This window comes from Taudactylus pleione, unplaced genomic scaffold (assembly GCF_031769625.1).
Source record: "Taudactylus pleione unplaced genomic scaffold, aTauple2 ptg000296l, whole genome shotgun sequence".
Taxonomy (NCBI): Eukaryota; Metazoa; Chordata; class Amphibia; order Anura; family Myobatrachidae; genus Taudactylus; species Taudactylus pleione.
In genome coordinates, this window is record NW_028284698.1 from 13,690,525 (window position 1) to 13,978,882 (window position 288,358).

The 288,358-nt window shown below is 45.4% G+C and overlaps 1 protein-coding gene across 1 annotated transcript; it reads left to right on the top strand.

The window, feature by feature from the left end:
• Nucleotides 1–18,052: 18,052 nt before the first annotated feature.
• GUCY2F (guanylate cyclase 2F, retinal) lies at nt 18,053–167,751 on the top strand. The gene is made up of 18 exons (XM_088482930.1): nt 18,053–18,834; nt 34,735–35,036; nt 36,752–37,106; nt 55,447–55,531; nt 69,547–69,643; nt 78,590–78,733; nt 79,797–79,877; nt 79,968–80,144; nt 102,126–102,282; nt 103,608–103,757; nt 125,882–126,030; nt 129,177–129,340; nt 133,579–133,771; nt 136,899–137,073; nt 155,204–155,302; nt 155,884–155,978; nt 158,528–158,613; nt 166,748–167,751. Exons 1-18 carry the CDS (start codon nt 18,093–18,095, stop codon nt 166,857–166,859), a joined length of 3,363 nt encoding a protein of 1,120 aa, XP_088339056.1. The 5' UTR covers nt 18,053–18,092; the 3' UTR covers nt 166,860–167,751.
• The last annotated feature ends 120,607 nt before the right edge of the window (nt 167,752–288,358 follow it).

Here is a 288,358-nt window from a genome sequence, read left to right on the forward strand (position 1 = left end):
GGAGCTCTAAAGGTGCCCATACATGGTGCGATTTGTATATGAGCCGATCGCGTATACGATTTCCCTTGAACTCTCTCCGGCAGCTGAAGAGAACGATGTGCTCCAAAAGCTGCACGATGTTCACCCAATCTATCGTGCACGATCTAATTATTTGCATATTCATTAGATCGAGTGCGATATGACACAGATGCAAGCTCTGATCTGGGAAATCGCCTCTCTCAGCCAATGAAAGCTCAGTGGCGGGGTTTCCATAGTGAAATCTTGCCACTGAGCTCTCGTTCAGGAAGCACCATCCTTTTAAGACGGTACTAAAGTCTGTGGGTCCGCAAAATCCGTGTTTTTATTTTGCCAAGTCCGGGGATGCCTACTTTGGAATGAAGAGGACCCGAACTTCGCATAGGAGAAGGTGACTATGGAATTTTTTTTTACAGGTACTCTATGGATTTCTACATGGAGAAGAGGACGCAAGGGGCTTCAGGGATACATAGGTAAGTATGTGTACATGTGTGAGTGCATATATGTTTTAATAAACTTTTACTTTGTACGGTGTGTGTGTCCTGTGTTTACTAAAAGCCCAGGGCTGGTTGCTCTTTTTGGGAAAGGGGGGCACGCCATTTTTTTTACACAGGTTTTTTTTTTAACTGCAGCAGCACAGACTGGTCTCTCTGATCCCGTCCGTGCTCTGTGTCAGTGACACAGATGCATGTAGCATGGACCTCCTGGTCCGTGCGTGCATTTGTGTCATTGACAGCAGCACAGCAGCACAGACGGGTCTCATTGGTCCAGTCCGTGCTCTGTGTCAATGACACGATGCACGTAGCATGGATCTCCCGGTCTGTGCGTGCATCTGTTTCATTGACATACACAGCAGCACAGGCAGGTCTCATTGATCCCGTCCGTGCTTCTGTCAATGACACAGATGCATGTAGCAGGGATCTCCCTGGTCCATGCTACATGCATCTCTATCGTGCATGACATCGTTCTGTGGGCTTGATTCAGACCTGCTCGCTAAATGCGTTCGCACGCTAGATGCATATGCAAATTTCGACAAGGCATTAGCACGCCCTATATGTCTTAGTGTGCGATCGCATTGTGTATGCAGACTCCCTCCAGCCTGTCTTAAGACGCCCACTTGCGCACGTCATCTCCAGGTAGTGTATGCAACCATCGGTACATCGAGTACCATCAGAAGCGAATGCTGCGCTTGTGGCTGACCATACCCTACCGCAAGCACTGCGAGTGCTTCAGTGTGAAATACAACCAAGTGACATGTACTATGACGCTGCCTCTTAATTATGCACGCCTCTGAAACGGTGTTAAGACGGTCAGGCACGCCTGCGTTCGCACCACCACTCCCCCATTTCTAGTGGCCAGCCCCTGTCACCACCCACAAATGGCTTCTCCTGTCACTCAGTCTGGGCAGTCTATGCGCAGCGAGCGTATGTTTCCCGATTGCTCGCACTGGTTCGCGCACTGCAATGCATACGCATGCGCAGATTGCAAAAATCGGTTGGCTGCGTGCGAATGCAGCCTAGTGAGCGGGTCTGAACGGGCCCTGTGTGCACAAACACAGAACGATGTGTGTCACATCATGCACGATAGGTTAAAATCTTACTGCAGGTTCAGTTGATCTACAATGTCGATACACGATGCCGGGGACGCGCATCAGTATCGTAATTGTCCAGGAAAACGCCACTTTTTACACGACTGGTCGTTACGATCGATCGAAAACGCCCAAATCGTGTTGAATGTAACTAGCTCAGAAAGTGCCAAGATAGGCATACAAGGGAGATACATGAACTGGACTTCTGAGGTGCCTGAGAATGGTCATCAAAGACCCGAAACGTTGGACTACAGGAAGCCTTCTGTCATTATTGATATGTGTTTTAGTCTGCTCAGTGCCGTCTTGCTGCACCTCATGTTTGTTTCATTGAGTTTCCAGCATGCAATACATGTTAAAAAGAAGTTTAATATGTCCTTCTTAATTTTAAAATAAATAACAATGATTTACAAATAATTTTAAGACGAACTTTGGGTATGAGTTATGTACAGTATGGGTGACATCTTTTTAAGTGATAGAATATACCTCTTCATAAATAACAACAATGATATATGCTCAAGTGCAGGACCATCATAACTAAACAGAAATAATTCAATTTATATTAAATATACAATGCTAAAAGTTTCATTTTGATAACAGTTCGCTCTTGTAAAAAATTATCTCCAAGCAGGTAATGAGTTTATGTTGAGAAATTTTGCATTGCATTTGTATGTCAGGATGATTGAATGTTCTTAAAACAATCAGATTAAACGGACTAAAAGTGCTGTGATCCCTGTGTTGTGTACTTTGCATTGTAAACCCATAATGCTTTAGAGCTTCAGTGACCCAGAGGCCTGAGATTTCATGTTTGTATACTACACAAATTTACATTTTAATGGAATAATTCTGACTTTAATGAATAGAACTCAACTGTAACCCATGGAGTCATTGATGGAGAGTGATAGAAAAAGGAAAGACATGAAACAAGAGCCCACGGGTCTATGAGAATTACAGCAGGCAACAGGCATTGAGGCATAATGGGTAATATTTAATCTGGTTGCAAGTATTAGAAGCGCAGTAATAACAGAGAAAGTTTATAAATTGTATAAAAGTGGAAATGTAAAAACTACTAGTCAGACAATCTTGTTATTGAATCATTCAATAGGGCAAATTTATGCAGTTTTATTACTGGTTGACGCATTGTATTCCTCAGCGCACTCAGGAAATGGGATAATGTTGGTTATTCTTTTCCAAAATTGTACAATGTGCCTGTTAAACAGCATTTCTGCTCTCTAGTGTGGTCTGTTCTATGCACTTAAATGTAACTACATCAAGCAAACATTTTTGATATACAATTTTATGGTATCAAATCTCGGCAGAAATGTTGTAACTATATCATTAGATCATTTTTAAAAACGGACAACTTCGTATATAGCAAATTGATACAATAAGTCCTATAGAGTTACTTTGCATGATTATATGTTTACTTTTAATATTAAAAATAACACAAAATGATATAGTGATAACATTTGCCAGCTCAGTATAAATACATAACAGTAGATGAAGACCGTGAAATAAAATGAGCAGTTTTGGGCGCTGCTATTACAATACTTCGAAAATAGTCTTAAGACAGTGTATCAAACCCACTAAAAAGTCCAAACCAAATATCTATAATAGCAGCGTTGTATAATCGAAGTAAACTCTCTAATAGGGTAAACGGCACAATAATTGAGTGTTCAATTACTTTAATATAATATACGTCAAACAACATATATATATATATATATATATATATATCTTATATTTATAATTTGTTTAGTCCCTTTGTCCGGAATTCTCACTGAATTTGAATATCTCAAAGACTATTTAAGATATTAATGTGGTTTTTTTGCCACGGATTTCAATCAGCAACAAATTACAGAATTTGGAATAAAACTGTATAAAATGTGATAAAAAAAATAAACAAAAACCTTAATAAATGCTTTGGTATAGCTAACCTGAAAATGTCAAGAAAACTACCAGAGTTGGTACAGTGACCCGGGGGAAGCGGGATAGGGATGATTGCAGCTGGTTGCTGTTCTCACGCACTGCTGGTGGTCTGACATGGATCCGGCACCCTAGCCACGTGCTGACACTTTACATTCTGCCCAGTTCGGCTCCTGATTTAGTGCCTGACTGCATGACGTAGCTATTACATAATGAGGGAGGGCGCGCGGGCAACACAACACGTGGGGCACTTTTCGCTCACCTACTTTCTCCAACACGTCGATTCCAGGCTCGCAACTCCCAGCCAATCAGAACCGGGTTTGCGCCTCGAAAGCATCGCCTCTTTCTCTACTTTCCACGAGAGCTACCGGCAGCCGCTGATTGGCAGGAGGCCGGGAGATGGTGAGGCGGAGTAACAGTGCATTATCATTTTCATCATAAAAGGGCATGGCTTAGCTGGTTAAGTTACACACACACATGTTTTATTACCCAATTCCGTCGTATTAACATATGATCTAGCCATTATCCAGCAAAGTATTTTCCGTTCATATGTTCTCGGTTCAAATTGGTGAAATGTTCGCCACAGGCATACTAGTATATATATATATATATATATATATATATATATAGTGCAATAAAATATATTTACCAGTGCACATGGCTGAGCATACCTTAACATCAATATATTTGTTTGTATCAACTGAGAGAAATGTTATAGCACAATTGCTCCTGGAGTCTTCCTTATGTATACTGTATGAATTTAGTGCCTGTTCTGGGCTTGATTCTAAATTGTACACAAATTTGCACAAGTCTAGATGGCTGCTGCCGCGAATGCTAATGCGCATATATACACTGCTTTTTAGCCTTGAATAGCCGCACTGCACATTGTTTTTCCATTAGCAGCTGCAATTGTCATCAGTAGTATCTGCGCTTACACCAGTGGCGTATCTATAATGGGTGCCCTGCACCGCACATCCTGCACCCATATTATTTTAAACTTACCTGTCCGTGGTCCCGCTGTGGGTGGCAGCGCTGCTCAGAACACCGGAAAATGCCCGCCGCGGCCATTTTCCCAGCGTTCTGCGCATGCGCAGTAGACTCCGGGCGCGCTCTAGTGCCCGGAGTCTACTAATGCTCCGGTGGCTGGACAGCCGCGTCAGTCGGCTGCCGGCCACCGGGAAGAGAGGAGGGGGCCAGTGTGCACTCCCCTGCAGGGCCCCCTCCTCTCTTCCCAGTGGCCGGCAGCCGACTGATACCGCTGGCCAGCCACCGGAGCATTAGTAGACTCCGGGCACTAGAGTGCGCCCGGAGTCTACTGCGCATGCGCAGAACGCTGGGTAAATGGCCGTGGCGCCCATTTTCCGGCATTCTGTGCATGCACAATAAACTCTGGGCACTAGAGTGTGCCCGGAGTCTACTTACACCTACCACACATTGGGTGCAAAAGATCTGATGTCCCTTCATCATACGCAAGGCTCAGGATAGCACGGAATTCTGGTTACATGCCCATGACCAACCCTCAGGGCTGGACCAAGCCTAATTTTTTTGGTAAGCAAATGTGGATTTTGGCACCCCTAAGTGGAATAAACAATATTAAACACAAGTTAAAATGTATTAAAAATCACAGCACTGCCACGATTATTAACAGTATTCTCGCTATGTGCTACTGCTAACTCGCAGGGACAGCAGTAGCGATAACTGATGTTCCTGCAAGTTACTTCCCCAGCATATTGGAGGATGTGAAAGACTCAGATTCAGCTTCGGGGGTCGGCTGGAGGCTGCGGGAGAGGGATAGTAAGATCCCTGTCCTTATTTATTTATTTATTATTTATTAACAGTTTCTTATATAGCGCAACAAATTCCGTCGCGCTTTACAATTTGAATTAACATTATACTGGGTTGTAAAAGACATACATACATAAAAGTAACAAAACTGGATCAGAACCTTTTTATACCCCTGCCTATACCTTCTAAATATCCTTCCTATAAACCTCTAAGAATAACACTAATTTGCGTACACAGTCTGACCGCAAATAAAGACAGGAGTGGAATCTGTGGTTCCAATGCACAAGTATTATTCAGGTAAAAGTACAGTCAGTTACACGCAATTGATACATACACAATTTAGGCGTAAAAGGAAATATTACAGATCCAAGTACAGTATACATACGCTGCGCCTCCAGACCCAGAGATAGACCTCAGACTAGAGACCCTCAGTTCATACAACCTTCAGCATGGACTAAAAAACCAGTATACAAGCACACATATTTATCCCCCTCAGACTAATACAGGACAAAGGGAAAGTTACAGTACATTTAACAGGCTGGTTCAAATTGACTCTCCCTGCCTCTAACAGCAGGGGAATCTTTCTAGTAACACCTTCTATACATTCCAACAGTTTAAACATTTTGTTGCTTGTAGGTTTTGCGATCCATAACTTGAGTTTGCATGATGCGATCTCTCCACTGATAATACCGGAATGCTGTAAAAAGCGTATGCATCAGAACAAGATCAAACACAACTTGCTTATCATGTATAATACCTTAGTTATCAAAAACCTTTATTTCTCAGCATTGAAACTAACTTAACCAACTTAGATCATACATTTTGATGCTTATGGAACCTTATGAGTGAATATGAAATGTGTGGGTATTCAGGGTTTGGTATAAAGACATATTTAATGTGTGTATGAAGATGAGTGCATTTGTCTCTAACATTTTAGCATGCTGGGCCAGATAGTTCTACATGTCCTGTCAACAGGCCCTCCCACCTTTCCTGTGTTCAAAGGGAAAAACCTATTTTGTTCTCCTAGACTCTTGTGTGGAATGCAAATGTATTATCACCTCAAGCTGTGAAATTTGGGGCCATCCTGTCTAGGATTCAGACAAATCCAATTGTGTATATCAATGCCTGGATTATATTACAATTGCCACAACTTTACTTTATCTGCATCCAGGGATTCCCAATTTGTATGTAAAACTACCCATTGTCTATTTCTATTTACTTTTACTCAGAAAGCTTGTTTTTCCAGTTGCCCTTGGTAGATTAACATTGCCATCTGTTCTTAGCTCCTGAATTGTAACTTGAAATGACATTGGTCATAAAATGGCGTCTTGCAGATTCTTGTTTCTAAAATGGAGTCTAGCTGCCATTTGCAAGATGGCATCGCGCACGCTTCAATTTTAAACTGATCTTGTCTCAGCTAATAATCCAGTTTTGACAGCCCACCCTTTGATAGCGAACAACATGCTATCACAATCTGCTATTTAAATTTAATTTATGCTACATTTACATATTATTTAGTGTTATTATGGGATGGCACAAGATGGTTCTTAATCCATCAATAATGTGTCTCTGGGTGGGGACATAAAACTACTATTATACGCACACCGCGGATCTTGGAAGATCGTGTGACAGGTGTGGGAATGCACTAGTCTTATAACAGCAGTCTTGAAGGGGAATTTGAGACTTTACATTGTCTGAGGTGTTCTATAGATAACATTTCAATAATATATTCTATGCATGTCTAAATATTATACATTTAAATGATGGTACTTCCTAGCTCAGGGTTGTAATGCAGTTCTGTATCTACCTTGGTATACATATTGTCATTTCTGACCACCATCATAGTTTCATTCTTTCGTTTCACTCTGTTTTTACATTTTCCACACTTCAACACAATAGGAACACACCGGACGCATATGCCAATTACTATGATGACAATCAGTATAAGGATCAAGAATTTGCCTATGCTGGCGATCACTTCCTGGACCCATTCCCCTAGACCTGAGAACCATTTCACTGGGTTCAGCCATGACACCCATCCTTCTATCTTTTCCCCTGCTTCAGCCACTGATGCGTTATGGTTCTTACAAAATTCCCACATTAGCTGCAGAATCTCATCCATCTTCTGGTCTATCACCTCCTTAGGGTCGCTGGTATCATTGGTGACATAAGTGCAACATTTTACTCCAAATTGGGTGGCTAACGTTACGCAATACCCTCCAGTAACAGCAGTTAAATAATTCAACACTAGCCTGTGTTGCACTAGTTCTTTCTTGTACGCCTGCAATTCTCTCCCTGTGTACCTGAATGTGTCATCGTACATCTCGGTGATATTATCTATTAATTTAGCAAGTTCCTGGATATATCTAAAATTTTATGTACCCCTAGCAATCCTGGTGGGATCCAGGGCGACTAAAACTTGGAAGCCAGTTGTCTCACTGATTAACTGAGCGGCTTTATGCATATCACCAGGTATCATATTTCTCTTGCCTCTGTGTTCATATTGTGTGTGAAGATATGGTGACGGTGTGTTTTTATGTATTCCCAACATTTCAACATGTGTGAGGGTCATAACTTCTGGAAGTATTTTTCCCAAATAACATAACAATTACAATACTAAAATTGGTCAGAAACTCCCCTGATTGGCATTGCACTCCTCCTGACTCCACTCCATCAGCTCCGCCATCAGCTCACATCTCCTTTATCGGTCCCCCATCACAGACACTGAGTATCCCCAAACAGATCATCATGACAAAAACTCTGGAAAGAAAAAGAACTAGGATGACCACAGCAGACCACTCCGTTGCTGGAAGCACTGATCTACACATTTCTTTAGCTCAGATATCTCACCATCACCTTTTTAATCCTTCCGGCACAACCTCGCAATCGACAGGTCCACGTTATCGGCCTTGTCTCTGCCTTGTATCTCCACCGGTTGGTTAACCTCCCTATAGTGAGTGGAATGGACACACGTATCTTCCCCGGCCACCCTTTGAGGATGCTGTATCGTCAGATACGGACCTTTCCACCGATCAGTCAAACGACCTGAGCTAAAAAAATTTGGATCATAACAAATTCTTCCAGATTTTGACATCATGACAGTTTGCATTAGAAATGTTAGTTAATAACACTTTCAATTTCGGTTATTCTCATTCATCTTCGTGAGACCCTGCACAGTAACCTCATTATCATATTTTCACATGATGCTGCCTGTTTGAACAGTATCTCAAAGGGGGGCAAATAAAGGAAAAGACAGTCTGGGATAATCTTAGTGTTGTTACCCATCATCTTACACATGTTCTTGGAAACGTCACCTGTAAAATAAGTCCCCCCATCATTTTTTTAAATAATTCTAGGGATATAGTATCTGCATACAGGTTCCTGCACTTAAATCTTGTTATTAATAGCTACTGCTCTAAATAATGCCTGTGCCACTGGGTTGGATAATATTCCGAGTAGTTGACCTTAGCCTGGCATGGCTGCCGTTTATCCTTAGCAACCTTGTGTCCTGTGAGTGGGAGATAAAGCACAACAGTTTAATATCATTTAAACATGACCTAAAATACAACAATAAATCGTCCACATTTTACATTAGAACAGATACATTGGCAGGTTGAAAAGATTGTAAACAGTCATATAAGGCCTGGGAGAAGATACTGGGGTTACCTATGAACCCATGGGAAACTCGTGTTCCTGTGTGGTGTTCTTCACTTTGCAGTACTTACTTATGTGTCCCACTTGGTGACAGTTAAAACATAATTTTGAACGGGGTGGATGAAAAGATTGTTGTGGGATTTGAGCAAGAGGGAAAGGTATGGGTAAGGATAGGGAGGGTAAGGATATTGTGGGGGATATGAGTATGGGACCTGTGGTTGTGTATGATATGTGGGGTAAGCATGTGTTTGCTGTGGTGTGGGATTGGTGAGGACGTGTAATTGTTCAGGTGCAGGTGTGTGTGTGGGTGCAGGTGTGTCGGTTGGCTGTGATGTTATTGTCATTCTTTCCAGAGCTTGGATACTGACAGCCATTAGTTTTTCGCTCTGGGTCTCTCTCTTCTTTGTGAAATTTTTATCATGTTCTATGGCAGACTCTATGAGGTTATCTATTGTGAGTCCCCTCCAGCCAGGTTGTGAGGTCTGAACCCGAATCTTTAAATCGTCTTTCAGACCGTCCATGAGTACCGTGACTATCATTCCCCTGTGGTGAGTGCTATCTTTAATATCTTCTATCCCAGTGTACTGGGTGATAGCCTGCAGAGCCCGGTCGCAATAGTCTTCTGCAGTTTCACTCTCCTTTTGTTTGATTGTGAAGATTTTGTTCCAGTTAACTACTCCTCCAAAATATATACCCAATTGAGTTACAATGCGGGAAATGTTACCTTGGTTTACTTGGTCTGTTAAGGGAATGTCACCATCCAATACACAATCCGTGATAAATTTTGTCACATCGGTATTGCGTGGTAGACAGGCCCTTAACACCACACGCCAATCTTTATTAGTGGGCTCATGAGAACTACCCAAATTTCTCAAAAATCTTTGACATTTGGCTAGTTCCTTTTTGGGATTGGGGAAATCATTTATGATGGAATTTAGTTCTGCTCTTGTCCATGGACAATGCATTACTACTTCCCTCGTGGGCACTACACCGTTTGCATCCGCATTTCCATTCGGAACAGTTATTGTCCGAATGGGATGCAGACCGGCAGCGTTGCTGCCTCTGACCTGGTTACCTGGCTGGGGGTTTAATCTGCTGCTGCTACGTATGGTATTAACAACTTCCTCTATGGGTGCAGAGTGTGTTAACACTTCCCTTGCTGTTACCGATGGAGATGGCGGCACCACCCGTGATTGTGGTGATGCAGCATCTATCATTTGCACAGCATGGGAAATGGCAGACATTACAATAGGCTCATCATCCGCATCATGAACATTTTCTTTATAGTTGCTTAAGAGAGGGTACAAGTTGCTTGTTACATTTTTATGGGGTTTTTTATGGGGGAGGTGAGCGTGAACTGCTGGCAATACTCTCCATGACGCTACCTTGCCGCACATGCGCGCCAATTTGCGGCTCGCACATATTGCAACTCAGCGTCGCGGATGTATTTTCTGGTAATGCGCTCGCAACGCTGGTTTGCGTTGTTGGCACATTTTTAAGCCAAGCATCCCCTTCATGCTGCCATAGTTTTAAACATTCAAAATACTTAATCTTTTTCTCTCGGGATCGCACCATACTGATGTGATCCTGGACATTGTCTAACACATTTTTATCAAAACTACCAATTCTGGGAAACGGTCTAACACACTTCCTCGTCATATTAAACCATAAATCACAATACCTTATTGCATAAGTACCGTACTTAGTATGCATAATACGATGGGCCGATCCGATCGGTGCCTCCATTAGCAGCACATCATTGCCTAACATCTCTACTGTTTGCGTGGCTTCCATTCTGAGACAACTCCTACGCTTTTCAATAAAAATTTAAACTGGTGAAAGACAATCAAGACACTTTCACTTACCTGTGGACGATTTAAGTCGGTGGCGCCCACACACCTGTATAAGATTTAGTAAGGCCACTTCCACACCTAGATAAGATTTGAAACAGGCAACTTCCACACCCGGATAAGTTTTAGTAAGGCAACTTCCAAACCTTTGAGAGTTTATATGTCGGCTACTCTCACGCACCTCTATACAACAAAGACAACATATACACCTGCTACTGTGTATAGAACGGTAAAGCTGCTTACCGAGCGACTAGGCTAACCCTTGCACCTAGCCCTTAAGGATCATACAATACCCTTAACTTTGTTCAACAAGTATTCACTGTTACACACTTTTTCCTGCGCAGAAAAATACACGTTTAACCCAGATATTGGTAATAGAAAAAAATTTAAACCTCAATGGCTTTGTTCAAACACATGGCAGCGGAACCGGAAGTGCATATACGCTATTGTGCGACCATCCGCATACACATTAATGTGACTACCACACAACCGTATAATGACTTTTTAACTGCGTACGCAAAAATGCGTTTTAGCCGCGTACGCAATACTGCGGCACCCCTCTAAACAGAAGGTTCTATCAACAGAGGAAAACAAACTTTTTCCTCTCTTGTCCCTGGATTCTAGTCAGCTTCCTTAATTCACACAAAGACGGATAGCGATCTTTCAGCACAAAGCGGTTGCAGGCAAACCCTGCATGTGGCCACTCCACCCTTTGCTGAAATATCGATGACCGTATGTACCGTGTGAGCAGGTAAGTGACTTCTTTACGAGCCCCCAACTAACGAAACTGGATCAGAACCTTTTTATACCCCTGCCTATACCTTCTAAATATCCTTCCTATAAACCTCTAAGAATAACGCTAATTTGCGTACACAGTCTGACCGCAAATAAAGACAGGAGTGGGATCTGTGGTTCCAACGCACAAGTATTATTCAGGTAAAAGTACAGTCAGTTACACGCAATTGATACATACACAATTTAGGCGTAAAAGGAAATATTACAGACCCAAGTACAGTATACATACGCTGCGCCTCCGGACCCAGAGATAGACCTCAGACTAGAGACCCTCAGTTCATACAACCTTCAGCATGGACTAAAAAACCAGTATACAAGCACACATATTTATCCCCCTCAGACTAATACAGGACAAAGGGAAAGTTTCTTGCTGATATCATTGGTTCCCAGAGGAGAAGCATATGTTACAGTACATTTAACAGGCTGGTTCAAATTGACTCTCCCTGCCTCTAACAGCAGGGGAATCTTTCTAGTAACACCTTCTGTACATTCCAACAGTTTAAACATTTTGTTGCTTGTAGGTTCTGCGATCCATAACTTGAGTTTGCATGATGCGATCTCTCCACTGATAATACCGGAATGCTGTAAAAAGCGTATGCATCAGAACAAGACCAAACACAACTTGCTTATCATGTATAATACCTTAGTTATCAAAAACCTTTATTTCTCAGCGTTGAAACTAACTTAACCAACTTAGATCATACATTTTGATGCTTATGGAACCTTATGAGTGAATATGAAATGTGTGGGTATTCAGGGTTTGGTATAAAGACATATTTAATGTGTGTATGAAGATGAGTGCATTTGTCTCTAACATTTTAGCATGCTGGGCCAGATAGTTCTACATGTCCTGTCAACAGGCCCTCCCACCTTTCCTGTGTTCAAAGGGAAAAACCTATTTTGTTCTCCTAGACTCTTGTGTGGAATGCAAATGTATTATCACCTCAAGCTGTGAAATTTGGGGCCCTCCTGTCTAGGATTCAGACAAATCCAATTGTGTATATCATGCCTGGATTATATTACAATTGCCACAACTTTACTTTATCTGCATCCAGGGATTCCCAATTTGTATGTAAAACTACCCATTGTCTATTTCTATTTACTTTTACTCAGAAAGCTTGTTTTTCCAGTTGCCCTTGGTAGATTAACATTGCCATCTGTTCTTAGCTCCTGAATTGTAACTTGAAATGACGTTGGTCATAAAATGGCGTCTTGCAGATTCTTGTTTCTAAAATGGAGTCTAGCTGCCATTTGCAAGATGGCGTCGCGCACGCTTCAATTTTAAACTGATCTTGTCTCAGCTAATAATCCAGTTTTGACAAAAGACATACATAAGGGTAAGAGGGCCCTGCTCGCAAACTTACAATCTATAGGGAAATAGGTGTTGATACACAAGGATAGGTGCTACATATTGCAAATTGGTCCTGCCCGATTGCAGATGTTCTTGGTGGGCTATATAATCCAATCACACTGGAAAGTTGGCCTAGGGTTAGGAGGATGTTAAAAGATAGATAATTACAGCGCTATGAGAACTGATAATTAACCAGATGAAGTGCAATCAAGGTTAAAATACAATGATTTAATAATAAAAAATAAATAATTAATATATATAAATATTAGAGAATAATGAATGCTACCCCTGCAAATGCGGTATACAAATGGAAAGATTTATAAATATAATCTCTGGAACTCCTTAGGATGACAGTGGTAAGATATTCAGTGTTCCAAATGGGTAAGTCTCTAACCAAACTCACGATAATAGGGATCTGCAGTGAGCTAGAGTGACATCATGCTCTGATGGTGTCCCTTGGAGTGGTGAAACTTGGCCATCCAAATGGTAGTTTAAATGTGATGATATATGTCCATCTGTCTCATGGAGATTGCCCAAACAGGTAAGTATGGTCCATGGAGTCTGTTCCAGGTAGAATATCAGCAGTAGAAACAAAAAAGTCCAGATGTATCCTTTTGGAATGGAGGGGTGCTTAAACACCTGACGCGTTTCGCTGGGTAACCCCCAGCTTTAACAAAGTTGATTTTCTGTTCAGTTAGTGGGGATATTTATACAGAGACAAAATGGCCCCTAATTACCCACACATGTTAATGATTGTACTTCATCATTATAGGCATATTAAAAAACGACAAGTGTCCTGATAACATTAATAAAACCTGCTATTGAGGCAAACCTTCTAGTAAGAAAAATGTGAAATGAAGTAAATAATAAGATTAATTACCTCCGGCTCATCCGTCCGTGTATTACCATGCCGATCACGTGACATCGGCAGGAGATCATGTGATACTGGCAGATCACATGACCTCCTGTTGCCGCGGATACGGATAGCACAGAGAGCCAGAAGTTCCCACGTATTGTGAAACACGGAAGTTTCACAATATGTGGGAACTTCTGGCTCTCTGTGCTCATAGTGAGCCACACAGCAGGACCCCCAATTCATAGTAAGCCACACAGCAAGACTCCCAATTCATAGTAAGCCACAGAGCAGGGCCCCCAATTCATAGTAAGCCACACATCAGGACCCCCAATTCAAAAGTAAGCCACACAGCAGAACCCCCAATTCATAGTAAGCCATAGAGCAGGGCCCCCAATTCATAGTCAGCCACATAATAGGACCCTAAATTCATAGTAAGGAAACTAACATGTCAGCAGATGAGGAGGGTGCTTGGGGGGCAGGGATGATATATCAGCAGAGGGTTTTGGAGGACTGGGAGTTACCATGTAAGCAGATTGGCTTGGGGTTCTGGGGAGACTTGATACTCGTATCAGCAGAGGCAGGATATGGTAAAGGGGAGAATTCGTATCAGTAGAAAAGAGTTGTAGCCTGGGAGAGACCCCATGTCAACAGTGAGGGATGGTCATGTCAGTAGAGTGGGGTAAGGTGAATACATGCCAGTGGTAGAGTGTGGGAGGGTAATACAAGTCAGCAGAGAGTTCTGGAGGACTGGGGATTAGCATGTCAGCAGAGAGGTATGGGGTACTGGGGAGACTTGATATTATTGGAGGGAGGGTATGTACTGGAGAGACCCAGTGTCAGTGATAGTCTGGGGAGGCCCCATGGCAGCTGAGGGTGGTGGGGGGCAGGGGACACATATTAGCAGATGAGGTGGGAGATAAGTTGTAAAAATTGCATATTTACATTCATATGCTGAGCATGCATATTGCTAGATGTGCACAGGTCCGCACCAGTAGCATATGCACACTGTTTGCAGTGCAAATATGTCACACACCCATGTTTTCAACTATTAGCTTTGCTTGCAAAATATGCATTTGCTATTAGAGATCAATAAAACGTCTGTAATAAAGCAGAAACAACTCTGTTTCATTATGTATGCCCGAGTAACGAAGGTAGCAGCACCTTTCAGCTCTAGTGGTGCATTCTGTTTTTCAGCAGACAGTTCCCTGTGATGTATATCGCTGGTGATACTCTGCATTAGCCTTTAATACATAGGAAAGAGACCAATCTCCAGACAATACACACAATTCAACTAAGATAGGGTTTTTCTTTATACAGTATATTGGGTTTTGAAGTTTTAGATATTTTACCATCTCTTGCAAACCAATGTATAACTATCCATAGATAAAAACATAAGAGGTCAAATGTAATAGGGTGAGAGTTTAGAAAATGTGAGAGTTTAGCAGTAAACTCTAACAGTGGTCGAGTTTTGTCTAAAAAATGGGAAAACATGAGCGTTTAAATCGTGAGAGGTTTTTGAGTCTAAAAACATGCGAGTGTGGATGTTCTCGGACTCTATTACATTGGCCAAGTTTAAAAACTGTGAGAGTATACTGCTAAACTCTTATATTTTCTAAACTCTCACCCTATTACATTTGGCCCTGATGCGAGAATGTAAGTACTCCCTTTAAAATGTTTTATCTTTTAACATTTGACCTAATCTAAAAATAATATTACATAAAGAGTTAATTTTCTAATGACGTTATTATTAAACAAAATCAACATAAATACTGTATAATTCACTGGGATGGGAAAGATAAGTACTTCAGTAGTTGGTTGATAGGAAAATCACAGACGACAATCTCTTATTATTATTACTGAGGCTTATTATTACTGAGGCTACTTTCGATGATTTGTTTGTCATTTTCACCTAATTTTGTGCACCTGGGGAATATTTTAATACTGATAAATCTAGGGCTGTTTTTGGAAAAAGCTGTCCAAATTTGTTAAATAGTTGAAATATAGAATTTTTATAATTTTTTTGGAAAAAATTGCATTGAAATAACGATGCAATATCCCTATTCTGAATAGATTAAGGAAATATATAACATTTGATAGTGCTTTGTCTCTAAATCATATTTTCTGAACATGCAGCTAATGATATTTGAAATCTCATTATAGCAACATTATGTATTAGTTACCATATATTTAAACTAGGGATGTGCGCCGGACCATTTTTGCCGGATTTGGATTTGGTTCTAATTCGTCGTCCGGCTTTGGATTTGGATTTGGATTTGCCAAACTGCGGTGACTGGCTTTGGATTTGGATTTGGATTTGGATTTTTTTACAAAAATTGACAAAAAAAGCTAAAATCACATAAATTGGTCTTTTTTTTCTTCCTAGAGTATTATTAACCTCAATAACATTAATTTCCAGTCAATTTAGACCATATCACAGCTTATAATATTGTTTTCAACATTATTGGCCAAAGGTTGCAGTGAGCTGACTGGTTACTAAGCGACAAAGCAGCGGCACAACGACACAGACACCACAGTATAAAGCACATCTATGACACATTGCCACACAGCAGTGGCAGAAATGAAAAGTAGTGCACCCACCCAGTGGGGTACGGCCAGCAGAGTCACAGTACTTGTTTACAAAGTGGGCTACGGCCCTAGGAGTCACAGTGCACAATCTTATTAGCATTACACCGCACATAGGGCCTGATTCACATTACACCATAAAGTAGTGTCTCTTATTTATGTTACGACACACAGTAGTGCCCCTTTTACACAATGCCCACAGTAGTGACCCTTTTACACAATGCCCACAGTAGCGGTGTCCCTTACACAATGTCCCCCAGCAGTGGTGCCCCCTATGCAGTCCCCTTAGTAGTACGGTCCACTATGCAGTGCCCCCAGTTGAATGCTCCCCAGTAGTATGCCCCCCATTAGCAGGCCCCCCCAGTAGTATGTCCCCCATTAGCAGGCCCCCCCAGTAGTATGCCCCCCATTAGCATGCCACCCAGTAGTATGCCCCCCCAGTAGTATGGCTCCCCCAGTAGTAGGCTGCCCCAGTAGCAGGCCCCCCCAGTAGTAGGCTGCTCCAGTAGTAGCCCCCCCTGTAGTATGGGCCCCCCCTGTAGTATGGCCCCCCCTGTAGTAGGCCCCCCCAGTAGTATGGCCCCCCCCAGTAGCAGGCCCCTCAGTAGTATGGCCCCCCCAGTAGCAGACCCCCCCCAGTAGTATAGCCCCCCCCAGTAGCAGGCCCCTCTGTAGTATGGCCCCCCCAGTAGTATAGCCCTGCCCAGTAGCAGACCCCCCCAGTAGTGCAGACCCCCCCAGTAGTATAGCCCCCCCCAGTAGCAGGCCCCTCTGTAGTATGGCCCCCCAATAGTGCAGATCCCCCCCAGTAGTATGGCCCCCCCAGTAGCAGACCCCCCCCCAGTAGTATAGCCCCCCCCAGTAGCAGGCCCCTCTGTAGTATGGCCCCCCCAGTAGTATTGCCTCCCCCAGTAGCAGACCCCCCCCCAGTAGTGCAGACCCCCCCCAGTAGTATAGCCCCCCCAGTAGCAGGCCCCTCTGTAGTATGGCCCCCCCAGTAGTATAGCCCCCCCCCAGTAGCAGACCCCCCCAGTAGTGCAGACCCCCCCCCCAGTAGCGCCCCCGGACCTTTGACAAGTAAAAAAATAAAAAAAATAAAACTTACCTGTATCCCCGCTCCCGCGCCGTCCGCTCTGTCACACGCTGAGGAGGGAGCCGGAAGACGGAGCTCATGTGTGAGCTCCAGCCGGCTCCCTCCGTGCAGCAGCCAATGAGAGTCTGTGTGACTCTCATTGGCTGCTGTAACAAACACACAGCTGCCGCTGGCGGCTGTGTGTCTGTGTCTGTGTAGGGCAGAGCGCTATCACTGCGCTCTGCCCTACACGCGAGGAGACCTGATGTCGGATTCTCTAGTGAGAATCCGACATCAGGCGGCCGCCGTTCGGCCCCGAACGGGGATCCGTGTCAGGCGGTGAACACCCGAACAGGGTTCGGGTGGACTCGGATCCCCAATGTTCGGAGCGGTTCGGATTCCACAGAATCCGAACCGCTCATCTCTAATTTAAACCATTGAATGGTCATGAATGCTTTCGTACATGTAAGTCCAAGAAGATTGCTTTAATTATACTGTACAAATGACATTTGCTATTTTTATTGCAGGCATATACTGGATATGCAGTCATAATTACCTGATGACCTATGTAAAGTGAAGCTGGACCTATCTCTTTATTATCTGTTACGTGTAGGAGTGCAATGCTACAGAAGCCTTGGTCTTCTCACAGCTTTGTATTAAAATGTACCAGTTACCCGAAATGGACTGAAAGCGAAAACCTCACATATTCATCGTTTCCTTCCAGGATTCTCATCTATTGGTCTGTTCTGGTCATTGTCTGCTTCCCACAACTTGTATATGCTCTACCTTACAAAGTAGGTGTTGTTGGACCTTGGACCTGTGACCCATTGTTTGCCAAAGCTCTTCCACATCTTGCTGCCAAATTAGCCATTGAACACATCAACAAAGATGCTACCTTAGACCTAGGACTTTCATTCAACTATGTGATACTTGATGAAGACTGTCAAACTTCAAAGGCTTTTTCAACGTTCTTTTCATACTCTGGGGTTGCATCAGGGTTTATTGGCCCTTCCAATCCAGGGTACTGCGATGCCGCTACCCTTTTAGGAAAGAACTGGAACAAGGCTGTGTTTTCTTGGGCCTGCATCAACTATGAGTTAGACAATGTGAAGAGTTACCCCACCTTTGCCAGAACGCTACCTTCCCCTACCAGGGTTATCTTTAATGTGATGAAGTATTTCCAATGGGCACATGTTGGGGTAATTTCATCTAATGAAGATATTTGGAGGGACACTGGAAGGAAAGTGGCAAATGCCCTCCGAAGCAATGGTTTGCCAGTGGGGATTGTTGTGTCGATGGGAGAGGACAATCAGAGCATTCATCAAGCTCTGGAAAAAGTCCGCAAGGTGGACAACTTGCGCTGTAAGTATGCTATTACAGTGTACTCACTGGTACTATTCATGCTATACAAAGTCCATGCTAATGGTGAGAAATACAGGGCCACCTCCATCACCATCTATATATTACAACGTAAATCAGTAGTACTGAATGAATTTGCCTTTTTGTGCATCACCATCCATCAGTGCCATCATTAGGGGTGTACTGGGATGGTGTGACCAACCAATGGGCACACCAAAGTGACCTGATGCCTGGTGCTGTACTGTGATGTTATTGTGCAGGACCTGGCTCTTGGTCACTGGGAAGGAGCCGGCAGTGTGGGGAGAATCTCTGGGCGCAGGCCAGCATCTCCATGAATGCCCCCAGAGTGATGAAAACAGGGGCCCTATCCGACTAGGCCATGTCCCCATTTCTGGCACTCGCAGGGGTCTTTTTGGTGCACTGTGTGACACTGACCCCAGAGGCATCACTGCATTCATCAATGTGTGAAGACAGGTTTAGCATATCTGCGTGCGGCGGTGAGGAGAGGTGATATGCGCCAGGGAGCGGGGCTGTGCAGTCGGTATATGTATGTATGTATATATATATATATATATATATATATACACAGGCTCGTTGAGAGCTGGCCACACCCTCTTAAAAAAAAGTTACAAAAAAAGTGTCTGCAGCCTCCTTGGTCCCACTGCAGCAGCCCAGCCCATGACAGCGCTGGGCTAGGAAAAGGGGCTGCTGACATGTAAGAGGGAGGGGAGGCAGCAGTGGACCCATGCCCCCTCTGGGTCCCTCCAACAAGCCCGGTTATCTAAATTGAATACCACAGCTATCGGGAGCACGCATTGCCACGTTATTTGAAAAACGGTTGCCATGTCCGCATGATTGTTTTGCAGCCACAATTATGCTGGAAATTGAATGTGCCCCATAGGAGTTTATGTAATAGCATTCGAGTTCTGTGAACTCAGCCGTTAAGATTGTAGCTTTAAAGCACAAATAATTTAAAAGGCAAAACCTGCAATATTACCTGTAATAGCTGTAATAGTGGAAATGGCCACAATTTAAAATTGAATACAATCTGTGTAGGTGCAACAATTTGCTTGAATTAATCAATAAGCAATCCACTTTTATCTGTCTTGCGCAAATTATCCAATCACACAAGTGTATTATTATTATGCTACGGTTTTGTCCAATTTTATTCCTAAATGCAATGTTCGCAAATTACCTGAAGTGACTGTACTGTATTTCACACTTAGCTCCATAAACTGAATATTTTCCATAGATACAATAAAGTAGAAAGATAAACTGGTCTGACTTTGAATTGTTATTTTTTTTTTAGAAACAGAAGGATTGCATTTAAATGCAGTAGTCCGTTCTAGAGAACATTTTAAAAGTGGGAATAGGTTAAGAGGCGGTTCCAAATCGGAAAAATCTTGTCCGTGGTTTAAGGCCATTTTTGCCCAATGAGTGTAGCTAGGACAATGTAGTATTTCTTTTTAAAATAGAGAGCTGGACACCTGTAAGAGCAGGACAAGTAATCCTGTCTCATCTAAGAGCAGTACAAAGTGGCTATTTTTACTAGTGGCTAAACCTTCATTGGCCTAACAGATTGAAATATCCAAACATCTGTGTCAGGAATGCAATTTTGTTCAAAGGAGCATAGTAAAATAAAAAACAAAACAACTAGAGAATAATCAGGAATCCTGATGGTGATGTTCATTCCCATTTTGCATGCAGCACACGTGCATCCTCTGGTCAAAACAACTTGTTTAAATGGAAATAGGACTGTTATCTAAATAAACAGAATAGAACATTGGTGATAACATTATCCAGCGTAAATAAGGATTAATTATTAAAATGTCTCTGCAGAGAAATCCTGTTTGGCATTTGCAGACTAGAGCATAAATACAGTATGTGGGTTATGCAGATGGGGTAATACAAACTCTATGATGACAGTGCGGACATGTACCAAATACAGTATGTATTGTATATGTAATGCTTAGTACTATATATACATCTGACTTCTCAAGGACTGTATAGTGATCAAATACACTACACTCCAAGCGGTATGGTCTATTCATTATGTTAATTAACGGGTCCGAGTGGACCCCGATAAATAACATTGCCAGAGCAATTCATCATTGCTCTGGCGTGGAATTGGCTGATCTCCCCATTTCTAAAGTCTTGTGGAGACCTCTATATGTGTGCGATGTCTAATGTGGGCCAACATGACCCAGAAAAATAGCCATATTGTTTTTTTTAGGTGACTGTGCACTATTGATTGCACTAATGCACCAGTGTAAAACCTTCTGCTCTTGGTCTATGCAATGTGATCTCTGATTTCTAAATATCAAGAATCACATTTAAGATCACTTGGCTAATTCTATCTTTATTGGTATCATGACTTTACTTGTTAAACCTGTTTAACATAGAATGTTGAGTGCACAATATATAAAGTTGAACATATACAGGCACAAATCTCTGGCTATACCCCCCCCCCCCAAGTCCCCTCCATCCCCTCACAGCTCTCACTAGCTGGCTGTTAGCTACAGCCTCACTTCTCCCTCAGCAAGCGCTGTCAGCGCCTGGAGCCTACTCAACACACACTTGCATATCCCTTTCCCATCATGAGAGAGGGATAAAAGAGATGGGGGGGGAGGGATTAAAGGGAGATGGGTGGAGATAAAAGCGAGGGTTGCAGAGATGAAAGAGGGTTGAGGAGGGGGGCAGAGATGAAAGAGAGACAAACAAACCGAGGGTGGTTACAAAGGAGGGATAGAAATGAGAGAGGCACATGGCGGTGCAGAGATGGGAAGGAAGGACAAGACACCTGTCAGAGCTTGTAGCTGGTGACCCCCTCCATAGGGTGACCGTGACCCCCTCCAACACCTCCGTAGACCAACAACAAACTCTGATAGAGACACAGTAGCGGCATAGGGACTGGAACACGTTGCAAGAGGCTGGAGAGATACAGGTTGTGGCATGAGGATGGAGAAACAGGGACTGCATTAGGCTTGAGAGACACATTGGTGGCAGGAAGCTGCAGAGAAACAATGGGAATGACATAGCCTAGGAAAGACACGGGAGGGGGGCTTGAGGCTGTGGAGAAGATGAGGGATGGGGCTGGAGAGACACAGCGGCACTGAAGCTATAGGTGGCCACGCTAGTTAGCGATCCTGTAAATGATGGGTCAAAAGAGTCCTAACATAGACACATGTCGGGAGTAATTTCCTCCTAGGTAATACCGACATACAATGGCTGTTTAATTGTCCGTTTGTTCTCAAGTTTCTAGATAGCCTGGTACATTAGATGTTATGTCCACACATCAGGGGAAGAAGAGAATTATCCAACTCTTTCCTGTTTCTTTTTATTACCCTTAAATTGGCAAGTAATCACAAACTGTTCTTGCTTATTCTGCTGGAAATCATCTGCAAAGAGTCAGCGGGCTGGATGACAGGCAATGATTTTTTTATTACAGGGTGATGATTGCTTGCGTTTAAATGTTTCTACCATAAGTGAACTAGTCATTGTTTATTGTGCATAAAATATTCTCTAAATTTAAACTATAATTATTTAATTACAAATGATTTTACCTTGTTGTATAAAGTCATTTTAATAGTATACATAACATAGGTAAAATAGGTTTTTGAAGTTACTGAACTTAAAATTGACATTACACAATATTCCCACAATCTATGTATACCGTGACTTATGAAGTGCAAGTCTTCTGCTGTGGAGCTTTTCAGTGAGCGTAGATGTTCACTGTGTGTTCTCATGAGTGTTTATGGAACCGTCAGCAGTGCTGTGTACAGGGAGATAAACCCAGAGGTAGCAGTACTGTGTACAGGGAGATAAACCCAGAGGTAGCAGTGCTGTGTACAGGGAGATAAACCCAGAGGTAGCAGTACTGTGCACAGGGAGATAAACCCAGAGGTAGCAGTGCTGTACACAGGGAGATAAACCCAGAGGTAGCAGTACTGTGTACAGGGAGATAAACCCAGAGGTAGCAGTGCTGTGCACAGGGAGATAAACCCAGAGGTAGCAGTGCTGTGCACAGGGAGATAAACCCAAAGGTAGCAGTACTGTGTACAGGGAGATAAACCCAGAGGTAGCAGTACTGTGTACAGGGAGATAAACCCAGAGGTAGCAGTGCTGTGCACAGGGAGATGCACCGGCCACTTTTCGTGTTTTGTGTTTTGGTTTTGGATCTGGATCTTTCTTCGTGTTTTGAATCTGGATTGGTTTTGCCAAAACCACCCTTCGGTGTTTTGGGTTCTGGGTTTTGTGTTTTGGATCTGTATTTTTTTTGAAAAAAGCATAAAAACAGCTAAAATCACAGAATGTGTTGGTTTTTCTGCTCCTATGCTATTATTAGCCTCAAAAACCTTAATTTCCACTCATTTCCAGTCTATTCTGAACACCTCACACCTCACAATAGTGTTTTTATGTCCAAAAGGTTGCACCGAGGTAGCTGGATGACTATGCTAAGCGACACGAGTGGGCGGCACAAACACGTGGCCCATCTAGGAGTGACACTGCAGTGGCAGACAGGATGGCAGTTTGAAAACTAGGCCGCAAACAGTACATAATGCAAAGAAAAAAAAGAGGTGCAAGATGGAATTGTCCTTGGGCCCTCCCAACCACCCTTATGTTGTATAAACAGGACATGCACACTTTAACAAACCAATCATTTCAGCGCCAGGGTCTGCCACACGACTGTGGCTGAAATGATTGGCTCGTTTGGGCCCCCACAAAACAAGCTGGCAATTAATCTGTCCTTGCACAAACTGGCTCTACGGAGGCAAGATGTCGTCCTCATCCTCCTCATTCACCGATTCCTCACCCTCTTCAGTGTTGTGTACATCCTCATCCTCACAGAGTATTAATTCGTCCCCGCTGGAATCCACCCACAGGTACCTCTGTACGTTCTGGTGGCTGGTCTCCCTGGAAGAGTTGTTAATTCATTTTTATGAACATCATCTTCTCCACATTTTGTGGAATCAACCTCCTACGCCTTTCGCTGACAAGGTTCCCGGCTGCACTAAACACTCTTTCGGAGTACACACTGGAGGGGGGGCAACTCAGGTAAAATAGAGCCAGTTTGTACAGGGGCCTCCAAATTGACTCTTTTTCCTGCCAGTACATGTACGGACCGTCTGACATGCCTACTTGGATGCTGTCACTGATGTAATCCTTTAACAGACAGACGCACGCTTGTCGCTGCTGCTTTGAGGATGCAGGTGCGGCTACAGCCCACACAATTCACAAAGACAGAAAAAAAATTTATTTTTTATTTTTTGTGGAGCGCACTTTGAGGGTTACACCACCCTTTAACAGACAGACGCACACTTGTCGCTGCTGCTTTGAGGATGCAGGTGCGGCTACAGCCCACACATTTCACAAAGACAGAAAAAAATAATTTTTTATTTTTTGTGGAGCGCACTTTGGGGGTTACACCACCATTTGACAGACAGACGCACGCTTGTCGCTGCTGCTTTGAGGATGCAGGTGCGGCGACAGCCCACACAATTCACAAACACACATAAAAAAATTTTTTTTTTTATTGTTTGTGGAGCGCACTTTGAGGGTTACACCACCCTTTAACAGACAGACGCACGCTTGTCGCTGCTGCTTTGAGGATGCAGGTGTGGCTACTGCGCATACATTTCACACACAAACACAGAAAAAAATAAGAAGATTATTTTATTTTGGTTGGAGCGCACTTTGAGGGTTACACCACCCTTTAACAGACAGACGCACGCTTGGCGCTCCTGCTTTGAGGATGCAGGTGCGGCTACTGTGCATACATTTCACACACAAACACAGAAAAAAAGATTATTTTATTTTGTTGGAGCGTACTTTGGGGGTAACACCACCCTTTAACAGACAGACGCATGCTTGTCGCTGCTGCTTTGAGTATCATACGCAGTGACAATAGACTTGTCAGAAATTGTTGGCACGTCCTTCAGTCCGGACCAGATGTCCAAACTGGCCTTTCACTTATGACACAGGCGCACGCTTGGCGCTGCTACTGTATTGATGCACGTGCGGCTACATCGCACACAAGTCACAAACACATAAAAAAAATATTTTTAATTTTTTGGAGCACTCTGAGGGTTACACCACCCTTTAACAGACAGAGGCACTCTTGTCGCTGCTGCTTTGAGGATGCAGGTGCGGCTACAGCCCACACAATTCACAAAGACAGAAAAAAAAGGATTTTTTTTATTGTTTGTGGAGCGCACTTTGAGGGTTACACCACCCTTTAACAGACAGACGCACGCTTGTCGCTGCTGCTTTGTGGATGCAGGTGGAATCTAGACGGGATTTGGAACCAGGGACACACTACCTCCATCAATTGTCTAAATCCCACTGCACTAATGGCGGATACCGGATGCACGTCTAACACCAACATAGCAGTCAAGGCCTCAGTTATACGTTTTGCTTTAGGATGACTGCTGTCGTACTTCATCCTCCTCGCTAGGACTGTTGGAGGGTCAATTGTTTAGTAAAAGTAGTGGTGTTCCTACTTCCTCTCTGGGATGATGAACAACTCTCAGCAGCAGCAACAGCACTAGGAGGAAGTGGTTCTTGATCTTTCCCTATTTTATTTTTATCGGAGAAAGTTTGGTCCTCCATTTATATTATATTGATATATACGTGCGACTAAGGCGCACACAAACAGAAAATAATTTTTTATTTTTGTTGGACACTAGTGCACTTTGTGGGTTACACCACCCTTTAAGAAATGAGCCAGCCGGCCCTTTACTTATGGGACACAGGCGCACGCTTGGCGCTGCTCCTTTGTTGATGCACGTGCAGCCACAGTGCACACAATTCACAAACACAGAAAATATTTTTTTATTTTGTTTGGAGTGCCCTTTAGGGGTTACAGCACCCTTTAATGGACAAGCCAGCCAGCCCTTTACTTATGGGACACAGGCGCACGCTTGGCGCTGCTCCTTTGTTGATGCACGTGCAGCCACAGTGCACACAATTCACAAACACAGAAAATATTTTTTTATTTTGTTTGGAGTGCACTTTGGGGGTTACAGCACCCTTTAACGGTCAAGCCAGCCGGCCCTTTACTTATGACACAGGCGCACGCTTGGCACTACTTTGTTGATGCACGTGCTGCTACTGCACATACAATTCACAAACACAAAAAAATATATTTTTTTATTTTTTTAGAGTGCACTTTGGGGGTTACAGCACCCTTTAACAGTCAAGCCAGCCAGCCCTTTACCTATGACACAGGCGCACACTTGGCGCTACTTTGTTGATGCACGTGCGGCTACTGCGCACACAATTCACAAACACAAAAAAATATATATTTTTATTTTGTTTGGAGTGCCCTTTAGGGGTTACAGCACCCTTTAATGGACAAGCCAGCCGGCCCTTTACTTATGGGACACAGGCGCACGCTTGGCGCTGCTCCTTTGTTGATGCACATGCAGCCACAGTGCACACAATTCACAAGCACAGAAAATATTTTTTTATTTTGTTTGGAGTGCACTTTGGGGGTTACAGCACCTTTTAACGGTCAAGCCAGCCGGCCCTTTACTTATGACACAGGCGCACGCTTGGCACTACTTTGTTGATGCACGTGCGGCTACTGCGCACACAATTCACAAACACAGAAAAAATATTTATTTTTTTTGCACTTGGGGGGAGCATCCCTGATGGACAGAGCACCCCCTGGACAACACTACAGCACCCCTTTAGGACTGGGACACTGCACAGGACTTTGGAGTGGACACAGCCCCTATGGACAACTGACTGCACAACACAGTCCAGCCAGCCCCTATGGACTTTGGAGGAGTGGACACAGCCCCTATGGACAACAGCAGCACAGCACAACACAGCCAGCCCCTATGGACTTTGGAGGAGTGGACACAGCCCCTATGGACAACAGCAGCACAGCACAACACAGCCAGCCCCTATGGACTTTGGAGGAGTGGACACAGCCCCTATGGACAACAGCAGCACAGCACAACACAGCCAGCCCCTATGGACTTTGGAGGAGTGGACACAGCCCCTATGGACAACAGCAGCACAGCACAACACAGCCAGCCCCTATGGACTTTGGAGGAGTGGACACAGCTCCTATGGACATCAGCAGCACAGCGCAGCACAGCCAGCCCCTTTGGACTTTGGAGGAGTGGACACAGCCCCTATGGACAACAGCAGCACAGCACAACACAGCCAGCCCCTATGGACTTTGGAGGAGTGGACACAGCTCCTATGGACATCAGCAGCACAGCGCAGCACAGCACAGCACAACACTACACTACACAGCCCAGCCAGCCCTAACTCTCACCCTCCCTCTTCACTGTCCACAGCCGAGTGAGAAAATGGCGCCGACACGGGTACCTTATATAGAATCCAAAACCTGCGAGACCCGGAAGGCGGGATGATGACGTTTTGCCTCGATTTCAGATCCGAGTCAGGCTGGAAAAGTTGAGCCTGACTCGGATCGGCCTCGGATCGGGGGGGCTCGGGGGGGTTCGGATTTCAGAAATCCGAACCCGCTCACCCCTAAGATAAACCCAAAGGTAGCAGTACTGTGCACAGGGAGATAAACCCAGAGGTAGCAGTACTGTGCACAGGGAGATAAACCCAGAGGTAGCAGTACTTGAAATAGTAATCTTTAAATGACAATGCGAATCACAGTTTCAGTATTCATCACACAGGCTTCAAACCCTGGATGGGCATAGGACGACCCTTTTGTCAGGGATCAGTCAGACATTATCTCCAGGATTTTTTGCTGCATTCACCATTTGGCTTACCGTGGGTGACCAGATCCACCCATAAAATACCCTAAAACTGACATTTCTGACATGTGGTGGAACATTCATCACATCCGTAGCAAAATTTAAAGGGGAAGGCCACAGCATATGCGAGCGGCCAAAAAGATGATCGCGATGGTCTTGACCATCGCAACCATCGGACTTGCGACGGAGACCCTGCGGTAGGGTCTCCCTGCCACAAGCCCTGGAGTGATTTTGGCTCTATCAGAACCAAAATCACTCCCACTGACATCACTAGTGATGTCAGTGGGGCCGTCTTCAGACGGTAGGCGTTCCCATGGGAACGCCTCCGTCTGGCAGGCACGCCCCTGGCACGCCCACCAAAGGGGTGTACTGTCAATCAACATCGACAGCACGCCCCCTTTGGTGCGAGACACGGAGCGATGGAAAGCCTGTCGCTCCCCGGTCTCGCGCATGTGCACGACGGAGCTCCCTCCGTCGTACGCATGCGCAGTGGGGAACATCGACCCGCTTGCGAGCGTACTGCCGCTCGCGAGCGGGTCTGAATGACCCCCAATATCTCTTTGGCAAATCTTGTTACTATTGTATAAAATATACCAGTCTTGATAGTTCTCAATCCAAAGAAATAAAAATGTCCAAGTTTAAAATGACTTCCTGAGATAACCTGGTTACTCCAATTCTCCTAGTGGCAGCTCCTCACAATGGCTCTCCTTCTGTGCGCAAAGATTCTCAACACATATATATGTAAAACAAAAGAAGAGATGCCACCATAGCGTAAAACCGCTCACATTTATTAGAATTAATATACAGATAAAAAATGACTGCGTACCATTTATGACCTTTTAAGAAAGGTGCAGTATTCAACATATAGGGGTATTTTGCTCCCCCTATAGAGCAAGACCTTTCCAAGTACAGATAATCGTCAGGCAGCAGTCACCATACAGAAAATCACCACCAACTCGTTTAAATCCTTCAGTCAGGTCTTTGCCAAGGTGTATGTGGTGTATACAGTGATGCCCTGTACTGGCTTTCATTACAGGACCTAAAAGCCCATGGGGGAGATGTTTGAAACCTTTTAAAGATGCCAAATGGAAAAGTTGCCTATAGCAACCAATCAACTTCTAACTATCTTTTATCAAGAGCATTCTATAAAATGATAGCTACAGTATAAGCTGAATTGTTGCTATGGACAGCTTCTTCACCTTTCCTCTTTGGAAAGTTTGAATCATCTTCCCCCTAAATGAGGCTCCATAATGCATCCACCTGTCCCAAGCATGCTCAAAAGATCCAGTGAGAGACTTTAGGAGAGGATTGAACGCCCTCATTGTGTCCTGCCCATAGTCACTGCACCCCTGCAATTGTGGTAGCTACACTACTGTAAGTAAATAAATTGAACTGTTGTATTAAGGAAGCAGGGCCCACAAAATCACGTGTTAACTGAGTAGTGTTATCTGGCCTCCAACCACCAACTTTCTTCTCTCTTATACCTTTCTATGCCAAGTACAGTGGACAGGGCCCTCAAGCAGTGAGGCCCACGGGAGATCTCTCTTGTATTACAGTGGAGTATTTCAATACCATGTTGATTATATTGAGATAATAATAATAATAATAATAATAATAATAATAATAATAATAATAACAGGTTAACGATAAATAAAATTTACATTTTATTTAGGAGACATGATGGTAGAAAATCAATTGGGAGGCTTATTGTTGTATTGTGTTGTATAAGTGCAAACACCAATTCACTTAGCTAATCAGATGATGAGCATTTTGCCTGGAATAGGACATAATACCCCCCAATTTAGCTTGCACATCCAGATGGAAAGATGCAATCAGATATCCTTCAAGATAACAAGATGTGTAGAACCCCCTGTTGAGGGGAAGGAAGCTGGGGTCCCGGGCTGAGGATTGAATTGGAGGCATGGGGCCTGTATATAAGATCTCCTCATCCACGAATACCAGACGTTGGCGAGACCTGACCAAAGGTGCGGAATCTAACCAGCCGGGAGGTGTTCACCAGTGACCCCTCCAAGCGGGATATGGGTATTTATGCTGCACCCAGCTATCAGTTCGCGGTCCTTTGGTCAGGTGTCTGGTACCCACGGGAATAGAGAGATTACTACAGTGGCCCTCAAGAACTTCTTCTGTAAGAAGTATACTGCACCAATGAGTAAATGCAATTTGTACACTGGAGAGGTCTATGACGCACGATTGCGTCGGAAGGTGGCACTTGTAATAATACATAATTGAAGGTGGTTTGACGCACAGTAGCACCAAGGGGTGGAGTTAGTGATGTACTCCGGAGTGGTGTCCTGACGCCCAATTGCGCACCAAGGGCACTAGCTGGTTACGCAGGAAATGCTGTCAATACGCTCTGTTGCACAATGGGACAGGCACTTGCTAAGCACACAGGCGAGATGTTTAGGATGCACTGTTGCACAAGGAGTTGGCAGCTGTTCGGCACACAGGCGAGATATTACAGGACGCACTTTTGCACAAAGAGGTGGCAATTTTTCCGCACACGGGCAAGATGTTACAGGACGCACTTTTGCACAAAGAGGTGGCAATTGTTCCGCACACGGGCGAGAAGTTACAGGACGCACTTTGCACAAAGAGGTGGCAATTGTTCCGCATACGGGCGAGATGTTACAGGACGCACTTGGCAATTGTTCCGCACACGGGCGAGATGTTACAGGACGCACTTTTGCACCGAGAGGTGGCAAATGTTCTGCACACGGGTGAGATGTTACAGGATGCACTTTTGTACAAAGAAGTGGCAGTTGTTCCGCACACAGGCGAGATGTTACAGGACGCACTGTTGCACAAAGAAATGGTGTTGGTCAGCACACAGGCAAGATGTTAGGATGCTCTGTTGCACAAGAGGTGGTACTTGTAGACACAAGAATAACACGAAGAGAGGACCTGGAACAAGGTAGCAGCAGTAAACACTGGATAGTGACAACATTGTACAGACAACTTCCTTCCGTCCGGAGACAGGCTTTATAGCCTAAGGTAGCAGATCATAGGTGGACAGCATCAGCTGACCACTACCATGCTACCATTGGGTAAAGGGTAGTCAGGTGATGTGAACTGTCATGACCGCGTCCATGACGGCGACTGCAGTAACCAAGGCACGGCACACGGATGTCCACATGGCTCTAAGAATAATGCTCAGCGCGTCACCCACCGCTGCACATGGCATCTGACCACCCGAGGGATCAGGAGAAGCCGGCACCGCGGTAATGGCCTATCCTAGGCCGCAACCTGACACAAAAGTGTAATCAGATTTCTTCCTGGAACAATTTGAAAGCAAGTGTTAAAACAATCCTATATTTACCTCTACATTATGGAGGTGATTTGCATATTGCAGGCGCCCCTAATGTTAGGTCCAGAGCCGTAACTAGACTTTTTTGGTGCTCTGTACCAGAGAGAGCATTGGAGCCATTTTGTTTTAGATAAGATATTGCATCTGAAAAAGGGCCATAGCCTCATGGGAAAGGGCCAGGAAAGAGATAGGAAAAGCCAGGAGATGCTGGGGATAAAAGAGGAGGAAGCTACAAGTGAGAATGGTAATAAACAGGAAAATTGACAGGCCCAAACAGCGCCCCCTGCCCTACGGTGCCCTGTGCCATGCCACTGGTCGCACCACCCTAGTTACGGCCCTGGTTAGGTCATGGGTTTACACATGCTTTAACATAGGCCTGTAAATCTACATCAATAACAGTTTTGGTAGAATGCTAGCTTGTTATATCTGTGGCTGCAGTTCCACTTCTGTCAAAGGAAAAAACTTATTAAGGTTCTCAGCCCAATTGTTTCATGTGGCACTGCAAAGTCAGCCAGTATGTCTGTATTCCAAATACCTTTTAAAAAATGAGTTTGTTTAATTTAGCAGTGATGTATACACTCATTAAATCTGCTAAAGAGGACAAGAGGAGCAGTTGCCCATAGTGTCAATCAGCTTCTAGCTATACATCTCCCCCTATTTGTTTCTGTGAGATTTTTTTAACCAGGGGCAGAATGCACCAACTTATATTTTCTGTAACCAGGATGAACTAGCCAGCATTAGGATTTCAGAAAAATAGCAATGGTTCCCTTATTACATAACTAGTTGGAACCTTCAATAAACTATTGGAGCCCAGGCAAAAATTTAAATCATAGAATATATTTATTTCATGTATTTCCTCCAGGGTGCTGCAAGATATGGGGCGTAATGCTTGGCTTCATATTGTGTTTCTGCGGCTTGTGTCAGCTGGGCCAACTGAATAGCATTCATGAGATGGGGCACTGAGGAGCATATGTATTTGGAGGGCATACATGATATCTATGATGGACAGGAAACTGGGGGGTTTATGAGACAAGACATCGTGAAGTATATAATGGAGAGAAGATTTTGGTGGGCATGATAAATATATGGGTCTATATATGGGCCCAAAGTTCTGCACACAACCTATACACTTTTTTTTACAATATCATAAATGCTGGTATTTGTTTTTAGGGCAAATAATTGCAGCTCTAGGTGTATTCTTTTTCACTGTAATATATACGCTAAGCAGCACAATAAAGTATGCCATATGTATCATTACACATTTCTCTTCATTCCACCTCTCCCTCCAAAATGTATTTCCAAAAAACTGTGTGCCTCTGTATCCGAGAAGCTGGAGTGCAATAATATAGACCGAGTGTAGACAAACTTTGTCACCCGAGGATGTTTTGAGTGGCATATGTGGGGTCTCTCACTTTTTTACTATATACACTTGTCTACTCCTTCCCTCCTTCTCCACCTCATGGTGTGCTAGACCCTCTCCAAACTGGAGAACCCAAGCATGGTCTGCATACTCAACCATGCCTAGACCTCTGGTGAGTGAACCTTGCCAGCTAGTCCTGCCCACAGTTGAATAACAGTACAATACTCTGAAGCATATCATCATCTTCTGGCTACAAATTTTCAACCTAACCTGAGCAAACTAGTTTTAAGAAAGGAAGTACAGGGAATCCACTTATATTTTTATTAGCTATATATTACTTTTGTAAATGTTGTAATGGTGGTAGTACTCCTTAAGTTTGGGGAGCTTTTAATGTTGAAGTTCTGGCACTCAAAAAGAAAAACGTTGTTTACGCCTGACCTAAACTAAGGGTTCGATTCAATTAAATGAATGGGGCGATTCAATTAACCTGTCCCTGCACTTATGGTAGCTCTGGACTTGTTGACAAAAATCAGTGATTCAAGGAAAGACCGGGCAGCAAGGGGGGTGAGTTCAACTGCTGATGCCAGTGTCTCTAAGCCATTGCAATGGCAACTCACACCTCTTCACGTGTAATTATACTGAGCACCATTACTGTTATACAAATTACACGCAGTTATATCTATCCTTTAAGTTCCCTGAAGCCAAACTTGCTAAACAAATCAACAAGAGTTCATGCTTACTAGCTTGTTCAAAAACTTGTATTTATTCCATGCTGCTATGGTGCAAATCATACTTGCCAACTTTCTGGCTTTCCAGGAGGGGGCAGCCAGATAGGAGGTTCGGAAGTGGGGTGCAGCCTAGTAGGGAGGTACTTGGGGGTGTGGTGCAGACAGGTAGGAGGCACTGGAGTGTGTGGTGCAAGAAAGCATCATTATGGCTCCATCTCCACTATACATAGATGCAATTCATGCCATTTCAGAGCGAGGGGCAGGACCACAATGACGTAATTCAGTATGAATCATGTCATCAAGCCACTTGAACTGCCCATTTCACTCAGGAAGTGGGTGACTGTGGATAACTGCGTGCAGGATGCATGAGACTTGCCCACTTTTCTGGGAATCTGGTACCGGCACCTGAGATTGAGGAGCCTCTCTACGTTCTAGGAGAGAGGTAAACTATGGTATAAATAGGTCCTGCTTCTTTTGACTTGCTACACCTACTTAAACATGTGCAGAGCTACAAAATACATATGTTTTCCTAGTACAACCTGCTTATTGTGTATTGCAACCTATATACACTCTCTACCTATGTGAAACCTTGGCTTGCACTCTAGAAACAAAGCCACACTCTGGAATATAGTGAAAATGTCAACATTTACAATGTCGACATTCATATTGTGGAAATCACAATGTCAACAGTTATGATGTTGACATTGTTAAAATTTGGACATTAAACATGTCGGCTTGTGCTGAATTTTGACATGTTCACAATGTCGATATGGGAAATGTTGACATGTGATACGTCGTCATTCTGCACGGACCAGCAGCGGAGGGTTAGGGATAGGCTGCGGAAGGGGAATATAAGGTTAAGGCACTGGTGGAGGTTTAAGGTATACCTACGGGAGGGAAGGTTAGGCACTAGGAGGAGGGTTAGTGATACTCCTCAACAGAAGCGCTGCTGGATTCACCAGAAGTTCTCATCAACCGGACCCAAAAACCATCGCTGGAGTTGCCAGACTCGACAACACCAGTTAAGTCACCACTAGACCACCAGGGTATATCATACTCCACCGCCACGCCCCAACATCTATGTTACTTTATGTCCCTATGGGCCACAAACCACATTAAATTATTTTCAGTGAAATACTATTTATCAGCAAGGTGTATTGTGTGCTCTGTCATTACGATAACCAGGAAGAGCACTGGGACTAGAGAAGTGTTGCCAGGAGGTGTGTCTGCACAGTGTACATGTGTATATTACATGTCCGGACATTGTTATCAATATTAAAGTTGCATTAACCACGTCAAAGGAAATTATACCAAGATGCAAACAGAAAAATTTAAATTTTTATTTATTTCAAATTAATACACTCATCTGTTGCCTTCCCATTAAAAGATTAAATGGAGATATGTTTTATTGCTGCTTAGCAACTGCTAATGTCACTGCAATAATGTGAATAGATCGCAGTGCTAACATTACTATTGCATTATCTTAAGTATTAGGAATACAGATGCATTCGCCATTGATCTTCATCATTTTGCACCAAGGGTCGAGCACTCATATTTCATGAACATGCCAAGGCAACCACATGAGCCCCTGTGGGAGATAATGTCAACATTCTGGACATGACTCACCAGAATATCCTGCCAGTGTAGAATATTTATCATATCATGGCAAGTCATGCTGATTGCAGCCTCCATACAGATGAATAAATAGTATTTATGAAACATATATGTGCTATTTATATATTGCAGTGATCATCATGTGCATGCATTCTGTGCTGATCGGTGGCCAACCACAGAGGCAACTTCTGGAGATAGCCCATGACATGCAAATGACAGATGGCACCTATGTGTTTATCCCATATGACACTCTGTACTATAGCTTACCTTATAATAAGACTCCATATGAGATGCTGAGACACAACTCCAAGCTCCGAGCTGCCTATGATGCTGTGCTCACTATCACAGTGGAATCAGAGCACAAAAACTTCTATCAAGTCTTCCAGGAAGCCAAGGACAGCGGAGAGGTTGTCACCAAGGTGAATCCCACAGAGGTACATAGTGCAACATCTCCCAAATACAATAAATGCCAATAGTATATTCATTGTCTCTGTTACATGTGCTTTAAGGACCATGGAAAGCACATTATAAATGTTGGTAAGAAAATGTAAGAAGTATCAATTCTACATTGAAGTTAACAGTACTGTACAGAAACATATTTAATATAGATAGATATATACACCTATGTGATATAACCTTTTAAAAAGAAAAAATATTAAACATTTTAATTTCCCACAAAGCGCAATTCTTATTGACTATCGGGCTGATTCTGAATCGCACACAATACTGGCGCAAATGGTTGATGTTTTTGAATTGCGCATGCCTCTAAATTGCTAATGTGTCATACGTTGTGCATGCACAGAGGCGCAGTAGCGGTTAAGACACACGGTCTGAGAAATGTATTGGTAATGTATTGGATGTGTCTTGGCAGTGACTGGGAGGTGGGTTCTCAGACGCACAGAAATGCTTCTGGGTGTATTATAGGAGTATCTCAGGCGTGAAATAAGGAGTGTCATAGGCGTGTTATGGGAGTGTCGCAGGCGTGTTATGGGAGTTTCGCAGGCTTGTAACAGGAGTGTCATAGGCGTGTTATAGGAGTGTCGCAGGCGTGTTATGGGAGTTTTGCAGGCGTGTACTCTGACTGAGAATGTGCACCTAGCATGGGGCTGACAAAGCTTCTATGGTGCGACCAATGGTTGCGTCCCAGTTCTTGCACACCAGGAGCGGGATGCACTAAACGGAAAATGCGGTAAAACCCCTGTTTACCACATTTTCCGAATGCATCATTGTCCTGGCCGCCGGGCTGCGATGCGGAGGGTAACACCAGCTATTGCTGGCATTACCCTATAGAAGCCTATGGGCTTCTACTGCACCGTGCTGCCTATGAGGGATCCGATCGACACTTCCTGTCAATCACTCTGCCATGGGTGTGCCTAGCCTAGGCAATCGCAGTCCCGATCACAATAGCTAGTTCGAGCACGCGCACTGTGATGCATATGCAAGCGCAGAACACAACAATCAGCAGATTGCGTGCTTATAAACAACGGCGCTCCTTGCTGAATCATGCCCTCAATTACTGAGGCAAATTCCAAACATATGTTATAGCATTAGTCACTGCTGGTAAAAATATACTGTAAACACATTTTCTACGTAAGGTTTTCTTGCACAAAGTGGTAGGGTTCTGTAATCTATCTATATACATTATCATAGTGCTGTGATATTCCACAGAGTTATAATGCACATTACTAAAATATATCCTATGCAAGCTAATTTATTGTACTTGTGTCCTTATGAGAATGATTTATTTGTAAAACTGAAGTATCAGTTGCACACAAACATTTTAATATTTATGTTGCTTTTGGCTTTTATGGACTTTACTGATAAGTCTTGTTTTTTCGTTTTGGAAACTCTGTGGGGTAAATGAATCAAGGAAGTGGACAAATGGAGAAATTTCCCAGAGCAACTAATCAGCTCCTAGCTAGTATTTATCAAGTACATTCTATACAATGATAGGTAGAAGATGTTTCTTTGCTATTGGCAACATCTCCAATTGTCTACTTCTCCGCTCTTTAGAAGGTGTGATACATCTTCCCTTCTCTCCGTTACTAATTTGCATATCTATTTGCGTTGATTTATCTATAGTTATTACAGTTTGCGTAGTAGTACATTGATTGCAGTGACTATTACAGGTTTCTGCTTTGATCTTTAGGTGTCTCCCTTATTTGGAACCATATACAATTCTATCTACTTTACTGCACATGCTATGAACAGCAGCAAGAGTCACCATAGCTGGGTCTCTGGCACCAGCCTAGTCAAGCATTCTAAAAACATGCAATTTTATGGGTTTAACCAGTGGATAAGGACAGACCTGAGCGGGAATGGCTACACTGGCTACGTCATTTTGGACACAGACATAAAGACCTGCGAGCTTTACCAGACATATTTCGTAGATATGGAAACGGATATGGTCAGATACATGGGAAGACCCATTCACTTTCCAAATGGTGTCTCCCCAAAGTCAGACTCTTACTGCTGGTTTGCAAATGGAAAAATCTGCACTGGAGGTGAGTAACCACTATTTCCTCATCATCACTCTAGATGTAGATATTCAAAAGGAAAGTTAAATAATAATGTAGATGCTTCAAAATAAAATGTATGTACATGAGGGATGTCTGATCACCCTGTTGATGAGAAATTAGATATTTAAAATACTGTATGACTACAAAAATGTGAATTTCTCTCTCTTTATCTATCTATCTATCTATCTATCTATCTATCTGTCTGTCTGTCTGTCTGTCTGTCTGTCTGTCTGTCTGTCTATGTATACATACATAGTGGGATGCACCATATGCCATCCTCAGACAGTTGCGTGCAGGAGCAATTAGGGCTATTGTGGAACAATGGCTGCACTCATTATTGTGAAAATCAAGCACTACTCCCTGAAGCTTGGGAAGAAAGATACTGTATGCTACCACATTGTGGTTTTGGGTAGGAGAATTTCTGAGACTGCACTACACTTTCTTTGATAGCTCTAAAGAAAGACCTTTATTCACGATGCCCATTAAGTCATGCCCCTCACTCCTAACCCCCCACACCATTGTGGTCTTGCCCAATATCTCTATTTTTACCATTAATTGCAAGCTTCTTATTCAAACTGAACAAAAACACATTTTAAAAGTATTATTATTATAATTAATAACATTAGTATTGTTATAAAGTATATTGTTCATTGTGTTGTAGTGTTTTATATATCTTAGAGAGTATTGTTAAACATGCCCTTTCAGTTCACTTTTTTTAAGAATGGCAATGATCAAAAATATCCTATAAAAGAAAACCCATGTTTTCAGGTCTATATAACCCCCCAAATTTATACAGGGGTTTGTGTAAGCGCTTTAAGGTCTAATATAATACTATGAATCGTGTATTGATTCTGGTGTCAAGTGTTCTATACATGAAAGTAGGGTTATGTGAAATATTCGGTGTGATGTGTCTAGTTCCTGGTGTAAATCACCTTTTAATTCTGTGGGATGGGTGTTCTCTAAAGGTATTACTCTCAACAATTTATATGAAGAACTGGGTGCAAAAACTGTAGGCTGTATGTTCTTATAATGTCTTATTCAGGGCCGGTGCAAGGTTTCTTGGCACCCTAGGCATTTCTTCAGCCTTACGCCCCCCCCTGCCCTCACCCTTGATAGCTACACAAGCCCTTATACAGTGCCCCCAGTAGTGGTCCCCCCTATGCAGTGCCCCCAGTAGTGGTCTCCCCTATGCAATGCCCCCAGTAGTGGTCCCGCCTATGCAGTGCCCCCAGTAGTGGTCCCCCCATACAGTGCCCCTTATACAGTGCCCCACCTATGCAGTGCCCCTTATATAGTGACCCCAGTAGTAACCCTCCCCATGCAGTGCCCCCAGAAGTGGTCCCCCTGATGCAGTGCTCCCAGTAGTAGTCTCCCCCCCAGCAGTGCCCCAGTTGTAATCCCCCCAGTAGTGCCCCCAGTAGTGATCCCACCAGTGCAGTGCCTACAGTAGCAGTGCCCCTAGTAGTAGCCCCCCCCAGCAGTGCCACCAGCAGTAATCCCCCCTATGTAGTGCCCCCAGTAGTAGTCCTCCCAGCAGTGCCCCTAGTAGCAGTCTGCCCCAGCAGTGCCCCCAGTAGCAGTCCCCCCCAACAGTACCCTTAGTAGTAATCATCCTTTATGCAGTGCCCCCAGCAGTGCTCCTAGTAGTCTTCCCAGCAGGGCTCCTAGTAGTCCCCCAGCAGTGCCCCTAGTAGTACCCCCATCAGTGCCCCTAGTAGTACCCCCATTAGTGCCCCTAGTAGTACCCCCATTAGTACCCACTACCCCTATTAGTACACCCATCAGTGCCCCTAGTACTACCCCCACAGTGCCCCTAGTAGTGCACCCAACAGTGCTCCTAGTAGTACCCCCCATCAGTGCCCCTAGTACCCCAGCAGTAGTCCGTCCTTCCCCCTCCCCCCCGCCAGACATACACACACACAAACACATAAAAAATAAAAAACACTCCACTTACCTTAATCCCCACTCAGGCATGCTCCTCCGTCCGGCGTCCTCCCGGGCGGGCCTGCTCTGCATGATGGGAGAGACGTCATGATGTCTCTCCCATCAGCCACTGCGGGAGCCAGAAGCCCGGCTCCGGCAGTGGGCACAGCAGCCGATGAGAGTCTGTCTGACTCTCATCGGCTGCTAAAACAAACACACAGCTGCCGGCACCGGCGGCTGTGTGTTTGTTCCTAGTAGTGTAGTGCGGACGGCACTTATGTGCCGTCCACACTACCGCCCTGCCGTGGCCGGCGCTCTTATTATTAAGTTTGCCTAGTTGTAGCGCCGGCCCTGGTCTTATTTAGAGTCCCATAACAAGTTATATGTAACAGAGTCACTGTTGGTATAATCCAAATTAAAGTCCTCTCTCCCTTCTCCACTGGTATCTGCATGTCCTTGTTGCCACTCCACCTCAATTTTCACACACATAGAGAAAAAAAAACGAAGCATCAGGTGCTGGTGGGCACTAGTGTGCAGTATAATTGGTAAGCTGTGCAAACTTGCCCGGGTCCTGCCGCTTGCCTGCTGGTCCACCAGACGTCCTTGCCTTGTAAGGTTGCTGTGTGTGGGTGTAAGAGTTATATATAAGGTCCGACTAGACCCTTGCAATGGATATTACAGCGTCACCTGACCTTGAAAAAGTCCCAATACGGGACCAAATGCGTTGGAATACATTTGGACTATCTACGCTCATTGACTTTTAATTTTATCTGTATTATGTTAGTCTGTAATTTTAACACTGTTATGTCCATTTCAGCTATACCTGTACCACAGGAGCCGGAGCTGGCATGTGGACAGGCAATGAATCAGGTTTTTACCCCTAATCTCCATGTTACAGTGTATTTGCAAGGGTCTAGCCGGACCTTATATATCATTAGGCCCCGCCCTCTCCATAATGGCGTGATTAGCAGATGTACGGGGGTGGGGCTAGCCACATTGGCTCCGCCCCATTGTGCTCAAGGAGCAGGCCTATTACTCATCGAGTAGTGCGGGCCGGCAGGCGGTAGGAGCACCCCACCCCCTTTTCACTCCAGGGGGTTGTGCAGGCTATGCAGTGGTGGTAGGAGCAGGCAGAACTGGGTAGGAGCCGTCGCGGGCCCCCTCCCGTTCTACCAGTGTCCGGGTCCAGTCCCGGCAGTCCCCCCCTGATGGCGGCCCTGAGTATGGTGTAGTAGGATGTAGTATGGTATAGTATGGTATAGTAGGATGTAGTATGGTGTAGTAGGGATGTAGTATGGTGTAGGATGTAGTAGGGTGTAGTATGGTATAGTAGGATGTAGCATGGTGTAGTAGGGTGTAGTATGGTGTAGTAGGATGAAGTAGGATATAGTAGGATGTAGTATGGTATAGTAGGATGTAGTATGGTGTAGTAGGGTGTAGTAGGGTGTAGTATAGTATAGTAGGATGTAGTATGGTGTAGTAGGATGTAGTATAGTGTAGTAGGATGTAGCATGGTATAGTAGGATGTAGTATGGTGTAGTAGAGTGGAGTATGGTGTAATATGGTATAGTAGGATGTAGTATGGTGTAGTATGTTGTACAGTGTAGTATGGTGTAGTAGGATGTAGTATGGCATAGTAGAGTGTAATATGGTGTAGTAGGGTGGAGTATGGTGTAGTATGGTATAGTAGGATGTAGTATTGTGTAGTATGGTGTAGTAGGGTGTAGTAGGATGTAGTTTGGTGTAGTACACCTTTAATCAATTCCAAACGTGGTACAGTGCACAAACATTATATAAATTAAAGCTTATCTGATTTTCTCTCAGTAGATCACATCCACCTTTATACTTTTGTCAATGGTTATACCATATGAGTTTCCTGTGAACAAATAAAAGAAAAGTGACAAACACGCCTTACATGGGTAAAATCAAAGGATAAAACAATAACAGCTTACCTGCAAAGTAGCTGTATCCGGAAGCTGGTCTCCATTTCCTATCCGAACCAGAAGTGACTTCGCTGCCAAATTATGTATCCAAGAAAGCCGCTCTGACAACAATGAGATGGGAGGCCTCCCAATGCGTTGTGTCCCTTTGAACTTTGTCACCTTGGCGGCGGCGACGTCACTTCTGGAGTTCAAAGGCTGAGAATGAAGTGAAGATGCACCAGTTATCCATATCAAGAGCTGGCCTTTAAGGTAGAGTAACTAGAAGGTAAACCACATCAAAACACATCTATAGTTTGCCAGAAAACATCAGAGTGACCCAACTAAAATGTTGGAGAGATGAGATAAAAATGTAGCTTTATGGTCCCAAAGCACTAGGGCTTATTTATCATTCAATATTTGCTATATATCACCCAGAAACACCCTTTTTGGGGGGCATCAGCAAATATTAAATGTCACCCAAATGTAACAGGAAGGGACCACAGCAGATGTTGGCAAAAGAGCGATCTCTCCATTTCCCACAGCAGCCACAGGGCCTGATTCAGACCCGCTCGTGAGCACTGAGCGCTCGCAAGCGGGCCGATGTTGGTCCAGTGCGCATGCGCACGACAGAGCCGGCTCCGTCGTGCGTATGCGCGAGACCTGGATAGCTACGGGCAAGCCATCGCTCCGGGTCTCGTACCAAAGGGGGCGTGCTGTCGATGGTGAGTGACAGCACGCCCCCTTTGGTGGGTGTGCTGGGGGCGTGGCTGCCCAGATGGAGGCCTACCGTCTGGGGCCGGCCCCACTGACATCACTTGTGATAGATAGAGCCGAAAGCACTCCAGGGCTTGCGGCAACGAGACCCTACCACAAGGGTCTCGTCGCAAGCCCGATGGTCGGGATGGTCTTGACCATCGCGACCGTCTTCCTGGCCGCTCGCTATAGCTGTGGGTGGTCACCCACAGCTATACGAGCGGCCAGGAGGCCGCTCTAAAAATTAAGAAGGACGGCCCTGATTCAGAGCGAACGCTCTGTCAGAGCGTCCGGCTCTGAATCATTGCCACAGTCTCCATAGGTTTCTATAGGGGGCTGCAAAGCTGTCAGAGTTACCAAGGTCTGGGATGTGAAGCAGCTTGTGACCTGGCAGCTAATGCCGTCTGAAGATGGTATTAGCCATTGTAGCCTATGGGCTACATTCCACAAAATTACCATGACCACAGTTACCTGGCAATGGCGTGGTCAGCAAACTGCACATGCGCAATAGCGCTGTGGAGGCACAAAACATAAGTGAAGTGATTGCTAGTGCGATCACTTCACTTCTAACATATTGCAGGGACGGGCTCCTTTCATAGCCCCTATCCCTACATGTGTGCCTAAAAGATGCACAAGGTGGCACTTCAGCGTCTACTGATGCTGACAGGAGGCGTCTCAGTCCTTGCACACTCAGATGCACAGGTTAACACCAGGGAAGGGCTTTGTGGCGACGGTAAGTAGAGGGGTTAGGGTTAGGCACTAATGTCACACCCAATAGGTGAATGCTAAACAGTTTACCTTGTAGGCCGTATGCCCGTAGAAGGTTCTTTGGATGGATTCGGAGAGGCAAGGAGGCTGGGAATCACACAGAGGTACGGATAAACAGTTTCTTCCCGTAGAGCACGGTTTTATTACTAAACAGACAAAAAGGGGTAAATTTACTTAAGTGAGAGTTTTAGAAGTAGAGATGTCGCCCATAGCAACCAATAAGATTCTAGCTATTATCTTCTAGAAGGTACTACTTAAATGTTAAGTTGCTATGGGCAACACCTCCACTTTTATAAACTCTCACTTTAGTAAATATACCCCTAATTCTCAAAGAGTAGTGAAAAAAAAATCATGTAACAGAGTTCTTCACAGTACATTCACTTGGCAATTTTTCTATTCACAACAAACAGTTGGTCATTAAACAAACATCATCACATTGACGGCAAATATGGTGTGTAAAATACAATTCAAGTAATCTCACAGTTACCATTAATACTGCATAGTTACCATTTCACTATTATTTCAGAATACATAACCATAATTTAACGTTGCAAAACTCTGGTAAACAACCCACAACCCTTGACAAGTGCGCACGAGAATAATGTCAATACTCTAGGCTGATCAGCACGTTGGGGCCCAAAGATAAGTATGAAAGGTAATTATGAATCATCGATGGTCGATGGCCATCCCTAGCTCTGGGACCTAAAGTCCTAAAGTCCCCCTCCTTCCTCCAAGCACACTGCAGTCCTGTGCTATTCATGTGAGAGGCTGTCAGGGAGTCAGGCCCGTCAAGATCCGCACGGGGTCGGTTAAAAAGGGGGCGTGGTCTAATCGCGGGAGGCGTGGCCCCACCACCTTAGGTTAAGAAAAAAGTTTTGCGGCGCTGCGTGCTGGCGAGGGGAGCACAGTGAGCTGCCTCATCCCGGCGCATAACCAGTGGAGGGCACAATCAGCTTGATCGCTCCCGCCACAGGCATAGGAGACTGCAGTGGTTGCTTCTTAGCAGCCACGAGCAGTCTCCCAGTGCAGCCCAGCACACGGCAGCGTGTGCTGGGCAGCTGTGATGTAAGAAGGGGGGAAGGGAGTGGTGCCGGACCCGGGCCCCCACCGGGCCCCTCCAGCAAGCACGGGCCCGGGTAATTTGTACCCGCCTCCCCCCCTCTCGGTGCCCTTGCAGGGAGTTAACTCCTGCTGTGTCTGTAAACCCATGCAATCTTTCAGGGGTGTCACACTAAGGGGAGGGTTTAGAGTTAGGCACTGTGGGGAGAGGGAGGGTTAGGTTTAGACAGCGGGGAGAGTTAGGGTTAGAGACGTGCGCCACACCAATTATTCAGATGTTTTTTTTGGTTCTAATTCGTCGTCCGGTTTTGGTTTTGCCAAAACGCTGCGACTGGTTTTGGTTTCGGATTTTTTCCAAAAGTTTACAAAAAAAAAGCTACAATCACATCATTTGGTTCTTTTTTTGTTCTTAAAGTATTATTAACCTCAATAACATTAATTTCCAGTCATTTCCACTCACAATATTGTTCACCAACATAGGCCAAAGGCTGGCTGGTTAAACAAAGCAACAGAGAAGTGGCATACAGTGTGGGTTGGATACAGTGCGGGTCGGATACAGTGTGGGTCGGATACAGCACAGGTCGGATTCAGTGCGGGTTACAGTGAAGGTCGGATGCAGTGTGGGTTACAGTGCAGATTAAATTCAGTGCGGGTTAGATACAGTGCAGGTTGGATACACCAGTGGTGCACTTATCGTGACAGAGGGTGCCGGATTGTCCTCGGTGCGGGGGTGCTGACGGTTTTCCTCAGTGAGGGGGTACTGGCGGTGTCGGCAGTGCAGTGGTGCCAGCAGTGTTCTCAGTACTGAAGTGCTGGCCGTGTTGGCACTGTGGGGGTCCCGGCAGTGTTCTCAGTGCTGGGGTGCAGACGGTGATGGCAGTGCGGGGGTAGCGGCGGTGTCCTCTGTGCGGGGGTGGTGGCTTTGTTGGCAGTGCAGGAGTGCTGGTAGTGTCCTCAGTGCGGGGTTGCCAGCAGTGTCGGCAGTGCTGGAGTGCCGGCTGTGTCCTCTGTGCAGGTATGCCGGTGGTGTCGGCAGTGAAGGAGTTCCGATAGTGTTCTAAGCACAGGAGTGCCAGCAGTGTGCGCCATGCAGGAATGCCGGCAGTGTTTTCAGTGCAGGAGTGCCGGCAGTGTTGGCAGTGTTAGGATGCTGGCACTGTCGGCACTGCAGGGGTGCTGGCGGTAGAGGCAGTGTGGGCGGCGGTGTCCTCGGTGCGGAGGGGGTCGCCATCTTGCGTCTGTCTGTCCCACTGAAGTCTATGGGGAAGTGCTGATTGGCTGAGAACTATGACAGACAGCTTTCTGGGCCAATCAGCGTTAAGCCCATTGACTTCAATGGGCCTTTTGAAATTGGCGCCTGAGCCAAAACTGCAAGATCTGACAGCGGAATCTCATGGTTTTGACTCGGATAGGGATCCGAGGCAGACAGGAACATCTGAGCTGCAGCTCAGATCGCCTTGGATCCCAGAGGTTCGGAGCGCTACGGATTCCAAGGAATCCGAACCTCTCATCTCTAGTTAGGGGTAGGGTTAGGATACTTACTGACAGGTATCGGTATCCTAACCCTGTCTGGATGCTGGCATCGGGATTCTGACCGCCTGGATCCCGATCGTCTCATCCCATACCCAACCCAGTGCAAGGCAGCCTGCTTCAAGCTGTAATTGTAATTGAGGTTTTTCTTCAATATTTTTGTTTAAACTGTTATTAAAGCATTTGTGACTTGAGTCCTTATATTTTATATCACTCACTGGTGATATCACTGGTTCAATTTCCTGGTTTTGTTCATCTCTAATCACAACATCTGATCTGTACAGCATTTGTAATAAGATAAAACACAGATAATATACTGTAGAACCTATAACTATCCAATTCTTACCACAAGCATGCAATCATTCTAGAATGAGTGACGGAGCAAATCAAAGAGACTATAATTTGAATTGATTTCCCAAGAGGTGGATTGATTGAATATTTATTATTTTACTAAGGAGCTGTAGTGCTTGTAACCTGATAATGTTATAATGTATTGTTCAGCAGTTTAACTGTCAATCATTTACTTTGGTGTTGTAATAGAACTGCACACTTGTCATTTCAGTATGGTATTCTGCTGTGTACAACTTAACAGACCTGTGAAAAATATGCAATCTCCAATATATATAAATGCACATACAGTATAATGCAATTGTTATATGGACAATTGGATGTGCAAGTGCTACCACATATTATTATTATAAAATCGCTCAGTATGTAATATTCTAATCCATGGAATATATGTTGAAGAAATCTTATTAGTCCTTTGTCGAAAAGCAATCATAATTTTTGCTCTTTGCAGGACCACTTAGAAAGATGACCCCTGTTGTATGCAGCCCTAAAATGCCATTAGTGGTCTTAAGGAACATCCACAGTCACTATCCACTTCATGTTTTAATGGTATAAGGCCCCTGAACATGTATTTAGTAACAACCGCTTAAAAAAAACAAAACATCATGTCCCTTTCCCCAAAATCATTAAAGGCTGAGGTTATAGATCTGTTGGAAAGCAGTACCAATTTATTACATCCATTCATTACTGGACATTCCTTTTTGCATGTGGCTCATCTTTGGTGAGTAATAAGGTCTGATCCTATTCCATATTGGGACAGCTCCTATTCTATAAACTTTAAAAGAGCGCTTGAATATGTCAATAAATATGTGTTTTCTACCACGATCAAATTGTTACAGTGAAAATCTATAAATGAAAAAATGCACTAAAATAGATTTCTTCATACACACTTGTTGTTTATAGCCCTTTTGGTGATCAAGTGGTGGTATGGAGTGGAATGTCCGTGGGTGGCCTGGTGAATGCGTGAACATATGCCTCTAAGAAGAAACTGTCCCTGTTCCTACCCTAAAAAATGCCGTCCCTCCGGTGTTTGTTTTCAGAATGGTGCGCGACGTCTTCTCCGTCCCTTGGGCTTAGGCGCTCTGTGCCTCCTTACACGGGGGTCAGTGGTGTCTTGCTCTTAGCGGGGGAGATTTAGTCGGGCAACTTGCAGCTCCATCTCCAACGCGTTTCGTACAGTGTGTACTTTATCAAGGATGACGTCTGTTCCATTAGGCAGGCTTTTTATTCCAAACATCCAATATAAATAGAAGATCATCTAGGTAATGGTGCCAGCATATTATAAATTCTTTGAATGGGTTATTTTTCCAAATTATCTCATTTTCCCATCTTACGACCACCAAATTTGCATAACTTGGTGAGAAGCGAGTCCCATTGCAGTTCCATTGACCTGTATGAAGTAGTCTCCCTACCATTCAAACAATTTATAATATGCTGGCACTGTTACATAGACGATCTTCTGTTTATATGGGATGGACCAGAAGAGCAACTAGACGCATTTATCAAGTACATTATTAACAACAATATGAACTTGGAGTTCACCACCGATATAAGCACGACAATGGTAGTGTACCTGGATTTGGAAATATATATAGAAGACGGAAGAATAAAAACACGCACACACCGAAAGAAGGTAGACTGTAACACAATATTAGCAGCAAACAGTAATCACCACCAAAAATATATCAACAATATTCCTGGAGGACAATATAGAAGATTGAAACGGAATTGTACCGATGCGACAATGTTTAAGAAACAGAGTGAGGAACTAACAAAACAGTTTTTGGAAAAAGGATATAAAGAAAGAGTACTGAGAGAAAATGTACAAAAAATGAAAGAATGGAAAGAGAAGAACTGATTAAAGAAAAAAAGAAAAACGGAACAAAGAACAACTTTGAACTTGCATTCCTTACACAATATAATGGCAATAATAAAGGTATTGAAGAGATGCTGCACAGACATTGGTACCTATTGGAATTGGATTAAGATCTGAAAACTATAATCCCCAAAAAAACAAAGATCATTTATAAAAAAGCAGAGAACCTGAGGCAAAAATTAACATCAAGCTACATCCCTGTGGGGAGAAATATCGATAGATGTCTAGACTGTAAAGAGTGCAAGAATCTAAAGAAAGAAGACCATTCCACCTCGTCTACTACAACATTTACATCAAATGGGAAAGAATTCCGCATTTCTCACCATATCACTTGCAACACTGAAGGTGCTATTTATCTTTTAACATGTCCATGTGGATTAAAATATATAGGTCAAACTAAAAGAAAAAGAAAAACTCGTATTGCTGAGCATATAAATAATATTAAAAAAGGCTTTACCACACATAGCATCTCCCAGCAATTTTTAGAAGTGCATGATAAGAACCCCATTGGATTAAAATTCCCTGGCATTCAAAGAGTTAAAGCAAATTGGAGAGGGGGGAGTATAGTGAAAGAATAAAAAAAAATGACAACAAATGGATTTTTCTGTTAAAAACCCTAAAACCACAAGGTCTTAATATAGATATTGAATTAAATGTATTTTTAGAGTAAAAGTATTTATTTTAGCAATGTCATTTATTTTAGCAAAGTCATTTATCTTTTTACCACTTCATACCTCTTTGTACCACTTTTTATATATTGAAATATATTTTATACATCTGTTTTAATATCACTTAAAAACAACAATTGAAAATTGTTACTTGAAAGGAATTATTTGACACAATGTGTTGTTTTTAACCAATAAAGAGAGTGGCCGCACACCACCGCTGCAATCAGCACTCGACAGGGACTCCAGGGGCCAGAAGCATCCTCTGGTCCGTGAAGTAGCCGAATATAAGATGGCGCCTTGGCACTGCAGACTAGAGATGACTAGTGAGTGAGTTCGCAACACACTGACTCGAATCATTCAGATGAGCGAATGATTCGAGTCACTCATTGTTTGGTGAGTCGAGACACCCACCTCCCCTAGCCTCTCTGTCAGTGGTAGCTAGAGTGAGTGGCAGCTCCGCCCCCTACACTGCTGATCCGACCTGATTATACTTCTCCATTGTGTCAGATCAGCAGTGTAGGGAGCGGAGCTGTCAGTGACTCACTCTGAGTCACGCAGCTACTGCCAGGGCTTGGGGAGTGCACTGACTCAGGAGAGTCAGTGAGAACCCTGAGCTGTAGTGATGGGCTGCGGGGGGGCGGAGCTGTCAGCGACTCACTCTGAGTCGCTGGCTCCCCTGCTGGCTACAGCGCTGGCTGCACTATCTAAAGAGTCGTGTCTCGAGACACTGACTCGAGACACTTCACTGAGTTGAACCATGTGGCTCAACTCAGTGTAGTGATTCGTTCTGCCCATCCCTACTGCAGACAAGCTGGGATCCGGAGCTAACTGTAAATATAACAGGAGCGCACAGCTTCAGGGGGCACCAACTGCTTTCCAAATATCTGGGGAAGTTAAAGCACCCGGGAATGGGTAGGGAATGTCCTCCAAAGGGCCACAGGATACAGTATATAAACAGGATCACTAGGCTGACGAGCTCAAGAGCCTGCATCCTATCCCATGCCTATCCAGGACTCGCTCCCCCCAGGGTTCCAATACTTACAGTAATGATGTGCCAGTTTTCCATGCAGGTGCTTCTCATATATTTAATAAATCATGTCATATATTTAATAAATCAGGTTTGTCTGTGCTTCTTAAAAGACCCCGTACAGTAGAAGAGAGACGTTAGAAATTTAGAAGACTATTCACCATCGGGGGCTCTATGGCCCCCGGTGATGAAGTATACACCTCGCTGCGTGGGATTCTTAACACCGGAGAAATTCATCATTGCTCCAGTTCAGGGACAGCTGCTCTGAAAAGCAGCTGTCCCCGTGATTGGTAACACTGCTACAGGGGTCACGCATGCGCAAAGCTGCCGGGAGTCAGTGAGGAAGCGGTGCAGGGATCCCTCTTCACATCCCCGGGGCTCGGCCAAAACAAAAAGCCATCTGAAGATCAGGTTTGCTGAATATCAGGTGGTCCTATCGGACCGCTGATGATGAATGGCCTGGTAACTTAAATATGCGGGAACTAGCATTTACACGCGGTTAAAGAGCCATTAAAGAAATAATGAATAGGCCCCTTACAGAGAAGCTGATACCATAGAAAAGCATTATCTACTGTACCTGGACACTTCCTGTCCGTGTTACAGGACAGGTCTAGGTCCCTGGTGTTACTTTTGTTGTCACAGCTGCCCCACCCACAATCAGCCCATTATCCACTGCAGGGACATGGGGCTGAGTCATACTTGCCTACTTTTGAAAAGCATTTCAGGGAGATTGTGAAAGCAGCACCTACAGTATGAGCGCGGCGGTAAAGTGGGCGTGTACTGCTACATCTGAGAGGCGTGTCATAGAACTGACTTACATCCAAATATAAATGAGCCCAAAAGCAGTTAGTAAGATCTACGTGTTGATGAAAACACACTGATCCTTTTCAGAAAATGCATGTAGCCATAGGGATCATTGTGCCTTATAACCAATGCAGGGAAATTATACTTATGATCCCATTTGATTGTATATATCTGTTTTTTTTTATATATTACAGCTATATAATGGGGGTAAGGTGCAATCAGGGAGATTGCTCTTCAGGGAGTCAGGGAGATTACTACTATTTCAGGGAGTTTTCCTGACAATCAGGGATAGTTAATTTTGAGAACAAATATCTGCACACAAATGAATAGATTTATAGTTATTGATTAATATATGACCCCGTAGAAATTTTCTTTCTGGCCCAGACATAGTTCATTCTATCTGAGCACAGATGAATGAATCCTTACCCAGTGAAATAAACGGTAGACAGTTTATCTTAACAAATATACAATTGTTTCAATTATAACCAATTGTTACAACTACTGACATACTGTTAAGGGGTATTTATATACCCATCTCCTGATATACTGTTTAAGCGACCCTCTGTATGCAATGAAGGAGCTCCCTAATCCTATACCACAGTGTAATGATGTGCAAAAACTAAGGCAATAAAACTGCTCATTCATTATTTGTGTCACTACACTCCGGATTTGTAAATTTGGAGATTGCATTGTACCAATTATCCATTAAATTGATTTTGGCAACTAATACTGCTTTTATACCTAAATTCCGGGTCTGACCCGGAGGTTGGAACAGCGTTCCAAACCGGATCAGACCCAGAATTTATCCGGCGCCGATCCAGGAGATTCCCGAGTCGGCGCCGTTCACACTGGAGCCGGGTCTGCAGTGACCCGGTTTTTCCGGCGGTGAAGTGGATGGTTGGAGGTGACGTCATCTTCAAGAGCCACTGAAGCCGGCCAATCGGCAGGCATGCGGCACGATCCAGGTCATCATGACCCGGATCGTGCCGTTTACACTGCAGGGTTTCATGGGATATTCCTGTGTAAAACCCTGCAACTTATACCCCTTTTACACCAGAGCAAAAACCTGGGTTTTTGCTGGGTCTACCCGGGACGCAGCTCAGTGTAAAAGGGTCCCTGAAAAATAACCTGGGTCAAGTGACCCTGCAATCCAACCCAGGTAGCTACCAGGGTTGGACCCAGGATGGACCCAGGTAATGGTGCAGTGTAAACGGTGAAACCCGGGTTATCTGACCTGGATCATGCCTAAAATGAGCGGATTGGTGGTTGTGGAGCAGTCACCTCCCACTTTTTATGACCTCACAGGTTTAGCAGGGCAGACCTGAGTTCAGTGTGAACAGGGCTGACCTGGGAGTAACCCAGATCAAAGGTGCAGTGTAAATGAGTCTGACCTGGGTCTGACCAGGGTTGGAACCATGTCCAAAAACCCAGGTCGGACCTGGGTTTTTGGTGGAAAAGAGGTATTACCTGGGTTGGATTGCCGGGTCACTCCACCCGGAAATCCAACCCACTCCCCTTTTACACCTAGGAGCTACCTGGGTTAACCCTGCAATAACCCGGGTTTAAGCTCTGTTGTGAAAGGGTTATAAAGCTGAATACACATAACATTTGGGGGATCACATTGTATTCATCAGTTTTTTTCTACAGCTAAGGCCAATGTAAAACTGAATATCTCAACAGATGTGGTATAACTAAACAGGATGTATGAAAATATAATCAAACAATAGGGGAGAAATAGCCTGATGATAGGTCTTATCTCCATTACATACCATTAATAAAGATTCTCCACGTATATCCACAGCTTGACTCTAGATCAGGTGAGCAGATTGTAATAAGAAGGAAAATTGTATCCAGCAAATAGCTATATATTGATAAACCAACCAATGAATAAGACACAGTAGACAGGCACTTGTTTTATACATTATCTTTATCCTTCGAGCACAATTTATATATATATATATATATCTTTGTTTTTTCTAACCTTAATATTGCACTGTTGACTTTATCCTACCCAGTTGAAATAGGACAACAATTTTACACATATTCAATTAAAAGTGAAGTTTTACTTAATGTGGCTCTTGTGCGCCTAATATATACAACCACTCTCTTTTCTTCTACATTTCAAATCAGGGAGAGTTGGCAAGTATGGGCTGAGCCCACACTAGAACTTCAGAGATATGCAGAAGTACTTTGTATGGATACTATACTTTTGCCTTGTTGCACCATGCAAAATTGTGGTCACAAGAAAAGAAGCCAAATCTAATTGCATGATTATTATTGTAATGAGTTATATAGACCAGTGCTTCTCAACTCTAGTCCTTGGGTCATGTTTTGTGGATTTCTTTAATCATGAGCTAATCTACTTTGCTCGGTCAGAGGTGGATACAAATGGCTTCTCAGCTGCGATCCCGTAGTAATATTTATCACTGCCAGTGGCGTATCTATAATGGGTGCAGTGTGTGTGGGGCACATGGGCCCTCGAGTCCAGGGGAGCCCTGCACCGCACACCCTGCACCCATATTATTTTAAACTTACCTGTCCGTGGTCTTGCAGCAGGTGTCAGCGTTGCTCAGAACTCCATGCCCAGAGGTTCTTAGCAGAACATAGTGCCCAGAGTTTACTGTGCATGCACAGAACGCCAGATAATGGCCGCTGCGGGCGTTATGCATATGCACAGTAGACTCCGGGCACACTCTAGTGCCTGGAGTCTACTAATGCTCCGGTGGCTGGCCAGCCATGTCAGTCAGCTGCCGGCCACCAGGCCAAGAGGAGGTGGCCCTGCACGGGAAGTGCACACGGGCCCCCTCCTCTTTTAAGACATCCCTGATCACTGCATAGTAGTGTGCACCAGACACCCCAGCACGAATGTATTAGGAATACCAACAGTGATAGGATTTATATGTACGACAGGGTCATGGGTGTCTTGAGAATGTACCACCAGTCACAGAATGGTGGCCATTTTGGTCAGAAACAGGCCACTTATGAAAGAGGATGACACAATTTGTGCATAGTAATACCAAGGCTAGTACTCAGTCTGTTACTTGCTGTATAAAACAGCTGTGCATAAAGAAGACAAGTGGAAAGCACATCTCTTTCTGCACAGCTGTTGTATTCAGCTTTTGTGACTGACTGTGTACTAATAATGTTATTCCTGGGTATTTGGTGCCCAGGGCAAGAATAAAAATGCACCCCCCACCAACTGTGTGCGCACGTAGAAGGTGTGCATGCCACAAATGGGCGTGGCCACATACCCCAAGGGGCATGGCCGCTGGAAAATGAGGACATGACAACATGACGCCACCATTTCTCATCACTCTGGGAACATTCCTTTCCATTCCAGGTTGAATCCCAGGTATGACTGTATTTTAGATTATGGAGAATGTGACATAGCTTGATATACTTAGAATTCACAGGCTTTCATTGTAGTAGCAGGTGACTCCATTGGTACTGTGACTAACTGCAGAGCATGAGGTGCTAAGGGCCTGATTCAGAGCCGGACGCTATTTGCGCTCGCTCGTTCAGAAAAAAGGGGTGGCTATTCAAATGAACCGTTCGCTCTTTGCGGTCTGTTCACGCCTCTAGGTCTGAACGAGCGAACAAAACTTGCGGTCGTTTCTTGGAAAACTACGCCCCCTGGCCGCTCGCATCCTACGTCATGTCCGCTATTTATTAGATTAATCGAGTACATCGACCAGCGTATGAACTGCTCGCTATTCTTGTGGTTGGTTTTTCCTACCACAATCATGCGAGCAGTTCTGACTATAAAATAACCCAGTGACGTGGTCAATGACGCTGCTGTATTAATTATGCACACCCATAAAACGCCCGTTTTGACACTTTAAGCACGCCTGCGTTCTGATCTCCACTCCCCGTTTTCAAGCACCTTCCCCTGTTACCACCCACATACGCCTCCTCCTGTCACTCAAAATAGCAGGCATTCACTATTTAGCGAACAAACGATTTTTGGCCGCACTGACTGATTCGCGCATGCGTATTACGATCCGTACGCATGCGCAGTTGTGCAAACATCGCTCGGAACGAACGAGCGGCCGCCTACGAGCGGCTCTGAATCAGGCCCTAAGTTCGAATCCTAGATGTGACTGTATTTTAGTTTAACAAGAATGTGAAGTAGCTTAATATAGTTAAAATTCACAGTCTTCCCTTGTAATAGCAGATGGCTCATTGTTAAGCTGTCTAACTGCAAAGCATGAAGTGACAGGTTCAATCCCCAAATATGACTGTATTTTGAAATGTGAATATGACTGAAGGGGAGGAAATGTGCAGACACAGAGAGTAGATGCCGGGGCTCACAGAGCAGGAAGTTACATTGCTGAGGGACGTTTTTTCTATAATGGCAACCTCAGGATATGCTGCCCTGGCTGCCGAGTACTGGCACGGGTCCTGCCCAACCCCCCCCCACTTATGCCACTATTCCTGATATACTCATGTCAGTGTGTCTTGTGACAAATTGCAGTTGTATAGACCACTTTCCTGAATTGCACTTACATGCGTCCTCCACACTCAGGGCCGGCTCAGGCCACAAACCTTGCACGCGACTGAAAAGGGTGTGTGGCCTAATTACCATAGGTCATGACCCCTAAATTACGCTATTTGGGGGCATGCCCATATGGCACGACTCCCATTTAACGTCAGGCTGGGGACGAGCCCAGCACTACATCAGTAGCTGGGCTGCCCCCAGCTCTCTCCCTGCACTGAATGGATGCCGCGCACATTCTTCTTCTCCGGGGCCAGCAGTTGGGAGATACCCAACCTCCCGACCGCCCGCAGGACACTTTGTCCCTCAGGTGGAATAGCGAAGAAGTGCCCTAAAAAATGGGACTTTCCTGCTGAAATCGGGAAAGGCTGGGAGGCATGTGCCCTCTATGGGGTGGCGGCCCTGCTTGACCACACTGGTCGAACATGCCTCGAGCCTGCCCTGTCCACACTTATGATCCGGTCCCTGATTAAGAAGTTTATTACATGGGAATGTACACTGTATAAAATGGCCTCTATGTTAAACTATTTATATTGGCCAATTTATGTAATTTAAATACAAGGAATAATGGGCCTGATTCAGAGATGTACGCAAGCCCGTTGGTTCGTGTACATCTCCAATGTTTGGATGACTGCGCATGCGCAGCAGGTGTACTGCGCATGTGCAGGTCTCTGACTGCGTGCCCACAGGCTGCGGCGTTTGGGAGGCAGAGCGGGGGCGTTCCCTGGCAGCGTTCCTGGAAACGGGGGCGTGTCGCCCCCATTTTCCAGGAGGGACGAGGCCAGGGTCTGCGTAGGTGCATGCAGACTTCCTGGCCTCGCAAGCTGCCAGGCCTCGGCCAGTGGAATGCGATTGTTTAGATGTTGTCCGATGGTAATCCCAGGCTGCTAGCTCGCACACAGCTCAGGGATCACGCAGATGAAGAAAGGTGGTGTGTGACACCTCCTTCTGCATTTGTATTTTAAATGGACAGAATTGCACAGCCGCTTGTGTGTTGCTGTGCAATTCCGTCCATCTCTGAATCAGACCCAATGTTCACTGCATGATTTCAAAAATGTTCTCTAACACTTTTTAATATACATATTACTGTATTGGAAAGTAATGATAAAATAAAGGCATTTATTCTTAACCTGACTTCTTTTTATCTTACAGGTATTGATCCTGTCTTTGCTCTAATGGTGTTTTTATGCATATTTGTTGCCATCATCTCCATAAATGGACTTGCTTATGTTATAAGGTAATTTATTATACACTTAAGGGTATATTTATTAAAGGTCGATTTTAATTCATTTTGACCGATTTACAATTGTTAAAAATTGGTCAACATCTATATTGTGTTTCTATGGCTAAATCACACATTTACTAATACTTAAAGAAAACAAATAAAAATTGTTAGTAAATGTGTGATTTAGCGCCTGAAACACAACATCGATGTTGATCGATTTTGATCAATTTTAAATTGATCAAAATCTATTAAAATCGACCTTTAGTAAATATACCTCTTAGTATATGATTGGTCTAACTCAGTGATTCCCAACCTCGGTCCTCAAGGCACACTAACAGTCCTGGTGTTAGTGATATCCATGCTTAAGCACAGATGGTTAAATAAAAAAAACTAAGGTACTAATTAAGTCACCTGTACTCAACTATGGCTATCCTTAAAACCTAGACTGTTAGTGTGCCTTGAGGACCGTGGTTGGGAACCCCTGGTCTAACTATATCAGCACATACATGTCTGGATCACAGGCCATTTTCTCCATATGTACGAATCCATGTATTGTTGTTGTGTCTGTAGTACATATCAAATATTACTTAATACAGACTAGAAAGTGGAAACCTAGAAAAAGTTTGTAGTGCCTAAAGTGTGTAGTCTTACCTGTGTAAATCAAAATAATGGAAAGTGCAAGACTGATGTGTTTGTTGTACTTTATTTTAGCAAAAGACACAAAAATTCACATACTGTATATACAAAAAAGATTTTGGGAAACATTAGAATGAAATAGTGGCAAGTAGTGTTTGTTCCAGGTATGTAATGTCGATAGGTTTAGAACAGTGATTCCCAAACTGTGCGCCGTGGCACCCTGGGGCACTTGCAGGGGTGCCTCAGGGTGGTGGTCCAGCACCAAATCAAATTATTTATGGTCAATGTAATGTAAATATGTGGACAAACAGAAGCGCAAACCTGTCCACCACCACATAACTGAGCCTAAGGATGACAGGTAGGAACCTAAGGATAACTTTACTACTTTACTACATTTTTTTCTGAATTTCTTAATAACAAACTTTTGGCTTAGGGGTGCCGTGAAAACAATGCTGATACTCTAGGGCGCCATTATTAAAAAAAGTTTGGGAACCACTGGTTTAGAATGTCATCATGTTGCTATGAGCCGTCATGTCAGCTCATATCTGCTGCAGGTTCCGGCCAGAGCTGAGAGGGTTAACAGGCAAAGACAGCCACAGTGAGGTTATTACCAGACTGATTGCTCCCAGCTGGGAAGCTTCTGTGAACATGCAGCACTCAGCTGCTCATAGCAATAATTAGGGTCGCCATCAGGGGGGTACAGCTGTAACTACTGTACTGGGAGGACCACAGGGTGGCACGCAGCTCTCCAATGATCCAACCTGTGTATGAGTCTTATACACATGTAGATATCTGCCTAAGAAGCAGTTTGCTGTCAGGATCACTGGAGTGCTGCAGGCCCCTTGCGATTACTCTTGTCTGCACTGAGGTTAATGGATCAGGTCAAGTGATTGGGTGCATTGCCTACTCGGTGCTTGGCTGGGTGCTCAGCAGATGTCAGAAGTAGCTGGGTATCAGGAGAAGCATCACGGGCAGTGGCGGGCTGGGCTGGGGGGCAGGGTGCCATGTGCCCCCCGGGCCGCAGCGCCATGCGGGCTGTGGGCAGTCTGTGTCTGTGTGACACAGCTGCACCGGGCGTGTAGCGCTGACCGGACGGAGTTTGGTCAGCGCTACACAGTTACAAACACACAGCCACCGGCTCCGGCAGCTATGTGTTTGTTTTGAGTGGCAGCCAATGAGAGTGTCAGACTCTCACTGACTGCTGCTGCGCCCGCTGCAGGAGCCGCTCCATCTTCCCGCTCCTGCAGTGGGTAATGGGAGAGACGTCATGACGTCATATGATGTCTCTCCCATAATGCAAAGCGTCCCGGCCCAGGAGGACAGACTGAGGAGCGGATGGCGGCGGCGGGAGTGGGGATTCAGGTAAGTGGTTTTTGGAAATATTTATTACATGTGTGTGTACTGTGGGAGGGGGGGGGCACTACTAGGGGCACTACAAGGGGGGGACTACTACTGGGGACACTACAAGGGGGAGAACACTACTGGGGGCACTACAAGGGGGAGAGCACTACTGGGGACACTACAAGGGGGATTACTACTGGGGGCACAACATGGAGGGGCTACTACTGGGGGCATTACAAGGGGGGATTACTACTGTGGGCACAACAAGGGGGGGCTACTACTGGTGGCATTACAAAGGGGGGCTACTACTGGGGGCATTACAAGGGGGGGATTACTACTGGAGGCATTACAAGGGGGGGACTACTACTGCGGGCACTACAAGGGGGAGGACACTACTGGGGGCACTACAAGGGGGGCTGCTACTGGGGGAACTACAAGGGGGGAGACTACTACTGGGGGCACTACAAGGGGGAGAGCACTACTGGAGGCTCTACAAGGGGGATTACTACTGGGGGCACAACAAGGGGGGCTACTACTGGGGGCATTACAAAGGGGGAACTACTACTGGGGGCACTACAAGGGGGGGACTACTACTGGGGGCACTACAAGGGGGGGACTACTACTGGGAGCAGTGCATAGGGGGTACCACTACTGGGGGCACTATATAAGGGGCTTACTACTGGGGGCACAAGGGGCACTGCACAGGGGGGACCACTACTGGGGATACTATATAAGAAGCTTACTACTGGGGGCACAAGGGGCACTGCACAGGGGGGACCACTACTGGGGGCACTGTATAAGAGGCACTGCATAGGAGGATCACTACTGGTGGCCTGTATAAGGGGGTCCTCTCATGGGGCACAGGGGGCACTGCATATGGGCACCACTACAGGGGGCTGCCCCATATCTTTATTTTTACTTCACATTAATTCCATATGGACCTGCCTCCTCCCTGGAACACTTGAGGGGAGGGGCGCCTAAGCATGCATGTGCTCCGGGCACCCTGGCTACACGCTACTCCTCTGCCTGGGCCACCTGTATGCATTTGCCCCCCAGGCTAAAAGTTGCCAGCCAGCCCCTGATCACGGGATTATGTAACCGACAGAGATGGCTTGCTGAACGCTGGGCTTCAAGGACCATGGTGAGTGGAGCAGTTGAATGTAATGTTTAGCTCTAAAGTGAACTGCTCATGTAATGGGACAATAAAAGGGAGTGTGTGCAGTCATGCCATGTACTGATGGCTCCATACACAGTGAGGGAGGTGGGTCTAGTTTGCTCACATGGGATTTGCTCTGACTTCTGTTATAGGGCAGCAGGCCCATTCCTGCCTTGCCGGAGATAGTTTCCTGTGGAAGTCGTGACATCCGATCCCTGTTCCGCTTTCTACTGTTTGTATTCCTGGTTTCTGTCCTGGCTCTGCCTTGCATTACATGTACCTGTTGCAAGTATACCTGGAACATTCATTGTGCTGCAAATTCACTCTGCAAGCCATTGGTTTTGTGTGTTTTGCCATTCCATCCAGCAATATATGTACATTATCTCCTGCCTACCCACTGGAGTAGATTTATTATGGATCCTGCCTCACAAAATCTGGTTTAGGTGTTAGCTAATCATATCCAAGTTTTATCCCTGGTGGTGCAGGATCTGTCTGTGCGTGTTAAAACATAGGAGGATAATTTTAGGTTGGCTCCACCATTCCAGGTGACCTTAACTAAACCAAAGATGCATTTACCTGATCCTTTTTCTGGTGAACGTGAACTTTTCTTGAACTTAAAGAAAGTTGCAAACTATTTTCGCTTCAATCCTCGCTACTTCTGGGTCTGTGACTCAATGAGGAGGAGTGATTATTTCCTTGCTACAAAGAGATCCACAAACCAGGGCATTTGGATAGAGCAGAGGTGTATCTAGGGGTCTGAGCGCCCCTGGCAAAATAAGGGACTAGTGCCCCCCCCCCCCCTCCCATCACAGTTATATTACATTATTGGTACACAACACAACATAATGTATAAAGTGTCATATAGCCAACAAGGAAAAATAATACCTTCACATTGCTATTGAAATTAACACACATTCTAGAGACAGGGTCGAAGAGAGTTTTCTGGTCTGCAGTTGTGTGGGGATACTGGAATTTACATGCAGCCAGCAAAGGCTCCTACCCTCTTGCCTAAGAGGGGGGCTGTCGCTGCTGCTGGTCGGGCTGGGTGGGTCCCAGCGCCTGTGTAATGGATCTGGCAGGCGCTTGGACAAATGCATGCACATGAGTGGCGTTAGCACCGTGCATATGCATAACACCGGCTTCTGGGAACTGCATTCACTGCAGCCCAGAGAAGCTGTGTAGGGCTGCCCGAAAGGCAGAGCAGCGGCTTCCACTGGAAGCCACTCTCTGCTAATTGCAGCCCGAACTAGCAGTCTTGTGCGTGACTGGCAGGTGGCGCTTCCAATGGGAAGCCATCTCCAGCCACAGTGCAGCCAGTGCCGTCACAGACGGCAGCTGGCTCACTGGGGTGGCGGCTGTTACTGAGGGGGGCTGCATCCCCAAGGTAATATCCACACAGCACAGACGCATTGTCAGGACAGTCAGCTCGGAGTCCCAGCAGTTGCGAGCGATCATGCTGCTCAGTGATTTCACATCTCCAATTCTGGGATCAACATAATCACTGGTGATCCCATGTACCCAATCCCCAATAAGTAAATAAGAATTCCATCCCATAAAACCCATAATTAGCATTAATACTGAACAAATTACCCTCCTCCCCACCTTAAATTAATAGACATTGTGAAGATACCACTATTATATTAAATATACCTCATCATTAAATCAATAGTTCTCACCCAGTGTTAAATCATTTACCCCACCACACCAATAAATAGCCCAGCCCCCACCCCCATTAAGTAAATCATTAACCCTCAGCACACTAATAAATCGCCAAGCCCTCCATCCAATTTCATTAAAATACTAACTCACAAAATAATAATAAAATGAATAGCTCAGTCATCTCCCCTATTACATTATATGGGTAACCCCCACTACACTAATAAATTAATTGGCATGCCCTATTACATGAATAGGTCCCCTTTCCCCATCCCCTCCACACTTACCTTCTTTTATCCTGCTCGAGCTTTAAAGTGACATCATGATGCCAGCAGGGGGGCCTGGCTGTTCCTGGCTGCAGCCTCCACAGAGGTCTGGGGGCGGAGCCATCATAGAGAACCGGGGGCGAAGTCTGGCTGTATGTCATGTAAGGGGAGGAGCAGCAGGGTGCCAGCTCGATGACAGACAGCTGAAGATGGCTGCCGACGCTACTGTAATTACACTCCGCGGACGCCGCCACTGGTAAAGATTCAACAGCCGAGAGCAGGGAGCACTTCAAGTACAATCAGAGGTGTATCTACCCCTTGGCTCTGGAAAGCACCGCCGCGGCACCCCCCCCCCCTCGGCTGGCGCCCATGGCAAATGCCATCCTGGCCAAGGGGTAGATATGCCCCTGGGATGGAGTCAGGATCATGTTGCCTTGCAGTCTGTGGATGCTTTCGTTGCTGCTTTGAGTCTGCTGTATGATGATCCAGACAGGGCTGCATTAGCAGAGGCACACCTGTGCAGCCTGACGCAGGATCATAACACTGCAGAGACTTCAGGGTATATTTACTAAAGTGAGAGTTTTTAGAAGTGGAGATGTTGCCCATAGCAACCAATCATATTCTAGCTATTATCTTCTAGAAGGTGTTAGTTAAATGATAAGTAGAATCTGATTGGTTGCTATGGACAACATCATCATTTCTAAACACTCTCACTTTAGTAAATATACCCCTTATTGTGCAGAATTTAGACGCTGGTCCACTGACTGCGGATGGAACGATCTGGCTCTCTGTAGCCAGTTCCGTCTGGGGTTATCTGAACAAATTAAAGACTGTTTGGTGCAATATCCAACTCCTGAGACATTGGACAAGCTTATGCAGCTTTACATTAAAATTGATCGGCGGATCAAGGAACGTAGGATGGGAAAAGAATGGCCTTCGGTTTTTCCCCAGACTGCCTCTCCAGTAACAATGGAGGAAGCAGCAGAGTCTATGCAACTTGGAGTGTTCAGACTTCCAGCAGCAGAAAAACACAGGAGACGGACGTTAGGCCTATGTCTCTATTGTGGCTGCAAGGGACATGACAAAGCTTAAATTAAATGGAGATTTATTTGGGCGTACGTCTAGTCTCTCCTAAAAATTTTGTGTTAGTACCTGATCAGTTATCATTCAAGCAACGTGCAGTGGATATCTCTGCTTTTGTGAATAACGGAGCGGCAGAAAAATTTTCTGGACATTGAGCTTGCGCAGTCTCTACAAATACCAAGTCTGGAATTAACTCCTGCAATTACCATTTGTGGTCTCGATGGTAATCCTCTCCTGAACAGAAAGATCAAGTTTGGCTCTCTGCACACTGAAAACTTGGTATATTGTCCTATGGTTCCTCTCATTTGGGACAATCTTGGGTGAAGGATCCTTCAACCTTGGCTGAAGGATCCAGTCATTAACCGGGTGTCAGGAGAGATCGTCCAGTGGTGATATTTTTGCCCAAAACTGGAGATAAGTTTTCTCCATCCCAGACCAGGCGAAAAAAAAAGCAAAATCCCTATTTTTGGCTAAAAATGTGGGGATTTCTTTCAGAACCCTTTTGACACCCCCCCTAATAATAAATTATACAAAAAAAATTTGTAAGTTGCGCACTTTGGCAATTTTTGGTAAAAAAAACTAAAACATTGAAAATGGTTTTAATGTATTGGGTCTGATTTTTCGCAGGCGGAATGGATTTGTGAAGTATTTTAAACATCGCACGCGGTCACAGCAGGTGTTTTTTTTAACGGTTTTTAAAAATGCGTATTTACGACACAAAAATATACTTGCACCCATTTTAATGTACCCTCAATTTACATGGAACAGTAATTTCCTGGAAAAAAATAGCTTTGTATCATTTTCAACGTTTTTGTTTTTCCCTAAAATTGCGCGGTCGTTTTTCGCCAAAGTGCGCAACTTCCGAAATTTTTGGGGGATAATTTATTATCAGGGGGGGTTCCAAAGGGTTCTGAAAGGAATCCCCACATTTATAGCCAAAAATAGGGATTTTGCATTTTTCGTCGCCTGGTCTGGGATGGAGAAAACTTATCTCCAGTTTTTGGCGAAAATATCGCAGGTTTTTTTTCCGCCGCTAATTGAATACGGCCCTAAGTGTTCTGCCAACTGCCTGTCCTTGCCGGTACGAGTTGCGCAACAAATGTTTAAAGGCCAGCCTCCTCAATACCAAGAATTCCCAGATGTGTTCTCATAAAACAAAGCAGATATTTTTCCTGCTCACACGGATTATGATTGTGCTATTGAATTGATGCCAGGTACTCATCTACCAAAAGGAAGACTGTATGCATTGTCCAATCCAGAGACCAAAGCTATGGATGAGTACATAAAGGAGATTCTGAGCAAGGGGTTCATTAGACCGTCTAAATCCTCAGTAGGTGCAGGTTTTTCTTTGTAGGAAAAAAGGATGGCAGTCTAAGACCCTGCATTGATTTTAGGGGCTTAATCAAGATCACTGTCAAGAACACTTATCCACTCCCTTTGATCTATGTGTTATTCAACCAACTCAGAGAAGCCACCATCTTCTCTAAAATGGATATGTGAGGTGCTTACAATCTCATCCGCATTAAGGAAGGCGATGAGTGGGAAACGGCATTTAGTACTCAATCCGGACATTATGAGTACTTGGTCATAACCTTCTGCGTTTCTAATGCACCTGCAGTTTTTCGGGAATTAATCAATGATTTTTTATGTGAATTTCTGGGAGTATTCCTGGTAGTTTATCTGGATGATATTCTAATTTACTCAGAATTTGGAGCAACATAAGAAGTCATGTCAAGCAAGTCCTGGTGAAACTTCATGAACACCAGCTGTATGCCAAAGTTAAAAAATGCAAATTCGAAGTGAAAGAAGTCACTTTCCTGGATTATGTTATCACCCCAAATGGATTTTCTATGGATCCGAGTAAACTTCAATCCATTATTAACTGGGTAGAGCCCACGAATCTGAAAGCCATTGAAAGCTTTCTAGGCTTTGCGAATTACTATAGGAGGTTTATTCGTTCTTTTTCTGTACTGGCTGCTCCAATCACCGCTTTGATGAAAATGGGAGCTGAGACTGCCAAGTGATCCCCGCAAGCTATACATGCCTTTGAAACCTTAAAACAAGCCTTTGTCTCTGTCCCGGTTCTTCACGATCCAAATTCAGAATTACCTTTTCGTGGTTGAGGTAGATGCCTCAGAAGTCGGTGTAGGAGCCATTCTCTCCCAAAAGGATCCTGTGGATAATAAATTACATCCGTGTGCATTTCTGTCCCGAAAAATCTTCTTCTGCAGAGACAAATTATGATGTAGGCAATCGAGAGCTGTTGGCTGTCAAATGGGCTCTTGATGATTGGAGACATTAGCTAGAGGGGCTAAACATACCATTATGGTCAACACTCACCACAAGAATCTGCTATACATTGAATCAGCTAAGAGATTAAACTCCAGACAGGCACATTGGGCTCTATTGTTTACTCGATTCAATTTTGTCATCATCTGTAGACCTGGGTCTAAAAATGTCAAAGCAGACATCTAGTCACACAGCTTCATTTGTGAACATGAGACATGCTGGCTTGACCTAAGATCTTTCCACTGAACTTCAAGCTATGCAAGCACAAGCTCCAGCAGAAACTCCGGAAGGATGTTTTTATATTCCTGAATGTTTGAGGGGTGTCATTTTGTCAGCATTCCATGCCAATAAGGTGTCCGAACATCCTGGTAATTCAAGGACGTTGGAGTTGTTGTCCCATTCAGTCTGGTGGTCCACCATTACTCATATGTCAAAGAATTTGTTCAAGTGTGTGAAGTTTGCGCCAAGAATAAAAGTCCTTGAATACTTCCTGCTGGACATCTTATGCCTTTGGCTGTTGCCACCAAACCATGGTCGCAAATTTCAATGGATTTTATTTTTGAATTGCCCAGATCCTCTGGTTGTGATACCATTTGGGTGGTGGTGGAACGCTTCAGCAACATAGTTAATTTTGTCCCACTGACAAAGTTTCATTCTGCCAAAGCACTGGCTTCATTGTTTATCAAGCATATAGTTAAGTTGCATTGCTTGCCGATGGACATCATGTCTGACAGGGGTACCCAGTTCATCTCCCAGTTTTGAAAATCGTTTTGTTCAGCACTAGGAATTAGAGTTTGTCATCTGTATACTACCCATAGTCGAAACTGTCAGACAGAACAAGTAAATGTGTCATTATAACAATGTCTGAGATGTTAAATTTCTAAGCTCAAAAATGACTGGGTGGAGCATTTACCGCTGGCAGAGTTTGCTTATAACAATGCATATAATTCATCCTAGAGCAAATTCATTTTCCTCAGTAATGCCTGGTGCAGTATCTTACAATGTAAACGAAAAGTACATTCTGCTCTCAACAAGGCTTCATTCTGCTCAAAAGTCTTTGCAGATAGACTTCACAGGCCATGTACGATTAAAGTGGCCAATAAAGTATGGTTGTCCACCCAGAACATTAAACTTCGACAACCATCACAGAATTTTGGTCCCAGATACATTGGACCATTCCAAATCATCAACCAAGTGAACACAGTGGCTTTCCGTCTCAAACTGCCCAAATCCCATAAGATCTTCAACACCTTCCATTGTTGTCTGCTGAAATCTGTGTTGGTATTCAAGAAATTCAAGTCTGTCCGACCATTTCCAGTATTAATCCAAGGCCATCAAGAGTACATTGTGGAAAATATCCTGAATTTTGTCTGTGGACAAGTTTATTTCTTTGTACACTGGAATGGATATGGACCAGAGGAAATATCATGGGTTCCCAGAAGACATCTGCATGCAGACACTTTAAATGAAGCATTCTTCATGAAGTTGCCAGGTAATTACCAGAGGCTGGTCTCATTTTCTCACACAGGATTGGCTCTGACTTCTGTTATAGGGCAGCCAGCCCATTCCTACCTTGCTAGAGATAGTTTCTTGTGGAAGTCGTGCCATCCGGTCCCTGTTCCTGTATCTGCTGTTTGGAATTCCTGGTTCCTGTCCTGGATTTGCCTTGCATTACTTGTACCTGTTGCAAGTATACTTGGAACATTCATTGTACTGCAAATCCACTCTGCAAGCCATTGGTGTTGTGTACTTTTGCTATTCCATCCTGCAATATACAGTCATGTGCATAAATATTGGGACATTGACAGAATTTTCATAATTTGGCCTCTATTTACCACCACAATGGCTTTGAAATGAAACAAACAAGATGTGCTTTAACTGCAGACTTTCAGATTTAATTTGAGGGTAATTACATCCAAATCAGGTGAACGGTGTAGAAATTACAACGGTTTCTATATGTGGCTCCCACTTTTTAATGGGCCAAAAATAATGGGACAAATGAAACAATCCTAAATCTAATTTTCACTTTTTAATACTTTGTTGCAAATCCTTTGCAGGCAATTACAGCCTGAAGTCTGGAACGCATAGACATCACCAGATGCTGGGTTTCATCCCTGGTGATGCTCTACCAGGCCTCTACTGCAAATGTCTTCAGTTCCTGCTTGTTCTTGGGGCATTTTCCCTTCAGTTTTGTCTTCATCAAGTGAAATGCATGCTCAATCAGATTCAGGTCAGGGGATGGACTTGGCCATTGCATAACATTCCACTTTTTAGCCTTAAAAAACTCATTGGTTGCTTTTGCAGTTTGCTTCGGGTCATTGTCCATCTGCACTGTGAAGCTCCGTCCAATGAGTTCTGAAGCATTTTACTGAATATGAGCATATAATATTGCCCGAAACACTTCAGAATTCATTCTGCTGCTTTTGTCAGCAGTCACATCATCAATAAATACAAGGGAACCAGTTCCATTGGCAACCATACATGCCCACGCTATGACACTACCACCACCATGCTTCACTGATGAGGTGGTATGTTTTGGATCATGAGCAGTTCCTTTCCTTCTCCATACTCTTCTCTTCCCATCACTGTGGTACAAGTTGATCTTTGTCTCATCTGTCTATAGGATGTTGTTCCAGAACTGTAATGGCTTTTTAGATGTTGTTTGGCAAACTCTAATCTGGTCTTCCTGTTTTTGTGGCTCACCAATGGTTTACATCTTGTGGTGATCCCTCTATATTCACTCTTGTGAAGTCTTCTCTTGATTGTTGACTTTGACACATATACACCTACCTCCTGGAGAGTGTTCTTGATTTGGCCAACTGTTGTGAAGGGGTTTTTCTTCACCAGGTGAATAATTCTTCTGTCATCCACCACAGTTGTTTTCCGTGGTCTTCCGGGTCTTTTGGTGTTGCTGAGCTCTCCAGTGCGTTCTTTCTTTTTAAGAATGTTCCAAACAGTTGATTTGGCCACACCTAATGTTTTTGCTATCTCTCTGATGGGTTTGTTTTGATTTTTCAGCCTAATGATGGCTTGCTTCACTGATAGTGACAGATCTTTGGATCTCATATTGAGAGTCAACAGCAATTGATTCCAAATGCAAATGTCACACCTAGAATCAACTCCAGACCTTTTACCTGCTTAATTGATAATGAAATAATGAGGGAATAGGCCACACCTGTCCATGAAATAGCTTTCGAGTTGATAGTCCCATTACTTTTGGCCCCTTAAAAAGTGGGAGGCACATATAGAAATCGTTGTAATTCCTACACTGTTCACCTGATTTGGATGTAATTACCCTCAAATTAAATCTGAAAGTCTGCAGTTAAAGCACATCTTGATTGTTTAATTTCAAAGCCATTGTGGTGGTGAATAGAGGCCAAAATATGAAAATTCTGTCAATGTCCCAATATTTATGCGCCTGACTGTATGTACATATCTCTTTGCCACTATTTTATGTAGTTGTGTTTATATGTAATCGTATTCTGTTATTGTCTGCAGTGCACGCTACTCTGTGGTAATTACCCTGCAAAAGAATTACTTAGTATTGCTGATATTCATGCTGTTATTAGTGTGTGTTCTATCTTGCTTGTGTTCACGGCTGCGGGCTTCTCCATGGTTAATATTACCTTTGTACTACTACTCCAGTTTTACCTTGTGAACTCCCACTGTTTGTATAAGCCCCTATTGACCGAAGGTTAAGACCTGGCGGCATCTTAAGTACCGGCGAGTGCGTCATAATGTATGGGAACAATGGGTGGTTGTTATAGGCAGAAGCCCTCCCTACAGTGACTCTAGGGGACTTATACAAATACAGGTGAGATTAATTACACATGTTTATAATGTCGACATTCAACATGCTAAAACATTGACAAAATGTCAACATGTACAAAATGTTAATATTATATGCAAGTGTACATACAGTGGCATGAAAAAGTTTTTGCCCCTTTCTTGATGCATATTTGTCATACCTAGTTGTTTTAGATTTTCACACAAAATTAAATATAAGACAAAGACAACCTGAGTAAACACAAGATACAGTTTATTAATGATCATTTAATTTTTTGAAGGAAAAAAAAATATCCAACACCATCTGATCCTGTGTGAGATAATAATTGCCCCCTTAGTTACTCATTCAACCAGTGAACCAAATTGAATTGATAATTGGTTTCAATTAGACTAGACACAATCAGGCTTGATCACTGCCATCCCTGTTGAATCTAAACTTCACTAAAACAAAACCTTTCCATCAATGTAAAGATGGCTAAAAGGTCTGACCAAGCAGCACAGTATGCCGCAAAGTTCCAGGAGAGATGAGAAAGTTATTGAAATATATAAATTTGAAAACGTTATAAAGCCATTTCTAAGGCTCTGGGAAGCCACAAAATAACCCAGACAAACATCTAAGGACCTGCAGGCCTCGCTCACCTCAGTTAATGTCAGCATTTATGATTCCACCATAAGAATGAAACTGAGCAAAACTGGTCAGTGAGAGAGATGCAAGGCAAAAACTACCGCTAACTAATAAGAACACAAAGGCTTGTCTCGCATTTGCCCCAAAAAATCACATTGATGACCCCTAATCCTTTCGGGCTAATATTCTTTAGACAGATGAGTTAAAAATGTTAGTTTTTGGAAAACATGAGTCCTGTTATATATCTAACATAAAACTAACACAACATTGCACAATAATTACATCATACCAATAGTCATACATGGTGATGGTAGTATAATGGTGTGGATGACTCAAAACAAACAAAGTCCTGACTTGAATCCTATTAAGATGCTGTGGCGAGACCTTCAAACGTCAGTTCCTGCTGAAAAACTCTCAAATGTGGCTGAATTAAAGCAATTCTGCAAAGAAGAGTGGGCCCAAATTCCTCCACAGTGATGTGAAAGACTGATCTCCAGTTATCAAAAGCATATCATTGCAGTTGTTGCTGCTAAGGATGGCAGAACCAGTTATTAAGTTTAGGGGGGCAATTAATTTTTCACATTTTCTTCCAGATATATTTATGCAAAAGTCTAGAAAAAGGAACATTTTAATTTAAGTAACAAGGGACTGGTGGATTAAAGAATTAACTCTTGCTGTCAATGAAAATAGGAAATTACGTAAATCATTTCTAGGGTTGAATGTATTGATTACTGGAGCAAAGGCAAGAGTGACAGTAAGCAAATGCACTTACATATAAAAGTTTTGAAGTCTGCAATGAAGTGGTAGATGAAAGCACTCTGTACTTTGGGGTTCCCATTTATTTGTTTTGTGTCCCATTCACTGTCCCTCTCCCAGAGTATATTATTTTACTATAAGCCAAAGCTTACATTATGCACAGAGCAATCAGTATATCAGCGGCCACAGATGACCAAATTTCTACCACCTTCACCACTGTCAGAACAGCCCAAACTTATTAAACCACTAAAGATACTTAATATTTATGTGGCCACAATTTTTAGTATATAGAATCATAATTACCATGTACATCATTATCATTCCCCTATGCTGTTTAATGTTTAAATATGTCACCAATTATTTTCATATTAATTTCTTGCTAACAATCCAAGGCATGACGTAACCCGAGCACCTATGTTCTTGTGTTTTACAGACGTCGCATTAATAAAATTAAATTAGTTAGAGGACCTAACAAAATTCTATTGACTCTGGATGATGTTACATTTATTAATCCGCAAATTAGCACCAAGGTAAGGAAAACATGGCCCTTCAGTGACCCGAATTCCACACATTTACGTAAGCTCCCAATATAAAATGCAGTATTCTTATCTATGCTTTGTTATAGACCAGGGCATCTAGTATGTCTATTAAATATGAATGTATACTCAACAATGTAAGGATTTTCAACAGCATGAAAGTCTTGCTAAAGTCCTATGTGAGCTGAGAAAGACAGACTGACAGTAGAAACTTTAATTTTCTTTATATTTTCCCACTTTCCTTTTATTGAATTACATTAATACCTGCTCCTATATGTTATGTGAACATTTACTTGATTATTTCTCTGCTATTCTTTACATGCAACTGAACTCTAGGCTGGAGGTTAATTTACTAACTGTCGGTTTTGTTTCTAACCCTAAACCAATGGTTACCGATGGGCACAACTATCTATCATCCATTGGGTTTCAGTTTCAATGGAAACCCGACGTTGATGTCAGTAATTTTTTGTAGCTCTAAAGTCCACCGATGGCAAACCCACCCAAACAGAAACACTGTACAGATCACTATGATTTGTGCAGGCCTTGTTAGGTGTACAAGCCTAAAAATAGTCAAAATTAAAAAAAAGTGCTCCCCTGCCACCTCCAAATCAACAACCAGCCCCGGACCTTTCAGCCTAGGCTGGTATTGGAAAATGGGGGCAAAAACAGTGCACGGTTCCCCATATTCTCCAATAACTGGCACCAGGTTGAACCAGCCAGGGGGATAATGCCTTAGCAGGGAGACATGCAGCATGGGGTATCCCTGCCATAACATTAACTAGCCCCATAATGGTCAGACCAGGCCTGGAATTCCTTAGAAAATTGGGACACCAAAAATAAAATGGGAGGTCTGGGGCTGGTTATCACTTGTAGCGGGGACCCCACACATTTTAATTTTAAATTGTAGCTTTTTCTAGGCTTTTACACCTACTACCGGGTACACAATGAGCAATGTGTACTAGAGCGATATGTCAGCTCTACGGCCCGACATATCGTACCTCGGATACACATTAGAATGAGGTAATGAATGACGGAATGATTCCTCCATACTTCATTACCTGCAATGAGGCCACATGTGATCTCAGCTGTGACTCCCAGTGCTGACACACTGTCTTTAGTCTCAGTGGCTTCTGTCACCTCACTACTTCAGCGATAATGCTTTGCTCAGTCTCTTGTCTCTCACAGCAGACCCGCGACAGCTCGTCCCACTCTGCCTTCCGCTCCTCGGGATCTCCCAATTTAAACTGCGCATGTGCAACCACAAACACATTGTCCTGTCGTTGACTTATCTCTGTTTTGGCGTGTAAGGGCTCCACCTGGTGGCAGCCTCCTATATTGTAATGTCCATTAGCTCCTATCAGAACCAGGTGGTATCACACTACAAGAAAAGGAGAACTGAGATCAGTCACGTCTCTCCTCACAGAACACAACATATTCTACAAGGGGGGCTTCCAATTTACCTTGTCAGTCGCCATAAACTGGATCAGAACAATACCACGATCACTAGAGGAATCTGATTTCTTCCTCAGTAAACTTTATCTCTTAAGCAAGGCCTCGCAAATCCCTGTCCTCTCTGTCTGAAATACTCTATACTAATCTAATATACTTCTGGAGGAGGACTGGAAGTTACTGAATTTCTTAAATATTATAAAGCAATGTAACTAAGACACCTACTCCATTGCCATTTCTCTCATCAAATAAAATACTTGGGCCCCTATTTAATACAATCTGCATTTCAAATGCAGTTGTAGTGTGATATATCTTCACGTAAATTCGCATTGTGAACTTACTAAATATCACAGGAATGTATCAAAAATCCCTTGCAGGGACAGAGCTTATGATAAAGCTCTGTCCCTGCAAATCCCCTCCACACACTTTTCACTGTATTTTTTGCAAAAAAAACAGTGTGAAGGTGTCCACATATGCAACGCCGGTACAACCAAGCCCCCCTGCCCGCACAATCGCCAACCCATGTGATCCCCTACCCTGTTCTGCTTACACTTACCTTGGTTATTGGTGCTCCGGTGTGGTCTACGGTCAGCTGGTCTCCTGCACTGTGATCCTGGTCGGCTGCTCTGTGCTGCAAAGTGAGATTCAGGCATAGAGCAGCTGACCAGGGTCACAGTGCAGGAGCCGGGAGACCAGCTGACCAGAGCTCCAGAGGACATCGATCTCCGGTTCTTGGATGCAGGTGTTTGTTTTTTAACTATTTTTTTAAAGTGATCAGCTTGTGGTCTATGTAGACCACAAAGCTGATCACAGGGGCTGGCTGCTGGTTCTGGTCTGCCAGTCAGAGCAGAGCAGGAGTTGGGGAACCGATTGCCCTTTAATACATTTATATCATACTAAAATAATTGTTCACATTGTTTTAGTAAAATTAATATTGATAAATAGGACCCAATGTATGTGAGATCTGTGCATCCCATGTTCCCTGCTTTACCTCTCCCCTTATTCTGTACCTCTATTTGTTGTCTGTTTCTGGCTAACATCAAAAAAACTTATGTTTAAAAAGAAAACAACAACAATTACCCATAACATGAAAAACAAATCATACAATCTAGGATCCTTGGGTGAATTTAAATAAAAATTTAGAACTTTCAGGTATCCATTAGCTGTCCCTTTTATGGCTATAAAGGACAAGCACAGTTTAACGTGTATTTTGTTTATTAAGAGCAATTACATGTATAATGTATTTGCCTGTATATTTTCAAAGTTGTTATTAGCTTGTTGTATTCTACCACTATCACCAATTCCTTTTCATTGTATTGTACCAATTCCCCATTCTCGGGCATTCTAGAGTGGCTGACATCATAGTCATGTGCCCAAACGAGCACTTACATGTCAAAGGGAGAGAGGTTTATCCTCAAAGGAGGATCCAGCATCTGTGTATGATCACAAGGACAAATTTGTTTTACAGAGGATAAGGGGACAACCACTGAGAATGTAGGAAAGTAGGTTTCACTATCAGCATAGGAAGGAATTCTTTACTATAAAGATAGTTGAGTTCCTTACTACATAGGTGCCCAAAGTCTGCAAATTACAGTCCAGGTTTTAAGGATATCCATGCTTGAGTCTAGATGGTTAAATCAAATTGACTGAGGTACTAATTAAGTCACCTGTGCTCAAGCATGGCTATTCTTAAAACGTGGACTGTAATGGTGCAGTTTGGGAACCTCTGCCTTATCATATGAGATGGTTAATTTAAAGTCTATAACATTATTTAAAATGGATAAGCTATAATTATTAAAGAAAAGTTTGATGATAATTGATGAATTTTTCTCGCCCTGTAAGGCTAATTTGGCAACTGTTGCAGTGGGGGGTTTTGCTTTGCCTCTCCCTAGATCTATTATTTTCAACCATACTAATTGCTTTATGTAATTGCAGCTGTTACTGTACCACTTTGTGCTTGTGGCTTAATTTATAAAACGTATCTAAATAACACATAGTCCTTACTATAAATCATATTCACAGTGCTTACTGTGTGCAGAGGACAAGCCTCCCCTGAGTATTGTTTCTTATTTATGCCAATATTAGAATATGTCCTAATATGTCTCATAAGAAGCAATATAAAAAATGTGCATAGACTGCAACATCACTACAGAATTTAAAATGCATTTAACAACATGGTTAAGCAAAACATCTCCTTTCTAAATAATACATGTTAATAATATATATATATATATATATATATATATATGTATCTGAATCACCATCTTTACTACATAATACTCAATAAAATCAGCATATTTTGCCAAATGACTTGAAATACAGCTTTAGATTAAATCAGTGTGCATAAAAGGAATATCACAATTATTGATATGGTCAATATGACAGATTATTATTGCTACTTTAAAGTGTTTGTTTTGGACCTAAATTAATCTATTCCTCTTTTAGTATAGATTAATACTGAGGTTCTTCTTTGTTATTATGTGTGTGATTATTTTATTTTACATAATTTAAGTCCACAATAACTGTAAGCACCTCAGCCGCAGTAATAATTATTAGCTGCAGTATTATTGTCATTGATTTTTTAAGGTGCTACAGTGCTCTGGACAGTAGGAAACATGTCATGTTATCATTATTATATTTTTTCTGTAATGCGTTACAAATGTTCCTCAGCACCGTACAAAGGGGAGAACATGGAACACATTTAACAGCATTAAACAATGAACAAACAACAATGAATGATACATAAAAGAAAAACATTTAGGGGTCTATGTACTAAGCAGTGTTAGGAGACAGAGTGAAAAGTGATAAGTCTGTGATAAGGTGGCAGCCAATCAGCTCCCAACTGTCATTTTTCAAACACAGCCTGTGAGATGGCAGTTGGGAGCTGATTGGCTGCCACCTTATCACAGACTTATCACTTTTCACTCTGTCTCTTATCACTACTTAGTACATAGACCCCACACTGATCAATCAACAACATATTGACTGAGTAGAGTAAAAACAGTACATAGAAATGCAGATCCAGCTATTGGCAAGCTAGTGAGTATAAGTGATATCAGCACCGCATGAGCAGGCCAGTGCCCAGGACTCAAGAAATAGGTCTGTGAGACAGGGACATATTGGGTGTTTGTACTAAGCCTTGGAGAGACATAAAGTGGATGGAGATAAAGTACCAACCAATCAGCTCCTTACTGTCACATTACAGGCTGTGTTTGAAAAGTGACAGTTAGGAGCTGATTGGTTGGTACTTTATCTCCATCCACTTTATCTCTCTCCAAGGCTTAGTACAGATATGTCAACCTGCATCTCGTATGGCGCGATCCATGCACACGTTTGCCACGCAAGCGGCAGAGATGCAAGATGACACATCTGTACATACACCTCACAGTATTGTGAAGGAAAAGCAAGAGGAGAGCTTACATCCTAGAGGACAGAAGTGATACTAAGTGGGAGCAGAGATTGTAGCAAAAGCAGAGGAGTTACATAAAACAAGAACGAACAAGGTACTGTAGACAGAATTAATGCAGATGTGAAAACATAGGTTAAGATAGCTCCTGACAGTGAGAGAGCTTATAACCAGTGCTGTAACAGGGTGGCACTGCTCCCTATTCCGGTCACGCTCCCTGAATGGATAAAGTCATGCCTCTGAGGCATTGCCACCAGCGCTGACAAGTACAGCCCTGCCCCGAGCATCCTGAGGATGCTCCAGGCGACCGTACAGACTGCAGGGTTGTTGTCGGGCGGCACTACAGCAGCCATACTGGCAGCAGAGCACCGTTACAGGCACCCTGCTAGCCAGAAGCTGGGGTCGTGGCACAGAAGAGGAATTGTGGAGATTGGAACATCAGTGAAAGTGTACCAATGTGAGTTACATAGGTGGGAGAAGGGTAGGCTCTAGTAAAGAGCTAGGGTCACTTACTAACCCCAAAATGTTAGTACTCACAATGTGCAAGTACATATCCTTGTCCACCTAGCGCATCCCCTTTTTCCAGTCCATGGACCTGCACCTGACAAGTCTCTCATAGTGGAAAGGGTGAAATGACACTTCAAAACCCAACCTACTAACACTGTGATCACTCCTTACATTCATTTAAATGTTTTGGTTTTCTCCTATTGCTTGAATTACCTTTATTAATGGCCTAAATTAATGAAGAGATCAAGGGGATATTGCTACTGTATTTATTCTGTGTTAGTTTTGTATGTTCTATGTTTTTTTTTTTTTTACTACATTGGTGGAATTGCACACAGAAATGCTACTCCCTACAAAATGTGAAAGAAAGATGCAGTTGTGTCCAATTAACTATACGGAACACCCACAAAGCAAGGAACTACACTGCTAATGCATCCTCTATTCCACTTTATCTCATTTCCTTCTCTTCACACAAAACTAATTCATGTTAATTCAAAAGTAATTACAGGGCTGCCATCAGAGATTGTGGGGCCTGGGACTGACAAAATAGGCAGGGTGGGGCAGTTTGTCAGACGTGGCCGTTGCTGGGATAATGTGGGTGGAGCTACAGCAGAGGTGGGGCATCAATTGGTGTGTAAACCAGTTTAAAAAAATTGTCAATGTTTGGGCTGTGGGGGTGGTTGTTAATGTGTCAATCTATAATATAGAGGTGAGGGTGAGAGAGTGGTACAGCTTATTTCCCCTTCATGCTATGAATCTGGAAGTGACGTGTAGTGAGGGCGGCAGTGCAATTCCATGCCCATAAAGTTCACCTAAAGAAGAAACTTGTTCGCTCGCCACACTTTGGGCTCGGTGGCTCGCTACAAGATTATATTCCCCTTCTATGTCCACGTGGATGGCACCTCTCTCCGTGAAGGACATCTAGACACTACTCTGAGAGAGCAGCGCGAGGGTGTAAGGGCAGGGTGAGGGTGTAGGTGTGAGAGCGGGGTGAGGGTGTGAGAGCAGGGTGAGTGTGTAAGAGCGGGGAGAGGATGTGAGAATGGGGAGACGGTGTAGGTGTGAGAGCGGGGTGAAGATGTGAGATCATGGTGAGGGTGTAATGGCTGGGTGAGGGTGTGAGAGAGCGGGGTGAGTGTGTAAGAGCGGGGAGAGGATGTGAGAGTGAGGAGACGGTGTAGGTGTGAGAGCGGGGTGAGGATGTGAGATCATGGTGAGGGTGTAATGGCTGGGTGAGGGTGTGAGAGCGGGGTGAGTGTGTAAGAGCGGGGAGAGGATGTGAGAGTGAGGAGACGGTGTAGGTGTGAGAGCGGGGTGAGGATGTGAGATCATGGTGAGGGTGTAATGGCTGGGTGAGGTTGGAGAGTGGGGTGAGTGTGTAAGAGCGGGGAGAGGATGTGAGAGTGAGGAGACGGTGTAGGTGTGAGAGCGGGGTGAGGATGTGAGATCATAGTGAGGGTGTAATGGCTGGGTGAGGTTGGAGAGTGGGCAGGGTGTGGATATGAGAGTGGGTTGAGGGTGTGAGAGCGGGGTGAGGGCGTGAGAGCGGGGTCAGTGTGTAAGAGTGGGGTGATGGTGTGAAATTGGGAGAGGATAAGGGTGTGAGAGTGATTACTGTAATTGTAGATGCACACAAAATCCACACTCCGCGAGGAACGCACAACTGCTCCCACCTGCTAATGATAACTTTTTCACCACCTGAAGATTCCACCAGCTTGGCCCATAAAAGAATGAGGATCCCCATAAAATTATGCAATTGCACAAATATAGGTACATGATGTCACAAAGGAACTGTGGGGTTCTGGGATTCATGAATTATCCTTAATGTGTCCAGTGTTTGATCTAGCGATTATCTTGGGTGCACGATATCTGTCTGAAAACACAGGATCTTTGCAGATGCAAATGACCATTTAGCCACAACTGGAAACCCAGCTGACATCTGTGCTACTCTGAATAGCCGTTAAGATCTGGAGAGATGTGTATGTCCACCGCAGATGTTAATAACCGCAAAATATACCACATTTTTTCTTAATGGTTAATAAATATATAACAAATGATAGATACAGAGTAACTAAAACATCAATCTTCTGCTTTAATGTATTTTTGTGATACCACTTCATATTGCCTCCTAGCAATAGACAACTTTATGGGGCTGCAGTTTGGCAGACTAACCCAATTTATCTCACAGTGTTCTTAGGGCCTAATTCAGCAAGGATCGCAGATGCGATCGTGGCTGCGATTACGCACACAGTCTCACTGCGATGATACGCTAATCCACTGCGATCACTATGTCGTCACAGCACAGCATATGGACGCCCACCTTATATTACACCATACTTACCGGCATCTGAGATTCCCTTCCCGGGAAAAGGCTGGGGAGGAGAAGCAGGTGGGCGGTGTTGGGGGTGAGGCCGGATGCGTTGCGTCATTAAGCCCTCAAGGGAATTTGTCGTGAACGACGCATATTTAATTAGGGGATGGGGCTAAATGATGCGATTCTTATAGAAACGCATCATAAGAAGAACCCACCACCTATGCACAGACCCACTGATCCCCGGGGATATTCTCCCCATTCTGCACACTACACTAGGAAATGGGCGGAATGCGTAGTCACTGCGATTGCAATACTGATCGCAGTGACCAGCATGTGCACTGCGATGCATACGCATGCACAGACTGCAACAATCACCCGTCTGTGTGCGTAATCGCATCTGCGATCTTTGCTGAATCAAGCCCTTAGCTCTTAATCAGGAACATTCTTTATTAATTCATATTGTTTGATGACCTTAGTTACAGATCTGCTACGGGAGTTCAAGGTTCCCTGTTTGACAGTTCTGAGTCTCTTACTTTTTTATACTTTTTTACATGTCTTAGTTATACCCTCATCTATCTATCTACAGTAGCTATCTATCTATCTATCTAACCAGTGCCGGATTAAGGGGGGTGCGACAGGGGCAGTCGTCCCTGTGTGTGTGTGTCTGGGGGTGGGGATGACTACTCCTAAGGACACTGCTGGGGGGGAACGGACTACTACTAAGTGCACTGCTGGGGGGGGGGACGGACTACTACTAGGGGCACTGCTGGGGGGGGGGAAGACTACTACTAAGGGCACTGCTGGGGGGGGGATCGGACTACTACTAGGGGCACTGCTGGGGGGGGAAAGACTACTACTAGGGGCACTGCTGGGGATACTACTGGGGGCAATGCACACTGCTGGGACCACTACTGGGGGACACAGCATAGAGGGGGATTACTACTAGGGGCACTCCTGGGTGGACTACTGTTAAGGGGGGACTGTTGCTGGGGCACGGCTGGGCTGAGCTCGGCTCTGTGTGGCTTGAAGGGGGCCCCCGCAACTTAGTTGCCCTGGGGCCCCCCCAAGCCTTAATCCGGCCCTGTATCTATCTATCTATCTATCTATCTATCTATCTATCTACTGTATCATGCTTCTTATGTTGTGTTAATGGATTTCCTATTAATTGATAATAAAGATTTACTGTAGGTTACCAGGATTATTATTCTTTTGAGGTTGATAACTTGTCCATGATGACATTAGCCTCATATAACTGGCTCTTTTTCAGAAATCAAGCAGTGCTGGGAGTCGCACCAGTGACAGTGGACAGGGTGTATCAGATGCCCGAAGTATGAAGTCACCAATGAGGTCTGGTTCCATTAAGAGTTTGACCCCAGCTACCTATGAGAATTCCAATGTTGCTGTTTATGAGGTAGGTATAATTTACAAATATAGCTAACTGGACAAAGCACAGGTTATAGTATATTATCCCCCAAATGGATTAATCTCCACTATAATACAAAGTCACTAAGATATGAAGTTAGGCATAACCCTGAGCAATGTACTGGTCCCCGCTGACATTTCTCCTCAAACCATCATCATGCCCAGCAGCTCAAAGTCAGTGGAGACAGCAAGTCTTCCATTATCATGCCAAACATGGCGCATAGAAGCATCTTGCATGATCACCTCCTTGCAACATAATATGAGCTATTTTAGCATTCAAAATAATGTAAAAGCTGATCCTCGCGTCATTGGTTTCTTGATTTCACTACTTGTTATATATAATATATGACACTAACATGCTTTTAGAACAAGGTGATATCACTAAAGTACCTGTTTAATACCATTTGACCAGACTTGTACCTACTTTCTGCAATACTTTCACATCTAGAGGTAAAGAGTGAGAGTTATTAAAAGTGAGTTTTAAAAGTGATGTTGCCCATAGCAACTAATCAGATTCTACTTAACATTTAACTAGCACCTTATAGAAGATAATAGCTAGAATCTCATTGGTTGCTATGGGCAACATCACTTTTAAAACTCACTTCTAAAAACTCTCACTTCAGTAAATTTACCCCATAGTCTCCTTCAGAGCATTCCATAATCCCAGTCCGTATGGCCTCCTATTGTATCAAATTAAATTAATTCAGCTGATTGCTAAATGTATATAATATGTAAATAATATATCATCATTGGCTTGCAGAGTTAGTAGACTGCTGCACCATTTGCACACACTGACCATCTGGTGCAATAAGTGGCCATGGTGTTTGGTAAAGGATACTTACATAAATTATTTTGCAATTAAATAGCTTCACATGTTAATGATGAAAAACCACTGAATATTGCAATTTCCTCCAAATTCAAAATTACTATTGTTTCTTAACACCTAAAAGCATATGTTTATTATTATTATTATTATTATTATTATTATTAATAATAATAATTATATATGCCATGTAGTACTCATGCATATTTATATAACTATTTCTCCCAAGGGTGACTGGGTATGGATGAAGAAGTTCCCTTCTGGTGATTTTGGTGACCTTAAGCCTGGAACAAGTGATGTTTTTGAAATGGTATGATACATCATCATAACAATGGTATATTTTTATACTTTTCATTTTACCATGCCTCACACTTATTTTTCTGACCATTCTTATGGACAGATGAAGGACTTGCGTCATGAAAATGTTAACCCCTTCCAAGGGTTCTTCCATGACTGTGGGGTCTTCGCCATTGTCACAGAGTTTTGTTCCCGAGGGAGCTTGGAGGATCTCCTCCGAAATGATGATGTAAAACTTGACTGGATGTTTAAATCTTCCCTTCTGTTGGATCTCATTAAGGTGAGTAAGCAAGAGGAAGCCATGTACTTGGTCATTTGTGGATTTTCAAAAGGGCGTATTCAATTGTAAGCATGTATGTATGATGTATATTTAAGAAGCCTATACTATATGAGAACTGTGCTGGCTCCCATATATTCTCAATTACAGCCACATCACAATACAACCATACTTTTACATCTGCTCTAGTCTATGACAGCAGACTGTAGGTAGTAGTAATGAAGACAAAAACTTTTTATTGTTTTACGTACTGGGTTACGTGCATGCAACCTTGGCTGTAATCAGCTGTTACGCTAATATAGTCCGTCCCCCTTTCTAGCTGACACTCCTTACAGAGGTGCAGGAAGGGTCGTGTGATGAAAAGTCAGGGCATTACTGCATCATTACTGGCCTCCATCTGCATTTGCACTACACTCTTCCCTTAAAGGTGGCAGGCACAGTGGGAAAACAGAAAGGGGGTTGAGTGGGGTCCGCACTCGACAATCCAGTAAGGTCATATATCGAAATAACATCAGTGTCAATATTCAAAAACCAACATTGGGGTCTTAACTGAAATAAATTATAGTAAGACTAGGTTGGTGGTGCTACCAGACAGATTTGTCGAAATCACAAATAAACAAATATGCGAAGAAGCAAAAAGAACAAAGAAAGTCTTGCTGGTGCACTCTTAGAATGATGGGAATGAAACAAATGAAGAAATGAAAAGAATGAAAAAAATATATATATTGATCACATTAAAACTTAACTTTTATTCGTAAATCTAAAGAGACAACACAGAGAACATATGAAAAGATGCAACTCTGGGTGTCTAAATCTCAAAAAGTGAATGAGTACACATGTAAAAATACCTACAATATTAATAATTCGTACGAGAACATGTCAAAGTATGTATGATATCAGTAATACATATGTAGAAGAGAAGATCTCATGTCAAAATATATATGATATCAATAATTCATATGCAGGAAAGAAGATCTGGGCGAAAGTATAAATACCCAATTCCTAGAATGTAATTGTACTAGGTCTTTGGAGATATGAACCACCTAATTCTAATTGTACCATGTGTGAGCTATATTATCACTCTACCAATGATGAATTAAACACACAAACAAAAAAACACACAGTCGCATCTGGATCTAGGTGTACATGTATACACTCTCACAGATCGTAATGCTTGCAAAAACGAGGTACTGAGAAAGAGTAGTTGAACATATAGCATATAGAGTTTCATTAGGTACATTGTTAATCTATTTGGCAGATTTCATTTTATATTACTTTCATTATATGTACTATATACCCACTAAATATATCCCTGGTTTCCCTGCTATAGTGTTGGTTTTCTTCCTTTCATGCCCTTATCTACATTGTTATGGACAGGAATCCACGCTATATGTATCTCCGGTAAATTGTTCCCTTTGTCTCTGAGAATTTTATTTACTGGTTGGCTGTGGAGCATGTCAATCACCAGTTACAACATGTGCTTTCCCCTTCAATGTTTATATATGGTAATGAGGATAGGAATCCATGAGACACGTCACCCTATTACATTGCTCTCTCTGGCCTTGATGACTCTATCTGCTGATTGGACGCTGACTGTGTCTATCCTAAATGAGAAGCGTGATTGGATGGACTAAGATAGATTAGGGGGGAGGGAGAGGAAGCTTACCTCACGATGAACAGGTGATCAAGCCGTCAGAGGCGAAATGCGTGTCCACCCGACGGGCTCCTTGTGCTTTACAGCTCAGCTGATTTACAGGCAGCTGCATCTCCTACCTACGATATCCGGCGAGCTGCATGTACTCTTAGCCCAGCTGATATACCACCGTCAGCCGCACGATATCCAATACATTATCACACGAGGTATCTCTTCATTCTTTCTCTATCCCTACAGCGCTCTCTCATTCAAGCCGGGCTTACACTCCTCCTCTGCAATGCATGTTTAGTATCAGAGGGGAGACACTGCCAGGAGCGGGGACAGCAGAGGCACTCTTAAACTGTTGTTTCCCTGAGGTTTTTTGTTTACTTCTCTCTCATCCCTTGTTTGAAATTTATTTGACAAGGGACAGCAGAAGAGGTATGACATACTTTTTCCTCAGGCTTTGTCTATAACTATCTATTTTGGACATATACTTACTGAGACATTTAACAAGTCCTCTATGGTATTTTTTCATATGTTACCATTAGGACGTTAATCCTATTAAGTTTGAGGAATTCATTCTTACTCACTGTTTATGGTATATCTGTATTTATTTTCCATGAACGATTTGCAAGCACTTTAATACTCTAATATTTTTCTACAATTTATTTATCATATGTTTTTCATGATTATTGATCACGGGTTATTGATTATCACAAGCACATTGCACTTTATGACTGTGTCTATATAAAGCAATGTTATATGGATAAATCTGTCTATCCCTAACCAGGACACTTGTTACTGAATTCTTCTAATTATTTATTTGTGCAATTTTTGAGTTCACTAATATGTAGATCTGTTGCACTGAGTACGGATCCAGATTTTTATGTCAGGTATTTTATTTAAAAACACATTTTTAGTTGTCTAAATATATATGAATAGTCACATTCTATGTGTTTACGCAATTATTTATTTAATTATGATCACTGTAAGCACTTATACACTTCAATCAGAGATGTACTAATTTATATATGTCTGTGAATTATTCTATTTATGACCTCATATATCTTCATCTTTGTGATATCAATTATTGTGGATTTGCTATATGTTCAACTACTCTTTCTCAGTACCTCGTTTTTGCAAGCATTACGATCTGTGAGAGTGTATATATGTACACCTAGATCCAGATGCGACTGTGTGTTTTTTTGTTTGTGTGTTTAATTCATCATTGGTAGAGTGATAATATAGCTCACACATGGTACAATTAGAATTAGGTGGTTCATATCTCCAAAGACCTAGTACAATTACATTCTAGGAATTGGGTATTTATACTTTCGCCCAGATCTTCTTTCCTGCATATGAATTATTGATATCATATATATTTTGACATGAGATCTTCTCTTCTACATATGTATTACTGATATCATACATACTTTGACATGTTCTCGTACGAATTATTAATATTGTAGGTATTTTTACATGTGTACTCATTCACTTTTTGAGATTTAGACACCCAGAGTTGCATCTTTTCATATGTTCTCTGTGTTGTCTCTTTAGATTTACGAATAAAAGTTAAGTTTTAATGTGATCAATATATATATTTTTTTCATTCTGTTCATTTCTTCATTTGTTTCATTCCCATCATTCTAAGAGTGCACCAGCAAGACTTTCTTTGTTCTTTTTGCTTCTTCGCATAATTGTTTATTTGTGATTTCGACAAATCTGTCTGGTAGCACCACCAACCTAGTCTTACTATAATTTATTTCAGTTAAGACCCCAATGTTGGTTTTTGAATATTGACACTGATGTTATTTCGATATATGACCTTACTGGATTGTCGAGTGCGGACCCCACTCAACCCCCTTTTTCAGAATTCTGTGTAACTGAGTCTTCTCAGATAAGGGGTCTGCACAGGCATAGCAGTATATTCGTGTATATATATATATATGTTGATGCAGATACATATCTGTTTTCAACTTCAACTTCTCTCTTAACTTTTTTTCATTTTTTTCATTATTTTCCCTGCTCTCTATCTATCGGTCATCATTCTGTCTATACCAACCATATTGGCCTCTGAATAGACTTTCAGTTTTTCCTATAATTATCCAAGCCACTTTTTTCAGTTTGATATCTGAAATTTGACTATGACGAGTATTAACCTCAAGACTGAATTGACGAACAGGAGACGTTTAGATAATCTTGATAACATCTTCCCAACTGACCTGGGACATCAATCAACAGATACTAGTTGGGAGTTTGATCTGAATAAACTGAAAAGGACACTCCAGAGACAAATCAGACTAAACTGGAATTTGACGAGCTTAGAAAACTATAATAAACAAAAAATTACCCCTAGGGGTTTAAGACCTAAAGTCTTCCCAACCTTTGATCTCTGCACTGATAATCTAAAAAAGAAGTGGGAAAACAGTCTTCTCAAATGCTCCCAAGAACTGATAGGCATTCTTATCCAACATAATAATCTGGTTCTGGATGAATGCACCAGGAACATTGAACAATTAGGTACCAAACTGGAACAGTGGGAACAAGATTCTAACTTTCAAACAGTTTTTGTTAAGATTAAAAAGGATTTGGAGGTATATGAAAACACCATCATTGAGCGAAAGCGCAACAAATTTTCTAGAGACAAACGAGACTTCGTATCTGGACAGATCTTCCGCTGGAACAAACCGCAGAGAAGAGACAATACTGCAGGAGCAGATGGTACTCCATCTTCTTCTGAGATAGAAGTCTCTGATACAGAAGAATATAGCGGCTCTACCTCCTATCCTAGGAATCTATCATCCCTTAGAGTAGATCAATTATCCCATTTTCCCTCCTCCTCCTCTTATTTTTCTTTTTTAGAAGATACCAGGGGTACACGTGGACGCCCCGCAAGAAACAAACGAGGCGGGGGAGGAAGAAGAAGATGGGAATCTCCATCGCCAAACCGGTATGTGACCAGGAGAAACATCAAGACCTAATAGATTCTTCCTCCACTTTAAAAGTTATCAACTTATCTGAACATACCCTAACACCGGTACACATGGAGGTCCTTAGTAAGGGTCTCTCTTTTTCACCCTGTAAATATTTCGATAGATTCAAGTGGGAGACTAATTTGCGTCTTTTTGGACGCAAATTATTATTATCTAAATTCCACAACTCCAGAATGAGAGAATCGGAGAATGATATTACAGATTCAGATCCCACTTCACTGTCACAATTGGAAGAACAAGCTATTTTAGCTTTGGAAGAACTCGCAGAAGAAACTGAAAGGGGAAATAAACCTCCAAGAACCATATGTAAAAAACGTTCTACTTTTTTCCCATCGGAAAGCATATGCCCAGAAGTTAAAGTCTTTCTTAACATGGTATCTAATGATTTTGACAAACTTCACAAACAACGGAAATGGCTTAAACCAAAGAAAAATCTTAATTTCAATCAAAGACAAGCTATAAAAGAAATTAAGAATTGGGAGGATGTACTAATTAAACCTTCAGATAAAGGAGGAAATATTGTTATCTGGCCACTCAACCTCTATCTTCAAGAAGCCAATAGACAATTAAATGATACATCATGTTATCAAACTACCCTGTTTGATCCTTCGGATAATTTCAAACATCTGTATTCTAGATTGATCAATAGGGCCTTGGATGGAGGTATCATTTCAAAAATAGAATATGACTATTTGGATACACCTCACCCTAGGACTCCAACTTTTTATTTACTACCCAAAGTTCTCAAAGATCTAGTGAACCCACCGGGTAGACCCATAGTCTCTGGGAATGGCGGACTGTTGGAGAAGGCTAGTTGCTTCTTGGACGTACACCTGAGGCAACATGTCTTAAGTCTACCTTCATACGTGAAGGACACAACAGATGTTCTTCGTAAACTACATGATGTATGCCTCGAAGATGGACATCTGCTGGTCAGTTTAGATGTCGAAGCATTATATACTTCCATCATCCACGAGTTAGGGATCCAAGCTGTGAAATACTTCCTTACTATGGAAGGCATTGGACCATTCCAGGAATTTCTTCTAGACCTTCTACATTTCGTATTACATCACAACTACTTCATTTTTAAAAACCACTTCCACATCCAGGAGAGGGGTACTGCAATGGGAGCAGCATGTGCCCCCACGTACGCTAACCTCTTTCTTGGATGGTGGGAGAGAGAAGTAGTCTTCACAGAGGATATGGAGGATCTCACACAACATGTAATCTCGTGGATGAGATATATTGATGACATCCTGCTAATCTGGGATGGAACGCAAGAGCAGCTAAACAACTTTATCACCTCTCTTAATACCAATGTACTCAATTTGAAATTGACCTATGTCAGTAGTATGACCAATGTTTCATTTTTGGACCTTAGGATTTACAGAGGTGAGGACAATTCCATACAGACTGAAATTTTCCTCAAACAGACATCTACCAACAGTCTGTTACACAATTCCAGTTCCCATTTTCCTCGTACTATCCTCAATATCCCCAAAGGTGAATTTCTAAGGATACGCCATAACTGTTCCAATGAAATTACATATCATAATTCATGTCAGGAATTATCATTTAGGCTACGTGAAAGGGGATATAGCAATCGGTCTATTAAGAAAGCTAAACATGAAGTCGATAAAAAATCACGTGAATCCCTTATCTTTCAAGAAAAATCGGAGAAGCCTGATAGAAACACCATCAGATTTATAGGGGATTTTTGCAGCAGTTGGCGAGAGGTAAGGGCCATCTTACAGAAACATTTGCCGATTTTGCTAACTGATGGAGATTTGGCCAACGATTTGGGTAAATCTATCAACATGAGTTGGCGTAGGGCCCCTAACCTTAGGGACTATTTAGTCACAAGTCATTTCAAATCTGTCAAGAACAAACATCCTCATATTATTGGCAGCTATCCATGTGGGAATTGTAAGATATGCCAACACATAGATAATGTCCAGACCATCGTGGATAAATATGGCAATAAAATGGAGGTAAAAGACTTTTTCAATTGTCGCACTGGCAATGTAATTTACAGGATTACATGCACTTGTCCACAATATTACATTGGGATGACGACAAGGATGCTCAAGACCAGAGCCTTGGAACACCTTGGCAATATTCACAATGCGTCCAAAGATCTTTTGAAAATGAAACAGATCACTACAGTGGCCAGACATTTTCTTAAGAGACATGCTGGGAAAACACAGGATTTTAAAATCTGCGGACTTGAAAGGGTCAAATTGGGGATTAGATATCCATAAAACATTGGCTATGAAGGAAAGCGAATGGATCTTCAATTTGGGAACCTTAGAACCTTTTGGACTCAATGAGAACATCAATTACGGTGTGTTTTTGAAAGATTAAATTATAGCTCCTGTATTTACTTATAATCAAATTATTTTTAGTGACTGCAAGTGGGAGCTGCCATTATTATTATTATTATTTTTTATATATTTTTTTTTTCATTTTTATATTTATTTTAATTTTTATTTTCCTTTCATTTTCATTTCTCGATACACACTGTAGTTTATTATCTCTTTACATATGCATATATCATAATTCTTTTAGATTTTGCATCTTATTCCCTTTATTTCAATTCATTTATATTTTTCCAATTCAAGATGATAAACTTTATATATACTTTTATATATTTGTTTATTTTAATTTCGGGTTTTGTTCCTCTTATTATATTTATTTAACATATACTCTCAATATATCTGTCTTATCATATTCAAAATTTATTTCACATAGATTATAGGGTGGGATATTTTTATATTTTTTTACACATCTTCACTTCGTACATTTCATTTGTCATGGTTTAGGGTATTAGTTTATTTACACAGAATTATATACACAAATTCTCTTTACACACATATATGATGTATATATGTTCTTTATGATCCCAGGTAGGTGCCAACATTTCAGTGTTTCACTATGCAGTTTTTTGTTTTGATTTTGCACTAGGTTTAGTGGTATTTTAACGTGCATCTATATTCATTTTATTTTTTTACACTAGTCTCCACATTCACCATTTCATTTCTATTTTTATCAACATTCATATTTAATTTTATTTTTATATTTATTTTTATATTTTATTTTTCACTTTTATGATGATATATTTTTGAGATATGTTATATTATTATATCATCTTATATCTCTTCACATTTATATCTTTATCATGATCTTTTTTTCTCTATATTTATATTTATGATTCCTATATTTCTGTATATTCACATGTATATTGTTATATATAATTATCTATATTCTTATGAATATGCATATAGTTATATATTGTATTATGTGTACTCACAATGATAACAATTACTGTTTTTATATTATTAACTTCTCAGATTATGAGTTTCATTAGGTACATTGTTAATCTATTTGGCAGATTTCATTTTATATTACTTTCATTATATGTACTATATACCCGCTAAATATATCCCTGGTTTCCCTGCTATAGTGTTGGTTTTCTTCCTTTCATGCCCTTATCTACATTGTTATGGACAGGAATCCACGCTATATGTATCTCCGGTAAATTGTTCCCTTTGTCTCTGAGAATTTTATTTACTGGTTGGCTGTGGAGCATGTCAATCACCAGTTACAACATGTGCTTTCCCCTTCAGTGTTTATATATGGTAATGAGGATAGGAATCCATGAGACACGTCACCCTATTACATTGCTCTCTCTGGCCTTGATGACTCTATCTGCTGATTGGACGCTGACTGTGTCTATCCTAAATGAGAAGCGTGATTGGATGGACTAAGATAGATTACAGGGGAGGGAGAGGAAGCTTACCTCACGATGAACAGGTGATCAAGCCGTCAGAGGCGAAACGCGCGTCCACCCGACGGGCTCCTTGTGCTTTACAGCTCAGCTGATTTACAGGCAGCTGCATCTCCTACCTACGATATCCGGCGAGCTGCATGCACTCTTAGCCCAGCTGATATACCACCGTCAGCCGCACGATATCCAATACATTATCACACGAGGTATCTCTTCATTCTTTCTCTATCCCTACAGCGCTCTCTCATTCAAGCCGGGCTTACACTCCTCCTCTGCAATGCATGTTTAGTATCAGAGGGGAGACACTGCCAGGAGTGGGGACAGCAGAGGCGCTCTTAAACTGTTGTTTCCCTGAGGTTTTTTGTTTACTTCTCTCTCATCCCTTGTTTGAAATTTATTTGACAAGGGACAGCAGAAGAGGTATGACATACTTTTTCCTCAGGCTTTGTCTATAACTATCTATTTTGGACATATACTTACTGAGACATTTAACAAGTCCTCTATGGTATTTTTTCATATGTTACCATTAGGACGTTAATCCTATTAAGTTTGAGGAATTCATTCTTACTCACTGTTTATGGTATATCTGTATTTATTTTCCATGAACGATTTGCAAGCACTTTAATACTCTAATATTTTTCTACAATTTATTTATCATATGTTTTTCATGATTATTGATCACAGGTTATTGATTATCACAAGCACATTGCACTTTATGACTGTGTCTATATAAAGCAATGTTATATGGATAAATCTGTCTATCCCTAACCAGGACACTTGTTACTGAATTCTTCTAATTATTTATTTGTGCGATTTTTGAGTTCACTAATATGTAGATCTGTTGCACTGAGTACGGATCCAAATTTTTCTGTCAGGTATTTTATTTAAAAACACATTTTTAGTTGTCTAAATATATATGAATAGTCACATTCTATGTGTTTACGCAATTATTTATTTAATTATGATCACTGTAAGCACTTATACACTTCAATCAGAGATGTACTAATTTATATATGTCTGTGAATTATTCTATTTATGACCTCATATATCTTCATCTTTGTGATATCAATTATTGTGGATTTGCTATATGTTCAACTACTTTTTCTCAGTACCTCGTTTTTGCAAGCATTACGATCTGTGAGAGTGTATACATGTACACCTAGATCCAGATGCGACTGTGTGTTTTTTTGTTTGTGTGTTTAATTCATCATTGGTAGAGTGATAATATAGCTCACACATGGTACAATTAGAATTAGGTGGTTCCTATCTCCAAAGACCTAGTACAATTACATTCTAGGAATTGGGTATTTATACTTTCGCCCAGATCTTCTTTCCTGCATATGAATTATTGATATCATATATATTTTGACATGAGATCTTCTCTTCTACATATGTATTACTGATATCATACATACTTTGACATGTTCTCGTACGAATTATTAATATTGTAGGTATTTTTACATGTGTACTCATTCACTTTTTGAGATTTAGACACCCAGAGTTGCATCTTTTCATATGTTCTCTGTGTTGTCTCTTTAGATTTACGAATAAAAGTTAAGTTTTAATGTGATCAATATATATATTTTTTTCATTCTGTTCATTTCTTCATTTGTTTCATTCCCATCATTCTAAGAGTGCACCAGCAAGACTTTCTTTGTTCTTTTTGCTTCTTCGCATATTTGTTTAACAGTGGGAAAACAGGCTAGGTCATGGGCTGGGTCGCAGGGATGTGACAAAGCCAAGATATACATTTTTTTTTCACCCTACAATGTGTTCTTTTCTTACTTCTAATAATACAGCATATACAGTACATCAATTAACTTATGCTTTTCCATGCAATCACCTGCAAACTTTTTAGAAGACTCAGTAAGTGGGGTTAGAGTGTGGTCACCACATAGGATGCACTCGGTTGGCATCTGGGCAAGGAACAAGCATGACTCTTGATCAAAAGTTTCCCCAAAAGTCTCACTTAGCTATTGCCTTCACTGCCAAATATAAGAGGGTTTGTTATGGGATCTCAACGGTCACAATGTCGACAGTCAGAATATCAACAGCGGCATCCCGATGGTGAAATCCTGACGAATTTTGGTAAGTATTCTTAGCTCAATCCTGACCTTTAGCTTAACTCATCCCTCCTGCAGCCTGACCCTAACTGTCCCCCCGGCAGCCTAACCCTAACCCTACCCCTAGTGCTTGACCCTAAATCTAATACTCACCGTCGGAATCTGTAGAGATTGTGACCATCGGGATGCCACTGTCAGTATTGTGACCATCGCCATTGTGACCGTCGTGATCCTGCCTACATGTCATATAAACCTAGCTTACTTAAACAGTACCTTCAAAAATGTTCTTACATTACTGTTAATGGAGGAAATATTGCTGCAGTCTTCCTTTACATTGCATGTCTTCTTTCTGCACTAGCCTTAAATTTATATTTGGCAACAAAGTGCAAACTCCCTTGCGGGGATCCCTGATGAAAGAAACACTGATGTGTTTGACCTTGAATCTATTCCTGGTAACACATTTTGTAGTTTCATTCTTGAGATTTTGTGACACCTACTACTACATCCCTACTATTGTACCACACCTTTTCTACCACATCCCTTACTTCATCCCTACTACCATATCCTTACTACCACATCCACTACTACCACATCCCTTGCTACCATATCCTTACTACATTCCTACTCCTACATCCCCTACTACCATATTCCTACTATTGTACCACACCTTTTCTACCACATCCCTTACTACATCCCTACTACCATATCCTTACTACCACATCCACTACTACCACATCCCTTGCTACCATATCCTTACTACATTCCTACTACTACATCCCCTACTACCATATTCCTACTATTGTACAACACCTTTTCTACCACATCCCTTACTACATCCCTACTACCATATCCTTACTACCACATTCATACTACCACATCGCTTACTACATCCCTACTACCATATCCTTACTACCACATCCCTACCACCACATCCTTATTACCACATCCCTTGCTACATCCCTACCATATCCTTACTACCACATCCCTACCACCACATCCTTACTACCACATCCCTTACTACATCCCTACTACAACATCCCTTACTACATCCCTACTACCATATCCTTACTACATTCCTACTACTACATCCCCTACTACCATATCCCTTCTATTGTACCACATCTTTTCTACCACATCCCTTACTACATCCATACTACCATATCCTTACTACCACATCCCCTACTACAACATTCTTTACTACATCCCTACTATCATATTCTTACTACATGCCTACTACTACATCCCCTACTACCATATCCCTACTATTGTACCACACCTTTTCTGCCACATCCCTTACTACATCCCTACTATCACATCCCCTACTACCACATCTCTTACTACATCCCTACTACCAAATCCTTACTACATTACTCCTACTACATCCCCTACTACTATACCACACCTTTTCTACCACATCCCTACTACCATATTCTTACTACCACATCCCCTACTACCACAACCCTACTATCACAATCTTTACTACACCCCAACTACCACTGCCCTTACTACATTTCTACTACTGTACAACACCTTTTCTAGCACATCCCTTACTAAATCCCTACTACCATATCCTTACTACCACATCACCTACAACCACATCCCTGCTAACATATCCCTTACTACAGCCCTACTACCATATCCTTACTACATTTCTACTACTACATGTCCTACTACCATATCCCTACTATTGTACCACATCTTTTCTACCACATCCCTTACTACATCCCTACTACTATATCCTTACTATCACATTCATACTACCACATCCCTTACTACATCCCTACTACCACTTCCCTTACTACATCCCCTACTACCATATCTCTACTATTGTGCCACAACTTTTCTACCACATCTCTTACTACATCCCTACTACCATATCCTTACTACCACATCCCTACTATCACATTCCTTACTACATCCTTACTACATTCCTACTACTAAATCTCCTACTACCATATCCCTACTATTGTACCACACCTTTTCTTGAACATCCCTTACTACATCCCTACTACCATAAACTTATTACCATATCCTTACTACCACATCCTTACTGCCACATCCATTACTACATCCCTACTACCATATCTTTACTACATTCCTACTTCTACATCCCCTAATACCATAAGCCTACTATTGTACCACACCTTTTCTACCAAATCCCTACTACCATATTCTTACTACCACATCCCCTACTACCACATCACTTACTACATCCCTACTACCACTTCCCTTACTACATTCCTACTACTACATCCCCTACTACCATATCCCTACTATTGTACCACAACTTTTCTACCGCAGCCCTTACTATATCCCTACTACCATATCCTTACTACCACATCCCTTACTACATCCCTACTGCCATATCCTTACTACCACATCCCCTACTACCACATAACTTACTACATCCCTACTACCACTTCCCTTACTACATTCCTACTACTACATCCCCTACTACCATATCCCTACTATTGAACCACAACTTTTCTACCACATCCCTTACTATATCCCTACTACCATATCCTTACTACCACTTCCCTACTACCACATCCCTTACTACATCCCTACTACCATATCCTTACTGCATTCCTACTACTACCTTCCCTTCTACCATATCCTTACTATTGAACCACACCTTTTCTACCACATTCCTTACTACATCCCTACTACCATATCCTTACTACCACATTCATACTACCACATCCCTACTACCACATCCCTTACTACATCACTATTACCACTTCCCCTACAACATTCCCTACTACCATATCCCTACTATTGTACCACACCTTTTCTACCACATCCCTTACTACATCCCTACTACCATATCCTTACTAACACATCCCTACTATCACATCTCTTACTACATCCCTACAACCAAATCCTTACTACATTACTACTACTACATCCCCTACGACCATATCCTTACTACCAAATCCCCTACTACCACATCCCTACTATCACATCCCTTACTACATCCAGGGCTGACACTAGGCTTTGCTGCACCCAGCGCCGTCCTGTGTTGCTGCCCCTTCCCTCCCTCGCTCCCTCCCCCTGAAATTACAGTATCACGATAGCACCAGGAGGGAGGGTGTTTCTAGCGCCACACCAGATACAATGGCGCTCCGGGCGATGGCCTGGATTGCCCGTGCCTAGAGCTGCTACTGCCTACATCCCTACTACCACATCCTTACTACCACATCCCTTACTACATCCTTACTACCAAATCCTTACTACATTCCTACTACTACATCTCCTACTAACATATCCCTACTATTGTGCCACACCTTTTCTACCACATCTCTTACTACATCCCTACTACCATATCCTTACTACCACATCCCCTACCACATCCCTACTATCACATCCCTTACTACATCCTTACTACATTCCTACTACTAAATCTCCTACTACCATATCCCTACTATTGTACCACACCTTTTCTTCCACATCCCTACTACCATAAACTTACTACCATATCCTTACTACCACATCCCTACTACAACATCCCTTACTACATCCATTACTGCATCCCTACTACCATCTCTTTACTGCATACTTCTACATACCCTAATACCATAACCCTACTATTGAGCCACACCTTCACTACCACATCCCTACTACCATATCCTTACTACCACATCACTTACTACATCCCTACTACCACTTCCCTTACTACATTCCTACTACTACATCCCCTACTACCATATCCCTACTATTGTACCACAACTTTTCTACCACATCCCATACTATATCCCTACTACCATATCCTTACTACCACATCCATACTACCACATCCCTACTACCACATCCCTTACTACATCCTTACTACCAAATCCTTACTACATCCCTACTACCACTTCCCTTACTACATTCCTACTACTACATCCCCTACTAACATATCCCTACTATTGTGCCACACCTTTTCTACCACATCTCTTACTACATCCCTACTACCATATCCTTACTACCACATCCCCTACCACATCCCTACTATCACATCCCTTACTACATCCTTACTACATTCCTACTACTAAGTCTCCTACTACCATATCCCTACTATTGTACCACACCTTTTCTACCACATCTCTTACTACATCCCTACTACCATATCCTTACTATCACATTCATGCTACCACATCCCTTACTACATCCCTACTACCACTTCCCTTACTACATTCCTACTACTATATCCCCTACTACCATATCCCTACTATTGTGCCACACCTTTTCTACCACATCTCTTACTACATCCCTACTACCATATCCTTACTACCACATCCCCTACCACATCCCTACTATCACATCCCTTACTACATCCTTACTACCATATTCTTACTGCATTCCTACTACTACATTTCCTTCTACCATATCCTTACTATTGTACCACACTTTTTCTACCACATTCCTTACTACATCCCTACTACCATATCCTTACTACCACATTCATACTACCACATCCCGACTACCACATCCCTTACTACATCTCTACTACCACTTCTCCTACTACATTCCTTCTACTACATCCCCTACTACCATATCCCTGCTATTGTACCACACATTTTCTACCACACCCCTTACTACATCCCTACTACCATATCCTTACTACCACATCCCTTACTACCACATCCCTACTATCACATCTCTTACTACATCCCTACTACCAAATCCTTACTACATTACTACTACTACATCCCCTACTACCATATCCTTACTACCAAATCCCCTACTACCACATCCCTACTATCACATCCCTTACTACATCCAGGGCCGGCGCTAGGCTTTGCTGCACCCAGCGCTGTCCTGTGTTGCCGCCCCTTCCCTCCCCCTGAAGTTACAGTATCACGATAGCACCGGGAGGGAGGGTGGGCATTTCTAGCGCCCGCCAGATACAATGGCGCTCTGGGCGATGGCCCGACTTGCCCGTGCCTAGAGCCGCTACTGCCTTCATCCCTACTACCACATCCTTACTACCACATCCCTACTACCACAATACTTACTACATCCTTACTACCATATCCTTACTACATTCCTACTACTCCATCCCTACTACCATATTCTCACTACCACATCCATACTACCACATCCCTTACCAACTCTTGTCAGTCAGTATTCTAGCCCTCCCACTCTCCCTACCCTAACCCTCCCTCCCTAGTGCATAAACCTAACCTCCCCCTCCCTGCACCCCAAACCTAACCCTCCCCCTAGTGCCTAACCCCTAACCGGTGGCCAGAATGCTGACAACGGGATTCTGACAAGTGTCAGGATTCCAGCACCAGCATTCTGAGCATCCCCTTACTACCACATCCCTAATACTACAAGCCTTACTACCACACCCCTACTACCACATCTCCTACCATATCCCTACTACCACAATCCTTACTACCACATCCCTACTACCACATCCCTACTACCACATCTCCTACCACATCCCTACTACCACAATCCTTACTACCACATCCCCTAGTACATATATGTCCACTTGCATCTTTGCTACGGCAAATTGCATGGTGTGATGCATGCGCACATTTGCAGCGCAAGCAGTAAGGATGCAAGAGGACACATCTGTACATTCCTACAAACACATCCTTACTACCACACCCAGAAGGGCAGATGGGCCGATGTGGCTGCCGCTGAGCACAGGCTTACCCGGCCGGCACTGCAGTTTTCAGCGTTTACCTTTTCTGCGGCTGCATCAGTGCCCAATGACATCATGATGCGGCCGCGTCATGACGTAATTACACGCCTGTCGGCCATACAACTGGAGGCTCCTGCGCTGCCCGGTGTTAAGTGCGGCAGCATCAAGACGTCATGACGCGGCCATGTTCTATGAGCGGTGGGGGCAGGACTCAGCCATTAGCTCCTGTGAGCTGAATGCAGGGGGAGCTGACTCGTGCTTGACAGGCTGGCCCACTCTGCTGCTCCGACCCCAGCCTGCTCGATTTCGGGACCAGTGTACCCCCCCTTCTCCCGCTGCTGACTCCTGCCCTGGTGCAGAGATCCGACGGACCAAGTCCCTACTACTGCAGGACACACTCTGTCGGGTCCTTCAGCTATTCTGCACTTCTCCTCCAGCATTTTGCCAGGGATTCCAGGCTGACAGGTCTGCAAGCCAATTAGAGCTCGCGGAGCTGTCATCCTGGGAGCCCTGGCAGAGCGCAGGAGGAGAAGTGCAGCGCAGCAGCTGCTTACCTCGGAGTGGCTTGTTGGCCTTCCCCTGGATTTCTAGTTGTAGACTCTGCGCCAAAATGTATCCTCCCCTCACTTTCCCCGGGGCTCACTAGCTCCGCCACTCCCCCCTGTTGCCACCAGGATCGAGACCAGCATCTATCACCCGGCTGCTGCCTCCTGCTCTCCAGTCCCACGGGGGCTCCTGCTGTTTCAGGGCAGAGGAGCAGGGGTCCTGCTATCGATACTACCTGTCTCTTGCATATTTTCTGCTTTCCTGCCTACTACCTACATACCTATCTACCTGCCTCCTCTCTACTTACCTATCTACCACCTGCCTACATACTACCTACCTGCCATGTACTTACCATCTGCCCACCTTCCTACATACCTATCTACCTACTCTCTACTTACCTACCTACCACCTGCCTACATACTACCTACCATCTACTTACCAGCTGCCCACCTTCCTACATACCTATCTACCTACTCTCTACTTACTACCTACCTGCCATCAACTTACCAGCTGCCCACCTTCCTACATACCTATCTACCTACTCTCTACTTACCTACCTACCACTTGCCTACATACTACCTAACTGTTATCTACTTACCAGCTGCCCACCTTCCTACATACCTATCTACCTACTCGCTACCTACCTACATCCTACATACTACCTACCTGCCATCTACTTACCAGCTACCCACTTTCCTACATACCTATCTACCTGCCTCCTCTCTACTTACCTACCACATGCCTACATACTACCTACCTGCTATCTACTTACCAGCTGCCCACCTTCCTACTTACCTATTTGTTACAATTGGTGCTCGGGGGTTACCTGTATCAGGTGATGAACTGGAAACACTGGAGGCCGGCTGGACTGGAGCCATGGGGGACATGAATAGCTCTTTTAATAAAAGAAGTGGGTAGCAGTGAGAACTGCCTTGGGTAATGAGTGACTGGAACTGGAAACTTGAGAGGTTGGAATGAGACCAGAAGGAACTTGGAGGGACCGGCAGGTAGGCAGACTGAGCTGGTCGGGGTACCAGTAGATGAGCTTGCAGACGGATGGTAGCGTGGAAGCTACTTGTTGTGGCTTGGGAAGCCGTGGGTAGACGTGGTAGCGTGGAAGCTACTTGGAGCGGCCTGGGAGCCGTGGGCGAGAGGTGGTAGCGTGGAAGCTACTTGGTGCGGCCTGGGAGCCATGTGGAGAAGCTGGTAGCTGGGTAGCCACTTGGAGAAGCTGGTAGCGTGGAAGCTACTTGGAGCGGCCTGGGAGCCGTAGGTGAGAAGTGGTAGCGTGGAAGCTACTTGGTGCGGCCTGGGAGCTGTGTGGAGAAGCGGGTAGCGTGGATAGTCACTTGGAGAAGCTGGTAGCGTGGAAGCTACTTGGAGCGGCCTGGGAGCCGTAGGCGAGAAGTGGTAGCGTGGAAGCTACTTTGTGCGGCCTGGGAGCCGTGTGGAGAAGCGGGTAGCGTGGATAGTCACTTGGAGCAGCCTGGGAGCCGTAGGCGAGAAGTGGTAGCGTGGAAGCTACTTTGTGCGGCCTGGGAGCCATGTGGAGAAGCGGATAGCGTGGATAGTCACTTTGAGCGGCCTGGGAGCCGTGTGGATAACTGAACGTAGCAGGTTTTACAGATAGCACTGGTCTAGGAACCAGCAGGAGCCTGGGACACACTGGAACTCAGGTACAGCTACAGCACAAGTTGTACACCACGGAACGTAACGAGATGTTCAAGCACTGAGTGCTATTAGAGGAGGATCTATATACCAAGAGTCTGGCAGCGATTGGTGGATGCAGACAGGTGGTCTGGCAGTGGCATTCAGAGTGGAGCAAGACACAGCATGCTAAAGGAGTATTCATCTCAGCAGCTCTGAGAATCAGGACCACACCTGTGATTCCAATTAAGACTAGCAATGCTCACAGACAGAGCAGGGTCCAGGTGATTAATCAGTTTGGCTAGGAGAGCAGTCTGCACACACAGATATCACAGCCAGCATGATTCAACCAGAGCAGATGTCCCAGGAGAATTGCAAACACAGATCCATGGAGCAGCTGACAGAGGTAAGTCTCAAGGCAAAAAGGTGACAACTAGACAGGATCGTGACAGTACCCCCCTCTTATGGGTGGACTCCAGACACCAAAACAAAAAACTTCTAAAAACTTGGCTGAGCCTGTCCGATATCTTCAAGAACTTGAAACTTTGAGAACTCTAGAAGGTGTTTGGAAAACTGTTTCCTGAGGTAATTTGCTCAAAAAAACTTTCCTTGGAGAACAAAATGTCAATCAATTCAAACAAGCCATCCTCATTAATAACCTTGACCCCGAGACTCTTTGCTTTCACTCGCTTGGAGAAACTGTCACGGTAACGGCCCATAATAAGATAATCAATTTTACTGCTTATCTTCTTGGAAACTTTGCCTCCATAACTCTCAATTAACAACTTGGCTTCCTCCTTTTCTATGGACTCCAAATATCCCACGATCACAAAGGTTAATCCCTTCAAGCATCTCTTTGTCCCTAGAGGAATTTGCATAGTGTTAAGAAGAGTAGCAGAAGAATTTTCCTTTTTCAGCAAAGTAGTTTTTACTGGTAATTCTTGGGAGAACGTATGACTAGGAAGAACATGGTCTGATACCAAATGGTTGTCGAGGAAAGGAGTATTGTGTTGTTGGTCTCTAAAAGTTCTTTGCGTCTTCTTCTTCGGACTGATTGATCCTGTACCATATGATTTTGAGAAGGGAGTACAGCGGTGTATGCGAGTTTAATATCTGAAGGTGCTGAAATAACTCTAGAATATTTATCAGAACAGGTATCTGGAGACGGACACATAGGAGCAAATTCTTTAAGCAGAGCTGTACTAAAGGCTATTATGTCTTGTAGAATTGGATCCTTGGAATCAATGAGTGGGTTGGCCCACTCCAAGGCTTTACCTCTAAAGTGCATAAAAAGAAACATGACAATGTTGGTGGGAGTAATACCACAAGCTGGATTGGTTCTCATTAGGGCATCATAATGCTTAAGCAATATGGTGTACTGGGACACATCATCATCGAAGGTCATGGACACTATATCATCCTGATGTACAGCATTCTTTTCAGGAACTGAGAAGGAACCACTTAAAGATTCTTTAACGCAATGATTGGATGATTCAGCCAAAGCTGATTGATGTTCTTTCTTAGACAGGACAGTAGAAACTTCCACCAAGAGTGTGGTACTTGAAATCTGCTCCTGGGGAACGGGACTTGAAACCACCTCCTGGGGTATGAGACTTGGGACCCCCTCCTGGTGTGCGAGACTTGGGACCCCCTCCTGGTGTGCGAGACTTGGGACCCCCTCCTGGGGTGCGAGACTTGAGACCCCCTCCTGGGGCATAATTCTTGTAACCCTCTCCCGGGGTGAGAGACTTAAGGTCCCCTCCTGGAGTACAGAGCTTGACACTCCCTGTTGGAGTATGGGACCCAAAATCCCCTTCTGGGGAAGCTGACTCGAATTTTCCTCTTGGGGTATGGAACATGAACCCCCCTTTTGGGATGCGCGGACAGAGACTTCCTCCTGGGGTGAGTGACTCAAAACCCCTTCTTGGGTTACGAGACTTAAGGACCCTCCTGGGGTTGAGACTCTGGAGACCCCTCCTGGGGTTGCCAACTGGAGTTCCCTACCGGAACAGGTAGAATCCGGGATGGGACCGGAACAGGCAGAATCCGGGACGGGACCGGAACAGGCAGAATCCGGGACGGGACCAGAACAGGCAGAATCTGGGATGGGACCGGAACAGGCAGAATCCGGGACGGGACCGGAACAGGCAGAATCCGGGACGGGACCGGAACAGGCAGAATCCGGGACGGGACTGGAATAGGTAGACCGGAACAGGCACTGAGACGTTGACACCTGGAACCACTGCTGGAATTGCAAAGGGAACAGTCCTTGATAAAGTGGTCAGAAGCTCCACAATAGCGACAGAGATGTAAATCTTTACGCCGCTGGCGTTCAGCCACAGAGAGCTTGGAGCGCGGGTAACTTCGATGTCTCACTTCACTTGGCATGGAAGAATCTTTGGTTCTTAGAGATTCCAAGATAGAGTTTTTAGTTGAGACAGAGGTAGCTCTAAGAAATTCAGGAATGAGCTGAAAGATTTTGCTGAGTAGAGCCTGTAGCTGTTCCAGCAGTTGATGGAAAGTAGTTAGGGGTTCAGGTAAGATTTGGGTATCATCTAGCCGGTTAGTCAGAATTTGCAGAAGTTGTAGTACTTGATGCTGTACCGCCTCCTGTGAATCCAAACGAGTGATTAGGTTACGGAAAGCACTTGATCCAGGATTAGGTGCTTGATCCGCCACCATCGTTAGGCTTTGAACATACTGTCCCTGCTTCACCTGTGGATGGTGGCACACATGCTCTTTTGTCAAAATGTATAGTTACACACTATCTACTACACCTGCTAAACTAGGGCTTGGGAAAATGCCTTCCCCTTTCTTGTGTATGACCTACACCAGTGAAGTGCCAGCTTTACCTATAGATATCTGTCCAATCTGTCTGGTGGGCAAAGATAATCTGGTCCATTTTCCAGCATCTGGGAGCAAATTTCTACTGTTTGCTCCCATACATTCCCAGATTTTCTGTCCCACCACACGAATTGGACAGATATATCTATAGGTGTGTATACAGCAGAACCGACACAATACCAAATGTTTGACTCCCAGCAGGATGTGCTCTATTGTATGTATTTTAATAGATAATGATATGTACTTGTCTGTTGTTCTAATATTAATTATATATGTAAGAGTATAGACAAAGAAGTGGGAGGGGTCAGGAATAGTAAGGGGAGGAGTCTATGCCAGGAGCCAGATGCTGACGCAAGGTGGGCCTGTGTGCTCTTTAAATGCCAGGGCCTATTTTTAGTCCCAGTCCGGCCCTGCCTACTGCCGTGTCACCCAGCACTTCCCTACTGCCTTGTCAACCAGCACTTCCCTACTGCCGTGTCACCTAGCACATCCCTACTGCCGTGTCACCCAGCACTTCCTTACTGCCGTGTCAACCAGCACTTCCTTACTGCCGTGTCAACCAGCACTTCCCTACTGCCGTGTCACCTAGCACATCCCTACTGCCGTGTCACCCAGCACATCCCTACTGCCGTGTCACCCAGCACATCCCTACTAATACATCCCTATTACTAACACCTCTTTTCCAGTATTGCATTTATACTGTTGCATGCTCTATAATTTGCCCTTTCTAGTACAACTACAGGCTACTTAATGCCTACCGGATAGATCTGTGCAGATTTTACACCCCTATGTCTTCTCATATTGCTTCTCAAACATTGGTCCTTGTACAGGGCATGAAATATTTGCACCACCGAAAGTTTGTCCATGGTCGGCTCAAGTCCCGGAACTGTGTGGTAGATGGACGCTTTGTGTTAAAAGTGACCGATTATGGGTACAATGAAGTTTTACAGACTCAAAAGGTTCCACATGAAGACCCTTCTGCACTTGGTAAATGTATCATTATACTTAAAATGACGATATTTGGAAGAAAACTATTAAAATGCAATGTATTAGAAGCATTAGGTTTATGGGCCTGATTCAGATTTGAGAATAGAGAGAGAGATAGCACTTAACTGTTAACCTGGACAAACCATGTTGCAATGCAAGGGGTGTAAATACATCATTTTTTTTTGCATGTAGGGTAAATACTGGCTGCTTTTGCATGTAGCCCACAAATACTGCACAGCTTTATTATTACTCTACAATTTAGATGTCAGTTTGGACACCTCCCTCCCAAATGTAAAATATCACATTTTAAATCTGCCCCACCTGCAGTGCAGCATGGTTTCACAAAGATGATCAGTTGAGAGAGATATCTCTCTCTATTCCCAACTCTGAATCAGGCCCAATGTCCAGTAGTCATTTTTTTTTATTGTGATGAATTCCTTGTCATCCAGGAGGATATGGTGACTCTCAAATGCTTAACATAAATAAGTTTACTATACTGTCAGCAAGATGTCACTGAAAATCATAGTTAGTCTGTGCCAAGTCCTAAGGCCGACAAATACTGCAGCACATAGCGTTTGATGATGCAGCGTATATAGTACAGGTGAACACCCATCCATTTTATTTTATCCATATCCACCATCTAATAATAAGGTTACTTGAAAATAATTGCTATGTACAGTAGTTTACTGACACTTATGGTTGAAATCAACATTCAAACAAATTTATCTGCAGCATTGAGGGGTAACCGTGTCTCATGTGTATGTTGGGTCAGACAGCTCTGCTGTTTTTCTGCTAAGATTTGTTGCAGTAAGTTACAACAAGGTTAGAGCAAGTTGGGCAAAATGACTGGGGGGAGATGTATCAACCCTTGGTGAGAGTGGAGCAGTTGCCCATAGCAACCAATCAGCTTCTAACTGTCATTTCATAGACTGTGCTAGAAAACATGACAGCAAGAAGCTTATTGGTTTCTATGGGCACCTGCTGCACTGTATTTCTCTCCAAGGTTTGATACATCTCCCCCTGAGACTGTGGAATTCATAGCTACTGGTGTTCATTGAATTCTGTTTCAGTCCTATTTCCACCGTAAGCCAAAAGAAAAGATCATAAGAAGGCTTTTGTAGTCCATCATCTTAATGATACACATTAAAAATGGCAATGTTGTAGTTATTTTAGTTATATAAGTGTAGCTAAGCAGCAGATTTAATGGACATAAACAGGGGTTTCATTGTTCTTTAAGGATTGGTGTAAAGGTCCATTATTAAATATGTAATAATCATTTGAGGTTTTCAATCTAATCCTACCTATTGATGACTTGGTTCTTGTAGAGTTACTGTGGACAGCACCAGAGTTACTGAGGGACCCACATGCGGCATTGCATGGCACTTTCTCTGGAGATGTTTACAGCTTCTCCATCATTATGCAGGAGGTAGTGGTGCGTGGACCCCCGTTTTGTACTTTGGAACAGTCTCCAGAAGGTAAGAAAATATTTTTGAAGAACTTGTTTATGAGGATTAATGTTTACTGCCATTACCTGTTCCAAGGTTTTGTATTGTTAATGGTTGGTTGACTTTTTGTGCAATAGCAGCCAAAGTTCCCCCCCTGTCCTCTCATGCACTCAGTTTTTAATGATTATTAAGAAAGTAAATGAAAGGGAGCTACTACATACAGTGGGTAAATAGCTGAAATAACATGATGTTTACTACAGATCAGTAAAATACAATTAAAGGGCCCGATTCACTACCGATCGCAACTGGGATTACACACGCAATCCGCCTACTGTTGTGTTAAGCGCATGCATCACAGTGCATGTGTGCGAACACTCCACTGCGATCGTGACTGCGAGTGATTGACACAAAGTACCGATTGGAGGTGGTGACGGAGGGGGGGGGTTGAAACGCAGGCATGCCATTGCATTTCGAAGCCATAGCAAGGGGTGCATAAATAACCCACTGCGATGCCATATGCAGCTTGGGCTTCATCTGTGTGAGAAGCCCAAGCTGTGTATTTCTGAGTAAGGTCAGACCTTATGCAAGTGTGCGTGAGGCTCCGATTGTACTTGATGTTACTGATAGTTTCGCAGTCTCACCAAGTAGTACGCATGGGTGTAAGGTAAGGGGGGCGTCCTTATGTTAGACTGCGTATGGCATTGTGATTGCAATCATTCGCATATCTTCACAGTGAGACTGCGTGTGTAAACGCTATTGCGACCGCAATAGCGATCCTTGCTGAATCAGGTCCAATGTCAGGACAAGTAGTGATACAGGCTTGCCAAGCTGAGCTCCCTCTAATCAGAGGACCTGTGTGTGTCAGGAATGTGCCTATGATCTAGTTCTGGGGAACTTTATATTTAAGTGAGTTTCAAGCAGTAGAGAGAGCGAGAGAGACAAAAAGTGTCACCCTCCTCACATAAGACATTTCATTTTATACTATACGTGTCTGGAGATAGCAAAGATTGGGCATCGGCATATACATTCAGTGGGGTGCCAACTGCACCTTTCAAGTATTTTTTTTATGGGAAAACACTTCTATAGGTACATTTCTACCAAAATAATAAAAACATTCAAATGTTCAATACAGAGACATGTGATATAGACAGTCTACTGTAGATATTTCCTCACTTGCATTGCTTAATTAAGACTGTGGTCTATTTACTAAGCAGTGTTTGGAGACAGAGTGAAAAGTGATAAGTCTGTGATAAGGTGCCAGCCAATCAGCTCCCAACTGTCATCTCAAAGCCTGTGTTTGGAAAATGACAGTTGGGAGCTGATTGGCTTGCACCTTATCACTTCCTTATCACTTTTCACTCTGTCTCCTAACACTGCTTAGTAACTAGACCCCTGAAGGCTAAACCAAGCAGTGATCGTGAAGAAAAAAAAGAAAAGGTGTAATTAATGAGTGGAGTGGGTCTGAAGTAATGGTAGGCTGGACTTTGAAGTGACATTTTTACTCTCTCCATCCTACATACTGAAAAATGCTCAAAGCATCTTTACATGGTGTGAGCAAGCACCAATACATGTTTCTATATGCTGAGTGGATAATTTGCGCATAATTCAATTCGACTTAGAGCAACTTAATTACTGGTTCATTATTGACCCCCCTATGGGATTAATAGTTTAATGTCTCATGTGCTGATTACAGACAAGGTCTCAACATACTTGAGTAAATATTGGGCAAGTCTAGATGCTGTTTACAATCACATTAACATCTATTTGGAGACCTCCATGGCTGGAGAGGAATGGTAGTTACTGTATAGAATGTATGTCATGGGAGCTTCAATGTTCAAGAACAAAATAGAAATAAAAGCACATATTATAGTGCAAAGGGTATACAATAATAAAGTGTACCTGCTGCAGTCACAAATAGGAGGTAGTTAGCTTTTGAACCAACATTCAGCCAACAAATTGACTAGAAATTAGGGATGTGCAGGCTCGGATTAGTTTGGATTTTCCCTCCAAATTCAGACTTTTCCCGTCAAAAATTGGGTTTCAAAAAGAGGTAAAACGTCATCTTTCATGGACAAACCTCATCAATCCTGGACAAAAGTCCATGAAAGATGATGTTTGTTCATGAAAGATGACGTTTTGAATCTGAAATCTGAATTTGGCGGGAAAATCTGAACTAATTCGAGCCTGCACATCCCTACTAGAAATTAGTTTCATTGCTGATGCATGAGATGCTGCCTGAGACTCCTAGTGAATTGACAGCCTGCATTTCATGAATATTGCCCCAACCCATGAATTGACTCCTGCCGCCACCTGCAACCCATCTCCATCACTTGTACTTACTAGTTACTCACTGTAAGAACAAGCCCATTACTTACACTTGAAGGGCGTGAACTGGAAATGAGTCCTGGCAAGAGATGAAGAATACTTCCTATCCTGACCCTGCGCCACCGTGCTGACACCTGCAGTGAGTGGCTTATGACCAGAGAGACTGGGAATGTAAAAAGAGTATTATTGAGAACCAGATAGCATGATGAAGTCTTTGTCTCAGCTGTCCCTAGGATGATGCCACTTTACCTCATTGGAGAAAAAGGCTCTGATTGACTCCTCTTAGTGTAGGTGGTGGACTTTAATGATGCTGAACAGGAGTCATACAGGCACGGTGGTGAGAGCCTACAGCAGGGTGATTGTGACAGCTGACTCAGACAGCATGTTTTGAGCATAAAAAAATGTTGGTAAATAATCAGATTTTATAATGTACACTACACTAAAGGTGCCCACACATATACCGATGTGCTCACGATACGATTTTATGGCCAATTTCCTCATGAACTTTCACGGGAGCTCCCTTGCTGTCGTGATCACGATTTGGAGTTAAAAATGTCCAATCTGACTAAAGATCTATCTTGCAGCCAATGCATTGTATCCCAGATTGGCTAATCTGCCCTACAGCACGGCAGATCAGAAGATGCGATGTACGACGAGCGGGGACGCGCATCGTGCTCGTGAGTATAAACTCACGATTTGTACTTTTTTTACCCGATTCGTCGTCACGATTCATCGAAATCGCATAAATCGTGTAAAATGTCGCTATATGTGTGGCACCTTTACACAAATGTTTGTCAGCTTGTGTAGTAACTGATTAGGAAGGTACCATAAACTTTGCTTCCTCATGGTTGAATGGTTTAGCCCATCCCTGCACATCTACAATTTACAAAAAAGGTTGAACTTGATTCACTTATGTGAACTCCCTAAGGGGTTTGAACAAATACATAATGGAATCATCACTTCATTTTTACAAAAGCAGGTGAAAATTAACATTTTCATCTACTTTTGTATAAATTATGTGTCAGTGCCAATCATTATAAAGGTAATGCAGGAGATATCACTGATAACTTCTACTTACCTGTCAGTCCCGATCTGACCCGCTGTCCCCATATACTAGTATAAGGACCTAAATTCATCAAGCTCCGAAAATACAACATTTTCAGAGCTTGACTGCGGGAACCTTTGCCATCTTCAGTCCCAGCATTTGCATTTGTTTGGATTTGTTTGGATCCCTTTGCCACTGCTGTGCTCCTTCTGGCGGAAGTCACGCATGCCAGTGGCGTAACTATAAATTTTGCTCCCCCATGCCAAAAAAGTTCAAGGCGCCTCCCGCCCAAAAAACAAACACACCCAAAGACGATGTGTAAGGTGTGCGGTTTCATGTTCATGATACAGTTATGTGCCTTACTCATTATGACACACTAAGTAATACCACTTATAACACATTATGCCCACCGGAATGCCCCAATAACACATTATGCCACACCATAATACCCCTTACAACACATTATGCCACACAGCAATGCACTGTACACATGCCACACAGTGATGCCCTTATAACAAATTATGCCATGCCGTAATGCCTCTATTTCACATTATGCCACATAACACATTATGCCACACAGTAATGCCCCTTATACATTATTCCCCTTATAACACATAATGCCACACAGTAATGCCCCTAATAGCACATTGTGCACACAGTAATGCCCATTACACTATATGCCACACAATAATGCCCATTACATCCCACCCTGACAGATCTGCTTCATCAACCCTCCTCTCCGCTCCTGCCAGACTGTCACCTCAGCTCAAGACAACCTGCACAGCTTTTATGTCCATGTAGAACCAAATTATTGGGAACATAGTTTATAACCTATTAAATTAGTGCCCCTTATATAGTGCCCCCTGTAGTTGTGCCCCATATGCAATGCCCCCTGTAATAGTGCCCCTTAAGCAATACCCCCTGTAGTAGTACCCATTATCCAGGGCCCCCTGTAGTTGTGCCCATAGGCAGTGCCCCCTGTAGCTGTGCCCCTGTAGTTGTGCCCCTCTAAGTAGTGCCCCTTGTAATTCTGCTCCTTCAAGTAGTGTCCCCTGTAATTGTTCCCCTTCAAGTAGTGCCCCTGTAATTGTTCCCCTTCAAGTAGTGCCCCTGTAGCTGTGCCCCTTCAAGTAGTGTTCCTGTAGTTGTGCCCCTCAAGTAGTGCCCCCTGTAGCTGTGTCCCTTAAAGTATTGCCCCTTGTAGTTATGCCCCTTAGAATAGTGCCCCTTCAAGAAGTGCCTCGGTAGTTGTGCCCCTTCAAGTAGTGCCCACTGCCCCTGAAGCTGTGCCCGGTAAAGTTGTGCCCACTGCCTCCTGTAGTTGTGCCCCTTCAAGTAGTGCCCACTGCCTCCTGTAGTTGTGCCTCTTCAATTAGTGTGCCCTGTAGATGTTCCCCCTCTACTTACCTGACTCCGTGCAGACTGCAGCTGTCATCCGGCTGTCTCTCCCAACTCCCGCGCTGCACACGCGGCCGCTCAGGTTCCTCACTGCACGGGTGACGCCATGACGTCACCCGCGCATTGCATTACTGGGAACGCTGGCCTCTGAAGTGATCAGTGGCTTCCTAGCCTCCGATCACTTCAGAGGCCAGCGCTCACAGTTGCAGTGGTGTAACCACTGCTCCCGGCGCCTCCAAGCTACCCGGCGCCTCCAAGCCACCGCGGGGGCTGCGGGGGCAGTAGTTACGCCACTGATGCATGCGTCAATCCTAAATTAGCGGTGAAAGAATTTGCAGGGACAGTTGATCTTCAGGTCACTTTTCTCGACAGTGGAGCAACGTTGAATTGCTCCAAGGCTCACAGTGAGTTACAAACTTAGGGCCTAATTCAGAGCCGCTCGCTATTTGCGGTCGTTCGTTCCAAAACAAGGGGTGGCTATTCAAATGAACCGTTCACTCATTGCGGTCTGTTCACGCCTCTAAGTCTGAACGAGCGAGCAAAACTTGCGGTTGTAATTTTGAAAAATACGCCCCCCTGGCCGCTCGCACCATACGTCATGTCCGCTATTTATTAGATTAATCAAGTACATCGACCAGCGTATGAACTGCTCGCTATTCTTGTGGTTGGTTTTTCGTACCACTATATTGCGAGCAGTTCTGACTATAAAACAACCAGGTGACGTGGGCAATGACGCTGCTGTTTTAATCATGCACACCCTTAAAACGCCCGTTTTGACCTTTAAGCACGCCTGCGTTCTGATCTCCACTCCCCGTTTTCAAACCCCTTCCCCTGTTACCACCCACATACGCCTCATCCTGTCACTCAAAGTAGCTATATAGCGAACAAACGATTTTCGGCTGCACTGACTGGTTCGCGCATGCGTATTACAATCTGTACGCATGCGCAGATGAGCGAACATCGGTCAGAACGAACGAGCGGCCGCTTACGAGCGGCTCTGAATCAGGCCCTTAATTAACATTATAATTAGATCCCTAATTGTTTAACTATGCAATATATGCTTCTAAATGACACAAATGAAATGTGAACTATGGGCCTGATTCAGAGCCGGTCGCTATTTGTGCTCGCTCGTCCAGAAAATAGGGGTGGCTATTCAAATGAACCGTTCGCTGTTTGCGGTCTGTTCACGCCTCTAGGTCTGAACGAGCGAACAAAACTTGCGTTCGTTTTTTGGGAAACTACGCCCCCTGGCCGCTCGCATCCTACGTCATGTCCGCTATTTATTAGATTAATCGAGTACATCGAACAGGGTATGAACTGCTCGCTATTCTTGTGGTTGGTTTTTGCTACCACAATTTTGCGAGCAGTTCTGGCTCTAAAATAACCCAGTGACGTGGTCAATGACGCTGCTGTTTTAAATATGCACACCCATAAAACGCCCGTTTTGACCTTTAAGCACGCCTGCGATCGAATCTCCACTCCCCGTTTTCAAGCACCTTCCCCTGTTACCACCCACATACGCCTCATCCTGTCACTCAAATTAGCAGGCATTCGCTATTTTGCGAGCACATGAATTTCGGCCGCACTGACTGGTTCGCACATGCGTATAACGATCCGTACGCATGCGCAGTTGGGCAAACATCGCTCGGAGCGAACGAGCTGCCGTTTACGAGTGGCTCTGAATCAGGCCCTATGGTCTGGTCATGAGGGTATAAAATATCCCGGCCACTAATGGGGTTAAACTGTTCCCTGCTTTCAGTGTATTTAAGATATTTGAGTACTGTGAATATTTTAGCATTTACTAAAACCATGCAAACCCAAACACTGAACACACAGCAATTTTAATTCCAGGACCATGGTTTTCATGGTGACGTCAGCAGAAATAGAATGAATCTTGCTATTCTGCAATTCTGCAGTGTAAATATTGGTGGACAAAGAGCACTTGGACAAATGATATCAGTGGTCAATATGAGTTTGGTAAAGCAATGAGTTCAGTATGTTTTGTTGTTTGTATATTCACTGACAGCGTCAGAGCCCTTACTATCTTCTGGTATGCACCATATATCTAGAGATTTCTATGATCTATTTTGTAATATGGAACTGATGATGGTTAGGGGTTATGCATACATACATTGTCACACACATATATGTCACACACATAGTCACCCATACACACATACATATATAGTCACACACATATACACGTACATACAGTCGGGGCCGGTGCTAGGATGTCTGGCGCCCCCCTGCAAACTATAAATTTGCGCCCTGCTACAAATATATCCTCTTGACATGTCTCTTTACAATGCTTCATATTTTGAAATGTAACATGCAGTATGTTGTAAAATAAGTGTTATGGGGTAGAGTAGTGTGTGGAGGATTAGGGGGTAAGAGTACAGTAGTGTGTTCCAGGTTAGGGGGGTAAGAGTACTGTAGTGTGTGCACGGTTAGAAGGATAAGGGTATAGTAGTGTGTATCGGGTTAGGGGGTAAGGTACATTAGTGTGTGCATGGTTAGGAGGGTAAGGGTATAGTAGTGTGTGTAGGGTTAGGTAGGTAAAGTTACAGTAGTGTGTGCAGGGTTAGGGATGTAAGGGTACAACAGTGTATGTAAGGTTAGGGGGTAAGAGTACAGTAGTGTGTTCCAGGTTAGGGGGTATGGGTACAGCAGCGTGTGCACGGTTAGAAGGGTAAGAGTACAGTAGTATGTATCGGGTTAGGGGGTAAGGGCACAGTAGTATGTGCAGGGTTAGGAGGGTAAGGGTACAGTAGTGTATGCAAGGTTATGGGGGTAAGCGTACAGTAGTGTGTACAGGGTTAGTGGGATATGGGTACAGTACTGTGTGTAAGGTTATGGGGTAAGGGTACAGTAGTGTGTGCAGGGTTAGGGGGTAAGGGTACAGCAGTGCGTGCAGGGTTAAGGACATAGGCCCTCATTCAGAGCCGCTCGTTAACAGCAGTACGCTCGTTGCGTTCCGATGTTGAGAAACCGCGCATGCGTCGGTGTAACACTGCGCATGTGCGTACGGCAGATTGCGAGCTTTTCTTCACTCGTTCAGCAAATTGCGAACAGGAAGTGACATGTCAAATGTGATTGACAGAACAAGCCGTTTTTGGGCGGTGACGGGGGTGGAGATGGAAAAACGCAGGCGTGGCGAGGCGTTTTTGGGGCGTACATAAATTAGCTCATGCGAACGTCCAATGTGTTCGTACCAACTCATACGTCACTGGCTGATCCTCTTTACGTTCAAACTGCTCGCACAGCTTAGGGTCTGGATTACTCGACCACAATGGCGATGGCCTTGTCCTTTTGCCCGGGCCTCCACGATGTTTCATCGATTTATCACGGCTTGTCAGATAAACAATCAACTTTGGATTGAAAACCAGCTTGTTTTTTTTTTTTTTTTTCATTTTGGAATAGCACAAAACTGTACGTAGCTGAAAATCTCGGCTGCTAATTTCAGGATTACACAATCAATTAGCGTTTTTTGGAAGTAATGTATTTTACAATTTTGTTAGAATTTTTGCATTTTGTAACAAGATTGTATTCATCTTTGTGTGTATTGTAACCTTTTGCCTTTTTTTTGCTTTTTTGAAAACATTTCTTCCAAAGTGTTTTTTAAAGTAACAGTTTGTTTTAACCCTTGATTTTTTGTAAGTCCCAAACTCAGATTTCGTTTTTACCTTGTGTGCCAGAATTAACTATAAAACAATTGACAATTAATGTCACAATACAGTTGAGAACAATTTGTATATTTTATTTGCCAAACACATTTTTAAACAAATCATGTGCATTGTCATGTACATTTTTGGGGTCCTTGTTACCCACTAAAATTGGACACATTTTTTCGGAATAAATGATATTTTTGGCACACAATCGAAAAAAAAAAAAAAACAATTCACAAGAAAGGAGAGGGCAGTTTTGGCCAGAAAGGAATATGGGGCAAGCACAGAAGGTGTGTGGGCAAAGTAGCCAGTGCTGTCATCGTTTCTTTCCCCGTTTGGCTGGGGTAGGCTGGGCGCCAGACCGGCTCCGGGATGTCCTCTGGCTGGCCTGTCCAGAGGCAGATGTTGTGGCCTCTGGACTAGGCACAGGGCTAGGCACATTTGGAGGAATGGCTGTTGTTGTGCCAGAGGTGGAGGATCCTGATGTTCCGGCAGGAAGGGAGGTCGGCTCCACCATGTGCTGACGAATGAGCTGCTCCAGGGCATTGGCGATTCGGATGTTGGCCCTGGTATTTTCAGCCAGGGCCTGACCAATGGTCACGTTGGCCGCCGCATTTTGCTCCAGGGCCTCAGCCACCCGTAGCAGACTGGCGTCCATCCTCTGCAGAATCTCCGTATGGGAATCCGATTTAAAATTGAGTTCTGTGAGGAGTGCCACTGCTGCGAGGGGGATTGCCCAGGACTGGCTTCTGCAGGGTCCTCAGCCGGATGTACTGGTTCCTCCCCTGCAGAGCCAGCAAAAAATTCGCCGGCCAAGGCTCCCCTCTGGAGCAGACTCATCCGCCTATGTCTCTGTGAGAAAAAAGAGAAAAGAGGAACATTACAATCTACATATTGTCACAATAACATTTCAGAGTTGGTTACATCACAACATTTACCTGGGACAACATGAGGAGCCGCAAAGTCTGGCATGTCCGTATCCATGTTGGACACGCCAAACACCTCCACAGCCTGCACACACCCCTGTGCCAGCTCTTCCAAATCATTCAACTCCAATGACACAGGGGTGGGACCCCCACCTGTCCCCCTTGCATGCCTAGCCCTGTCCGCCATTTTTTGTTTCAGGCGATATTTGAAGTCTTGCCATCTGTGGGTGAAAAAGTAACCATTATTCCTGCATTTTGTATTTTTTTGGTTTTAGGGGGGTCAAGTTTTTACTTACCGCCGTTTGACATCCCGGGCTAGACGGACATAATCACCCACCCTATTGACAGCACTGGCTATCTCCTCCCACATTTTCCACTTCTGACTTACGCCCATATTCCTGTCTACCTGTGGCAGGATGTCCACACACTTCTGAACCAAAACCTCCATCTCCTTTCTTGTGAATTGTGGCTGCCTTTTCTTTTTCCCTGCTTTGCCCGGAATACTGGGCCCAGCAGCCTCTTCCATGTTATCCTCCTCACCTATTTTTTTAAACGTTGAGAAATTTTAGCTTGCAAACTTTCACTATGTTATGTTTCAAAATAATCCTTGTTTGGAAATGCCTGAAAAACTTACCGGCCGCCTCTTGGCCATTGTTTGCCTGGTCTGTAGCCATTTCTTATAGCAAAACAAAAAATACACCAGACCGTTTTTTTTGGGTCGTGACGTATTTATACATGCGTCCTTATTTTTCGTCCGCATCATTGATTGTGCGTTCCTATGACCCCTCCTTAATTTGAGCGGGAAAATAAACACTATTTATGGCTTTGGCCGTCTCGAGTCTAGGTGGCGGTTGTTGGTTGTTGGAGGTTACGTTGGTCGGAGTGGATTATTGGCGGGAATTGTATTTGGCGGTGTTTGGCGTTTTTATCTGTGTGTTTTTTTGGAGTTTATCTTTCCGTTTGCTTTTTTTGGTGTGGTTCTTTTATTTGTCGTGTCTTTTTTTGGTAAGTTTTTGGCCGTCTTCCTTTTGTTCAATTTGGGTATCCTTCTTTTTGTAAAATTTTGTTCTCTAATTTTTTAACAATTATCCTTTGGTAGGTTTCTTTTGGCTCTGCCCCAACAACCTTTTTCTCCGGTGACTTATATATCCTGTATTGGTAAGTTTGGATTTTCACTTGTTTATTAAATGTTCATGTCATTTTTTTCGCAACTTTGTTTCACCTTACAGTTTTTACCTTTGGTTTTGTGATTCCTAAATGTCTGAACTAATTAGCGCATTTTTCTCTGCTTCTTTCTGTATTGTAATTGCGTACTAATTAGCGCATTTTTGACTGCTTCTTTTCTGTATTGTAATTGCGAACTAATTAGCGCATTTTTGGCTGCTTCTTTTCTGTATTGTAATTGCGTACTAATTAGCGCATTTTTGACTGCTTTTCTGTATTGTAATTGCGAACTAATTAGCGCATTTTTGGCTGCTTCTTTTCTGTATTGTAATTGCGAACTAATTAGCGCATTTTTGACTGCTTCTTTTCTGTATTGTAATTGCGAACTAATTAGCGCATTTTTGGCTGCTTATTTTCTGTATTGTAATTGCGTACTAATTAGCGCATTTTTGGCTGCTTCTTTTCTGTATTTAAATTGGTTGAGATTTATCGTTAGCAATCTTGTTTTATTTTTGGGTCCCAAATTGTGGTAGTCTGCGCACTGTCATTTTGCTCTTTGGTGAAATGTGTGTTTATCCCCTTTTATGTTTTGTATTGTACCCATTTAGAATCCTAAATGGCCACCCTAAATTTTTGCATTGTTCTTTTTTTTTTTTTTAGGCTTGGTAAATCATGACAATACCCCGGCATGTAAGCATCATTGGATTGTATCGTAAAGATAAGTATTTTTTCTTTTTTTGGGGGGCAAAAAAACCTTACATTCAATTCTTGCCATTTCAGGTTGATCTTGGTCAGATTGTTGTGGCCATGCTCCCGGAAGACGACCAACCTCAATCTTGTCCCAGGCGTAGGCATCGTAGGCGTGCAAGGCCCCAGATATATCGAACACGTGTCACCCTTTTTGTAATGCCCAATGATGAGGTGTTAAGACGCTACCGTCTTCTGCCCCAAATCATCATAGACACTCTCTCATTAATAGAGTGATCTTGAGCGGCAAATTGACAGTCCTACAGCAATACCACCACTTAGGCAATTTATGGCGGTGTTACATTTCTGTGCCTCAGGATCGTTTCAAACCACGATGGGAATAGTTGCGGGAATCTCCCAATCCTCCTTTTCCAGGATCCTGAGGGCAGTGATGGAGGCCCTTTTCAAGCACCTCCATCATTTTATTCAAATGCCTTTGGATATGGGTGCCCTTAGTGTGGCCAAGGCCAATTTTAACCAAATAGCTGGCTTCCCACACATCATAGGGGTTGTGGATGGTACTCACATACCACTTCAGCCACCAGCACGGCTGGAGGCCATTTTTAGGAACTGCAAACACTATCACTCCCTGAATGTAATGGTGGCATGTGATGCCTCCCTCCAGATCCTGTCCCTGAATGCAAAATTACCCGGGAGTGCACATGACTCATTCGTCATCCGGCAATCAGGGATATGGCAAAAATTAGACAACCTACAAGCTGGTGATGCGTGGCTTCTGGGTAAGTGGAGACCTTTAGTACATAACAATGTTAAGCTTGATACACAGTGATCCTGATGTTGTCACTTCTTTTTCACAGGAGACAGTGGCTACCCTTGCACGCCCTGGCTGCTCACTCCTTATTTGGCTCCCACACCAGGGCCACAAAGTGATTTTAATTCCGCACTTACAGCCACCAGGCAAGTGGTGGAGCGCTGTATCGGCCTTTTAAAAGGCCGATTCAGATGCCTCCACCGCTCTGGTGGCGAGCTCATGTATTTGCCGGATATGGTTTCGAAAATTGTGGTCCTGTGTAGGATATTTCACAACATCGCCATAAGGAGTGGTGTCCCAATGCAGCCAGAGGATGCCTTGCCTGAGGATGGCCCCCCCGAGGTTGGTCGGAGGTCAGTATGTGGGGGGGCCATACGCGATGATGTGGGGCCAGATATTTTAGGTAATTATTGGCACAAAAGAAGTTCTTTGACACGATGTGGTAAGGATTTTTGGAGACCATCTAATGAATTTGTTTATTATTTCCCATCTTCTGTTTGATTTCATAATCTTTTGGACTGAAACGATGACTACTTCCTGCTACCCAAAACAAACCTTCATGGGGACACATTGGATATATATTCTGGACCCAATATTGCAACGCCACATTTGTGGAATCATGTTGGCATGCTCATTCGTCAACCAGTTCTTGATTTTTCTTTACTTTTTTAATATGGTGTTTGATGGTTTTTACATTTTGTTATCACTGTGTGTATTGTTTGTGAGCCAACACTTTGGTTTTTTAGTTATGTGGTGAATAAAATTTTTTAATTTGGCAAGCCCTACATTTTCTTGAACATTACAAGCAAGTGTAACCAGGTTCACACACGTTAAATTGGCTTAAGGGTTAATCCTGTAATGTCGCAATTTGTACAATAGTTAACTATGCTTTCTGGGTCCAAACCAACACCAAAAGGTATTATGTAGAATCAGTATGCTTTGGAATCTTGGGCTAAGCAGGTTTCCCCCAAAATTGGATCATGTAAAATGGACTAAGTGAAAAAATGTAAAACAAAAAAATGACCAAAGCCGATTGTTAGTGTTAGCTGTTTCATGTGCCTGTTTTCTAAAAATCAACAACACACAATCTTAGTGACATTAGTTGCAAATACTTGCTGCAAGAGTCTACTTATGTAAGTGTAAACAATCTAAGATTTGGAGACAAGGAATGAGACTGAACTCAAAATTTAACTTTTTAATTATGAAAAATAATTTGCCTCTAAAATAAAAAAATTATGGACGCAGGATCCCTGCCATACGATCCAGGACCACCAGCAGGCCGATCATGTGGCCCCGCATCACTTGGACGCACTCGGCTAGGTCCACCAAACGCCTCTGGTCCTCTGTGGGTTAGAAAATTGTGGGGCTTACTACATAATTTAAGAATCACCCAAAAAAAACAAGCAAAAGAGAGCTATCAAAAAATGACAATAGTGTGACCAAAAGCACATTTATCCCCCCCCAAAAAAGGCCCAAAAAATGGTCAGAAAAACCCCCCCAAAAAAACGCAAAAAAAGACAAGTTTGACTGTTTTGCCATGTGGGATATGTGTATGGGGAAATCAGCAGTAAAAGGTAAAGACAAACAGAGATATAACAAAACTTTTGTCAACCCAAAAAAAGGAAAAGGCACAGACACAGGATTAGATCAACACATTTTAAACAACAAAAAAGGATAAAAGGGAAACATACCGTTCAGAATGACGGCTGCCCAGAACCAACTCCCTCGTCCTCCTCGGAGGTGGCCAAATTTCCCAACGAGGTGGGAGGGGTGATGACCGATTCCGGCGATGGGGTAGTCACGAGAGGGGTGGTTTGAGGGGAGGGGGAATTGGGATGGAGGGGAAGTAGCACAGAGGGATGTGCGACGGTCTGGGCAGGCTGGGGAGGAGGGGGAATTTAGGGTATTTTGGGGAGCGGATGTTTGGCTGGGGGTTGGGGAGAGGGGACGAGAGCGCCGTCTTTGACGGCGATGACGCCGGAGTCTTCGCTCTGCCCCTAAATGATGGAAAACAAACTGAGGTTAGTTTAGAACATCACCATCTTAAACGCTAATTGTTTAACCCCAAAAAAAGAAAACATGCAGATATGAGTACAAAGAATAAACAGGCCATACATGAAAACATGCACATGCAGATATGAGTACAAAGAATAAACAGGCCATACAAGAAAACATGCACATGCAGATATGAGTACAAAGAATAAACAGGCCATACAAGAAAACATGCACATGCAGATATGAGTACAAAGAATAAACAGGCCATACATGAAAACATGCACATGCAGTTAGGGCCACAAAGATAAACATGAAAAACAAAGTCAAATAAACTTACTTTCCGCTATCTGCATGCGAAAGCATGGCAGCAAGCGGGGCGTCCACCGTTGCAGGTCGGACCACCTGCGCTCCAGCTGGCCGATCTGGCGGTGTGAGCCAAAGGAACGCAGGCGGCCACATACCTCCGCATATGCGGAACGCTTTTCCCGATTGGTGATGGGGGGAGGCTGGCTGGTGATCCGCCTGTCCATCACCTCGGTTAATACCATGAGCTCGCGCTTGGTGAATGCCGAGGCTCTCATGATGGCAATGGTGTATTTTTAATAAAACAATTTTAATAAAGACCAGAAAAATATTTTGATTGGCTAATGTATTTGGGTAATTAACAGGACCAATTCTATTGGTTAGTGTATGAGTCATGTGTTCGACAGGGCCACAAATCTATTGAGAGTTATGATAGGCTTGATGCAGTGACATGCGTAAGCTAATTTAAATAAAGAAATGAACCCAGTAAAATATGCGTGGGGAAAAACACAGAAAACAAATGGATAATTGCCTCAAACATGTATTTTGACAAATAAAAGCGAATGTTTAAGCCGTACGTATTCTGCGGGTAAACACAAACACGGACAAGAGTAAAGTTTATTGCATGTCAAAATTAAAAAAATAAAAACTTGTTACGAGCAATTAAGCTCATTGATATATTGATTGGCATGATACGATTGAGGGAGGTAGGCAGAATAAACGAGCAGGTAATCGGAATCTGACAGGCCCACTTCCGGTTTGTACTTGTGCGTGCGTTCCCTGCAAGCCACATTGGGGATGTACGCTCGCTATTTGGCACGCTCGTTAGCTAGAGGAGGGGTCGGTAGACTTTGGGGAGGAAGTTTAGCTGTGTTCGAAATTACGAGCGAGCGTTTAAATTAACATATTTCGGTACGTACGCCGAACGTACGAACGGCCACTTGCGTCCGGGTCTGAATCAGGGCCATAGTTTTGGGTGCAGGGGTAGGGGGGTAAGGGTACAGTAGTAAGCGAAGGGTTGGGGGTAAAGATATAATACTAGGTGCAAGGTTAGGGGGTAAGGGTACAGTACTGGTGGCAGGGTTAGGGGATAAGGATACAGTATTGGGTAAAATGTTGGAGAATAAGGACACAGTATTGGGCACAGAGCTATGGGGATAAAGTCACCATATTGGGTGCAGAGATAAAAGGGTATGCATTTATCAGTGGGTACAGGATTAGGGGGTAAGGGTACAGTATACAGTAAAGGGCTAGGGGTAAGGACCAGTGGTGGCTCCAGAGATGGGGCTGCAGCACAGTCCAAAATTCAAATAGAGGAACTACTTTAACTTCCAGTGAGTCCCAACCATCTATGCTTGGCAGCATTTGAAATGGCAGTTGGTGTAGATCCCCTATTTAAATTTGGACAGCGCTACAGCCCCACCTCTGGAGTCGCCACTGGTAAGGACACAGTAGTGGGTTCAGGGTTAGTGAGCTAAGGACACAGTATTGGCTGCATAGTGAGGGTCAGAGTAGCATACTGCTGTGACAATAGTATGTGGGTGCAATTTTGAGGAGTTCACACTACTGGGCTGAATATTGAGGTGAAGGGGAGAGTAGGTAGCTGAAGGGCATTGTTGGCAGATAATGTAGACAAGGCAGTTCATGGGAGTGCAGAGTACAGTGCAGGGAGAATGCAGCTTAGAGAGGGTGTATAAGCACAGAAAGTATTAAGGTGCATACACACTAGACGATATGCTCCCTGAGCGATATCGTCTAGTGTGTCCCCGGCAGGCTGTGCTCAATGTCGTTCAGGACATTGAGCACAGCCGCTGAACGATATCATTAGCGATATCGTTCAGCGCCGGGCTCTCTCACCCATTCCCTGACATGCAGCAACCTGACGAGGTCATCAGGTTGGCCTGCATGTCAGCGCGATGAACGATGATGACGAACGACCCGCGGGAACGCGCGTCGTCGTCATCGTTCATCTTTTTTGTGTTAAAAATGGACGATAAAGTGGACGACTGAACGATAACGATATCGTTATCGTTCAGTCGTCCACTTTAATCGCCCAGTGTGTACGCACCATTAGAGAGAAAACAGCAGTCAGAGAACAGGAATAATAGGAGACAAAGAAGAGAGACAGCTGGGAGCAAAGCGCTAGCTAGAGAACAGACTGCAGATAGAAGGGGTCACAAAGAGAGAGCGGCAGCAGGGTCTGAAGTGATCAAATTGTAAAGCGCAACGGAATTTGCTGCGCTATATAAGAAACTGTTAATAAATAAAATAAATAAATAAATGTACGGGCAGTCTGACACTGTAGCTGTGATTGTGTGTTACACCCGCCCCCTTTACATCCCCCACACGGGGTTCTGGGAGTCAGCATTCTGTGATGCTGCTCCTCTCCAGGAGATGCTTTCCCCTTAACCTCCCCCTCCCACCGCACCCTAACCTTAAGTCTCCCTCCCCAGTGCCTAAACCTAACATCCCCCCTCCTGTGCCTAACTCTGAACTCCCCCCTCCCCGCACCCTAAACCTAAGCCTCCCCCCTTAGTGCCTAACCCTCCCCCTAGTGCCTAACCCTCAACCTAACCCTACCCTAAACGCGATACTCACCTGCGGGATGCCAGCGGTCAGGATACTGGTGCCGTGATCCCAACGCTGTCGGGATACTGGTGCCGGGATACCAACACTGTAGGGATTCCAGCGCCGGTAGTTAGACCATCAGCATCCCGCACGCCAGGATGCTGACTACAGCCCCTCATATACATAGTATCAAACAGACATAGTCACACACATATACACATACGTAAAGTCATACACACATATATGTACATATATAATACAGTCACATTTATACACATACATATATACTGTCACACACATATGTACACATATGTACATTCAATCACATACAAACAGCAAGACACACTTACGCATATACACATGTCACATATAGTCATAAAAATATACACATACATACAGCCACACACTTATACACATATATACATACTATCACACACTACACATATATAGAGTACATAGTCACACAATTATACACATACAGTATATCCAAACTGTCACACACATAGTCACACACTTATACATATATATATATATATATATATTTATATATACATCCTGTCACACACATATATACATTCATATGCATTCATATACATTCATACACCTAATCACACACTTATACATATATGCATACTCACACACAAACACAGTTATACACATACTGTATATACATACTTACAGTACATACACAGTCACACACTTATATACATAAAGTATATAATGTACATACTCGCACACATATACATACTGTCACACACTTACACATACTGCCACACAGTCCCACACATATATACATACTGTCACACACAGTCACACACTTAAACTCACATAGACACATACTTATACACACACATACATACTGTCACACGCTTATACACATACATACGCACACACAGTCACACACTTATACAGATATATACACACAGCCATATAGTCACACACATATATACTTTCAGAAACATAGTCATAAACATATACACATACATACAGCCGCATGTTTCACATATATACATACTGTCACACACATATACACATATATACAGTCACATTGTGTCTCCTCTCCTCCCGCTTACCTTAAACAATCACTTGGCAACTTGGCATCTAGGGATGGACATCGGAAGCCGATGGTTAGCAACCATCGATGTTTCCAATTCCATGGAAGTACATTTTCCATCGAATACCGTTAATTCTATGGTTACCAGCCATCGGATGCAGCTTTCCAATGTCCATCCTATGGATGGCTGTGGGAGGGTGAGGGAAACACGTAGCAGAGCAGCGGGTGAGCAGCAGGAGAATAGATGTCATGTACAGCATCTATTCTGAGTGTAGGGGGAGCCTGGGGGCATCCCAGCATCTCGGAGAGTGCTGGGCATGCCCCCACAGTGACGTGGATGGGGGTGCAAGGAGGTTCCGCCCACTTTCACAGAGGCTCTGCCCCGTTTTCGGCTGCAAGTATAACCATTGCAATGGTTATACTATCTAATGGTTGCGATCGATGGCTGGTTGCCATCGCATCGCTGGATTTGATGAGGGAAGCCCGACAGCAATTCAATGCCAGGCTTCTGATGTCCATCACACTACTGTATGTAACTGCTACTGCCTCCTCCCCTCCTCTCCCATACTGCACTGCAGGCACTGACTGAACACAGTGCCGTGTAGCCCCGCCCCCTACTCAGACTCCACTCTCTCCTTTTCTGTTTACAGCTTGCGGTGCTTGAGGCTGGCGCTGCGTGGTGGGGAGGGGGGCGCTCTGTGCCCCCTCAGCCCTGCTCAAAGCCAGGGGGGGCACGATCAGTGTGATCACTCCCCCCCACAGGCATAGGAGACTGCTGTGGCTGCTGTGAGGGAGGGGGAGCGGCGCCGGGCCCTGGTAATCTGTACCCGCTCCCCCCCCTCTTGGCGACCCTGCTGATTGCATCATGACAGCCCTGCATCATGCATATAGGACCTTCACTTTTATCAATATGCCAATCAGTATTCTTAGATCAATATGTATTTATTTATTCATTAACAGTTATTTATGTAGCACCCACATATTCTGTAGCTCTTTACTTATGCTGGGCATACACGGCCAGATAAAATGCCTGTCAGACCGACAGACATTTTATCTGGCCGGCTGCCAGCCGCAGATGTCGCAGGCATACACTGTGAGATTTCTCTCACAGTGTATTCGGCAGACATCTGCGCTCCGCCCCCGGGGGAGGAGACATTTCCCTGTTCCTTCCGTAGCAATATTTAACCCTCGGTCGCCCCCCCACACGCTACAATTATCGGGGCGATCCGCCGATATCAGGCGGATCGCCCCGATAATTGTAGCGTGTATGGCCAGCATTAGAATATTTCAGTCATTCATTTCAGTCCCTGCCCCAGGGGAATTTACAATTTTCGTGCCTGAGTTGTATGCAAAACAAACAAAATGATGTTTACTGATTGGTGCATGAGCAGAATCTGTACTGCACATGTGGTGATCTGTGTCGGTGGTTTAAAAAGGTAGTAATGCTAACCACTACACTATCTGTGCTGTTTGGAAACAGTGGAGGCTAGGCTGTTGTTTAAAAATCACTTTAAGTTGATCCCAGTATACTAGTGCCAGTCTCATTTCTTTGAATGTGTTGGTTGTAGTCGGTTATACAGAGATTTTGGGTGGAGTTTGAAACCTTATTCTGAGCATAACAGACACAGGTGCTATGTTTCTACTGCAACATACTCAATGAGAAACCCCATAAGTCATACATGCCTACTCTCCCGGAAGTCGCGGGAGGCTCCCAATTTTTCGGGTAACCCTCCGCTCCCCCAGAAGGGTAGGCACTTCCTAGTGAAGTGGGCAGAATTAAGAGAATTTTATTGAGGACCAGCGGGCCCGCGAGTAAGGGACGTGACCTAATGACGCGACCCGTCTGTCCCTGTCCCCAACACCTCCCACCTGCTTCTCCTCCTCGGGCTTCTCCGGGGAGGAAAAGGCAAATGTAGGTAAGTAAAGGCCCCATACATCAGCAATTGATTGCAGCAATTGTGCAATCTGCAATCGATTGAAAAAGGGAAAGATTTTTATACACAATCGATTGCAAATTGCACAATTGCTGCAATCAATTGCTGATGTATGGGGGCCTTATGCCATAAGTGCATTATCTCTACCTCTTTCGTGCTTATTTAAATGTCCCATGACACAAAAATCTACTTTGCATTTGGGTGCAATATCAAGTGCAGCAATCTGCCTAGCTCACATTCAACAATGAATATCAAGATTTTTTTCATTGTGCATATAGTATACACTCAGTAGATAGGTACAACAATGCAGAAATAAGAACATGATCTCCAGGGGCATGTCAACAAATGAGGACACCCTCTAATGTGCTAATTTTGTGTGAGCCCATCCCCCAGAAAATGGCACATGCACAGAAGCAGGGGCGTATTAAGAGAGGAGGGGGCCCATGTGCATTCCCCGTCCGGGGCCTCCTCCTCTCTCCCAGGCGGACGCCAGCGAACTGAAAGCAGCAGTAGACTCAGGACACTAGTCGACATTTTCCTGGTGATTTCCCTATTGCGCATGTGCATAACGCCAGAAAAATGGGCGCGGTGGCCATTTTCCAAGTGTTTTGAGTAGTGCTATTCCGGTGGGTGCAGGGTGTGCGGTGTGGGCCCCCCTGGACCCAGGGGCCCATGTGCACCGCACACACCCTGCACACATTATAGATACACCCCTGCAAGGAAGATGGCAATGAATCTAGCACAGTGCCAAAGTTCTTTGCTATCTTCTGCACATGTGCCATATTTCCAACAAGGGATCTAGGGCCCAATTCAGACCCGCTTGCTAAGCAGTGTTCGCACGCAACTGGACGATTTTCGCTATCTGCGCATGTATACACATCACAGTGCGTGTGGGCGAACCAGTGTGAGCGATCGGGTGGCGTACGCTTGCTGCACATAGACTGCTCGGCTGACTGAGTGACAGGAGAAGCCGTTTCTGGGTGGTGACAGGGGCAGACCACTAGAAACGGGGGAGTGGAGGTGCGAAAGCAGGCGTGCCTGAGTGTCTTAATGCCGTTTCAGAGGCATGCATAATTTAGAGACAGCATCATAATACACATCACCTGGTTGTATTTCACACTGAAGAACTCGTTCTGCTTGTGGTAGGGTATGGTCAGCCGCAAGCGCTGCGTTCGCTACTGATGGTGCTCGATGTACCGATGGTTGCATACACTTCCTGGAGATGACGTGCGCAAGTGGGCATCTTAAGATAGGCTAGTGGGCGTCTGCATACTCAATGCGATCGCACGCTAAGACATAGTGGGCCTTGCCATACGATCCCTTGCCTTGCCGCAATTTTCATATGCATCTAGCATGCGGGTCTGAATCGAGCCCCTAATTCAGAGATGTACTGTACGCTATTGCATATGCAGCTGCGATCACACCCGCAATTTATGTGCGAAAATATGCTAATGCTGCCAGCAGGCTCCCCACCTGAAACAGTATGCGACGGACTAAGCAAATGTTAGTACACTCACTTCCCCTATCTGCGTTGTGTGCAGATCCTCCAGGGTTTAAGAGCACACCGCCATCGATGCCACATCAGACGCACATCGACTTATCTGAGACTGTAGTTCTGCGATTGGGAACACAGCTGTGAACGCAGACACACCACTGGAACGCCCATAACACGCCCGCGGTACGGCCTCTTTTTGCAAACACTTTTGGCCACCTCTCCAACTCACCCAGTAACATCCATGGATCGCAGTGTTATGTTCAGGAAATTGCGATCACGGGGACATTGCATATGCCATGTAAAACTACATCTCGCATGTGCACAGTGAGACTTTTCTCTGCGTATTGCGCATGCACAGTAGCAACTAAAAAAAACATTCAAATGTGTGAACATGAGCATAGAGTACAACTCTGAATCAGTTCCAAAATCTTTATAAATATGGCACCATTGATCTTTTTGTAAATATGGCACCATCACCATATTTTTTAACTGATCACTGAAACAATGGCACCAGTTTCAGAACACTGTTGTGTAGGGTGTGCGGAGTGGGCACCCTTTGACCCATGGACCTGTGTGCACCAGACACCCTACACCCATTATAGATATGCCACTGCTGGGAGGAGTATTTATTATTGAGATGGCACCACAGGTGTGTCTGCTCAGAAGGATTATATTAATTATGATATGCAGTATACTGAATTTTGAATACTTTTTACATTAACAACAATCCAGTGATATTATGCATTTACTCTCTGTTTTTCAGAAATCATCCCAAAGATTAAAAAGCCCCCTCCTTTGTGTCGCCCGCTGATCTCTCCTGACCATGCCCCTATGGAATGCATTGTGCTCATGAAACAGTCCTGGAATGAAGTGCCAGACAGACGTCCTACTTTCGATGAAATATTCGATCAAGTGAGCAGTTTATTTCTAAATCATAAGTGATTCATGATATCTTGTAAACATTATATAGCTATAAAAATAGTACTGTACTTATAATTATACATGTCATTTTGTATATTAATATGTCAATGAATGTAATCGTAAAGCCGTTGCACAGCCAGCATAGAGACACCCACTACTGCCCACTACCGCAATCTCACATCCATAATACCTGCGTACACATCGAGTAACATCGGCCCCTCACGCAGAATTACAGCAGGTTTGACCTTACTCAGAAATTGCTAACCTCGTTGTACGCAGTGAGTACACAAGCTGCGTATGCCGTCGCAGTGGCTAATTTAGGCACGCCCATGTGTTTTGCCGACCACTCCCCCATCACCACTGCCTGTCAATCATTCTGTAATGGCTCTCTGTGGTCTGCATGATCACAGTGATGCCTACGCTCATGCGTACTGTGATGCATACGCGTGTGCAGTACACAACAATAGGTTATCTGTGTACACTGGGACTGATTCTGTAAGGATTGGAATTGCAAAGCTGCACTCAGGCAGCTTTGTAATTGCGATCCTTTGCAGATATGGTAATGCACAGGAGGCATCACACCCCCTTTGCATTAGTTAACCGAGCTGCGTTGGTCAATCACTGACAGTCTGTTGCCAGTTTGCAAGCGGACTCGCAGACCCGTTCTGCACATGCGCAGAACGGGTCTGGCGCCTGCACAGATTCCCAAACATGAGGAATCTGCGTTCAGCAGCGCACTAGCGTTCACTGCTGAATCAGGCCCACTGTACACTGTAGCAGTTGCGATCTTTGCTGAATCAGGTCCTGAGGACCAAATGTAATAGGGTGAAAGTTTAAAAAATGTGAGAGTTTAGCAGTAAACTCTCACGCTATTATATTGGTTGAGTTGTATCTTCAAAATGGGAAAACATCTGGATGAGAGGTTAAATCGTGAGAGTTTTTTGAGTATAAAAATATGCAAATGTGCATGCTCTCTGACTCTATTACACTGACCGAGTTTAAAAGGTGAGAGTTTACTCTGACATTTTCTAAACTGTCATCCTATTACATTTGGCCCCAAGTCTCCATTGAGCTCCAGTGCATTCTGAATGTAACATGCTTTGTGTTAATTAAAGGATCATTGATTCCTATTTTCATATTTCGTACACTTTTAGGTTCAGCTTATCTGCAAAAGAGTCCATGAAACAAATGTATCATTACTCCAGGTTTGGTCAATAGTGGTTCCTTTTGCAGACATCTGTGCTTGAGTGTACAAAACAGCTAGTATTTTTAATTTTGCTTAATGTGATGGTCCTAACTTGGTCTTCGAAAAAAATAGATTTTTGATTAGAAAGTGGGATTGAAACCAACTATTAAACAGAAGCAATTTAGAAAACTTGCTTTAAGGAGGTCATAATACCTAGATAGGAGCCCAGATAGGCAGTACTATGCCATGCTCACACCTAGGGGTAAATTTACTAAAGTGAGAGTTTTTAGAAGTGAGTTTTAGAAGAGATGTTGCCCATAGCAACCAATCAGATTCTAACTATTATCTTCTAGAAGGTGCTAGTTAAATGGTAAGTAGAATCTGATTGGTTGCTATGGGCAACATCTCTTTTAAAACTCACTTATAAAAACTCTCATTGTAGTAAATTTACCCCCTAGAGTACATGGATAAGTACAGGTAGTAGAAGGTATTTATATCAAACAGATGAAAATATCAGACAAATACTGGGAATGAACGACAGAAAATGCTAACTCTCCTTTTGTTATAATTCCTAGGCGAAATCAAGGCTGAATATTCAATAGAGTGGAGGTCTGTGCAAGGATGATGGTTGAGGTATCCTTTGAGGATAGAAGAATAGATAAGGTCACTGACTGAAGAGAGAATTGATAGTCGATGGTTGATGATTGATAGTTGATGATTGATAATTGATAGCTGATAGTTGATAATACCTCTGGGCTAAGTATTGGTGAAGTTTAGAGCTCTGATTTGGAATTAGTCCTGCAACAGCCTTGAGGGCTGAAACTCTTGGCAAGTAGCGGCCGTTCAGCCTTGAGGGCTGGAAAACCTTGGCAAATTGAGGCCTTCGGGTCGTGAAGCAGAATGTGGCCTTTGGGACGTGTAGCAGCATTGAGAGCTGAGAACCTTGGCGAATTGGGGCCTTTAGGCTGTGAAGCTGAATATGGCCTTTGGACGTGTAGCAGCCTTGAGAGCTGAGATCCTTGGCGAGTTGTCGCTGTAGTGCAACTTGTGCCGCCGAGTTGATGCAAGCAGCAGTTCAAATGATTGTGCACTCTTGACGCTGATGTTCGGCTAGTGCCGCAAGGATGACAGAAGCAGCAGGACACTGGCTTGCGTATACTTGACGCTGAAGTGCGACTAGTGCCGCCGGGTTGACTCAAGCGGCAATACACTAGCTTGTGTATCCTTGACACTGATGTGCAGCCTGTGCCGCCGGGTTGACACAAGCGGCAATACACTGGCATCATACAATTGCCACTGCAGGGTGGCTTGCGCCGCCGGGTTGACACAAGCGATAACACGCTGGCTTGCGTACACTTGACGCTGCAGTGTGACTTGTCCCGCTGGGTTGCCACAAGCGGCGACACACAGAATACTGAACACTGGGTGCAGAGGTGCGGCTTGTGCCGACTGGATGAAACAAACGGCAGGAGCAAAACAACACAGACTGGAGGAACTGGATACTCGACTGGAACAGGAGACTCACAGCATAACCGGAAACACGTGAACCGCTATCACCGGCACCTGAGCAAAGCACCAGCAGGGTAGAAAAAGGAGGACACACCAAGCCTGTCCCAGCAACGATGATGTCAGCCAGATAGGAGGACTTTACACGATTACAGCGTGGCGTCTACATCTCCCAGCAACCAGCCTGTGAGAATCGCTGTCCAACAGGAGGTGACTGCGGCTTGTGACACCTTCTGCGCATTCTAAATGTTAATTACTCTCCGAACTATTATTTGTAAAAGATAAATATCTTATCCAGACTCTTCCTGAAACCTCATCAGAGCAGAAAAATAAGGGAGACAGAAAAATGTAGAAAAACACATATGAAAATAGTAATTGAAGAATTTTTATTTGTATATTTGGTTTTACCTGTAACATTTTTTTTTCTTATCTCCACAATGTGCAGTTTAAAAATATCAATAAAGGGAAGAAAACAAACATTATTGATTCCATGCTGCGCATGTTGGAACAATACTCGAGCAACCTGGAGGACTTAATACGGGAGAGAACAGAGGAACTAGAGATTGAAAAACAGAAAACAGAAAAGCTCTTAACCCAAATGTTACCCCCGTAAGTGGTTTCTTTTCATTTTCCCTTTTTTATTTCATTAGTAAACAATGGGCCTGATTCAGAGCCGGACGCTATTTGCGCTCGCTCGTCAAGAAAATAGAGGTGGCTATTCAAATGAACCGTTCGCTGTTTGCGGTCTGTTCACGCCTCTAGGTCTGAACGAGCTTACAAAACTTGCGGTCGTTTTTTGGGAAACTACACCCCCTAGCCGCTCGCATCCTACGTCATGTCCGCTATTTATTAGATTAATCGAGTACATCGACCAGGGTATGAGCTGCTCGCTATTCTTGTGGTTGGTTTTTGCTACCACAATTTTGCAAGCAGTTCTGGCTCTAAAATAACCCAGTGACGTGGTCAATGACGCTGCTGTTTTAAATATGCACACCCATAAAACGCCCATTTTGACCTTTAAGCACGCCTGCGATCGGATCTCCACTCCCCGTTTTCAAGCACCTTCCCCTGTTACCACCCACATACGCCTCTTTCTGTCACTCAAATTATCAGGCATTCGCTATTTTGCGAGCACATGAATTTCGGCCGCACTGAGTGGTTCGCGCATGCGTATTACGATCCGTACGCATGCGCAGTTGGGCAAACATCGCTCGGAGCGAACGAGCAGCCACTTGCGTCCGGCTCTGAATCAGGGCCAATGTGCAGATTTCCTGAGAAAAGCTATATAACACGAACAGCTCTTTTCTATTGTCACTTCATTTAGTTATTTTTCAGTACTTGTCACTATTTGTATAGGTATATATGCGTAGGTTAGCGAAACAAATGTGGCAGCCTCTTCTGGTGCAAGAAGATGGCCAGACACCATGAGCCAAATGTAATAGGGTGTCAGTTTTAGTAATAGTACAAACTCGCACTTTTAAAAAGTGCGAGTTTGTCCTGAAACTCGCAAATTCAATAGCCTGCAAACTTTTCAGCTCGAGGCTACTACATATGCGAGTTTAGGCGACTTTAGGACTATGTAAACTGACACATTTTAATGCGAGTAGCATTAAAAGGTGCGAGTTTTAGAGAAGCCATCACAGATCAGTGAGATCCGTGATGGCTTCTGTCTGTATTTTAAAATACAAATGACGTGCACCCCCTCCCCAAATGCCTTACCAGCCCCGGGCTTTATAAAGCCTGTCCTGGTTCCAAAAATACAGGGGCCAAAATGCGTAAGGGGCCCCTGTATATTAAGAACCAGCACAGGGCTTTGCAGAGCCAGTGCTGGTTTTGGAAAATCAGGGGACAAAACGAGTAGGGGTCCCCTGAAAATTCCGAAACCAGCACCGAGCTCTTTCTAGCGGGGGGGGGGGTTTCCCTGGCCAGAGCATTACTCCTGACCGCTAGTCAGCCCAGGCCGGGGATCCCTGGGGAGTTGGAGACCCCCCCAATAAAGGGGTCCCCCTCTCCAGGGCACCCCAGGCCTAGACGGATAGTGGGTTAGTGTTCGTGTCTTGTGTCAATTAAAGGGTTAAATATTTTCTTTAGTTATAGAACCATACATACCAGCAAGCCTCCCCCACATGCTGGTGTTTGGAGAATCACAAATACCAGCATGCGGGGCATTACGGGCCCACTGACACTTGTAGTTCCACAACTAAAGAAATATGTAAAAAACAAACACACACCATGAAAGTAAAATTTTAATAAAACATACCTTCACACTCACACTCACACATACTCACCTAGTATCTGAAGTAATCCATAGGGGTACCTGAAATAAAAATCCATACTCACCTCTCCTATGTGTAGTTCACGTCCGCTTCTTTCCCTGTAGGCATCCAAAGGGTTCAAATAACAAACCGGGAAAAAACCGTACCATGCCGGACACAGCAAAGGTATGTGTGTGAACACATACCTTTGCTCCACCTAAATGACCGGGGCACACGTGTGCCCCGTCATTGAGGGGGCCGCCAGCCAATCAACGGGCATTTCTGTCGGAGCAGCTCTCTGGCTGAATGCGGCCAGCCTGTGTTCCCCATAGGCATCAATGGTGAGAATTCACCATTGAAGTCTATGCTGGGTCCCGCTACATCATAACCACAAGGTTAATCCATTGAAGTCTCTGCTGGGTTCCGCTACATCATAACCACAAGGTTAATTGAGTTTAATCTTGTGGTTACATCATTGATACAATGTCGCAACAGAATTTTTTTGGCATGACTGAGATAGTGAAACCTTTGCTTTGTGATGGTTCAATGTACACAAACTATGTCTAAGGCACAAATTATTACAAATATTGTATAAAAATTACCTTCAGGCTGTGTGTATAAGGTGTATATGAAACATAAATTAATTTCATTTCTGTACACAAACTTTCCTTGAGCCACAAAATTATTGAAAATACTGTATAAAATTACCTGCAGGCTGTGTGTATAAGGTGTATATAACACATAAATGCATTCTGTGTGTATATTGGGGTCCCATTCCCAAGATATTTTATAATGGTATGCAAATATTCCAAAATACGGAATATTCCGTTATCCAAAATACCCCTGGTCCCACGCATTTTGGATATGGGAGACTCAACCTGTAACACATTTTCGTTATTTAAAAATATACTTAAAGTGGTTGGCGATCTTATCTTTTGGGAGGCGTTTCAGGCTTAGCTGTGCTGAGTACTGGAGGCAAAACTATCTTACATTTGTACTTCTAAGGTGAGAGAGATCAGGTTCTGGTAATTATATTTAATGGTGTCATCTATGCGCATCTATGTGTATATTTATACACACAATTTATTCAAAGATGAAAAGTAGATGGGATAAACAAAGCAGCTTCAATGTCCCTTGACTCTCATGACTTAATTAAGATGTTAGGATTTGAGTTAGTAGTGTTTTAGGATAAAAGGGAAATGTTGGATCTAATCAAAAGTGGAGTTCCAAAACAGTTAGGAGATAGTACTATGATGATTTTGCTTTCACAGGTAGACACATAATTATAACAGACTACAAGCTTGCAAAATGTTATTTTCCCATATACACATTAAAAAGTGTAGTAGTGCACCTCTGTATACATATAATATGCCAACAAATGTGCACATTTACAAAAATAAAAAAATAGCTAGTGCTCCTTCACATTTAATAACCACCCCCCCTCCCCTTATTCTGAAGCGGGATGAAAGTCTAAGGCTTCACAGCTCTAATGGAATCAAAAGAGCCAGCATGTTCTTCTGGCATGTGCCACTGGTACCACAGCTAGAGAGTCTCCTTATGCACGTCATGAATAGATTCCTGTGATTTTTATAAGGTGTATTCAATATAGTCTGGACCTGCTTGTGCATTGTTTTGAAGAGCTGGTTTAAATTTTCCTTCACTTAAAAATTATATTGCCCAACTAAAGTAACTATGCTGGCCACTATACCTTATAAAATTCAGTAGAGTGCCTAACTCCTCATACTTGGAATAGCACTTCTGCCTGAAATATGCTGCTGAAGACCCAGAAACAGTTGTTGCCATTTGACAGTTGGGTTGTGGTTAGCTCACCATCCTTAGCTCATGTCCGCTTCGTTCCCTGTAGGCATCCAAAGGGTTAAAATAACAAACTGGGAAAAAACCATACCATGCCGGACACAGCAAAAGTATGTGTGTGTACCTTTGCTGGAAGCAATCAGTCCAAAATTTGTTTTCTTGATTACAGATGTCCCAACGGAATGGGATTGAAATACTGGCGGTTGTTTAGCCCGACTGGGGCAGTTAAGTAGCCTAACTAACCCTCCCCTATCCTCCCTCTAACCCTTCCTTAGTGGTGCTTAACCCTAACCACCCCCCTGGTGCCTTGCCCTAATCTCTCCCTGGGGGTGCCTAACCTTAACCCTCCCCCCTAGGGGTGCCTAACCCTAATCTCCCCCCCAAGCCTAACCCTAACCCCGCTAGACTCCCTAATCCTAACCCTACCCCCCCCCTCCGCACGGCTAACGCTAAGAGCACCCTGGACTTACCTTTGTTCGGGCTGGCGTCGTTGGCGTTCCAGTGTCGGGGTTAACATAGGCATCAGTATTTTGATGCCTATTTTAAATCCCTTGCCGGTATTACGCTGACGGGATGGCCTCCGGTCTCATAACTACATCCTGTTGGTAATGTATTGTAGGTCAGTTATTCTCAATCTATCTACCAAATGGTAGCAATAGGATGTTTTGGGGCTTTCAACAAACAATTTCAGACTAGAGTCCTATTTCAATTTTCAGGGTTTCCTATAGGATTGCTGTATTGTATAGTAATGTTTGATACAATCTGTTTGATTTTCAGATCTGTTGCCGAAGCACTAAAAATGGGCTGCACAGTGGAACCAGAGGGGTTTGATGAAGTTACATTATACTTCAGTGATATAGTGGGTTTTACTACCATATCAGCAATGAGTGAGCCCATTGAAGTGGTAGATCTTCTCAATGACTTGTACACATTGTTTGATGCTGTGATAGGAAATCATGATGTATATAAGGTGAGTTATTTATGTATATAAGGTGAGTTATTTACTGTATTGAATATTTGCTGTATTATGATCAAAAATGATATAAGATACATCATTATAATCTTTAGTCAATCAAAAATCAATCTTTATAAGTGAATAGATTTTTTACTGCAAGTAGTTGCATAGGAACAAGCACATTGCTGGCTGCTACAAACAGTATAGAACCCAGTGGCAAACGCAGGATTGAAAAAACATCTATATATATATATATATATATATATATATATATTATATATATATATATATATATATATATATATAGTCAGGTCCATAAATATTGGGACATTGACAGAATTTTCATATTTTTGCCTCGATTTAACTGCAGACTTTCAGATTTAATTTGAGGGTAATTACATCCAAATCAGGTGAACGGTGTAGGAATTACAACGGTTTCTATATGTGCCTCACACTTTTTAAGGGGCCAAAAGTAATGGGGCAAACTAAACAATCCTAAATCTAACTTTCACTTTTTAATACTTTGTTGCAAATCCTTTGCAGGCAATTACAGCCTGAAGTCTGGAACGCATAGACATCACCAGACACTGGGTTTCATCCCTGGTGATGCTCTGCCAGGCCTCTACTGCAAATGTCTTCAGTTCCTTCTTGTTCTTGGGGCATTTTCCCTTCAGTTTTGTCTTCATCAAGTGAAATGCATGCTCAATCGGATTCAGGTCAGGGGATTGACTTGGCCATTGTATAACATTCCACTTTTTAGCCTTAAAAACTCTTTGGTTGCTTTTGCAGTATGTTTCGGGTCATTGTCCATCTGCACTGTGAAGCGCTGTCCAATGATTTCTGAAGCATTTGACTGAATATGAGCATATAATATTGCCCGAAACACTTCAGAATTCATTCTGCTGCTTTTGTCAGCAGTGACATCATCAATAAATACAAGGGAACCAGTTCCATTGGCAGCCATACATGCCCACGCCATGACACTACCACCACCATGCTTCACTGATGAGGTGGTATGTTTTGGATCATGAGCAGTTCCTTTCCTTCTCTTCTCTTTGCATCACTCTGGTACAAGTTTAGCTTTGTCTCATCTGTCAATAGGATGTTGTTCCAGAACTGTAATGGCTTTTTTAGATGTTGTTTGGCAAACTCTAATATGGTCTTCCTGTTTTTGCGGCTCACCAATGGTTTGCATCTTGTGGTGAACCCTCTATATTCACTCTTGTGAAGTCTTCTCTTGTTTGTTGACTTTGACACATATACATGTACCTCCTGGAGAGTGTTCTTGATTTGGCCAACTGTTGTGAAGGGGTTTTTCTTCACCAGGGAAATAATTCTTTTGTCATCCACTACAGTTGTTTTCCGTGGTTTTCCGGGTCTTTTGGTGTTGCTGAGCTCTCCGGTGCATTCTTTCTTTTTAAGAATGTTCCAAACAGTTGATTTGGCCACACCTTGTTTTTGCAATCTCTCTGATGGGTTTGTTTTCATTTTTCAGCCTAATGATGGCTTGTTTCTCTGATAGTGACAGCTGTTTGAATCTCATATTGAGAGTTGACAGCAACTGATTCCAAATGCAAATGTCACACCTAGAATCAACTCCAGACCTTTTACCTGCTTAATTGATAATGAAATAACGAGGGAATAGCCCACACCTGTCCATGAAATAGCTTTTGAGTTGATAGTCCCATTACTTTTGGCCCCTTAAAAAGTGGGAGGCACATATTGAAACTGTTGTAATTCCTACACCGTGCACCCGATTTGGATGTAATTACCCTCAAATTAAATCTGAAAGTCTGCAGTTAAAGCACATCTTGTTTGTTTCATTTCAAAACCATTGTGGTGGTGAAGAGAGGCCAAAATCTGAAAATTATGTCAATGTCCCAATATTTATGGACCTGACTGTATATATATATACTGTATATATATCTCAGCCACACACATTTCCCTCCTGCGTCTCTCAGCAACAGCATCATCTCCACCCTGCATCATCTCTCAACACACCATCATCCCAACCCTGCGTTGTTTCTCAGAACACCATCATGTCCCTCCGGCGTCATCTCTCAGCACACCATAATCTCCCTGCGTCATCTCTCAGCCACACCTTCAGCCACCATTGAAACCCCCCAAAAATCCCAATCCTGGTATCCTGCAATAACTCTGGATATAATACTATTTAAAAAACATTTAATTCAAAAACGTCGATCAGTGTACATCGATGATCGGCAATCTGTCTGGGGATTACGGAAATTCAACATGTAATAAATCCTCAACACACCAATTTTTACCATTTTTAGGTTGGAATTGGGGAATTGAGATTAGCCAGATGTCGGATTTCTCTGATCTCCCGACTCCGGCATTGGCAGAATGGGGAATTGCCCAATTACAGGCTAGATATATGGACTCCATTGGATGTGTAAAAGAGGTAATTTCTCACATTGCACAGACTAAAGCTGCCCATACATGGCATGATATAACAGCCGATCCAACGGATTGGTACGATATCGCTGCCATATCGTACCATGTATGGGCATGATATCGGACAGAGCGCGCTACCGTGGGGTCGTACATCACACATCAAGTTCTTACTGCAGGTTCATTTGATCTGGGGATGCGATGTATGATCCCATGCAGCGCTAAGCGGGTGGGGGTGATCGCACCGTGTGTGGGGACCGCTCGATATGTCGGCCGTCATATCCCCCGTCGCGTCGCAAGGTGCATATCGCACCGTGTATGGGCGGTCTTTAGACTTAGGAAGGCTGACACTGGCAGCTGCCTCAGGCTGCAGCATTGGGTCAGGAAACATTTCTCAATGAACAACAAAAGCAAACTCCTAAATTACTGTTTTCTTGCTATATAGTAAATATAATAAAGAATAAACTGAGAGTAGCTGTACACTGCACTAATACAGTTGTATTATAGTATGTGGAAGGGATGAGAGAAACCATATTTGATGTTAAGCAGTATGATAGCTAGGGATACTTCTGATTGAACCACAAACCCCTCTCTATTGTAAAACGTAGTTAGGCAACTATGTTGACCTGACTTTCAGACATATGTATTATTCTTTTTATTACATACATGATTTTCAGATTGCTAGTCATGACAATATGTAAGGATTGTTGTCTTGATTTTGTGACGACAGGTAGAGACAATAGGAGATGCCTACATGGTTGCATCAGGCCTTCCTAAGAAGAATGGCAATAGGCACGCAGCAGAGATTGCTAACATGTCCCTGGATATCCTCAGCTCAGTGGGATCTTTCAAAATGCGACACATGCCTGATGTCCCTGTACGGATCCGTATAGGCCTTCATTCAGGTAATATACTTTCCTTAAGGAACAAATGAGAACATATTTTTTTACTCTTCCTGGCAAAGGATCTCTGGCATCAGATAAGTCAGATAAGCACACACTTGCCTACTCTCTGGCATCAGATAAGCACACACTTGAATACTCTCTGGCATCAGATAAGCACACACTTGCCTACTTTCTGGCATCAGATAAGCACATGCTTGCCTACTCTCTGGCATCAGATAAGCACACGCTTGCCTACTTTTTGGCATCAGATAAGCACACGCTTGCCTACTTTCTAAGCACTCCCTTGCCTACTCTCTGGCATCAGATAAGCACACACTTGCCTACTCTCTGGCATCAGATAAGCACACACTGGCCTATTCTCTGGCATCACATAAGCACACGCTTACCTACTTTCTAAGCACTCCCTTGCCTACTCTCTGGCATCAGATAAGCACACACTTGCCTACTCTCTGGCATCAGATAAGCACACACTGGCCTACTCTCTGGCATCAGATAAGCACACGCTTGCCTACTCTCTGGCATCAGGTAAGCACTCTCTTGCCTACTCTCTGGCATCAGATAAGCACACACTGGCCTACTTTTTGGCATCAGATAAGCACACACTTGCCTACTCTCTGGCATCAGATAAGCACACACTGGCCTACTCTCTAGCATCAGATAAGCACACGCTTGCCTACTCTCTGGCATCAGATAAGCACACGCTTACCTACTCTCTGGCATCAGATAAGCACACACTTGCCTACTCCATGGCATCAGATAAGCACAAGTTTGCCTACTCTCTGGCATCAGATAAGCACACACTTGAATACTCTCTGGCATCAGATAAGCACACACTTGCCTACTTTCTGGCATCAGATAGGCACACACTTGCCTAATCTCTGGCATCAGATAAGCACACACTTGCCTACTCCATAGCATCAGATAAGCACACACTTGCCTACTTTCTGGCATCAGATAAGAACACGCTTGCCTACTCTCTGGCATCAGATAAGCACACGCTTGCCTACTTTTTGGCATCAGATAAGCACACACTTGCCTGCTTTATGGCATCAGATAAGCACACGCTTGCCTACTTTCTAAGCACTCCCTTGCCTACTCTCTGGCATCAGATAAGCACACACTTGCCAACTCTCTGGCATCAGATAAGCACACACTGGCCTATTCTCTGGAATCAGATAAGCACACGCTTGCCTACTTTCTAAGTACTCCCTTGCCTACTCTCTGGCATCAGATAAGCACACGCTTGCCTACTCTCTGGCATCAGGTAAGCACTCCCTTGCCTACTCTCTGGCATCAGGTAAACACACACTTGCCTACTCTCTGGCATCAGATAAGCACACGCTTGCCTACTCTCTGGCATCAGATAAGCACACACTTGCCTACTTTTGGCATCAGATTAGCACACACTTGCCTACTCTCTGGCATCAGATAAGCACACACTGGCCTACTCTCTAGCATCAGAAAAGCACACGCTTACCTACTCTCTGGCATCAGATAAGCACACGCTTGCCTACTCTGTGGCATCAGATCAGCACACACTTGCCTACTCCATGGCATCAGATAAGCACAAGTTTGCCTACTCTCTGGCATCAGATAAGCACTCCCTTACCTACTCTCTGGCATCAGATAAGCACTCACTTGCCTACTCTCTGGCATCAGATAAGCACACACTTGCCTACTCTCTGGCATCAGATAAGCACTCCTTGCCTACTTTTTGGCTTCAGAAAAGCACACACTTGCCTACTTTCTGGCATCAGATAAGCACACACTTGCCTACTTTCTGGAATCAGATAAGCACACACTTGCCTACTCTCTGGAATCAGGTAAGCACATGCTTGCTTACTCTCTGGCATCAGATAAGCACACGCTTGCCTAATTTTTGGCATCAGATAAGCACACACTTGACTACTCTCTGGTATCAGGTAAGCACATGCTTGCTTACTCTCTGGCATCAGATAAGCACACGCTTGCTTACTATCTGGCATTAGATAACCACACACTTGCCTACTCTCTGGAATCAGATAAGCACACGCTTGCCTACTTTTTGACATCAGATAAGCACACGATTGCCTACTCTCTGGCATCAGATAAGCACATGCTTGCCTACTCTCTACCATCAGATAAGCACACACTTGCCTACTCTCTGGCATCATATAAGCACACGCTTGCCTAATTTTTGGCATCAGATAAGCACACACTTGCCTACATTCTGGCATCAGATAAGCACACACTTGCCTACTTTCTGGCATCAGACAAGCACACACTGGCCTACTGCCTGGCATGAGGTAAGCACACGCTTGCTTACTCTCTGGCATTAGATAAGCAAACACTTGCTTATGTTCTGGCATCAGATAACAACACTCTGGCCTAATCTTTGGCAACCGGAAACCACACGCTTGCTTACTCTCTGGCATTAGATAAGCACACACTTGCCCACTCTCTGGCATAAGATAAGCACACTCTTGCCTACTTTCTGGCATCAGATAAGCACACGCTTGCCTTCTTTCTGGCATCAGATACCACATGCTGCCTACTCTCTTGCATCAGGTAAGCACACGCTTGCTTACTCTCTGGCATCAGGTAAGTACACACTTTCCTACTCTCTGGCATCAGGTAAGCACACACTGGCCTACACTCTCGCATCACATAAGAACACATTGGCCTACTCCATGGCATCAGATAAGCACAAGTTTGCCTACTCTCTGGCATCAAATAAGTACTCCCTTAGCTACTCTCTGGCATCAGATAAGCACACACTTGCCTACTCTCTGGCATCAGATAAGCACACACTTGCCTACTCTCTAGCATCAGATAAGCACACACTTGTCTACTCTCTGGCATCAGATAAGCTCACACTTGCCTACTCTCTAGCATCAGATAAGCACACGCTTGACTACTTTTTGGCATCAGATAAGAACACACTTGCCTACTTTCTGGCATCAGATAAGCACACACTTGCCTACTTTCTAAGCACTCCTTTGCCTACTCTCTATCATCAGATAAGTACACACTTGCCTACTCTCTGGCATCAGAAAAGCACACACTTGCCTACTCTTTGGCTTCAGATAAGCACTCCTTTGCCTACTCTCTGGCATCAGATAAGCATCCACTTGACTACACTCTGGCATCAGATAAGCACAGACTTGCCTACTCTCTAGCAGTAGATAAGCACACACTTGCCTACTCTCTGGCATCAGATAAGCACACGCTTGCCTACTCTCTGGCATCAGATAATCACACACTTGCCTACTTTCTAAGCACTCCCTTGCCTACTCTCTGGCATCAGATAAGCACACACTTGCCTACTCTCTTACATCAGATAAGCACACACTGGCCTACTCTCTAGCATCAGATAAGCACACACTTGCCTACTCTCTGGCATCAGATAAGCACAGACTTGCCTACTCTCTAGCATCAGATAAGCACACACTTGCCTACTCTCTGGCATCAGATAAGCACACACTTGGCTACTTTCTTTCATCAGATAAGCATACACTTGCCTACTTTCTGGCATCAGACGAGCACACACTGGCCTACTGTCTGGCATGAGGTAAGCACACGCTTGCTTACTCTCTGGCATCAGATAAGCACACGCTTGCCTACTTTCTGGCATCAGATAAGCACATGCTTACTTACATTCTGGCATCAGATAAGCACACACTGGACTACTCTCTGGCATCAGGTAACCACACGCTTGCTTACTCTCTGGCATCAGATAAGCACACGCTTGCCTACTCTCTGGCATCAGATAAGCACATGCTTGCCTACTTTCTGGCATCAGATATGCACAAACTTGCCTACTTTCTGGCATCAGATAACCACACGCTTGCCTACTCTTTTGCATCAGATAAGGATACGCTTGCTTGCTCTCTGGCATCAGGTAAGAACACACTTGACTACTCTCTGGCATGAGGTAAGCACACGCTTGCTTACTCTCTGGCATCACATAAGCACACACTGGCCTACTCTCTGGCATCAGATAAGCACACACTTGCCTACTCCATGGCATCATATAAGCACAAGTTTGCCTACTCTCTGGCATCAGATAAGCACTCCCTTACCTACTCTCTGGCATTAGATAAGCAACACTCTTGCCTTCTCTCTGGCATCAGATAAGCACTCCCTTGCCTACCCTCTGGCATCAGATAAGCACACACTTTCCTTCTCTCTGGCATCAGATAAGCACAGACTTGCCTACTCTCTAGCATCAGATAAGCACACGCTTGCCTACTCTCTAGCATCAGATAAGCACACGCTTGCCAACTCTCTGGCATCAGATAAGCACACACTTGCCTACTCTCTGGCATCAGATAAGCACACGCTTGCCTACTCTCTGGCATCAGGTATGCACTCCCTTGCCTACTCTCTGGCATCAGATAAGCACACACTGGCCTACTCTCTGGCATCAGATAAGCACACACTTGCCAACTCTCTGGCATCAGAAAAGCACACACTTGCCTACTCTCTGGCATCAGATAAGCACAGACTTGCCTACTCTCTAGCATCAGATAAGCACACACTTGCCTACTCTCTGGCATCAGATTAGCACAAACTTGCCTACTCTCTGGCATCAGAAAACCACACACTTGCCTACTCTCTAGCATCAGATAAGGACACACTTGCCTACTCTCTGGCATCAGATAAGCACACGCTTGCCAACTTTTTGGCATCAGATAAGCACACACTTTTCTACTTTCTAAGCACTCCCTTACCTACTCTCTGGCATTAGATAAGCACACACTTGCCTACTCTGTGGCATCAGATAAGCACTCCCTTGCCTACCCTCTGGCATCAGATAAGCACACACTTTCCTTCTCTCTGGCATCAGATAAGCACAGACTTCCCTACTCTCTAGCATCAGATAAGCACACTCTTGCCTACTCTCTGGCATCAGATAAGCACAAGCTTGCCTACTTTTTGGCATCAGATAAGCACACTTGCCTACTTTCTGGCATCAGATAAGCACATGCTTGCCTACTCTCTGGCATCAGGTATGCACTCCATTGCCTACTCTCTGGCATCAGATAAGCACACACTTGCCTACTCTATGGCATCAGATAAGCACATGCTTGCCTACTCCATGGCATCATATAAGCACAAGTTTGCCTACTCTCTGGCATCAGATAAGCACTCCCTTACCTACTCTCTGGCATTAGATAAGCAACACACTTGCCTACTCTCTGGCATCAGATAAGCACTCCCTTGCCTACCCTCTGGCATCAGATAAGCACACACTTTCCTTCTCTCTGGCATCAGATAAGCACAGACTTGCCTACTCTCTAGCATCAGATAAACACACGCTTGCCTACTCTCTAGCATCAGATAATCACACGCTTGCCAACTCTCTGGCATCAGATAAGCACACACTTGCCTACTCTCTGGCATCAGATAAGCACACGCTTGCCTACTCTCTGGCATCAGGTATGCACTCCCTTGCCTACTCTCTGGCATCAGATAAGCACACACTTGCCTACTCTCTGGCATCAGATAAGCACAGACTTGCCTACTCTCTAGCATCAGATATGCACACACTTGCCTACTCTCTGGCATCAGATAAGCACACACTTGCCTACTCTCTGGCATTAGAAAAGCACACACTTGCCTACTCTCTAGCATCAGATAAGGACACACTAGCCTACTCTCTGGCATCAGATAATCACACGCTTGCCTACTTTTTGGCTTCAGATAAGCACACACTTTTCTACTTTCTAAGCACTCCCTTACCTACTCTCTGGCATTAGATAAGCACACACTTGCCTACTCTCTGGCATCAGATAAGCACTCCCTTGCCTACCCTCTGGCATCAGATAAGCACACACTTTCCTTCTCTCTGGCATCAGATAAGCACAGACTTGCCTATTCTCTAGCATCAGATAAGCACACTCTTGCCTACTCTCTGGCATCAGATAAGCACACGCTTGCCTACTTTTTGGCATCAGATAAGCACACTTGCCTACTTTCTGGCATCAGATAAGCACATGCTTGCCTACTCTCTGGCATCAGGTATGCACTCCATTGCCTACTCTCTGGCATCAGATAAGCACACACTTGTCTACTCTCTGGCATCAGATAAGCAAATGCTTGCCTACTCTCTGGCATCGGATAAGCACACGCTTGCCTACTCTCTGGCATCAGATAAGCACACACTTGCCTACTTTTTGGCATCAGATAAGCACACACTTGCCTACTCTCTGGCATCAGATAAGCACATGCTTGCCTACTCTCTGGCATCAGATAAACACACGCTTGCCTACTCTCTGTCATCAGATAAGCACATGTTTGCTTACTTTATGGCATCAGATAAGCACACGCTTGCCTACTCTCTAGCATCAGAAATACACATACTTGCCTACTCACTGGTATCAGATAAGCACACCCTTGCCTACTCTCTGGTATCAGATAAGCACACACTTGCCTATTCTCTGGCATCAGATAAGCACAGACTTGCCTACTCTCTAGCATCGGATAAGCACACACTTGCCTACTCTCTGGCATCAGATAAGCACACGCTTGCCTACTCACTGGCATCAGATAAACACACACTTGCCTACTTTTTGGCATGAGATAAGCACACACTTGCCTTCTCTCTGGCATCACATAAGCACACACTGGCCTACTCTCTGGCATCAGATAAGCACACACTTGCCTACTCCATGGCATCAGATAAGCACAAGTTTGCCTACTCTCTGGCATCAGATAAGCACTCCCTTACCTACTCTCTGGCAGTAGATAAGCACACACTTGCCTACTCTCTGGCATCAGATAAGCACTCCCTTGCCTACCCTCTGGCATCAGATAAGCACACGCTTGCCTACTCTTTTGCATCAGGTAAGCATACGCTTGCTTGCTCTCTGGCATCAGGTAAGAACACACTTGACTACTCTCTGGCATGAGGTAAGCACACGCTTGCTTTCTCTCTGGCATCACATAAGCACACACTGGCCTACTCTCTGGCATCAGATAAGCACACACTTGCCTACTCTATGGCATCATATATGCACAAGTTTGCCTACTCTCTGGCATCAGATAAGCACTCCCTTACCTACTCTCTGGCATTAGATAAGCAACACACTTGCCTACTCTCTGGCATCAGATAAGCACTCCCTTGCCTACCCTCTGGCATCAGATAAGCACACACTTTCCTTCTCTCTGGCATCAGATAAGCACAGACTTGCCTACTCTCTAGCATCAGATATGCACACTCTTGCCTACTGTCTGGCATCAGATAAGCACATGCTTGCCTACTTTTTGGCATCAGATAAGCACACTTGCCTACTTTCTGGCATCAGAGAAGCACATGCTTGCCTACTCTCTGGCATCAGGTATGCACTCCCTTGCCTACTCTCTGGCATCAGATAAGCACACACTTGCCACTCTCTGGCATCAGATAAGCACACGCTTGCCTACTCTCTGGCATCAGATAAGCACACGCTTGCCTACTCTCTGGCATCAGATAAGCACACACTTGCCTACTTTTTGGCATCAGATAAGCACACTTGCCTACTTTTTGGCATCAGATAAGCACATGCTTGCCTACTCTCTGGCATCAGGTATGCACTCCATTGCCTACTCTCTGGCATCAGATAAGCACACAATTGCCTACTCTCTGGCATCAGATAAGCACATGCTTGCCTACTCTCTGGCATCAGATAAGCACATGCTTGCCTACTCTTTGGCATCAGATAAGCACACACTTGCCTACTTTTTGGCATCAGATAAGCACACACTTGCCTACTCTCTGGCATCAGATAAGCACATGCTTGCCTACTCTCCGGCATCAGATAAACACACGCTTGCCTACTCTCTGGCATCAGATAAGCACATGTTTGCTTACTTTATGGCATCAGATAAGCACACGCTTGCCTACTCTCTAGCATCAGAAATACACATACTTGCCTACTCACTGGTATCAGATAAGCACACCCTTGCCTACTCTCTGGTATCAGATAAGCACACACTTGCCTACTCTCTGGCATCAGATAAGTACACATACTTCCCTACTCTCTGGCATCAGATAAGCACTCCCTTGCCTACTCTCTGGCATCAGATAAGCACACACTTGCCTACTCTCAGGCATCAGATAAGCACAGACTTGCCTACTCTCTAGCATCAGATAAGCACACACTTGCCTACTCTCTGGCATCAGATAAGCACACGCTTGCCTACTCACTGGCATCAGATAAACACACACTTGCCTACTTTTTGGCATGAGATAAGCACACACTTGCCTTCTCTCTGGCATCACATAAGCACACACTGGCCTTCTCTCTATCATCAGAAAAGCACACACTTGCCTACTCCATGGCATCATATATGCACAAGTTTGCCTACTCTCTGGCATCAGATAAGCACTCCCTTACCTACTCTCTGGCATTAGATAAGCAACACACTTGCCTACTCTCTGCCATCAGATAAGCACTCCCTTGCCTACCCTCTGGCATCAGATAAGCACACACTTTCCTTCTCTCTGTCATCAGATAAGCACAGACTTGCCTACTCTCTAGCATCAGATAAGCACACGCTTGCCTACTCTCTGGCATCAGATAAGCACACACTTGCCTACTCTCTGGCATCAGATAAGCACATGCTTGCCTACTCTCTGGCATCAGGTGTGCCCTCCCTTGCCTACTCTCTGGCATCAGATAAGCACACACTGGCCTACTCTCTGGCATCAGATAAGCACACGCTTGCCTACTCTCTGGCATCAGATAAACGCACACTTGCCTACTTATTGGCATCAGATAAGCACACACTTGCCTACTTTCTGGCATCAGATAAGGACACGCTTGCCTACTCTCTGGCATCAGGTATGCACTCCCTTGCCTACTCTCTGGCATCAGATAAGCACACACCTGCCTACTCTCTGGCATCAGAAAAGCACAGACTTGCCAACTCTCTAGCATCAGATAAGCACACACTTGCCTACTCTCTGGCATCAGATAAGCACACGCTTGCCTACTTTTTGGCATCAGATAAGCACACACTTGCCTACTTTCTAAGCACTACCTTACCTACTCTCTGGCATTAGATAAGCACACACTTGCCTACTCTCTGGCATCAGATAAGCACTCCCTTGCCTACCCTCTGGCATCAGATAAGCACACACTTTCCTTCTCTCTGGCATCAGATAAGCACAGACTTGCCTACTCTCTAGCATCAGATATGCACACTCTTGCCTACTGTCTGGCATCAGATAAGCACATGCTTGCCTACTTTTTGGCATCAGATAAGCACACTTGCCTACTTTCTGGCATCAGATAAGCACATGCTTGCCTACTCTCTGGCATCAGGTATGCACTCCCTTGCCTACTCTCTGGCATCAGATAAGCACACAGTTGCCACTCTCTGGCATCAGATAAGCACACGCTTGCCTACTCTCTGGCATCAGATAAGCACACGCTTGCCTACTCTCTGGCATCAGATAAGCACACACTTGCCTACTTTTTGGCATCAGATAAGCACACACTTGCCTACTCTCTGGCATCAGATAAGCACATGTTTGCTTACTTTATGGCATCAGATTAGCACACGCTTGCCTACTCTCTAGCATCAGAAATACACATACTTGCCTACTCACTGGTATCAGATAAGCACACCCTTGCCTACTCTCTGGTATCAGATAAGCACACACTTGCCTACTCTCTGGCATCAGATAAGCACTCCCTTGCCTACTCTCTGGCATCAGATAAGCACACACTTGCTTACTCTCTGGCATCAGATAAGCACACGCTTGCCTACTCTCTGGCATCAGATAAGCACAGACTTGCCTACTCTCTAGCATCAGATAAGCACACACTTGCCTACTCTCTGGCATCAGATAAGCACACGTTTGCCTAATCTCTGGCATCAGATAAGCACACACTTGCCTACTTTTTGGCATGAGATAAGCACACACTTGGCTACTTTCTGGCATCAGATAAGCATACACTTGCCTATTTTCTGGCATGAGGTAAGCACATGCTTACCTACATTCTGGCATCAGATAAGCACACACTGGCCTACTATCTGGCATCAGGTAACCACACGCTTGCTTATTCTCTGGCATCAGATAAGCACACGCTTGCCTACTCTCTGGCATCAGATAAGCACACGCTTGCCTACTTTCTGGCATCAGATATGCACACACTTGCCTACTTTCTGGCATCAGATAACCACACGCTTGCCTACTCTTTTGCATCAGGTAAGCATACGCTTGCTTGCTCTCTGGCATCAGGTAAGCATACACTTGCCTACTCTCTGGCATCAGATAAGCACACACTTGCCTACTCCATGGCATCAGATAAGCACAAGTTTGCCTACTCTCTGGCATCAGATAAGCACTCCCTTACCTACTCTCTGGCAGTAGATAAGCACACACTTGCCTTCTCTCTGGCATCACATAAGCACACACTGGCCTACTCTCTGGCATCAGATAAGCACACACTTGCCTACTCCATGGCATCAGATAAGCACAAGTTTGCCTACTCTCTGGCATCAGATAAGCACTCCCTTACCTACTCTCTGGCAGTAGATGAGCACACACTTGCCTACTCTCTGGCATCAGATAAGCACTCCCTTGCCTACCCTCTGGCATCAGATAAGCACACGCTTGCCTACTCTTTTGCATCAGGTAAGCATACGCTTGCTTGCTCTCTGGCATCAGGTAAGAACACACTTGACTACTCTCTGGCATGAGGTAAGCACACGCTTGCTTACTCTCTGGCATCACATAAGCACACACTGGCCTACTCTCTGGCATCAGATAAGCACACACTTGCCTACTCCATGGCATCATATATGCACAAGTTTGCCTACTCTCTGGCATCAGATAAGCACTCCCTTACCTACTCTCTGGCATTAGATAAGCAACACACTTGCCTACTCTCTGGCATCAGATAAGCACTCCCTTGCCTACCCTCTGGCATCAGATAAGCACACACTTTCCTTCTCTCTGGCATCAGATAAGCACAGACTTCCCTACTCTCTAGCATCAGATATGCACACTCTTGCCTACTGTCTGGCATCAGATAAGCACATGCTTGCCTACTTTTTGGCATCAGATAAGCACACTTGCCTACTCTCTGGCATCAGATAAGCACACACTTGCCACTCTCTGGCATCAGATAAGCACACGCTTGCCTACTCTCTGGCATCAGATAAGCACACGCTTGCCTACTCTCTGGCATCAGATAAGCACACACTTGCCTACTTTTTGGCATCAGATAAGCACACACTTGCCTACTCTCTGGCATCAGATAAGCACATGTTTGCTTACTTTATGGCATCAGATTAGCACACGCTTGCCTACTCTCTAGCATCAGAAATACACATACTTGCCTACTCACTGGTATCAGATAAGCACACCCTTGCCTACTCTCTGGTATCAGATAAGCACACACTTGCCTACTCTCTGACATCAGATAAGCACTCCCTTGCCTACTCTCTGGCATCAGATAAGCACACACTTGCCTACTCTCTGGCATCAGATAAGCACACGCTTGCCTACTCTCTGGCATCAGATAAGCACAGACTTGCCTACTCTCTAGCATCAGATAAGCACACACTTGCCTACTCTCTGGCATCAGATAAGCACACGTTTGCCTAATCTCTGGCATCAGATAAGCACACACTTGCCCACTTTTTGGCATGAGATAAGCACACACTTGCCTACTCTCTGGCATCAGATATGCACTCCCTTGCCTACCCTCTGGCATCAGATAAGCACACACTTTCCTTCTATCTGGCATCAGATAAGCACAGACTTGCCTACTCTCTAGCATCAGAAAAGCACACTCTTGCCTACTCTCTGGCATCAGATAAGCACACGCTTGCCTACTTTTTGGCATCAGATAAGCACACTTGCCTACTTTTTGGCATCAGATAAGCACATGCTTGCCTACTCTCTGGCATCAGGTATGCACTCCATTGCCTACTCTCTGGCATCAGATAAGCACACAATTGCCTACTCTCTGGCATCAGATAAGCACATGCTTGCCTACTCTCTGGCATCAGATAAGCACACGCTTGCCTACTCTCTGGCATCAGATAAGCACACACTTGCCTACTTTTTGGCATCAGATAAGCACACACTTGCCTACTCTCTGGCATCAGATAAGCACATGCTTGCCTACTCTCTGGCATCAGATAAACACACGCTTGCCTACTCTCTGGCATCAGATAAGCACATGTTTGCTTACTTTATGGCATCAGATAAGCACACGCTTGCCTACTCTCTAGCATCAGAAATACACATACTTGCCTACTCACTGGTATCAGATAAGCACACCCTTGCCTACTCTCTGGTATCAGATAAGCACACACTTGCCTACTCTCTAGCATCAGATAAGTACACATATTTCCCTACTCTCTGGCATCAGATAAGCACTCCCTTGCCTACTCTCTGGCATCAGATAAGCACACACTTGCCTACTCTCTGGCATCAGATAAGCACAGACTTGCCTACTCTCTAGCATCAGATAAGCACACACTTGCCTACTCTCTGGCATCAGATAAGCACACGCTTGCCTACTCACTGGCATCAGATAAACACACACTTGCCTACTTTTTGGCATGAGATAAGCACACACTTGCCTTCTCTCTGGCATCACATAAGCACACACTGGCCTACTCTCTGGCATCAGAAAAGCACACACTTGCCTACTCCATGGCATCATATATGCACAAGTTTGCCTACTCTCTGGCATCAGATAAGCACTCCCTTACCTACTCTCTGGCATTAGATAAGCAACACACTTGCCTACTCTCTGGCATCAGATAAGCACTCCCTTGCCTACCCTCTGGCATCAGATAAGCACACAATTTCCTTCTCTCTGTCATCAGATAAGCACAGACTTGCCTACTCTCTAGCATCAGATAAGCACACGCTTGCCTACTCTCTGGCATCAGATAAGCACACACTTGCCTACTCTCTGGCATCAGATAAGCACACGCTTGCCTACTCTCTGGCATCAGGTGTGCCCTCCCTTGCCTACTCTCTGGCATCAGATAAGCACACACTGGCCTACTCTCTGGCATCAGATAAGCACACGCTTGCCTACTCTCTGGCATCAGATAAACGCACACTTGCCTACTTTTTGGCATCAGATAAGCACACACTTGCCTACTTTCTGGCATCAGATAAGGACACGCTTGCCTACTCTCTGGCATCAGGTATGCACTCCCTTGCCTACTCTCTGGCATCAGATAAGCACACACCTGCCTACTCTCTGGCATCAGAAAAGCACAGACTTGCCAACTCTCTAGCATCAGATAAGCACACACTTGCCTACTCTCTGGCATCAGATAAGCACACGCTTGCCTACTTTTTGGCATCAGATAAGCACACACTTGCCTACTTTCTAAGCACTCCCTTACCTACTCTCTGGCATTAGATAAGCACACACTTGCCTACTCTCTGGCATCAGATAAGCACTCCCTTGCCTACCCTCTGGCATCAGATAAGCACACACTTTCCTTCTCTCTGGCATCAGATAAGCACAGACTTGCCTACTCTCTAGCATCACATATGCACACTCTTGCCTACTGTCTGGCATCAGATAAGCACATGCTTGCCTACTTTTTGGCATCAGATAAGCACACTTGCCTACTTTCTGGCATCAGATAAGCACATGCTTGCCTACTCTCTGGCATCAGGTATGCACTCCCTTGCCTACTCTCTGGCATCAGATAAGCACACAGTTGCCACTCTCTGGCATCAGATAAGCACACGCTTGCCTACTCTCTGGCATCAGATAAGCACACGCTTGCCTACTCTCTGGCATCAGATAAGCACACACTTGCCTACTTTTTGGCATCAGATAAGCACACACTTGCCTACTCTCTGGCATCAGATAAGCACATGTTTGCTTACTTTATGGCATCAGATTAGCACACGCTTGCCTACTCTCTAGCATCAGAAATACACATACTTGCCTACTCACTGGTATCAGATAAGCACACCCTTGCCTACTCTCTGGTATCAGATAAGCACACACTTGCCTACTCTCTGGCATCAGATAAGCACTCCCTTGCCTACTCTCTGGCATCAGATAAGCACACACTTGCTTACTCTCTGGCATCAGATAAGCACACGCTTGCCTACTCTCTGGCATCAGATAAGCACAGACTTGCCTACTCTCTAGCATCAGATAAGCACACACTTGCCTACTCTCTGGCATCAGATAAGCACACGTTTGCCTAATCTCTGGCATGAGATAAGCACACACTTGCCTACTTTTTGGCATGAGATAAGCACACACTTGGCTACTTTCTGGCATCAGATAAGCATACACTTGCCTATTTTCTGGCATGAGGTAAGCACATGCTTACCTACATTCTGGCATCAGATAAGCACACACTGGCCTACTATCTGGCATCAGGTAACCACACGCTTGCTTATTCTCTGGCATCAGATAAGCACACGCTTGCCTACTCTCTGGCATCAGATAAGCACACGCTTGCCTACTTTCTGGCATCAGATATGCACACACTTGCCTACTTTCTGGCATCAGATAACCACACGCTTGCCTACTCTTTTGCATCAGGTAAGCATACGCTTGCTTGCTCTCTGGCATCAGGTAAGCATACACTTGCCTACTCTCTGGCATCAGATAAGCACACACTTGCCTACTCCATGGCATCAGATAAGCACAAGTTTGCCTACTCTCTGGCATCAGATAAGCACTCCCTTACCTACTCTCTGGCAGTAGATAAGCACACACTTGCCTACTCTCTGGCATCAGATAAGCACACGCTTGCCTACTTTTTGGCATCAGATAAGCACACACTTGCCTACTTTCTGGCATCAGATAAGCACACGCTTGCCTACTCTCTGGCATCAGATAAGCACATGCTTGCCTACTTTTTGGCATCAGATAAGCACACACTTGCCTACTTTCTAAGCACTCCCTTGCCTACTCTCTGGCATCAGATAAGCACACACTTGCTTACTCTCTTGCATCAGATAAGCACACACTTGCCTACTCTCTGGCATCAGATAAGCACACCCTGGCCCACTCTCTGGCATCAGATAAGCACACACTTGCCTACTCTCTTGCATCAGATAAGCACAGATTTGCCTACTCTCTGGCATCAGATAAGCACACACTTGCCTAATCTCTGGCATCAGATAAGCACACACTTGCCTACTCTCTGGCATCAATTAAGCACTCCCTTGCCTACTCTCTGGCATCAGATAAGTACACACTTGCCTACTTTTTGGCATCAGATAAGCACTCCCTTGCCTACTCTCTGGCATCCGATAAGCACACACTTGCTTACTCTCTGGTATCAGATAAGCACACACTGGCCTACTCTCTGGCATCAGATAAGCACACGCTTTCCTCCTCTCTGGCTTCAGATAAGCACACACTTGCCTACTTTTTGGCATCGATAAGCACACACTTGCTTACTCTCTGGCATCAGATAAGCACACACTTGCCTACTTTTTGGCATCAGATAAGCACACACTTGCTTTCTCTCTGGCATCAGATAAGCACACGCTTTCCTACTCTCTGGCTTCAGGTAAGCACACACTTGCCTACTGTCTGGCATCAGATAAGCACACGCTTTCCTACTCTCTGGCATCAGGTATGCACTCCCTTGCCTACTCTCTGGTGTCAGATAAGCACACACTTGCCTACTTTTTGGCATCAGATAAGCACACACTTGCTTACTCTCTGGCATCAGATAAGCACTCACTTGCCTACTCTCTGGTATCAGATAAGCACACACTTGCCTACTCTCTGGCATCAGATAAGCATACGCTTTCCTACTCTCTGGCATCAAATAAGCACACGCTTTCCTACTCTCTGGCATCAGATAAGCACACGCTTGCCTACTCTCTGGCATCAGATAAGCACTCACTTGCCTACTCTCTGGCATCAGATAAGCACACGCTTTCCTACGCTCTGGCATCAGGTAAGCACTCCCTTTCCTACTCTCTGGCATCAGATAAGCACACACTTGCCTACTCTCTGGCATCAGATAAGCACACACTTGCCTACTCTCTGGTATCAGATAAGCACACACTTGCCTACTCGCTAGCATCAGATAAGCACATACTTGCCTGCTCTCATGGAATGTCCGCGATGCTCCCAAATTCCAAAGAGCTCTCCCGGATTCCAGGAGAATAGACTAGCCTTCCCGATCTCTCAAAGTTCCCAGTCCCTTCATGGGGAATTGTATCAGGATGGCGCAGCCCCTCGCTGCACATTGCAGCTAATTGTGGCATTGTATAGCCAAAAGAGTGCTGTTATGAAGCAATTTGCTACACCAAAGCCCCTGAACTCCTATTTTAATGTCACCCGCCAGGACCTCCCAGAATCCTCATTAAAAAAGTCAGCATATACTGTTATTTGAGAGCAGCTGCTGCTGTCTAAACATAAATTTGATATACTATCATCAAGATCAGTCCAGAAGTCCCATGTCTGTATTTCTCTGTTATATTTTATTATGTGTTTTATTTTATTTTGTAACTCCCTTTTAAAGTTTATGCTACAAACAATGAGGCAGCCATTTTATGTTCACAAGAATGCAGACTGTATACACATTATGCTGCACATGTACTGTACAAATTTGCTTATTTTATGCAAAAAAATAGGCATATGTTCAACTCAACAGAGCTTTATGGGTAAATTTACTAAGATTCGTGTTGGTCCCGATTTGTCCCGTTTGTCAACTCGGATAGGATTGATGAAAACTGACGTTTTTTTTCACTTTAAAAATCGGGAATTTACCAAGCTCACGGTTTTGACAGGATCGTTTTGATTGATTGTGTATTTCGTCAATCCTGTCCGTGATGTTTCTGTCCGCTTGTCCCCATAGATTCCAATGGGAGTACCTGCAACAAAGATCCTATACTCACCTGATCCTTGTGCTAGTCTCCGTAGGATCTCGGGGGTCTTGGCAAAACAATAACATGCTTACCCGAAACCAAGCGGACTAGTATTGATATGTATCTTGTCACACATACCAATACTATGCAAATGCCAGCTGCCGGTACGTCACAGGGATTCCCACGTCCCGCCAGCCAGTCAGAGGCCGCTTCACATCTGGAGGCCTCCCATTGGCTGGGGTACACGTGGATTCCAGCCAATGAGAGGCCGCTAGATGTGCCGCCTGCTGGCACTTGTAGTTCCACAAGTGCCAAATGGCAGGCATGCTGGTATCTGTAGTTCCACTGTAAAATACAATAGGTTAATACTATTTTACACTTTATTACCCCCATACCCACCGCTCCAAGTTTAGACCAAGCATGGGGTTCGGGAGAGGAGGGCCCCTTTTTTAGAGGGACCCCACCTCCCCTGAGATTCCCGGCTTGGCCTGACCGGCTTGGATAGAGAATGCTTTTGGCCCTGGAGACCCAGTAATAGGGTCTCCGGGCTGTGGCATTAAACCCCGGTAGGTTTGGGTCTGGTGCTGGTTTTAAATATAGGGGGACCCCTATGCATTTTTTCCCCCTATATTTAAAACCAGAATTGGCCCTGCAGTCAGGTGCTGGTTCTTAAATTATGGTGGAACCCTACTCATTTGTTTCCTGTAATTTTAGGAACCAGAACTGGCTGACAAGTCTGGGGCTGGTTATGCTTTGGGGGAGGGGGGCCCTACGTAATTTTTTTTTTTTAATTAACCCAACACACTTTCCATTCATAAACATACACAAATCACACTGATTTGTGTATGTTGGATTGCAACTCGCAGCTCTGGAGGTGGTGCATTTAAAACTTCTATTGAGGCCCCAACTTGAGTGTAAAATGGCCGAATTTAGCAAAACGAATAATGATAAATTCCCAATTTAGGCAGAAATGAATGAAAAGTACTTCCGATTTCAGCCGATGGTGAAGTCATTTCTAATGGCAAAAACTGCCGAATTTGCAGCATTAAATCACCAGATTTAAACCCCAAACGATGAACAAATGAACCAACTTTAATGATAGTAAATTCCCAATTTGCAAAAAAGTGATATTATCACCCGAGAATACAACTCGGGACCAACACGATTCTTAGTAAATTTACCCCTTAGTGTATAGATATAGAAAGTGGGCTATTATGTTTATGTGATGGCCTATAACAAAGAAAAATTTTATTACAATGTGTACATATGTTGTCAGGTAATTTTATTCTTTAAGTCTTTTTGCACTTCCTCCCCTAGGGCCTGTGGTTGCTGGTGTAGTAGGACTAACAATGCCAAGGTACTGCCTCTTTGGGGATACAGTAAATACTGCATCCCGCATGGAATCAACAGGGTCACGTGAGTAAAGAAATGAGGCAGACTCTCTAATCGTCATGTGCAACTCATAACTGCAATATTATTACAGCTACCAAAGATGACATTTACCGTATGGTTTAGATATCTTTATTTTTAGTACTGTAGGCAGGTGATTAATTAACGGATAACTTGATTATTTTATTTTAAATATAAAATAGGAACTTATTGGTCTTCCCAATGTTTCTGTTATTGTCTTGTCCAAGTTATGTACTAAGCAAGTGAATTGCATATTCTGGTGCCAGTTTAGTACACATTGTATTTCCTATCATTTCAAAGCAAACGTGTCTACAAAGTGTTAAATACTAGTGTTTCACTATCATTTAAGTAAGGATGAGTCAGATGTATCTGTATTATTTGTATCTGAGTCATAATGACAGAACATTTGAATTAATATGTGATGTGACGTTTCACTTGTCTATTTGCTTTCCTTTCAAATACTGAGTCCTCATTAGGTTGTCAAGAATTGTTAGCTTATATTATTAGAAGGGAAGACACTTATATACTGCTTGGGTTTCTTATTTCCCACCTACACAGATTTAGCTAATGCCTATTTTCCTTTCCAGCCTATCGCATTCATGTCAATCAGAGCACTGTCAAAACACTTAGATCTTTAAATGAGGGATATATTTTGGAATTAAGAGGAAGGACAGAGCTGAAGGTAAGTGGCCTGTTTCTCTCTATCTTGTGCGTGATCCCTATAAGACATCACAGAAGTTGTGCTGAGGTCAGATCTGAGGGAATTTCTAGGAAATAAATAACAAGTACAAAGATAGGAATTCTTGCCATACTGACATATAAAGGGCACACATTTCACTGTTCAATTTTACCTGTGGAAAATATTAACTCTATTCAGCAAAAGAACACTATTTAGTGATCATAATTACTGTCTGTACTACAGTGGAAAGGCTTTTCGGGTGGATGTGGAGTGTAGATTATGTGGTAGAACCATATTATTATTATTATTATTATTTATTATTATTATTATATGATATTTATATGGCGTCATTATTATTATTATATGTTACTTATATGGCGTCACAAGGGTTTACATTAATGAATTCACCTCTGTCGCACTAACTACAACCAAAATCTTATACTATCGTAGTTTTTTGTACAGCAGTTGATTAAAAAAAAAATCCAGTATGTATTGTAGAGATGTGATATATACTCAGGCGCTTCATACATTATTTCCCAGATAACTCCTAAATGTATTTATACTAGGAATACAATATTATGCATATATGAAATGCAATTATATGTGTATCAGAATGGAATGGGGCCCCCAGCTCTGCGTTTTAGTTTTTATAGCTATTTATTAGTTTTTCATTACAAACAATGTAACATATTAGTGAAGACTATTTTACATCTAATCACTTACAACACTATAAGAATTGAACATCAATCCTGGATAATTCATAGGTCAATCTAAACATACAGTAATTTACATTATTATCATTTAACATTACATATTGAAAACCTATAACTAACATCCATTGATGCTCACAGTCCTTTTAATTATTCTTATTTTCAATATGCCTTCAGTGCTGTTGTTATGTTGTATGCATTATTTATGAAAGTTTAATATATTGTTTTCTTTTATTTCTTGTTTTTTTTTGTCTCATGTTTATTTTTGGAAACAATCAATCACAATATCCATCTCATTATACTCTGACGTTAATCATGTCCACTGTGTTCTTTCCTGTATTGTATATAACTTGCTTTATGGCAAAGCGATTAGGAAAACCTCTGTTGTTCAATTACATCTTGTTGTTTAGAGAAACACACTGTTCTGTTCATAACTGCGATACAAAGCTCAGTATATAATGTAAAGGACAGCTTGCGCTATGTTGACACAAACAATAAGCAAGCAAATGAAAGCAGTTTATTTAAAATACTGTTATTTACTGAGGGTTTGTTTTCTATTATGAGCTTTATTATGAAGATACTACAGAGTTTAATCCTTTCCGGAGCAGATTACATCCTCAGATAACTTTTAGAAACTTAATGGTTTTTAGACGTAACTTTCAGGAGCCATTGATCAGGGCAAAGAGTTGATTTTTCTACATGTTTTAGCACATTGGCTGGTGTATTCATCTAATTTATCCGTAAGACATCTTAGATGACCAGTCTCATGTTTGGGCTACAAAACCCTAATTATCAAAGTTGGCAGGAATATTACTTTGATCAAATAAATCATAATAAACAGCATTAATAACATACAGTATATTAGGCATCTTACATGGAACCCTTGGGTAATATCACCTTATAATAAGGATTTCTAGAAGATATTGAATTCAATAGTTAGTTTAGTAACTCTGGGAGTAAAACATGATATTTTTGCCAGGTAAGAAGTGCTCCACCTACAGAATCAGGGGCATAGCTAGGTATTTGAAGGCCCCATAGCAAAAGTTTGTAAGGGCCCCTATGTACAACCTAATGGTGAAAATGTATAGAACACATGTAACTCTGTCAAGGAAGATGGGCCCCCCTCAGCTCTGGGCCCCATTGCAGCTTTATCCCTTGCACCTATGGTAGTTACGCCCATTTACAGAATTCTATAGAAATTATATATCAGCTACTGTACCTTCACTGATTGGCTTATATAATAAATCCAGTCATAACTCACTGGTGAGCTGTGGGGTAAAATATGGTGCTGCAGGCCAGAGCAATCAATCACATTTTTACTATTATTTTTCCAGTACAGTTTAGAAAATGAAAGCAGACATCTGTTTAGTTGCTATGGGTTATAGCATTTTTTCAATGGACAATTACCTGTGCTCTACTATTCATGTATCACATTATTATTTTATGGGAACATTATTATAGTGGTATATCTCACATCGTGCTGAGCGGTAGTCATGTACATGTATTCATTGTTACATGTAAATGTACAATATGGTGCATGGATATTTAAATGTTGGTCTTAGAGCATGTTGTTGAATGTTAGAACATGATATAAAATAAACTAAAATGCCATGATTGAGTATAAACTATAAAGCACTGATTAGTAGGTTAGGATTTTACATATATAAAATATACTTTTTCCTGAGATACAGTTTGCACCATAGAGTATAAAATGGACTCTTGTTTGCTCTAAAAGACTATCCTCCAAACTGTATTGAAGGTTTCTTTAGCCTGGCCTTGGTGGATCACTGGGGATCTTCCAAAGCCACCTGGTAATTATGTCCTTTGTCTCTTTTGGATAAGGGTAAAGGTATTGAAGAGACATACTGGCTGGTTGGAAAAGAAGGTTTTAGAAAACCGTTACCTGTCCCTCCAGTGATCAAGCCAGGGTAAGCGGAGAGACCATGCGGCCCAGGAGCAGGATACCCTCTTGCTGTCCACCTAACTGTTTTTTGTTTTTCTTTTGTCGTCACTATTTTGATATCGTTCACAGGCAAATGGGTCATGGTTTGCTGCAGGATGACATAACCGCTTTCAAACGAAGAAAAGCAGAAAAGCAACTTGCAAGGAAGAATATCTGAGGTAATGTTATGCATGAAAATGTATAACATTACATGCTATCTGTGTCCAATGCTAAAACGACTACTCCTGCAGTCTAATGGCATCTCTTCTCCTAATTGCATGGCAATAATCAGGAGGTTCTTAATGCAAAAGATTTATTTATGACCTTTGTCCAATGTAGATTGTCTTCTTGTTGGCCAAAAGACAATTCTAATAAACATCCAATAGCAGCATAAGGGGCCTATTTACTAAGCAGTGTTAGGAGAGAGAGTGAAAAGTTATAAGGTACCAGCCAATCAGCTCCTAACTGCCATGTCACAGGCTGTGTTTGAAAAATGACAGTTGGGAGCAGATTGGCTGGCACCTTATCACTTTCCACTCTGTCTCCTAACACTGCTTAGTAAATAGAACCCTGAGAAACAATGGGGCGATTATCTTGCACCATGAATAAGTGCACCTATATGGCGCACTTACAGTACCTCCGGACTCACGGATTTCATGGATTTTTGCTCGCAGCCTCATAGAGCTGCATGCAAAAATTTATGAATCCAAGACGCGAAGGGGGCGAGTTCTGATGGCGTTGCCGGCCTTTAAATGCCATCGCAACAGGAACTTGCCCCCGACGCATGCGAATGCTAGATAACGGCACCTAATTGAATTGCCCCCCTATATATGAAGTAAGGTTGCGGGGAAAACATTATTTTCTTAAAGCACCAGTCTCTGAAAAAAGGCCATTCAAAAATAAACCTGCATTATTATCATTATTATTTTTATTACTACCTATTAGAGTAAAGACTTTGGGGTACAGTTACTAAGTATTGTTATTCAATTCTGATCATTTTTAAATCACTTCACAATTTAAATGAACTACAAATAACTAATATTTTGAGCTCTCCTTTGACTGACGAACAGAAAACAGGGAAAAACTGCCAATGGTACGTTCAGTTTTAGTTGTATTTGACTGAGGATTCGAGCAGGAGGAGCTGGTGCTGTAATCTGACTGTCCACAATATCTTTTGTTGTTTGCTCAGCTTTTGCAGATGCGGCTAGCTGAGAAAAAAACAGAGGAGCAGATTCTAAGGCCCTGATCTAAGGAATAGTGGACAACATCAAAACCACTCAGATTTTTGGCCAATCAAGTTTCTTCAATTCCACGTACCTGTACCCCCATTTTTCATACACCTCTTGTGAATGCAATAAGTGACAGTGCTAGCTTAATTTACAGTACTTTCCACATGTTTCCTAAGTTCCCAAACTAAGGAGAAGAAGAGAATGTTCAGAAAGAAAGTGTGATTGTTTTTGTTCTATTGCCTTGAAGTTTGGTCAGTTTAGACGATCCTGGAAACAAGATAGTTGATCCAATTACCAATGACAGGAAAAGCATATTCAGTTCTTATATTGCAGGGATTCCTGAAGTACTGAAAGTCTGTGTATCTCTGCATCTCTTATTTGAAAAAATGTGCCCATTAAATTGAGGCCCGGATATATCAATCTTAAATGGTGCTCCAACCAATCAGCTCCTAACTGTCATGTGTTTGAAAAATGACAGTTAGGAGCTGATTGGTTGGAGAACCATTTAAGATTAGTAAAGAGTGATAACAAGAATAACACTCGTTGATAAATCTTGGCATAAGAGAGCTATATTTGGCTTGGCAGAATTTGTACACATTGGGCGTGATCAGGGGCGGATTGGGAATTGAAAGTGGCCCTGGAAAAAACTGTGAAAGTGGCCCTCGGTGCGCTCGCTGAAAAAGTGGGTGTGACCTTGTGGGAAGGGGTGTGGCCTAATGTGAAACACTATGCCTGCAAACCACTCCCCCTGTTTCAGTCATGCTGGGGGCATGCCTACCACTCTAGGAGCTGATGGGTGTGCCCACCATGGCCATCTCTTCCATTGGGCTTGTTGGGCAGTTGCCCAAGGGCCCGAAGCTTGTAGGGGCCCACCAACCCGCCCCCCTACAGCCGTGAGTACTCACCTCAGTCCCAATTTCACTTCATCTGCCGGCTTCAGACCAGTCAGACAGAGTCTCTCTGCATGTGTGGGAGGTCTGATTGGCATGCAGGAGGGTTCCATTTTATTGACCATTTAAATTATTTTTACCGTGAATGGGTGGGTAGGGGCCACAGTGCATTGCTTTGCCCAGGGCCCACACTCAGGGCTGGTGCTAGGCTGTGCTGCACCCAGAGCCGTCCTGTGTTGCCGCCCCTTCCCTCCTCCGATCCTTCCCTCTGAGCTTAAATATGTACTATAGTGCTGGGAGGGAGGTGGGAGTTTCCTGCGCCCTCCAGAAACAGTAGCCCTCCGGGCGATGGACTGGCTTGCCCGTGCCTGGAGCCGCTACTGCCCACACTGCTGTTAAGACAACCCTGATGCCCACATTCCCTCTCTCCAGTGAATGAGCACAGGGAGCAAGTGAATGAGTTTTTTCTTACCTATATGATTTCTCTGCAACGGGGAATCTCTGAAGAAATTGATCCTCCCTGGACAGGCAGTGTCTTGAGTTGGTATTTGCCATTCATGCACGAGATCCCATGGTCTGGAAACCGCCTGTATGTGTCCCAATAAAACCAATGTCATTATCATGCAACAGAGGTTCAACCAGATAATAAATGTGGGTTTCCCATATCAAACAATTTTATATTAATAAAATATATTTGCTCTTTTGGTACAATTTACATCAGAATATGGTTTCATTAGAATTGTTATCTTACTGAAGATTACTGTGCCCCAGTGTTTTCTTCTAGTGTATCAGCGTTTCTACCGTCCTATATGTGTGTCTCCAGTACCCCCCCTCCCCACAGACAGATCAAACCCCCCGTCCCCACAGACAGATCATCATTTCCCCTGCTCTTAGTATAGCAGACCCCCCCTCCCCTAGACAGATCATCATCTCCCCCACCCCTAGTATAGCAGACCCCCCTTCCCACAGACAGATCATCTCCCCCGCTCCCTAATATAGCAGACCCCCCCTTCCCCCACAGACAGATCATCATCTCCCACACCCCTAGTATATCAGACCCCCCCATCCCCCACAGACAGATCATCACCCCTAGACTGCAGCCAGACCCAATTGTCTCCTCTCCACTCTGCCCCCTCCCCAGGCTGTGAAATGAAACTTAAACATGACCATTCACAGCCTGGGGAGGGGAGGATGTGATCAGGCTGACAGACTGGGGGCCCCCCATCCCTGCCGCAACTTACCCTCACAGCAGCCATGCTGTCACCCGCGGTCCCGCACCACTTCACCTCACTCCTCGATGACGCTGACTGAACGCTGGGTGGAGCCTTGATAGGATGCTGGCCACTGGCCTCTCTTCTCGTGAGAGAGGCTCAGGCGTGGCCAGGCAGTACTGACAGACAGCTGGCCTGCTTGTTTAAAGCACACAGGAGCTGACTGGGTGACGCGAATCGGGGGGCAGGGCCTCAAATAACAAGCGGCCCCACAACCAATCGGCCCACCAGGATTTTCCCCGCAAAAAGAAATGCCCAATCCGCCCCTGGGCGTGATGCAGAGTATGCCCATCACGGAGTATATCTTTATGTTTTGTGTTTTTGTACTGTGCATGATCTGGAATCAAGCATATCTCTATCTACAACTGAGGGGACATAACTGGGCTGTTACAGTGCACTGTCATGTCGGCAAAGTTCAATGCGAGCATGTCTATCCTACTGTGGACGATGCAGAGTTAGACATAGGTAAATGCGCCTGTTTTCAGATGGCTATTTTGCAACTAGTTAGGGGGCAAGTGCATCACAAAGATATGTACAACTCTGCATTTGGGCAAATATACACATTATGTTCTGGGCATGCAATATGGGAAAATTTTCACCCGATTTGCATTCAACTTTGCATTAGGTCCCATTTATTTCATGGCAAGAGAATGTTCTCCATCTGAGCACAGGAGGGGTTTAACTACTGAGTCATATGAAATGTTACAGGCCCATCCTGCAGCAAACAGCCAAACGCTAGGCCAGATTCTATAAACTTTTACAGTGGCTTTTTTGGGAGATTCTAGACTGCCAGAACAACCAAAGGATGCAATGTTTCCCACTGGGTATAGTGTCTGTATGGCACATTTTCCAGTTGTTGCATCAGCACCATATTTGATGCACCCCAAACAGTTTCAAGTGAACATATAGGTAGGGGAGAAAAAAAAATTAGAAAACACCATTATAAAGTCACTTAAAGGACACCGTCACCATGTGTAACCAGTATGACTGTTTGCTCCTTGCTGTAGTCTTCCACTGTCTGGAGTTGTGTAGGAAAGATGCAGCATTATTCATCAACAGCTGACAACTTGTTGATGATGGTTACAAATGCTGCCTCATTTACCGAGGTGTTTTCACTTTTTGTCCACTATTTATAGTTTAAACAATTGAATTATGTATGTATGTATGTCTCCACACTGATCACTATTGGGGCATGTTATAGAATAATAGGTGTGCTTGTGTTCTCTGGAGAAAATATTGTTGTAAGAACATTTCTGAAAGGTCACAATGTGTTTGTCATCATAATATTCTCAATTTAAGGCAGCAGTTAAGCCTTACTATGTTATAGAAAAGTATTTATGAATCAATAGTTATGGTACAATTATAATTATTAGTATCCATATATACATTATGTACTTCTCAAATGCGTTACAGAATTGTGTTACATATGATGATGCCTAAGAATACACAGCTCTACATTCTGACTACAAGTTGTCTTTTCCTTTTCTTCCTAGTAATGTGACTGTCTGACAAATTTAAAATAATGCATTTAGTCTTCTGATGAGCTGGTTCACAAAACTTGTGGGGGAGCTTAAACTAGACCAGTGGTCATTTTTTTTTAAGCTAGGGCCCCAAGGCAGTTCTGTATGAATGTATAGGATATTTTCAAATGCAGACTGTGGGACCCAAATCCATGGCTTGTGCATCTCTGCACTAGATGCCGATTCATGAAACTGATCTCTCGCTCTTTCCTGTGCCAAACCTCTTCTAACGATTTAGTATAGTCTCTGCGTAGTCAGTCAAAGCGAAATGAAACGGTATTACCCACAGAATTGATGAAATAGGGAACTACAGTACTTTTCTTGAAGCATTATTGAAAACATGTTGCAATTCTATCTTCACTTCCAAAACAACTGTGTACAACTGGCTACTCGAAAAACAAACATTTTCAAAAACAACTTATCCCATAAATGTATAATAATAAGCTACAGGGCCTGATTCTGAGTTGCTCGTAATGAAGTGGCAATTCCAAATGCATACAGCGATCGTAAGTCCTATGTAACTATTTGTCCGTATTCTAAGTGATTTACATCTAAGTGATTGCATGGCCCCCATCACTGTTAACGGCATACACATCTACCTCATGCTTGGTGCAGAAGATATAATTGAATATGGTGTGCACACTCCATATGCACAACTTAGAATAGGTTACAACTCTGACTGCACGCAGTGGCGTCACTAGTGAGATTCAGACTGCACCGGGTGTCACCCTCCAATGGGGTGACACTAAAATGACTGCTCCTCCTCAGTGATCTGAAGTAAGCACTGCACGGTGATGTTATTGTGCAGTGCCTAGCTCATGAACTCTGAGGAGGAGTCACCAGTGCAGGGAGAGACTCTGGGGGCAAGATGGTATCTCCAGGAATGCAGGGCATGCCCCCAGAGGGGAGGCAATCGGGAAGCCGACTGCCTAAATACCGGCAGCCGGCTTCCCGACTGTCTTATCCCGGCAAGGGTGAAATGCCGGGTGTTTCGATGTAGACGCCCGCATTTCCCCGACACCGGGAGACCGGCGCCTGGCATCACGATCGTAGTGATGCCGGGCGCCGCGAGCGGACAGCCGCGGGGGGGAGGGTTAGGTTTAGGGCTCCAGGGGGGGACTTAGGGTTAGGCAGCCCCCCGGGAGGGTTAGGGTTAGGCTAGGGGGAGGGAGGGTTAGGGTTAGGCACCCTCAGGGGGGACTTAGGGTTAGGCACCCCCTGGGGGTCTTAGGTTTAGGCAGCGGGGAAGGGGGTGGTTAGGGTTAGGCACTTAGAGGGGGGATTAGGGTTAGGCACTTGGGAGGGAAGTTAGGGTTAGGCACCCCTAAGGAGGGTTAGGGTTAGGGGGGTTAGGTTAGGTTAGTGGATACTTACCTATCCACGATCTGGATTTCCAGTGCTGTCGGGCTTCCGCTGCGTCGCACTCTGCTCCTGTCGGGCTGCCGCTGACGGGAATCGAACCATGCGGCCGGCGGTATTTCATACCAATTCCCCCCAGAGTAATGAAACAGTGGTGTGCCTCGATGCCAAGCCCCCTTGCCCATAAGTCCACACTCCCTTTTCATCCATAAGCGCAGGGGGTCTATTGCCGCACTAAGTATCACCAACCCCAGTGCCGCCACTGACTACATGTCCACAGGACACTTCTCTTATGTGTGCATTCCCTGTTGCCACCCAGCAATGGCCTTTCAGCAATTGGTGAGAAGCGACTGAGGACTCAGAATCGCTCGTAGCTGCTCTGGTCTACCAATCCCGAGATGCAGCCGTATTTGGATTTGATTGCATATCTTGTATACAATTCTTACAGTAGCGTGTGGTGGGTAACACAATAGTATGAATAAAGGTCAGAAAAGATCTAATGTTCTATAGCAGTGTCTTTCTCAAGGCACCATTACAGTCCATTTTTTAAAGGATATCCATGCTTAAGCACAGGTGACTTAGGGCTCTATGGGGGAGATTTAATAAAGCTTTGAGAGAGATAAAATTGGAGATAAATAGCACCAACCAATCATCTCCTAACTGTCACTTTACAGGCTGTGTTTGAAAAATGACAGTTAGAAGCTGATTGGTTGGTGCTATTTATCTCCAATTTTATCTCTCTCAGAGCTTTATTAAATCACCCCCTATGTACTAAACCTTGGTGAGAGATAAAGTGGACGGAGAGGAAGTACCAACCAATCAGCTCCTAACTGTCACTTTAGAGGCTGTGCTTGAAAAATGACAGTTAGGAGCTAATTGGTTGGTACTTTATCTCTCCCAAGGCTTGGTACATATACCCCTTAATTAGTATCTCAGGGCTTCATTTATCAACGACTTTTAGCATTCACAAAAACTTGTTGCATATGATAAATGGTGCTCCAGCCAATCAGCTCCAACTGTTAATTTTCAAAAAGATGACAGTTGGGAGCTGATTGGCTGGAGCACCATTATCATATGCAACAAGTTTTATCACTAGCTGTGAATGATAAAACTCGTTGATAAATGAGGCCCAGGTTCAGTTTGCTTATACCATCTATGCACAAGCATGGATATTCTTAAAACTTGGACTGATCGGGTGCCTTAAGGACCGAGTTTGGGAAACCCTGTTCTATAGTGTTCAATGTTTTGGTAGCTAAGTGGAGCATAGTTTTGGTACCGTGCTCATAGCAAACAAAAGCAATATTGAAACAGCCATAATACCTTTTCATTTACACCATAGTTATGTTGTAACTATTGGGGCAAATTTATTAAAGCTTAAAGAAAGGTAAATTGGAGAGAGATAAAGTACCAACCAATCAGCTCCTAACTCTCATTTTACATGTTGTGTTTAGAAGCTGATTGGTTGGTACAGTACTTTATCTCTCTCCACTTTATCTCTCTACAAGCTTTGATAAATCTGTACTGTACTGTATATAAGAATATTTTCTCTGGCTAAAGAATAATGGTCATGTAATTGAGACTGTTGCTATTGACATTTATGACAATGCTACCATATCATGTACTATCCATCTAACGAAACAGAAAACTACCAATAAATAACTATGGAAAAAGCTATTTGCACTTTAATATATGAATGATAAACTATTGTGAAAGCAGAAAGAAATCTTTGCAGAAATATATTTGAATGTAATATATAACATGTAATTGTTATGTGAGCATAGAGTACCAATGATCTAGAGTAAAACCTAAATGCCTTTGATCTACGTAATGTATTTTGTGCTGTATTTGTAGGGATGAGGCAGCCTTCCGAGATCTAAAGCGACTCCTGAAAACAGCAGTGAAGAAAATATCCCAGGTCCGGCAAATTACATATCTCATGACACCTGAAACAGAAAGTGGATGAATGCAGCTACAGATGGTGACCTTAATCTGACGGATTAACTCAATTCTGAACCAGTAAAGAAGGACACCTTTCAGGTCATCCTTAACAAGATTTACATATTACATCGGATAAACCCCCTACAGATGGAAGTCCCTGCATTTTCCCAATCTCCAGTCCCTGATCTATGCTAAATCTTTACACTGCAGGAACTCTACTGTGGAATAAGGGGAGTGTTGTGTCACATAAATGGGTTCGGAGAGCAGAGGGCCTGCACGGTCTAGTTCTGCAGTGCAAGACATGCCTTTGTGCCAGAGAATGGAATCAAAGTGTTGGGGAAGGTCTCTCTGAGCAATACATGGTCTCCTTCCCATATCCCACATATGTGATTATTTTGTATGCAAATTTATTGTTGTCTTTACTACAGTACATCCTAGACCAAATGTAAAAATCAAACACTATAACAGTATAATGTGTAGGCAATGCAAGCTACAGTAGAAAGATTATTCTGTGCTTTCAATATAGTATGTAATCACCAGAATAAAGATGTTTAAAATGGAAAAAAAATGACATAATTGTCAAAACAAGTATCCTAACCCTCTCCCTACCCCTAACGCTCTCTCCCCGATGCCTAAACCCAACCTTCCCCTCACCGCACCCTAAACATAACCCTTCCCCTAGTCCCTAACCCCGAACCCTCCCCCTAACCCCGCTGCTTACCTTCGGGATGCTAGCGTCAGGGATTGTAAGCGCCGGCATCCCATGTGCTGTGATATTGACCGAATCCCAATATGTATGTATGTGTGTGTGTATGTATATATATATATATATATATATATATATTTTGCACATTAGCAGGCTGCACACAAGAACAATCAAAAAAGGTCCCCGGAGTGCATCAGCACATAAAAGTTAATTCAAGGCAATATTCAAGAGCCAGCACAGCCGTATCAAAGAGAGTTTTATATACAAAACACATTCATGAAATTTGAAACAGGTGCATATCTGTTTAAATGCATTGCATGTTGGATGATAAAGCACAAAAAATCAGCAGCATATAAAGTGGTAAGTAATCCAGAAATACTCATCACAACGAAAGTGCAGTGCCAGAAGCCATCACCATATACTCAGCCCGACAGCCGTTTCGGTGTGCCACAACCACCTTCGTCAGGAGCCTAACAAACAGTGTCACACAATGAGGCATTGTGTGACACTGTGGGTTAGGCTCCTTATGAAATTGCGTAACCAGATCCGACGGTGTGGTCATGGATACACTTTAACAACAACAATATCAATGTACATGGTGTCACACATATAGTGATCATATACTAGGGGAACCCCCATAAAACACTGTATAGTAACATAAATAAATACTTGTTGATAATAATGTAGAAAAGCAATAGTGCGTAATCCAAACAATACCAAACATGTGCATAGTTAGCCCAGTGTAAAGTGCCTGTGCATTGAAGTGTCTGTGCATATTTATATAAAATGATGTATTTAAAAACAGTGTGTTAAAAAAGAGGAATACACCACTGATTAATCATAAACAAAGATTCAAATATCCACTTATATAAAAAATACTCTTTGTACAAATTACTATTTAAAGACTCTAGAACTATTACTCCATGCTATCTTAGCCCTGTAGATACTAATCAGATATATCTATATCACAACAATAACCAGGCTTAAAGGATTTGGTTAATCTCTAAAAAAACTTATGCAAAATTAATTAACCCCAGAGAATCATTCTACCCTCTGGGAAGCAGAGTATCCAAGTGAAAACTCCAACGGGACTCAAGCTGTAATAATTTTCTAGATCTGTTACCCCCCCCCCCGTAAGGAGTCGGGTACATGATCAGTAATTTTGTACCTTAAGGTGGCCATACTTTGATCCCCAGTGCGCGACTGTAAAGTGGTGCGGATGGCCAATCTATGTTGGGCCATTCTGATTTTAAACTGGTATTTAGTTTTGCCCACGTAATAAAGCCCACAGGGGCACATGATCACATATACAACAAATTTCGAGCTTCATGTCAGGGGCCAATTGATTTTATACCTGAGAAAAAGGATGTGTAATCCCATCACCAGGTAATTACATGTTATACAGCCCAAGCATTTGAAGCAGTCGTTTTTTGTGGCTCAAAAAGCGTGGGAGCTTTCTTGAAGACACCACATGTATGAATTAGCAAAAGACGGTGCGACCGCCGAGCCCATGAAACTATGGCCCATAATTTCTTCTGACCCAGATTTGGGTTCATTGCGTAATTCTAAAATCATGCCTAGTTACAAACATGGTAAGAATATTAGAGATATCGTCATTAAGACAGATGTTGGTGTCTTCAAAAAAGCTCCCACATACTTTTTGAGTCACAAAAATGGCCATGTACATTGATATTGTTGTTGTTATAGTGTATCCATGACCACGGCGCCAAGTCCGGTTATGTCACCCCGGCCGGTTGTGATCCGTGTTCCCGGAAGTGCACTGACCTGAGCCGCGGGCAGCAGGGCCATGGACAGCGCTGATGTGGAAATCTGTATGGGTAAGTGTATAAATATTGTCACAGTGTGTTAGCACCATTTGTTACTGTCCTGAAGAAGGGGAGCACGTCCCCAAAATGTTGACATCAGTAAAACTTACATTTGTTTCACGACTTGAATGCCTCTGAGTGCCGCCTCTTGTGGTTTTCTATTGTTGGGGTGTCATCCCCATAGGAAGGAACCAGAGCAAGATACCCCATGGAAGGGCCAAGTGGCAGGGTGTGTGCCACAGCCAGAGGTGAATGACCAAATTTCACAGGAGGTGTAATAACACACTACCTCTCAATTCACACACCAATAAAACACTCTTTGGCCCTCATTCAGAGCCGTACGTTCTGAGCAGAGCGCACGCTCTGAATGAGGGCCGCCCTCCATAAAAATGGAGCGTCCTCCTGGACGCTCGTATAGCTGTGGGTCACCACCCACAGCCTATACGAGCGTGCATTTTGATGGCCGCGATGGTCGTGACCATCGCGACCATCGAAACTGCGAGCCGGAGCCTGCGGTTGAGGTTTTCAACCGCAAGCTCCAGAGTGATTTTGGCTCTATCAGAGCCAAAATCACTCCCACTGACATCACTAGTGATGTCAGTGGGCCGGCTTCTGACGGGAGGCGTTCCCGTGGGAACGCCCCCGTCAGGGAGGCACGCCCACGGCACGCCCACCAAAGGGGGCGTGCTGTCAATCAACATCGACAGCACGCCCCCTTTGCTCAGACACAACGAGCGAAGGACTTTCCTTCGCTCGTCGCGTCTTGCGCATGCGCACGACGGAGCTCCCTCCGTCGTGCGCATGCTCAGTGCAGAACATCGACCCACTTGCGAGCGGACAGCCGCTCGCGAGTGGGTCTGAATCAGGGCCTTTGTTTACTCACAAATCAGGCAATGTACTTGTAGATGCATATTCTCCAACTAAATATAAATTAAATACATCTTTTTTTGTATGTAGACTTTTTTTTTATCATGTTGTACATTTGTTTGTCAGCTACTTTTATATTACTATTTTAATACATCTAACAGGCAACATTTGTGAGTAAGGGAGTCACAATTTAAGGGGAAGGGGTCTAGGGTGGAAACTTTGCATACACAATAGTATGTTGTATTCCGTTTCTAAAAATAAAAAAAAAGTGAAGCAGACAAACATAAGTCATGCTTGGTGATTAGAACGTCCAAAAAAGTGATTTGAGTCTTACTCATGGAGTATGTAACTTGATGGGATTATCAAAATACTGTTGTGCTCCTCAATTAGTGTAATAAACTACTGTTTTGAGCCCATCCAAAAAAATCAATAAATCATCAATAAAGCTAGTGGAAAAAATATATGTTTGCAGCAATTTCTGGTTTTTGAAAAATATCTCCTGCTCAGATTTGAACTTAAAAATATAAGTGTACGATGGGCCCACGCACAGCCTTTGACTTGGACATAAAATTAACCCATCAAAATAGAAAACATTTTAGTCAGTGTAAAGAAGATCAGCAATGTCTGCACTGATGAGCCAGTAGTTGTTCAGGATAGGAGGTAAGTTCCTTAGTTTATTCAAAAAAGAAATTGTTTACAATAAAAAATGTGGGTGATTTTTAATGTATGGTTGTAGAAGCGTGTCCAAATATATAGATAACAGCTGAAATAATGAAATCCTGGCTGATATGATAGGGCAGCTAGGTGGATGGTCTAGATGTGTTACAATTCTCTCACACAGGAGAGATTGCAGGACTGCTGACCAGGGCTAGGTATGATGGAGTCCTTTCACAACTAAGGCTAGCTGGAGTGTGGCTATGGTAAATGACACAATAGGTATAGATAGGGGTACACTTAGCAGCAACAAATAATGGTCTGGGTACGTCTTGGGACTAAGGGCAGGAATGACTAGGACTGTAGTGAATAGCAGGATAACAAGGCAAGACTAGACTGAACAAGACATGAAAAACCATGACAAGACTGACAGACAAAACAGACAAGAACTGAACACAACAAAATAAACACAGGTACTTGATGTGGCCTAGAGGCCATGGTGTGGTTTAGACAGCTGGAACACGGCTTGGAGAGCCGGGTGATACTGGGCTGAGTAAGCAGCCTGCAGACTGAGGTGCGGCTGACATAGCCGAGGTGTGGCTTTGAGAGTCGGGTAGTTCTTGGCAAAGAAGCAGCCCGCGGGCTGAGGTGGGGCTGAGACAGCCGAGGTGCGGCTTTGAGAGCCGGTGGTACTTGGTTAGGTGCGGCAGCAGTAGCGTAAAGTTGTAACAAAGTCTCTCTGGTGTTGGTGCGCAGGATAGCGCACTAACGTCACTGGAGTGCGGCCTGTGCCGCCGAGTTGACAAGAGCATCTAGCGCTGTAGTGCGGCCTGTGTCGCCAGGTTGACACAAGCAGCTGAGATGGTCTTGGCAGGGTCCTCAACAGCAGACAGGTGGATTCAGATGCTGCAGTAACACATTCTGGAGGCAGTGAGGTGGAGACCCTGCAGGTAACAAGATGAATGTAGACAGACAGGACTGTGGTATAATACTGCAGGGCTGAATGGAGACAGGATCCAGATTCAATGACAGAAGTACTCAGTAGAACGGCAAGCACTTAGGAACTGAACACAGCAAACATACACTGGTAATGACACAGTATAACCGGCAAGGAGTGAAGGGCTGGCTGAAATTTAACAGAAGCAGGGTGCAATCAGAACCAATACCTGGAGAGAGCAATTCCTAATCAAATGTATGTGTGCACCTGCAGTGCACACAGACAGCTAGGTAATTAGTGAACACATGATACAAAACACACAGACAGACATGAATGACAGGCTATGATCTAAACTAGGGGTGAGCGGGTTCGGATTTCTGAAATCCGAACCCCCCCGAGCCCCCCCGATCCGAGTCCGATCCGAGTCAGGCTCGACTTTTACCGCCTGACTCGGATCTGAAATCGAGGCAAAACGTCATCATCCCGCCTTCCGAGTCTCGCGGGTTTTGGATCCTATATAAGGTACCCGCGTCGGCGCCATTTTCTCACTCGGCTGTGGACAGTGAAGAGGGAGGGTGGGAGTTAGGGCTGTGTAGTGTAGTGTAGTGTAGTGCTGCTGTTGTCCACTACTTCAAAGTCCATAGGGGCTGGCTGTGTTGTGCTGTGCTGCTGTTGTTAATAGGGGCTGTGTCCACTACTTCAAAGTCCATAGGGGCTGGCTGGACTGTGTTGTGCAGTCAGTTCTCCATAGGGGCTGTATCCACTCCAAAGTCCTGTGCAGTGTCCCAGACCTAAAGGGGTGCTGTAGTGTTGTCCAGGGGGTGCTCTGTCCATCAGGGGTGCTCCCCCCAAGTGCTAAAAAAATAATATATTTTCTGTGTTTGTGAATTGTGTGCGCAGTAGCCGCACGTGCATCAACAAAGTAGTGCCAAGCGTGCGCCTGTGTCATAAGTAAAGGGCCGGCTGGCTTGACCGTTAAAGGGTGCTGTAACCCCCGAAAGTACACTCCAGTCCAAACCAAAAAAAAATTATTTTCTGTGTTTGTGAATTGTGTGCGCAGTAGCCGCACGTGCATCAACAAAGTAGTGCCAAGCGTGCTCCTGTGTCATAAGTAAAGGGCCGGCTGGCTTGACCGTTAAGGGTGCTGTAACCCCCGAAAGTACACTCCAGTCCAAACCAAAAAAAAAATTATTTTCTGTGTTTGTGAATTGTGTGCGCAGTAGCCGCACGTGCATCAACAAAGTAGTGCCAAGCGTGCGCCTGTGTCATAAGTAAAGGGCCGGCTGGCTTGACCATTAAGGGTGCTGTAACCCCCAAAAGTACACTCCAGTCCAAACCAAAAAAAAAATTATTTTCTGTGTTTGTGAATTGTGTGCGCAGTAGCCGCACGTGCATCAACAAAGTAGTGCCAAGCGTGCACCTGTGTCATAAGTAAAGGGCCGGCTGGCTTGACCGTTAAGGGTGCTGTAACCCCCGAAAGTACACTCCAGTCCAAACCAAAAAAAAATTATTTTCTGTGTTTGTGAATTGTGTGCGCAGTAGCCGCACGTGCATCAACAAAGTAGTGCCAAGCGTGCGCCTGTGTCATAAGTAAAGGGCCGGCTGGCTTGACCGTTAAAGGGTGCTGTAACCCCCGAAAGTACACTCCAGTCCAAACCAAAAAAAAAATTATTTTCTGTGTTTGTGAATTGTGTGCGCAGTAGCCGCACGTGCATCAACAAAGCAGTGCCAAGCGTGCGCCTGTGTCATAAGTAAAGGGCCGGCTGGCTTGACCGTTAAAGGGTGCTGTAACCCCCAAAGTACACTCCAGTCCAAACCAAAAAAAAAATTATTTTCTGTGTTTGTGAATTGTGTGCGCAGTAGCCGCACGTGCATCAACAAAGTAGTGCCAAGCGTGCGCCTGTGTCATAAGTAAAGGGCCGGCTGGCTTGACCGTTAAAGGGTGCTGTAACCCCCGAAAGTACACTCCAGTCCAAACCAAAAAAAAATTATTTTCTGTGTTTGTGAATTGTGTGCGCAGTAGCCGCACGTGCATCAACAAAGTAGTGCCAAGCGTGCGCCTGTGTCATAAGTAAAGGGCCGGCTGGCTTGACCGTTAAAGGGTGCTGTAACCCACAAAGTACACTCCAGTCCAAACCAAAAAAAAAATTATTTTCTGTGTTTAGCCGCACGTATATATCAAATCAATATAACATAAATGGAGGACCAAACTTTCTCCGATAAAAATAAAATAGAGAAAGATCAAGAACCACTTCCTCCTAGTGCTGAAGCTGCTGCCACTAGTCATGACATAGACGATAACATGCCATCAACGTCGTCTGCCAAGGCCGATGCCCAATGTCATAGTAGAGGGCACATACAATCCCAAATGGCAAAGTTCAGGAAAATGACCTTGAAAAAGACATTTAAATCAGCTGAAGAGAAACGTAAACTTGCCAATATGCCATTTACGACACGGAGTGGCAAGGAACGGCTAAGGTCGATCCCTAGTATGTTCATGACTAGTGGTTCAGCTTCACATGACGATGGAAGCCCTCCTCCCACTAAAAAAATCAAAAGAGTTAAGCTGGCAAAAGCACAGCGAAGAACTGTGCTTTCTAAGAAGATATCACAAATCCCCAAGGAGAGTCCAAGTGTGGTGGTGGTTGCGATGCCTGACCTTCCCAGCACTGGACGGGAAGAGGTGGCTCTTTCCACCATTTGCACGCCCCCTGCAAGTGCTGAAAGGAGCACCCACAGTCCACTTGCTGATATGCAAATTGAAGATGTCACTGTTGAAGTACAACAGGATGAGGATACTGGTGTAGCTGGCGCTGAGGAGGAAGTTGGCGAGGAGGATTCTGATGGTGATGTGGTTTGTTTAAATCAGGCTCCGGGGGAGACAGTTGTTGTCCGTGGGATAAAAAAGCCCATCACGGTCATGCCTGGGCAGAAGACCAAACATTCCACCTCTTTGGTCTGGCAATATTTCTATCCAAATCCGGACAACAACTGTCTTGCCATATGTACCATATGTAAAGGTCAAATAAGTAGGGGTAGGGACGTCAACCACCTAGGAACATCCTCCCTTATACGGCACCTGCAGCGCGTTCATAAAAAGTTACTGTCAAGTTCAGAAACTTTGGCTAAGACCGTAAGCAGTCCAGGGACACCTAAATCCCGTTGTCCTGTTGTATCCAAGCGCCTGCAAACCACACCGTCAACTCCCTCCTCGTCAATTTCCTCCTTAGTCAGGATCGGAAGTAGTCCTGCAGGCCATGTCACTGGCATGACTGACTCTCCTATCCGGGATTCCTCTGGAGGATCCTGCATTGCTACGCCTACTGCTGCCGCTGCTGCTGTTGCTGCTGCTGGGAGTCGTTCATCATCCCAGAGAGGAAGTAGGAACACCACTACTTTTACTAAACAATTGACCCTCCAACAGTCCTTAGCGAGGAGGATGAAGTACGACAGCAGTCATCCTGAAGCAAAACGTATAACTGAGGCCTTGACTGCTATGTTGGTGTTAGACGTGCGTCCGGTATCCGCCATTAGTGCAGTGGGATTTAGACAATTGATGGAGGTAGTGTGTCCCCGGTTCCAAATCCCGTCTAGATTCCACTTCACTAGGCAGGCGATACCGAGACTGTACAGAAACGTCAGAAAAAGTGTCCTCAGTGTCCTGAAAAATGCCGTTGTACACAATGTCCACTTAACCACGGACATGTGGACAAGTGGAACAGGGCAGACTAAGGACTATATGACTGTGACAGCCCACTGGGTAGATGTATCACCTTACGCAGCAACAGCAGCAGCGTCACCAGTAGCAGCATCTCAGAAATGCCAGCTCGTTACAAGGCAGGCTACGCTGTGTATCACCGGTTTCAGTAAGAGGCACACCGCCGACAACCTCTTAGAGAAACTGAGGGAAATCATCGCCCAGTGGCTTACCCCACTTAGACTCTCCTGGGGATTTGTGATATCTGACAACGCCACCAATATTGTGCGGGCATTACATCTGGGCAAATTCCAGCACGTCCCATGTTTTGCTCACACAATAAACTTGGTGGTGCAGAATTTTCTGAAAAGCGACAGGGGCGTGCAGGAGACGCTTTGGGTGGCCCGAAAAATTTCTGGCCACTTTCGCCATTCAGCGACTGCGTGCCGAAGACTGGAGCGCCAGCAAACACTCTTGAACCTGCCCCGCCATCACCTGAAGCAAGAGGTTGTGACGCGGTGGAACTCAACCCTCTATATGCTTCAGAGGATGGAGGAGCAGCAAAAGGCCATACAAGCCTATACATCCACCTATGACATAGGCAAAGGAGGGGGTATGCACCTGACTCAAGCGCAGTGGAGAATGATTTCCGTGTTGTGCAAGGTTCTCCAGCCCTTCGAACTTGCCACACGTGAAGTCAGTTCAGACACTGCCAGCTTGAGTCAGGTCATTCCCCTCATCAGGCTTTTGCAGAAGCAGCTGGAGAAAGTGAAGGAGGAGCTAAGACGGAGCGATTCCGCTCGGCATGTGGGACTTGTGGATGAAGCCCTTCATTCGCTTTGCCAGGATTCCAGGGTGGTCAATCTGTTGAAATCAGACCACTACGTTTTGGCCACCGTGCTCGATCCTAGGTTTAAAGCCTATGTGGTGTCTCTCTTTCCGGCCGACACAAGCCTGCAGAGGTGCAAAGACCTGCTGGTGAACACACTGTCAGCTGAAGCGGAACGTGACACGTCAACGGCTCCTTCTTCATTTTCTCCTGCAACTGGGGCTGCCAGGAAAAAACTTAGGTATCCTAAGCAACCCGCTGGCGGTGATGCAGGGCAGGCAGGACCAAGTTTGGACATCTGGTCCGGACTGAAGGACCTGGCAACAATTTCTGATATGTCTACTGTCACTACATATGATACTGTCACCATTGACAGAATGGTGGAGGATTACATCGGTGACAGCATCCAAGTAGGCATGTCAGACAGTCCATACCTGTACTGGCAGGAAAAAGAGGCAATTTGGAGGCCCCTGTACAAACTGGCTCTATTTTACCTGAGTTGCCCCCCCTCCAGTGTGTACTCCGAAAGAGTGTTTAGTGCAGCCGGGAACCTTGTCAGCGAAAGGCGTAGGAGGTTGCTTCCACAGAATGTGGAGAAGATGATGTTCATCAAAATGAATTATCTGCTCTTCCAGGGAGACCAGCCTCCAGAATGTACAGAGGGACCTGTGGTGGTGGATTCAAGTGGGGACGAGTTAAGACTTTGTGAGGATGAGGATGTACACACTGAAGAGGGTGAGGAATCGGTGGATGAGGAGGATGAAGATGACATCTTGCCTCCGTAGAGCCAGTTTGTGCAGGGACACATTAATTGCCAGCTTGTTTTGTGGGGGCCCAAACGAACCAATCATTTCAGCCACAGTTGTGTGGCAGACCCTGGCGCTGAAATGATTGGTTTGTTAAAGTGTGCATGTCCTGTTTATACAACATAAGGGTGGGTGGGAGGGCCCAAGGACAATTCCATCTTGCACCTCTTTTTTTTCTTTGCATTATGTACAGTTTGGGGCCTAGTTTTTCAAACTGCCATCCTGTCTGGCCCTGCAGTATCACGCCTAGATGGGTCACGTGTTTGTGCCGCCCACTCGTGTCGCTTACCATAGTCATCCAGCTACCTCGGTGCAACCTTTTGGACATAAAAACACTATTGTGAGGTGTGAGGTGTTCAGAATAGACTGGAAATGAGTGGAAATTAAGGTTATTGAGGTTAATAATAGCATAGGAGCAGAAAAACCTACAAATTCTGTGATTTTAGCTGTTTTTATGCTTTTTTTCAAAAAAAATACAGATCCAAAACACAAAACCCAGAACCCAAAACACGGAAGGGTGGTTTTGGCAAAACCAATCCAGATCCAAAACACGAAGAAAGATCCAGATCCAAAACCAAAACACAAAACACGAAAAGTGGCCGGTGCACACCCCTAATCTAAACACAGACAAGACAGGATTTCCAGCTACCTGCAAAAAGCCAGAACAAGGACAGGACATGATGCAGTATCCCAGTAACAACTACTGTATGACTGGGGACTGACACCAAGATGATCTGCTAACCACAGATCCTAACAAGATTTAATTATTTCTTAAATGTAGGTGTGGTATCACAAGGAAGGGCACGATACACTGTTACATCATTAAGTTGTCTCTAAATCTTAGCTTTATAGTCATTAAGGTCTTGAATGACTATCACTCCTCCTTTATCCTCAGAGCGGCAAGTAATAAAGTTGTTGTTGCCAAGTTTTTTCAATGCCAGACGTTCATCCGCCCTTAGCTTGGAATGCAGGGGTAGTTGTGAGGATACAGATGAGGTAACCTCTTGTTCTAGCATGCATACAAAAGGCTTTAGAAGTAGAGTTTGAAGACTGTGGTTCAAACATTGAATGTGGTTGTATCCTCTGAAGTTGCTTGGGCACTGGGTTTTCAATAGGTATAGCAGTGTTTATAGGATTTATTATAAATTTCCTTAAGTTTCAAGTACCTGTTGAGATTGTACTACTCCATTTGCCACTTCAGTGGATTGAATGGTTCAGTGGGCACAAAGGATAATCCTTTAGATCACACTTTATTGTGTCTATGTACTAAACCTTGGAGAGAGATAAAGCGGATGGAGATATAGTACCAACCAATCAGATCCTAACTGTCATTTTACAAACACAGCCTGTAAAGTGGCAGGAGCTGACCATTACACCTGAGGGTTGGAGTTGGCTGGAACAGGCGTGAGAGGCTGAAGAAGAGCCTAGGGAGGCGTGATTGAATCTGTGTGACTTGTGCCAGGACTTTCTCATGCAATGAGGGAAGATTGGAGTCAGGGGAACTGCTGAAGGTGATGAGTCCGAGCGTGAGGACAGTAGGGAACAAATTTATCAGAGTGAAAACTGAATTGGAACTGTAGTGGTAGAATCGAATAGGAACCGATGTAGTAGAGTCGATATGGAATTGATGAAGCAAGGTCGGATTGGAACTAAGGCCCTCATTCAGAGCCGGACGCTCTGAGCAGAGCGCTCGCTCTGAATGAGGGCCGTCCTCCATAAAAATGGAGCGTCCTCCTGGAGCGTGCAGGATGATGGTCGCGATGGTCTTGACCATCGCCAGTGCGACCAGAAGCCTGTGGTGGGGTTTTTCGACCACAAGCCCTGGAGTGATTTTGGCTCTATCACTAGTGATGTCAGTGGGCCGGCTTCTGACGGTAGGCGTTCCCTTGGGAACGCCCCCGTCTGGGAGGCACGCCCCCGGCACGCCCACCAAAGGGGGCGTGCTGTCAATCAACATCGACAGCACGCCCCCTTTGATCAAACACAACGAGCGAAGGAAAGTCCTTCGCTCGTCGCGTCTCGCGCATGCGCACGACGGAGCTCCCTCCGTCGTGTGCATGCTCAGTGCACACCATCGACCCACTTGCGAGCGGACAGCCGCTCGCGAGTGGGTCTGAATCAGGCCCTAAAATTGTAAAATCGATTGAGTAAAATCGATGAGATGGGATTGATGAAGCAGGATCAGATTGAAACCGATGTTGTAAGATTGATTAAATAGAATCGATGATATGGAATTGATGAAGCAGTATTGGATTAGAACTGATGTTTGGAGACAGGTTGGTACTGATGTTAGGAGACAGTCAGGTTGGAACTGATGTTTGGAGACAATCAGATGGAGACCGATGTTAATGAATTGAAGAACTGGATCAGTTTGAGGACCTGATTCAGAGAACCGCTCGCTAGGATGCGTTCGCTCGTAGCTGGCCGATTTTTGCATTCTGCGCATGCGTACTCATTGTAGTGCACATGTGAGAACCAGTGCTAGAGATCGGGAAGCGTTCGCTCGCTGTGCATAGACAGCCCAGCAGACTGAGTGACAGGAGAGGCCATTTGTGGGTGGTGACAGGGGCTGGCTATTAATAACAAGGGAGTGGAGGTGAAAACGCAGGTGTGCCTGAGCGTCTCAATGCCATTTCAGAGGCGTGTATAATTAAGAGGCAGCGTCATAGTACACACAAATGACCAGAAACCAGAAACAATATCAAAACAAGATGGCGCTGGATATAAAAAAAATATTAAAGTTGAAATGTAAGTATTATCAAAAAGCGGAACTACTGTACTTATTCCTTTATCCCGTATTATTTAGTAAAGGATGGTCCTCTTCTATATGTTGTCAAAAGCCTTCCAAAGTCCTCCATACCTTGGTACTGGAAAAACAAGAGGAAACATACAAAAAAATAATTCCTGTCAAGAAATGAAACTAATCCAAATGGTTCCCCAGTTCAGTAAGGGTGTTCCTCCACTAAGGTAAAATGACGTACCCCAACTTACAGTGGGACAAGTGGGGTTACATTCATTTCCTGGGATGTGGATGTTGCTGGCACTACAGTGTATTTTGTATGTATTCAAATTAAATTTCAACAAAAGAAATACTCCAGCCTCATTTTCAAATCTTTATTGTTTTGGAACGGGGAGGAAAGAACAATATATCCTGCTATAGGAATACATATGAAGACATGTTAAAGAAACCTTTATGAGCCTCAAGATCTATCCTTGCCTGTAAGTAGGGTACGCATATATTTACATTAGGGGTGAGCGGGTTCGGATTTCTGAAATCCGAACCCCCCCGAGCCCCCCCGATCCGAGTCCGATCCGAATCAGGCTCGACTTTTCCCGCCTGACTCGGATCTGAAATCGAGGCAAAACGTCATCATCCCGCCTTCCGAGTCTCGCGGGTTTTGGATCCTATATAAGGTACCCACGTCGGCGCCATTTTCTCACTCGGCTGTGGACAGTGAAGAGGGAGGGTGGGAGTTAGGGCTGTGTAGTGTAGTGTAGTGTAGTGCTGCTGTTGTCCACTACTTCAAAGTCCATAGGGGCTGGCTGTGTTGTGCTGTGCTGCTGTTGTTAATAGGGGCTGTGTCCACTACTTCAAAGTCCATAGGGGCTGGCTGGACTGTGTTGTGCAGTCAGTTCTCCATAGGGGCTGTGTCCACTCCAAAGTCCTGTGCAGTGTCCCAGTCCTAAAGAGGTGCTGTAGTGTTGTCCAGGGGGTGCTCTGTCCATCAGGGGTGCTCCCCCCAAATGCTAAAAAAATAATATATTTTCTGTGTTTGTGAATTGTGTGTGCAGTAGCCGCACGTGCATCAACAAAGTAGTGCCAAGCGTGCGCCTGTGTCATAAGTAAAGGGCCGGCTGGCTTGACCGTTAAAGGGTGCTGTAACCCCCAAAGTACACTCCAGTCCAAACCAAAAAAAAATTTATTTTCTGTGTTTGTGAATTGTGTGCGCAGTAGCCGCACGTGCATCAACAAAGTAGTGCCAAGCGTGCGCCTGTGTCATAAGTAAAGGGCCGGCTGGCTTGACCGTTAAAGGGTGCTGTAACCCCCAAAGTACACTCCAGTCCAAACCAAAAAAAAATTTATTTTCTGTGTTTGTGAATTGTGTGCGCAGTAGCCGCACGTGCATCAACAAAGTAGTGCCAAGCGTGCGCCTGTGTCATAAGTAAAGGGCCGGCTGGCTTGACCGTTAAAGGGTGCTGTAACCCCCGAAAGTACACTCCAGTCCAAACCAAAAAAAAAATTATTTTCTGTGTTTGTGAATTGTGTGCGCAGTAGCCGCACGTGCATCAACAAAGTAGTGCCAAGCGTGCGCCTGTGTCATAAGTAAAGGGCCGGCTGGCTTGACCGTTAAAGGGTGCTGTAACCCCCAAAGTACACTCCAGTCCAAACCGAAAAAAAATTATTTTCTGTGTTTGTGAATTGTGTGCGCAGTAGCCGCACGTGCATCAACAAAGTAGTGCCAAGTGTGCGCCTGTGTCATAAGTAAAGGGCCGGCTGGCTTGACCGTTAAAGGGTGCTGTAACCCCCGAAAGTACACTCCAGTCCAAACCAAAAAAAAATTTATTTTCTGTGTTTGTGAATTGTGTGCGCAGTAGCCGCACGTGCATCAACAAAGTAGTGCCAAGCGTGCGCCTGTGTCATAAGTAAAGGGCCGGCTGGCTTGACCGTTAAAGGGTTCTGTAACCCCCAAAGTACACTCCAAACCAAAAAAATATATATTTTCTGTGTTTGTGACTTGTGTGCACTGTGGCTGCACGTGCATCAACAAAGGAGCAGCGCCAAGCGTGCGCCTGTGTCCCATAAGTAAAGAGCCGGCTGGCTCATTTCTTAAAGGGTGGTGTAACCCACAAAGTGCACTACTCTCCAGCAAAAATAAAAAAATATTTTCTGTGTTTGTGTGCGCTTTAGCCGCACGTATATATATCAATATAACATAAATGGAGGACCAAACTTTCTCTGATAAAAATAAAATAGGGAAAGATCAAGAACCACTTCCTACTAGTGCTGTTGCTGCTGCTGGGAGTTGTTCATCATCCCAGAGAGGAAGTAGGAACATCACTACTTTTACTAAACAATTGACCCTCCAACAGTCCCTAGAGATGAGGATGAAGTACGACAGCAGTCATCCTGAAGCAAAACGTATAACTGAGGCCTTGACTGCTATGTTGGTGTTAGACGTGCGTCCGGTATCCGACATTAGTGCAGTGGGATTTAGACAATTGATGGAGGTAGTGTGTCCTCGGTTCCAAATCCCGTCTAGATTCCACCTGCATCCTCAAAGCAGCAGCGACAAGCGTGCGTCTGTCTGTTAAAGGGTGGTGACACCCTCAAAGTGTGCTACACAAACAATTAAAATATTGTTCTTTTTTTTTCTGTCTTTGTGAAATGTGTGGGCTGTAGCCGCACCTGCATCCTTAAAGCAGCAGCGACAAGCGTGCGTCTGTCTGTTAAAGGGTGGTGACACCCTCAAAGTGTGCTACACAAACAATTAAAATATTGTTCTTTTTTTTTCTGTCTTTGTGAATTGTGTGGGCTGTAGCCGCACTTGCATCCTCAAAGCAGCAGCGACAAGCGTGCGTCTGTCTGTTAAAGGGTGTTGTAACTCTCAAAGTGCTCCAAAAAATCAAAAAATTTTTTTTAATGTGTTTGTGACTTGTGTGCGATGTAGCCACACTTGCATCCTCAAAGCAGCAGCGACAAGCGTGCGTCTGTCTGTTAAAGGGTGGTGACACCCTCAAAGTGTGCTACACAAACAATTAAAATATTGTTCTTTTTTTTTCTGTCTTTGTGAATTGTGTGGGCTGTAGCCGCACTTGCATCCTCAAAGCAGCAGCGACAAGCGTGCGTCTGTCTGTTAAAGGGTGGTGTAACTCACGAAGTGCTCCAAAAAATAAAAAACTATTTTTTTAATGTGTTTGTGACTTGTGTGCGATGTAGCCGCACTTGCATCCTCAAAGCAGCAGCGACAAGCGTGCGTCTGTCTGTTAAAGGGTGGTGACACCCTCAAAGTGTGCTACACAAACAAAAAAAATATTCTTCTTTTTTCTGTCTTTGTGAATTGTGTGGGCTGTAGCCGCACCTGCATCCTTAAAGCAGCAGCGACAAGCGTGCGTCTGTCTGTTAAAGGGTGGTGACACCCTCAAAGTGTGCTACACAAACAATTAAAATATTGTTCTTTTTTCTGTCTTTGTGAATTGTGTGGGCTGTAGCCGCACCTGCATCCTTAAAGCAGCTGCGACAAGCGTGCGTCTGTCTGTTAAAGGGTGGTGACACCCTCAAAGTGTGCTACACAAACAATTAAAATATTGTTCTTTTTTTTTCGGTCTTTGTGAAATGTGTGGGCTGTAGCCGCACCTGCATCCTTAAAGCAGCAGCGACAAGCGTGCGTCTGTCTGTTAAAGGGTGGTGACACCCTCAAAGTGTGCTACACAAACAATAAAAATATTCTTCTTCTTTTATCTGTCTATGTGAATTGTGTGGGCTGTAGCCGCACCTGCATCCTTAAAGCAGCAGCGACAAGCGTGCGTCTGTCTGTTAAAGGGTGGTGACACCCTCAAAGTGTTCTACACAAACAATTAAAATATTGTTCTTTTTTTCGGTCTTTGTGAAATGTGTGGGCTGTAGCCGCACCTGCATCCTTAAAGCAGCAGCGACAAGCGTGCGTCTGTCTGTTAAAGGGTGGTGTAACTCTCAAAGTGCTCCAAAAAATAAAAAACTATTTTTTTTATGTGTTTGTGACTTGTGTGCGATGTAGCCGCACTTGCATCCTCAAAGCAGCAGCGACAAGCATGCGTCTGTCTGTTAAAGGGTGGTGACACCCTCAAAGTGTGCTACACAAACAATAAAAATATTCTTCATTTTTCTGTCTTTGTGAATTGTGTGGGCTGTAGCCACACCTGCATCCTCAAAGCAGCAGCGACAAGCGTGCGTCTGTCTGTTAAAGGGTGGTGACACCCTCAAAGTGTGCTACACAAACAATTAAAATATTGTTCTTTTTTTTTCGGTCTTTGTGAAATGTGTGGGCTGTAGCCGCACCTGCATCCTTAAAGCAGCAGCGACAAGCGTGCGTCTGTCTGTTAAAGGGTGGTGACACCCTCAAAGTGTACTACACAAAGAATAAAAATATTCTTCTTCTTTTTTCTGTCTTTGTGAATTGTGTGGGCTGTAGCCGCACTTGCATCCTCAAAGCAGCAGCGACAAGCGTGCGTCTGTCTGTTAGAGGGTGGTGTAACCCTCAAAGTGTGCTCCACAAACAATAAAAATATTCTTTTTTTTTTTCTGTCTTTGTGAATTGTGTGGGCTGTAGCCGCACTTGAATCCTCAAAGCAGCAGCGACAAGCGTGCGTCTGTCTGTTAAAGGATTACATCGGTGACAGCATCCAAGTAGGCATGTCAGACAGTCCGTACCTGTACTGGCAGGAAAAAGAAGCAATTTGGAGGTCCCTGTACAAACTGGCTCTATTTTACCTGAGTTGCCCCCCCTCCAGTGTGTACTCCGAAAGAGTGTTTAGTGCAGCCGGGAACCTTGTTAGCGAAAGGCGTAGGAGGTTGCTTCCACAAAATGTGGAGAAGATGATGTTCATAAAATGAATGATCAACTCTTCCAGGGAGACCAGCCTCCAGAACGTACAGAGGGACCTGTGGTTCCAGCAGGGACGAATTAATACTCTGTGAGGATGAGGATGTACATAACACTGAAGAGGGTGAGGAATCTGTGGATGAGGAGGATGAGGACGACTTCTTGCCTCCGTAGAGCCAGTTTGTGCAGGGACAGATTAATTGCCAGCTTGTTTTGTGGGGGCCCAAACGAACCAATCATTTCAGCCACAGTTGTGTGGCAGACCCTGGCGCTGAAATGATTGGTTTGTTAAAGTGTGCATGTCCTGTTTATACAACATAAGGGTGGGTGGGAGGGCCCAAGGACAATTCCATCTTGCACCTCTTTTTTTTCTTTGCATTATGTACAGTTTGGGGCCTAGTTTTTCAATGCCATCCTGTCTGCCACTGCAGTTTCACGCCTAGATGGGTCACGTGTTTGTGCCGCCCACTCGTGTCGCTTAGCATAGTCATCCAGCTACCTCGGTGCAACCTTTTGGACATAAAAACACTATTGTGAGGTGTGAGGTATTCAGAATAGACTGGAAATGAGTGGAAATTAAGGTTATTGAGGTTAATAATAGCATAGGAGCAGAAAAACCTACAAATTCTGTGATTTTAGCTGTTTTTATGCTTTTTTTCAAAAAAATACAGATCCAAAACACAAAACCCAGAACCCAAAACACGGAAGGGTGGTTTTGGCAAAACCAATCCAGATCCAAAACACGAAGAAAGATCCAGATCCAAAACCAAAACACAAAACACGAAAAGTGGCCGGTGCACACCCCTAATTTACATCGATTGCCCCACTTGTTACCAATCTACAGAACTAAGAGGGAGGAGGAAAAAGATACCCAGATAGGAGTAACCCCACTTGTCCCACTGTAAGGAACACCCTTATTGAACTAGGGAACCATTTGGATTAGTTTCATTTATTAACAGTAATTTTTTTTGTATGTTTCCTTTTGTTTTTCCGGTACCAACGGTATGGAGGACCTTTACTAAATAATACGGGATAAAGGAATAAGTACAGTAGTTCCACTTTTTGATAATACTTACATTTCAACCTTTATATTTTTTTGATATCCAGCGCCATCATGTTTTCATATTGTTTCTGGTCATTTGTATGTTCTATCGAGGAGGGTGATACTCGAAGTTTATGAAATAGGAAGGCTGCAGGTTTTGCGCACTCTCCCCATACACAATTTCTTTGTTTTACTAGCGTTATAGTACACGTCACCTCGCTGGATTTTACACTGAAGTGCTCTCAGTGCTTGCAGCAGGGTATGGTCAACCACAAGCGCTGCGAGCGCATCCGATGGTAACCGATGTACCAATGGTTGCATACACTTCCTGGAGATGACGTGTGCAAGTGGGCATCTTTAGACTGGCTGGTGGGCGTCTGCATACACAAAGCGAATGAGTTCCTGAGAGCGATGATGAATTGAAGTACTGGATACGTTTGAGATCGATGATGAATTGAAGTACTGAATCGGTTTGAGACTGATGATGATGAATTGAAGTACTAAATCAGTTTGTGAACGATGTTTGAATATATCGGAAGAGACCGATGGTTGGAGATATCGGCTGGTACTGACGGCTGGAGATATCGGCTGGGACTGATGGTTGGAGATATCGGCTGGGACCGATGGTTGGAGATATCTGTTGGGACCGATGGTTGGAGATATCAGCTGGGACCGTTGGTAGGAGATATCGGCTAGGACCAATGTTTGAAGATATCGGCTGGGACCGATGGTTGCAGTTAGGAGCAAGTCTCTGTGGTAAAACCAGACTGGAGTACTAGATGGACTTGGAGACTTGATAACCAGACTTGGAACTGGAATGATACAGACTGGAACCATTCAGATACAGAGTACCTGGTTGCTCAGCACAGAGCTGTAACTTCAGCAGAAGTGACGTTGTACTGGCAATGTGGGCCAGTCGGAAAATTAAAGTTATAGGGGTGGATCACCAAGGATTGGATGCTGCGATCAGCTGGTCTGGGAGCAGCACTGTGAGTGGTGGAGGAGAGTCAGGTGACTGAATCCAACATGGCTGTGCCCATACTGAGTTTTGGGTAGAACTCTAGTGTGCAGTCTGAGTGCTAGCATGCTGAGTAAACACACTGAGAGCACAGAGCAAGAACATTATGAACAGACCTCATAGCCAGCTGGATGTGCTATGCAGTGCAGGCAGACATCTGCATAATCCAGAAGTGATGTGCGGTCACAGCGCGAGCGGACCTCAGCTCTAGCTTGTACAAACACCACAGAGGTAAAACATATGAGAATATGGGAAAATTAGTCAGGATCGTGATACTGATTGATTGGTTGGTACTATCTCCATCCACTTTATCTCTCCAATGCTTAGTACATAGACCAGTCTGTTCACTAGCTGGCAATTCATATGGCCACAGATTGTATATCAAGTTCTTCTTGGAACAGGTGATTTTTGCCATGAGCTCTGCCTCTTTCCATGACCGTCACATCAGATATGGGTTCTTTTTGGCTCGATATGTTTGGCCCTTGTGGTGACACCTAAAGGGCGATTTGAGACAAGGGATTAATTTCTTGCTTCTGTTTTTTCTGGTAGAGGAGTTAATATCATTAGAGGATTCAGGGCCTGATTCAGGGCCGCTAGTAAGCGGCCGCTCGTTCGCTCCGAGCGATGTTCGCACAACTGCGCATGCGTATGGGTTGTAATACGCATGCGCGAACCAGCCATTGCGGTCGGAAATTGTGTGCTCGCAAAATAGCGAATGTCTGCTAATTTGAGTGACAGAATGAGACGTTTGTGGGTGGTAATAGGGGAAGGTGCTTGAAAACGGGGAGTGGAGATCCGAACGCAGGCATGCCAAACGGTCAAAACGGGCGTTTTAAGGGTGTGCATAATTAACAAAGCAGCGTCATCGACCACATCACTTGGTTGTTTCTTAGCCTGAACTGGTCGCATGATTGCGGTAGGAAAATCCAACCACAAGCACTGCGAGCAGTTCAGATGCCTTTCGATGTACTCGATTAATTAAATAAATAGCGGAGATGACGTAGGATGCGAGCGGCCAGGGGGCGACTTTACAAAATAGCGAGCACATATTTAGTTCGCTCGCTCAGACATAGAGGCGTCAACAGACCGCAAAGAGCGAGCGCTCAATTTAAATAGCCGGCCCCTTTTTCAAAACGAGGGAGCGCAAATAGCGTCCGGCTCTGAATCAGGCCCTCAGTATCCAACTGATTCTGTGTTGACTTCGACAAAATAGACGTTTAGTTTCTCTTGAACAGTTACTTGGATAACCATTGGTATACTGTGTGATGTTCGTTATCCTGTTCATCCTTAAAAAGTTTTTCTCTTTTGTATATTGAAATCTGATTTTTCCATTCTCAAGCCAATCAGTGTTTTCATATACCACAAAGCTTGAGATATGCATGGACTGAAAGGTGGCCAATACCTCTTTGATGTTATTTAATTATTTACTGGACTGTTCTATGACTATCAAAATAAGGTCAAAAGAGCACTTTATTGAGTATTGCTAACCAGTGTTTGCAAAAAGCGGGGCCCTATTTTCCAATAGTAGGGCTATTTCGTACCCTAAAGCCCCTAGGATTTTTCTTAGCCTTGTAAGGGAGACAGAATTAATTTTTTATGGATGCAGGAAAATAATGCCCTAATCTGAGTTGGACTGCTCCGGTAATGCAAGGGTTACACCATGGTAGAGGTATGCTTTAGTATGGTCAGTTGTTCTGCTATTCTATGACTGTGAAAGGGTTATGTTTAAGGTGCCATTTTGTAGTTGATACTGTGGATGCCCTAGTGGGAGTAGTTTGACATCAGCCGATAAGGTTTTTATTTTATAATCACTAAGTGAAATATCGTGGTAGAGAAAATCTCCTTCCTTTTTCTTCATTCGCTGCCAGTCCCTGTAGATGTCTTCTAGGGGAGATGCCTCAATTTCATTTGTGATATGTTCTTTGAATAGTATGGCGCCAGGCTCAGATTCTGAGGAGCTTAAGATATCACCAAGTGGAAAAGTAAGATGACTATAAATGCACCTTCATTTTCAGCCGTAATACAAGTGGTAAAAAAATAACAAAGAAATATAAGAAGTGAGGATATGAACATCACTTATAAAACCACACTCAAGTGGTATAAAAAATATGTCATAGATAGTCCTGGATTAATGGCAGACCAGTAGTGCTCATAGAAAAACGGGACCCTTAAAAACAATACTTAAGTAAAAAACAGGCAATTGTACACATGATGATTCCAAAACAGTATTCAGAATGAAGGAGTACCTGGACAAGGATGCTCAGGCCTGCCACAGAGGATCCAATAGTACATACAGTAATACGTAATAGTCCTGCACAACCACTCTCAAAATACCTGTACCTGGTGCCCTCACAGCAAGCTCCATATACTACACAGCCACAGCAATACAGTAGGCAGCGTAGCTCCAATGTTTCAGTACTTTCCACTACAGTGTTTTACCTACAGTAGTAATGTAATCTTTTATTTTATTCTCATTACTGTTGGCAAATGAACACTATGCTCTTGTCAAGCAATAAAAAAAGCACGTTTGCTCACTGAAGCCTTTCATCTGAACAATGGCATTGGCTTCTGAGGAGCTTGTGAATGTGGGCAGGGGAATTCAGCAGAAGAATTAATTGGTAATTATGACATCATTCTGTATGAAGGAATCTTTCCATAAACATCTCTCCTTTGAAAAAAAAAAAGCTTATATATAGATCACACAGCAATCACAACACAGATGACTGCCACTATGTGTATTACGCATAGCAGACTACACTGTTTACTTATAAGGTAAGTTATGGTGTTACATCATGGACTAAGAGGAAAATGTAGCAAACCTCCTAATGAAGACAACTGGAGGTGTTCTCTATAGCAACCACTCATGTTCTAGCTATCATTTTATAGAATGTACTAGATAAATGATAGCTAGAACTTGATTGGTTGCACCACGTCCTCTTTAGAAGGTTAGATAACTCTACCCCCAAGTCTGACTAGTGATTTTTTTTTCAGTAATTCACAGAGGGCCGTACATTATAGCCAGGCTAAAAGTTACACTACAATTACATTTGCTAATACATGAATGCAAACTCCTTGTAACTAACAGAGAACCTAATTCAGAGGTGCACACTATTCATGCCATTTCTTATGGATTTGAATTTGCGAAAAATTACAAATGCCAGGTTAAGTATTTACTTGTGCAGCAACGTGCGATTTACTGAGCAAACCCTGCGACACCCTAGGAGCCCATCCCGATATTACAGGATTCAATTGAGTAGAGTAGATAAGGTGGTCCTATACACGGATGATGTTGTATTGTTTTTGTCAGATTACGTGTCTGCTATGCCTGCAGTTCTTCGGGTCATAGATCAGTTTGGTATAGAATAATCTGGACATAAAATTAACTGGGATAAATCCTCTATTCTTCCAATGTCCTGTTGCCCCACTCATTCCACACCTTTTATGCTGGGTTAACCAATAATATAAATAATTAGGCATTTAGATAACCAATTCCCCAAAGGATTATATTGCCCTTAATAAATATAGAACCATAATTCACCTACGTAAAAGATAAAACTCGCTTGTGGTGCAGGCTCCCCGTCATTTGATATAGATGGTGGTACAGGAGTGTCCTTACACATCTTTGCTGCAGTCGCGCTAAAAAGCTCTTCTCGGCACACCAGGGACCTCATTCAGAGTCTCTCACTAGGGCACGCTCACTCACTGGGAGCGATAATCGCACATCTGCGCATGTGTATAATTTGCAGTGCGCGGACGCAAGTCATTAGTTCAGAGTACAGGTATTAATAAACATAATAATAGTATTTAGTAATCTTAAAATGAGTCAAATGCCTGTTATATGCATGTTTGCATAAGTGTTGAAAAATTAGATAGTCCAATGTACTTTTAGAAAAATAAGTACCGCAGTGAAATTTGGGGTACATGTAAATGGGTTCTAGTATATTTTGGTGTCTCTAAAGTTAAGATTTACAATATTTTTTAAAATACACCTGCCTCAACCTTATAGCCCCCCAAAATACCTGGCCCCTACTTTTTACCCATTTTCCAACACTTTTTACATTTTCACCCCAAAAATTACGTCTTTTTTTGGGGGGTGAATTTAGATTTATTTTTTTATGCCTAATTAGTCATTAGGGTGGGGGGCTCCAAAGGGTTCTGAACCAAGGACCTCACTCTGAGTCTCTCGCTAAGGTGCGATCGCTCGCTATGAGCAATTTTTTCATATCTGCGCATGCGTATAATTCGCAGTGCGCGTGCGCAAGTCAGTCTTTGCGAGCTGATTTTGGTTGCTCGTAAGCCATTATCAGGTTGCTGCTCTGAGTGACAGATAGTACCATTTATGGGTGGTAACAGGGGAAGGTGCTTGTGAACGGGGGAGTGGTTCTGCGAACGCAGGCGTGTCTGGCCGTCAAAACGGCATTTTAAGGGCGTGCATCATAGCAGACATCAAATCGCATCCATTAGGATGGAACTTCTCGCAGTGCTTGTGGTAGTCCAGGGTCTACCACAAGCACTGCGTGTGCAGGTGATGGTTTCTGTCTCTGCCGATGTTTGCATTCAATTAATAGAGTAACAGGTGTTACTCATTGCATTGTTTAATAGCAAAGTGGTTGCGTAAATTAGTATATGTTTGTTTGGAAGATTTATTTTCTTTTGTCTATTTTGGTGTGTTATTTGGATCTTAAATTTGATTACACACACAGAGAAATTGTTATTCCAAGACAATAGTCCCTGTATTTTTAAAAATCGCAAAAACATGTTTTTTTTTAAAGTGAGTGCTTTTTTGTTTGTGGTACTGCACATCCCAGCATGCCATTCCAGAGAAATACATGTTTTAGGCCCAATACTGTTGCAGGCCATGGCCGGATTTTGTCAACCATACTATTTTCATAATCATAATTTATGTTGGAAGAAGAAACAAAAAAACATTTGGTCAATGTATTTTTTTTTTATTTATTTTTTTTTAAGTTTTAAAGATAATTTCCCAAAGCATCATTTTTTGGGGGGAGTTGAATTGAAACAAAAGCATCATTTGAATTTTTTGGTCAAAACATAAATTAAATGAACTATTTAATTCATTTAAAATACATGAATTTCTGGACGAATTTGGTTTAGGATTACCAACAGAAAATGAAGAAGTGGACACACTTCCAGATGTTGGTGAAGAAAGTGTGCCTGTGCCGTCACCAGATGAACCTCCTGCACCTCCTACAAACACATCACCTGAAAACGTGGCAGGCACATCACATGGAACAATACATAAGTCAAAATAGTCCTTGCGGGCCATCCAGGGACACTAACCAGATTCACTTTTGGGACATAATTTTGGGAAGTTCTGGGTGAAAATCACTAAAGATCATCTATTGGATTTTTTCTGCGTTGCAGCCGACTCCGGGAAGCTAAAATTACGGACCCGGGTGGACCGTTGTGGACCCTGCTGGGTGCTCGGTCCAGCCACAGCAGGGGACTGGTCCACCCCACCTTCTATTGGGCCAGTCAGATGTTCTTTAATCTCCTTGACATTTTGGCTTATGGACCTTAGCTAGGAGGTTTGCTCCAACATGCTGGCCTGGACAGACTCCATGGCTGCTGCTTGCCTTAACACTGCCACCCTAAGCCCATCCATGACTTCGGTAAGGGTGGCAGTGGAGGATGGGGGAGGCACAATTGATGAAACTTGTGCCGACACCCCATCCATCTGAAGGCTTACAGCCATGTTAGTGCCTAAAAAATGGGTGATAAAAAAACAATTAATACAAAGTAAACTTAAAAAATTCAGATACAGAGCCAGGTGCATGCACATAATTACCAGACTCAGCATGTGGGTAATCTTGTGGAGGCTCCTGATGGTATACTTTGGCCTCCACCGCTAGCCTCCTATCTAAGGCCCCCAAAAGGCGATATTGGCTTTTGGTCAAAGCCAAGATGTCAGGGAGGGGATCCCCTGCCCCATTAAAGTGTTGGATCCGCAATTTCAGCTTCGACTTGAGTCGACTGCAAAGGTCACTCCACCTTTTAAAAAAGTTCACAACAATTATTTGTTAGGCCTAACATTTTTGAAGGAGTGAGGCCATTTTACAATCATTTTTCAGTTTTACTACTTCTTTGTTTGTTTATGAAGGAGTGAGGCCATTTTACAATCATTTTTCAGTTTTACTACTTCTTTGTTTGTTTAACTGGAGAAAAACTTTTGTAATTTTGTACAGTAACCAAAAAATTTTAAATTAAGCAATAAACTTACTTATTTCTCAGAAAAGTGGTCTCCAAATGAGTGGAATGCTTCAGATTGATGATCTTTGTAAATTTCACCCAGATTTTTTTGCAATCATCCAAAGGAATATTATGCCCAAAAGTGAATCTGGTTAGTGCCAACTGGATTAGTGTATCTGAAACCTGACAAGGTTTAACTTGACCTTGTATCATTCCATGTGATGGGCCAGTCACATTTTGAGGTGATCTGTTTGTAGGTGCTGGAGGAGGATCATCTGGTGTGGGATCAGGCACACTTTTTTCAGCCTCATCTGGAAGTGTATCCACTACTTCAATTTATGAAGCAATTCCTAAACCAAATTCGTCCAGAAATTCATGTATATCAAGCATGCAGTCCTCATTGGCCTCCTCTGAATCCATGACTGCAAATGTTTTAAAATCGGGCGTTGCTATTTATAGCAATCTGCGTACTGTGCGCCACTCGCACGCAGTGCACTGCGCAATGCACAAGCGACTAACACAGCCTTTAAAAGCGTCCCTCACAATTCCAAACACTTTCCCCAGGAGCTGCGTAGTTTTGGGAGTGCCCTAAAGGCCGCACAGGCATATCCTATGTGTGGAATGAGGTGAGTCACATGATATTAAATCAACAAATGTCCTGTGTTTATCCACCATTTTTTGAATGGCCAACCAATCAGACTGCACCATAGTTTATATAAAGTTTGCACACTTTAATATTGGTCATTGCCATCATGAGATCCTCCAGGTTTTGCAGGCAGGAGCTCCGCATATTGACTCAAGTAATGGACCGCCGCCTGGGACCCGTAGGCCTGCATGTGCCTAACCGCGTAAAGATGCGGGCTTACGCGGAGGTCCAATCGAGGCTGCGGCGCCTTGGATTCCTCCGGACTCCAATTGGAGCGTCATTGGTCGGATCTCCGTAGGCGGACCCCGGGCCTCCTGGAGCAAATGCGTGCGGACAACCGCCAAAGTAAGTAATGCGTGTATCCTATGTGTTGTGTGTGAGGGGTGGGTGCGGTGCAAAGCCTGCTGCCGTGCAGGTGTACGTCTGTTACTTACCCTGCGTCGCACCCTCTCACCTTCAGGCCGTGTGTTGAGCAGACGGTCCTGGAACCTCCAAATAGAACATGGACACGATGACCTAGGGGGAAGGAGACGAGGTGAGTACCGTCCTTCCTCACGTCGACCGACGCGCCCTACCAAACCGGGGGATAAATTCGGGTTTTAAGTGAAGATCATCATGGGCACTTTTGGCCTCAGATCCCGAATTTTCACCTATCGGTACTCACGCACCAGGTGAAGATCCGTCTTGCACCGGGTTGCAAGGTTCACCGTCCGCCCAGAAGGAAGGAGAGATAGATAGTGACAAACAAACAGGGAGAGACAGTACACACAGCTATTGCTCACCGTGTCCACTCCTGCTCTTCGTCCGCTCACTCGCCTACAGGTCCCTGTAAGGAGTTACACAACACAGCCGTGCAGGGCCTAAACCTATGTCAAGCAACTACACATACTAAACGGCATCACCCTCAACCTACGGTGTGTGTAGTGCGACAGATATAACAACAACTAAACTTTTGCCCTGCACGGAACACCAAACACAGACTAAATATACAAGAGCAAAACACGGTGCTGTCCCTTTAAATGTCTGCTACCTATCCAGAGCTGGCCAGCTCCTCTTCTCGGTGACTGGGGAAACCACTACCTCATGGGTGGAAGCCGTACAGCTCTCCACCACTGCTCACACCTCTAATCATCCGCCTCTCTATGTTAGCACTGCAGCTAATGGGCTCAGGGCCCTGGGCCTAACGCCCAGGGTCTTACCTGCGGCTCAGGCCTAGGTGCCTGCCAAACGGTGGGCTCTGGTAGTGGTCTGGGCCTAATGCCCAGACCACGTTTTATGGGGCTCAGGCCTATTTGCCTGCCTGTCTGTGGGGCTCATATAGGGCCTAGTGCCCTCCTGTATGGGTACAGGCCTATGCCTGGTTTATGGCCACGGGCCTGATGCCCGCCTACTTTATTGAGTAGTGACCTGGGCCTAGTACCCAGGCCACTTATACCTGATTAAGGGGTGATCCTTTTTGGGGCCTAATGCCCGCTATAGTGCCCCGGGCCTTGTGCCCGACTAATTGCCCACGGGCCTAGTGCCCGACAATGCTCCACGGGCCTAGCGCCCGACAACCCTGGCGGTCTAGGGAGGGGGGTATAAGGTAGGCCTCACGGAGGGCCTACCTGCTACGTTGGAAGAGGCTGCGGGGGGGAGCTTCGTGACGCTCTTTTACTTCCCTCCCCCGCAGTCCTCTCCGGTCCTCAGCCGCATTCTTCTGCCGCTGGCCCGTCCTGGCCAGCGGCGCCGCCTCTTCTTCTCTTCCTCCAGCCGGCGCCGCCTGTCTTCTCTCTTGACAGCGGCGTCTTCTGGCCTCTTCCGCGGCCGCCGCCCCTGTTGACGCGCCGAACTGCTGCTCTTCGGGAGGTCTTCTCTCCTCCCTCTCCGCCGCTGAACTAACTTTCCCTGCTCGGCGCCGTCTAATACAAGACGGCACGAGTGGGCGGGGCTATGACGCGGCGAGCCGCGTTTGGCTCGTCGCGTCCGCCTCTGATTGGCTGCTGGCCCGCGCCCCAGGTTTGGCTCGCGGCCATAGCCAAATGCCCGCCGCACTGACTGCCGCGCCCAACGCCTGACCGGCGCTGGGAGCAGGTACTCTGTCCCAGCGCCGGCTACCCTGCTGCATCTTGGCTGCCGGGCACCAAGCTCCACTGAGCTTGCGCCCGGAGCCAAGCTTCTCCCGGCGCCAGAGTACCGCCGGCACTGGTGAAAGGGACCAGGCGGTCCCTTCACCAGGTGCCCGCGGTGTCTGCACCGACGCTAGGGACATTACTGTCCCAGCGCCGGCAACGGATGTGTCCCGCAGAGGACACATCCCCTCTGCCTGCCCCTGCACCTCGGCTGATGCTGGGATCAAACACGTGATCCCAGCACAGCCTTCCACATTTCCCCCCCCTTTTTCCTTTGTAGTCCCTACAAAGTCTTCTTCCATCTCTATCGTCCGCGGGTCAGGGTATTCTATGGTCCCTCCAGCGAGGATCTGTTCAAGGGCCCAGCCAGGACCGACCATGACCCCACATTCCTTCTCCACTGGCTCCGGGCTCTCCATCTTCGTACCTCCTGACTTCACTCTGCGGATCCTCTGTGGGAGTGGCAACTCGAAAGTGCCACTCACGATGGGCCACCATGGGGAATTTTCTTCTAAGGGTGCCGCAGCCACCCACTCTTCTTCCAACTTAAAATGGTAAAAATCAGAATCCCACATTGTGTTTAATTTCACCGGCAGACTCTGAGCATTTTTTGCGCTAAGAGGAGTTCTATATTATTATAGATCTTCTTCCAACTTGTCTGGAGCATCTTCACCGAATTCAGGGTGTGGCACTAACCACCACCCAATAGTCAATTCCTCCGGGGCATCCTCTTCTTCCTGGGTCTCTGCCGACATTTTACAAAAATCTGGACTCTTCTCCACAGACTCCTGCAGCAGGCGACAATTTCCTTCTTCAGCGTACTCCATCTCTTCCGCTGACATCTTCGGGTATCCAGGTCGCGGACTCTTCCAGCATGTGGAGATCCTAGACTTCTTTGCCACTGGGTCTTCACGCTCTTCCTTATAGCGCGGCATCTTCACCTCCCAGTCATCCACATCCGTCCTCTGCGGGCAAGGATTCTTCTTCACTGGGACCTCTTCGGGGCATAACAGTGCCACTGCATCTTCCCAGGGACACTCATGGGCCAAGTGTCCCTGCCGCCGACACTTCCAGCACGGGGGTGCTGTTGCCATCTTCATCACAAAGGGGTCTCTACCCTTCGGCTCCTGCTCAGGAACAATGGGCACCTGCGAACGTACTTCCAGCAGGCTCTTCTGCTCCACTTCCCTGGCTTCTTCTATCCACTTCTGGGCTCTGCCATCCAAGATCATCCGGTCTTCGTCCCACGGACAATCTCGAAGCTCATGCTCTGGATCTCCACATCCTTCACACCGGAATTCTTCATCCTCCTGGTGCCACTCTTCATCACGTGGACAGCTATTATGCTCATGCCCGTAGGTTCCGCAGAGCATACACCAGTCTCTTCTTCACAGAGTTCTTCTGACCACATCTCTGTACCGCTTGCTGGGCCATCTGTGTAATCTCCAACGGGGACATTTCTTCCTCTTCTGTCGCACTAAATTCACGCCAGGGACATTCGCTGGCATCATGTCCCAGCCGCTGACACGTCTTGCAGGGGGTCACAGCGGAGGTCACAGCCGCCCCTGTTGATGCGCCGAACTGCTGCTCTTCGGGAGGTCTTCTCTCCTCCCTCTCCGCCGCCGAACTAACTTTCCAATACAAGACGGCGCGAGTGGGCGGGGCTATGACGCGGCGAGCCGCGATTGGCTAGTCGCGTCCGCCTCTGATTGGCTGCTGGCCCGCGAGCCAGGTTTGGCTCACGGCCAGAGCCAAACGCCCGCCACACTGACTGCCGCGCCCAACACCTGACCGGCGCTGGGAGCAGGTACTCTGTCCCAGCGCCGGCTACCCACCGCTTCTTGGCTGCCGGGCGCCAAGCTCCGCTGAGCTTGCACCCGGAGCCAAGCTTCTCCCGGCGCCAGAGTTCCGCCGGCACTGGTGAAAGGGACCAGGCGCCGGCAACGGATGTGTCCCGCAGAGGACACATCCCCTCTGCCTGCCCCTGCACCTCGGCTGATGCTGGGATCAAGCACGTGATCCCAGCACAGCCTTCCACATGTGTATGCCTTTCTGCGTGTGTATGTGTGGGTGTTTGTGTTTATGCTTTATTTTCTGCTTTTGAAGGGCTTTTCTTCAGCCACATTTTAAGGTGTGCCTATTAATTAAAACACACAAAATGGCTGCCAACAAGATGCAACCCATAATTTAAATGCTGTCTTTTAAAAATAAGCCCAACTGTTGTAGTCATTAGGTGTGTGTGTGTGAGTTTGTGTGTGAGTTTGTGTGTGAGTGTTATTTTGTTTAAAACCACATGGTTTATGACATACCGTATGTGTTTAAATGCAGAAGATGTGTGACAATTTGAGTGTCAGGCTACATTTTATTCTGTGTCTGTGGATTCTTGTCACATGGGTGACACAGGTGCCTTTATGTATTCCGTTTTTCTACTTCAGGGTCCATAGGGTATCCACAGGATACCTTGGGTATAGGCGATGGCGGCAGACATCTAGGCACCACAGAGTTAAATTTTCAGCCTCCCAGGATGCACTGGGGTCCCTCTCCTATACCCCGCCCCCGAGCCTCAGGCCACTCAGTTTTCGTAGGTGCCTGGCCGGACCAGTCGCACCATACAGAGGGGGGTCTTTTTAAGGCCCCTGAATATTTCTTCGCAGCTGTGGCTGCACAACTAGAGTGCTCCAGCATAGGACAGTCAGTATTGACGTCCATGCTGTCACTCCTACACTCCGCCGGTACCAGAACGCCGGTACCGATCCGGGGATGCCGGTAGGTAGCTGGGGTCACAGCTAGCGGTGATCCCCGGCTACCTGGACTGTGGCCGGATGCACGGGGAACAAGGTAAGCGGCGGGGTTCCGCTGTGGGCACCCACCGGTAACAGTGTCCTGTTTGGTCCCCAGGCAGGGGGCTCCCTGGAGACCGGCTGCGCGTGGGGCCAGGTACTGATCCTGCGCCTTCCACTAGACCACCAGGGACAGCGGGCCGCAGCATGTGCGGTACAGCGCGGCGTCCCAGGGGTTAATAGCACGCCAGGGGAGAACGCCTTCCCTGTCTCACAGCCGGCGTCTCCCCCGCTGCACAGTGCCATTCCACAGCGGTCTGAGCGGGCTGTGTCAGCGCTCCTCCCTCGGGCCCTGCCTTCTCTCTGCTCCTCGGTGGCCATTTTCTCACTACATGTGCTGGGGATGGCAAACGCTGCTGGAAGCTGATACAGATGCCATTGCGGTCCGGGTCCCCCGCATACCTCTCCTTCAATTAAGGTCAGTGTATGCAGCACTGTTACCTACCAGGCTCTGGTCTGTGTAGTTGATCGCAGTGCTTGTAATGCAGGATGTTATCTGTGCATTGTATGTGATTTAAATGCTAGCGCTGTTTGCCTGTACTTTCATTTCTGACTGTCAGCCTTTTCCGGTGCGGTGTTGCAGGGTGTTTATTACCTCACAGTAAACGTGGTTTTTCTGTGTGGGAGGTGACATACGCTCCGTTCACACTCCTCATGTCGGAAAGTGAACTAGGATATCCTCTTCCAGCTATAATGTACTGATATCATGTGCAGTTAGCGGAGGGATATGTAGACGCTGAGGGTTTATGGAGGGCATGTTGTATTATATATCATGCCCCATTTCTGTCACTGTGCCTGCACAAAAAAAAGGGGACCGCCCTCGGCTGGCTAAGATGCTTACAGCCTTTGTGGGCAACGCCCCCTGCGTTTCCCCATAGGGGTTATCGCAGCCTGTGGTGGTCTCATCACATGCAGGGGTCCCTGGACAGTTGATGGTACCCCAGTGTATCCTGCTTTTCGCCCCCCCAGGTCTCGCAGGAGCCTGTGTGGGTGAATTTATTGTCCAAATGGTATAGCACCTGATGGACGTTTTACAGGGGGAGTCACCATTTCGGCCTTCTAAACGGCCTTCCGGGTCTCAGACGGGTAAAGACATGACGTCTGATGACGGTGACATTATTGACTTTTTCAGACACGAGCCCCTTAGTGCAAAGGAGGCGTAGTCTGGGTCTAAAGTCTATATACCTGGCCTTCTACGGGCAGTCCGTGCGGCTTTGGTTATTACATATCCCCCGTGGCTAAATCCAAATATGCCTTCTTTAAGGATAAGGGTGTTGCCACTGTAATTCCTCTATCTGGTCAGGTGGATCACTTAGAGGAGGCGTGGAAATTCCGGGTAAGCGGTTCCAGCCTCAAAAACGGTTGACCTTTTGCATACCCTTTTTGCGGATAATTACATTTCCGAATGGGAGTTACCTTTACGGGTAGATTCTCATGTTACACGCCTAGTGAGGAGTGCTACGTTGCCCATGCCCTCCAGGTCCTCTTTGAAAGAGGTTCCAGATTGCAAGGTGCAAATATATCTAAAATCCAATATTCCCTTGCTGGAGGGGCTTCCAGGCCGGCTATGGCCGTGTGCTGGGGGGCCAGAGCCATGGAACACTGAGTAGGTAACTGGATCTCTGCACACTGACTCTCCAGCAGAGCAGGTGGATAGTGGCAAATTCTCAGAGACTTTGCCACGTTCATAATGAGACGGTCTTACATATAGCCTACTCCTTTCCAGAATCTCCTCGGCAGCAGTAGCGGCTTGCCGCTCCCTGTGGTTGCGCTCTTGGAAAGCGGACGCAGATTCCATTTGGAATGCTTTGCCTTTTACGGGACAAGTCCTGTTTGGCCCTCGTCTGGACGCAATTGTGGCCCTGCAGGCAGCAGCTACGTCTGCGTGTCTGCCATCGGCTACAGTCCCATCAGGGTCTGGGACTTTGTCTTTTCGGCCCTGTGAGGCCAGGGTAAGTCTAAAATACAGCTTTCCAAGACAGTCAGTAGCCAGGAAATCTGCTCAGCCATAAGAACAGGCTTAGAGTACAAGACGTCCTACTCCCAAGTTGGACTATAAGCCTTCAGCCTCACGGGACGGGCCTCCTCTCGGGAGCCCCCAGAGTTGGAAGCCGGCTTCTCCAGTTCGCCCAGTGCTGGTGTCTGACCACCATGGACACTGCGGTAAGAGAAGTATTTTCTTGAAGGTATGTCCTCTCTTCCCGGTAAAAGCCTCCCAGACGGTTTTTCGTTACAGGTCTTCTGTCAATTCAGGACAAGGCCCTGTAATTTTTGAGGGTGTTACACTCTATGCTCCAGGCAGGAGTTATAGTACCTATTCCGTTGCCCCAAAGGGGAACGAGGTATTACTCCAACCTCTTTCTGGTACAGACACCCAATGGGGCTTACCAGGACATTCTCAACCTCGAATCCTTCAACAAATTCTTAAGGGTTCCTCGGTTCGGGAGAGGGACCCTGCATTCCATCATTCAATGGAGCCTGGGAATTTTGTGGTGTCGTTGGATATATTCAGGGTGACTACCTGAATATCCCTCTTATCTTAGCACACCAGTGTTTTCCTCAGGTTTGCAGTGGTCGATAAGCGTTTCCAGTTTCTGGCATTGCCCCTTGGTCTGGCCTCCGCGCCTCATGGTTTACCAGGGTCATGGTAGTTATGGCAGCCCACCTGCGGATGCAGGGGGTCCGCTTGTTACCCTATCCGAGTGACCTCCTGTTGTTACCACGGTCTCCAGAGATACTTCAGTGCCATATGCAACGGACAATATCTGTGTTGCTACGTTAGGGCTGACTGATAAACTGGAAATGGTCCTCTCTGATTCTTCACAGAGGATGCTCCATATCCCAACATCTGAGGATCTTTGTGATTGAGGAAAAGATCTCTGCAGGCAACTGCGTACCTTTGCCTGTAATGCAGAGTCGCCGAGTGTCTATTCACTTGGCAATGTGGTTCCTGGGTTCCAGGATGTCGCTGTTCGACATGGTGGAGTACCCAGCTTCACTCTAAAGAACTTGATCCTCTCCGGATGGGATGGGTTGCCTCATAGGATAAAGTCAATAGGCTTTCCACGGAGGTTTGTCTCTCTCTGACCTGGTGGCTGCAGAAAGCTCACCTAAACAAGGGGCACCCCCTTTGGGATTGCGGACAGGGTCCTTCTGACGACGGACGCCAGTATCCGTGGCTGGGAAGCAGTGACGGGTCCACACTTGTTCCAGGGCAGGTGGACACCAGTAGTTTTTGCGCTTCCCATAAACATCTGAGAACTCTGAGCAGTATTCAAGGTTCTCCAGCATGCAGGACAGGTCCTCCACGGAAATACCGTGCAGGTACAGTCTTATGTAAGCCACCTAGGAGGTTCCCGAAGTCAGGCGACACTAACAGTGGTGTCCCGAATTCTGGCTTGGGTGGAAGGCTATATCCCTGCCGTCATCGGCAGTGTTCATTCAGGAGTCCTCAGATGGAAAGCAGGCTTTCTCAGCCGTCAAGACGTGCATTCAGGGAAATGTCCTCTTCATCAGGAGGTGTTCAATCTTCTGGTGAACAAGTGGAGCCTTTCAGAGATGAGACTCTTCTGATAGACGTAGGTAGGTCCAGTGGACCTTCCAAGTTGTGTACCTCGTCCCTCCGTTATCCCTTCTTCCTCCAGTAATAGCAAGAAGGAGGCACGCTCCTGCTGATAGCTCCAGCGTAGGCCAGATGGCACTATTACTCAGATCTTCGGAGCCTCTCAGTTAACACTCCGAAGCTGTTGCCTCTACGCCCGGACCTGTTGTCTCAGGATCCTGGCTGATACCCAGACCTGGGTTGTCTGTCCTTGACGGTGTGGCGGTGGAGACTGCCCTCTTAAGGTCTAGGAGTTTTTCCAGCTCTATAGTTAACAGGGGCTCTGTCCATGCTAAGAGCTCGGAAGTTTTTATCTGCAAGAATTTACCATTAGGTATGGTATACTTTCTTTCAGGTGTCGCCCTAGAGGCTAGGCTCCTCGGGTATTCCGGATATCCACAGGTTGGCTTTCCTACAGGTGGGCTTAGATAACAGTCTTCGCCTTGCTTACCTGAAGGTGCAGGTTTCTGCCCTGTTAGTATGGTTTCAGTGTAGGATTGCTACTCTTCCTGATGTCCGCACCTTTGTGCAGGGTGTACGTTATATTCAGCATCCCTTTGTTCAACCTGTGGCTCCTTGGGATTTGGCTGTGGTCCTTAGGGCTCTCTGAGGACCGCCATTTGATCCACTGGGCTCAGTGGATTTCAAATGGCTTACGGCTAGGACTGTATTCCTTCTGGCTCTTAATTTGGCCAGTAGGATCTCAGAATGGGAGGCTCTGTCATGTAGACCTCCCTTTTTCTCATCTTTCCTAGGAACAGGGCAGTGCTTGCCTTTACTTCCCCAGTCCTGTCTGCTGGTGAGGCCTATTTTGGCTGTGGTACGGGCGCTAAGAATTTAAGTTGACCGTACCAGTCCATTTAGGAAATCAGACTCTCGGTTTTGTCCTTTCTGATTTCCATAAAAAGGGTTGGCCTGCCACTACGCTAACTTTGGCAGGATGGATTTACAGGTCTTCCTGTTCCATCCTCTATTAAAGCTCTTCCACTAGGTCTGTGGGTCCTTCGTGGGCAGCTCGACGTGGCGCCTCAGCGGTGATTGGCAGCCACGTGGTCATCTGTCCATATTTTTGTAATGTATTATGCTTTTGATACCTTCGCCTCTCAGGATGCTTCATTTCGGCGGCAGATTCTCCATACAGCACAGGAGCGTCCCCACCCTTAAAGGATACTGCTTTGGTACATCCCCAAGGTATCCTGTGGATACCCTATGGACCCTGAAGTAGAAAATATGAGATATGGTAAGAACTTACCCTTGTTATCTCTATTTCTACGAAGTCCATAGGGTTCCACAGGACTCCCGACCTGTCGCACCTGTACTGCAGATGGGCTTTGATCTGGTCACCGGTTTCTCCGTCTCCTTCTGGTGAGAATGTGATTCTTGTGTGTTCCAGACTGTCTTCTCTCTCTTTTTTGCTCCTGCTCCGGCCTATGGCTTGTTACGAAACTGAGTGGCCTGAGGCTCGGGGGCGGGGTATAGGAGAGGGACCCCAGTGCATCCTGGGAGGCTGAAAATTTAACTCTGTGGTGCCTGGATGTCTGCCGCCATCGCCTATACCCAAGGTATCCTGTGGAACCCTATGGACTTCGTAGAAATAGAGATAACAACCATATCTCATATGTTTTTTTTTTTTTTTAAATACTTTAAAAAAAAAACATGCCTTTGCTCTGCTAAAACAGGGAGATCTGGATAAGTATTTTTTGGACATTGTCAGTTTTTTAACAAAATTTCAACATTCATAGGATTACGTCAAAGAAGACAAAGGAGGAGGCAAGCTCAGGCAACACCCAGCCCAGAAGATGGATCCCCCCCCCACTCCTCCCCACCCATCCCAGAAGAAGGCACTCCTCCCCACTCATCCCAGAAAAAGGCACTCCTCCCCACCCAGCCCAGAAGATGGATCCCCCACCCACTCCTCCCCACCCATCCCAGAAGAAGGATCCCCCACCTACTCCTCCCCACCCATCCCAGAAGAAGGATCCCCCACCCACTCCTCCCCACCCATCCCAGAAGAAGGATCCCCCACCCACTCCTCCCCACCCATCCCAGAAGATGGATCCCCCACCCACTCCGCGGGAAGTGGGAATTCTGCTGCATCAGCCCAAGAAGTGCTGGTCCAAGGACCTGAAGGTACATATGTTACAGATGTCATTATGCAATATATATGTAATGTAGGAACCAGAAAAGAATGCAATGTGGCAAAGGGATACACACCAATTATTCAGGCCTATGGTGGGTGTTTGTTATTAAAAACTGTTTGCCATTATTAACAAATACTTAATAATTCTTAATCAATTTCCTTTACATTTCAGTTGCAGAAGAGGAGCCACTGTGGGACGTACTCAGGAGGGAGGTGGCCAGCATTGGTGAATGTGTCCTCCACATTTATGAGGCCATTAGGAGGATACATAATGCCTTTTAATTTTTTTTGACCCTCCAAAAATGTTACAAATTAAAATATTTGAACCGGACAAATGAGTGTTGTTTTTTTGATTAAATGGCAAAAAATGCATATAAACAAAACGTAAGAAAGTTGAACTATAGGAATCAATGTTTGGGTAGATATGTACATTTTTAAAGTGTTACAATAATTAAAAAAAATAAATATATATATAGATATATTTGCCAATTTTAATAAAAAAAGGGCAGATGTTATAAAGATACACAGCTAAGATATATGTATATACATATATGTTTAGTTACAAATTAACATATTTTACAGAAAATATATCTAGATCGATATCTATATATTTCTCAAAATATTTCTAGGTATATCTATAGATATCTATATATATATATATATATATATATATAAATATATCGATATCTATATATATTGCGAACAACAATATTTAATTTGTGTCCGAATGTTGGGGGAAGTCCAATTTGCTTACTACAGCCTATATAAATTCAATGATGAAAACAAGCCAAAAAAGAAACAAGAGTGCGAATTAACGCTGATTGCAATCGCATCGAAACCAAGTAAAAGGTCCATCGAAAGCGCAGATGAGAAAACAAGACTCTGCCAAGATATCACGATGGTCACGTAGGTTGACGGCTGCGTCCAACAGATTAGTACGACTGTAGTCCTTGCTCGCCCTGTTACGTGGTCCGGGAGGTGTGCTTTCATTGTGGTGGCTGTTTACCCGCTTGCGCTGTGCATTGCGAGCGAGCGCTCGCTTTGCATTTTCTAGCTCACTGCTGTTGCGAGCAGTCGCGCCCTAGTGAGAGACTCTGAATGAGGTCCCAACATTTGTACCACAAAATATGGATTTTGCACTTTTTGTCTCCTGCCTTTTGCTGGAGAAATTTTTTCGCCTGTTTTTGCCTATGGAGTTTTCGTCCCGGGAATTGAATATGGAGATACTTTGAAAACATGAAAAAAGCGCAAATCGGCGAAAACTTTTCGCAATCGCGGCTTTTTGCCTCTAATTGAATTCAACCGTAAGTTGCAATGTGATGAAAATGGGATGGACCAGCAGGCTGTACTGCTTAATTTGATATTGTGTATCTGTGTGCGTCTAAGGGGTTTATGTACTCTGTAAAGCGCTGCGGAATATGTGTGCGCTATATAAATAACTGGTAATAATAATAATAATAATAATGTACTGTTCTAACAGGAGAAAATGGGGAAAAATGCTAAAGGCAGAGAAAATCCTTAATACTTAGTACATACCACTTCTCAGTATGGGCGGGATGTACTAAGTTTGCGGTGAACATTCCGCCAGTCACCGCAACCTTACTAATCGCATATGTACTAACATATGCAATTAGTATCACAATGGACAGCTCTTCCGATAAGAGCTGCCCTTTGTGAAGCAGCCGACGCCGGGTGGGGGGGTCTCCGTGGGACCCTGCCCTCTCCGAGCCTGGGAACTTCCTGCTGGTGACCTCTGCAGGAAGTCCTGGGCTCCTCCTCCTTGCACCTGGAAGAAGATTAGGACGAGGCGGGGGAGCACAGGCCGGTGACCAGGACACTAAGGTGAGTGGAGGCCAGTGCTGGGCGACTGCGGGGTGGCGGTGAAGTGTTGGGTGCGGGATGCGGTAAGAAGTCCATAGGGTTCTATAGAGTAACGCCAGGTTTTTCTGGCGTTACCCTCCGCACCGATAATAGGGTGGCCGGGGCTTAGTAGATATAAATGCGATAAAACCCCTGAAAACAGGGTTTTTACCGCATTTTTCCTTAGTACATCCTGCCCTATGTACTGCCCTGTGCCGTATTCAGCTAAATGTCCTAACTAGATCTAGGGATATTGGTGGTTTGTCCCTTCCCAATTTTAGATTTTACTATTACGTGGCACAGCTGGTACACTTGTGGATACGGCTTCAGGTTATCTCACCAGATGCTTTACACGTTTTGTTGGTTTCCCAGTTCTTTCCTGAACACATTACAGACTCTGCTTGCTGGGAGAAGTGTTACATCTGGATCTCCATTACTGGTGCAGGCTATAAAATTATGGAACCTAGTGACTGACATTTTACAGTTTGAGGAGCTGGACTCTGTGTAATCATAGGTTACTGTCTGAACTGGGATGTTGTGGGGTCTATAGGTATGAACCCAATTTGTCACTTATAGGACACTCATATGACATATCCTTAAATCCTTTGCTCAGCTGCAGGATACCTGTCATTTTTACAATATGTATTTGTACTTGCTGCTTAGGCATGCCTCACAGCTCAATTCCCTGTGGGTCCCCCCCATTCAAATCTCTCCTTTGAAGACATTTCTCCTATGATGGGGTATAAATAAATATTTGAAGGCCCCATAACAAAACTTTGTAAGGAACCCTATGTACCACCCAACGGAGAAAAATGTAAATAACACATGTAAGTTTTACAAGGAAGATGGGCCCCTTCGGCTTTAGGCCCCATAGCAGCTGCACCCCCTGCACCTATGGTAGTTACACTCTTGCTCCTATCCTTGAGTTCCCATAGATCTCTCTCATGCTTATACTCCTTTTTTTTGGCGTCTCTTCATGATACTATTTTACCACACATGAAGTTGAAATGGGAGGCAGATGTAGGTCCCATGAGTATTACCTCTTGGGAGAAAAAGCACCTGGGGCCTGATTCAGAGGTGCACGCTATTTGCGTGCGCTCGTTCTGAATCAGGGTGTCCCTATTTGTTCTTTTTACCGGCCTCCACGTCGCTCGCACAGCTGTGGGTGACCACCCACAGTGTGTGTGTGTGCGGCCTGGCGATGGTCGCGATTATCGCGACCATCGGGCTTGCGAGGAGACCCTGTGGTAGGGTCTCAGCTCCCGCAAGCCCAAGTGGACTTCCTGCTCTAATAGAGCAGGAAGTCCACTACTGACATCACTAGTGATGTCAGTAGGGCCGCCCACAAATGGCAGGCGTTCCTTAGGGAATGCCTTCGTTTGTGCAGCCTCCCTGCCTACAAAACAGGGTGAGCTGTCGATGAACAGCGACAGCCGCCCCATCTTGTAGCAAGCCCCGGAGCGAGTGATTTCTCACTCGCTCCAAGGCATGCGCATGCCATGCATGCGCAATGGCCCACCATCGACCTGCTTGCGACTGCTATGTGCTTGCGAGCAGGTCTGAATCAGGCCCTTGATTCTTCTCATATCTCCTGACCTCTTTTAGAAGTTGGGATCCCGGCTCACACACAATGCCGGTGGTCACAATACCAATGCCAGAATACAGACAAGTGTCAGAATCCCGGGTTGAAATCCGGCGGCCGCAATCCCGAAGGTATTAGGGTTAGGGCTAGGCACTAGGGGGAGGGTTAGGGTTAGGCTGCGGAAGGGGAGGGTTAGGCTGCAATAGCGGAAGGTTACGGTTAGGGTTAGAGAAAGGGTTAGTTTATTTACCTGCAGGCGTCAGCATTTCAACCATCGGGATTCAATAAAAAAACAAAAAAACATGGCCACTGTGGCTACAGTGCTGCAAAAGAGAACGCAGCAACATGCCGAATCACACGCATGATACTCCCATATGTCCTCTTTTTGCGACCACTTCTGGTCACCCCCCCAGTCTCCCCCTGAAATGCCCATAAATCGCAGATGACCTCTCTAATCATAGAGATGTAGTATGCAACTGCGGCATGCCATCATGCACCTAGGTTCGTGCATGCACAGTAAGGGTTTTCTAGTTTTTCAGCGCATGCACTATAGCAAAACATCGTTCAACTGCACAACCATTGGCACTGTGTTCACCGTTGAATCTGGCCTAGAATGAATTATGGACTTTCTTATTATTAGAGATGAGCGGTTCGGATTGTGAAGAGTCTGAACGGCTCCAAACATGTGGAATCCGAGTTCACCCAAGTGGAGGCTCGGGTGTTCCCACCTCACTCGGATTCCACCTCGAGGCCGAATGTCATCCTCCCGACGTCGGATTCTCGCGAGACTTGGATGACGTTCTGCCTCTATATAAGGCGCTGCGCAGGACTTGGCACCATTTGTTACTAGGCGCTCTGTAGGCTCAGGCAGTGTACTCCTCCAGACTAGTGGCTGTGCTGTGGTTGTGACTGTAGGGGGCACACTGCATGCTGATTTATGCTGCGGTATACTCTGCTGATTAAAGTGTCCCCAGAAGATCCAGACTTACAACTGGCTGTGCTGAGCTGGCAAAGTGACTGTGTGCATAATAGTGGGTTTCGTTCTGATCAAAATGAAATAGTACCCATGTGACCAATATGAGTGAGTACAAATGAACACACTTTATTTACAAGTAACAAACAAACAATTAACAAACAACATACAAAGTATACTGTATACTCAACTTTTGTCTATGTATTCAGATGACACCGTTAATTCATCAGCAGCATAAGATGTACTTCATCTTATCTTCTCTCTGGGGAGCCCATCGTTTCTTCAACGTCCAGATAATCAATATACATTGGCAGCACTGTACTGCAGCCTCAAGTCTACCACGAGCTAATGGGTCCTTTGTCTACCTCTGGTTTATATACCTTAGTATGGGGTGTTGGCTTGCCGAATATTAAGCCCATATTAATTACATACAATGCTAGGTATCAAGCACTCATTGGTCCAGCATAGCATTGACCAAACTTATCTCTCTTGCACATGCTCTGTAAGCACTAAGATATTACCAGACAAAGACATACATTAATGACATATCCTAATGTCTGGAGATGAACTCTATTTCAAGGCTTCTTTGTGTGTAGAGTCTGGACATCACTGCTAATTACCCTTAATGCTTAGCATCTCTACACATCTTTACAATGGAATGTAGCTAACTGATAAGAACATAGAAGCTATGAATGGCTCATTATACTTATAGTTGCAATAGAAATGACAGGTAGGAGCTAGGCCTCAATATTTATGTCTTCTTTGACCCCAAAAGGTCATTTGACCATTCTATGGAAAAACAGCAACTGTATTAAGACAATCTCATTTCAAACCTCAAGAGGCCTAGCAAGGGGTATATGGATGTGTGTTACAACTTATATACTTATGTAGAGATTAACTATTTCACCACTGGTAACACTGTGTATAGGGACACACTGCATGCTGATGTATGCTGCGCTATACTCTGCAGATTAAAGTGTCCAGGCTCACAAGTGGCTGTGTGTATAATTAAAAAAAAGGTTAAAAAAGTAAAAAAAAAGTTAAGTTTAAAAGTAATAATAAAAACAACTTTTATTTTGGTGCTGTACCCCACTGTGCATACAAGCACCGCGACTCCTTGGGCCTTAGCCGGGTAACCCTCTGTGTATACAAGCACCGTGACTCCTTGGGCAGTAGCCCTCTGTGTATAAAAGCACCGTCACTCCTTGGGCCTTAGGGCCTGATTCAGAGCCGGACGCTATTTGCGCTCGCTCGTTCAGAAAAAGGGGCCGGATATTTAAATAGAGCGCTCGCTCTTTGCGGTCTGTTGACGTCTCTATGTCTGAGCGAGCGAACGAAATATGCGCTCGCTATTTTGTAAAAACGCCCCCTGGCCATTCGCATCATACGTCATCTACGCTATTTATTAGATTAATCGAATGCATCAAAATGCGTCTGAACTGCTCGCAGTGCTTGTGGTAGGATTTTCCTCCCGCAATAATGCGAACAGTTCAGACTAAGAGACAACCAAGTGACGTGACCGATGACGCTGCTTTGTTAATTATGCACACCCTTAAAATGCCCGTTTTGACCGTTTGGCACGCCTGCGTTCGGATCTCCACTCCCCGTTTTCAAGCACCTTCCCCTGTTACCACCCACAAACGCCTCATCCTGTCACTCAAATTAGCAGGCACTCGCAATTTTGCGAACACGCGATATCCGACCGCAATGACTGGTTGGCGCATGCGCATTACGACCCATACGCATGCGCAGATGTGCGAACATCGCTCGGAGCGAACGAGCAGCTGCTTACGAGCGGCTCTGAATCAGGCCCTTAGCCCTCTGTTTATACAAGCACTGTGACTCCTTGGGCAGTAGCAATCTGTGTATAAATGAAAAGCACTGTGACTCCTTGGACCTTAGCCCTCTGTGTATAAAAGCACCGTGACTCCTTGGGCCTTAGCCCTCTGTGTATATAAGCACCGTGACTCCTTGGGCAGTAGCCCTCTGTGTATAAATTAAAAGCTCCGTGACTCCTTGTGCCTTAGCCCTCTGTGTATCAAAGCACCATGTCTCCTTGGGTATTAGCCCTCTGTGTATGCCAGAACCGTGACTCCTTGGGCATTAACCCTCTGTGTATACAAGCACTGAAACTCCTTGGGCTTTAGCCCTCTGTTTATACATGTACTGTGACTCTGCTGGCCGTACCCCACTGGGTACGACAATTCCATCTTGCAATACCTTTCATTTCTGTCACTGCTGTGTTGCAATGTTTCATAAATGTGCTTTAATCTGTGGTGCTTGTTCAGCTGCTCTGTCACTTAGTTACCAGCCAGCTCACTGCAGCCTTTGGCCAATAATGGTGAAAACAATATTGTAAAGTCACAATGTACCGGGTATGAAGACCAATCTTACAAATGACTGACCTTCAATGCCCATCCCTATGTTCAGTTATATCCAGCTATGCCCACCTCTGATGACACTGTTGTCTATGTCACCTGCCCCATTTTCTCTCTAGCCATCATGGTACCTGATGGCTGATATAACTGGGAAGTGTGGCCTAAGCCAGGCAAGGCTGCTGGGCATTACACATCATCTATGTATAAATAGCCATTTCTTTCAATCAATGTCTACTAGTGCATGTTGGAAAATGTACAGGTAGATTCACAATAGCTGCCAGCAGTACCTCAATAGTTGAGGCAAATCAGCACTGCTCATAGTTGGAAATTTTAGGTTTGTGTCCAACTTTCTTTCTGCCAAACCCTGCACATTTGTTCACATGACTTCAGAGAACAGGCAATTCTATTCACTTGGATGAAACATAAGGTGCGGTAAGTGGAGCTTTGGTTGTAAAAAAGGTACAGTATGTTCACGCAAGTAAAAAGCTTTTTAAGACTACAGATTTAACCGTGCTCTAAATGTCTTTATGAAGATAATGTGTATAATACCACAAATAGATAAGTGTTGATATCTTCATTGAAATAATGTTTAATGGCTTTACTTAATCAAAGGAATGCTTATAAAGTGGTGAAGAAGAGGTCTGTTTGTCAAATAGGCCTGAAATGACAGATTTGCAATTGATTATCATCACGGCCACAGAAAATCTTTTTCAGGTCTATTTATAAAATGAAATAATTGCACGACAGCGGCCAGTGATATTGGCAACAGCAGTAAGCAGATACTAAGCACATCACTGGACAGTCAGGTTCCTTCTGAACTTTGAAGGGTGACACATGTGCACTACACTGGAAACCCAAGATCAGATTCAAGTAAACAATATAAATCATAAAAAAAAACCTGTATATATAAAAGACTAACGCTGCTCCTCACCTCTATGGGGGGAATACAAGTGTGTTGCACGCCGGCGGCCACTAGATGGCGCCAGATGGAGCAATTCAATTGTTACTCCATTCAAGCGCACACAGCAGCCGACGCTAACATTACAACTTGCAGCCCCCCAAGCTGCCAAGCAGAAATGACCGAAAAAGGACCCTTTCAGTGATCAAACGGGAAATTTCACGGGTACAAAAATGTCCCGTCATTCGACAGGCTGCTAAGTATTTCAATATCACATTTGCTATCACCATCCTGAGATGCCAGAAGCTTAGTAGGACAGCGAACACTACAGATACCAGCAAAGTCCGTGGCAATATATATATATATATATATATATATATTAGGGATGTGCGCCGGACCATTTTTGCCGGATTTGGATTTGGATTTGGTTCTAATTCGTCGTCCGGCTTTGGATTTGGATTTGGATTTGCCAAACTGCGGTGACTGGCTTTGGATTTGGATTTGGATTTGGATTTGGATTTTTTTACAAAAATTGACAAAAAAAGCTAAAATCACATAAATTGGTCTTTTTTTTCTTCCTAGAGTATTATTAACCTCAATAACATTAATTTCCAGTCAATTTAGACCATATCACAGCTTATAATATTGTTTTCAACATTATTGGCCAAAGGTTGCAGTGAGCTGACTGGTTACTAAGCGACAAAGCAGCGGCACAACGACACAGACACCACAGTATAAAGCACATCTATGACACATTGCCACACAGCAGTGGCAGAAATGAAAAGTAGTGCACCCACCCAGTGGGGTACGGCCAGCAGAGTCACAGTACTTGTTTACAAAGTGGGCTACGGCCCTAGGAGTCACAGTGCACAATCTTATTAGCATTACACCGCACATAGGGCCTGATTCACATTACACCATAAAGTAGTGTCTCTTATTTATGTTACGACACACAGTAGTGCCCCTTTTACACAATGCCCACAGTAGTGACCCTTTTACACAATGCCCACAGTAGCGGTGTCCCTTACACAATGTCCCCCAGCAGTGGTGCCCCCTATGCAGTCCCCTTAGTAGTACGGTCCACTATGCAGTGCCCCCAGTTGAATGCTCCCCAGTAGTATGCCCCCCATTAGCAGGCCCCCCCAGTAGTATGTCCCCCATTAGCAGGCCCCCCCAGTAGTATGCCCCCCATTAGCATGCCACCCAGTAGTATGCCCCCCCAGTAGTATGGCTCCCCCAGTAGTAGGCTGCCCCAGTAGCAGGCCCCCCCAGTAGTAGGCTGCTCCAGTAGTAGCCCCCCCTGTAGTATGGGCCCCCCCTGTAGTATGGCCCCCCCTGTAGTAGGCCCCCCCAGTAGTATGGCCCCCCCAGTAGCAGACCCCCCCCCAGTAGTATAGCCCCCCCCAGTAGCAGGCCCCTCTGTAGTATGGCCCCCCCCAGTAGTATTGCCTCCCCCAGTAGCAGACCCCCCCCAGTAGTGCAGACCCCCCCCCCAGTAGTATAGCCCCCCCAGTAGCAGGCCCCTCTGTAGTATGGCCCCCCCAGTAGTATAGCCCCCCCCCAGTAGTGCAGACCCCCCCCCCAGTAGCGCCCCCGGACCTTTGACAGGTAAAAAAATAAAAAAAATAAAACTTACCTGTATCCCCGCTCCCGCGCCGTCCGCTCTGTCACACGCTGAGGAGGGAGCCGGAAGACGGAGCTCATGTGTGAGCTCCAGCCGGCTCCCTCCGTGCAGCAGCCAATGAGAGTCTGTGTGACTCTCATTGGCTGCTGTAACAAACACACAGCTGCCGCTGGCGGCTGTGTGTCTGTGTCTGTGTAGGGCAGAGCGCTATCACTGCGCTCTGCCCTACACGCGAGGAGACCTGATGTCGGATTCTCTAGTGAGAATCCGACATCAGGCGGCCGCCGTTCGGCCCCGAACGGGGATCCGAGTCAGGCGGTGAACACCCGAACAGGGTTCGGGTGGACTCGGATCCCCAATGTTCGGAGCGGTTCGGATTCCACAGAATCCGAACCGCTCATCTCTAATATATATATATATATATCAAAGTTCCAATAAGGCAGCACTCTTCACCGTACGTACAGTCGTTAATGCAAGTACCCTCCAAACAATGAACCCACAAGTGGGTCAGAGTAACAATATTTACCAAGCGGCAGCACTCAAGTGCAGAATCAGGAAACGAGATGCGTGGTTGAATCCCAACATTTCAATGTTTTAATCACAACATTTTCCTCAGGGTGCATACAGTGTACAAAAACTTACCAGCTTAAATGCCTAAGGACTCCCCGAGGGCGGCATGCCGTCCGCTCCGGCGCTGTAGCATGACGTCACTGCAGCGCGACGGCCAGCCGTCCAGGACGAACCCCACATGAACAGTAACAACCATTGAGGAACAACAACGGTTACCATGGAGTCGCACTCCATAACAAACAATGTAATGTCAGCCAGCGCTGTCACATGACAGAGAAAAAGGCGCAAATGTAATTAATAATGATATACACGAATATACGTGCATCTACTGCAATCTGGGCGAAATTCACCACTGCAGACTAACATATAAATCTGTGAAATGTAAACATGGAATGGAGAAATACATCACATATGTAAATAACCAAACCCTATAGCTGCATACACACGTATAGATTTTCTGTCCAACTATGAATACCCCAATATCGCTAAACATAAATAATTGTTTTCCAGACTTTCATTGTGGTTCCAAAGCACAAAAAGTTCTTATTGCAACAAAAAGTAAGTTACACGCTTTGACCTATCACAATTAGCACAAAGACAATTAAATACAAAAGGTACAGCCAATACATACGCAAGCACTCTGAATCCAGATTCCCGGCATCAAACGTGAAGCCTCCGTCATAAGAAAGAAAGAAGATGACTGACTACAGGACTGAGAGCACTTGAATATATAGTGGACAACACAATAGGAACGAGCTGGCATAATTCCATTGGTTCTTGTTCTTGTCATTATGGTACGATGCAGGTCATAGGACAGTTCATATGGTGACAACAGGTATATGGTCCATCCCTCCAGATGAGATAAAACTGGATAAGACACTACATACAGAGTACACATTCTAACCAATAATTCCCTATAATCCATAACGACCGAACGCAAGATGCGACTCCTTCGCCGATAGATTCAGATATCTGGAATTAAACAGGGTGTCAGTATGATACCAAATATGACATGTCTACTAAGTTCTATACCTTACATATCATATATATACATTTTACACCATAATGATTAGCTAACAAAATCTCTAATATTACGCTCAATGCTAGGGAACCTTTTATATGTATGCTTGCATAAATGAATGTGAGATATTTACAGGAATTCATCAGTGTGCGTTGCATGTCTGAACGCAGCGCAAACGTGCGCTGCGTGTATGTGTCGTGTATCATGCAAATATGTGCTGTAAGTATTTTATTCATATATACTTACCGCTGGTGACAGCCCTGAGCTTGGACTGAGCTGGAGCGCATATGGCCGGCTGGTGGAACGCAAGCCTGCTGTTCCCATGGTAACGGCTGCAAGGCGTCCCGGAAGTTCGGTGATGACTGTATCCGGTGGGAGGAGCCGACGACCGCGGTGCACGGTGATGGAAGCTGGCCACAGGTGGGGTATTTAACGGTGGGGTAAGTGTTGTTTGTTGCTGTATGTATTGTGTCCTGACGACGGGGTGGTAACCTCGAAAACGTTAGAAGAGAATATACATCGTTTTTCCTTGTTGCTGTCTCCGAGTGCCAGTTCTTTCTCCTTCTGGATATTGTTTTTGCTACTGGATGCACCGGAGCGAGTTGTCCCTTTATTCTTTTGAGTGCCGGCAGATTGTGTCTTTTCTGTATTTGTGCATCTAGCACCCGTTGCAAGGCACCTGAATATTGCTCATCATTTTGTTGATTACCCTGGACTGTGACACCTAGTGGTGCGATATAGCTCCAGTTGCTTTTACTTTGGCAACGTAATGGATCCCTTACGCAGTTCTACACAGGGATTAGACCCTATAGGACATCACAGTGTATTAACTACACCTTTGGGAGAGACTTTCAGTTTCACACAGACAGAAATTGATCAGATTCTGTCTAAGGAGTCAGTACCTATTTGTGACCCTACCCTGAATACTGAAGAATTATATTTTCAAATTCTCAAACTAAAACGACGTGAGATAGATTATTTATTGCACAGCACCTCCCTCTCAGACTACTTTAGGGAACATAAAATTCCCCGGGGGTTTCGAGTACATAACGTGCCGACTATTGGCAGGAATAACCCTGAATTTGTTCGCAAATGGATTGCGATTCTAAATAAGTGTGCGTTTGACCTGATGATACTTGTGGTGGAGGAAGCCAACAAGGAGCTGGCGTCTACTAGGTCTAAGATTGCCATCTTTGAGAAAGACCATATCCAAGTTTTACAGGAGGATAATAACTATGATTGGATGTCTAAACTAAACGGTCAATGTGATCAGTACCGGAAGGAACTTTTGAAGTTCAAACGTAGGAAGAAGATGACAGTAGACTCTGACTACGAGGACAATAGGGTATATAAGTGGCTAGTAGGTGGTGATCTATATCCCTCAAACAAAGCGGGGATGAGGAGGAGACGCCCTTGGCAGAGGAAAGTACAAGGAATCCATCAGGATAAATATAAATCAAGCAGCGACAGTGATTTCATTATCTCTGAAACAGATGACACTGCATCTAGACCGATGATCCCTTTAGAGATGGCAACTACGGCCTCTGCAAGTACCAGAGACGACCTCCCACCCGCAGAGGGGGGCAAGGGAAGAGGAACAAGAAAATTGGCACCACGGAAGAAACCCTAATCTTTAATCTCTCTGAACGTGTGCTGACTCCAGTTGAACTTAAGGTACTCAGTAAAGGATTAAGTTTTGTACCAACTAATATACATGATGAATTCAACTGGAAACTTAATCTACACAAGTTTTCGAGAAAACTGAGATTGAAGGAATTGTATAAAGACGATAATTCTTTGAAGGTGCCAACAGTTCTAGATACCTTCCTTTGCAAAACCTCACGGTCTAACTTCGACCCTGTTTCCACTAATCCCTCACTAAAGACATTCAACAGACTGCTTGATGATTCTGTTCATAGATATATATCTACTCCGTGTAAGATACGGTCTAATCTTTCTAGATTGGAATCGCGGGCGTTGCATGACCTTGAGAGTTATAAGGACATCATTATTAGGCCCGCTGATAAAGGCGGAGCAATTGTAATCCAAGGAGTAGATGATTATAAGCGAGAGATCTACCACCAATTGTCGGATAGTGAGGTGTATTTGAAACTTGTGTCTGACCCTACTATGGAGTACCAAAAAGAATTGATGAATATTCTATCAGAAGCAAAGGGAAAAGAGATCATGGATGTGAAAATATTTAAGGCCTTATGTGTCCAGCACCCTATTGTTCCAGTGATTTATACGTTACCTAAATTACACAAGGACCCCATTAGACCACCAGGGAGGCCTATTATATCGGCCCGTGGTTCACTACTACAACCAGTGTCACAGTTGCTTGACTGTATCCTCCAACCACTATTATCTCAACAAGGGACATTTTTGAAGGACACTACAAGTTTTTTGAAGATGCTATTAACAATAGATATATTACCTGATAATGCGCTCCTTTGTTGTTTAGACGTATGTAGCTTGTACACGTCCATCCCTCACAATGGTGGGATGTGTGCCATGAAGTTATTTTTGGAAAATAACTTAGCCACTTCTGTGTTTGATCATAAGTTGTTTCTGACGTTATTAGAACTTACACTACGTCGTAACTATTTTTTGTTTGATGGATCTTTCTATCTACAGCTACGAGGGTGTGCCATGGGGTCGTCTGTGGCACCCTCGTATGCCAATGTATATATGTTTAAACAAGAACATGATATGTTTTTCAGTGACCCAGATATCAGTCGACATATATATTTGTACACTCGTTATATAGACGATGTGTTTTTGATTTGGCTGGGAGGTGTTGATAGGTTTGAAATGGTGATGCGTGAGATCAATGCACTTAACTCACCTATAAAATTTACATACAGTTACAGCGCCAGCCAGGTCAATTTCTTGGATGTGATTGTAAAGATTCATGAGGGCAAGATACAGACAGAGGTGTTCCGTAAACCTACGGATCGGAACACGTTGTTGATGGCAAACAGCCATCACCCACCATCGCTAAAGAAAGGGTTGCCACGTTCACAAATGATGAGGGTGGCGCGTATTACCAGTGATCCCGCTAGGATTGAATTGGAGTTAGACATACTGATTGCTAAATTTGCCTCTAGAGGTTATGATATTAAGATGCTGCAGGACCAAAAAATGGAGGTCTTGGGGATGGAGAGATCACTTTTGTTAAATCCCATGAGAAGGGAGGAGACTAATGTTATCCCGTGGGTCAGTGACTACACGGTGGCCAGTTCGATCATTAGGAGAGCTACTCAAGCATTATGGCCAATTGTAAGTACAGATAGAGATCTACCGATGCTTTGTAATAAAAGACCTTTAGCAGCTTTTAGGAGGGGTCGGAATCTTAGAGACAGACTTGTGCAGTCTGATGTCTCTGAATTTGGTAAATCCCCTTGCCCCAATATGTATTTCAAACCTTCGGGATGCTATAAATGTAGTGGTTGCACTACTTGTAAATTTTTGATACCGTGCAAAACATTTAAGCATCCACATAAGGATACTAGTTTTGATATTAGATATGTGCTGACTTGTCTTTCAACGTATGTTGTATACATTGTTGTGTGCCCGTGTGGACTACATTATGTAGGTCAAACTACCAGGAAATTTAGGGAAAGGATGACGGCTCATCGTTCAGCGATCAGGATGATACTCAATGGTAGGGATATTGATCAACCGGTGGCACGCCACTTCCTGGAAGCTGGGCATACGTTAGAATCATTGCGATATTTCATCATTGATCATGTCCCTGCTTCAGTGCGGGGTGGTGATCGGGCTCGATCACTGCTATTTAAAGAATCCCGTTGGATTATTAAGTTGGGCACGACTAAACCAGGGGGACTCAATGATAAAATTAACTGGAATAGTCTGTTATAAGTGATGAGGCTTGTGTACTGTGCATATTTGTCTTGGTTATTATGAATGTCTTGTGTTTTAAAAAAAGTGGGGTGATTTGCTATAAGTACTGACAGTATATTTGATATTCATGGTATAATACTGTTAGATCATCTCCCATATGTATCAATATATGATGTGTGTCCTAGTTGTTCATAATGTTTGTATCTATTTTCTATGGGGATGTTGTTTTTATGGCTATCTAATTTGTTTCCCTAGCTGGTGCACACACGGGCAGTTCGGCATCTTACCGCTGGTGACAGCCCTGAGCTTGGACTGAGCTGGAGCGCATATGGCCGGCTGGTGGAACGCAAGCCTGCTGTTCCCATGGTAACGGCTGCAAGGCGTCCCGGAAGTTCGGTGATGACTGTATCCGGTGGGAGGAGCCGACGACCGCGGTGCACGGTGATGGAAGCTGGCCACAGGTGGGGTATTTAACGGTGGGGTAAGTGTTGTTTGTTGCTGTATGTATTGTGTCCTGATGACGGGGTGGTAACCTCGAAAACATTAGAAGAGAATATACATAGTTTTTCCTTGTTGCTGTCTCCGAGTGCCAGTTCTTTCTCCTTCTATATATATATATATATATATATATATATATATATATATGAAAATACAAAAGGTGAGAACGAGCGCCTTATAGTATAGTAAGTTTTATAATTGAATGCACACTTCTGTTAAATTACAAAGCGTACCGTGTGTGCCTAATAAACAGGCATATAATGTTGTGTTCCTGGTCCGCAATTATACGTTCCTTTTTAGTGTAGAACTTCCCTCCGGGTTTAGGATGGTTAATACAGCCACAATATTTATGAAAGTAGAAGAGGTGAGATCAAGCGTTTTATAGTGTAGTAACTTATACTATCAACCGCACACTTATAATAATTTACAAAGCGTACTGTGTGTGCCTAATAAATAGGCATGTATTGATGTATCCTTGGTCAACACCCTCACGTCCCTTTATAATGTGGCACAATTAATTCACTCCAGGTGGGATTATAAATAGGGAGAAAAGGATGCTTGCATAGTGTAGTATATTAAAAAGTTTTTTAATTACACACATATAACACAAAAAAAAAACAATTACAATTTAAAGATGATTTTAAAGCTTATCTGTTTGATATAGCAGTCCCAGATAGCGGGGGTCACCACAGCCTCAACGCGTTTCGTCCCTACTGCCTCTGCGGCTGGACTTCGTCAGGAGGATATTTGCCTCTATATATATATAGTCACAGCCGAACAAGAGCAGAAAACGGGTAAACCAGCACACCAAATATTAATGCAAAAAAAGGTATTTTATAACCTCATTTCAATAAATCATCATCACAAAAATGACCACAAATCAGTTCACATAAAGTGCATTAGTGCCAATTGTTGTGCAAAACAGTAAAAGTACTTATCCGGTGATCTAATGTGTGAACCGATGTAGCAGAATAACAAGACGTGGCCCTATTTGGAATGTAAACGTTAGTTCTTTTAGGCATACAATGATAGTCAGACTTATGACAATAGTTTGTAATTTTGCATTTAAAACACTCATCTGCACCTCACAGTATGTGTGTGTTTTTCAATTATCTGCCACAGACATACACAGAACCTGTCTTCTACACACTTTCTAACAGTTGCCATGCGCATCAGATCGCGCAGGACAGCATTTGTGGCAGCATCTGTGGCAGATCTGCCCCTCCCATCAGGCCATAGACGACTACATCATCAGATAATAATTTGAAAGCGATCGTAACCAATTATCTGACTTCGACAGTCCACCCTTTGATAGCAAACATAAGCTATCACCATTGATCTTAACCTTGGCGGTCATGCATAATAATGTATTATTCAATGTTCTAAACGGTGTGAGGCAAGAAGGTCACTGGAACGTTGATAATGCATTTCAATAGGGTAGAACAACCCTTATACGCAATCTGCAGATCTATAGGGACCATTGGTGGGATGTGGGATCTCATAGAACCTATAAAGAAAGTTTGGGGACTTGAGACTATATTATCTAGGATGTTTAAAAATAACATTAATAATAATTATTATTACACATGACTTAGCCTATTCATATGGTATTATCAGTAGGCACATTTGTCAGGGTTGTAATACAGTTCTTTATCATTCTTAGTACCCATGTCACCGCTATTCACCACCATCATGATTTACTTTTTCTTGTTTACCCTAGTGGTACGTTTTCCACACTTCAACACAACAATAATACATCTGACACTTAACCCAATTACTAAAATGATAATCAGTATAAGTAGAAGGAGTTTACCTATGCTAGCAACCATCTCCTGTACCCATTCTCCCAGACCGGCGAACCATTTTAAAGGGTTTAACCAAGAGAACCATTTCTCTACTTTTACCTCTGTCTCATATAACAAAATATTATGGTCCTTCCTAAACTCCCACTTCAACTGTAGGATTTCATCCATTTTCCGGTCTATCACCTCTTTAGGGTCATTTGTATTATTAGTGACATACGTGCAACACTTGACACCAAATTGGGTGGCCAAAGTCACACAGTATCCACCAGTAATAGATGTTAAATAGTTTAATACTAGCCTATGTTGTTCCCCGAGTGATCCTGGTGGGATCTAGTGCTACCAAAATTTGGAAGCCAGTTGTTTCACTAATCAACTGTGTGGCTGTATGTACATCACCAGGGATCATATTTCTTTTGTCAAGATGTTCATACTGAGTGTGTACATATGGAGGTGGTGCAGTTCTATGCAGTTCTATGGGTACCAATCATTTCATCAAGTGTAAGGGTCATAACCTCTGGGATCAATTTACCAATAAAACATAAACCTTCAGAACTCGGAGAGAGCCACTTGGACGCTTTCCTTCCACATATAAAATACACATCGTCTGGGAGTATGCAAGGAATAGAATGCATCATTATCATCAAACACATTATTCTAACGAAAAATCCTGCCCCTTTTTCATTCATTTGACTAGTACACATTTCTGGTTGGATAACATCTGCACAGTACCCTACTGATACTCTCCCAACCATTACCTTGTTATAACTACGAGTGTACCTATACCGGAAGTGTCTCCAACTTGCAATAATTTTGCGTACAAATTCAGAATCAATAGGTTCATTATCAGCTCTGTGTGAGTAGGTCATTGTCTGATTGTTCCAGGTCACTTCCCAATTTCCTGGTTTTTGGAAATTGGTGATATTTAAACACAACAAGGATCTATCTACCTGGTACTGGTGGAGCCTAAAACTAGGGGGTCTAGATATATTAAATTTCTTATCCACCAATCTTCCCCCATGTAATTCAAGGACCTCAGAGACATTTAATGGGAATGGTACTAATCCTACATTATGTTGTCCCTGAGGCACATGAGTGCATACCCAACATTCCGTCTGGTTTAAGACCTTACCCACTAAGGAATGGTAATCTTCTAATGGATGCCCACCCATATACAGATTACTTTTGGACTGGCACCATTGGATGCACTCCTCATCAATTAAGGTTCCACAGAACTCACAAACACAGTATTCCTCAGACAATAACCCCTCACACTGTCTCAGAGTTTCTTGGATCACAGATCTCTTAAAAATTACTGTACTGAGTTTGCTCAGATACTCCCCCGATTGGTTTACCATTCCTTCTCCCGACTCCCTTCCATTGATATCACCACCAGCCTCTGTCTCCGTCCTCCTTCACAGAAACAGGAAATCCTGAAACAAACTAAGATGAGGAGAACCCTGGATAAAAACAAAAACACCAATCCAGCCCGCAATTCCATTGCTGGAATATTGGCCTTCAAATTTCTCACTCAGGTGTTCTACTGCAGCCTCTAATTCTCCTGCAACAGGCTCGCAACCGACAGGTCCACGTTATATGTCCCAACTCCGCCTTGTATCTCCTCCGGGTGATTGACCTTTTTGCAATGAGTGGAATGGACCCAAGTATCTCTCTCTGCCACTTTCAAGGATGTCGTACTTGTCAGCAACACTTGATACAGACCTTCCCACCGATCTGTCAGACAATCTGAACGTAAGAAATTTCTGATCATAACAAATTCTCCAGGTTCAACATCATAACAGTTTGTTTCTGGCATATCAAGTGACAACAATTTCAATTTCTGCTGCTGCTATTTCAACTGTTTACTCATTGTTATAAGATACTTTACAGTAACCTTGTTGTTACTCTTCAAATCTTCCTGTGGACTTGCAATCAGATGAGGTTGTCTCCCAAACAGTATCTCAAAGGGGGACAAATTGAGAGTGGGTCTAGGAGTTGTCCTGATGCGATGAAGGACTAGTGGTAAGGCTTCTGGCCAACCTAATCCTGTTTCAGCCATGGTCTTACTCAGTTTGTTCTTAATAGTACCGTTTACCCTCTCCAACTTGGCACTGGCTTGCAGTCGATAGGGGGTGTGAAGTCTACTATTAATGCCCATCAACTTACACATGTTCTGGAAGACATCACCAGTGAAATGAGTACCCCTATCACTTTCTATGATTCTAGGAATACCGTACCTGCATACAAATTCCTGAACAATCTTTTTAGCAGTAAACGCAGCAGTATTAGTGGCAACTGGATAAGCCTCTACCCAATTAGAAAACACATTGGTTCAAACTAATACATACTTGAGATTCCTACAGGGTGGTTATTGGATGAAATCAATTTGTATTACCTGAAAAGGTCCGTCTGTCGGAAGGGATGTGGGATGGCTCGGTTGGTATTGTTTTTCCAATGTTTTTCCTCAAGCAAGTCAAGTAGGACATCGCCCTCTTTTCAGCTTGGGAAGAGAAGCCCGGTGCACACCAATACGCTCTGACCAACTTGCACATATCTTGCTTTCCCAGGTGAGTCAGACCATGCGCTGCTTCAGCCAAGCTTGGGTAGTATGCCTTGGGTGCCACCGGCTTAGCTTGTCCATCTCTCCAGAGTCCAGAGGACTCTTGTCCACATCCTTTTGATCTCCAGACTGCCTTTTCCTGAATGGAACACACATTTTGCATCTCAATTGTCTGAAAAACCATCATTTTATTAACTGGCATGTTAATTCTTAACCCTGCTGCCCATTTGATGACAGTTACTGCCTTTTGTAGCTTAGCATACATAAGTGGAACAGAATAAAAATGGAATGATATACCATGTATGTGTGTGAAGTGTACATGCGTGTGTGTATAGGGGGGGGAATATATGATATACTGTATGTTTACTTGAAGGGAATTTTTTGTTAATTATTCACCTGCACTTCCGGCCTGACTACTCATCTATAGATAAACAATCTATCAGAGAAAATAATTATTGGTGCATGTATGTGCATGTGTGGGGTCTCATGGTAATGTAGCCATGATGGTATAAACAGATTGTTCTTCCTAATTTACAACAATATAATCCTGTTCATATTCTCCTGTGTCAGTTTGTCTATGACAACTCCCATCTGTGTAAAACCATCAAATCTGCATTTTCTACTGATGTATCACATATGTCAGGTCTTGCAGTAAAGGTCTGATTCTAATACTCCATACAAACCTGTGTATCAGTATACCTGCAAAACTCACCTTCAACCAGCGACTCACCTCTCTCCACTCTTTGTGCATCTTGAGGCGCACATGGCAAGCACGTCGCTGGATTTAACGTATTGCACCATTTACCTGGCTGAAGAGATGTGCCTGGTTTGGGCAGAATTCAGCAAAGCAGACACAGCATGTGGTGTATAAACAATCATGTCATGACCTAATACTACATTCTCGCTCTTGTTTACCAGAAGAGTGGTTGCTGCTACACTTCTTAAACACGTTGGGAGTGATCTTGCCACAATGTCCAATTGTGCACTGTAGCATGCTACAGGTCTGCTAGCATCACCATGTTTTTGTGTGAGGACACCTGCTGCGCAGCCATCAGCTTCCATATAATATAACTCAAAAGGTTTTTCATAATCTGGCATTCCCAGGGCAGGTGCTCTTGTCAGACTATCCTTAAGTTTAAGGAAAGCCTGCTGTTTTTCCTCAGTATGTGTGACGCGGTTGGGTTTTGAGGATGACACCAATTCCTGCAATGGTAATGCCAAAATAGAAAAAATAAAAACCTGGAATCCATAATCTGCAGTATCCACACATGCCCAAGAAGGTACGGATTTGCTGCTGGTTTTGAAGCAGTGTCATGGTCTGTATGGCCTGTATTCTGTCAGTGGTCAAGAGTCGTTGCTCCTGAGTTAGACAGTGTCTCAAGTATTTAACCTTAGTCTCACATGGCTGTGATTTGTCCTTTGCTACCTTGTGTCCTGTGTGTGCGAGATGAAGCAATAGTTTAGAATCATTCAAACATCACTTAAACAAATTAGAGTACAACACATATTCAGCAAACCTTCAAATCATAAACTGCAATATTATATGTGAATTACAGGCAATCTAATACATAGAACACACCACATGTTACCTTACTAAGAAGTGAATTCCTTAACTGCTGTATTGCAAGGATTTTTCATAAGTACATACACATGCACACATAGAAAACTCCAGACAGAAAGTTCTCATATGCACCATGTACAAACTTATACATATTGAACCTTCATATTTGGGTTTGCTGTGATTAATTATGAATGCATAAGTGTCACTGCAGATTGCCTAGACTTTCAAGGAGATCAAGGAAAAATTAACACATATAGTAGCTATTCTGGCCTCAGTTCTCAATCTCAATATTTACTGTAAACAAAATCACCTGATTTTTTTCCTAGAGGTGCAATGACTAAGGCTTGTACACACTTAGAATTCCTAGAGGTGATTTAAAACACATCTTCTTTTTTTTTTTTCAGTTACATTTTTCTTTATAGTTACTTGTTCCGATTTTTATAATTTGTTTTGGCATTGGCTGTACCATCGCCTGCAGCTGCATAGGGTGGCGGAGGCGAGCATGCGCTAATAGCAATACCTTAGGCAATGCTACCTTGCGATGCGTGCACGCTCCCTGGTGGTGTCTGCGCAACGCTGTTTTGCATTGTGTGCACTCTCTTTTGAGTCATGCTCGTGGCGCTACTTAGCGGCATGAGCACGCCACTCAATCACGTGTTCCCCTCATGCTGCCACAATTTTAAACAATCATTATACTTTACTCGTTTCTTTAGAGATTTCACCACACAGATGCTATCCCTAACATTGTTCAATATTTCCACATCAAAACTGCCAATCTTCAGAAAAGGTTTCACACACTTTCTCGTCATCTTAACCCATACATCACAGTGCGTAGTTGCATACGCACCGTACTTTGTATGCATTATATACCGTGCCTCAGCCCTTCCAAAAGCAGCGCATCATCTAACATTTCCACTGTTTGTTTAGCACCCATCCGGGACAAAATTCTGAACTTTTCAATAGAGATTTAGAGCAGTGGACAAATTCACAGGCTGCGTCCACTCACCTTCACCCGCTGTGTACAACCAACTCGCTAATCGTTACAGTCAACCTACACAATGAGCAGCAGAATGCCACCTATACTATATCCTGCCTTCCACATAGGTAACACACAGTACCCCTAACCAATGGGAACACACAGTACCCCTAACCAAATCCCTTTTCGAGTACTTTCCACTACTAGAATTTAAGAGATCCAATAACCCTTACCCTTTTCAGTGATTTCCTTCACCACAACTCAGTTCACAATCACGGTCTGCCCCAACCGTGTGGTTCAATCGCAATGCCCAAAGAACCTAACTGATCAATGGATTTTGTGATCACACTGAGAGCTGATTTTAACTCTAGGGAACACACAGTACCCCTAGTAATAGGGAACACATAGTACCCCTATTCTGCAATACACCTGCTATGTGTACCCTAGGAAACACACAGTAACCTAGCTCTAGGGAACACACAGTACCCTAGTAATAGGGAACACACAGTACCCCTATTCTCATCACAAATATACGTCTATCATGCACCTTTTCTGCGCAGAAAAGAAATTAAACTTTTTCTCAGATATGGCAGTATGATTAAGAGACTCAAAACAATTTAATCGCTATCAATATGACAATACTATCAGAACGATTGTTTGAAACTCGTGGCAGCAATACAGGAAATACGTATACGCTATTGTGCGACTCGCACTCTAGCGCCAAGACAGACAATGAAAGAAACAAACTTTTCTCTCGAGCCCCAGGTCCTAGTCAGCACTCCTTGAAATTACATAACAACGGATATCGGTTTCACAACACCAGATTGTGCAGGTTTTGAACACAGTGCGTTCTTTCCTGCATATGGCGCCTTATTCTACCTTTTGTTGTGAAATCGAGATCCGTACGTTATTGTGCGACCTCTTGGTAGCGTGACCTCCAAAACTATGAGCCCCCAACTATGAATACCCCAATATCGCTAAACAGAAATAATTGTTTTCCAGACTTTCATTGTGGTTCCAAAGCACAAAAAGTTCTTATTCCAACAAAAAGTAGGGTACACGCTTTGACCTATCACAATTAGTGCAAAGACAATTAAATACAAAAGGTACAGCCAATACATACGCAAGCACTCTGAATCCAGATTCCCGGCATCAAACGTGAAGCCTCCGTCATAAGAAAGAAAGAAGATGACTGACTACAGGACTGAGAGCACTTGAATATATAGTGGACAACACAATAGGAACGAGCTGGCATAATTCCATTGGTTCTTGTTCTTGTCATTCTGGTATGATGCAAGTCATAGGACAGTTCATATGGTGACAACAGGGATATGGTCCAACCCTCCAGACGAGATAACACTACATACAAAGTACATATTCTAACCAATAATTCCCTATAATCCATAACCACCGAACGCAAGATGCGACTCCTTTGCCGATAGATTCAGATATCTGGAATTAAACAGGGTGTCAGTATGATACCAAATATGACATGTCTACTAAGTTCTATACCTTATATATCATATATGTACATTTTACACCATAATGATTAGCTAACAAAATCTCTAATATTACGCTCAATGCTAGGGAACCTTTTATATGTATGCTTTCATAAATGAATGTGAGATATTTACAGGAATTCATCAGTGTGCGTTGTACGTCTGAACGCAGCGCAAACGTGCGCTGCGTGTATGTGTCGTGTATCATGCAAATATGTGCTGTATGTATTTTATTCGTTAATGTGTGTCTGAATATGTGTCATGGATCAATAGATATATATATAGCTTTATCCAGTAACTGGTATTTTTGAAATTATATCTGCCTGAACTAAATTCAACAAATGACAAACAATGAAGTTGTTCTGATCAGAGATGACCAGCAGATAGATACTTGATGGAGTCACAATGTCTGATGGCTAATCAAAGGCCTTTTCTGCCTATTTGGAATGTAAACGTTAGTTCTTTTAGGCATACAGTGATAGTCAGACTTATGACAATGGTTTCTAATTTTGCGTTTAAAGCACTCGTCTGCACCTCACAGTATGTGTGTGTGTTTCAATTATCTGCCACAGACATACACAGAACCTGTCTCCTATACACTGGCTAAAACTTGCATTTTTAAATATATATATATATATACCCGTGCGCATGACCCAGGACAGCGTTCAACCTGCCCTTCCCCATCAGGCCATAGTCGACTAGATCATCAGATAATAATTTGCAAGCGATTGTAACCAATTATCTGACTTTGACACAACCATCAAACTTGTTGATTGGTTGGAATGAAAATCTGGTATTGTATGGGAGTAACTGATGATCAGCAATTTGCTCCTAAATCCCAGAAAACAGATGAAAATGGTCGTTCAGACAAGTTTGTTAAATGTTTGATCTAGACAATTTGTTCAAACAACAGTTTTTGTCCATTTTCCGGCGTTTGGGAGCAAATTGCTGATTGTTATTTGCTTTCATACCTTACCAGATTTTCATTCCAACCTATCAACTAGTTGGATGGTTGGACAGAAAGTCTTTACGTGTGTACCCAGCTTTAGGCTGCAAAGAGAAGTAAAATAAACAATAATGAACAATAATCAATGATCAACAAATACCAACAGAACAAAAAACCACTAATCTTCCAGCGCAATATCACTGATGAAATAGATTACTGAATACTGCAAGATATATAAAATAAGAAAAAAACATAAATAAATAAATAATAATGATAATGAAAAAATAAATGTTAATCACAACCCAAATAACAAAATACATTATGAAAAAAATATATATTCAAATTCAAAAAATAAACAGCATGATGCCTATTAAGACCCAAAACAGGCAGAACGATGTATAAGTGCCTGAATCCAAAAAAAAGGAAAAAACTTTCCAAAAAAAATAAAAACAATAAATGCATGAAAAATTTACAAAAAGCAAGACAATCCCAGGGTTTCATTCATTCCTTTAGGAACCAAAGTGTCCAATCGGTGGATCCATCTACACTCTGTTTGTAAGAGCATCAAGGCCGGATCACCACCCCTAAAAGGTATGGGAATGTGATCAATGATGCGACAGCGTAACGTAGCCAAACCATGACCTGCTTGTATTTTTCATGCATTTATTTATTGTTTTTATTTTGGGGGGGAACTTTTTTCCTTTTTTTTTGGATTCAGGCACTTATACATCGTTCTGCCTGTTTTGGGTCTTAATAGGCATCATACTGTTTATTTTTTGAATATACAGTATATTTTTTTCATCATGTATTTTGTTATTTGGGTTGTGATTAACATTTATTTTTTCATTATCATTATTATTTATTTATTTATTCATTTATATATATTTTTTTCTTGTTTTTATAAATTTTGCAGTATTCAGTAATCTATCTCATCAGTGAAATTGCGATGGGAGATTAGTGTTTTTTTGTTCTGTTGGCATTTGTTGATCATTGATTATTGTTCATTATTGTTTATTTAACTTTTCTTTGCAGCCATAGAGTTTGGTTATTTGTTTACATTTCACAGATTTATATGTTAGTCTGCACACAGTGTTGAATTACGCCCAGATTGCAGTAGATGCACGTATATTCGTGCATATCATTATTTGTTACATTTGCGCCTTTGTCTCTGTTATGTGACAGTGCTGGCTGACATTACATTGTTTGTTATGGATTGCGACTCCATGGTAACCATTCTTGTTCCTCATTGGTTGTTACTGTTCACGTGGGGTTCATCCTGGATGGCTGGCCGTCGCGCTGCGGTGACGTCATGTTACAACGCCGAAGACCACTAGATGGCACCCCACTTGGAAGCAATTTAATTGTTTCTCCATTCGTGCACGCACACCCGTCGGCGCTGACATTTCTACTCGCGGCCCCCTGAGCTGGTGAGCAGAAATTACCTGAAAATGACTCGTTTGAGTGCTCAAATGGGACGCCTATGGGTGCTACAATGTTACATAATTTTGACGGGCTGCTAACTAGTCCTGTAATAAATAGCATCCACCTCTTATTGCAGAATCATGCACTGGCTGCGGCACTTGACAAATAGGCAGGGCCCTAAATACTGTAAAAATATCCAGCATTTAGGACTTAATGCGTATAATAATAGACTCCTTAGTGTGGCAAATTGCACTGTAAGCTTCTTAACCACTCCACACCCCTATGCACACACCTTTGGAAGCGTATGGCAATCGTGCACCTTAGTGAGTGCTGGACTATTTAAGCATGCCTTTGCATATGCATTGGTGTGGAAATTAAGGAGTTAAATTAAATTCAAATGCACATTTAACTTGTATACCACTGTTTAACTAATCCACCATGGTGTGTGATGGTTGTAGCCACCACACACTTCACTTAGCTATATAAATGGCACCAGCAAGGAAACTGCTCCCTGGGTTATGTGAATTCCCATCTCCATCCAAAACTATAGTATGGTTTCAGTTAATTTTTACACAGCAGATATAATTAAAATAGGATAAAATGAAAGCTTATAATAATACAGCATCAAACATCTTCCAATCTAATTATAGAAATGAGATTTGTATTACAAATGCAGGGTTTACACTTTACACTTATTGAAGTCAAGGTTTTGCAATGCGGCATTACCCATGTGTATTTGCTTTTAAGGTTAAGAATTCTATAATTCTTCAACAGATCTTGATACTTAGTAATAAAATTCCAGGAGCCATGAGAGGTGAGATGAAATAGTTCTGCTGTGATCAGGGAGGATGTTTCCGTAGATGGAATGGGCTTACCACTTGTAACCCAAGGAAAAGCCTTTTCTGCCAGAAAATACATATCGTGGGATGACTTGGAAACAGTTGATCTTACTATCAAAACATGTTACCGTAATTGTGAAATCTCTCTTATAGAAACACTACTATGCTTCTTCCTCCCCCATGAGCCCAACTCTGTAGTAAATAATGATAGGAGGATGAAGTGGGAGACATTAAGCACAGCCAATATCAGACGCAGTACAGTGATTTTTTTCCTTCTGCACATGTGACCAGATGGTGCAGTTGAGGGGCATGGGAGATTCACAGTCTCAGAAATGTGTTGAAAATGTAGTGCTCATGCAAGGAGATGGTCCATCTTATGGGAGTGTCGCGTGTGTGTCGGTGAAAGTGGTTGTGCACACAAATTGCTCAACAGCTTTCATAGGAGGCCATATTCGGATGAAAAAACAGCACTTGCCATAGGACTGGCACAAGTTTCCCTGGTGCATTCATTACTGCGTCTATAGATGCACCAATCAGTATTTCAGCACCTATGGATGCTGACAGTGGGCTTCTCAGTCCTTAAGCTGGCCACACACATAGCGATATTTTACCCGATCTGGCCGATTCCGACATATTGGAACAACAGATTGTGTAAAATATGGCCAAATCCTGAGTAAATCATGAGTCCCCACTCACGATCACAATGCGATGCGTGTCCCCGCTGGTCGCACATCGCATCTTCAGATCTGCCGTGCAGTAAGGCAGATCTGACAATCTAGGACACGATGCACTGTGAAAGTCTGGATGCAGATTGGACACCAAATTGTGTGCAGATCGCGTGGAGATCGTGTGCAGAGCTGCCGGAGAGAGTTTCAAGGGAAATCGTACACAAATTGTACACATCGGCTGATCGTGTGCAGATCGCCATGTGTGTAGCCACCTTTACACATTAGTACGCACAGATGTACACCGGGGAAGGGCTTTGTAGTTGCATTTGCATAAAATAGCAGACAGACGACTGCCAATAGTGGTAAGCTTCAGGGGCAAGATAAACATTGTTTATTTAGAAAAAAGTATTTTATATTCTGAAACATTTAGGCATATTTATGCAGTTTCATGTTTGTAGCGAACTAATATTAACAGGCATAATGTTGATGTTGTACATACTGATTTGTTAGATACAGTGATTGGAGTAAGGTGAATCTAATGTTTGTTTTGCTTGTGTGCTTGAATTTAGGTTTGCTATTTCTTGCATTTTAATACTCACAGAATAGGACTTCTAGTGCAACAGCTGCAGCCTGCTAAAGGTTAAGCACCCTCCTTTCACTGTAGGTATGGAGGAAAAGTCATTGGTCAATCGTCGCACTTGTAAGTAACTGTAAAACCCCAGAGCCATTTTCACTGTGTACAGGATCACAGTCTCAAGCTGTGGCACCCCCCTGAGACGGTCATTACACGCCTTTTGTATTCACTGGCACTCCCTCGTTACCTCCCGTAAAATGCTCCCGAACTGTCAATAACACTGCAGGCAAATACTGTACTCGCTGAGACCAACAACGATAATTTAATATTGGGCATACGCAGTGTGACTTATACGCATGCTCAGACCACCGATAATCACTTAATTGTGAAAATATTGGGTTTGCAACCAAAACTGCTCCCCCACTTCACATACTATGGCCCTGATTCAGAGCCAGATGCTCTGACAGAGCGCTCGCTCTGAATCAGGGCGTCTTTTTTTTTTTTTTTTTATGGAGCGGCCTCCTGGCCGCCTGCATTGCTGTGGGTTGCCACCCACAGCTAATGCGAGCGGCCGGGATGATGGTCGCGATGGTCAAGACCATCGCGATCATCGGGCTTGCAACGAGACCCTTGTGGTAGGGTCTCGTGGCCGCAAGCCCCAGAGAGCTTTCGGCTCAAACAGAGCCGAAAGCTCTCCCACCGACATCACTTGTGATGTCAGTGGGGCCGCCCCCAAACGGTAGGCGTTCCCAAGGGAACGCCTCCGTCTGGGCAGCCCCCCCCCCGACCCGCCCACCAAAGGGGGCGTGCTGTCACTCAACATCGACATCAACATTGCCCGTCGCTATCCGGGTCTCGCGCATGCACACGACGGAGCCGGCTCCATCGTGCACATGCGCACTGGGCCACCATCGACCCGCTTGCGAGCGCTACGCGCTCGCAAGCGGGTCTGAATCAGGCCCTATGTCCCTTATCACACCTACTCTATATATGCTTGATCCCCCACTTCACATACTCTTTATATGCTATGTCCCTTATCATACCTAGTCTGTATATGCCTGATCCCTCACTTCACATACTCTTTACATGCTATGTCCCTTATCACACCTACTCTGTATATACCTGATCCCCCACTTCACATGCTCCTTACATGCTATGTCCTTTGTCACACCTACTCTGTATATGCCTGATCCCCCACTTCACATACTATTTACATGCTATGTCCCTTATCACACCTACTCTGTATATGCCTGATCCCTCACTTCACATACTCTTTACATGCTATGTCCCTTATCATACCTAGTCTGTATATGCCTGATCCCCCACTTCACATACTCTTTACATGCTATGTCCCTTATCACACCTACTCTGTATATACCTGATCCCCCACTTCACATGCTCCTTACATGCTATGTCCTTTGTCACACCTACTCTGTATATGCCTGATCCCCCACTTCACATACTATTTACATGCTATGTCCCTTATCACACCTACTCTGTATATGCCTGATCCCCCACTTCACATACTATTTACATGCTATGTCCCTTGTCACACCTACTCTGTATATATCCAGAGTCTGCTGTGTCCATCTCTGCTCTGTAAAATCCAGAGGCTGCTGTTGCTGTGTCCATCCAGGGGCAGTGGCTGCTGTGCAGTGGCGGGCTGGGCCGGGGGGCAGGGTGCCATGTGCTCCCCGGGCCGGTAAAATTTTAGTGGTCCAGGGCCGCCCGCAGCTGTGCTCTGCATATACATAGCAGGAGCAGGCTGTCGGCTTGGGCTGGTCCTCTCTGCTCTATCGGACGTCCTACCTCTTGCTCCGCCTCCCATTCTCCTTGTTGAGTGCACGTCACCCAGGGCCCCCCAGCCATTGATAATTGCAGCTGCAGTGCAGTTTGAAGGAGGCTAACAGGGAGGCAGGGCTACACGGCAGTCAGAGGCCAGGCCAGCAGCAGCATGGGGGAGAGGAGTATATGGAGCAGACAACAGTGAGTACGGTATACTGTACCCTGCCTTGCTGTAAGGTGATAGGGAGGAAGGGGGAGGGAGGTCCTGTAACTGTGTATGTATCTATGTGTATGAATGTCTTGCTGTCGGGTGATTAGAGTGGAAAGAGGGTGGGGGTCTGTGATGTGACTGTGTATGTATCAGTGTGTATAAGTGTATGTATGTGTCTCTGTAATTGTATGCATGTATATACTGTATGTATCTGTGTATGTATGTTTCTCTGTAACTGTATGCATGTATGTATGTATCTTTCTATCTGTGTATATATGTGTCTCTATAACTGTATGTAAGTGTATGTGTTTATAGATAAGTGTGTTTATGTGAGTGTGTGTGTGACTGTGTGAATGTATGTCTGTGACTGTGTGTATGTGTGTTTGTGACTATATTTATGTGTGTATGTATGTATTTATTTGTGTACCTGTATGTATGTGTTTGTATGAGTATATGTGGACTGTGTGTGTATTAATTTGTGACTGTAGGTGTGTATTAGTGTGTGACTGTATGAATGTGTGTGTATTATTGTGTAACTGTATGTATGTGTATTAGGTGTGTAACTGTGTGTATGTGACTATGTATGACTGTGCATTTGTGACTAGGTGTGTATTAGTGTGTGACTGTGAGTAAATGTATATGTGTGTAACTGTATGTATGTGACTATGTATATGTGTTACTGTATATATGTGCATGTGTGCAGGGGCGTAACTAGCGTTGGTGCAGGGGGCTGAAGATGCTATGGGGCCCAGACCGACCTGGGGCCCGGCCCTTCTCCTGCATCTACGGTTCAAGGCCTCTGTCTATGCCCCCCCCTCCTCTGCATTCCCTCCTTCCTGTGAGTGCGGCTGTAAGCACTGGGGGCTGGAATATAAAGGCGATTTGAATGGATGCTCGGGTAGTGGGTGTTAGTGGGCGGATAAGCGGCTCAACTGGTGGTTGGCAGTGGTTTAGAATGTGGAACACGGTGGGACAAGTAACATGCTGTGTAACGGCTATAAGAGGCTCAGACCGTTGGCACATATTGTGCACGCTGGCATAGCTGCTGCTTCCGGGAGCAATGCAGCGGGAGAGAGGTCCCGGTGCAGAGCGTTGCACCAGCGGTACTGTAATAGGAGCGGTAACTGTGAAATGGTAGGAGAGGGGTGCGGGTGGTTGTGGAGGAGTCCTCTATTATTCAGGTCTTGGATTGATCAGGACTGTGACCCTAGATCATGTGTAACACAATATCTGGGATGTGTGACTGATTAGAGCCGATGACAGTGCTGAACTTAAGGAGACAGAAGTGAGAGAGAGGTTGGGAGATAGCACGGCAGCTGCTGTGACAAGAGAATGTGCCGTGCTATATAATGCAACATGAATAAAGGTGAAGCTGCTGTGGGGATGTTCCCGTGGGAGTCCTAACGACTAGCATATATGATGCTACCAGTGGTAAAGAGGGAATGATGTGGGATGATAATAATAGGGTGAGAGCAGGAGGTGAGATGAGAGGAATTAGTCTGAGTGCAGTAGGAGATGGGTGCCTGGAGGTGGGAGGAGAGGAAAGGCATGAGTCTAGGTTCAGAAGATGGGTGTCTGGATGAGGCAAGAGAGATGCCTGAGTCTGGGTGCAGGAGATGGGTGTCTGGAGGTGGGATGAGAGGCATGAGCCTGGGTGCAGGAGGTGAGTGTATGGAGGTGTAAGGAAATTGGTGTATGGAGGTGGGAAGAGAAGCATGAGTCTGCGTGCAGGAGATGGGAAGCTTGAAGTGGAAGGAGAGGCATGAGTCTGCGTGCAGGAGAAGGGTAGCTGGAGGTGAGTCTGTGTACAGGAGATGGGTAGCTGGAGGTGGGAGGAGAGGCATGAGTCTGTGTGCAGGAGATGGGTAGCTGGAGGTGGGAGGAGAAGCATGAGTCTGCGTGCAGGAGATGGGTAGCTGGTGGTGGGAGGAGAAACATGAGTCTGCGTGCAGGAGATGGGTAGCTGGAGGTGGGAGGAGAGGCATGAGTCTGTGTGCAGGAGGTGGGTAGCTGGAGGTGAGTCTGCGTACAGGAGATGGGTAGCTGGGCATGAGTCTGTGTGCAGGAGATGGGTAGGTAGAGGTGGGATGAGAAGCATGAGTCTGTTTGCAGGAAATGGGTAGCTGGAGGTGGGAGGAGAGGCATGAGTCTGCGTGCAGGAGATGGGTAGCTGGAGGTGGGAGGAGAAGCATGAATCTGGTTGCAGGAGGTGAGTGTATGGAGGTGTAAGGAAATTGGTGTATGGAGGTGGGAAGAGAAGCATGAGTCTGCGTGTAGGAGATGGGAAGCTGGAAGTGGAAGGAGAGGCATGAGTCTGCGTGCAGGAGAAGGGTAGCTGGAGGTGAGTCTGCGTACAGGAGATGGGTAACTGGAGGTGGGAGAAGAAGCATGAGTCTGCGTGCAGGAGATGGGTAGCTGGAGGTGGGGGGAGAAGCATGAGTCTGTTTGCAGGAAATGGGTAGCTGAAGGTGGGAGGAGAAGCATGAGTCTGCATGCAGGAGATGGGTAGCTGGAGGTGGGAGGAGAAGCATGAGTCTGCGTGCAGGAGATGGGAAGCTGGAAGTGGAAGGAGAGGCATGAGTCTGCGTGCAGTAGAATGGTAGCTGGAGGTGAGTCTGCGTACAGGAGATGGGTAGCTGGAGGTGGGAGGAGAGGCATGAGTCTGTGTGCAGGAGATGGGTAGGTACAGGTGGGATGAGAAGCATGAGTCTGTTTGCAGGAAATGGGTAGCTGGAGGTGGGAGGAGAGGCATGAGTCTGCGTGCAGGAGATGCGTAGCTGGAGGTGGGAGGAGAGGCATGAGTCTGCATGCAGTAGAAGGGTAGCTGGAGGTGAGTCTGCATACAGGAGATGGGTAGCTGGAGGTGGGAGGAGAAGCATGAGTCTGCGTGCAGGAGATGGGTAGGTGGAGGTGGGAGGAGAAGCATGAGTCTGCTTGCAGGAGATGGGTAGCTTGAGGTGGGAGGAGTAGCATGAGTCTGCAGGAGATGGGTAGCTGGAGGTGGGAGGAGAAGCATGAGTCTGCGTGCAGGGGATCGGTAGCTGGAGGTGGGAGGAGAAGCATGAGTCTGCGTGCAGGAGATGGGTAGGTGGAGGTGGGAGGAGAAGCATGAGTCTGCGTGCAGGAGATGGGTAGCTGGAGGTGGGAGGAGAGGCATGAGTCTGTGTGCAGGAGATGGGTAGGTAGAGGTGGGATGAGAAGCATGAGTCTGTTTGCAGGAAATGGGTAGCTGAAGGTGGGAGGAGAGGCATGAGTCTGCGTGCAGGAGATGGGTAGCTGGAGGTGAGTCTGCATACAGGAGATGGGTAGCTGGAGGTGGGAGGAGAAGCATGAGTCTGCGTGCAGGAGATGGGTAGGTGGAGGTGGGAGGAGAAGCATGAATCTGTGTGCAGGAGATGGGTAGGTAGAGGTGGGATGAGAAGCATGAGTCTGTTTGCAGGAAATGGGTAGCTGGAGGTGGGAGGAGAGGCATGAGTCTGCGTGCAGGAGATGGGTAGCTGGAGGTGAGTCTGCATACAGGAGGTGGGTAGCTGGAGGTGGGAGGAGAAGCATGAGTCTGAGTACAGGAGATGGGTAGCTGGAGGTGGGAGGAGAAGCATGAGTCTGCTTGCAGGAGATGGGTAGCTGGAGGGTGGAGGAGAAGCATGAGTCTGCGTGCAGGAGATGGGTAGCTGGAGGTGGGAGGAGAAGCATGAGTCTGCGTGCAGGAGATGGGTAGCTGGAGGTGGGAGGAGAGGCATGAATCTGTGTGCAGGAGGTGGGTAGGTGGAGGTGGGAGGAGAGGCATGAGTCTGTGTGCAGGAGATGGGTAGGTAGAGGTGGGATGAGAAGCATGAGTCTGTTTGCAGGAAATGGGTAGCTGGAGGTGGGAGGAGAGGCATGAGTCTGCGTGCAGGAGATGGGTAGCTGGAGGTGGGAGGAGAAGCATGAATCTGCGTGCAGGAGATGGGTAGCTGAAGGTGGGAGGAGAAGCATGAGTCTGCGTGCAGGAGATGGGAAGCTGGAGGTGGGAGTAGATGCATGAGTCTGCGTGCAGGAGATGGGTAGCTGGAGGTGGGAGGAGAGGCATGAGTCTGCGTGCAGGAGATGGGAAGCTGGAAGTGGAAGGAGAGGCATGAGTCTGCGTGCAGGAGAAGGGTAGCTGGAGGTGAGTCTGCGTACTGGAGATGGGTAGCTGGAGGTGGGAGGAGAAGCATGAGTCTGCTTGCAGGAGATGGGTAGGTGGAGGTGGGAGGAGAAGCATGAGTCTGCTTGCAGGAGATGGGTAGCTGGAGGTGGAAGGAGAAGCATGAGTCTGCGTGCAGGAGATGGGTAGCTGGAGGTGGGAGGAGAAGTATGAGTCTGCGTGCAGGAGATGGGTAGCTGGAGGTGGGAGGAGAGGCATGAGTCTGTGTGCAGGAGGTGGAGGTGGGAGGAGAGGCATGAGTCTGTGTGCAGGAGATGGGTAGGTAGAGGTGGGATGAGAAGCATGAGTCTGTTTGCAGGAAATGGGTAGCTGGAGGTGGGAGGAGAAGCATGAGTCTGCGTGCAGGAGATGGGTAGCTGGAGGTGGGAGGAGAGGCATGAGTCCGCGTGCGGGAGATGGGTAGCTGGAGGTGGGAGGAGAGGCATGAGTCTGCGTGCAGGAGATGTGTAGCTGGAGGTGGGAGGAGAAGCATGAGTCTGCGTGCAGGAGATGAGTAGCTGGAGGTGGGAGGAGAAGCATGAGTCTGCGTGCAGGAGATGGGTAGCTGGAGGTGGGAGGAGAGGCATGAGTCTGTGTGCAGGAGGTGGGTAGGTAGAGGTGGGAGAAGAAGCATGAGTCTGTTTGCAGGAAATGGGTAGCTGGAGGTGGGAGGAGAAGCATGAGTCTGCGTGCAGGAGATGGGTAGCTGGAGGTGGGAGGAGAGGCATGAATCTGTGTGCAGGAGGTGGGTAGGTGGAGGTGGGAGGAGAGGCATGAGTCTGTGTGCAGGAGATGGGTAGGTAGAGGTGGGATGAGAAGCATGAGTCTGTTTGCAGGAAATGGGTAGCTGGAGGTGGGAGGAGAGGCATGAGTCTGCGTGCAGGAGATTGGTAGCTGGAGGTGGGAGGAGAAGCATGAATCTGCGTGCAGGAGATGGGTAGCTGAAGGTGGGAGGAGAAGCATGAGTCTGCGCGCAGGAGATGGGAAGCTGGAGGTGGGAGTAGATGCATGAGTCTGCGTGCAGGAGATGGGTAGCTGGAGGTGGGAGGAGAGGCTTGAGTCTGCGTGCAGGAGATGGGAAGCTGGAAGTGGAAGGAGAGGCATGAGTCTGCTTGCAGGAGATGGGTAGGTGGAGGTGGGAGGAGAAGCATGAGTCTGCTTGCAGGAGGAGGGTAGCTGGAGGTGGGAGGAGAAGCATGAGTCTGCGTGCAGGAGATGGGTAGCTGGAGGTGGGAGGAGAAGTATGAGTCTGCGTGCAGGAGATGGGTAGCTGGAGGTGGGAGGAGAGGCATGAGTCTGTGTGCAGGAGGTGGAGGTGGGAGGAGAGGCATGAGTCTGTGTGCAGGAGATGGGTAGGTAGAGGTGGGATGAGAAGCATGAGTCTGTTTGCAGGAAATGGGTAGCTGGAGGTGGGAGGAGAAGCATGAGTCTGCGTGCAGGAGATGGGTAGCTGGAGGTGGGAGGAGAGGCATGAGTCCGCGTGCGGGAGATGGGTAGCTGGAGGTGGGAGGAGAGGCATGAGTCTGCATGCAGGAGATGGGAAGCTGGAGGTGGGGGGAGAAACATGAGTCTGCGTGCAGGAGATGTGTAGCTGGAGGTGGGAGGAGAAGCATGAGTCTGCGTGCAGGAGATGAGTAGCTGGAGGTGGGAGGAGAAGCATGAGTCTGCGTGCAGGAGATGGGTAGCTGGAGGTGGGAGGACAGGCATGAGTCTGTGTGCAGGAGGTGGGTAGGTAGAGGTGGGAGAAGAAGCATGAGTCTGTTTGCAGGAAATGGGTAGCTGGAGGTGGGAGGAGAAGCATGATTCTGCGTGCAGGAGATGGGTAGCTGGAGGTGGGAGGAGAGGCGTGAATCTGCGTGCAGGAGGTGGGTAGCTGGAGGTGGGAGGAGAGGTATGAGTCTGCTTGCAGGAGATGGGTAGCTGGAGGGGGGAGGAGAAGCATGAGTCTGCGTGCAGGAGATGGGTAGCTGGAGGTGGGAGGAGAAGTATGAGTCTGCGTGCAGGAGATGGGTAGCTGGAGGTGGGAGGAGAGGCATGAGTCTGTGTGCAGGAGGTGGAGGTGGGAGGAGAGGTATGAGTCTGTGTGCAGGAGATGGGTAGGTAGAGGTGGGATGAGAAGCATGAGTCTGTTTGCAGGAAATGGGTAGCTGGAGGTGGGAGGAGAAGCATGAGTCTGCGTGCAGGAGATGGGTAGCTGGAGGTGGGAGGAGAGGCATGAGTCCACGTGCGGGAAATGGGTAGCTGGAGGTGGGAGGAGAGGCATGAGTCTGCATACAGGAGATGGGAAGCTGGAGGTGGGGGGAGAAACATGAGTCTGCGTGCAGGAGATGTGTAGCTGGAGGTGGGAGGAGAAGCATGAGTCTGCGTGCAGGAGATGAGTAGCTGGAGGTGGGAGGAGAAGCATGAGTCTGCGTGCAGGAGATGGGTAGCTGGAGGTGGGAGGAGAGGCATGAGTCTGTGTGCAGGAGGTGGGTAGGTAGAGGTGGGAGAAGAAGCATGAGTCTGTTTGCAGGAAATGGGTAGCTGGAGGTGGGAGGAGAAGCATGAGTCTGCGTGCAGGAGATGGGTAGCTGGAGGTGGGAGGAGAGGCATGAGTCTGTGTGCAGGAGATGGGTAGGTAGAGGTGGGATGAGAAGCATGAGTCTGTTTGCAGGAAATGGGTAGCTGGATGTGGGAGGAGAGGCATGAGTCTGCGTGCAGGAGATGGGTAGCTGGAGGTGGGAGGAGAAGCATGAATCTGCGTGCAGGAGATGGGTAGCTGAAGGTGGGAGGAGAAGCATGAGTCTGCGTGCAGGAGATGGGAAGCTGGAGGTGGGAGTAGATGCATGAGTCTGCGTGCAGGAGATGGGTAGCTGGAGGTGGGAGGAGAGGCATGAGTCTGCGTGCAGGAGATGGGAAGCTGGAAGTGGAAGGAGAGGCATGAGTCTGCGTGCAGGAGAAGGGTAGCTGGAGGTGAGTCTGCGTACTGGAGATGGGTAGCTGGAGGTGGGAGGAGAAGCATGAGTCTGCTTGCAGGAGATGGGTAGGTGGAGGTGGGAGGAGAAGCATGAGTCTGCTTGCAGGAGGTGGGTAGCTGGAGGTGGGAGGAGAAGCATGAGTCTGCGTGCAGGAGATGGGTAGCTGGAGGTGGGAGGAGAAGTATGAGTCTGCGTGCAGGAGATGGGTAGCTGGAGGTGGGAGGAGAGGCATGAGTCTGTGTGCAGGAGGTGGAGGTGGGAAGAGAGGCATGAGTCTGTGTGCAGGAGATGGGTAGGTAGAGGTGGGATGAGAAGCATGAGTCTGTTTGCAGGAAATGGGTAGCTGGAGGTGGGAGGAGAAGCATGAGTCTGCGTGCAGGAGATGGGTAGCTGGAGGTGGGAGGAGAGGCATGAGTCTGCGTGCGGGAGATGGGTAGCTGGAGGTGGGAGGAGAGGCATGAGTCTGCATGCAGGAGATGGGAAGCTGGAGGTGGGGGGAGAAACATGAGTCTGCGTGCAGGAGATGTGTAGCTGGAGGTGGGAGGAGAAGCATGAGTCTGCGTGCAGGAGATGAGTAGCTGGAGGTGGGAGGAGAAGCATGAGTCTGCGTGCAGGAGATGGGTAGCTGGAGGTGGGAGGAGAGGCATGAGTCTGTGTGCAGGAGGTGGGTAGGTAGAGGTGGGAGAAGAAGCATGAGTCTGTTTGCAGGAAATGGGTAGCTGGAGGTGGGAGGAGAAGCATGATTCTGCGTGCAGGAGATGGGTAGCTGGAGGTGGGAGGAGAGGCGTGAGTCTGCGTGCAGGAGGTGGGTAGCTGGAGGTGGGAGGAGAGGTATGAGTCTGCGTGCAGGAGATGGGTAGCTGGAGGTGGGACTAGAGGCATGAGTCTGCATGCAGGAGATGGGTAGCTGGAGGTGGGACTAGAGGCATGAGTCTGCATGCAGGAGATGAGTAGCTGGAGGTGGGAGGAGAAGCATGAGTCTGCGTGCAGGAGATGGGTAGCTGGAGGTGGGAGGAGAGGCATGAGTCTGTGTGCAGGAGGTGGGTAGGTAGAGGTGGGAGAAGAAGCATGAGTCTGTTTGCAGGAAATGGGTAGCTGGAGGTGGGAGGAGAAGCATGATTCTGCATGCAGGAGATGGGTAGCTGGAGGTGGTAGGAGAGGCATGAGTCTGCGTGCAGGAGATGGGAAGCTGGAAGTGGAAGGAGAGGCATGAGTCTGCGTGCAGGAGAAGGGTAGCTGGAGGTGAGTCTGCGTACTGGAGATGGGTAGCTGGAGGTGGGAGGAGAGGCATGAGTCTGTGTGCAGGAGATGGGTAGCTGGAGGTGGGAGGAGAAGCATGAGTCTGCGTGCAGGAGATGGGTAGCTGGTGGTGGGAGGAGAAACATGAGTCTGCGTGCAGGAAATGGGTAGCTGGAGGTGGGAGGAGAGGCATGAGTCTGTGTGCAGGAGGTGGGTAGCTGGAGGTGAGTCTGCGTACAGGAGATGGGTAGCTGGGCATGAGTCTGTGTGCAGGAGATGGGTAAGTAGAGGTGGGATGAGAAGCATGAGTCTGTTTGCAGGAAATGGGTAGCTGGAGGTGGGAGGAGAGGCATGAGTCTGCGTGCAGGAGATGGGTAGCTGGAGGTGGGAGGAGAAGCATGAATCTGGTTGCAGGAGGTGAGTGTATGGAGGTGTAAGGAAATTGGTGTATGGAGGTGGGAAGAGAAGCATGAGTCTGCGTGTAGGAGATGGGAAGCTGGAAGTGGAAGGAGAGGCATGAGTCTGCGTGCAGGAGAAGGGTAGCTGGAGGTGAGTCTGCGTACAGGAGATGGGTAGCTGGAGGTGGGAGAAGAAGCATGAGTCTGCGTGCAGGAGATGGGTAGCTGGAGGTGGGGGGAGAAGCATGAGTCTGTTTGCAGGAAATGGGTAGCTGAAGGTGGGAGGAGAAGCATGAGTCTGCGTGCAGGAGATGGGTAGCTGGAGGTGGGAGGAGAAGCATGAGTCTGCGTGCAGGAGATGGGAAGCTGGAAGTGGAAGGAGAGGCATGAGTCTGCGTGCAGTAGAATGGTAGCTGGAGGTGAGTCTGCGTACAGGAGATGGGTAGCTGGAGGTGGGAGGAGAGGCATGAGTCTGTGTGCAGGAGATGGGTAGGTACAGGTGGGATGAGAAGCATGAGTCTGTTTGCAGGAAATGGGTAGCTGGAGGTGGGAGGAGAGGCATGAGTCTGCGTGCAGGAGATGCGTAGCTGGAGGTGGGAGGAGAGGCATGAGTCTGCATGCAGTAGAAGGGTAGCTGGAGGTGAGTCTGCATACAGGAGATGGGTAGCTGGAGGTGGGAGGAGAAGCATGAGTCTGCGTGCAGGAGATGGGTAGGTGGAGGTGGGAGGAGAAGCATGAGTCTGCTTGCAGGAGATGGGTAGCTTGAGGTGGGAGGAGTAGCATGAGTCTGCAGGAGATGGGTAGCTGGAGGTGGGAGGAGAAGCATGAGTCTGCGTGCAGGGGATCGGTAGCTGGAGGTGGGAGGAGAAGCATGAGTCTGCGTGCAGGAGATGGGTAGGTGGAGGTGGGAGGAGAAGCATGAGTCTGCGTGCAGGAGATGGGTAGCTGGAGGTGGGAGGAGAGGCATGAGTCTGTGTGCAGGAGATGGGTAGGTAGAGGTGGGATGAGAAGCATGAGTCTGTTTGCAGGAAATGGGTAGCTGAAGGTGGGAGGAGAGGCATGAGTCTGCGTGCAGGAGATGGGTAGCTGGAGGTGAGTCTGCATACAGGAGATGGGTAGCTGGAGGTGGGAGGAGAAGCATGAGTCTGCGTGCAGGAGATGGGTAGGTGGAGGTGGGAGGAGAAGCATGAATCTGTGTGCAGGAGATGGGTAGGTAGAGGTGGGATGAGAAGCATGAGTCTGTTTGCAGGAAATGGGTAGCTGGAGGTGGGAGGAGAGGCATGAGTCTGCGTGCAGGAGATGGGTAGCTGGAGGTGAGTCTGCATACAGGAGGTGGGTAGCTGGAGGTGGGAGGAGAAGCATGAGTCTGAGTACAGGAGATGGGTAGCTGGAGGTGGGAGGAGAAGCATGAGTCTGCTTGCAGGAGATGGGTAGCTGGAGGGTGGAGGAGAAGCATGAGTCTGCGTGCAGGAGATGGGTAGCTGGAGGTGGGAGGAGAAGCATGAGTCTGCGTGCAGGAGATGGGTAGCTGGAGGTGGGAGGAGAGGCATGAATCTGTGTGCAGGAGGTGGGTAGGTGGAGGTGGGAGGAGAGGCATGAGTCTGTGTGCAGGAGGTGGGTAGGTGGAGGTGGGAGGAGAGGCATGAGTCTGTGTGCAGGAGATGGGTAGGTAGAGGTGGGATGAGAAGCATGAGTCTGTTTGCAGGAAATGGGTAGCTGGAAGTGGGAGGAGAGGCATGAGTCTGCGTGCAGGAGATGGGTAGCTGGAGGTGGGAGGAGAAGCATGAATCTGCGTGCAGGAGATGGGTAGCTGAAGGTGGGAGGAGAAGCATGAGTCTGCGCGCAGGAGATGGGAAGCTGGAGGTGGGAGTAGATGCATGAGTCTGCGTGCAGGAGATGGGTAGCTGGAGGTGGGAGGAGAGGCTTGAGTCTGCGTGCAGGAGATGGGAAGCTGGAAGTGGAAGGAGAGGCATGAGTCTGCGTGCAGGAGAAGGGTAGCTGGAGGTGAGTCTGCGTACTGGAGATGGGTAGCTGGAGGTGGGAGGAGAAGCATGAGTCTGCTTGCAGGAGATGGGTAGGTGGAGGTGGGAGGAGAAGCATGAGTCTGCTTGCAGGAGGTGGGTAGCTGGAGGTGGGAGGAGAAGCATGAGTCTGCGTGCAGGAGATGGGTAGCTGGAGGTGGGAGGAGAAGTATGAGTCTGCGTGCAGGAGATGGGTAGCTGGAGGTGGGAGGAGAGGCATGAGTCTGTGTGCAGGAGGTGGAGGTGGGAGGAGAGGCATGAGTCTGTGTGCAGGAGATGGGTAGGTAGAGGTGGGATGAGAAGCATGAGTCTGTTTGCAGGAAATGGGTAGCTGGAGGTGGGAGGAGAAGCATGAGTCTGCGTGCAGGAGATGGGTAGCTGGAGGTGGGAGGAGAGGCATGAGTCCGCGTGCGGAAGATGGGTAGCTGGAGGTGGGAGGAGAGGCATGAGTCTGCATGCAGGAGATGGGAAGCTGGAGGTGGGGGGAGAAACATGAGTCTGCGTGCAGGAGATGTGTAGCTGGAGGTGGGAGGAGAAGCATGAGTCTGCGTGCAGGAGATGAGTAGCTGGAGGTGGGAGGAGAAGTATGAGTCTGCGTGCAGGAGATGGGTAGCTGGAGGTGGGAGGACAGGCATGAGTCTGTGTGCAGGAGGTGGGTAGGTAGAGGTGGGAGAAGAAGCATGAGTCTGTTTGCAGGAAATGGGTAGCTGGAGGTGGGAGGAGAAGCATGATTCTGCGTGCAGGAGATGGGTAGCTGGAGGTGGGAGGAGAGGCGTGAATCTGCGTGCAGGAGGTGGGTAGCTGGAGGTGGGAGGAGAGGTATGAGTCTGCTTGCAGGAGATGGGTAGCTGGAGGGGGGAGGAGAAGCATGAGTCTGCGTGCAGGAGATGGGTAGCTGGAGGTGGGAGGAGAAGTATGAGTCTGCGTGCAGGAGATGGGTAGCTGGAGGTGGGAGGAGAGGCATGAGTCTGTGTGCAGGAGGTGGAGGTGGGAGGAGAGGTATGAGTCTGTGTGCAGGAGATGGGTAGGTAGAGGTGGGATGAGAAGCATGAGTCTGTTTGCAGGAAATGGGTAGCTGGAGGTGGGAGGAGAAGCATGAGTCTGCGTGCAGGAGATGGGTAGCTGGAGGTGGGAGGAGAGGCATGAGTCCACGTGCGGGAGATGGGTAGCTGGAGGTGGGAGGAGAGGCATGAGTCTGCATGCAGGAGATGGGAAGCTGGAGGTGGGGGAAGAAACATGAGTCTGCGTGCAGGAGATGTGTAGCTGGAGGTGGGAGGAGAAGCATGAGTCTGCGTGCAGGAGATGAGTAGCTGGAGGTGGGAGGAGAAGCATGAGTCTGCGTGCAGGAGATGGGTAGCTGGAGGTGGGAGGAGAGGCATGAGTCTGTGTGCAGGAGGTGGGTAGGTAGAGGTGGGAGAAGAAGCATGAGTCTGTTTGCAGGAAATGGGTAGCTGGAGGTGGGAGGAGAAGCATGAGTCTGCGTGCAGGAGATGGGTAGCTGGAGGTGGGAGGAGAGGCATGAGTCTGTGTGCAGGAGATGGGTAGGTAGAGGTGGGATGAGAAGCATGAGTCTGTTTGCAGGAAATGGGTAGCTGGAGGTGGGAGGAGAGGCATGAGTCTGCGTGCAGGAGATGGGTAGCTGGAGGTGGGAGGAAAAGCATGAATCTGCGTGCAGGAGATGGGTAGCTGAAGGTGGGAGGAGAAGCATGAGTCTGCGTGCAGGAGATGGGAAGCTGGAGGTGGGAGTAGATGCATGAGTCTGCGTGCAGGAGATGGGTAGCTGGAGGTGGGAGGAGAGGCATGAGTCTGCGTGCAGGAGATGGGAAGCTGGAAGTGGAAGGAGAGGCATGAGTCTGCGTGCAGGAGAAGGGTAGCTGGAGGTGAGTCTGCGTACTGGAGATGGGTAGCTGGAGGTGGGAGGAGAAGCATGAGTCTGCTTGCAGGAGATGGGTAGGTGGAGGTGGGAGGAGAAGCATGAGTCTGCTTGCAGGAGGTGGGTAGCTGGAGGTGGGAGGAGAAGTATGAGTCTGCGTGCAGGAGATGGGTAGCTGGAGGTGGGAGGAGAAGTATGAGTCTGCGTGCAGGAGATGGGTAGCTGGAGGTGGGAGGAGAGGCATGAGTCTGTGTGCAGGAGGTGGAGGTGGGAAGAGAGGCATGAGTCTGTGTGCAGGAGATGGGTAGGTAGAGGTGGGATGAGAAGCATGAGTCTGTTTGCAGGAAATGGGTAGCTGGAGGTGGGAGGAGAAGCATGAGTCTGCGTGCAGGAGATGGGTACCTGGAGGTGGGAGGAGAGGCATGAGTCTGCGTGCGGGAGATGGGTAGCTGGAGGTGGGAGGAGAGGCATGAGTCTGCATGCAGGAGATGGGAAGCTGGAGGTGGGGGGAGAAACATGAGTCTGCGTGCAGGAGATGTGTAGCTGGAGGTGGGAGGAGAAGCATGAGTCTGCGTGCAGGAGATGAGTAGCTGGAGGTGGGAGGAGAAGCATGAGTCTGCGTGCAGGAGATGGGTAGCTGGAGGTGGGAGGAGAGGCATGAGTCTGTGTGCAGGAGGTGGGTAGGTAGAGGTGGGAGAAGAAGCATGAGTCTGTTTGCAGGGAATGGGTAGCTTGAGGTGGGAGGAGAAGCATGATTCTGCATGCAGGAGATGGGTAGCTGGAGGTGGGAGGAGAGGCGTGAGTCTGCGTGCAGGAGGTGGGTAGCTGGAGGTGGGAGGAGAGGTATGAGTCTGCGTGCAGGAGTTGGGTAGCTGGAGGTGGGACTAGAGGCATGAGTCTGCATGCAGGAGATGGGTAGCTGGAGGTGGGACTAGAGGCATGAGTCTGCATGCAGGAGATGAGTAGCTGGAGGAGGGAGGAGAAGCATGAGTCTGCGTGCAGGAGATGGGTAGCTGGAGGTGGGAGGAGAGGCATGAGTCTGTGTGCAGGAGGTGGGTAGGTAGAGGTGGGAGAAGAAGCATGAGTCTGTTTGCAGGAAATGGGTAGCTGGTGGTGGGAGGAGAAGCATGATTCTGCATGCAGGAGATGGGTAGCTGGAGGTGGTAGGAGAGGCATGAGTCTGCGTGCAGGAGATGGGAAGCTGGAAGTGGAAGGAGAGGCATGAGTCTGCGTGCAGGAGAAGGGTAGCTGGAGGTGAGTCTGCGTACTGGAGATGGGTAGCTGGAGGTGGGAGGAGAAGCATGAGTCTGCTTGCAGGAGATGGGTAGGTGGAGGTGGGAGGAGAAGCATGAGTCTGCTTGCAGGAGGTGGGTAGCTGGAGGTGGGAGGAGAAGCATGAGTCTGCGTGCAGGAGATGGGTAGCTGGAGGTGGGAGGAGAAGTATGAGTCTGCGTGCAGGAGATGGGTAGCTGGAGGTGGGAGGAGAGGCATGAGTCTGTGTGCAGGAGGTGGAGGTGGGAGGAGAGGCATGAGTCTGTGTGCAGGAGATGGGTAGGTAGAGGTGGGATGAGAAGCATGAGTCTGTTTGCAGGAAATGGGTAGCTGGAGGTGGGAGGAGAAGCATGAGTCTGCGTGCAGGAGATGGGTAGCTGGAGGTGGGAGGAGAGGCATGAGTCCGCGTGCGGGAGATGGGTAGCTGGAGGTGGGAGGAGAGGCATGAGTCTGCATGCAGGAGATGGGAAGCTGGAGGTGGGGGGAGAAACATGAGTCTGCGTGCAGGAGATGTGTAGCTGGAGGTGGGAGGAGAAGCATGAGTCTGCGTGCAGGAGATGAGTAGCTGGAGGTGGGAGGAGAAGCATGAGTCTGCGTGCAGGAGATGGGTAGCTGGAGGTGGGAGGAGAGGCATGAGTCTGTGTGCAGGAGGTGGGTAGGTAGAGGTGGGAGAAGAAGCATGAGTCTGTTTGCAGGAAATGGGTAGCTGGAGGTGGGAGGAGAAGCATGATTCTGCGTGCAGGAGATGGGTAGCTGGAGGTGGGAGGAGAGGCGTGAGTCTGCGTGCAGGAGGTGGGTAGCTGGAGGTGGGAGGAGAGGTATGAGTCTGCTTGCAGGAGATGGGTAGCTGGAGGTGGGAGGAGAAGCATGAGTCTGCGTGCAGGAGATGGGTAGCTGGAGGTGGGAGGAGAAGTAAGAGTATGCGTGCAGGAGATGGGTAGCTGGAGGTGGGATGAGAAGCATGAGTCTGTTTGCAGGAAATGGGTAGCTGGAGGTGTTAGGAGAAGCATGAGTCTGCGTGCAGGAGATGGGTAGCTGGAGGTGGGAGGAGAGGCATGAGTCCGCGTGCGGGAGATGGGTAGCTGGAGGTGGGAGGAGAGGCATGAGTCTGTGTGCAGGAGGTGGTGGTGGGAGGAGAGGCATGAGTCTGTGTGCAGGAGATGGGTAGGTAGAGGTGGGATGAGAAGCATGAGTCTGTTTGCAGGAAATGGGTAGCTGGAGGTGTTAGGAGAAGCATGAGTCTGCGTGCAGGAGATGGGTAGCTGGAGGTGGGAGGAGAGGCATGAGTCCGCGTGCGGGAGATGGGTAGCTGGAGGTGGGAGGAGAGGCATGAGTCTGCATGCAGGAGATGGGAAGCTGGAGGTGGGGGGAGAAACATGAGTCTGCGTGCAGGAGATGTGTAGCTGGAGGTGGGAGGAGAAGCATGAGTCTGCGTGCAGGAGATGAGTAGCTGGAGGTGGGAGGAGAAGCATGAGTCTGCGTGCAGGAGATGGGTAGCTGGAGGTGGGAGGAGAGGCATGAGTCTGTGTGCAGGAGGTGGGTAGGTAGAGGTGGGAGAAGAAGCATGAGTCTGTTTGCAGGAAATGGGTAGCTGGAGGTGGGAGGAGAAGCATGAGTCTGCGTGCAGGAGATGGGTAGCTGGAGGTGGGAGGAGAGGCATGAATCTGTGTGCAGGAGGTGGGTATGTGGAGGTGGGAGGAGAGGCATGAGTCTGTGTGCAGGAGATGGGTAGGTAGAGGTGGGATGAGAAGCATGAGTCTGTTTGCAGGAAATGGGTAGCTGGAGGTGGGAGGAGAGGCATGAGTCTGCGTGCAGGAGATGGGTAGCTGGAGGTGGGAGGAGAAGCATGAATCTGCGTGCAGGAGATGGGTAGCTGAAGGTGGGAGGAGAAGCATGAGTCTGCGTGCAGGAGATGGGAAGCTGGAGGTGGGAGTAGATGCATGAGTCTGCGTGCAGGAGATGGGTAGCTGGAGGTGGGAGGAGAGGCATGAGTCTGCGTGCAGGAGATGGGAAGCTGGAAGTGGAAGGAGAGGCATGAGTCTGCGTGCAGGAGAAGGGTAGCTGGAGGTGAGTCTGCATACTGGAGATGGGTAGCTGGAGGTGGGAGGAGAAGCATGAGTCTGCTTGCAGGAGATGGGTAGGTGGAGGTGGGAGGAGAAGCATGAGTCTGCTTTCAGGAGGTGGGTAGCTGGAGGTGGGAGGAGAAGCATGAGTCTGCGTGCAGGAGATGGGTAGCTGGAGGTGGGAGGAGAAGTATGAGTCTGCGTGCAGGAGATGGGTAGCTGGAGGTGGGAGGAGAGGCATGAGTCTGTGTGCAGGAGGTGGAGGTGGGTGGAGAGGCATGAGTCTGTGTGCAGGAGATGGGTAGGTAGAGGTGGGATGAGAAGCATGAGTCTGTTTGCAGGAAATGGGTAGCTGGAGGTGGGAGGAGAAGCATGAGTCTGCGTGCAGGAGATGGGTAGCTGGAGGTGGGAGGAGAGGCATGAGTCTGCATGCAGGAGATGGGAAGCTGGAGGTGGGGGGAGAAACATGAGTCTGCGTGCAGGAGATGTGTAGCTGGAGGTGGGAGGAGAAGCATGAGTCTGCGTGCAGGAGATGAGTAGCTGGAGGTGGGAGGAGAAGCATGAGTCTGCGTGCAGGAGATGGGTAGCTGGAGGTGGGAGGAGAGGCATGAGTCTGTGTGCAGGAGGTGGGTAGGTAGAGGTGGGAGAAGAAGCATGAGTCTGTTTGCAGGAAATGGGTAGCTGGAGGTGGGAGGAGAAGCATGATTCTGCGTGCAGGAGATGGGTAGCTGGAGGTGGGAGGAGAAGCATGATTCTGCGTGCAGGAGATGGGTAGCTGGAGGTGGGAGGAGAGGCATGAGTCTGCGTGCAGGAGATGGGTAGCTGGAGGTGGGAGGAGAGGCATGAGTCCTCGTGCGGGAGATGGGTAGCTGGAGGTGGGAGGAGAGGCATGAGTCTGCATGCAGGAGATGGGAAGCTGGAGGTGGGGGGAGAAACATGAGTCTGCGTGCAGGAGATGTGTAGCTGGAGGTGGGAGGAGAAGCATGAGTCTGCGTGCAGGAGATGAGTAGCTGGAGGTGGGAGGAGAAGCATGAGTCTGCGTGCAGGAGATGGGTAGCTGGAGGTGGGAGGAGAGGCATGAGTCTGTGTGCAGGAGGTGGGTAGGTAGAGGTGGGAGAAGAAGCATGAGTCTGTTTGCAGGAAATGGGTAGCTGGAGGTGGGAGGAGAAGCATGAGTCTGCGTGCAGGAGATGGGTAGCTGGAGGTGGGAGGAGAGGCATGAATCTGTGTGCAGGAGGTGGGTAGGTGGAGGTGGGAGGAGAGGCATGAGTCTGTGTGCAGGAGATGGGTAGGTAGAGGTGGGATGAGAAGCATGAGTCTGTTTGCAGGAAATGGGTAGCTGGAGGTGGGAGGAGAGGCATGAGTCTGCGTGCAGGAGATGGGTAGCTGGAGGTGGGAGGAGAAGCATGAATCTGCGTGCAGGAGATGGGTAGCTGAAGGTGGGAGGAGAAGCATGAGTCTGCGTGCAGGAGATGGGAAGCTGGAGGTGGGAGTAGATGCATGAGTCTGCGTGCAGGAGATGGGTAGCTGGAGGTGGGAGGAGAGGCATGAGTCTGCGTGCAGGAGATGGGAAGCTGGAAGTGGAAGGAGAGGCATGAGTCTGCGTGCAGGAGAAGGGTAGCTGGAGGTGAGTCTGCGTACTGGAGATGGGTAGCTGGAGGTGGGAGGAGAAGCATGAGTCTGCTTGCAGAAGATGGGTAGGTGGAGGTGGGAGGAGAAGCATGAGTCTGCTTGCAGGAGGTGGGTAGCTGGAGGTGGGAGGAGAAGCATGAGTCTCCGTGCAGGAGATGGGTAGCTGGAGGTGGGAGGAGAAGTATGAGTCTGCGTGCAGGAGATGGGTAGCTGGAGGTGGGAGGAGAGGCATGAGTCTGTGTGCAGGAGGTGGAGGTGGGAGGAGAGGCATGAGTCTGTGTGCAGGAGATGGGTAGGTAGAGGTGGGATGAGAAGCATGAATCTGTTTGCAGGAAATGGGTAGCTGGAGGTGGGAGGAGAAGCATGAGTCTGCGTGCAGGAGATGGGTAGCTGGAGGTGGGAGGAGAGGCATGAGTCCGCGTGCGGGAGATGGGTAGCTGGAGGTGGGAGGAGAGGCATGAGTCTGCATGCAGGAGATGGGAAGCTGGAGGTGGGGGGAGAAACATGAGTCTGCGTGCAGGAGATGTGTAGCTGGAGGTGGGAGGAGAAGCATGAGTCTGCGTGCAGGAGATGAGTAGCTGGAGGTGGGAGGAGAAGCATGAGTCTGCATGCAGGAGATGGGTAGCTGGAGGTGGGAGGAGAGGCATGAGTCTGTGTGCAGGAGGTGGGTAGGTAGAGGTGGGAGAAGAAGCATGAGTCTGTTTGCAGGAAATGGGTAGCTGGAGGTGGGAGGAGAAGCATGAGTCTGCTTGCAGGAGATGGGTAGGTGGAGGTGGGAGGAGAAGCATGAGTCTGCTTGCAGGAGGTGGGTAGCTGGAGGTGGGAGGAGAAGCATGAGTCTGCGTGCAGGAGATGGGTAGCTGGAGGTGGGAGGAGAAGTATGAGTCTGCGTGCAGGAGATGGGTAGCTGGAGGTGGGAGGAGAGGCATGAGTCTGTGTGCAGGAGGTGGAGGTGGGAGGAGAGGCATGAGTCTGTGTGCAGGAGATTGGTAGGTAGAGGTGGGATGAGAAGCATGAGTCTGTTTGCAGGAAATGGGTAGCTGGAGGTGGGAGGAGAAGCATGAGTCTGCGTGCAGGAGATGTATAGCTGGAGGTGGGAGGAGAGGCATGAGTCCGCGTGCGGGAGATGGGTAGCTGGAGGTGGGAGGAGAGGCATGAGTCTGCATGCAGGAGATGGGAAGCTGGAGGTGGGGGGAGAAACATGAGTCTGCGTGCAGGAGATGTGTAGCTGGAGGTGGGAGGAGAAGCATGAGTCTGCGTGCAGGAGATGAGTAGCTGGAGGTGGGAGGAGAAGCATGAGTCTGCGTGCAGGAGATGGGTAGCTGGAGGTGGGAGGAGAGGCATGAGTCTGTGTGCAGGAGGTGGGTAGGTAGAGGTGGGAGAAGAAGCATGAGTCTGTTTGCAGGAAATGGGTAGCTGGAGGTGGGAGGAGAAGCATGAGTCTGCTTGCAGGAGATGGGTAGGTTGAGGTGGGAGGAGAAGCATGAGTCTGCTTGCAGGAGGTGGGTAGCTGGAGGTGGGAGGAGAAGCATGAGTCTGCGTGCAGGAGATGGGTAGCTGGAGGTGGGAGGAGAAGTATGAGTCTGCGTGCAGGAGATGGGTAGCTGGAGGTGGGAGGAGAGGCATGAGTCTGTGTGCAGGAGGTGGAGGTGGGAGGAGAGGCATGAGTCTGTGTGCAGGAGATGGGTAGGTAGAGGTGGGATGAGAAGCATGAGTCTGTTTGCAGGAAATGGGTAGCTGGAGGTGGGAGGAGAAGCATGAGTCTGCGTGCATGAGATGGGTAGCTGGAGGTGGGAGGAGAGGCATGAGTCCGCGTGCGGGAGATGGGTAGCTGGAGGTGGGAGGAGAGGCATGAGTCTGCATGCAGGAGATGGAAAGCTGGAGGTGGGGGGAGAAACATGAGTCTGCGTGCAGGAGATGTGTAGCTGGAGATGGGAGGAGAAGCGTGAGTCTGCGTGCAGGAGATGAGTAGCTGGAGGTGGGAGGAGAAGCATGAGTCTGCGTGCAGGAGATGGGTAGCTGGAGGTGGGAGTAGAGGCATGAGTCTGTGTGCAGGAGGTGGGTAGGTAGAGGTGGGAGAAGAAGCATGAGTCTGTTTGCAGGAAATGGGTAGCTGGAGGTGGGAGGAGAAGCATGATTCTGCGTGCAGGAGATGGGTAGCTGGAGGTGGGAGGAGAAGCATGATTCTGCGTGCAGGAGATGGGTAGCTGGAGGTGGGAGGAGAAGCATGATTCTGCGTGCAGGAGATGGGTAGCTGGAGGTGGGAGGAGAGGCGTGAGTCTGCGTGCAGGAGGTGGGTAGCTGGAGGTGGGAGGAGAGGTATGAGTCTGCGTGCAGGAGATGGGTAGCTGGAGGTGGGACTAGAGGCATGAGTCTGCATGCAGGAAATGGGTAGCTGGAGGTGGGAGGAGAAGCATGATTCTGCGTGCAGGAGATGGGTAGCTGGAGGTGGGAGGAGAGGCGTGAGTCTGCGTGCAGGAGGTGGGTAGCTGGAGGTGGGAGGAGAGGTATGAGTCTGCGTGCAGGAGATGGGTAGCTGGAGGTGGGACTAGAGGCATGAGTCTGCATGCAGGAAATGGGTAGCTGGAGGTGGGAGGAGAGGCGTGAGTCTGTGTGCAGGAGGTGGGTAGCTGGAGGTGGGAGGAGAGGCGTGAGTCTATGTGCAGGAGGTGGGTAGCTGGAGGTGGGAGGAGAGGTATGAGTCTGCGTGCAGGAGATGGGTAGCTGGAGGTGGGACTAGAGGCATGAGTCTGCATGCAGGAAATGGGTAGCTGGAGGTGGGAGGAGAGGTATGAGTCTGCGTGCAGGAGATGGGAAGCTGGAGGTGGGAGGAGAGGCATGAGTCTGCGTGCAGGAGATGGGTAGCTGGAGGTGGGAGGAGAGGCATGAGTCTGTGTGCAGGAGGTGGGAGAAGAAGCATGAGTCTGTGTGCAGGAGGTGGGAGAAGAAGCATGAGTCTGTTTGCAGGAGGTGGGAGGAGAAGCATGAGTCTGTGTGCAGGAGATGAGTAGCTGGAGGTGGGAGGAGAAGCATGAGCCAGGGGCCTGATGAGGAGAAGCCTGGGATCTGCTATCAGACAGTGATGTTGAATAAAACTAAATGCAGCTGTTGTTCAGCAGCCACCTGATAAGTTGATCAAAAAAAATGTCCTGACTCGCAAACCATATCTGAGAAGTACAACTCACTTCCCCCATTACTCTGGTGCAGTACAGGGACCTTGCAGGATAGAAGCAACAGAGATTAGGTTTAGGCACCAGGGAGGGAATGTTAGGTTTAGGGTGCAGGTGGTGGGAGGTTAGGCTTTGGAACTAGGAGGCGGGGTTGCGTTTAGGCACCTGGGAGGGAGGGTTAGGATTAGTGCTAGCATCAGGGCCGGATTATAGGCAGGGCGGCAGGGGCAGTCGTCCAGGGGCCCCCACACACACAGGGCCCCCACAACTAGAACAACAAAAAACAGAGTGTGCATTCAGGTCCTCCTCGGTGGCTGTTCAGCTGCTTCCTAACAGCAGCCGCCGACGAGGACCGGCATTGTAACACAGCAGTACATCTAGGAAGCTCCTCCGAGGAGTTTCTCTGTACTGCACTGGTCCCGAATAAGCAGCAGTCAAAGTCTTGCGAAATCATGACGTCACATCTCGCGAGACTTTGACTGCTCACTCAGGGCCAGAGCCGGGGCTATAATAACTAATCGCTGTAAGCAACTCACAGAGCACTGCAGGGGAGACTCCGAGTCCTCAAAGATGAATCAGACGTCCAAGCTAATTCCCCGTGTGTGGTTGTGAGCTGAGCTACTGTAGACAGCTGACAACCAGGTACCACACATTTCTACACATATAATAGGTACACATTACAGGTCACATTTATGTCATTACAAGTCAAATCCAAACAAGTTTATACACATACATATATAAAATATGTGTATATATATATATATATATATATACACACACATATTTTATATATGTATGTGTATATGTATTGATATGTAGATACATGTGTGTATATATATATATATAAATATGTATACACATGTGTGTGTGTATATACATACTGTATATATGTATCTAGATGTATGTGTGTATATACAGATATATATATATATACAGATATATCTAATATTTATATAAATATATATATATATATATATATATATATATATATATACACACACACACATACACACAATAGAGAGAGAGAGAGATTTCCACCTAACTAAAGATTCCACCTACTGTAACTAAAGATTATTTTGGGGTACAGAAATATGTCTGTGTGATTTTATTGTTTTTAGTTAACTTTAGAAATATTGGAAAATCACTTGTAACTTTATTTATATTTGATAATCTAATTGATGGGGCCCCCACCAGTTTATTGCCCAGGGGCCCCCACAGACCTTAATCCGGCCCTGGCTAGCATACTTGCCTATTCTGACTGTCGGGATGCCGCTGTCAGTATTCTGACCAGCGGCATCCCAGCCACCGGCAATCCATACCCAATCATCTCATACATGGCATATAAAAGGAGGGGGCCGCATTCTGCGATTCAGGGACACCAAAGATAATTATATCCCTACATATACTGAATTGCAAAATCGTAACCAAATCATGTGGACATTTATATATGATTACCAAGAGTCTGCCTCAGTGGTCGCGTCCTCCCAGTCGGCTCTGTCTTCAGCTCTCATTGACTGGTACTTGGCGGAGGCGTGGCCGCCTCCTCCCAGCATCAATCAGTGAGGAGAGTTAGAGCCTACCGGGAGTGTGATAAGTGCTGTACATACAGTACTTAATTTTTATGTCTCTGGGTTATTATAAAGATGCAGTCATAGTAATTTGTTTTTATCCTGATTGTTTTGGGCTGTGCAATAGAGTAAATTTGCCTCTAGTTTAAGACTTGTAATCCAGAATGTTTCCATGGGATTGAATGGCAAGATAAGGTGGTAAATTGCCATGTGCTGGTAGACAAGCCCGGGCCACTTGATTGCATGTGCCCCCCCAGACTAAAAGTTGCCAGCCAGCCCCTACTGCTGTGTACATACAGGGGCTGCTGTGTCCATCCAGGGGTTGTTGTGTCCATCTAGGGCCGGGTGTGATATGTATTACAGCCGGCCGCATGGCCAGCGGTTCAATTCCCGACAGCGGCTGCCCGACAAAGGAGGAAATCCTGATCGTCCTAAAGGTAAGTATTTACTAACCAAACCTAACCCCCCTAACCCTAACCCTCCTTAGGGGTGCCTAGCCCTAACCTCCCCCCCTGAGCCTAACCCTAACCCCCCCTCTAAGTGCCTAAACCTATCCCCCCCTTCCCCGCTGCCTAAACCTAAGTCCCCCAGGGGGGTGCCTAACCCTAACCTCCACCCGGGAGCCCTAAACCTAAAACCACGGCTGTCCGCTGCGGCGCCCGGCATCCGCTCGATCGGGATGCCCGGCGCCGGTCTCCACACATCGGGCAAATGACAGGCGTCTAGATTTAGACGCCTGTCATTCGTCCCTAGTCGGGATAAAGCAGTCTGGAAGCCGGTGGTCGACATTTAGACCGTCGGGTTCCTGACTACATCCCCTAGGGCCCCTGCTGTGTACATCCAGGGATTTCTGACTGTGTCCGGCTGCAGGGGTGTATTCGTAAAAGATATTGTCACACTGTAAGTGGAAAACACAGTCTATTCGTAAAAAATATTGTCACACTGTAAGTGGAAACTTCACAATTTTACAATTTAATAACACAAAGATAGCAATAAAAAAATGCGACTTTTCACTTCTTTCCTCAATCATGAATAAATGATTAGTCTACACGCCGGCTAAAAGACCACATAAAAGTCCTAAATAACGTGTGTAATATATTAAACGTAATGACATCACAAACGCCTCAGCTGAGATTCACATAAACATATTTTCAAAAGGTGAAAATAGAGGATATGGTTTAAAAAATGGAATACAGCAGCTAAAACTGCATTCACTTGATTATAGTGTCCCTACTCCCTATCCATGGCCCCTCTACCTGAATTTCAGCGAGTCAGAGGGTCCACTCCATGCAACCGTATTCCAGAGTGCAGCTGCTCCTCCTGTAACCCAGGTAAGAAAATGTGTAGGAGGTGTGGTGTATGATATGGACTAAAATAAAGCTCACATCCACTAAAGTGGAAAATGAATCCCTAATCTAACAGGGAGCGCAGCTGTAATTTATACACAACACAGGATTGGATGACGATATAGGCTTGGGTGCTGGTATAATTTGGGGTGATGGTATAGGCAGGGGTAATGATATAAACTGGGGTTATAGGCTGGGGTGATTCCTGGGCATAAGACCAGAAAAGCCACATCTTGGGTGTGGAATTATTTTAACCCAAATCCTGACAACAGTTGTGAAGGCATCTGTACCATTTGTAAAGCCAAAATTAGTAGAGAATCGAGATAGGGACTTTAACCATCTAGGAACCTCCACCCTGTTACGTCATCTGCAGCACATCCATCAGATGTCGTCATCATCATCCCCATCAATGTGTACATCCTCTTCTTCACACAATATTAATTCGTCCCCGCTGGAATCCACCATTACAGATGCCTCTGTATTTTTTTCACTTAATTGCTGGTAAAGGTCTTTCTCATGGAATTTTTAATTCATTTTGATGAACATCTTCTTTTCCACATTTTGGGGAAGTAGCCTCATAGGGCGTTCATTGACAAGGTTCCTGGCTGTGCTGAAAACTTTTTATGAGTGCACACTGGAGGGTGGACAGCTCAAGTAAAGCAAAGCCAGTTTGTGCAAGGGCCTCCAAATTACTTTTTTTTCCCTGCCAGTAGTCAAATGGACTGTCTGACATGCCTATTTAGATGCTATCATTAAAATTTTTTAAATAGTCCTCAATCATTCTTTGAATGGTGACCGTATAAGATGGAGTCATGGTAGAGGTGTCATTAATTGTAGGCAATTCTGACTCGACCACATGTCAAAACTTGGTTTTGTTGATTCATCTGCATCACCAGTGGGTGTTTTGAAAGTTTAGTTTTTTCTTAGCAGATGCACTTGCTGGAGAAACTGAAGGAGAAGCCATTGCTGCATCACGTGCCACTTGAGCTGGCAATTTACTTATCAACAGCTCTTTACATCTCTTCAGTTGGGAAGAAGAAACAACATCTTCATCCCTTCTTGGATGACAATCCAATCCCAGCAGCAGGCATGGTGCTCAAGGATTCTCAAGAAAGACACAACGTAAGACTTAAACCTTAAATCTGAAATCTTGCATTTGCTCTGTTCCGCTTGTCCACATATCTGTACAAGTTAAGTGGACAGTGGGTACAACAGCAGTTTGGAGGCCACTAACTTTTTTTTTTTTTAATGTCCAGGTTGGGAAAAAGTTTCAAGTGGAATCTTTGCAAAGGATTATATAACAGTCAATTGCTTTGGAAAGCACTCTTCGTGGTCACCCTTCTGGGATAAAAATCCACTCCTAGCAGCAGAAGCAGGCGCAGGATTCTCAAGAAAGACACAACGTAAGACTTAAACCTAATATCTGAAATCTTGCATTTGCTCTGTTCCACTTGTCCATCTCTGCTGGTTAAGTGGACAGTGGGTACAACGGCAGTTTGAAGGCCACTAGCTAACTATGTTTTTTTTAATGACCCTGTACAGGTTAGTAAAAAGTTTCAAGTGGAATCTTTGCAAACGATTATTAACAGTTCATTGTCATGGAAAGCACTACTAGTAGTCTTCTGAGATGAAAATCCACTCCAAGCAGCAGCAGGCATGGCACTCAAGGATTCTTCTGGGGCAAGGACTGATGTGAATGGGTAAAATATTTTTTGTAAATGTCTCCCCTCCCTCATAAATTTACTTTGGAATCAAAAAAATAAATTACATTTACTACCAATCAACCCTTCCTGTTCCTGCCTTCAACTAAATACATACTCTAACTCCCTCAGGCCTCTCTTGAATAATAAAAACATTTGTTTCCTGATGTGCCATGTTGGAAGTTGAACTGCCACGTGTTTGTGCCGCCTACTGCTTTCGCTTAGCTTAGTCAGCCAGCTAGCTTGTTGCAAATTTTGGGCCTAAACTGGATGAAAACAATATTGTGACCTGTGAGGTGGTCAAAATTGACTGGAAATGAGTGAAAATTAATGTTACAGAGGTTAATAATACTGTAGGAACAAAAACAGGCCCACATTATGTGATTTTTAGCTGTTTTTATGTTTTTTTTAAAAAAAAATCAAGATCCAAAACAAAACTAAAAAACAAAACACGGAAGGGCAGTTTTGACAAAATCACGAGGAGATACAGATAAAAAAAAAAAAACACAGGGGTCGGCGCACATCTCTACTCTATATGCCTGATCCCCCACTTCACATACTGTACTCTTTAAATGCTATGTCCCTTATCACACCTACTCTGTATTTGCCTGATCCACCACTTCACATACTCTTTACATGCTATGATCCTTATCACACCTACTCTTTATTAGAGAAGAGCGGGTTCAGTTTGCTGAGAACCAAACCCACCCGAATTATGGGGTTCCGAGGCAGATACGAGTCGGCTTGGGTTTTTCCCCTGTCTCGGATCTGAAAACGAGGCAAAACTTCGTCATCAGTCTCGCGGGTTTTGGATTCTATAAAGGTTCCGCGATTCGCCACCATTTAAAAAAAAAAAAAATTGTGTGGCGTGTTAGCCGCACCTGTCATTGCATGAGAAGGATGAGGAGGATATTTATGTAGTTGGCGATAACAACAAGGATGATGAGGATGTTGATGGCGAGGATGATTGTGTAAAAACTGTAAATCAGACAACAGTTGTTGCCCATGGTGGGAAAAATCCCATTGTTGCCATGCCCGGGCAAAGGACCAAAAAATCCATTTCTCATGTGTGGAGTTATTTCCACCCAAATCTGGACAACCTTTGCCAAGCCATTTGTAACCGTTGCCAAGTAACAGTGAGTAGAAGTAAGGACCATAACCATCTTGGAACCTCCTCCCTGTTACGTCACTTGAAGCGCATTCATAAAATTGGAAAGGGTACAGAAACTTCGGGGACAACAAAAAACAGCAACCAGTCCAGTGTCACCAAGCTGCTTCCTTCGATCCAAGTGCCTGCAATATCCACTACCAACACCTGCATCATCATCGACATTCTCATTCGTGATCGGAAGTAGTCCTGCATCCAATATCATAAGTACTGTCTCCTCTCCTTTCCATTGTTTCTCAGAAGGATCCTTGAGTGTTATGCCTGCTGCTGCTGTTGGCTGCTGCTGTTTCTATAAGTGGAACTTCATCCCAGAAGGGGACTAGGAAGAAGACTACTTTTAGTAGTTCAGGACGTTCAATAAAACAATTGACTATCCCACAGAGCCTGATTCAGAGGCGTCTTTTTCCTGGTCCCCTTCTTGGATGAAGATCCACTTATGCGTCGAGACCCTGCGGGAGGATCTCAGCTCCCGCAAGCCTGAGTGGACTTTCTGTTCTAATAGAGCAGGAAGTCCACTACTGACATCACTAGTGATGTCAGTAGGGCCGCCCAGAAACGGGAATTCCTAAGGGAATGCCTGCGTTTGTGCAGCCACCCCCCCTCTCTGCTTACAAAACGGGGTGAGCTGTCAATCAACATCAACAGCCGCCACGTCTTGAAGTGAGCCCCGGAGCAACGGAGCTGCCATCGCTCACTGGGGCTCATGCATGCACATGGCGAGGTGGTTCATGTGCAGTGGGGGAACATCGACCTATGTGCGAGCACTGTGTGCTCGTGAGTGGGTCTGAATAAGGCCCACAATCCCTTGCATTGGCGAACAAGTATGACAGCAAATACCCAGCTGCACAGTGGATTACTGATGCCATAACAGCTATGCTGGTATTAGATGTGCGTCGTGTGTCCGCCATTATAGCAGTGGGTTTTACCCAGTTAATGGGGGCCCTGTGTCCCCGCTACAATGTGCTTTCTAGATTCCACTTCTCTAGAATAGCAATTCCCAATCTGTACAAACATTAAAAAAAATATCTTATTAATGTCCTCCGAATTGCCGTTGGGCCCACTGTCCATTTAACCACAGATATGTGGACAAGTGGGACAGGGCAAACTAAAGATTACATGACTGTGACAGCCCATTGGGTAGGTGTATTGCCTCCAACTGTGCAAACAAGCAGCAGCAGCATCATCTAACAAATGCCAACTCATTCAGAGGCAGGCTACTATGTGTATTACCAGTTTCACTAAGAGGCATACTGCTGAGAACCTCTTAGAAAAACTTAGGGAAATTATTGCAAAATGGCTTACCCAACTTGGACTCTCCTCAGGATTTGTGATTTCTGACAATGCTAGCAATATTGTGGGTGAATTACATGTGGGTGAATTCGATCACATCCCATGTTTTACTCACACAATTAATCTGGTGGTGCAACATTTTTCTTTAAATGACAGGGGCATGCAGGAGATGCTCTCGTTGGCACGAAAGATTTCTGGACATTTTCAACATTCAACAACTGTGTGTTGAAGATTGCAGCACCAGCAAGAACTATTGAATTTGCCCTGCCATCAGCAGAAGCAAGAGGTAGTAACTAGGTAGAATTCTACCTTCTATATGCTTCAGCAGATAGAGGAGCAGAAAAAGGCCATCCAAGGCTACACTACAGCCTATGACATAGGGAGAGGATCGGGAATGCACCTTAGTCAAGCGCAGTGGAGAATAATTTCCGTGTTGTACAAGGTTCTCAAACTCTTTGAACTTGCCACACGTGAAGTTAGTTCAGACACTGCCAGGTTGAGTCAGGTTATTCAGACTTTTGCAAAAGCAGCTGGAGAAACTGAAGGAGGAGCTGAAACAGAGTGATTCCACGAAGTATGTGGGACTTGTAGATCAAGCCCTTCATTCGCTTCAACAGGATCCAAGGATCATCAGTCTCTTGAAATCAGATCACTATATTTTGGCGATCATACTTGATCCTAGGTTTAAGTCATACCTTGTGTCTTTCTTTCTGATGGACATAAATCTGAAAAGATGCAAAGAGCTGGTGGTGAAAAAATTGTCAGCTCAAGCGGAATGTGATACGGCAGCATCTCCTCCTTCAGTTTCTACAGCTGCCAGGAAAATACTAAATTTTCCTAAGAGACCCACTGCTGGTGGTGATGCAGATCAATCAGCAAAATCTAATGACATCTGGTTGGGTCTGAAAAAACTGCCTTAAATGAGTGACATGTCTACCGTGACTTTGTCTGATACGGTCACCATTGAGAGAATGGTGGATGACTATTTTAGGGATAGCATCCAAATAGGCATGTCAGACAGTCCATTTCACTACTGTCAGGAAAAAGAGGCAATTTGGAGTCGCTTACGCAAACTGGCTTTGCTGTACTTAAGTTGCCCACCTTCCAGTGTGCACTCTGAAAGAGTTTTCAGCGCAGCTGGGAACCTTGTCAGTGATCGTCATAGGAGATTACTTCCCCAAAATGTGGAAAAGATGATGTTCATCAAAATTAATTACAAATTCAATGAGGAAGACCTTTACCAGCACTTAAGTCCAAAAAATACAGAAACGTCTGACTCTGTAATGGTGGATTCCAGCAGGGACAAATTCATATTGTGTGAAGAACAGAAGACGCACACACTGATGAGGATGATGATGACATCTAATGTATTGTAAAGCCAGTATGTGTATGGGATCATTGCCACCAATGTCCACTGCGCATTGGCAGCTTGTTTTGTGGGGGGTCCAAACAAACCAATCATTTCAGCCACAAGTGGCAGTCCTTGTTGCTGAAGTGATTGGTTTGTTAAACTGTGAATGTCCTGTTTCATATACAAGATAAGGGTAGGTTGGAGGGCCCAAGGACAATTCCATATTGCACCATTTTCCTTTCCATTATGTGCTGGTTGGGGCATTGCTGCTTGACATTTTTAATGTTATGGTTTATGAATGTCCAGAAATTGGAATGGCCACAGACAGCATCTCCTGCATGCCCCCTTTCATTTTTTTTTAAAGAAAATTCTGAACCAATTGCAGTGGCAAACGCAGGATTTCTAGAAGGGGGTTTCCAAATGCTTGATTTTAAAGTGAGTGTGGCCAGTCCATAATGAGTACATAATTAACACTTATCCAGCTTTGATATGAGTCATACAAAGTGTATTGTGTGTCATAACTACAGCATATACAGGACCAGGGATCACAGTAACCCATCATATGTGTCATACAAAGTGTATTGTGTGTCATAATTCCAGCATAAGCCATTAAATGTAGCAGTAGGGCCATCCTACCTGAGCTGAATGTTTTTACCATTCCAGAGCATGGGAGCAAGTCCGGGAGTCTGGGGGAGCAACAAAAGGACCTAGCACTGCCCTGGACATACAGTCAGGTCCATAAATATTGGGACATTGACAGAATTTTCATATTTTGGCCTCTATTCGCCACCACAATGGCTTTGAAATGAAACAAACAAGATGTGCTTTAACTGCAGACTTTCAGATTTAATTTGAGGGTAATTACATCCAAATCAGGTGAATGGTGTAGGAATTACAACGGTTTCTATATGTGCCTCCCACTTTTTAAGGGGCCAAAAGTAATGGGACAAACTAAACAATCCTAAATCTAACTTTCACTTTTTAATACTTTGTTGCAAATCCTTTGCAGGCAATTACAGCCTGAAGTCTGGAACGCATAGACATCACCAGATGCTGGGTTTCATCCCTGGTGATGCTCTGCCAGGCCTCTACTGCAAATGTCTTCAGTTCCTGCTTGTTCTTAGGGCATTTTTCCTTCAGTTTTGGCTTCATCGAGTGAAATGCATGCTCAATCAGATTCAGGTCAGGGGATTGACTTGGCCATTGCATAACATTCCACTTTTTAGCCTTAAAAAACTTTTTGGTTGCTTTTGCAGTTTGCTTCGGGTGATTGTCCATCTGCACTGTGAAGCGCCGTCCAATGAGTTCTGAAGCATTTGACTGAATATGAGCATATAATATTGCCCAAAACACTTCAGAATTCATTCTGCTGCTTTTTTCAGCAGTCACATCATCAATAAATACAAGGGAACCAGTTCCATTGACAGCCATACATGCCCATGCCATGACACTACCACCACCATGCTTCACTGATGAGGTGGTATGTTTTGGATCATGAGCAATTCCTTTCCTTCTTTTCTCTTCCCATCACTCTGGTACAAGTTGATCTTTGTCTCATCTATCCATAGGATGTTGTTCCAGAACTGTAATTACTTTTTTAGATGTCGTTTGGCAAACTCTAATCTGGTCTTCCTGTTTTTGTGGCTCACCAATGGTTTGCATCTTGTGGTGAACCCTCTATATTCACTCTTGTGAAGTCTTCTCTTGATTGTTGACTTTGACACATATACATCTACCTCCTGGAGAGTGTTCTTGATTTGGCCAACTGTTGTGAAGGGGTTTTCCTTTACCAGGGAAATAATTCTTCTGTCATCCACCACAGTTGTGTTCCGTGGTCTTCCGGGTCTTTTGGTGTTGCTGAGCTCTCCGATGCGTTCTTGCTTTTTAATAATGTTCCAAACAGTTCATTTGGCCACACCTAATGTTTTTGCTATCTCTCTGATGGGTTTGTTTTGATTTTTCAGCCTAATGATGGCTTGCTTCACTGATAGTGACAGCTCTTTGGATCTCATATTGAGAGTTGACAGCAACTGATTCCAAATGCAAATGTCACACCTAGGATCAACTCCAGACCTTTTACCTGCTTAATTGATAATGAAATAACGAGGGAATAGCCCACACCTGTCCATGAAATCGCTTTTGAGTTGATAGTCCCATTACTTTTGGCCCCTTAAAAAGTGGGAGGCACATATTGAAACTGTTGTAATTCCTACACCGTTCACCCAATTTGGATGTAATTACCCTCAAATTAAATCTGAAAGTCTGCAGTTAAAGCACATCTTGTTTGTTTCATTTCAAAACCATTGTGGTGGTGAATAGAGGCCAAAATCTGAAAATTCTGTCAATGTCCCAATATTTATGGACCTGACTGTATATGTAAATATTGGGCTCTATAGCAGTGCGCCCCTAACAGTGCATGTTTTCCAAATCCCCTAATTGGTGCACAGGTTATTTATTTCTGACTGATACATGTTAAAAGATCCACAGGTGGTGCTATTTATTTCATTTATGATACTGAGAAGAACATGCAGTGCTAGTAAAATTCCATTATATTACTATTTCTATTGTGGTCATGGTGTGGGCTGGGGAGGGGGGTTTCCAGGCAGATGGAAATCCCCCTGCGTTTGCTTAAGTATTGCTGCTTGCTGTGTCAACCCAACGGAGCAAGTCGCACAACAGTGACATTCAGCCAAGGGTTCTCAGCCCTTAAGGCTGCTACATGGCCCAAAGGACGCAATCTGCTTCGCGGCCCAAAGGCCACATGTCGTCACTCCTCACCAGCCCTCAATGCTGTAATGGCCGCTACTTGCCAAGAGTTCCAGGCCTCAAGGCTGTTGCAGGACTGGTTCCTTCCTAATCATAGCTCTGTATTCCACGACTACTCAGCCCGAAGGCTGCATCAACAATTAACTATCAATTCTTCAGTCAGTGGCTGCACCACCAATTATCAATTCTTCAGCCAGGGGCTGCACCAATTAGCAATTCTTCAGCCAGGGGCTGCACCAATTATCAATTCTTCAGCCAGGGGCTGCACCAATTATCAATTCTTCAGTCAGCCAGGGGCTGCACCAAATATCAATTCAGCCAGGGGCTGCATCAATTATTAATTCTTCAGCCAGCCAGGGGCTGCACCAATTATCAATTCAGCCAGGGGCTGCACCAATTATCATTCTTCAGCCAGCCAGGGGCTGCACCAATTATCAATTTAGGCAGGGGCTGCACCAATTATCATTTCTGCCAGTGGCTGCACCAATTATCATTTCAGCCAGGGGCTGCAACAATTATCAATTCTTCATTCCTCATATTTTCATAGTCCTCAACTCTATTTATCACTCAGTTTTGAGCCAGCTAGCTGGATGCAACCGTTTGGCCCTTAACTAGATGAAAAAATCATTATAGTGAGCTGTGAGGTGGTCAAAATAGCCTGGAAATTAGTGGAAATATATGTTATTGAGGTTAATAATACTGTAGGAACAAAAAAAGGCCAATGTTATGTGATTTTAGCTGTTTTTATGCTTTTTAAGGAAAAATCCAGATCCAAAACCAAAACCGAAAAACAAAACACGGAGGTGAGGTTTTGGCAAAACCCATCCAGATCCAAAACCAGGGGAGATCCAAAACCAAAACACGAGGGTCAGTGCACATCTCTTTATATGCCTGTTCCCCCACTTCATTTACTCTTTACATGTCCCCATCATAGATGCCTGATCCCCTATAACACATACTCTATACAAGCTATGTCCCCATCACGCAGACTCTTTAGATGCCTGATCCTCCTCACTTCATAATATACTCTTTACATGCTATGTCCCCATCACATACACTTGTTTACAAGCCTGATCCGCTATAATATACTCTTTACAATGGGAGTAGGATGATCTTGCCTGCACGGATGCAAACTTCCACCACTGTAGACATCCTACCTTACCCCTCCTTATCACCCCTTTCCCCGTCTTTCTCTTCCTGCTCCTAGTACTCTTTTTTTTTTACTTTTCTTTGTATTGTATTGAAAGTTATTGTTTTCTGATTGTGGTTTCTGAACGATTTTGGTAGAAAACGTTCTTCCCATTTATGTGTGTGACACAAAACCATGTTTATGCTGTTTTATTGTAAAATGTTTACAAAATTAAAGAATTTATTACAAAAGCACTCTCTTCACCTCTTTATCTTATTGTAATTATATCACTGTACTAAATGAAGTCTCATTTGTGCATGGCCCCACACAGCTATGCATACCAATATCCAATATCTACTCTTACTTCTGTTCTGAGGAATATTCCCCTCATTCCAAAAAAACACATTTAAATTTATATTTGTGTTTTGTTCGGCTAGCATTTCAAATACTCCAACCGACTCCACTGGTTTATTGCTTAATTAACTCCAAAACACCTTATAATACTTAACTTAAACTAATAAATAAAGACACATGCACATAACAGCTTGTCTAAAAGGTCACAGCTTTTATTTATAATTAATTGCTTAACCTAACTGAGGTGGCCTGGAGACTCTGCAAACTCAGTTCTAGCCTTCTATCTCCAAAACACTCAGGGAATGACTTAAACGTCTCCCCTACACACGATGGGAAGGACTCGCTTCCCTCACAGGCATTGTCTGAGCAATCCGCACGGGAAGCACTTGGGTCCCACCACACAGAGAGGACAAACTTGCCATGTAAATAGAGGGCAAGCACCCTCACAATGCTTTCTTGAGCCACAATAAAGCCACTGAGATGCAACGCTCTCTTGCCAAAGCCAGTGGCCCGCCACCCAAAACAAAGAACCTAATCCAGAAAACAGAACAAATCTGTGAGAAAAAGGCCTAAACTGAGGGCATTAAGGTGAACCCCATCTGGTCTAAAATATCCAGAAGGATCCATACCAAAAAAGCTATGCCTCACTACCAAGCCACCCATAGAAGTCACATGCCTAGATACCGCCACATTCACCTTCTTTCTCACCATATCCAAAGCCCTGTGCTTATGAGCACCTCGCCAGCCACACGTGGAACTATCTCCGACCACACAATACGAATACTCGGCCAACACAACCGAACCGCATCCAAAATTCCACGCAATTCACACAATCAACTCCAAACCTTTCATCTGCCCCATATCATTGCCTCCAACATGTAACACCAACCAATCAGGAACACTCCACTGAGCCGCAGACAAAACCAACAAATCCATCAAAACATCACACCTCAAACCACGCACAACTATCCATCGCACCTGGTGACCCACAAGTAGCAAACTAGCACGCCGTGCCAAACTATGCTTCTCAGCCCAAAAGATGTAGGAGTGGCCAACTAGCCATACCTTGCTGTCTTCGGTTTCTTCTGCTGTAAGGAAAAACAGACCCTGAACGTGAGCCACCAGAACCATACCATAACGAATACACAACATAAAAACATAGCAACATAGCAACTAGCTACCAAGGATACAAAGGGGGAAACGTAACCTGAGTGAAGATGAAAAACTAAAAACCTCCCGTGAACACAAATTGGGCCAGATATAGGTCCCTGGGAGGAAAAATTGAATACAATCCCTTCGACCCCCCAATTTTTGAATGCTAATCATTCAAAAACTAGCGGGTAAGTAAAATTTTTCGGGTTATTGCAAGGAGCGCTGGTAAAGCTTATCGCAATGCAAATAAGACTTATAGAGGATTTCCAACGCCCAATCCCTTTAATATCAGCAGCGGAGGCTGCTGCGATGACAGCGCCAATGTGAAAGGAATGGGTACCATAACACGCACTATCTAAACCAAACTCAGCAAGTATAGCTGTAAACTGGAATTTGGAGTGAGGGGTTAAATTAGCATGCACTAGCAATTGGGCTCCACCGGACGGGCGAAGGCTCATGTAAACAGATGCCAGACGCACAGGGCAAACCAAGGGATCAACCTGTCATGGCAGTGTGATCCATCTACCCTTTCCCAACTGATCCGTCTTGGAAAAACGGAGCCTACACAAAACCACAGAGTCCCTAAAAACTATGGGTCTGATTCAGACCCGTTCACAAGCGCTGAGCGCTCGCAACCGGGTCGATGTTTGCCCACTGGGCATGCGCACGACGGAGCCGGCTTCGTGGTGTGCATGTGGGAGTCCCGGCTAGCGACGGGTGCTCCATTGCTCCGGGTCTCGCACCAAAGGGGGCGAGCTGTCGATGGTGATTGACAGCTCGCCCCATTTGGTAGGCGGGCAGGGGGGGTGGCTGGCCAAACGGAGGCGTTCCCGAAGGAACACCTGCCATTTGTGGGCGGCCCCACTGACATCACCAGTGATGTCAGTGGGAGAGCTTCCGGCTCTATTAGAGCCGGAAGCTCTCTGGGGCTTGCGGCCACGAGACCCTACCACAAGGGTCTCGTTGCAAGCCCGAGGGTCGCGATGGTCTTGACCATCGCGACCATCAACCTGGCCGCTCGCAATAGCTGTGGGTGGTCACCCACAGCTATTCGAGCGGCCAGGAGTCTGAACAAAAAAAAAAAAACGCCCTGATTCAGAGCGAGTGCTCGTTCAGAGTGTCCGTCTCTGAATCAGGCCCTATCTCCTTTAATAACAAGCCAGAAAGAAGTGACAACTTGCTGGACGCAACAAGTTCACTAACTCAAAATGCCCAAAAAAAGCCCCAGCAAAAGCAAGACAGAAAAGAGAACCTTCCAGAACATCATAAGCAACCTTGGGCCTGATTCAGACCCACTCGCGAGCAGCTGTCCGCTCGCAAGTGGGTCGATGTTATGGACTGAGCATGCGCACGACGGAGGGAGCTCCGTCGTGCGCATGCGCCAGACGCGACGAGCGAAGGAAAGTCCTTCGCTCGTTGTGTCCGATCAAAGGGGGCGTGCTGTCAATGTTGATTGACAGCACGCCCCCTTTGGTAGGCGTTCCGGGGGCGTGCCTCCCTGACGGGGGCGTTCCCACGGGAACGCCTCCCGTCAAAAGCCGGCCCACTGACATCACTAGTGATGTCAGTGGGAGTGATTTTGGCTCTGATAGAGCCAAAATCACTCCGGAGCTTGCGGTTGAAAACCTCAACCGCAGTCTCCGGCTCGCAATTTCGATGGTCGCGATGGTCACGACCATCGCGGCCATCACAATGCACGCTCGTATAGCCTGTGGGTGGTGACCCACAGCTATACGAGCGTCCAGGAGGACGCTCCATTTTCATGGAGCCCGGCCCTCATTCAGAGCGTGTGCTCTGCTCAGAGCGTACGGCTCTGAATGAGGGCCCTTGTCCATAACCGCAAGCAAGTATTTAAGCATATGCAAATCAATGGGCCTGCGGGAGTCAGCACTAGCAGGAGACTCCTTAGCCTACTCTTTCAGTGCCTTGGAAGGGATAAATGACTTAAGGTGCATACACACAGTATGATATCTATGAACGATATGAACGATAACAATATCGTTCAACAATAAATCATTCATATAGTTAATTTTTATGCAGCAAAAGACCAACGAACGACCAATGATGCGCATTCCTGCAAGGACGATAAAGATATCTTTGGTCATCTGTACATGCAAGCCAACCTGGACGATATCATCAAGAATTGCCTGTTCAGAGCTGTGGCAGGATGACTTCACTGAAAGATATCTTTCAAAGATATCTTTCAGTGTGTACACCCAATATCTTTTGTCCTGTACTACAGAAGTTCACCAATATCGTTCAGTGAACAGATCGTATGCAGCTTAAGTGGGTTCGTGAACACCCTTCAACTTGGAGGAAAAAGAGATGCCTGCCACTGCTGAGACCATGGAAGTCTTGGACAGGCCTTGCCGGTAATGCCCCCAAATGAATGCTAACAGCAAATTCTAGGAAGACTTACCCTCCCGAGGGCGTTCAAGGCTGTAAGCTTGCCAATCCTGTCATGCAGTCCCATAGGATTTCATAGTTGCTGGAGCCAGTGACCGCCATGCCAGGCCTTCTATGCTGGCCTGATATTCTGCCACACAAACGAAGGGCAAGGTAACCCCACTGCAGGAGCCGCTGGAGCCAGCATACGAAAGCGAGCAAAATTAAGCGAGAGAAAGCATCTGCAATTTCATTGAAAACCGCCAGGAACATGACGAGCTCTAAAACGAATGTTAGCCCACAAACAACGCAAAACCAGATGTCTAAGCAGTTGCAAAGCCGGAGGAGAGTAAGCTCTCTGTTTATTAATGGCATGCACAACCCCCAGATTCTCGCACCAGAGGACTACATGCTGATTTCACAATCAAACACCAAAGTTCCACTGCCACGACAATCGGGAACAACTCCAGCAACAATAAATTACCCGTAAGGCCCTCCGTATGCCACGCCACCAGCCAGGGTGCAGCACACCATTCCCCATTGAAAAAGGCACCAAAACCAGAAGAGCCGGTCGCATCAGTGAACAGCTGCAAAGTAGCATTCGCCACAGGAAGCAAAGGCCAAATGCGCTCACCGTTAAATTGCACCAGAAACTTAGCCCAAATACGAAGGTCCTCCTTAGTCTTGGAAGACAAACGCACATGATGATGCAGCAATAGTGCTTTGGCCGTAGCTCTTACCAATTTTCTACAAAAAACTCTGCCCATGGGAATGGTGCGACAAGCAAAATTAAATGAACCTAATAAGGACCGAACTGCACGCAATTTGACCCTATCCATCGCCAAGCAAACATCTATCTGCTAAAGCAATTTCACAACCTTCTCCCGTGGTAACCGACAGCAACCAGTCACTGTGTCAATTTCAATGCCCATATAAGACAAACATGAAGATGGACCCTCTGTTTTGTCATGAGCCACAGGAGGACCTAGCACTTTAAACAATGCTTGAGCAGAACAGAGGAGGAGACCAAACTATCACCTGGACCCATAAAGAGACAATCGTCCAAATAACACGCAATCCAGGCTGTCCGGTGCCAGCATGAATGCGCCAATGTAAAAAGGAACTGCATTTCTCAAAATAAGCACAGGAGACCGCACAGCCCATGGGCAAAAATTATCAACATAAAAATCAGCTCCCAAACAAAAATCCATATATTGCATGGCATCTGGATGCAAAGGCAACAAGCGGAAGGCCGATTCAATATCAAACTTCGCCAACAACGCACCTGAACCAAAACCATGCACCAGCTCTAAGGCCTCATCAAAAGATTGATAAACAACCCTGCAGGCTGCCTCAGGCAGCACATCATTAACTGAACTACCGTGGGGGTAAGATAAATGTTGGATAAGGCGGTACTTCCCAGGAACCTTTTTAGGGACTACACCCAAAGGAGAAATACAAAGATCCCGAAGGGGAGGACTAGGGAAAGGACTCTCCATCCTTCCCAACTAAACCTCAGCATCCACCTTAGACTGCAAAATACCAGGGAACTCAAATGTAGAATGTAAATTACGAGGCACCCTAACCTTCAGTGGACCAGCAATGGACAGGCTAAAACCATAAACAAAACCTTGAAACAAAAAGGCAGCATCTACTCTGATGGGATACCAATCCAGCCATTTGGACAATTTTGCGACACAAACTGAGGACTTTGCCTTAACTAGCAGTTTTAGAGCTATCTCCCTTATCAGAGGCACCACTCCAGAACCTACGCCGGCAATCCTTGGCTGGGTAATAACCGCCACAGATGCGACAGGAGTGGCGAAAACAAAACAACATGCCGAGCCCTGGTAGAACCGGGAGTCATTAAAAGCGAAACTGAATCTGGGGCCGACCCTTGCTGCTGTGAAACCTCCAGCCATATCTCTACATCCTTAACACTAAATGGCATGACAAGCTTCCCATCCTACTTTCTCTTAAACTGTGAATCATATTCTTTCCAAGCAAGGCCCCTGGACCTAGTGTATATATCATGAACCAGATAAATATACCTAAGCACATTTGCATGCTGGTCGGCACGCGTCTCAAGATAGCAAGCCACAAAAATAACCATACCCTTAAGCCACAGATAATAGTTACAATAAGCCTCGTCACCAACCGCCCCCCCCCCCCCCTGTTTCTTGCTTGCGCCAAACCCTTCTTCATCTTATCAGTGAGTGAGAAAAAATCAACAAATCTGCCCTTGCGGATCTTATCCTTAACACTCTTGCTCAAATCCCTAATAATCGCTGTGTTGGTACATTGAACAGAGTCTGCACCGGATTCAGGTTCCTTAGGAACAGATGCCTGCACTCTGTTTTTTATACAGCCGCCGCGCAGTGAACCTTGCAAGCTTTCGCAGGCGCTCAGGGGACCCAGAGGAATGTGAACTGGTACTAGAATGAGAAGACTACATGGAATCTGGCAATCCATACTCACTAAGCCCAGATGGTCCAGGAACTGTGCCGTCCGACACTTCACGCGGAGGAGCCACCAGACCGACATCAGGGGCGATCTCAATGCACACTGGAACAGCAGCCGCACGAGCCAGCACGACGTCCTGCAAAAGCACCGCTGGAGATAGCAAACCTGCAACTATAGGAGAAATGTAAGTAGCCAGAATGGGAGCCGGGACAGGGAAGAAGGATTAGGAGGAGTTGGCGAGAAACCTCAGAAAGCGGTGGCGGACCAGACAAAACCCGCGTAGGTGAGGCCATAGTCCATGGGGGGGCGGTGTGACAGGAACTGGAGGTAGGAAGGACAGTAACTGAGAGGTTCCTGGGTAGTGAGGAGCAGAACAAAATGGCAAACCATAAGGGGACAATGAAGATGTGGACAAAAAAAGGTAAGCAGGAGCAGGGGGAGCAAGACAGAGGGAAAAATAGGGGGAGCAACCCCAGAGCTCCAGGTAGACTGGGGCTAAGAGGGGTAAGGAAAAGAGGTAACCTGTGGTGAGCTATAAAAAGCACCAGGGGAATGGCAGTTTGCTGTATAGAGAGCTGATGAGAGGAAGAAGGAGGGGCTGCAGCACTGTAAGGGGAGGCAAAATAAGTATAGTAAGCAGGATGAATAACCGGCGTGGGTCACTTGAGACAGTTGGACCCAAAATGGCCACCGCGGATGTAATGGCCAGTGGGGCTGCCAGTGCAGCCAAACTGCTGCCGTCGGTACCGCCGCACAAATGGGGACCGGGGCGCCTGGGGGAGTGGGCAACAGACCCTCTGAGTCTAAACTCGGAGGGCCCGACATCACAGCCGGAGAGAGGGCAGCCGCACCACCAGAGACTAAAGTGACGCCAGCGGGAGCCGTGGTCACAGGGAGGGTAGAAACACTCACAATCAACAGGGAGAGGGGCGGAGCCAGGCAGGACACAGGGGGCCTGCGCCCGCAGTCAGAGGCAGCTGCGGCACGCAGAGGGTGGCAAAGTCAGCCAGCCTGCGGGGGGGGAGTGGGCACTCCTATGAGGATGGGGCATGGTGAGAGAATAGCAACAAAGAGGGAAAGAGGTAAGAGAAAAGACAGGAAAGCAAAGAAGGACACCAGATTACAAATGGAAAAGTGGCTGTCTCTACCCAGAGCACCCTTAATATACCAGAATTTCCAAACACGCCCCTGAGCAAAGCATTGGCCAAAACTAAACCAGGTGACTCCTAAATTAAACTAAACTACCCAGCAACAAGGCTGTCATGCTAACCAATCAGCAAAAATACTATGATTCTTACCTATTCTCAAGCCTAATCATCTTTCGCCTACCATTTTCTGTACTCTCCGGCCATATACTCTGTGTATGCAATGCATTGTGTAATATGATTTTTTATCATCTTTTGTACTCCCATACGTAAGGAGAGGTGCATTTGCTACCTATGCAGAGTTGGTTGCATTTTGCGAAAGCAACAAACTCATACTGGGGGAGATTTATCAACTCATAGAGAGATATAGGGTTTCATTCAGACCGGTCGCAAAGCGCTGAGCGCTCGCAACCGGGTCGATGGTTAGGCCCTGCGCACGCGCAGCGGCCGCACTGTGCGTGCGCAAGCCCCGGAGCGAGAGAGACACTCTCTCGCTCCGGAGCTCACTACAACAGGGCCGGCTATCGATGTTGATCCAGGCGGGGCGGGGGGGGGGTGGTTTCACAAACGGAGGCGTTCCTTAAGGAACGCCTGCCATTTTGTGGGCGGCCGCACTGACATCAGCAGTGATGTCAGTGGGGAGCTTCTTGTTCGATCAGAGCAGGAAGCTCCCTGGGGCTTGCGGCTGCCGAGACCCAACCTTAGGGTCTCGTCGCAAGCCCCGATAGAGACCATCACCCTGGTCGGTCGCTAAGCTGTGGGTGGTAACCCACTGCTTAGCTAATGACCAGGAGGCCGCACTTAAAAATAGGAGCGGCCGCCCTCATTCAGATCGAGCGCTCGCTTCTTGCGAGCGTCATAGTATACGTCACGTGGTTGTTTTACACACTGAAGCACTTGTAGTACTTGCGGTAGGGTATGGTCGACCACAAGTGCTGCGTTCGCTTCCGATGGTACTCGATGGTACCGATAGTTGCATACACTTCCTGGAGATGACGCGGGACAGTGGGCGTCTTATGACAGGCTGGTGGGCATCTAAATACTCACCGGGATCGCACTCTAAGACATAGTGGGCATGCTAATGCCTTGCCATGCGATCGCGGGATTTGCATACTTTGGCTGCGTCCGAACGCATCTAGCGAGCAGGTCTGAATCAGGCTCAAGGTTCACAGTGTGAAAGCATACAAATAACTTGACTGTGGGTCTGATGCAGCGCTGAACATACAATTGTTGGTGAAACATATCTTGCATGTTTTTGCACTGTGCATGCTGGGCCTGATTAAGCTTTGGAAATTACGGTGAGATTTAGCACGTAACTGATCATCTTGGTGAAACCATGCTGCACTGCAGATGGGGCAGATTTAAAATGTGCAGAGAGATTTAGATTTGGGAGGGAGGTGTCCAGACTGACATCTAAAGTGCAGTGTAATAATAAAGCTGTGCAGTATTTGTCGGCTACATACCAAAGCAGCCAGTATTTACCCTACATGCAAAAAAAAATTTATGTATTCACACCCCTTGCATTGCAACATGGTTTGTCCAGGTACACAGCTCATTCTCACTCTATTCCCAAAGATGAATCAGGCCCTGTGTGCACAAGTACAGGCAATGCAAAGTCCTAGACTTTTGGTGTCATATACAATTACAATTGAAGAGGCGTAACTGGGCTGCAATGAATGTTGTCACATAGTCAAAGTTCAGTAAAGGAATATCGAAGTAACTACGGGCTATATCTTTTACACTTAATATAGGTTTGGTGCAAGTGCGCACGGACTGGTGAGGATGGCTAGTAGCAAACCAAGGGCCTAGTTCTGAGATGGACGCAAGTGGAAATGATCTTTCAGCATACTGGACAGGCGACAGAGATAGAGATCAGCATCTGTGCTGAATCAGGTACTGTATAAGCACATGGACAAAGGCCCTGATTCAGAGCCGCTCGCAAAAGTGAGCGCTCACTCTGAATCAGGGCGGCCGCTTTTTTAAAAAAAAATCCGGCCTCCTGGCTGTGCGCTAAGCTGTGGGTGACCACTCACAGCTTTTGCGAGTGGCCAGGTGATAGTCGCGCTGGTCGCGACCATCGGGCTTGCGACGAGACCCTTGTGGTAGGGTCTCGTCTGCCGAAAGCCCTAGTGAGCTTCCGGCTCTAATAGAGCCGGAAGCTCACTACTGACATCACTTGTGATGTCAGTAGGGCCGCCCACAAATGGCAGGTGTTCCTTCAGGAACGCCTCCGTTTGTCCAGCCACCCTCCCTCCCCGCCTACAAAATGGGGCGAACTTCGATCAACATCGACAACCACCCCGTTTGTAGCGAGCCTCGGAGCAAGTGAATTTCTCACTCGCTCTGGGGCTTGCCCGGCCATCGACCCGCTTGCGAGCGCATAGCGCTTGCGAGTGAGTCTGAATCAGGCCCAGAGTTTGCTAGTGCATACAGATTGATATGTTCATCAACGGAGCACACTATCTGTAAAATGGCCATTTCTAGGTGGTAACTGGGCACCGACCATGTGACTACACAGAACTGTTCCGCCTCATTGGAGTGTCATGGACATGTAAACCGGCATCCCTGTTCAATCGTAGGATGTGGACATATCATATGCACCCAGCATGGGGTGGGTGCAAGTCCAAATACTTATGAACACTGTTGCAAATGTAAAAACAGTGGCTGTGATAGGCAAGGCTGCCATCAGAAATTGTTGGGCCTGGGACTGACAAAATAGACACCCCCTCCCCAGTGTTTCTGCAATTCCAGCACCGCAATGTCTCTCCAGCTCCAGCCACCATCTTCTGTCTCCCCAGCTAGTACCCCTTTTGTCTCTCCAACCAGCACCACTTCTGTCTCTCCAGCCAGTTACCATTCTGTTTTCCCAGCTACCAGCCCTTCTGTCTCTCCAGCCAGCACGCCTTCTGTCTCCCCAGCTAGCACTCCTTCTGTTTCCCCAGCTATCACCATTTCAGTTTCCCCAGCCAGCTCACCTTCTGTCTCTGCAGCCAGCACACCTTCTGTCTCTTCAGCTAGCACACCTTCTGTCTGTTCAGCCAGCACACCTTCTGTCTGTTCAGCCAGCACACCTTCTGTCTCTTCAGCCAGCACACCTTCTGTCTCTCCATCTACCACCACTTCTGTCTCTCCAGCCAGTTCCCATTCTATCTTCCCAGCCAGCACCCCTTCTGTCTCCCCAGCCTGCACCCCTTCTGCTCTCCAGCCAGGACCCCTTCTGTTTCCCGAGCCAGTACCCCTTTTGTCTTTCCAGCAAGCCCCTGCATCCAGACCCAGGACTCGAGACCTTGCAGTCCTCCCCTGATGTCGGCCCTGGTGATAGACTTCCACATGCAGACACACAGATCATAAATATACACATTTGTATTCTCACTTTAGCATAAGGAAGTAAATGGCCTTCCACAGAAAAGCAGCGATGAATGTGTTTGGCCCCCGAGAAGGGGGGGGAGTGGGTACTAATTACCCAAGCCCGGGCTTGCTGGAGAGGCCTGGTCGGAGTCCGGGTCCAACACCGCCCCCCCCCCCCCCCCCCCCCATTCGCTTACCTGTTAGCACCTCTTCGCGGAACTGCAAAATATTATTTTTTTTGAAGGGGGCGTGACCACGCCTACCACGATCAGGTAACACCCTCTTCCCCTGGGCCCGGGTCTACTCTCTATGGCCCTGTTGGCCTCATGGATACAGAGAGAGGGCGGTGCACAGCAACATTCATACAACTGCATATTTTGAGGCCGCACATACAGTACACCGGCTTCCATTGTAACTTGGCATTACGCCTGTAGTGCTAGTTCTTCTCACCTAAGCAAGATGGAAAATTACATTCACAGGAAATGTAGCTACAACTTTATTCATCTCTTCAATTAATGTTTACTTAATTGAATCTAGTACCATACATTAATGGGAGCCAATGTCTGATTGTTTGCTATTGGTTATAGTATAAGAAACTTCTTAAAGAAGTATATTACACATTGACGCAAACAAAGCAATGACTTAGCAGCCTAGCAGTGATTTAATATCTCTCGCTAAGTCCATTATTAGATCTGACAGATAGTTTGCCACCTAGGTATTTCTTTGTTAAGGCATGTTATGCTGTACAAGAATTATTTAGAAAGTGCTGTTAAGTGTAAGATATTATAAACCCCCATTCATTTTAATGACTATTTTCTAAACAAAGCCATACGAGTCTGATTTTAGCATTCCACTTGAAGAGGTTTATATTATCACTGTCTAAAGAAGAGTGAGATCCTCTGTATACCTTAATTCTTTCCATATGATGCACATCTAACTACGTTATTATAAATTGGCTCTCCTGGCCTGCATGTGGTATGTAGTCAGGAAGCCGGCGGTCGAAATGCTGACCGCCGGCTTCCCGACCATCAAGGGAGGGTTAGGGTTAGCGGGGGGAGAGGGTTAGGAATAGTTTCATTACTTATCCCATCGGGATCTTCTTAGGCCGGTCTTCCAGGGTTGGGATTTGAACCGCTGAACTTACATCCGGCGATTCCCTGCATGCTATACAGACTGATACTAGCATACACTCTGAACCTACTAATACCTTCTCTGGTCTCCTTTTTATACTAAATTAATTTTGCATGATATAATGATATTGATACATGCAATGATAAGTTTATTATTATTATTCTAATTATAATTTGTGTTATTTTGATATAGAATAAATAAATATGTGCCCTCCCCCATAAAATAAGAAATCAGCCCCAGTGCTATATCCTGGGCTGGCTACTATTACAGCAAGGGGAAATGATCATGTGACACCCATGCAGCACAGGATATATCAGAGAGTCCTACTTAGGGCTGGATTCAATTAACCAAAAAAAGTAGAGATCGTGAACAGTGCAATGTTTTCGCCTCATTCGCTTCATTCGCCTCATTACTCTTTGCCCTACTCAACTGTAAAACTGGGGTAAACGCATATTGGCGAATGCAGTGAATAGTGGAACTGGCGAAAAGGTAAATTTTTGAGGGGAAATCAGTCTATACCCTCAATAAAGCCTAACTCACTCGGGGAATCAAAATAGAAGTGTAATAATAACCCTAATAAAGGTAATTAGGGTGCTTAAATTGAGTCAAAGGGCTGTTATACAAAAATTATGGAAATCATTTTTTTTGAGGGGGGAATAGTTGCTGTAGTTAAACTGAGGGTATATTAAAATGGGTACTAGTATATTTTGGTGTCTATAAAGTGCAGATTTAGACAAAAAAAATAAAATACATCTGCTGCAGCCACCTGCAATCCTAAAACACCTGCCCCATCCATACAGCTCCCCAAAATACCTGTCCCAGTACTTTAGACCCATTTTCCAACACTTTTAAAATTTTCACCCCAAAACTGACATGTTTTTTGGGGTGAATTAAGATGTTTTTTTTTTTTTGCTAATTAGTCATTAGTAGGGGTGAACAAAGGGTTCTGATCCAAGGGCCTGATTCAGAGACGCTCGTAAGCGGCCGCTCGTTCGTTCCGACCGATGTTCGCACAACTGCGCCTGCGTACGGATTTTAATACGCATGCGCGAACCAGTCAGTGCGGCCAAAAATCGTGTGCTCGCTAAACAGCGAATGCCTGCTATTTTGAGTGACAGAATGAGGCGTATGTGGGTGGTAACAGGGGAAGGTGCTTGAAAACGGGGAGTGGAGATCCGAATGCAGGCGTGCCAAAAGGTCAAAACGGGCGTTTAATGGGTGTGCATAATTAACAAAGCAGCGTCATTGCCCACGTCACTTGGTTGTTTTATAGTTAGAACTGCTCGCATGATTGCGGTAGGAAAAACCAACCACAAGAATAGCGAGCAGTTCACACGCCGTCCGATGTACTCGATTAATCTAATAATTAGCGGACATGACATATGATGCGAGCGGCCAGGGGGCGTTTTTTTCAAAATTACGTTCGCATGTTTCGTTCGCTCAGACATAGAGGCGTGAACAGACCGCAAAGAGCGAACGGTTAATTTAAATAGCCAGCCCCTTTTTCTGGACGAGCGATCGCAAATAGTGTCCGGCTCTGAATCAGGCCCCAAGTCCCAACATTTGTACCCCAAAATATAGATTTTGCACTTCTTTTCTCCTGCCTTTGCATATGGATTTTTCGCCTAGGCGAAAACGTCCAGGAATTGAATAAGGTGATACTTTGAAAACCGCGCATCAGGGAAAACTTTTTTCCGATCGCGGCTCTTCCCTGCACCCCTGGAGCGGTGGGTATGGGGTAATAAAGTGAAGAATAATAGAAAACTATTGTGTTTTATAGTGAGACTACAGGCGCCAACTGCCTGCCCTTTGGCACTTGTGGAACTACAAGTGCCAGCAGGCGTCTGGCACCCGTACCCCCACTGTAAAATAAATAGTTAAATAAAGACAGAACACACACACCGTGACTAGTAAAGATTTATTACAAACATACATCAATCACACATACTTACCTGTACGAGCCGGTCGGGCCACTAGAATTCGTGAGGAATGACCTGCAACAAAGATCGTATACTCACCTGATCCTCACGCTGGTCTCCGTAGGATCCAGGGGGGTCTTGGCAAAAAAATAACATGCTTCCCCGATACCAAACGGACTAGTACTGGTATGTGTCTTGTCACACATTTCAATACTTGAAATATTAAAAAATAAACATGCAGTCTGCACATATTTCACTGATATGTGTAGCCTGCTTGTTTGGGAGAGAAATTCGGGCGGTGAAATCGGGATTTAAAAACGGACAGGATCGACCAAATACATCTTCAATCAAAATGATCCTGTCAAACTGGGAACTTGGTTCCCGATTTTTAAAGTGAAAAAAACGTCAGTTTTTGATCGATCCTATCTGAGTTTAAAAAAATGGGACAAATCGGGACCAACACGATTCTTACTAAATTTACCCCTTACCGTGGTTCCACTGTCATGATGCAGTACCAACCCCTACCAGCTCAGCATATAGTCAAATGTGCAGGCCCTCCATCCATGGCAATCCAGTCCTGTTTTAAAATAAGTCTCAGCAAACACTGAAAATGATTGACTGCTTGGGCATGTTGGTGCTTATAGAACTACTAAAGCCAGCATGTCTTTGGATGCCAGAGCAGCTTGTGAAATGAAAAGTACTAATATACACAGGCAGCCAGGGAATATGTAGATCACCAGCTGTACAATAATTGTTGCATACGTTTATTTGAAATAAATACATATTTACCACTGTATTGTTCCTTTAAATCACTCAGGAACATTCTTTTTTCTATCTAGTAGTAGTCCAAGAAAAAACAAACTGGTAGAACAAAACTTTTTTTGAGAAATAAAAGAAGGTTAAAATGAAATGGGTGGAAAAGCAGATCCATGTTACAATGTTTATCTTAGTTGGTCATTTATAGCAGCACATGCCAGTATTTGCTAAACTGCCTCTATTTTACAGGGAAGTACATCGATGTTGACGGACAAAAAGGTAACTTTTGCAGATTAAGGGCATTCCTTGCTAAATCAAGGGTTATCACAAGTTCATGATTACTCTGGATAGGAGGGGTCTGATGACATATAAAGAGGAATTTGGGGAAGTCAGATGGCATATAAGGGGCAAACATCTTTGACTCATAGATAAGTGGGAGGTATATCCATAAATATGATTCCATAAACCCACTTTTTTGTCAATAAAATTATAAGAAAATAGCTGTCAGGACTGTGGTGTTTTGTGTTCCTGACTGTGAAGCTGGTGGCTCATTGGGGAACTTGGGATCTGAAGACTAGTGGGTTTGATACAGTTTCTGTGCATATGTTGATAGAACTCAGGAAATACGCTCCGGTACTGGAGCCTGGCGATGACCAGGACTATTAAGAAGGAACACAAGGAGATGGTACTTAGGAGATAGCACAGACTGACTGGACTCAGGAGGCAGCTCCGGTTGAATGGACTAGATAGGTACAAGGAGTTGGCTAATACTCTAGCCAGGGTCGCGGAATCTAAACACACCAGTGGTCTTCTCTAGGGAACCCCACAAGGAGATTTGGATTTCGCTGCATCTGGTGTGCAGATCACGACCCCCTGGTAGAGTCTCCCAAGGACTCTCTAGAACTCTCAGAGAATGAGAGAATTTCGACCGCTGGCTTCCTGATTGCATCCCCTTGTGACAGGCAGGATTAAACTTCCTGTAAATGCTTCAGGCATACATCACAAAGCTTTCCATAGCCAATTAACATCAGATGTATTTATACAGTAAAATTAAATGCATTTGATAATCACCCGGAAATATTGAGTAGATAAAGACAGGACAGGAAAACCCAAGTAAATCTTTCTGGACCGTAAATGTCTCTCAGCTGTCATTAATTTCCTTGCTTCCTAAGGAGTTAAATAATGGGCTTGTGGGACTTTCAGAGAGTTAGGGCTATATTTACTAAAGTGTGGGTTTTTAGAAGTGGAGATGTTGCCCATAGCAACATTGAAACACAGGCAGCTTTGCAATTGTGATCCTTGCAGATATGTTAATGCTGCAGGAGGCATCACGCCTCCTGTGCATTACTTAACCGAGCTGCATTGGCCAACGCAGAATCGGTTAATCTGCGTACCATCGGCTGGCTGCAGTGACCCAAGTGGTTCCGCAGCCAGCTGCAGTTTATGGGAAAAGGCCAGAAAATCTCCATCAGCTGACGGAGATCCTGTCTTCTTCCCTCCCCTTCAACGGCGGCGACACGCCTCCGTTTCAGGAAACGGAGGGCATTGCTGCCCCCTCCCCGCCCACAAATGGCAGCAGACTGTCAATCACTGACAGTCTGCTGCCAATTTGTATGCGGCCTTGCAGACCCATTCTGCACATGCGTAGAATGGGTCTGGTGCCTGCGCAGATTCCCAAAGATCGGGAATCTGCATTCAGCAGTGCACTAGACCATAGCCCTAGCCCATAGCCCATAGTCCCGCAGTTGAGCAATTAGTTTTGCTACCGCGCAACTGCAAAAAGTCAGAGAAATCCTTACTACACATGTGGCAACCCAAGTATCCAATTGCATTCACAATTGCTTATGGTAACACTAGCACAGATGACCTAAAGTGATCGCAAAAAGGCTCAATTTCATGGGCGTGTTATGGGAGTGTCACAGGCACGTCAGGGAACACTGCTGCATTCCCAATAGGAAATTCACAGCTTCAGAGGCCATGTTTAGTTGGATTAGAGGAAAGTAGCTAGAGTAGATCCTAGGCTACTGCAAATGTCGATGTTGCATCGATGTAGGTGTGTTTACAATCTCCATCATAAATGCACAGACCACACAGCCTCAAAGTATAAGAGTACACCTGTTGCAGGCTCCTAGCTTCAGAGGGGCCTCGAGGTCCAGAGGGACCCGAAGTTCACAGGGCACAAAATGAGGCAGCGGGTTCACTGCTCCAGTGAGTGCCGTGCAGCCACCACTGAGACCCATACTGACCACCATGTATCTCCCTTGTAGCCTAGCCCAGGCAGCTCTGGACTTTTCCAGGTGGCTCAGATGTGACCCAGGCCAGGCATAACCTTGCAGTTGGCGACGCAGTGGCGTGATGACATAGGTCACATCGCCGGCACCGTACATCATCTGGTACAGCCACAACTTTCACTGAAGGAGTATGTGTGTCTGCTGTACACACAAGCTGACTCGGCAGGCTGCGGTAGTAATGGGCTGAGGAAGGTGATAGGTCCTGAGGATGGTGATGGGGGTTGAGGATAGTGCTGGGGGCTGATGAATGTGATGGGGACTGAGGAAGGTGTTGGGTCCTGAGGAAGGTGATGGGGCTGAGGATGGTGATGGGGGCTGAGCATGATGATGAGGGCTGATGAAGGTGATGGGGGCTGAGGAAGGCGATGGGGGCTGAGGAAGGTGATGGGGACTGAGGAAGGTTATGAGTCCAGAGGATGGTGATGAGGGTTGAGGAAGTTGATAGGGGCTGAGGAAGGTAATAGGTCCTGAGGATGGTGATGGGGTTTGTGGGTGGTGATGGGGGCTGATGAAGGTTATGGGGTTAAGGAAGGTGATGGACCCTGAGGATGATGATGAGATCTGATGAAGGTGATATGGGCTGAGGATGGTGATGGGGCTGAGGATGGTGATGATGGATGATGAAGGTGATGGGGACTGATGAAGGTGATAGGGTTGAGGATGGTCATGAGGGCTGAGGAAGTTGATGGGGGCTGAGGAAGTTGATGGGGGCTGAGGATGGTGATGAGGACTGAGGAAGGTGATGGGGGCTGAGCAAGGTGTTGGATCCTGAGGATGGTGATGGGGAGCTGAGGAAGTTGATGGTAGCTGAGGATGGTAATGAGAGGCTGAGGGCTGACAAAGATGGGGCTGAGGTTTGTGATGAGAGGCTGAGGGCTGACAAAGGTGATTGGACTGAGGGCTGACAAAGATGAGGGGCTGAGGACTATGGCTGGTTGGCTGCAGACACTCTTCCTCCTAACCCTGAGGCATCCATAGCACTGTCAACAAGAAGACCTTGGAAGATACAGCAGACAAGAACTACTGGCTGCATCGTTAGTGACAGAGAGACAGTGTGGTAAGTCATAGTGTATATTTAATTTATTTAAAGTTTGCAATATCTTTCAATTAACATTATCATGCTTCACATATCACACATGCAGAGGCGGATGTGTGGGTGCGGGGTCGAAGGTGTTGGGGTTAAGAGTATTGGTGAGGAGGTGGGGCCCCCAGAGAGATCAGTATACGGGGCCCGAAGATTTCTGTTGCTGGCCTTGACTCCATCATAATTGCTACTATGACAATGCTCTCTATGAGAAGCAGAAAGGCTCCAAGCTTCATCCATTCTCCTTCTAACCCTATAGGTCCTGTTCGGTATCTACAAATCCCCAGTGACCTGACAGTTTGTTCTGGCCAGATGGATTTGGCAGGGGAACAAACCCCAAGGATGGACTCTTTGCAAATGTTAATTCATCGCTTGGAGAGGCAAGAAATATCTTTGAATAGACAACCTTCACTCCAGGCACCTTTTCCCGTGAGGTCTAATTCTACATCCTCATCATCCAGGGTTCGACTTCCCATGCCAGCCAAATACGATGGGGAACCCTACAACTTGAAGAGGTTTCTTAAACCAGTATAGCATTCACTTCGAGCTACATCCTGAAAATGTCTTCACACTAAGAAACAAAGTAGCTTATATAATCTTGTTGCTATCTGGGCAACCCTGGCATAGGCATCCTGCATGGTAGAAATTGTATCCTGCTCTCCTCAGATATGAACAACTTCCTGACCACATTCTGAAGAATCTTTGAAGAGTCTGGGAGAACCACCTCCACAGCATCCCAATTTCTGTGACTATACCAAGGCTTCCTCTCCTTGGGGCAATTTGTAGTGGAATTTAGAAAATTATCCTCTGAAATTTCATGGAACTGGTGGATCCGCTGTTTCTGCGAGAGAGTTCACTAGAGGATAGAGTTGAGCACCAAAATTTCATACTAATCTACGCTCCTGACCTCACCCAACTCTGAAAAGCCTATGTAAATCGACTGATCTCAGCTCACTCTGGAAGAACATGAGAGGCGCTTCCAAAGAAATTGTGTTTGTATTGTGCCATGGTTGGGACTTGATTTAGGAGTGTCTTCTCACTTTCCACAAACATCTGACAGTGTTATATATGCTACCTTGAAACACCCTCTGGGTTTTGTATACCTCTCAGTTCTGGTTTTTGGGGCCGCTGGGAATTTCATGGCAGCAGACCTGGCCAAAAAAGTACCCATTTCATTAACCGCTACTTCCACTCCTACTGTATCTACCGCACAGCAATCAATGGAAGTTACATCCTGGGTGATACCATCACATAACAGACCCTTCCTGTGACGCTCATAGTGGGTGTACTCCATTTAATTATACCTATTATTTTTATTATTATTAACCCACTTGTCCTCGTTATTAGTATTAACCCACTTGTCCTTGGGTTCCCTTGGATCCAGCAACATGGTAAGTAAGTGGAGCATTATGCCGCCCCTGCCCCTCTGCAACCGCACAGTCCCATACCAACCTGGTACAACACTATTATGCGAGGGAGACATATGACAGACAGGTTCATACGGAGAGCAGCCCCCTAAAGTAGCCAACTCACCTCCCTATAACCATGTCACCACCAAAGGTGCCAAATTGAAAGTTGTCACACTAAAAGTGTACTTAAGGAAACATAAATACAAAGTATTCTACAGAGAGAAGCACCCAAAAGGAGCTAATTTACCTCCCAGGTAACTACTGTACCTCAAAAGGTGTGCCCCAGTTACCCACAGAGGAAACAACTCCACACATCCACCCCTTTAAACCCACTGAGTTGCCACCTATTTTATGCAGGAGCACTGTGGCCCTCATTCAGAGGCATTTGCAAGAAGCAAGTGCTCGTTCAGAATGAGATCGGCCGCTTCTATTTTTAAGTGCGGCCTCCTGTCCTGGTCACTAGCTAAGCTGTGGGTTACCATCCACAGCTTAGCGACCGACCACGGTGATGGTCAAAACCATCGCGACCATCGGGGCTTGCGACGAGACCCTAAGGTTGGGTCTCGGCAGCCGCAAGCCCCAGGGAGTTTCCTGCTCTGATCAAGCAGGAAGCTCCCCACTGACATCACTGCTGATGTCAGTGCGGCCGCCCACAAAACGGTAAGGAACGCTTCCGTTTGTGAAACCACCCCCCCGCACCTCCTACAAAATGACAGCCGGCCCTTTTGTAGTGAGCTCCGGAGCGAGAGAGTTTTTCTCTCGCTCCGGGGCCTGCGCACGCGCAGTGCGGCCGCTGCGCTTGCACAGGGCCTAACCATCGACCCGGTTGCGAGCGCTCAGTGCTTGTGACCGGGTCTGAATGAGATCCTGTGTCTGCAATCCTATTACAATAAACGTGTGGTGCATTATTCATCAGTTTCATGTATTCTTTTCACAGCACATACATTTAGTGGTTCATTTAGACACCTACACATCCTCACCTACCTTCTTGATCCACACTGAACTCTCCGAACAACACACATGTTACACACGTCAGTCACACTATAGATGCAGTGCTGAGTACAGAACATACTTTATTTACAACCTGCATATTGACTGGTCTGCTCCACAAATTCTGGCTTGGGGTTCAGCTTATTTATGGAAGTGTCTCCAATGCATCCTTCCACATTGCTCCAATGAAACATCCAATGCTTCAGCCATCCCTCCTCCCTACAGGGAGTTTTGGGACATATTCAACAAGCAAGCTGCAGAGACATCCCTGGGAAAATTCCACCCAGAGGAAGAATTTATCAGCTCTTCCTTCCAGAAACCCAGTCGACATGGGAATACATTAAAGAGAATTTAGAGAGAGGCTT

Coding starts and splice junctions, on each gene's coding strand:
- GUCY2F (XM_088482930.1), top strand. CDS start 18,093: ATGCTACAGAAGCCTTGGTCTTCTCACAGCTTTGTATTAAAATGTACC. Junction 137,074..155,203: donor CCGTATAGGCCTTCATTCAG/GTAATATACTTT, acceptor TTCCTCCCCTAG/GGCCTGTGGTTGCTGGTGTA. Junction 155,303..155,883: donor CATGGAATCAACAGGGTCAC/GTGAGTAAAGAA, acceptor TTTCCTTTCCAG/CCTATCGCATTCATGTCAAT.